General features: G+C 37.6%; 1 protein-coding gene across 1 annotated transcript; it reads left to right on the top strand.

The window, feature by feature from the left end:
* The first annotated feature begins 119,421 nt into the window (after window positions 1-119,421).
* On the top strand, window positions 119,422-257,348 carry LOC116754290 (bifunctional heparan sulfate N-deacetylase/N-sulfotransferase 3). Its single transcript, XM_032632798.1, has 13 exons — window positions 119,422-120,402; window positions 162,660-162,747; window positions 170,078-170,232; window positions 187,784-187,969; window positions 192,557-192,685; window positions 226,369-226,551; window positions 229,177-229,273; window positions 233,320-233,443; window positions 237,331-237,505; window positions 240,699-240,869; window positions 242,516-242,625; window positions 252,466-252,568; window positions 257,229-257,348. The coding sequence occupies exons 1-13, from the start codon at window positions 119,422-119,424 to the stop codon at window positions 257,346-257,348; spliced, it is 2,622 nt and encodes an 873-aa protein (XP_032488689.1).
* The last annotated feature ends 31,010 nt before the right edge of the window (window positions 257,349-288,358 follow it).

The raw sequence follows: 288,358 nt of genomic DNA, 5'->3' as shown, positions 1-288,358 counted from the left end.
AGACTTTTGCTATCCTGTTGTCCTTGTAACATGGCAACGGTCTACCCATAAGTCAGAAAATTTTAAATGGGTAAACAATAGCTGTAAATCAAACAGTGAGGGCTATGGGAAATCCAAGACAGCCGCTTGGGCTTTCCAGGCTCCCTGACAAACCTCATTCTCCTTTTTTGATGGGATAAAGCCTTCCCTGGCTGCAGGGTTAATGCCATCACAATGGGGGGAAAAAATTATGTTTCACTGAATATTAAATTCTAGTTTTGTTAATTGAGGTCTGTGTTTACCAAGATTCACTTCCCAGAATGTTCCTTGCTGTTATGTTTTATTGCTAAAAAGTTTAATTGAATTATTCTAAAGCTTATCTCAGTAGTCTATCTTTGGATGGAGATCAGATGCCCCCTGACCTACAACCAGAGGACATAGGATTACATGTGTTTATCAGTGAGGCCTATATGCCAAATGGAGCTTATGGCAGAAGCAACAGAGCAAAAGAGTGCCTTTCGGCTTCTGGAGTAGAAAGTTTCCAGAGACCAGGAAAAATTATACTACCTTTGAAAAACAGTTTTTAGCTTGTTATTGGGCTTTAATTGATACTGAACAAATAACCGTGGGTCATACTGTCATATTAAGGCCTCAAGTGCTGATTATGCAATGGATTTTAAGCTCACCAAAGACCCACAGAATTGGGCACGCCTAGGAGTCTGATATCATCAAATGGAAATGGTATATTCAGGACCGGGCTAAACCCAGGCCATATGGGGTTGTTGCCTTACAAAAGAAAAAAAAAAAAATTCTGAAATTCCCATTGAAAGCCTTGAGCAAGAATTCATGATTAAACCTGAGATAACCGAGTTGCCTGTAAAATGGGGAAAGCCCTTTTATTCTTTAACTGAGACAGAAAATGCCTGGTTTACAGATGGTTTAGCAAAATACATAGGATCTGTTCGTTCCTGGAAAGCAGTCGCCTACAATCCAGTCACAACTAAACTGTTAACTACTACTGGAGAGGGAAAAAACAACCAATTCGCTGAACTATATGCAGTATATCAAGTCTTAAAACAAGAAAACTTAACAGAATGTCATATTTATACTGATTCATGGTCTGTAGCCAATGGATTAGCAGCTTGGCTTCCAATGTGGGTCAGAAATAATTGGCAAATTCATCCAAAAGAGTTGTGGGGAAAAGAACTATGGGCAGATATTTGGGAAATTGTGCAGAAAACTAACGTTTCAGTTTTTCATGTGGACACTCATAGCACTCCCAATTCCACGGAACGATGGTATAACTCAATTACAGACGAACAAACTCAGATCCAGACAGTGGAAGTCGATCCAGACTCCAGTGAGCTCAAAGGTTTGGCACTTTGGGCACACCAAAAATGTGGCCGTCTGGGAGAAAAAGCTATATACCGGTGGGCCCAGCATCGAGGTATTTCTTTAACTATGGATCTCATTAAGTCTGTTATTTTACAATGTCCAGTCTGCCAACGTGTTAAACATTGGAGCTTGCCACAACTAGTAAAAGGACAATTGGCTCATGGCAAATTGCCTGGGCAGATGTGGCAAATTGATTATATTGACCCACTGATCCGTGATAAAGGCTGCCAATATGTGTGTACTGCGGTGGACGCCTGTTTTGGATACCTGGTGGTCATTCCATTTGGAAAAGCCAATCAAACTAACACTATTAAAACATTAGAAATAATTAATTTGTACTATGGTGTTCACTCCAAATTCAAAGTCACATTTCAAAGGTAAGCTAATACAAGAATTTGCCCAGGAACATAATACACAATGGATTTTTCATATTCCATATTATCCTCAAGCTGCTGGTTTAATTGAAAGAATGAATGGATTGCTAAAGGAACAACTGCTTAAATTGGGATGGGGTTCTTATAAAAATTGGAGGACTAACTTATATATTGCCTTAAGTATTTTGAACAGTCGTCTAATTGGAGAATCTGAGAGTCCTTTAATGAGAATGACTGTACCAAACCTACAAATTCACAGGATGGATGTTCATCCAGAGAAAATTGAATACTGGGAAATTTTACCTGGAGCATTAGCTCCTTTTCTAGCCTCTCCCGAGGCTGCAGGCCTCTATTTGCATTCTATGACTGTGCAGAGGCTTACTAAAAGGATGATTTGTGCTGTGTCAACTGGCATTGGCATGAAAATGCCTCCTGGACATTTCGGGCTGCTTAAGGAACATCCAGCTTAGCCCTTAAAGGTATTTGTGTCCACGGGGGAGTTATTGACCCTGATTATCAAGGAGAAATTAAAATGATTTTACAAAATGATGGCAACAATGATCTGCTTATTAATAAACATGATCGGATTGCCCAACCACTGATTCTTCCATGTGTAATTTGTAAAGTCCAGAAAGGAGAACCTCCCACCCTATTAATCGTTAGGGGTGACGGAGGGTTTAGATCCACGAATGAAGCACATTCAATTGGAGCTAAAGTCTGGGTAAAACAACCCAACGGTCCCCCTATAAGTGCTGATATAATTGCACAGGGAAAAGATAACACTGTGTTGGTGATGTTCCCCAGAAAAGAGAAAAAAGGAGATATGTGCCATTAACTCATCGTTATCCTCGTGAATAAACTGTTTTTGGAAGCTTGACTGTAATATGGATTGTCACCCATGCCTTAACCCCAGGATCCGTGCTGCAGTCAAACAACGAAACAACCCCCCATGCCAAACTCCAGAATATCTGCTACAGTTGGAAAAAAGAACATGAACAAAAACGTTGGGGAATCTTCCGCTGGAGAAATGTGAGCCAGACCCAAACTCAAGATAACTTCACCTCCCCTGCAAACGAGGCCCGCCCTTTTCTAATTATAACTTTCTATGGACAAAACCTGTCTATCTGGTCTGGAGTAAACTCTGATAACCCGTGGGCTAGAAGGTTTCTTCGATCTCCTAATTCCTCCTCTCTTGCAGTTGAATTAAGCCCGGGATATATTAATGTCTACTAATGAATACACATAGAGACAATTATTTAACAAATGGTTACCTAAAAACCATTGGATACTTATTCCAGAGGGCATTACTAAATGCACAGACACCTGGTGCTCAGGGACTTTATATCATTATAAGGCTGCTAATATAAGCTCTATGTGTCAATTTCATGTACTGCCTATTGTTTTGGGGAATGAATACTGGTTGCCTCATTTTGCTGGAAATTACTTCGATTTTAGTGACTGCACACACTTATTGATAGACTGGGAAAAGACTATTCAAGGATTGCTTCGTGGCCAGACTTCCCACATCTGGGAACCCTGTTTACTAGAGAATTCCATTAACTACTGTGAATGGACTATATTTCCTTAATCCTGTAGTATGTTTTTTGAAGTCTCCCCAGTTTATATGTATAGTAACTGATGATATTAACACACTTTCTACTTATCACCAGGAAACACTTTTTCAGGCTGTCTGGCACATGTAGATCACGTATATTGGAAAGGAACAACTTATTTCTTTTCCCCTATACACACACAACTGTTGTGAACTCAAGTGCTAATTCCTACTTTTTCTGTTCCTAACATTAGCCTGTCACTTGAACCTTTGAAATGGATTATTACAAAAATCAAAGTTATTACAAAAATTTATAGATATACGTAACCGTACTCTGTTAGAACACTCTGTTGTCGCTACTATCGTGGCTAACAAATTAGTGGATGTGGGAGTGAACGTACAGAAGCATACTGCTCATTCTTGGTGGGACTTTTTCTTTACTCAGTCCCCCCAAGCTAAACAATTGTTCTCTGCCTTGATTAATCCATTGCCTGTACTATGATTGTACTCTTTTTACTGACTGTTTGGAATTGTCCCCGGCGCTTATGATAAGAAAGGGAGGGGGGTCTTGGGATTTCTTGAGCCCTGGGGACCTGGCCAGTCCCCTGGGATCTAGAAAATCTTGTGACTCACATGGTGAAACCAACAGCATTGTTAAAGTGAATCCAGAGCTGCATTTTTGCATGCAAACTGATGATATCAGTTTGAGGCCAGGAATTACAAAACAGAAGCCCCCAGAACTCCAATCTGAAGTCTCACCCGTGGGGTGGACGCACCACCCGGGACTCTTCCCATATGGGGCTCCAGACTGCTGTCACTCGGCACCTCCCAGCTGCTGTCTGGATCTGGAAGTAGGTGAGGCCCAATTCGGTGATGTATACCCTATTACGTTTCTCTAACATTCTTATCCCTTTCCTACTAATGATCGTATATTAAAATTAAGCAAAATCACCTTTTATTAAAGAATTGATTAAAGCTGTTTATTTGTGTGAAACGAGCGGTTATTTTGCCAGTGAATCCAACGAATCTTAAAATCGAAAGCAGCCTTTCGGCAAAACACTGGAAGATAAAATTGAAGACCAAATGTATAAATAATCAAGTAATAGAAATTTCAAAACAAAAATGAGAGTGAGGATAGAGGGAGTCGTAATCAAAGTGATGATGGATGAAAACTTCCTGCATGTAAAGACCTCACCTGATCTTGGGCAAAACTAACTTCTTAATGCATCCTGAGACATTTCTTGATAAGCGTTCTCAAATATAAATTAAAAATCTTAAAATTATACTGGACTCGTATGTGGGATGTTGAGAGTAGGAGAGGTTGTGAGAGGTGATGGGATATATGAGAACCCTATGTACCTTCTGCTCGATTTTGCTCTGAACCTAAAACTGCTTTAAAAAATAAGTTTATGGGGCTTCCCTGGTGGCACAGTGGTTGAGAGTCCGCCTGCCGATGCAGCGGACACGGGTTCGTGCCCCGTTCCGGGAAGATCCCACATGCCGCGGAGCGGCTGGGCCCGTGAGCCATGGCCGCTGAGCCTGCGCGTCTGGAGCCTGTGCTCCGCAACAGGAGAGGCCCCAACAGTGAGAGGCCCGCGTACCAGAAAAAAATAAAAAAAAATAAGTTTATGGAAAAAAATATATATGCAAAAGATTACTTGCAAAGGAATAACAACTGTGCAAAAACCCGACTTCTTATCTATAACTGTGGAACACAGAAAATACTGAAATAACTTTAAGGCAACGAGAGAAAAGATATGTGATTGAAGAATCCCACACCCAGCAGTCAAGATATCATTCTTATAAGAGAGAAAAAAGACAATGTGACGTTCAAAGCTTACTGAGTACACAACCCATGTACTTAATCTAGGAAGCGTACTTGAGGAGGTACTCCAGTGAAATAAAAATGAATTCGAATACAGGATCCCAAGCTGGGGGAATAAGAAATACAAGAGAAAATAGTGGTGAGCAATGACACTTGCATTTTTAATAAATTTAAAGAGATGATAATATGAGTAGAAACTAATATTTAAGTGACAAGTGAGGATTTTAGGAACCAAAGATATTGTAAGCTAAAATTTTATAATAGTTTAGAACTAAAAGTCTAGATGATCTGAACAAAACCCAGGAGTATGCAGAAGGAAAGTGTGCAACCTGAGGAAGTAGGTAAGCAAAAACGTTTAAAAAGTCAAGTCTTACTGGTTGGATGGGGAGGAAGTAGCAAGTAAATTGTCCTGGAAAATACAGATACATATATGAGAGTTAAAAATAGGAAAGTAACCAGTAAGAAAGAAAAAAATAACTTCTTAATGCAAGGGAGGGTACAAAACAGAATTTCAAAATGGATGAAGTAGGGTAAAAGTTGTTGAAGATGAAATATAACCTAGTCAATATAAAAAAATATAAAGAAAGAAAAAACAGTAACATAAAGTAAAATTAAGAATAAATATAGGGCTTCCCTGGTGGCGCAGTAGTTGAGAATCCGCCTGCCGATGCAAGGAATGCGGGTTCGTGCCCCGGTCCGGGAAGATCCCACGTGCCGCGGAGCGGCTGGGCCCGTGAGCCATGGCCGCTGAGCCTGCGCGTCCGGAGCCTGTGCTCCGCAACGGGAGAGGCCACAACAGTGAGAGGCCCGCGTACCGCAAAAAAAAAAAAAAAAAAAAAGAATAAATTTAAACTGGCATACACACAAAAAGCATAATTAAGGGTAACTTCAAACCAGGAACCCCGGACCAAATAACCATAAATAGGCTGAACACTCCTATCAAAATGCATGACCCTCAGATTGAGTTAGAACCAAAGTTCAAATTGGAATACTGGAAGAAAAACAGAGGAAGGATCCCACAACACACAGCACATGTTTAATCAAAATCTTGACTGGAAAAAAGTAAACAAAAGACTTACTTAAATAAAAGCTGTTTATAGAAAATATGTCTAAAACAGTGGGTTTTTTTCTAAAGGTTAAAAATAAAGAGATGGATAAAGATATATCAAATAAATGCCAGCAAAAGGAAAACAAGTAAAACAGAATTCAAGTTCAAAGAACTAATGACATAAAGAAGGATTTTTAATAACAATAAAACATAAATTCCCAACATTGATATAGATACAGAGATTTACGCACCAAATAATAGTGTAACAAAATTCAGAAGCCAAACATTTGATAAAATTGACAGATTTGTGAAATACTGTTGGAGTAATGAGCACAGAAGCAATGATTGTGGTTTTCTAACAGCCAAAACTAAGAAACAGGATTTTGATTTCCTTTGCTTATGAGACCATGTTATTTCATCCAATTTAACTGTTAATAAGTATACACAGGATATGGGCAAGACATTGGTGTAGAAATGAATGAAGTTCAGGGGGTAAAATATTAACAGAAGTTTCAAAAACATTTCTTCTGTTTAACTTCCACCAGAAAAAAACCCTGCAAATTGAATTTGATGTGCCATAATTTTCATAGTAAGGAGTCCAAAAAGCATATAAAGGTCTTACTGAAAACTGGTGAAGTATTTGAAAGCTGAGAGAATACCCAATTATTGTTTAATAGTTTTTATTAACTATACAAATTACCTCAAAGATTTTGTATCATACTGGAGTCTCCACAAACTAATAGGCAATTCCTGCATTTACTGGATTATCTTAAGCATTTATCACTGAAAAATAAGTGAATAGATCTAGAACCACATACTGACATATAATATGCTGAAATAATGCAAAAAGAGCCATGCTCATGAATCAAAAGAATGAGACATTACTTGAGTGTGGGGTTCACAGTTATGTAGGAGGGTTTACGGGAGGGTAACTTACTGTTAATTAGCTTGCTTAGTAGAGCACAATCAAAAATCTACTTTCTATTCTTTCTCGCTTTGCCCTGTCAATAGCTCTCTAGGGTCTAGTTCTTTCTTTAAGCCCTTTAGCCTTTACAGCTCATCTTAGTCACAAGAGTAATGTCATCCCACTTCAATAATTAAAATTTCCCATCCAATTTTATGTAGCATTATAGCTCTAAGTTTAATTCAACATAAACACCTCTTCACCCAGCCCAGGTCTGACTAAAGAGTGGGAAGAAAATGTGGTGAAAAAATAATAATAATAGTAGCAAACAAACAAACCTCCTAACAGAGTAGTTGTGAACAGGTGTCCAAGTTTTATTAGAATCTTGCTGCAAGAAAGAAGGCCCCTAGTAGGCTAATTCAAAGATTTTCTCTTAATAGGGATACTTTATAGGAAAAGAGCATGTCTTGATAATGATTTTTAGACCACACTCAAATAGAACAGAACAGATAAGGATCACTAGATAATGACAGTTGAGTAGATGGATAAATTATTCCCCAGAACACATCTTAATCCCATTAAGTACCAGAAAATTGTTTAAGCATTTCGTCAAGAATACTAATTATATACTAGAAGGAGATTATTAATTGTATCATACAAAAATATGGTGTTCTAGAACAGTTTGGGGATAATTTCACATTCACAGACAGTAGCCTCTTCTCACCCAACTTTTTGATCCTCCTCTATTAATGACAGACACAAAATAGATTAAATGAAAAAGGTACAGAGATAGCAGAAGCAAGAAGAACTACAATCCTGCAGCCTGTGAAATGAAAACTACATTCACAGAAAGATAGACAAAATGAAAAGGCAGAAGACTATGTACCAGATAAAGGAACAAGATAAAACCCCAGAAAAACAACTAAGTGAAGTGGAGATAGGCAACGTTCCAGAAAAAGAATTCAGAATAATGATAGTGAAGATGATTCAGGACCTCAGAAAAAGAATGGAAGCAATGATCGAGAAGATGCAAGAAATGTTTAACAAAGAGCTAGAAGAACTAAAGAACAAACACACAGAGATGAACAATACAATAACTGAAATGAAACATACACTAGAAGGAATCAATAGCAGAATAACTGAGGCAGAAGAACGGATAACTGACCTGGAAAACAGAATGGAGGAATTCACTGCCACAGAACAGAATAAAGAAAAAAGAATGAAAAGAAATGAAGACAGCCTAAGAGACCTCTGGGACAACATTAAATGCAACAACATTCACATTATAGGGGTCCCAGAAGGAGAAGAGAGAGAGAAAGGACCCGAGAAAATATTTGGAGAGATTATAGTCGAAAACTTCCCTAACATGGGAAAGGAAATAGCTCCCCAAGTCCAGGAAACACAGAGTCCCAGGTAGGATAAACCCAAGGAGAAACAAGCTGAGACACATAGTAATCAAATTGACAAAAATTAAAGACAAAGAAGAATTATTAAAAGCAACAAGGAAAAAACAACAAATACTATACAAGGGAACTCCCATAAGGTTAACAGCTGATTTCTCAGCAGAAACTCTACAAGCCAGAAGGAAGTGGCATGATATATTTAAAGTGATAAAGGGAAGAACCTACAACCAAGATTACTCTACCCAGCAAGGATCTCATTCAGATTCTATGGAGAAATCAAAAGCTTTACAGAGAAGCAAAAGCTAAGAGAATTCAGCACCACCAAACCAGCTCTAAAAAAAATGTTAAAGGAACTTCTTTAAGTGGGAAACACAAGAGAAGAAAAGGACCTACAAAAACAAACCCAAAACAATTAAGAAAATGGTAATAGGAACATACATATCGATAATTACCTTAAATGTGAATGGATTAAATGCTCCAACCAAAAGACAAAGCCTCAGTGAATGGATACAAAAACAAGACCCATATACATGTTGTCTACAAGAGACCCATTTCAGACCTAGGGACACATACAGACTGAAAGTGAGGGGATGGATCGACAGATGAATGGATAAAGAAGATGTGGCACATATATACAATGCAATATTACTCAGCCATAAAAAGAAACAAAATTGAGTTATTTGTAGTGAGGTGGATGGACCTAGCATCTGTCATACAGAGTGAAGTAAGTTGGAAAGAGAAAAACAAATACCATATGCTAACACATATATACGGAATCTAAAAAAAAAAAAAAATTGGTTCTAAAGAACCTAGGGGCAGGACAGGAATAAAGATGTAGAGAATGGACTTGAGGACACAGGGAGGGGGAAGGGTAAGCTGGGATGAAGTGAGAGAGTGCCATGGACAAATATACACTACCAAATATAAAATTGATAGCTAGTGGGAAACAGCCACATAGCACAGGGAGATCAGCTCAGTGCTTTGTGACCACTTAGAGGGGTGGGATAGGGAGGGTGGGAGGTAGACGCAAGAGGGAGGAGATATGGGGATATATGTATAGCTGATTCACTTTGTTATACAGCAGAAATTAACACATTGTAAAGCAATTATACTCCAATAAAGATGTGGGAACAAAAACAACAAAGAAAGTGAGGGGATGGAAAAAGATATTCCATACAAATAGAAATCAAAAGAAAGCTGGAGTAGCAATATTAATATGAGATAAAATAGACTTTAAAATAAGGGACAAGGAAGGACACTACATAATGATCAAGGGATCAATCCAAGAAAATATAATAATTATAAATATATATACACCCAACATAGGAGCACCTCAATAAATAAGGCAAATACTAAGAGCTATAAAAGAGGAAATTGACAGTAACACAATAATAGTGGGGGACTTTAACACCTCACTTACACCAATGGACAGATCATCCAGACTGAAAACTAATAAGGAAACACAAGCTTTAAATGACACAATAGACCAGATAGATTTAATTGATATTTATAGGACATTCCATCCAAAAACAGCAGGTTACACTTTCTTCCCAAGTGCACACAGAACATTCTCCAAGATAAATCACATCTTGGGTTACAAATCGAGCCTTGGTAAATTTAAGAAAGTTGAAATCATATCAGGCATCTTTTCTGACCAAAACGGTATGAGATGAGGAATAAATTACAGGGAAAAAAAACGTAAAAAACACAAACACATGGAGGCTAAACAATACGCTACTCAATAACCAAGAGATCACTGAAGAAATCAAAGAGGAAATCAAAAAATACCTAGAGAAAATGACAACAAAAACACAACGATCCAAAACCTATGGGATAGGGACTTCCCTGGTGGCGTAGTGGTTGGGAATCCACCTGCCAATGCAGGGGATACAGGTAAGAGCCATGCTCCAGGAAGGTACCACATGCTGTGGCGCAACTAAGCCCATGTGCCACAACTACTGAGCCTGTGCTCAAGAGACCGCGAGCCAAACTACTGAGCCTGTGTGCCACAACTACTGAAGCCCACGTGCCTAGAGCCCATGCACCACAACAAGAGAAGCCACCCAGTGAGAAGCCTGCACATTACAATAAAGAGTAGCCCCCGCTCGCCACAACTAGGGAAAGCCCGCGTGCAAAACAAAGACCCAACGCAGCCAAAAATAAATTAGTTAATGAATTAAAAAAAAAAAAAAACCTATGGGATACAGCAAAAGCAGTTCTAAGAGGGAAGTTTCTAGCAATACAATCCTACCTCAAGAAACAAGAAAAATTACAAATAAACAGCTTAACCTTATACCTAAAGGAACTAGAGAAAGAAGAACAAACAAAACCCAAAGTTAACAGAAGGAAAGAAATCATAAAGATCAGAGTAGAAACAAAGAAAACAATAGCAAAGATCAATAAAACTAAAAGTTGGTTCTTTGAGAAGATAAACGAAATTGATAAACCTTTAGCCAGACTGACCAAGAAAAAGAGGGAGACTCAAATCAATAAAATTAGAAATGAAAAAGGAGAAGTTACAGTGGACACCGCAGAAATACAAAGAATCATAAGAGACTACTACAAGCAACTCTATGCCAATAAATGGACAACCTGAAAGAAATGGACAAATTTTTAGAAAGGTATAACCTTCCAAGACTGAACCAGGAAGAAATAGAAAATATGAACAGATCAGTCACAAGGAATGAAATTGAAACTGTGATTAAAAATCTTCCAACAAACAAAAGTTCAGGACAGATGGCTTCACAGGTGAATTCTATCAAATATTTAGAGAAGAGCTAACACCCATCCTTCTCAAACTCTTCCAAAAAACTGCAGAGGAAGGAACACTCCCAGACTCATTCTACGAGGCCACCATCACCCTGATACCAAAACCAGGCAAAGATACTACAAAAAAAGGAAAATTACAGACCAATATCACTGATAAATATAGATGCAAAAATCCTCAACAAACTACTAGCAAACAGAATCCAACAACACATTGAGTGGATCATACACCATGATCAAGTGGGATTTATTCCAGGGATGCAAGGCCTCTTTAATATACGCAAATCAATCAATGTGATACACCATATTAACAAATGGAAAAATAAAAACAATATGAACATCTCAATAGTTGCAGAAAAATCTTTTGACAAAATTCAACACCGATTTATGATAAAAACTCTCCAGAAAGTGGGCATAGAGGGAACCTACCTCAACATAATAAAGGCCACATATGACAAACCCACAGCAAACATCATTCTCAGTGGTGAAAAACTGAAACACTTCATCTAAGATCAGGAACAAGACAAGGATGTCCACTCTCGCCACTATTATTCAACATAGTTTTGGAAGTCCTAGCCCTAGCAATCAGAGAAGAAAAAGAAATAAAATACAAACTGGAAAAGAAGAAGTAAAACTGTCACTGTTTGCAGATGACATGATACTATACATAGAGAATCCTAAAGATGCCACCAGAAAACTACCAGAGCTAATCAATGGATTTGGAAAAGTTGCAGGATACAAAATTAATGCACAGAAATCTTGCATTCTTATACACTAACAATGAAAGATCAGAAAGAGAAATTAAGGAAACAATCCCATTCATCATTGCAAGAAAAAGAATAAAACACCTATGAATAAACCTACCTAAGGAGGTAAAAGACCTGTACTCAGAAAACTATAAGACACTGATGAAAGAAATCAAAGGTGACACAAACAGATGGAGAGATCTACCATGTTCTTGGATTCAAAGAATCAATATTGTGAAAATGACTATACTACCCAAAGTAATCTACTGATTCAATGCAATCCCTATCAAATTACCAATGGCCTTTTTTTTTACAGAACTAGAACAAAAAAATCTTAAAATTTGTATGGAGACACAAAAGACCCCAAATAGCCAAAGCAATCTTGAGGGAAAAAGCAGAACTGGAGAAATCAGACTCCCTGACTTCAGACTATACTACAAGGCTACAGTAATCAAGACAGTATGGTACTGGCACAAAAACAGAAATATAGATCAATGGAACAGGATAGAAATCCCAAAGATAAACCCACGCACCTATGGTCAACTAATCTATGACAAAGGAGGCAAGGATATACAATGGAGAAAAGACAGTCTCTTCAATAAGTGGTGCTGGGAAACCTGGACAGCTACATGTAAAAGAATGAAGTTAGAACACTCCCTAACCCCATATACAAAAATAAACTCAAAATGGATTAAAGACCTAAACGTAAGACCAGACACTATAAAACTCTTAGAGGGGTGAGTGAGCCGGAGGCCCCGAATCAGCGGCTCCTTTAACCCCGTCCTGTCTGAGCGAAAAAACAGACGCCCTCCAGCGACCTACACACAGAGGCAGGGCCAAATCCAAAGCTGAGCTCCTGTGAGCTGTGAGAACAAAGAAGAGAAAGGGAAATCTCTCCCAGCAGCCACAGAAGCAGCGGATTAAAGCTCCACAATCAACTTGATATACCCTGCATCTGTGGAATACCTGAATAGACAAGGAATGATCCCAAATTGAAGAGGTGGAATTTAGGAGCGAGATCTATGATTTTTTTCCCTTTTCCTCTTTTTGTGAATGTGTACGTGTATGCTTCTGTGTGAGATCCTGTCTGTATACTCTTGCTTCCACCATTTGTCCTAGGGCTCTATCCGTCCATGACTTTTTTTTAAAAATTCTTTTTCTTAATAATTAAGTTTAATTGTAATAACTTTATTATACTTTACCTTCGTTCTTTCTTTCTTTCCTTCCTTCCTTCCCTCCATTAGACAACGAATCACCCCAAATTGAGGAGGTGGTCTCAGGGAGCAGGATTTATGATTTTTCCCCCTTTACCTCTTTTTGTGAAGGTGTATGTGTATGCTTCTGTGTAAGATTTTCTCTGTATAGCTTTGCTTCCAACATTTGTCCTAAGGTTCTATCCGTCCCTTTTTTTTTTTTTTTCTAAATATTTTTTAATTCAATAACTATATTATACTTTATTTTATTTTTACTGTATCATCTTTCTTTCTGTCTTTTTTCCTTCTTTCCCTCCTTCCTTCCTTCCTCCCTCCCTCCCTCCCTCCCTCCTTTCTTTCCTTCTTTGCTTCTTTCTTCCTTCCTTCCTTTCCTCCTTTCCTTCTTTCTTTACTCATACTTCTACTAATTCTCCCTACTTTTTCTCCCTTTTATTCTGAGCTGTGTGGATGAAAGGCTCTTGGTGCTCCAGCCAGGAGTCAGGGCTCTGCCTCTGAGGTAGGAGAGCCAACTTCAGGACACTGGTCAACAAGAGACCTCCCAGCTCCACATAATATTAAACGGTGGAAATATCCCAGAGACCTCCATCTTAACACCAGCACCCAGCTTCACTCAACGACCAGCAAGCCACAGTGCTGGACAACCTATGCCAAACAACTAGCAAAACAGGAACACAACCCCACCCATTAGCAGAGAGGCTGCCTAAAATCATGATAAGGCCACAGACACCCCAAAACACACCACCAGACGTGAACCTGCCCACTAGAGAGACAAGATCCAGCCTCATCCAGCACAACACAGGCACTAGTCCCCTCCACCAGGAAGCCTACACAACCCACTGAAACAACCTTAGCCACTGGAGACAGACATCAAAAACAACGGGAACTACGAAAGTGCAGCCTGCAAAAAGGAGACCCCAAACACAGTAAGATAAGCAAAATGAGAAGACAGAAAAACACACAGCAGATGAAGGAGCAAGATAAAAACCCACCAGACCTAACAAATGAAGAGGAAATAGGCAATCTACCTGAAAAAGAATTCAGAATAATGATAGTAAGGATGATCAGAAATCTTGGAAGTAGAATGGACAAAATGCAAGAAACAGTTAACAAGGACCTACAAGAACTAAAGATGAAACAAGCAACGATGAACAATGCAATAAATGAAATTAAAATCACTCTAGATAGGATCAATAGCAGAATAACTGAGGCAGAAGAACGGATAAGTGACCTGGAAGATAAAGTAGTGGAAATAACTACTGCAGAGCAGAATAAAGAAAAAAGAATGAAAAGAACTGAGGACAGTCTCAGAGACCTCTGGGACAACATGAAACGCACCAACATTCGAATTATAGGGGTTCCAGAAGAAGAAGAAAGAAAGAAAGGGACTGAGAAAATATTTGAAGAGATTATAGTTGAAAACTTCCTTAATATGGGAAAGGAAATAGTTAATCAAGTCCAGGAAGCACAGAGGGTCCCATACAGGATAAATACAAGGAGAAACACGCCAAGACACATATTAATCAAACTGTCAAAAATTAAATACAAAGAAAGCATATTAAAAGCAGCAAGGGAAAAACAACAAATAACACACAAGGGAATCCCCATAAGGTTAACAGCTGATCTCTCAGCAGAAACCCTACAAGCCAGAAGGGAGTGGCAGGACATACTGAAAGTGCTGAAGGAGAATAGCCTGCAACCAAGACTACTCTACCCAGCAAGGATCTCATTCACATTTGATGGAGAAATTAAAACCTTTACAGACAAGCAAAAGCTGAGAGAGTTCAGCACCACCAAACCAGCTTTACAACAAATGCTAAAGGAACTTCTCTAGACACGAAACACAAGAGAAGGAAATGACCTATAGTAGCGAACCCAAAACAATATATAAAATGGAAATAGGAACATACATATCGATAATTACCTTAAATGTAAATGGACTAAATGCTCCCACCAAAAGACACAGATTGGCTGAATGGATACAAAAACAAGACCCTTATATATGCTGTCTACAAGAGACCCACTTCAGAACTAGAGACACATACAGACTGAAAGTAAGGGGATGGAAAAAGATATTCCATGCAAATGGAAACCAAAAGAAAGCTGGAGTAGCAATTCTCATATCAGACAAAATAGACTTTAAAATAAGGACTATTAAAAGGGACAAAGAAGGACACTACATAATGATCAAGGGATCGATCCAAGAAGAAGATATAACAATTGTAAATATTTATGCACCCAACATAGGAGCACCTCAATACATAAGGCAAATACTAACAACCATAAAAGGGGAGATCAACAGTAACACATTCATAGTAGGGGACTTTAACACCCCACTTTCACCCATGGACAGATCATCCAAAATGAAAATAAATAAGGAAACACAAGCTTTAAATGATACATTAAACAAGATGGACTTAATTGATATTTATAGGACACTCCATCCAAAAACAACAGAATACACATTTTTCTCAAGTGCTCATGGAACATTCTCCAGGATAGATCATATCTTGGGTCACAAATCAAGCCTTGGTAAATTTAAGAAAACTGAAATTGTATCAAGTATCTTTTCCGACCACAACGCCATGAGACTAGATATCAATTACAGGAAAAGATCTTTAAAAAATACAAACACATGGAGGCTAAACAATACACTACTTAATAATGAAGTGATCACTGAAGAAATCAAAGAGGAAATAAAAAAATACCTAGAAACAAATGACAATGGAGACACAACGACCCAAAACCTATGGGATGCAGCAAAAGCAGTTCTAAGGGGGAAGTTTATAGCAATACAAGCCCACCTTAAGAAGCAGGAAACATCTCGAATAAACAACCTAACCTTGCACCTCAAGCAATTAGAGAAAGAAGAACAAAAAAACCCCAAAGCTAGCAGAAGGAAAGAAATCATAAAAATCAGATCAGAAATAAATGAAAAAGAAATGAAGGAAACAATAGCAAAGATCAATAAAACTAAAAGCTGGTTCTTTGAGAAGATAAACAAAATAGATAAACCACTAGCCAGACTCATCAAGAAAAAAAGGGAGAAGACTCAAATCAATAGAATTAGAAATGAAAAAGGAGAAGTAACAACTGACACTGCAGAAATAAAAAAAATCATGAGAGATTACTACAAGCAACTCTATGCCAATAAAATGGACAATCTGGAAGAAATGGACAAATTCTTAGAAATGCACAACCTGCCAAGACTGAATCAGGAAGAAATAGAAAATATGAACAGACCAATCACAAGCACTGAAATTGAAACTGTGATTAAAAACCTTCCAACAAACAAAAGCCCAGGACCAGATGGCTTCACAGGTGAATTCTATCAAACGTTTAGAGAAGAGCTAACACCTATCCTTCTCAAACTCTTCCAAAATATAGCAGAGGGAGGAACACTCCCAAATTCCTTCTACGAAGCCACCATCACCTTGATACCAAAACCAGACAAGGATGTCACAAAGAAAGAAAACTACAGGCCAATATCACTGATGAACATAGATGCAAAAATCCTCAACAAAATACTAGCAAACAGAATCCAACAGCACATTAAAAGGATCATACACCATGATCAAGTGGGGTTTATTCCAGGAATGCAAGGATTCTTCAATATACGCAAATCTATCAATGTGATAAACCATATTAACAAATTGAAGGAGAAAAACCATATGATCATCTCAATAGATGCAGAGAAAGCTTTCGACAAAATTCAACACCCATTTATGATAAAAACCCTCCAGAAAGTAGGCATAGAGGGAACTTTCCTAAACATAATAAAAGCCATATATGACAAGCCCACAGCAAACATCATCCTCAAAGGTGAAAAACTGAAAGCATTTCCACTAAGATCAGGAACAAGACAAGGTTGCCCACTCTCACCACTCTTATTCAACATAGTTTTGGAAGTTTTAGCCACAGCAATCAGAGAAGAAAAGGAAATAAAAGGAATCCAAATCGGAAAAGAAGAAGTAAAGCTGTCACTGTTTGCAGATGACATGATACTATACATAGAGAATCCTAAAGATGCTACCAGAAAACTACTAGAGCTAATCAATGAATTTGGTAAAGTAGCAGGATACAAAATTAATGCACAGAAATCTCTGGCATTCCTATATACTAATGATGAAAAATCTGAAAGTGAAATCAAGAAAACACTCCCATTTACCATTGCAACAAAAAGAATAAAATATCTAGGAATAAACCTACCTAAGGATACGAAAGACCTGTATGCAGAAAATTATAAGACACTGATGAAAGAAATTAAAGATGATACAAATAGATGGAGAGATATACCATGTTCTTGGATGGGAAGAATCAACATTGTGAAAATGACTCTACTACCCAAAGCAATCTACAGATTCAATGCAATCCCTATCAAACTACCACTGGCATTTTTCACAGAACTAGAACAAAAAATTTCGCAATTTGTATGGAAACACAAAAGACCCCGAATAGCCAAAGCAATCTTGAGAACGAAAAAAGGAGCTGGAGGAATCAGGCTCCCTGACTTTAGACTATATTACAAAGCAACAGTAATCAAGACAGTATGGTACTGGCACAAAAACAGAAAGATAGATCAGTGGAACAGGATAGAAAGCCCAGAGATAAACCCACGCACATATGGACACCTTATCTTTGATAAAGGAGGCAGGAATGTACAGTGGAGAAAGGACAGCCTCTTCAATAAATGGTGCTGGGAAAACTGGACAGGTACATGTAAAAGTATGAGATTAGATCACTCCCTAACACCATACACAAAAATAAGCTCAAAATGGATTAAAGACCTAAATGTAAGGCCAGAAACTATCAAACTCTTAGAAGAAAACATAGGAAGAACACTCTATGACATAAATCACAGCAAGATCCTTTCTGACCCACCTCCTAGAGTAATGGAAATAAAAACAAAAATAAACAAATGGGACCTAATGAAACTTCAAAGCTTTTGCACAGCAAAGGAAACCATAACCAAGACCAAAAGACAACCCTCAGAATGGGAGAAAACATTTGCAAATGAAGCAACTGACAAAGGATTAATCTCCAAAATTTACAAGCAGCTCATGCAGCTCAATAACAAAAAAACAAACAACCCCATCCAAAAATGGGCAGAAGACCTAAATAGACATTTCTCCAAAGAAGATATACAGAATGCCAACAAACACATGAAAGAATGCTCAACATCATTAATCATTAGAGAAATGCAAATCAAAACTATAATGAGATATCATCTCACACCAGTCAGAATGGCCATCATCAAAAAATCTAGAAACAATAAATGCTGGAGAGGGTGTGGAGAAAAGGGGACACTCTTGCACTGCTGGTGGGAATGTGAATTGGTTCAGCCACTGTGGAGAACAGTATGGAGGTTCCTTAAAAAACTACAAATAGAATTACCATATGACCCAGCAATCCCACTACTTGGCATATACCCTGAGAAAACCAAAATTCAAAAAGAGTCAGGTACCAAAATGTTCATTGCAGCTCTATTTACAATAGCGAGGACATGGAAACAACCTAAGCGCCCATCATCGGATGAATGGATAAAGAAGATGTGGCACATATACACAATGGAATATTACTCAGCCTTAAAAAGAAATGAAATTGAGCTATTTGTAATGAGATGGATAGACCTAGAGTCTGTCATACAGAGTGAAGTAAGTCAGAAAGAAAAAGACAAATACCGTATGCTAACACATATATATGGAATTTAAGGGAAAAAAATGTCATGAAGAACCTAGGGGTAAGATAGGAATAAAGACGCAGACCTACTGGAGAACGGACTTGAGGGTATGGGGAGGGGGAGGGGTGAGTTTTGACAGGGCGAGAGAGAGTCATGGACATATACACACTAACAAACGTAGTAAGGTAGATAGCTAGGGGGAAGCAGCCGCAAGGCACAGGGATATTAGCTCGGTGCTTTGTGACAGCCTGGAAGGGTGGGATGGGGAGAGTGGGAGGGAGGGAGACGCAAGAGGGAAGACATATGGGAACATATGTATATGTATAGCTGATTCACTTTGTTATAAAGCAGAAACTAACACACCATTGTAAAGCAATTATACCCCAATAAAGATGTTTAAAAAAAAAAAAAAAACTCTTAGAGGAAAACATAGGAAGAACACTCTGACATAAATCACAGCAAGATCTTTTTTGACCCACTTCCTAGAGAAATGGAAATAAAAACAAAAATAAACAAATGGGACCTAATGAAATTTCAAAGCTTTTGCACAGCAAAGGAAACTATAAGCAGGACGAAAAGACAACTCTCAGGGGCTTCCCTGGTGGCGCAGAGGTTGAGAGTCCGCCTGCCGATGCAGGGGACACGGGTTCGTGCCCCGGTCCGGGAAGATCCCACATGCCGCGGAGCGGCTGGGCCCGTGAGCCATGGCCGCTGAGCCTGCGTGTCCAGAGCCTGTGCTCCGCAACGGGAGAGGCCACAACAGTGAGAGGCCCACATACCGCAAAAAAAAAAAAAAAAAAAACAACCCTCAGAATGGGAGAAAATATTTGCAAACAAATCAATGGACAAAATATATAAACAGCTCATGCAGCTCAATATTAAAAAAACAAACAACCCAATCAAAAATGGGCAGAAGACCTAAATAGACATTTCTCCAAAGAAGACATACAGATGGCCAAGAGGCACAGGAAAATATGCTCAACATCACGAATTATTAGGGAAATGCAAATCAAAACTATAATGAGATATCATCTCATACCAGTCAGAATGGCTATCATCAAAAAATCTAGAAACAATAAATGCTGGAGAGGGTGTGGAGAAAAGGGCACCCTCTTGCACTGTTGGTGGGAATGTAAATTGATACAGCCACTATGGAGAACAGTACAGAGGTTCCTTAAAAAACTAAAAATAGAACTACCATATGACCCAGCAATTCCACTACTGGGCATATACCCAGAGAAAACCATAATTCAAAAAGTCACATGCACCCCAGTGTTCACTGCAGCACTATTTACAATAGCCACGTCATGGAAGCAACCTAAATGCCCATTGACAGGCAAATGAATAAAGATGTGGTACATATATACAATGGAATATTACTCAGCCAGAAAAAGGAACGAAAATGGGTCATTTGTAGTGAGGTGGATAGACCTAGAGTCTGTCATCCAGAGTGAAGTAAGTCAGAAAGAGAAAAACAAATATTGTATATTAACGCATATATGTGGAATCTAGAAAAATGGTACAGATGAATCGGTTCGCAAGGCAGAAATAGAGACACAGATGTAGGGAAAGAATGTATGGACACCAAGGCAGGAAAGCAGGGGCAGGGTGGGGGATGAATTGGGAGATTGGGATTGACATATATACACTAATATGTATAAAATAGATAACTAATAAGAACCTGCTGTATAAAAAAATCAATAAATAAAAGTAAATTTAAAAAACAGACTTTCCCATTAAAAAAAAAAAGAAGCAATGAAAAAGCTACAGTTATGTGTCTCGTAAGGTTATGATCTAGCCTTGGTGTGCTCTGAGTTTGGTAGATGCTCACAGCTCACTCTTTGTCCCATAGATCCCACTGATGGGTCCATATGACTGTCCTCATTGGGGATATCCATCTGCAAGCATCTTCATCAGAGTGACATTCCACCAGATAGATGCTTTTGACTTCCCTGCATCACCTGGACCTTAATCCTGAAGGTCTGTCCTTCTTTAACTGGGTCACTTTACCCATCCACATTGCTCTTTCAGAGAAATCCCTTTCACTTTACCCATCTAAATAGCCCTCTGGGTGAAAGCCTCAGAAAAGATCCTGCTCAAGTTGCCCGTATCAGATCCATAGCCAATAAGGACTTTTGCCCCACCACTGATGTGGAAGTGCTGTTGACTTCCACCTCAGCCCTGTCTTTCTTTCTGCTTTGCTGTCTCAGGCCAATCTAGACACAGTATTTCATATTAACCCTTATGTATCCTTAAATTCTGGGGGTACCTGTCCATCTTCCTGAGTAGTTTTCCTGATGCCTTTCTTACTTAGAGATGAAGTTAAAGAACCCCACACATACACACCTCTCCTATAGCTAGGAGTGGGAGATAGGTGCAGGATATGTCATGAACGCCAAAAATTCTCCCCAGTGGAATCCTCTCCTGATACTTCCCAATGCCTACTCTTTCATAGGACCAAGGTAGAGGACTTCTAATATTGGCAGAATCTGACTTATAGATTCCTAACTTATCCTAGATAACTCATTTTAGATTATGTGAGTATTTGCATGACTACTTTATATCTACTGTATGTTTCTTGGTCGTTGATATCTCAACCGAAACTGAGGGATAAAAGGGTCCTGTTTTAACACTATAAAGTAAAAGTGAAGGAGAAATAAAATAGCTCAGCTGGGTGGGTAATGGAAGGCTTTTTTGCAAAAGTGAGACTTCTGAAGGCCAGTGAGAAAGTGAGTAGAGGATATTTAGCAGAGCTGCTTCCAATCTAGTCTCTAGAACTTCTATTCAATACTAGAAAACCAGATGAAAGGAATATAAGATGTTTAGTGAACCATAAACAAGGTATAAGAGAATTGTCTACATCAGTCTTATGTAGTCAGGTAATTATTCACTCAGTAGACATTTACTGAATACCTATTATATTTGGCAGAGGAAATACAGAAATAAAAATAACCTTACTTCCCATGGAGAGTTGGTGATTTTATGACAGAGAAAGACATGCAATGAAGTATATCTACAAGTAAAGTAGTACGAGAGAAGATGAAGTCTCAGTGACTGACTTGTAAAGGAGATTATCAGTGATCAAATGAAATAAACCAAGAAGAAATAGCACCTTAAATAGACAATTGAAAAACTAAAGTGATATTTTAGTGAGTTCCTAGAAAGGAATAGGCAAATTGAAGACTTCATTTATCTCTCAATTCTCTGTTAGCCTACTAAGTTTGATTGGATATTCTTTTCATAAATGAGAAACTGCAGAAATAATAGTTTTATTTTTTCTTTAAATGTTTACACCTTTAATTTATTTGGATGTGCCACAAATGGAAAAAGAAAAATTCTTTTCTATTATGACTAACAGCTAGAATAGTCATCATCCCTCTTTGGTAAGAGTACCCCTGAATACTAGATAGTTTTAAATAAATTAAGAAGGGAAAGTGATAAACTTCAGAACTTTATTTGGATAAAGTTTACGGATAATCCAATCTGGAAAAAATACCAAGAGCTTCCATATAGGAAGCAGTATGCTCCATTTAAAACATTTAAGTGGAGCTCCGCCTCCTCCCCTTCCCCCATGTGCTCCTCAAATGAGACTAATAAAAGAATGTCTGAATCAAAAAGGATTATATGGGGCTTCCCTGGTGGCGCAGTGGTTGAAAGCCCGCCTGCCGATGCAGGGGACGCAGGTTCATGCCCCGGTCCGGGAGGATCCCACATGCCACGGAGCAGCTAGGCCCGTGAGCCATGGCCGCTGAGCCTGCGCGTCCAGAGCCTGTGCTCTGCAACAGGAGAGGCCACAACAGTGAGAGGCCCGTGTACCACAAAAAAAAAAAAAAAAAAAAGGATTATATGTATCAATTAAATTCAATGGAATTTATTGATTCCAAGGGTCAATAGAGGTAATCATTTTTCAAAAAAGAAGCCATTTGGCAACTTAAAACCAACTGGAGGCAAAGTCAACATAATTACCACAAGTATAAAGACAGAATGGTATCAATGAGCCCTGACCCTCAGGGACCCATAGATTGGTTATAGTCCAGAGTGTTCCTATGGGCAAACTTGATGGGCAGGCAGCAAGGGTATTGCTCATACTATGTAACCAAAATAGACGAAGAGTAGGTTAAGAGAAGGCATAAGCAGACCTGGTGGCAGATATGGAGGCTATGGGTGGGCTCAACGGTAAGGGATCTACTTCACCAAAGCTACTGCAAGTGCTTAGCAATCAAAAGCAGAGATCAAGGTTGAGCCACCTCAATGAAACTACCCTTCAAGGAAACGAACCAGTCACTTGGTAACAAAGAACAGCCATTCATTTTTACAAGAATCAACTTTCATCCCAGTTTTGGGTTTAGCTTTCCTGCCTGCAGTAACTTGATTTCGCTCAAGCATTTAAAAGGCTTGCCTAGTGTCTGATCTGTCATCATGGGATCCTGCATATATCATCTCTGGCTGGGGGGGGGGTCCATTTTTTTCTGCTAAATAGGTGCCACTGTGAATCCATGATCACAGATTCACTGGTCCTACAATTTACCACGTTACCCAGAAACAGCTGCCTTCCAGAACTTTAGAATGGCCTGTGAAAGGCTCAACTAAGGCATTAGGTTGGAGATGATATCATGCAATGTTGGGACGTTGTCATTCAATATGCTATACATTCTTTAACCTAATAGCCATTATATGATCCTGAAAAATAGAGTATTCTAAGTTATAGAATTAGAAGTGACACCTTTCATCATTACTCACAGTCACCCACTTGAAAAGTGGTACTAGCAGAGGGCATGCTAAGGCATCCACTAAAACTAAACTTAGGGCTAGGCAACTGTCTGGTCATTTGGGGCTTTTTATGCCAGTAGACTAGCAGGTAAAATCCCACCAACAAACACAGCAACAGATTTACTATAATGGCAGGGGAAATTGACCCTGATTAGCACGAGGAGATAGTGTTATTGTTACACAATAAGAGAAGGAATAAGTATTTCTGGGACTCAGGGGCTTGACTAGTTTTATTAGTGTCTCTAAACCCTAAGCATGCAATTGCCTGACAAAGGCATGGTAACCAGGGGTTCCAACCACTCACTTCAAGGTCTGGGTTTCTCCAGAAGCAGAGCCTGAGAAGAGGATTCTTCTGAAAAATTATTTATTAGAGAGATGTTCCTAGGAAAAACTAATAGGAGAGTAGATGAAATGAGACTGGGAAGGAAGAAGGCCAAGCAACAGTATGACATCAAGCAGAGACCACTACAGAGAAACAATGTTTCCATCCCACAGGAAAGCTCTGGGGACAGTGTATGTGACATCTCACAGTGATACTGAACAAGGGTCAGAGAACTGGAGTAGTTATATCCTTGAACTTATCAGTCATTGTTTAAGACATGTTAAGACATGTTTAAGACATTGTTAAGACATTGTTTAATTTACATGTGGATGTAAATTTCCATGTACTTCTGAGTCTCCTTGTCTGTAGGAAAAGTGGGTTCCAGCAGCCCAATGATAGCCCAGTGCCAAAGTGATTCAGGTACTGACTGTTGGACGTGAAAGAACACTGAATCTCAGGGTACACAAAATAGTGGTGAAAGGATCCGAGGGGATGTGGACAACGCATCTGCTATAGTCTGTCTGGGTTACCCCACTGGGCAAGCAGCCGAGATCAGCAGAAATGCTAGGTAAGAGCGTGGGACAATCTAGAATGGGTGGTAGAAAAGAGAAATGATGAATAAGGGAAAAAAGCGAAATGATAAACTGGACGCAGAATCAAAGGCCTAGCAGGGACTAAACTTGTAGCTTGGCCTTTCAATCTTTGTATTGTAAGGCTTTTTTCTTTTTTTTAAGAAATTGTGACCAGCCACTGCCTTGACACACATGGAATCTGAGGATGCAAGGCGTAGACTGTAGCAGACAGTGCCAGCGCCCCACCCATATCCCTTGAGCCTTCTATCTCAGTGTTATCTGGAAAGCTTCCAACTCTGGGATCTGCATCTGTGAGTCTGAAGGCTTATTCTCAATCTCTACAGTGTACTTCTGCTCACAGGTGCAGCAGGCTGGAAGTGCCAGGAAAGTAACACCTTTTTTCTTTCTTTCTCTCTGGTGCATAAATATCACTCTCTCTCACCCCTCTGGTTGGGATCATTCTGAAGCATGCATTTTACGCAATCACCCAGAGTTTTCCTGCAAGGTTAAGCTTCAATTATCCATCATGAAAACTGTTTTAATAGCGTATCTTTTTTCTAGAAGATAAGCTTTTCTTCCTTTTCTCACTCCCCTATCCCCTGCTGATGTTTTCTGGCCTTTCCACGTAAACTACTTGCGCTCAAATCCCTGTCTCAAGGGCTGCTTCTGGAGAAATCCAAACTGTAGTAACCAGTTCTATGATTATTGGGCCCTTTAAGCCTAAGTTTCTCACCTAGAGCCAGTATATAAAAGCATGGAGACTCAAGAAAATTAGGTGGGGGAGAACATTTGAAGAAAGACATCAGAGTGCTATGAGCCTCACCTCCTGAAAAGAGGGAGAGGAAAAGGTTGCACCCCTCTAGCAAAGATAAACAAAGATGGACACTAGGAAAAGTGGTAAGGACAGATTTTAATCCATCATAGCTATTGCAAGAGGGAAGAGTTCAGTGTGAATTGAACCCAACTTTGATTTCTACAGAAGTGACTGGGTGTTTTACAGGATGAATGAAGGAGTAGGGAGTACTTTAGTATTGCCCAAGAACCAGATGTGCACCACGCAGTACAGAAAGGTGATATGAGGCAAGCTTCGGAATCTCCAAAGAATCCATGAAAAGTCGATTTTAAATATTATCTAGGCCTAGAGAGAATGATGGCAGCTTACAAACCATCCAGGTAAAATAAAAACTCTCTGCCTTCCTTTTCCTTTTCTCCCTCCATTCTGAATCCAGAAGGTCAGAAATAGCAGCTTGTAAGTGGGAAAGTAGCCCAGGGAGAAAGAGAAAAGAAATCCACTTGTCTCTAGAGGGCAGAAGCCCACTTTATGCTTGTCTTCTACACACCTTATCTTTGACATGGGCTGGATAGTCTATTTTTAAATAAAAGCTGGGTTTTGTAATTTAAAGGAACCAGTGGACTTTCCACTGCCTAAGAGATCCTAGAAACCTCCTGGAACATGTTATAGGTTGAACTGTGTCCCCCAAAAGATACATTGAAGCCCCAAACCCTGGCACCTCTGAATGTGACCTTATTTGGAAATAGGATCTTTGCAGATGTAATTAAGGTATGAGAGGTCATTAGGGTCAGCCCTAATCCAATAAGACTAGTGTCCTTTCCTTAAAAGAAGAGGAAACTGCCACATGAAGACAGAGACACAGGATCAACAACCACAAGGTGACAGAAGCAGAGATTGGAGTGATGCATCTACAAGGCAACAAATGTTAAGAATTTCCAGCAAACCACCAGAGCTAGGAAGAGTTAAGAAAGGATTCCCCTACAGTTTCCAGAGGGAGCGTGGTCTTGCCAACACCTTGATTTTGACCTCTGGAACCGTAAGACAATAAATTTCTATTGTTCTAAGCCACCTGGTTTGTGATACTATGTCATGGCAGCTCTAGGAACTAATACAGGGCCTGCCTTAGTTTTCAAACCATAGTAGGAGAAGAACTTTCTTCACTAAATAAATGTTAAAAGGACAATGGGGGCTTCCCTGGTGGCACAGTGGTTGAGAGCCCACCTGCCGATGCAGGGGACACGGGTTCGTGCCCCGGTCTGGGAGGATCCCACATGCCGCGGAGTGGCTGGGCCCGTGAGCCATGGCCGCTGAGCCTGCGCGTCTGGAGCCTGTGCTCCGCAGCGGGAGAGGCCACAGCAGTGAGAGGCCCGCGTACCGCAAAAAAAAAAAAAAAAAAAAAAAGGACAACGGGAACACTTTGAAAATAAAATTAAGAAAATTTCATTTATAACAGCATCAAAAAAATTTAGGAATAATTTTACAAAAGACGTACAAGACTTGTACACTGAAAACTACAAAACATTGTTGAAAGAATTTAAAGAAGATCTAAATAAATAGAGATAAACCCCACATTCAGTAATTAGAAGACTTAACATTGTTAAGATTGTACTATTCCCCAAATTTTCTATACATTTCTATACTTCTAAAAATTCCTGCACATTTAATGCAAACCCCCGGCTGATTTTTTTTTTTTTTTTTGTATAACTTGAAAAATTTATCCTAAAATTCATATGGAAATGCAAGGGACACAGAAGAGTGAAAACGTTCTTGAAAAAGAAGAACAAAATTAGAGCATTTACACTTCCGGATTTCAAAACTGACTACAAAGTTACAGAAGTGAAGACAGTGTGGTACTGGCATAAGAATAGACATATAGATCAATGGAATAAAATTGAGCGCAGAAATAAGCCCTTACATTTATGGTCAATTGATTATTGACAAGGGCACCAGGACAATTCAATGGAATAAAATTCACTACTGCATTATGTAGGACACTCCAGCCTTGTGCAAGCATCTTGAGGTTAGGCGGAAAGGGGATTTTCTTTTATAGAGAGGAAGAAACAAGGCTAGAATGCATCAGGTGTGGGGAAGTGGGATGACCAAGGCTGGTGGGATCAGACAATAGATCAGAAAATGTTTTACGTTGCGGTCAGACTACTCTCAGGAGAGAGAGCCATAGGAGGATGGCTCAGGCTGAGTGTGGGTCAAAGTTCAAGGGTCTAAGGGAAGAAGAGAAACTTCTCAAAGTTTGGTTAATATTAGCATCTTGTTCTGATTAATCAATAGGGACAAAACAATTCAGCTAATCATTTACGAAGCTGTAAAAAAAATTAATAAAAAGAAACCTCAGTTAAATAGAGTCAGGAGACCAGAAGAGCTCTGCTATGCCCTGGGACAATGGCAGAGCCCAACAGCAAGAAGATAGACTTCTCTTCTTCCCTAGTAGGACTCAGCTAATGAAAAGCCATGGACTCTTTGTTTACTACAGCCCACCCAACTTCCTCTTCCTGCCTTTGAAAGCTGCACTCTCCTTCCCTTGCCTTGTGGGACTTGCACGGGGTTTGCTATGGTTGTAGATCCCGAAGTGCAATTCTCTGCTGAGCCCAAATAAACCCATCTTTGCTGGAGAAATATCTGACAGTCTCCTTCTTTCAGATCAACAAAGCAAAGAATGGAAATTTGGAGGGTCTGTATCTGGCCTTGTCATAGGTAATTGTCATAGGGGCATCTGTGAGACATGGGACATAAGTCACATGGGAAGGGTGGTTCTTTACAGTAAGTCATTTCCCAGAACACAAAGGGGTAGGGGGATTTCTTATGTTGTTACTGTTTTCTAGGAGCATAGGTAATTCTAGGAGTTCTAGGATTTTCTAGGAGTTTAGGTAATTTCAACAGTGTCATCGCTTATATACAAAGATTACTGCTTTCAGGTGTCCAGAAAAATGGAAAGAGAGAAGGACAAAATTTTATAGAATTTTGAGACTTAGAGACCCCAAGGGAAGATGTAAACAGGGGTAAAGAATGAACAAGCACTGAGAGCAGAGCAGGCTGAAGAATGGAGATGTGTGAGATCCCTAACCCTCTAAGGAAGTCAGAGAACCCCAAAATTGTTAAGAGGGGACAATCCAGTTTCAATACACTAAGTAGAGAAATGCCTACCAAGTATTGCATATTAAAGATGAGGTTATCAACCTGGTTTTCAGAATTAGATCAGGAAGTTATTACTTGGAGGGCTAAAGACACATCATCTACCTTGCCAGGGCTGTTCATCAATGCTGCCGGGATAGCTCTCGCTCTGCAGATGAGTAATAAGGGAGAAAAATAAGGGATGTAAAAAATGCTCAGCCTAACAACAAGGAACACTGCCCTAAAGACACAGATGAAAATGAAAATCAAGTTTGTGAAAATGACTTTATTCAGGAAATGTATGAAAAAAAAATTTTTTTAAAGAAAGATTTTCCTGGCATTCTTGACATTTTTTAAAAGCAAGATACAGTTTTAATAAAATTCAAGAAGCTTAGCCCTGAGGATAAAAGAAAAAAAATCATAGATAAAAGTAGAATTGCATGAAAAAGAAAAAAAAAAGAATTTATAATTCAGTGAAATTTAATTGTCCATTGAAGGCTGAAAAAACAAAAACACAGCCTAAAATTGAATTGCAAATGAGAAAGACAAAAACATAAAACTCAGAATGTAAAGAGAAAAGACAAGAACAAACATAAGTAAAAAATGATTTTAAGCTAGAAATTATAGATGTTAAAATGGAAGAATAATATTCAGAGACATAATAAAATGAAAATTTTCTCACCTAAAAGAAAGTCAGATTCTTCAAACCAAAAAAGCTCACTGGGGCTTCCCTGGTGGTGCAGTGATTGAGAGCCCGCCTGCCGATACAGGGGACATGGGTTCATGCCCCGGTCCTGGAAGATCCCACATGCTGCGGAGCGGCTGGGGCCGTGAGCCATGGCCACTGAGCCTGTGCTCCGCAGCGGGAGAGGCCATAACGGTGAGAGGCCCGCGTACCCCACCCCCAAAAAAAAAAAAAAAAAAAAGAAAAGCGTCAAGCTTGCACCTAACCTGGTAATTTTTAATTTAAACATTAATTTTGTTTTAATCCTGAAATCATTGAGGCAGAAGGAACCGAATAAAAAATCATGAAAGAGAGAAAGAGAAAGAATAAACAAAATTGAGAAAGAGAAACAAAATGGATGCTATGAATGAGAGTTTTTGTTTAAAGATTTGTAGTTGTCTATTTTTTTACAAGAATGTAATACAGAGTGGCATGATAAACTTGAAAGTTCTAATATAATAGACATTTGATAGAAAGATTCTAAAACTGATCTAAATAGGAACCTAAGTAGATGAAAAATAAATTATGGAATAAACTGAAATATAATAATGTACCTTAAAAATTCCAAACAAATCTCTGAATATAGAAGTAATTTAAACAAGCTCTTTTAAATTTTTGAGTAGCAGAAAATTCTAAAAAATATAATCACTTCTGGAGCCTAGAAAATTATGGAAAACTGCTCAATTCATGTTATTCCTAAATGTAATACCACATACATATTCACACGTACCAAGAATAGATGAATTTCACTATAAAGAAATACAGTTAAGGGACTTCCCTGATGGTCCAGTGGCAAAGAATCCACCTTCCAATGCAGGGGACAGGAGTTTGATCCCTGGTCAGGGAACTAAGATCCCACATGCCGCGGGGCAACTAAGCCTGCACACCACAACTACTAAGCTCACGTGCCTCAATGAGAGAGTCCGCATGTCACAAACTGCAGAGCCCACGCACCCTGGAGCCTGGGCACCAAAACTAGAGAGAGAAAACCCGCACACCACAACTACAGAGAAGCCCTCATGCCGCAATGAAAAGCCCAAGCCTCAACGAATGATCCCATGTGCAGGAACTAAGACCCAACGCAGCCAAAAAAAAAGACAATAAATAAATAAAATTTTAAAAAAAAGAAATACAGTTAATATCTAGCTATGTTCTTTTCATTGCAATCTTTCCTAGAAGCTCTGAACCTATAAAAAGAAAATAAAAATAATTGATATACCATTTGTCAAAGAGGATACAATTATCAGAAATAAAAGAGAAAGGTTGGTGTGTAAGCACATTCATTGTATTATTATTAACAATAACAAAAATTGGAATGAATCTAAATATATTACTCTTTATTTTTAAAGTTTTTATTATGGAATATTTCACATGTTCGCTTGTATCTACAAAAAAATTTTTAATTTTTGAAAGTTTATTAAAGGAAGTGAAACACTCCCCAAAATACATACATACACAGTTGTAGACACTTTATCTACAGCCCACACTGACACTATGTAGTCTAACTCATCTAAATGTTGACCTAAATTAGACTGAAGCATTAGAGATACACTGTTAGGGATGGGGGCAAACCTATCCCTGTCCAAGTCTTGAACTTCTGATTCATAAGATACAGGTACTCCATCATAAGCTTTCCCTTTTCTACTTCCTCCAACCTCGGTTTGCTAAACAGCTTTGCAAAATGTAATATCAATTAAAAGTACAATAATACAGTCTGAATTAATTGCAGGTAATACCAGCTCTGTGGAATTGAAAAAAAAAATGTAACTAATAATAAGCTACAAATTGACCTATGACTTTATGATGACTGTGCAGATATTTTTATATAGCCATACACAGGACAGCCTGACCCGAAGCAATGAGGCTGCTGCTATTACCCTGCTAGTTTTCATCCCTCTGAATGCTCAGGGCTCCCACTGTATTATCTTTTTGTGTGTGTGTGTGTGTGTGTATCAATATGAATTTATCATAAAAATATATTGTTAAGTAAATAAAAGCAAACTGCAGAACAATAGGTATAGTATGATCTAATTTACACAATAAAGCAAAAACTACAAGCAATAGCCTATGTTTTCTATGAAAAGCACACACAAACATGGGTGTGTACATATTAAAAAAGAGCATGGATACACAACTCATAAGAGGGATTTTTTCTGAGGACAAGGGCAAAGAACTAAAATTAATAGTGCATTAACTTTATTTATAATGTAACATTTTAAAAAAATAATAAACACATGTTCACTGTATTATCTTTTATGCCAGCATCTTGAGTTCAAATTGAAGTTATTTCTTATGTGCTATTCAAATCCATTTCCTTCAACTAAATGTATCCAGCTCTTAAAAGAACAGTAATCTATTAATTAATACAAAAGTGAGATGAAGTGTTTGCAATTATCTACCCCAAGGTGTCAGCATTTTAAACAACGATGAGTTCATTTGCTCAAAGAATGAATTCCAAAAAGCAAAGTTTTAGCCAATATATATGAAGATATGGGGTCCTTTCCGGCCAAATTACCACACACACACACACACACACACACACAATTTTTAAATAATAGACCCCAGTAAGTTATATGTAGGTGATGGTGAGGTCCCAGTCCAAACCCCCTTTTCTGGGCCAGCACAGTCATCTCTATCCACCCTGAGTAACTAATGGCTCCTAAAGGCTCACAGCTGCACCTTCCTTCAGCGAACTGCCCTTAGCTGTTGGGAGCTAAGCGAAGTTATGCCTCCACCTTGCCATCCAGCCTCACACACAAACCCACCCCAATGAATAATGATACAGGAGCCCTGCGGCCTCAAGGGAAGGGCTGGGGGATGAGGTTCATTGCTGAACTTGCCCCCTGTAGGCCAGGCTCACACTGGGCTTTGCCTGACATGGTATCCTTACTCAGTCCTCTTCCCTCTGTCCTGCTTCACTCACTCCCTTAAAGGGTTTTCCTGAAAACGACCATTCCCTCAGCAAAATGCATGTACCTGAATCTCAGCCTTAGGCTCTGCTTCTAGGGAACAAAACCAAAAGCAGGATACTTGGTTTTTTCTAAGGTAACTTGACATTTAGCTCCATTCATTGCTGAATTTACCCATTTAATAAAAACATCACCTCTGCTTGTCAATGAAAATAAGAAAGAAATGAAGGTAAAATAGAAGAAAGGATGGGAGACACATGTTTCAATTTCTGTGACTGTTTTCAGCTTTTTTTCTTTAAATAAATAAACCAATTCCTGAGTCATATAGATGATGCTTCAGGCCAGCGTTATTCATAACCTTCATGGTGTATTTGCTTTTTTGTTTTTTTCACAAGTCACCTACATCCAAAGGCCTGTTCTTACTATCAAACTGACTGTACATGTATTTTTTTTTACAATGTTTATCTGTGAATATAAATCTATGCTTTTGCTGGATCACATCTAAATTTGTTGGTAAAATTCCTGTGTTTTTTATATATTTATATAGACAGCACAAACCCACTACATAACAAGCATTAAGATACTTATTGAGGGCTTCCCTGGTGGCGCAGTGGTTGAGAGTCTGCCTGCTGATGCAGGGGACACGGGTTCGTGCCCCGGTCCGCGAAGATCCCACATGCCATGGAGCGGCTGGGCCAGTGAGCCGTGGCCGCTGAGCCTGCGTGTCCGGAGCCTGTGCTCCGCAACGGGAGAGGCCACAACAGTGAGAGGCCCGCGTACCACAAAAAAAATAATAATAATAATTAAAAATAAACTAAATTTTAAAAAGATACTTATTGAAATACCATAACATTTGCTTAGAAAATATCAGTGAAAACAGAGCACGGACGTGTATTTATTATCTACTGGGGAGGAAAAAACCTCGAGCATTTATATTTAGACTAGAAAGGCACGTGCAAGCTTCAATATTTTCAGAAATACTTTCCTCTGTTTTCAACTTCTTTGTTAATGAGCAAATAAAGCATCCTGTCACCTAAAATATAAAGGTAAGGGATCTGAAAGCAAGACTGCAGTGTGAGCACTTTTTCTTCGCGATGCCAGAGCCGAGTCGGCAGGGAAGAAAGGAGGCTTGTAATGAGACGTAAGTAGTTGTGAGAAAAGACATCACAGGCAGTTTCCTGACAGAAGCCTGAGATTTAATCACCCGAAGCTGCTTTTGCAGCCGCTGCCTAGGCGCGTTGGCTTCGCCGTCAGGGAGCAGAATGCCTGTCAAGCCCGCAGTGAAGCAAACGAATCGCTGCCAACGCGCTGCCTGCGGACAACGGAAGATGCTCACACGCCGTTTCTTTCCCTTCCGCACATTTTGATCATGTGTTGTGTTATCTACAGAAAATACCGAGCCTGTGTATCACTACAAAGGGACATCGAGAGGGAAAAGATGGTTATCAAACCTATGAAAAGGGAGAGGGAGGGAAAAAAAGCTTCTCTGGAGTTTATTTAAGCTCCTGGGTAGAATCCTACTGCTGAGCACAGCAGAGATTCATTCGAGTCATAACTTCAAACGCTATTATATGTTAGAGGCACATAATTAAATTTTTTGATTTGGAAAGAGGGGGTGGGAAAATGGGCTTATATATTCTGTTTATTATGGTAATCGTTCCATATGTAGGGCTGTCCCTTAAGCCACTCAAGTCACTCATACAACTTATGTGACCTTGAGTGAGTCTGTGTATCAATTGGTAAAACAAGAGAACCTCATAGCTTCATAGAGGAGCAAACAAAATAATGTAGACAGAATGGCAAATTAAAACAAAGATAATGTAGATAGAGACCCTAAACAGATTAGCTCCCTTCCATTCCATGGAGCTAGAGTAATTTCCCAGATTATCCAAGCTGACACTGTGTACTGTCTTCCAATTCACTGTTTCATCAAAACTGTTCAATACATATTTATTAAAATAATAAATAAACTAAAAATGACTATATCCTAACGTTCACCCCTACTGGGAGAACGTGAGTCTGCACAGAAGATTGGAAGAAGACAGAAACATTGTCACGGTGTTGGAGAATGGGCTAATTAATAATAGAATTTTCATTAATTTCAGAAATGATTCACCTTGATACATCATTGGGCTTACAGGAGTAAAATTACATGAACTTTGAGGCATTCAAACAATTATTACAAATGCTATAGTTTTAGCCCTGATGAAATTACAAAAATAAAATCATGAACATAGTAATAGCTACCAAGTACTGAGCTGACCCTGTGTGCTCTCCAGAAGGACTTGCAGCAGGGTGAATTGTGCCCCCATCCACCCCACGCAAAAGAGGTGTCTACTCAGAACCTGTGAATCTGATCTTATTTGAAAAATGGGTCTCTGTCAATATAATTAAGGACTTTGAGAGATGAGACCATTTTGCATTAAGCAAGGCCCTAGATACAATGACACATGTCCTTATTTTAAAAAAGACAGAGGGAGATTAGAGATACACAGGAGAAGGCCATGCGAAAACAGAGACAGAAACTGGAATGATGCAGCCACAGGAATCCGGACAGCCACCAAAAACTGGAAGAAGGAGGGACTGTCCCCTAGAATCTCTAGAGGGAGTGTGGCGCTGACAACACCTTGATTTTGGAAGTCTCTTCTCCAGAGCTGTGAGGGAATACATTTTTTGTTTTTTTAAGCCACCAAGTTTATAGTCATTTGTTACAATAGCCATAGGAAACAGATACAGTACTTTTAGCATCCTCATAGTAACTGTAACTAAATACACTGGCTCATTTTCTACACCAAGAAACTCTGGCTCTAAAAGGAAAGTAATTGACTCAGGGCCTCTGAGCTAGAGAGTGACTGAGCCAGGATGGACACACAGATCTGTCCCGTTTTAAGGCCTTTTTTTAAGTCAGTTTTAAACCTTTTCTTGAAACCACCCTTCCTTCTTCTAACTCCGTGGCAGAAGCTGTCTCTTTGGCTTTTTTCTGACACTTTGCTTACCATTTCCTAGAAAAAGTAAGTTTACGTTAAACGTGCATTAAGTTCTCATACTGTTAGTTCACATTATTTTACGTCAAAAGCTTCCGAAGTGGGTTGAGGAGGGAAGAAACATTGAAGATCTGCTTAGTTAATGAACAAGCACCGAAAGATCATTCCTAACGCTTGCTAGGCACCTCAGAGTCTAAGGAGACACTACTGGCAGACTCTGTATTGTAGGTGCTGAACTTTAGTAGCAGCATTAAACCTCCTACCTCATTTATTCATAGTTTCTGAAAGGAGCCTCTGGGTTCCTAGATGATAGGTCCCAAGGATCTGGGGGCTGCCAGATAATCTCTGAGACAACTCTGACTGGCCCCGCTCCAAACAAGCTGCTGTGTAAAAATAGAGGTTGCCCGGGGATTTTCCCAAAGCAAAGTAAGACCTGCCACAGTCAGCTCCAGCCTTTGGCATCCACATCCACTTCCACGAGGTCAGCTGTCACAGACTATTTACAAAGATGAGCCTGAAAATGGCTTCCCCATCCTGTCCTCTATAGTATATTCTCTTCCTCCGTCTTCACATCTGTTTTTTAAACAGCTTTCCTGAGGTATAATTTACATACAATAAAATGCACCTATGTTAATGATACATTTCACGCACGTTGGCAATGTACACAGTCATGTAACCACCACTACATTCAAAACATAGAACATTTTCGCCACCACAAGTTTTCTCATGCCCTTCTGAGGTCAGTCCCTCTCGCCGTGCCCAGTTTTCAGGCATTCATCATCTGATTCCTGCCACTATAGTTCTATCTTTCCTAGAACTTCATATAAATGGAATCATAGAGTATGTAGTCTTTTGTATCTGATCTCTTTCAGTAAGCATGGGGTTTCTGAAATTCATTCAAAATCCAAAATCATTTTGCATGGCTCGGTAGTTCATTCCTATTTATTGCTAAATTCTCATTGTATGGATGTACCGCAATTTGTTTATCCATTTACCAGTTGATGAACATTTGGACTGTTTTCATTTTGGGTATGTTAGGAATAATCCTGCTATCTCTCATCTAATTTTATTTATTTATCTCACTTTTTTTTTCTTATTTTCCCCTCTATATCTTCAAGACTGCCTTTCTCTTTCCTACCCCAAACTGATCGGAAATAAAGTTTAACGGGCCTATGGCAGTGGTTCTCAATGTAGTTGTCCCTCAGGGGATTTGTGCCAATACCTGAAACATTTTTGATTGTCACAGCTTGAAGGGGGAGATGCTACTGGCATCTAGTATAGAACCCAAGGATGCTGTTTCACATCCTACAATGCAGAGGACAGTCCCCACAACAAAGAATTCAACACAGAATGTCAACAGTGCCCAGATTAAGAAACAAGGCCAAGGAGAGGATCTTATAAAGGACTTTCCATGAAACTTATTATTAGGTGGGAATTTTAAATAAAAATGTCTTCATTTCTTTGACAAAAAGCCTAGAATTAAAGAAGTAGTTTTTCATTTTTAGATATCTACTGCTAGTAAAAATATACAAGGCAATAGTACCTGAATCACTGAATTGATTAATAATTCTTTTCTGGGAGCCATGGAGCAAAGTCATTTAGCTCACAGCTGAAAACTTTAGTTAGAATGTAAATGTGGGGCTTCCCTGGTGATGCAGTGATTAAGAATTCACCTGCCAAAGCAGGGTACACGGGTTCGAGCCCTGGTCTGGGAAGATCCCACATGCTGCGGAACAACTAAGCCCGTGCACTTCAACTACTGAGCCTGCGCTCTAGAGCCTGTGAGCCACAATTACTGAGCACGCGTGTCACAGCTACTGAAGCCCACGCACCTAGAGCCCGTGCTCCACAACAAGAGAAGCCGGCACACCGCAACGAAGAGTAGCCCCCGCTCGCCACAACTAGAGAAAGCCCACGCACAGCAACAAAGACCCAGTGCAGCCAAAAATAAATAAATAAATTTATTTTTTTTTAAAATGTAAATGTGTCTGATCAGATAGCAGTTGATAAGTCAAACAGCAAGTGTCTCAGGAGTTGGAAGAGGGGGAAATAGTTATTTTGTCACCATTTCCACAGGCCATAAAGGTTAACGGTGTTGCACTGTTCTCTTTCCTTCTCCAGGGTCTACTCAGATATCCTGAAATCCTTCTACTTCAGGGCCTTCTAGGCTTCTCACCAGTTTTCAGCCTCAGCAAGGTGCAGCTGAGCAAATGAAACAGTCCCCAGTTTGAAGAAATGACTGCTTAAGACAATGACTGAATCATACTGTAGGATAAGCCTACATTGGAAACAAGTTCTGAGAGTATGAAAAGTTATCTGAATTTGGCACAAAACATTTAATTTACTCAATAGAGTCATTAGTCTTCAACCTTTTATATAATATTCTACAAAGAGCATGGATTTGAAGCCAGGAAGGTTTGAATCTTATTTAAAGCGTGAATAATTGGATTTTTTTTTTTTTTTTTTTTTTTTTTTTTTTTTTTTTTTTGGCGATACGCGGGCCTCTCACTGTTGTGGCCTCTCCCGTTGCAGAGCACAGGCTCCGGACGCACAGGCTCAGCGGCCATGGCTCACGGGCCCAGCTGCTCTGCGGCACGTGGGATCTTCCCGGACCGGGTCACAAACCCGTGTCTCCTGCATCGGCAGGCGGACTCTCAACCACTGCGCCACCAGGGAAGCCCGAATAATTGGATTTTATATTAACAGTGCCAAGTCCCTGAACCTCTCTCAGCCTGGGCATCTTTATCTGTGAAATGGAGGAAACAACAGCTAATTTAGAATATGTGTAAGGATTAGGTAATATATTGTATATCTAGGGCTTAGTTCATTGTCTGCCTTTATTTTCTTGTTGCTTTAAACTGTCAGCTTCAAGCTAAATTTTTTTTTTAAAAAACCCAACATTCTCTTCAAAACACAACAAATATTAATGTTTGTTTATATAAATATTTTAAATATTATCTACGCAACATGCATAAAAGGGTATATTTTTATTACCTGATATTCATGAAATTTAAGAGTTAGACTGATATATAGAACAAATGGAACTTTCACAAGGTCTGCTGATAGAACTAAATAATTTGCAGAAGAAAAAAGTCATAAGATCAAACCACTTTTACCTAGCTGAAGTTATGCATATTTTTGAAAATAACTCGTTTGTGATAGTAAACTAATTTATCAGTCTCTTATTACTGAATATGTTCATAATTCATAAAGTGTATTCACCCAACATGAATCACAAAAAAACTGACTTAACCATGTTGCTTGAGACACAAATACACCACCTTTTTTTCTCATACATTATTCTCTTTTCTCTCCCTATATAATTTTTTTTTTAATTTTAGATTTATAACTTTCTTCTGAGCTGTAAAACCATTTCAGACACATTTTACTTGCCCGATGTTATAGAAAACAAAATTATAATTTTCTAATTTAGAATGTACTGTTGCCCCTCAGTATCCACGGGGAACTGGCTCCAGGACACCCCTCAATTACCAAAAACCAAGGATGCTCAAGTGCCTTATATAAAAGGTGTAGGGCTTCCCTGGTGGAGCAGTGGCTGAGAGCCCGCCTGCCGATGCAGGGGACATGGGTTCGTGCCCCGGTCCAGGAAGATCCCACATGCCGCGCAGCGGCTGGGTTCGTGAGCCATGGCCGCTGAGCCTGCGCGTCCGGAGCCTGTGCTCCGCAACGGGAGAGGCCACAACAGTGAGAGGCCCGCATACCGCAAAAAAAAAAAAAAAAAGGTGTAATATTTGCACATAATCTACCCACACCCTCCCATATATTTAAATCATCTCTAGATTACTTATAATATCTAACACAATGTAAATGCTATGTAAATAGCCTCCTGCAAGCAGCAAATTCAAGTTTCACTTTTTGGAACTTTCTACAATTTTTTAAAAATATTTTTGATCCCTGATTGTTGAATCCATGGGTACAGAACCAGCAGATGCAAACAGCCAACTATACATGTAAATTCACACTTTGCAGGGAAGTAGAATACCTCTATGTCTCTTTACTAACTCTGCACCTTAAAAATAATAATAATAAAAATTTTTTTAAAAAACAGAAAGAAAGGGAGAGAGGCAGGGAGAGATGGAAGGTGGGAGGGACGGAGGGAAAAGAAAAAGAAAAAAATGCATTTTTTCACATTAAGCGGCAGCAGCAATAAAACATCCTATGACATGGGAAGAATATTTTGCATCTTGTCTTCCGGGTCCCCAATTCTCCTTGGCCTTTGGGCTTATGTCTCACAGAAAGCGCTAACACTCATGGTACTAATCTATGCAGTGATGTATAGAGATCCTGTTCCTCTCTTTAGGAAGAAGAAAATGGAAACAGGTGTCTTTCTTTATACAAGGATTCCCAAGGGAATTATATCACTAATGAGTACAGGAGAAGCTGGATCATTTCATTACATATGTCCTTAACATCTATCCAACATCATTTTTCACCACTCCACTTCTACCCTAAATACTCAGGTAATTTAAAATCACCTGTTGTGCCCTGACAAATCTCATAGGCATTTGCAGGTGCCTCTGCCTGGGATGCGCTCCCTCCCCAGCACCATCTAAAAACCAACGAATCTTCTTTTATGACTCAGTTTTCACTTTCGTGGGAGGCCTTCCCAGACCCCGCCCAGCTGATTGGAGCTCCTATTTCTCTGCACATTTTTACTCTGCATATAACTCCATTATATACATCAAGATATTACAATTGTCAGTGTGACCGCTGATGCCCAACTGGATCACAAACACTACTACATCATGAGGGTAGAAACTGTCCTTTCATCATTGCAAGCACCGATTAAATGTCTGAAACCTAAATGAATAAATGACTAGGTAAATGAATGAATGAATAAATTGGCTACGAATAGAAACAGAGATAAGCTCTTATGAGTCTTGAAGCAACAAAAAGTCAAAATCAGAACAGGATCAACATTATTTTTTAATCAGAATTAAATAAATGTAAACTCAGTGTCCCTAGGACTCAATCCCATCAATGCAGATGGGAGTCAATAATAATTACACAAATACAATGACACAAATGACAATCATACCAGTAATCTGCTCTTGTCCCCATTTACCCACAGTCTCCAGCCTTCTTGAAAGTGTTCCCCCTGGTGCTTCTTAGGCCTCTACAGGTGAGAGGCCACCTGTGCTCTCAAACTCCTTTAAGCTAAAATACCTTGTAACAACCTTGTAACACCTTCTCTGCCTTTCTCTCTTGCCCTGGTATCTCCTTGGCAATAACATTTAGTCTCTCACCTGGTTGAAGAGGCCTCATTGCTGCAATTCCTGATGGTGTCTCCTGTGATAAATCATCAAGGATGCTGTCTCCTGCGTCCCAAAGCCACCAATCTAGAAGAATCAGAAAGGCACTGGTGAACTGCCCTGCTCCTATATTTATCAATTTCTGCTGCCTGGATGATCTAAGTCAATCTATTGTGCTACTTCTCAGCATATCTGAAAAAGGTTTCTATGAAAATAGTGCTTCATCCAATGCTTCTTCCACAGGTGCTCAAGAAAATGTGTAGAAAGCATGAACTTGACTCTTTAATGACCCCTTCATCGGTGTTTTCTGTCCTTTCTCAGGGATCCTGTGCACCAACCTCGCCTTTCCTCCCACAGCCAAAATCATCAGGCTGCCATGTAGATAGATGACTAATTGCCTGTAAACAAATTCCTCAGATAGAGGCAAGGAAATCTGAATTCTCTCCAGGTTGAGCAAGGATTCTGGCTACACAAAGATTAGGCTGATGTCATAATTTTAGAATATTACACCCCAAAATGTCATTGCTTCTTTCATACATTCTTTATGTGAGAGAAAAAAATGAACAAAGGTGAACTAGAGCAACAAACCATGAGTATCTACATAGTAAGTGACCCAGGAGACACACTCGTATGGCACTGGCGGAGCAGACATGGTTTGGAAAGGAGAAGATAAGCTAGGTAGGCCACCCGGAATAAGAAATACCTATAATATGGAGAAAAAAAGTTTAAGTTCCCATACACCTAGGAAAAATCTGATTATGTTGTAGCCAGGACACAACAAATAATCACCAGAACTGGTTTTAATAAATCACTGTGAACTTGCTTTGGTGAACTCACTTCCATAATGCAACTAATCAGTGACAGTTCTTCTCTTTTGACAGTCAGCCAATTAGATATATACCCACCCCAATGAACACGCTTCTAAAAGCCAATCTATCAACTACACTCCTACCCAAATAACCATGTTTCTACAGCTGACATCAACCCATCTCTGAAATTCCACCCACTCCCTGATTCGATATTCCCCCAAATCCCTGTATAGAATCAGTTCAACATTATGCTCAGAGAGGATGTATTTAAACAGCATAGCTCTCCCTTACTTAACAATACATTCAGCAGTGTGTGCGTGTGTGCGTGCATGTGTGTGTGTGTTTCCAGAGATTAAGTGGTGGTATCATCCTTTGATATCACTAAAGTTAAACATGTGCCATTGGTTGGGAAAACCATGCTAAGGAATTTTAAGAGGTGTGGCAATAACTAAAAGACAAAACTTAGACTGACACTGGGCCCAGCCATGAAGGACAGCTGTACCTATTCCTAGTCTGTGCTTTTAGGAGTCGCTTCCTGATTCTGATTCCAACAAGCCTCTTTATTTTTTTTTTTATTGAAGTATAGCTGATTTACAATGTTGTATTAGTTTCAGGTGTACAGCAAAGTGATTCATATATAGATATATATATATGCACATGCTATGTATATAAGATATTGAATATCTTGTAATATTGTTATTTATCTATTTTATATATAGCAGTGTGTATATGTCAATCCCAAACTCCTGATTTATCCCTCCCCCTCAACTTTTGCCGTTTGGAAACAATAAGTGTGTTTTCTAAGTCTGTGAGTCTATTTGTTTTGTAAACAAGTTCATTTGTACCATTTTTTTAGGTTCCACATATAAGTTATGTCATATAGTATTTGTCTTTCTCTGTATGACTTACTTCACTTAGTATGATAATCTCTAGGTCCATCCATGTAGCTGCAAATGGCATTATTTCATTCTTTTTTATGGCTGAGTAATATTCTATTGTATATATGTACCACTTCTTTATCCATTCATCTGTCCATGGACATTTAGGTTGCTTCCATGTCTTGACGATTGTAAATAGTGCTGCAATGAACACTGGGGTGCCTGTATCTTTTTGAAGTATGGTATTCTCTGGATATATGCCCAGGAGTGGGATTGCTGGATCATATCATATGGTAGTTCTATTTTTAGCTTTTTAAGGAACCTCCATACTGTTCTCTAAAGTGGCTGTACCAGTTTACATTCCCACAGTGTACAAGGGTTCCCTCCAACAAGCTTTTTGACCTTGTGCAACTTATTTAAATTTTCTTAGCCTTTCATTCCTCATCTGTAAAATAGACATGATACTATCTGTGTTAATATGATTTCTAAATTACATAATAATGGTGTCATAAATGATAGCCTATTCAAAGGTCGGTAAATACTATTCACTCTGGGAGCATAAAAAAATATAGAAAGAAAAAATAAATCTTCCTCCCTGTCCTCTTTTCTTCCTTTCCATGTTCCCAAGTGCAATAAATATTATCAGTTTTGGTGTTTTCTTCTAGCTGTATTCCTATACTAACATATACATATGTGTATTATTTTTTAAACAGCACACATATTATGCATCCTGTTCTATGTCTTTTATTCATTTTACCATAGATTTTAAGGCTTATTCCATATAGTATAGATAGAACTGTTTTGTTACCATTTAATGGCGACTTAGCACTCCACATTACAGTGTTTCATAATTTATTTAACTTATGATCTACATGGGCATTTAGGTGGTTTCCAATCTTTTGCTGTATCAAAAATCCTTCAGTTAATGAAGTTAAGATTTGCACACGCATTGGATATGTAAACCATAAGAATAAATCTCAAAGTAGAATTGCTGTATAAAAGAATATATACATTTAAAATTTTTAATAGCTATTGTCAAGTTTTTCTCCATAGAGCTTTAACCAACTCACACTCCCATCAATAAAACAGTATATCTCCTGCCAACATTTTTACCAATTTTGTTATTAAAAACGTTGTCAATCTAATAGGTGAAAAAAAGTGGGTTTTGATTTAATATTAATTCACATATTTATTAGGTATAAAGTTGACTGTCTTGTCTTTTGCTTAAAAAATCATTTTTATTTTCTTCTACAAAATCTGGCCATGTTATTTATTCATGTTTTAATTGCCTTTAATAGATTTGTAGTAGTTTTCTGTATATTTTGTAATTAGGTCTTCCTCATATATAGGTCTTTTGAGGTGTTTATAGTATTATTTTAAGAAGTTTTTATGTATTTTATCAACATCTTATGGCTTTAAAATTTTTACATTGTTCTCATCTGAAATAATATTTAGCTTTTCAGATGAAGCTCTTGGTTTTTCCAGAAATGCAGCCATATCTTCCCCAATTGTTGATAACTGTACATCACCTTTACATTTAGAGACCCCCTTGTTAAAGAAATGTACCTTACTCTGGAATATGTGACGATTTAGAGTTATTACTCACTCGTCCTGAGGGTGGTGGTAGCAGAGTGAGTCTCTGTGCTGGCAAGTACCCTGTCTTTGTTAATACATCCTAATCTTGTATTAAGAGGTCATTTATCTGCAGAGAATCAGAGAAAGCACTTGTCATATAAGATTCATACAATTATTCTTTGGGTAAAATTCCTTACACTATGTCAACAAAAACATTTATTTGGGGCCACTCCTCTAGATATGGAAAAAGTTTATCACTCTGAGACTAGAGAATGTCATAAAGATATCTTTCCTTCTGTGAGGAAACGTGAAACACAAAACCAGCAAAATTTTTCAGTTACAAAAAAATACAACAACATCAGAGAGAGCTCCAGAACTGCTGGTGGACTTCACTATGTGGAACCTGGGAAGGCCGGCAGGGGGAGTGAGGGGTAAAGTTTTGTCTGACCCTGGTTTTCTTTGAGTGATGTTTGTCTGAGGAGGGTTGGGTGGCACTGATGAAGATTGTCAGATCACTTATTAAAAGTCACCAGTCAAAACACTCAATATCTTTTCCCTTTGAATTTCTACCAGAAAGTAGAACTGTACATGCCACTTCTTTTATTCCCTTCATATTCCACTTCTAGACACATAACAGATGCTCAATGAATAATTATAGATTAGCCAGGGATGATGATGACTTGTTTATCTCTCTGTCCCTCTCTCTCTCTCATATATATACATATATATAATATAAAATATATACGTGTATATAATATACATATACGTATATATTATGTATATATATATACATAATGTTGGAATTGAAAATCATGCAAAATATTATCTTGCTCCACACATAGCTTTTTGGACCATACAGATAAAGCCTAATCTATGTGGCTAACAAGGTTAGTGGCAGCATGAAAATTAGAATCCCAGCACTAATCATCCAATTTCTATAGTCAAATCATTATAATTTGGTTTTTAAAAAGGAATTTTTAAAAATCCTTAATTCATTTTAAAGAAAAATATCTAATATTTCTAGGGTCCAACTCGAGTCTTAACTAAATTTTTACATAAGTGGGGATAATTTCATGACCAAAACCTGTGTTTTGAATGTCAATATATTAAGCTGTTCTCTGGCATCTCCCATCCCTCCTCATAATTTTATCAGGCTTACAAGTATTTGCAGAACTTGGTTTGATAATTTTTAAAAACAGAATGGACTTGTAAATCACGCTATCTTGGAACTGAATACCTGGAGCCAAATGTAAAGCTGGCAAACAATGTTATACAATTGAAATTGTGCAGAAAATTAAAACAGCATAAATATATTAGGATGCTTTTGCAACAAGTGAAGGAATTGGTCCCCTCTCCTAATGCGGTTTGCAAAACGGTTACTTATACACCTGTCTCTTCCTCTGTCCTCCCCATAACCACAAGGCAAAACTCAGCAGGATATGGTTTTTCTGATTGATCTCTGCCCTGTAAAGGCTCACTGCTTCCGTTCAAACACAGGCAGTGAGGCCCTGAAAAACAGTAGCATCGAGAATAGGTAGATATTCTGTGGAAATATTCTGTAACTTTCCCAAGAAAGTGCAAGAATACCTATAATGCAGGGAGAAAACTTTTTGTACCCATAGCTGACTGATCTAGTTTGGCCTTTAGGTGGCCTTGGGTTAAAAGAAAATAGATTGAGAAAAAAGAATATGTTGTCAATTTGAATTATTCCTTTGCTAACCACACCATGAACAGGAACTATAAAAGTTTATCATCTGATAAATTTTCCCCTTTCATTGACTTGTACACCCAGCCTTAACAGCCATTGTGTTCTAAGCTATTGGCTCCAAACTGTTAGAAAGCAAAGAAAGTGCAGGCAGAGGCACAATCCTTCGCATATGGTGCAACCCTTGTGTTTCAGCAACTTCACATTTGCCAAGAGCCTTCCTCAGGTGGCTGTCAATGCTTAATAAACACAGACTGAAAACATCTGTAACTCTCCTCTTAGTGCTTCCTATAGCAGTGCCCAAGTCCCCTCTATGAGCGCAGGGTCTACAAAAGATAAAAGTTGGCATTAAAACAAAATAGGACAAAAGGAAATCCAAAATTTAGTTAAAGTGACACTAGTTACAGTAAGCTGTTCTGTTTTCTTTTTCTATTCATGGTGATAGATGTACATGGCTTCATGACATGCCAGAATATGGGAAACAATATGCCAAGGTTAGGAACTCGTTCAGCCATTTCACAAAATTGTTTAAAAACCTATTATGATACTAGGCATAATGATATGTACTAGGGAAACGATGCTGGTAATGTACCTGTAGAATGAAAGACAAAATTAACTAGTCCTCACAATGATCTAATGTCATATTGTCAATCTGACACAGGTTGATGCTAAACTAATTTTTAATTAAAAACTAATAATGATAATAATAATAACCACAGTTCACTGAGTGATCAGTGACCTAAATATTGCGTTTAGTGAGATATATATGTATATATTCTATATCAATCCTTATGTAACTTCATCCTGCTTCCACAGCAAACTATGTCAGTGCACAATATCATCCCAAGATCCTCTTCTATCAAGAGTAGCATAACCTTATTCCCTGACATGTCCCCTAATACCTCCCAGACCTTAAGTGGTCCCACAAGTGATTTCTGTTTATTCTCCCAAGTTTCGCATGAAGGGAGAGCTTACACACTGCCATTCATAGTCAGAGGATTCCCCACAGGTAACTTGTGTTGCTATGCTATCACCTTCCACAAAGACAGAGCAAAAGATGACCAGGACATGAAAGTTGCGATGGGAACTCACAGTTGCATCCTGGTACAGAGCTCTACATGCCACTCAAATTGTGAAAGAGATATGTATCTTATGCTTCAATAACGAAAAAGGAAGAAGAAAGGATATGTGAGCAGAAAAGGAAAGGAGGGCATCATACCAAGATAGGCTCCAAAGTATTGCAGCCCTGTGATGATGAAGCTCTTGCCCAGCCAAACACTATGGCAATCCCTCAGAGACAGGGGCTCTGTCAGGGCATCTCCCACCTGCATATACTGATCCTGGTGCAAGTCAGAGATTCAGTGATGGTTCATTGAGATCCAGGCAGTCTGCAGAGCTGGGACACCAACTAAGTCACCTCCTCTTGGTGCCCCTCCTCTTTAGTGCCTCTTAGTCATCTTGGCGCCCTCCCATTGCATCTGACATCACAGAAACCTGAGGCTCAGATAGGATACATATCCCAGCTCTGAAGGGATGCAGATATGGAGGAGATTGGCTAAGTAGTGTCCAGTGTGCTCGAGGGGAAAACCACAGATATGCTTTAGAACAAGTTACTATACTCCCTTGAGAAGCAAATGAAGGGTCCGTTGGAACCGTCCAAAAGCTGTGAGGATGGTCCAATCAGACATAGAAAACGACGGTGCAAGTAGGGAGTGGACAAGAGGGAAATACCTTTCTTGGGAAATATGAGAGTCTGACTCGGCTTCCCAGGGCTGGAGAGAAGTTTGCCCCTGGATAACGGTGAACTATTCCATTCACCCCCAGCAGGTAACACCACTTTGTTTATAGGTCTCAAAATTCAGGGAAATGGTTTTCAAACTGCATTCCAGAGAGCTGTACGGCTCAGAGAAGGTGCCTCAAGGAGCGGCCAGCAGGGATTTGGCAGGGTCAGCTATTAAGACAGGGAGTCTTGGGGTTTTCACTCCTGTTCCCAACAGAGCAGCTCCATTCTGTATGTTTTACACATTGGGATTTCATATTTGGAAAAACTGGCTCAACTGTTTCAAGAATTTTTGACAACCATTGGCTTAAGGACAATGTCATAAAAGTTTTTAGAAACGAAAACATAAATCCCTTGACACATTTTGTTAATGTGTTCTGCATATAATTTAGCACAGTGAGTCATTCCAGCATCCCAAGATCTTATTTATAAACCACTTGACAACTGTAGGTTCGTAGAAGTTAAACTTATCTGTTTCTACAAAGAGATACAGAGAGAGAGAGAGAGAGAGAGCGAGAGAACTGGTCCTGTTCCTGCAGAAGATTGTGAAGTATGACGGGATTCTCTCTATTTTGAGCAGTGTGTCTTACAACAGAAATATGAGGTAACGGAGAAGTGAGGGAAGGTGGGTGGTTGATTTAAATGTTTAATTGCAGCCAGTGAGGGTTTTGCTGTAACATATAAATTGTGAGTCCTTGTAGAGATATACTAAAGAGTGTCTGACCACGCTGAGAGTAAAAGGGAACTCTCTCAGGAATAGAATTGTGAAGAATGGTAGTGTGAGAACTAAACTGTGACGAACTGAAGGGGGAAAGGATCTGAGTTCAGAGCCAGGAATAGCCATCTGAGGATAAAGGAGAGAGAATAATCTAAAATGTTAAAACTGATATGAGTTGGGTTCATACAGGATTACCTCAAGTCATGATAAATTTATTGTAAAGATAAAAACATACACAGGAGGACCACAGGAATCTCATGGCAATCCTGGAGCAGAAAACGTCACAGAGACTGAAACTCAGAAGTGGAGACTCGGACAGAGTTCTAGAGAGTGAATGGATTTTCTTTTTACCTGGGGGGCAGAAGTTTATTGCTTCTCTGCTGCCTGATATTCAGCTCCTGTCTGTCTCTGTTTTCTCTCCTTTTCTCTCCTTAGCGTATTTCCTTGTGGCCTTCCTGTCCCACCAATTTCTCTGAATGCTTTTTTCAACTTCCGCTTCAACTACCTAATCTCCTGGTCCATATTTCCAGTTTAAATTCACAAGAGTTTAATTTGCTCAGCTGATCCTTGTTTGGGCAGAGTTTTCACATGTCAGATCGCCTCACGGGTAAGGCTGTGGATTGGCCAGGTGCCCACTCCAGATCAGATGCTCTCAGTGAAGCCTGGGGGTTGATGTGGTACAGACTGTGGTCACCCCGTCTCTGGGATGATTGAGACCTCCTTCCTTCGCAGGGGCTGTAGATGAGGCACTTTCCCTCATGAGGATTAACAGCATGGCCAACTGGTCTAATACAGCAGTGGTGGGAAACAGAGAGAAATAGGGAAATAGATTCAAAAAGGGGAGGGGAGGAGAAAAGGGAGCATATCCAGAGTGTTCCACGGGAGAGTACAGAGATGTGGCCTCCTAGGACCTACATAAAAGCCCAAGAAAGAATGCATTAGCTCTAAGGAAAACTTTAAAATACAGTCCTGAATTGCTAAGAATGTGGCATATAAAAGAGGCTCCAGGAGATCCCTAGCCCCTTCCATCATGCGAGGCCACAGCCAGAGGGTGCTGGCTGAGAACCAGGAAGGGGGCCCTGCCCAGAAGGCAACCATGCTAGTGCCTTGATCTTAGACTTTCCAACCTCCAGAACTGTGACCAAAAAATTTTTAGGAGCCACCCACTGTGTGGTAGCTTATAACAATAGCCCAAACAGACTAAGGCAGTGACCACATAACACATGATCCATTTCACTCCTTTATGTACTGTCTCCAGCCTCCACCAGCTCCTTGAGGGGTGGAGAATTTTGCCTATTTGTTCATGGTTGTATTTCCAGTGTTCAGAACAACGCTCTGCATATAGTATTCATTCAAAAACATTTGCTGAGTGAATGAATATTTGATATATATTATTTTCTAGTTAATATATAATATCGAAAGTTAAAAAGAGGAAACAAATCTGCAAATAAAAAAGAAACTTTAAGATTCTGCTTCAGTAAGAGATCATCGTAATAAATGTGTGCTAGAGTTATGATCAATGGGTAGCAAATTCATAGAATGGTATCATTCTTCCTACTTATCTTTAGAGACAGAAAAATGTTGAACTTCTCCAAACTGAAACACATTGTTCACTTTGGGGCATAACACAACTTGGCAACAAACATCCTGCAAATTCTTCGGTTAAAAATAGTGCCAAGTAATTGAGCTAAAAAAAGTTTTTTAATTACAAAAAAAAAATGAGTTGCAGAGGGTTGGAAACAGTATCACGGTTTTTAAAATACATTTGGAAAGCTGACTCTTTCATATAAATTACATGGTAAGTGGAATGACTGTGCAAATTCTTACATAATTCTAAGACGCTTTCCATATTATTCTTTAAGAAAAAAAAATACCAATACCATTCAAGTACCAGAATATTATGCAAAATGAATAGCTTTAATAAAAAGGCAAAAATATACTGTCTTGCAAGAATGCTTGTCTGGCTGGTCTAAAAACACTTCATGAGATAATGGCACAAAATGACATAATCAACTCCCTCTAAAGCTAACATTTATGTCCAAAACAGTATAATATGGTTTTGTTTATTTAGAAAAGTAAAAAGTAGTGATACTTTCCAAATTTCTTTTCTAGCATCTTTAAAAAAAAAAGAATAGAATATGAAAATAAGCAAGTGCACACGAGTAGGATAAATAGTAAAACTGATACAACTGCAGAAAGATGAAATGAGTTATGTAAATGGAGCAATAAACTCTCCAATAAACTACTTCATACTACAAATATACAAATACACTACAAAAAGTACATTTGATAAATGAAAGGGTGTTACAAATACAGATGAAAGAGGTATAAAATTAGAATTTTCACTTTTTTATAAAGACAAACATTTATTTCATGTTATTTGCAGTTTAAAAAATTTCCTTCAGATATATTTTGTAGCATTAATAAATTGACATGTTTATGATAAATTCATTCTGGCAATCTTTATATTATATGCTTCAAATGCATTCTTCTTTTGCTTAAAGATTATAAAATTTCAACACAACAAGTAATTATTGTTTTTCCTCTTTCTTTTTTTTTTTTTTTGCGGCACGCGGGCCTCTCACTGTTGTGGCCTCTCCCGTTGAGGAGCACAGGCTCCGGACGCGCAGGCTCAGCGGCCATGGCTCACGGGCCCAACCTCTCCGCGGCATGTGGGATCTTCCTGGTCCTGGGCACGAACCCGTGTCCTCTGCATCGGCAGGCAGACTCTCAACCTCTGTGCCACCAGGGAAGCCCTGTTTTTCCTCTTTCTTAATCTGACTTGATTATGTGTAAACTTCCATTTCAGGAAAGAGTAACATCTTTTCTCTAGGCTCCTTTAGGTACCAGGAATTGGAAGTATAATCCAATAAAATTCCAATGTGTGTGGAATACCTAATACCACACTAACCACTCCCATGAGATTATACATTTTACTTCAACACTTTTTGCCACTTGTGGTGGCTTTTTGTTCCCTTCCTTATAAGCATAAAAAATTTACAATTCCTCTAACATGAACTTATGCTGTTTTTTCTTTATAGCATAAGCATATCACTAAAAAACTCACTGTAAATAAAATTAGATTAATATTAATAAATGTATAATTTTATTATAAAAATACAGGTTAAATACATACTATTTGAAAACTCAAAATAATTTTTTTTAATCTTCTAAGTTTAGAAAACTAAGTTTCTCAGTTTGGTATGCAGGCTTTAAACATTCTTAATTAAAATTAATTTTTAATTACACAATTTAAAAGTGCTTTTCCTTACTTAAAAATTTCGATGAAAATTTTCTTTTGCCATCAAATATTCTTCTAAAGTATGAGACAACAATAATCAGATCCTTATAGGATTTCTGAGAACTCACCCATTTTGTCTGGATTTGTGCTAATCCTTTAGCAGTCTGTTACTTTTTAAAATCATAACCCATACTATATTGTCTTGAAATATCACTTATTATTACTTTCCCTCTTACTAGTGTATAATTACATGGCAAAAAATGCGTCTCTTAGCCATCCTTCTACTGCCACTGTCTAGAACATATAGGCAGACAAGCCTATCACAATTCCTTAAACTAAACCGTAATATTGTTATATTATAGCGATGTCCCTTGATGTAACTATTTCTTCTTCTTTTTTTGTTTATTATTATGGAAAATTTCAAACAGAATAGAATAATGACCTCCATGCTCCCCTCACCCTGTTTCAAAATTATCAGTTCATGGCAATCATTTTTACCTATATCCTCATCCACTACCTCCACCAATTTTATTTTGAAGCAAATCCCTGAATGATATTACTTCCTCTTAAAATGTTTTAGTATGAATTCTTAAAGCTAAGAACTCTTTTAAACATAACTACAGCACCATTATTACACCCAAAATAATTTAATATTTATTCTTTAATGTCATCCAATATCCAGTCAGTGAGAATAATTATTTCTTCTATTTGTCCCAAACTGTATTTAGTAATACACATTAAATTACTAGTAGTATTCCTAGAAGAGACTCGAAGGTCTAAGAAGTTTTGAAGTAAAATGTAAAGCATAATATATTACTAAGGTAGAAAACCAGAGTATAGGGAAAATACATTTTATTTACTTTTTATATGAGACAGCACTGAGAAAATAGTATTTAAGTTTGAATTCCCATGGTGTCTCTGCTTTCGTTTGTTTAGAAAAACTAAAGCCTGCACGAGCTCATACCTCTCCATTCTCTGATCAAAGAATAAATCTTTCCTTTGCTTCTGAACCAAAAAAATAAATAAGTAAATAAAACCTTCACAAAATTATTAACCAAGAAAAGGCTTCGCTGTTGTGCTTAAATACTCCAGAGTCAGACGGCTCAGTGATTACAGGATATTGGCCAGGTCACAACAATTTCCTCACCTGTAAAGGGATCAAATATCACCTCCCACCTAAGACTGTTGAGTTAATGCAAACAACACATCCAGAGGAGTTCCTGACACTTAATAAGTCCTCAATAAATGATCACAGTTATAGCTGTTGTTTTAAAGAGAAATGAGAAAAATACAGACAACAGAGATGGTTGACCTTTCTTTACTTCATGAATGAAATTCTAAAAGACATTCTAAGCACACTAAGGAGCAGAGTTGGAAAATTCTTGTTTGCAGAGGCTTTTAACAATACATAGAAATTTAAAAACTGATACTGATCGGTAATCCTTAGATAATTATGGAAGACCAAAACTACCTATAATTTCACATAATTCCCAAGATTACAAAAATCCACTACTGTGTTTGGAACAATACAGAAGAGTCTTAAACTGTCATCTGACTCATTTTATCGTTAAACACATCTGTTTATATTTTTAATATCCTATTACAGAAAGGCTTTGGGTTTTATCTTGTGGTTAAGAGTGTCTCCTTAAAATCTACTTTTGTCCAATATAGAAACTACCTCAACGCAAAATGGCTTTCTGAAGTCAAGCGGGGAAAAATCTAGTTTCCTTGTACTTCCAAGGAGAGAGAAGTGACACTGGCACAGTATGCTTGGAGAGGCGACTAGCATAAAAGTGGATATTAAGAAATAGTTTAAATTTTCACACAAACAAGGAGAGTTCAGTCTCACACATGAGTTCTTTGCCCGGGCCTCCACCAGGTGCTATGAAAAAGACAGGCAGGGAGGAGACTGCAAGAAACTCCTCAGTGACACATAGGTACAAAACCCAATCCAATCCCTAGACCCTTCTCCCACACAAAGCAAAAGCCTTAACCTACTGGGAGACAAGTTGTAAACCATCCCACTCCCAGGGTCTAGGCAAATACAAAATGCCTCAGGGGGTGGGGCAGAAAGAACAGCTGTTTGCCCCTGGAGGCAGGCAGGACATTTGCTCAGGCCTAGGATCGTGCACTGATAGAAAGCTGAAATGAGCTCACGTTAGGGCAGCAGAAGGAAACCATGTCCCATCCAAGACCATCCACCCCCAGGCATGCGTGCACGTCTCACACACACACACACACACACACACACACACACACACACACAAATACACACATAGATAGATAGAAGGATGAATTTGGCTCTCATGTGAGGGAAGGAAAGAAATGCTGAGAAATTATAAAAGTGAGTCCCAAGTACACAGGGCCTGCTGAAGACGGAAGCTGGACCAGGATAGGCGAGAACTCTCCATCCTAACCATGAACCTAACACTGAGTAACAAGCACCAGGAGTCTATCATTGGAGGATGGAGAGAAAACCCCTCACTGTGCACACGTGTGCAGGGACTGCTCATAGTATGGAATGGACCAGAAACATGGAGAAACCTAGCCAGTACCCCAAATCCAACACTAAGCACAATGTAGCAGTGGTTCGTGCCTGGAAAAATCTAAAGTCTGCTGAGCACTAAATTTGATTATAGCAACAATAAAACCAAAACCCAGTTCAACTACTGACTAGATAGGGTCAGTCCCCAAAACTAATGACCAGAAAGGAGAGGAAGGATTGACCATTTCAGGAAGAAATGTTATTTATTATGATACACAACAAAAAAAGCAGAAAGAAAACAATCAGGAGAGAAAATGTTTAACAGAAAAGATTCAGAGATGACCAAGATGTTAGAACGAATAAAGTCTTTAAAATAACTATTCTTAATATATTAAAACCTGTAATGGTAAAGATGACAGAATTCCCATAAAATAAATGGGAAAATTTAGCACGAAAAATGGAAACAATAAGTCAAATGGAAATGTTAGAAATAAAAACATTGATATTACATATGAATTCTTTGGATGAGCTCCTCATCAGATTGGATAAAGCTAAGGAAAGAATCAGTAAAGTTAAAAGCAGGTCAATGGAATTTATCCAAATATAAAGAAAAAAAAGAATACAAAAACAGAACAGAACGTCCAAGAGTTGTGGGACAACAATTGGTCTAATAAATTAACCATTAGGTTCTGGGAGGAGAAAATAGGGAGAATGGGACAGGAGGAATATCTGAAGATATAATAGCTAAGAATTTTTAAAGATTAATGAAAGACAACAAACAAACCACGGATCTAAAAAGCTCAGAGAAACCCAAGCAGGAGATATAGATAGATAGATAGATAGATATTTTAAAAATTAGACACATCCTAGTCAAACTGCTTTTAAAAAAAAGATAAAAAGAAAATCATGAAGGCAATCAAATAATAAGAAACATTACCTACAAATAAACAAAGATGAAGTATTCAGCAGACTTCTTATCAGAAATAATGCAAAACCAGTCAACAAGGAAGTACTGAAAGAAAAAACTGTCAAAACAGAAATCTTAACAAAAATATCTTACAAAAATAAAAGCACAATAAAGACTTTTCAGACAGACAAAAGTCAATAAAATGAGTAGGAGTACTGTAGGAGACCTGTACTACCAGAAATGTTAAAGGAAATCCTTTGGGCAACAGATTTGATACCACATTAAAATTTTTATTTACATTAAGAAATAAAGAGCTACAGAAATGGTAAAAATGATGGTAAATATTTAAAGCCATTTTTATCTGACGTTTAAGTCTCTTTTTAAAATAATTTACAGTTGCCAAGATATAGGAGCAACCTAAGTGTCCATCAACAGATGAATGGACAAAGAAGATGTGGTATATATATACAATAGAATATTACTCAGCCATAAAAAAGAATGAAATTTTGCCATTTGCGGCAACATGGATGGACTTGGCATTATGCGAAGTGGAATAAGTCAGACAGAGAAAGACAAATACCCTATATTATCACTTATATATGGAACCTAAAAAGTACAACAAACTAGTGACTAAAACAAAAAAGAAGCAGACTCACAGATATAGAGAACAAACTAGTGGTCACCAGTGGGGTGGAGAGAGAAAAAAAGGTAGAGAAAATATAAGGGTAGAAGAAAAAAAGAGTTATTATGGGATTATATGAAATCACCTGTGTGAAACTTTTGAAAATTGTAAAGCATACAGAATTTAAAGAATCTTTCATTCAATAAAAAAATTTAAAATAATTGTCTAAAATTAAAATAGTAACAATATATTGTGAGATTTACATATATGTAGAAGTGAAATCATGACAAAATGACTACAAATGAGGAACACAGTAAGGGTAGCTGTACAAATGAATATACAATCATAAACTATAAGAAGCACCGTGAAGGAAACATTCAGGGTTTTTTCAGAAGCTGTCATTTGTGCTTTTACAGAACATGCTAAGAATTTTGAACTGTATTTTAAGAGCATGGGCAATTAAGAAATGATAAGGAAGGGGTATCATAATAAAATTTTTATTTTAAAGATGTCATTCTAGTTACTTCCCAAAGAGTTGCTTGTTAGGGCAAAATGGATTCAAGAACAGTTGGGAGACTATTTCACCAGTGTAAGAGCCACACAATGGAGTTTTTGGCCTACAGTGGATACAAGGGAGGGGGGGCAATGTAGAATGACTTGAGAAACTTTTACGAGCTAAAATCAATGGTCCTCAGTAATGGAGAGAGATGTATAAGTTGTCTTTTTCACTGTAGGTCATGACTCTTCTGGTGACACACAGGTAATTTCCTAGCAAAAGAAAGTTGAGAGTATTTGGGAAAAATAAAATAAAATATAATAAATCCATATAAAAGATTCTGAGGCCCTATAACTGAATCACTTTGCTATACACTGGAAACATTGTAATCCAACTATACTTCAATTTAAAAATGTCAAAAAACACAATTCAATATCTGCATAGTATATTTGTATGTCTATAGTACATTTAACCAGATGTTTTGAATGCTTCCAATTATAAATAAATTTTAATGAAATTTTTTGTTTTGTTTTTTTGTTTTGTTTTTTTGCGGTACGCAGGCCTTTCACTGTTGTGGCCTCTCCCGTTGCGGAGCACAGGCTCCGGACGCGCAGGCTCAGCGGCCATGGCTCACGGGCCCAGCCACTCCACGGCATGTGGGATATTCCCGGACCGGGGCACGAACCTGTGTCCCCTGCATCGGCAGGCGGACTCTCAACCACTGCACCACCAGGGAAGCCCTAATGAAATTTTTTTTTAAGTTTCTGAGGCCTAAATATAGTATTTTAAGATACAGAATGCGTTTTAACATAGTTTCTTCCAATGCAAATAGCAAATTAGTAGCATAGTGTGGATATTTTAAATATTGTGATTCCTCACCTTTTAGGCTGAGCCCTGATTTTGTGTGCTGAGCCAGACCACCATTTATGAAAACAGGCAAAAGCTATAGGATTTTAAGTATAGCTGTGTCAGGACCATTCAATAAAATCATTTTTTCACAGTATGCTTCTGTTAGCCTTTTAAAGACAAGTTAGCACGCCATAACATTGGTTTGCATAACCGCAAAATTTGTAACTTCTAAAATATGTAACTTGCTGTATGGTTATTGTTGATTTTTATTCCAAAATGCCTTGTAGTTGCATGAAGAAGAATTTAATTATTCATCCTGCTTTACTTGGAGCTCATTTCTGCCAGATCTTTTAAAACAGAGAAACCAAAAGTTCTGAGACACAGAAACTTCTTTGGCATTCACAACTTTATGGAATGTTTTTTTCTTAAATTCTTTAACTTATACTCCTAATTCCACAAATTACAATTCTAAATTATACAGAAATAATATATGAGCACCAATAGGCAATGGTGATCGATGTTCCTTATGTCTAAATAAACTTCATCATAAATAAGAATACTAAGACAAAGATAAGTGTAAGAAAAATATTTTTCTTTGAATGTTTAATTCAAAGATTATCATACTAATTTAATTTTCAAAAATTATGAAAATAATGAACTTTAGCTATAGAGATATATTTAGAAAAATATCCACTCCTTCTGGTTCAATATGAAAGGAGAAAAAAACATACGTTATTTTCCCTTTCCCTACAGTCCTGCTGAAAATGTCAGAAAAGTACATGAGAAATACAGCACATCTCCAAAAGCTCTGGATTAGGAGAGGATTCTGCAGAGATCACAGTTCCTCTGTCCAGTAACTCCCCAGAAGAATGCTAAGTTTATTATTCACTAGGGTGGGGAGCAAAAGTGGACCATGGAGTGATTATCAAGTTTATTTTAAAGGGCCACAAGAGCTGATTAGAGCATTTCCAGATGCCATGATTAGAACATGTCCAGTTGTACCCAGGTCCTCACAGGAGTCACCACTGAGCCTGGTTCTTTTATTTCTAGCTTGGAGATCCAGGATGTCATAAATCATGAAAAGAGAAATGGTAATTTTTATTCTCCTAGAAAACTGACCTCTTATCTAGATTTTCAAACTTACTGTATTGAATTACACCTAGCACTCACTGGTAATTTTTTAGAACACTTTTGTTATATATACATATATTTGCTTTGACAGTTCCAATGTCCTTAATTTATATTTCCCTCTGGTTTTTTGGTCAGACTAGCCAAGTTGTTCTTCTTAGAATATTCAAAGAATCAACCCTTGATATAACTTATCACAAAGTCCTGCTGATTTAACCCACTAAGTACTTCTCAAGAACTTGTTCTTCTCTTCATCCTCATTATCACACTTGTCCAAGCCACCATCATCCTTTGCCTGGCAACTGTGAAAGCTGCCTAACATCACTACAGCATCACTCCCTGACCTTCCTCCGATCCATTCTCCACATTGCAGGCAGTGACCTTTACAATAACACAAATTTTACCCCATCTCCACTCCTCCTTACAACGTTTCAAGGAGTGCCAATTGTGTACCCATAGGAAAAAGGCAAACTCTAACATAGCCTACAAAGTTCTGCCCGGTCAGCACCCCACTGGCCTCTGATCTCTGGCCTCGTCTCACCCCACGTGCCCCACTTGCTCTCCCCATTTCATCCACACTGGATTTCTTTCAGTCACATGTATTCAACATGCTCCCTTATCTCAGCGGACTTTTGCAGTGTAGGTGGGATGATTCAGTCCTGTCTCTTTGCCTCACCAGAGGGTAAACTTTATGAGGGGAGGCTCCCACTAACGTGGCTTCCACTTTATCCCTGGACTTAGTAGAGGACCTGGCACACAGTGGACATGCAATACATCTTTGTTAAATTAATGAACGATATTAACAAGTCTGTGACATCGTGTGGTGAGACGGCATGGTTTGGGTGGTGAAAGCTTTGAATGTGAAAGTGAACGTTTTTCAGTTCTTCAGTATTTCTCTAAATAGATTCCTCTCCCTCTTTTTCCTCTGCTTTCTTTTTTCTGGTACTCCTAATAATTTTTTTTTAATGTCTTGGGATTCATTCTCTAAATTTCTTATCTTTTCCCTACAATTTTAGATCTCTTTGTATTTTGGTTACCTTTGGGGAGATTTATTTGACCTTATCTTCCTACTAATAGATTTTTTTAATTAGCCATATATTTCTAATGTGTATATATGCTCTGATTATCCCTGTGAGTTTTTTAAATTTTTATGAATAAGTATTATCTCCTTTGAAGTTTTCTTCTACTGCCTGTATTTTCTCTTTTTTCTCTGAGTTTCATTTTCTATTGATTTGGTTTTGGTTTCAGTATTCTATGTTGGAGACTTCTCTCACGTGTTTAATTATTATTTTTGATTTATTCATGTTTAAGAGATAACAGCCGGCAGATTGGAAGTTTTACAGGCGTGGGTGCATTTTGTTTAGTGGAACCCAGCCAATTTATTGAGCCGTCCACAGATGTCAGTAATCATGTGTCTTTTCTGAGGAGCGCTACAATTTCTCCAGGGAAGAATCTGTTGATTCTTTAATCTACTTTAATCTACCAGCAATGCTGTGCCAACAGGCGCAAGTCCAAAAGGTACAAGAGAGCTGGGTGGCCTCACTATTCATTACATGGGTTTTCACATCATCTTCTTTTTTGGTATGGCACCTCTTGCTGCTATTCCTGCTGTCCCTGGCCTGGAGTTTCTTGGTTCATTTTCCCCAAACAAGAAACCTCCAGACTCATGCCAAAATCAGTGAGGGCTGGGTTTCTAACTGCACAGAACACAGGAGGGAACCGTAATGTCTAATTGATCTTTTTGGACTTCTAAACAATCCCTAGGTTTCCGCATTCAGTCCCTACCTTTGGAAATCACCACTGACTTTTGGAGCGAAGAAAATGTTAAAAGGAGTAGTACCATAATTTTTGCTAATTGGTTTATTATGAGACTGAAAGTGCCTTTATGATCAGTAGTCCTCTAATGGGACTTTTCTCCCTAGGCCTATGATCACTAGCTTTTTTATACATAGTATATACTGGTATACATAGAAGATGTGAAGCAGTGACAGTGTAACAGTACTTCTTACTGAGTTATAACTCAGCTACTTCTCTCATAGTAGAAACTAAGTATGCATTTAGGTTTGAGATACTCAAGAATTCAAAGCACTGTAGCTAGGATTTTGTTTTCTGCTTGAGAACCAACATGGATCATTGAGAAAAATATCAGACTGGGAACAAAAAGACCTACATATCAGTTCCAGCTCTCTCAAAAAATTACTTCTGTATCTTTAAACAACTCACTTAACTGCCCTAACAGTTTTTTGATCTGCAGAATGCTGAGATTGGATTAGTAATCTCTAAAATCCTTTCTATTTCTAATATCATAGGATTGACTAAGGTGATGTGATGGTACTTTGACGAGAACAGAATAATAGACAAAAACACCTACCAACCCTTTAAGAAGCTTTGACTCTCTAACACTTTCAGTAATTAGTTGCCAAGATTAATGACAGTGTCATCTAAAAACAAAAATATCATAACATACTCATTATCAGATAGAATCAAGGATATTGAACTTGCAAAAACTGAGACCCTTTCATTTCTGGTCCTCTTTAATTAAGAATTTGTTTAATTTCTTTTTTAATACTGACAGGGCATTTGCGAAAAGCAGGGCTAGGTTTCTTCCTATAAATGTAGATAAATAATTTCTTATATTTATACAGTTCTTTACAGTTTTAAAGCACTTTTAACTGCATTTTCCATCTAACAGCCATAATGACCTCAATGAAATCAGTAGAACAGGTACTGGCGTTATCCTCATTTCCAAATAACAATATAAAGAGCCCCTGATCGTTACAAAGACAGTAAGCAAAACACGGACTCCTAACTTCAAGCATGATTTCCATATCTTGTGCTGCTTTCCCAGAAAGGTCCTAGAAAATAAGCACACTATCCTTACAAATAGATCTCTCTGAGTGGTTTATTAAAGACCAAAGTTTATAAACTAGTGAGTATTGGATCCAGTGTCTCACGATCTTCATTCCCAACATGACTTTCAGATTTCAAAAGTAATTTTCACTTCACAACCTAAAGCAACAAGTTCAATTATACTGTTCTGTGTTGGTAGAAGTCAAAAATATATATGTTATGGCTAAACTTTGTTCCACCAAACTTGGAACACAAAGTAACATTTAGGTTTAGTTACATCATCCATCCATGACACAAAGCAACACACCCTTCTCTTTTATAACTTCCTAGTGTCCCAAGCCTTAAAGGGTCACTGAGCGCTCATTAGGTAGGATGCCTCCTGAAGATCTGTAATCCATTCAAAAGTGTTATCAAGGCATTGGGTATGTGTCCCTCTACACCATCAACCACTCCCCCTTCCAGAGCTGAAGGATCGTACCCTTTGTCCCCTCACATTACTTCCATTAGTCTTTAGAAGAACACACTCAATCTTCTTGAACTGTCCACAATGCATGTCCAGTGTAGCATCACCTTCATTCCTAATGGATGTGACCCCTGTACTCAGAACAGAGGTCTCACTTCTTCCAAGAATGAGTCATTGGAGAATATGTTCCTCCTCAGGAGCTTCAGCTGTCAATGTCACTGAGATGTATTTTGATCCAGAATTCACTGAGGCAAGCAATGAATTGAAATGGATCATTTAATCCCACCTCCTGTGAATAATTCCCAACCATGACTTAGATCCTTTAAAAATCATGCTCTTTTGTAATCAACTGTAAAGCAGTAGATAAAATTAGAAATTGCAAATTTAAATTCTCACCCTGTGAGATTGCCTAACAATATAGGGAATTTATTGGCTTATGTAACTGAACTGTGTAGAAATGTGATTAAGTGACTGGATACAGTGACTCCAACTTTATCCCCCAGGACCAATTTCCTACCAAGTCTCCACTCTGTTTCTGCAGTGGAGGCACCAGCCTCAGGCTCTACACAGTGACTGGCGACGGGACACTCTACCTCGATGGTAGTAACGCCCTTTTGGGTTTATAAAATTCACATCCTCATGTCCCAACAAAATTTTCTTTCCATCTCATTGGCTCTGTCTGGGTTATTTACCCATCCCTCAGAGGATCTCTATTGCTAATAATTTGGCCACTCCTGAGTTCGATTCAACCACACTCAAATAATATCGAGTTAGATGAGTGTTTTTCAAACTGTACCTAATCTCATTTGTGGGCCATACACTCACAATACAATGGACTGCAAGCAGTTTTCTAAAAGAATAGACTAATAGAATAGAACAGAAATAAAAATATCAGCGTGCATTACCATTAGTAATATTTTTTGTTGAAACTTGCTTAGTTTTATATAAATGATGTATGTGTTTGGTGGGTAGTGACGTAATTTATTTTCTGTGAACTGCTGTGGAAAAGTTTGAAAGGTACTATTTAGAACAAGAGAAATTTGTACCTTTCCCAGGAAAATCAAGGTGTTGATTGGAAATGGGAACAGATGCTGGATAGCAGCTGAAAACCAAATATATACCACATGGTATTTGTTGATTTATCATCTTTATAGTACACAAACTATTTGCTCTTTTATATTTTACTAACTGTAGTTACTTTTAAAGTAAGAGCACTAGCTATTTGACAAATGTTTTCTGTGAGTCTGGGAAAGCAGTATTTTTTAAAGGCCGTTTAAATCTTTCATCTCTGCCATTCTGAATAAGAGGTATATTTCCCCACCTAACAAGCTCATTCCACTTGTGCCGTGAAGTAAGCATGACCTTTAGCTCTAAAGCTCTGTGTGCTCAAATTCCAAGTTATTTCTTGATAGTTCCTGTCTTTTTTATTCATGATGTGGTTATTTTAATTTTAATCTACAGACTTCCCTACAATCAGTCTCTGGATGGTGTCTGTGTGCGTAAAGAAGAAATAACGTAACAGCAATCAGGAGGCCCAGACACCAGTCCAGTCCCCGACCAGTCCTATTCTCAGTGGCTCAGTTTCTTGAAATGTTTAACATTTTTAAATGGTGAAGTTCACTCCTAAGAGAACTTCCGTCTTTACAAGACTCATTTGAGTAACAGCAAGTTGAGCAGGGTTTTTCAATTGCTAAGGAAAAAGATATATAGCAACTTTTATTTCTGTATTACCAGATCATAACACAGTAGGAGGAAAGAAGTCTCCCAGTGAATGGACATACAGGAATACAGGAACATCAGATAAAGTGTTATGTTTATTAAATGAGTTAAGAGGTGTTAGATATCAAGCACATTGTCTGGGCCTTGGTAGCTTCTCAATAAGAGGAAAGGAATATCAATAAACACCTGGTAAACAATGTTTAATTTCATCAGTAACAAAAGAAATACAATATAATATGATGATATACTATTTTTCACCAGATTAGTGACAGTGATTGAGGGTGACTGTGCCCAAAACTGTCTTAGGTGTATGATGTAAATATGTAAAGCCATGAATATAAAAATCTCCAGAAGAATATAACAATAGTTACTTGTATTTTGGTAATATAGGTGGCGTGCGTGTGTGTTTAAAAAATCTTTGATATTGCACAGGAAGTTATAAAATAAAAATAAACTATTTTTTAAAGAAAAGAGGCAAAGGTGAGGGGAAAGCAAGTAACAGAGACTTGGAAATAAATTTTTGAAATAACTCAGGGCTATTTCCTTGACAAACTGCCTCAATGGCCCAATTCTGTTCCCAACATGAATTAGCTTTCTGATTCATATACCCATGGCTCAAACCATTACTGAGAACTTAATCTCAGCTTAATCAGAAAATATTTATTAAAGTCTCCTCTGTGCCCATTTTGAGCTATTTGTTGTGACAGATGTAAAGCAAAACAATAAATATCCTTAGAAAATGCATAAATTTATTAGGAAGGCAAGACTTCACAGTAGAGCAGCAAAGGGTAGAAGCCTAGAGATGAGTAGCAAATTTTGAAATACAGATTAAGAAGTGCAGAATTAGAAACAAGAAAAATCAATACGGACTGAATAATCAGAAAGTTTCATACATCAGATAGAATCTACTGTAATCTTCTACAGAGATATTCTTGTGTCTCCTCCACTGACCTCTACATAAACCAAGATATAAACTTACTGTGTATTTCCAAAATCCTCAGAAGCTTATGTAGGGAAAATAAACGAGGACATGGTGTTTGCAAGAACATTACAAAGCCCCTGCCAGTGTAATCATTCCAGGCAGAATTGTCCTCCAACTCTGCAGCCAATGGACTATTCCTTGCCAAAACAACCCTCATGGATCCCTGGACCATCTGCAGTGGTGAATGGAGAAGCCCCCTCTGCTCCACACCCTGTTTGTGTCTGTCACGTGTCAGGTTCCCCAGGAAGAAAATGCTGAGGCAGAGTTTTGTGTGTAAGACAGTTATTAGGAAGTTCTCTTAAGCTCAATATCTATGGAAAGGAAGAGGAAAAAATTAGGAATGGGCAAAAGGAGAAGTTGAATGCAATCTCAGTGGAGGCCTCAGCCAACTCTCTGGGAAGCTGTAAAGCTAGAATGATCCTTCAGAGTTGTCCTGAGTTAAGGAGACAACACTTTTATTTCCCATGTAGATTAGTCACTGGACACAGGCCATCCCAGAAATGGAGTGTGACCTTGGGTGAGTTGCTTCTCAGCGGAAGCATATTCTGTAGAGGGATAACAACTGAGGTCTTTCTGCTTATAGCACTTCTAGAAACTGGGGGAGTAAATCCTTCAATCCTAAAGTGGAAATCTGGGTGGCTTATCACAGTGTCCACCACATGGCCTATGTCGGTAATGCTGTATCACCCCAATACCCCTGTAGGCCCCCAGAACAGGGTTGTGCTGTTCCTCTCTATTCATATTCCCCATCTTCTAATTGATTCTGCTACCCAAAGACCTCAGAATATACACTCCACTGAAAAGAGAGGCAGGGATGCGAGAAGCCTTAATATGAAGTCACATTCAGGTCAGAATTCTGTTGTCTCATAGCTCCAGGGGTGCGATCTGTTAGCACGCAGTACTTAGAAGAATTCTGTTATCTAGGCATCTCCAGCAACAATGTGGTCTGTGTGTTGTTGGCATTGCTTTTCCTCCATACTTTTCCACTGGATGATGAAGCAATGGTTCCATGTTCCCTTGAGACCGCAGCATAACTGTTCTTTTTAACTATTTTTCTTAGTCCATTTGGCCTACTATAACAAAGTACCATAGATTGGGTGGCTTATAGACACCAGAAATTTATTTCTCCCAGTTCTAGAGGCTGAGAAGTCCAAGATCAGGGTGCCTGCATGGTTGGGTGAGGGCCCTTTTCTTGGTTCATAGCCAATGCCTTTTCATGGTGTTCTCACATGGTGGAAGGGCAAGGGATCTCTGTGGGGTCTCTTTTATAAGAACACTAATTCTATTCATGAGGACTCCACCCTCATCATCAAGCACCTCTCAAAAGCACCACCTCCTAATACCATCACAGCTGGCATTAGGATTTTAACATGAATTTGGGGGGAACACAAACATTCAGACCATAGCACCATCACACCTGAATGCAAGAGAAACCCAGAAAACACAGAATTAAAATACACCTTCCCACCACTCTGAGGCACTACTTCTGCTGCTTTGTTATATTCTTCCAAGATCTGAAAACTAGGAAGGCCCGGGACCCTCTCCAGAGGGCATGTGTTTTTCCTGTGTCCCCCTAGCTCCACCTATCCCTACAGAGAACATTCAGCAACTAAGGCCTGACCTTTCTCTAACAGGGGTCATATTCCCTACCAGCCCCCACCCCAGGTTTCAACATGGGATGGACAGACTTCCCCTCTCTCAATCTGGACCCTATGAGGAAACACTTTCCACACATTTCAGCATAAATGCCTTTACCACAAGGTGAAGGCCAACATGGCAGTTGTTAGCTATTAAGGCCATATAAGGCCAATTTCCTGTCGGTGGGGCTGGAAGATTCAAAAAGAATGCATCTTATTATAAAAAACACAATTGGAAAGACAAGCCTTTTACAGAAGTGTGCAGCATTATTCATTCTGTATTTCAAAATACCAAGTCTGGCATCCTGGGGAACGGATGTTAAAGAGGTTGCCAGTCTGGTTGCCTATGTAAGCCTGTAACAAAGAAGGGAAAGGCTTAAGCTAATATTTTTCTCAGTATAGTGAACTAAGAAAGTGTCTGCTTTAGAATCAGATCAGGGGTAAAAGCCCAGCTTTTCAGTTAATAAGCTGTGTGATGTATTGAGAGTACTTTGCCTCTCAACCTTGGTTTCAGGTTGGAAAATGGGAGAAAATATCATTACCCAATAGGACTTTTGTAAAGATTTAATGAATAACTAGATAAATCTCACCCCAATATAGTATCTGGCAGATGGTAGGCACTCAGAAAACAGGAGCTGTGATTATCACTTCATATGGAATTTGATGGGGCCTGTTCTCTCCAAGGAGCAAGCTATACCTTTGTAAACAAGAACGTTTTGATTTTTTTTTTGGTTATTTCTCACTATTGAGTAAGGCATCTATTTTTCTTGGTTATTTCTCACTATTGAGTAAGGCATTTGAAAAGCTCAGGATTTCTCAGTTGCATTAAGAAAAAAATTTAAGTCAAAACCCGAGTCCATGCAAGTGGTCAGGGAGGCAAGTGCCCACTAAGGGTGGCAATGTGCCCTGGGGTTGGTCACCACGGTGCTTGCACTAGCTGGGAGAGCATGGAAGTTTCAAAGAAAAAGTTGGGGCCTTGGACTCTTAATTCCTCTTCCCAGAAGATTACCACAGTTTGGAGGTTCTGGGTATTATTATATTAAGGATGCTGCTGCTTCCTGCAATACCTGTATTGTACAAGCAAAATGCACACGAGGCTTTTCTGAGAGAACACAGAGCTAACATGATTAAAAGAGGGTGGTGCTCAAAGGTCTACAGGGGCTTGGTGAGTAACATGCATAAGTGAAGCAAGCCCAGTGGAAGAATGATCAAGAGGCAGTAAGAAGTATCCAGGGCAGCGATGCCCAGGGCATGAAAGCACACGCCCTGTCCTAAAGGCGCCACACTGACAGCCTGGGAATGTGGACCAGCCATTGCCACAGCTTCCAGTTTTTTTCAAGAGAAAACAGATATCAGAACTTTTATGTAAAATTTTCAGTTTTGGCCATTAAACTCAGTTTCATTCAATTTGTGCAAGCCCTAAACCTACGTAGAGAGAGAAGTAAGGATGAGATCATAAAAGTCAGAATATCAACACTCTCATAACTTCAGTTATTACTTCTCTTTATTAACACTTCTCAGTGTTTTATGCGAGGAGAGTATTTCCTCACCAAAGAAAACTGGTTTTGTAAACAACGGAGCAGGAGTGGGCCCTGGTCCAAGACATGCCAGTGTGGAACATTTGAGACTCAGTGAATGAACGTAAGAAATTCTATCAGGCTTCACAGTTAATCGTCCGTATTTACACTAAACTATATATTTAGTTACCAAAATGATCATGTGAAACAAAGTTTTATATACTGATGCTTTTCCCTACATGTCCACAAAAGACAGTCCTCTTTTATTTCCCCACTGCCAAATCTTCACTGTAACTCATCCGTTCTTGTAATCATTGTCACTTTTCCACAGTCAATGCCATGGCTGCATGCACTCCATCTCTTTTAATTCTAAACCAGAACACAAGATCTAGGAATATGAAGTTTGTTAAATCCCTTGACCCAGCTAAGTACACAATGCAGTAGTTTACAGCAGATGAGGGACGTCTGAACCTGAGGACCAATCTCTCCCACTGAGGAGGTAGAAGTGCTGAGACTCATGAATCAGCCTCAGGTGGTAAGATTCCAGCCGGGAGGGAGTCCAATATCCAGAAGAGGATAACAGACTTAGGTGAAGGTCCAAAGAAGGTGTCAAGGCACTTTGCACATGCTACCTCTTAGAGCTGCCGCCATGTAAATGCCAGGCTGATTCCACTCAGGACCAGCTCAGAGTTGCACGATTCAATATTACTATTGACAATGAGCTCCTGTCTTTTATGAAGATCTTTTCAGACAAAGTTCTAAAAATAGCAGAAAATGTTTGGTCTCTGAAAACCGGAGAGAAAGGGCTGTGTGACAGGGATTTCTATATTTACAGAATGGTTACTCTGCTTTCGTACCTGAGTGGTAATTTCACACACAATAATGACACTGGTGAAAAGCCATCTTCCAGGAGAAATATGCTGCTAAGAACGTTTTCTGGAAGCACACCAGTCCTGGCACCTTGTCTAAGGCAAACATTGGATCCAATACAAGTGGTTCTAGAGTCTTCATCTGTCTTGCTGGTTAGCTGGATGGAAATAACGTAGTCTCTAGGCTAGTGAAAGGTAGCCCCATGGAAGTGGTCAAAGCCATGGACAGTCAGCCATGCTAACCCCAGCCCTTCTGAACTTGGGGTATCTGCCTTCATATACTACTACTTTGTGCTCTTACTTGTTACCTCTCTTACGTTTTCTTCATCCCCTCTGTAAGTTTAACTGAATATTGGAATAAAGTTATGGCCACAAAATAGAAACTAATCTCAAAAATAAATCATTATGAGGCAGAGTGCAGGCACAGGGACAGGGCGGCGGGGGCATAGGGGTGAGTCTAAAAAAGGCCATATACAGAGATCAGGAATGCAGGGCATCGCAGAGCTCCAAGTGGACACAGTAGAGCTCAGTAGTTAATACAGGGTATTATGGAAGTACAAGCAAGGAAACTAGAGGACAAGATAAATTATTAAGATATCATTAAGATTATTAAGACAGTAATCACTTACTAAAGCCAGCGTCCTCAAGGAACCTGAATCTTAGAATCAAGACAAAAGTCATCCTACCCCCTCTAGGCCAGTGCAAGCCTGGCAGAAAGGACCCCAGAGTCCTGGACTATGTATATGATTTATTTCAGGATTTCTCTAAAGGGGTAAACTCTGTCAGATTAATGCTTTGGGGGAATGTGAAACATGTAATTTTGGCTTTTCTAACTTTTAAAGAGAAGACAAATTTCATGTAAAATTACCAAATATTCAGTGTTGGCCACCAATTCAAAACTTAGGGACTGCTCATCCTAGAGCTAGAGGTAAAGGATTCCACTGTATAAACTGCACCTGTCGGAGCAGAAATTAAGGGAGGTTGTTACATGCAAAAAATCAGTAAAATGTACAGAAGTAAATCCACCTTCCTAATTTCATGGAGAAATGGCTCTTTACATTAGAATTAGGAGAAAAAAATACTTATTTCTTTTTGTGGCCAACCCAATATAATTTGGCATGAAAATCTAAGATATTTCCTTTCCTTATGTTGATTAAAGATATTTTTAAGAATAGTCATTTTGGATAAGTATGGTTAATAAACACAATTAGGTATTTAATAAGGATACTACTGCCTTTTAATTTTCTCAGATTTAAACAAGAAATATCTTTGTCAAGTCAAAGATAATGCCAGATCTGAAATCTGACAGTCTACCCATAGAACATGACTTACAGATTTTCTGGAAGATATTCAAATCCACTCTGGGCAAAGAATGTTCTGGAACTGAAGAAAAGTTTCATTGATATCAGGAGTTATCACTTTGTGTTTTAAGTCTGCCACTTTTTTTAGTAAAACAGGAGCAACTGAACATGCTTCTTTGTCCTAGACATGGAAGACCAATTGAGTTTTCTTTGAAAATGACTTAAGTATTTTGAGGTTAAATTTTTTCCTAAGTTTTGTATTATTCTCAATTCCAATATGATATAAAAGTTACACACCAAGGAAAAAAAATCCAGTAGAGCAGAGCAACCCCATAAGAACACCTATGGAGCCCCAGAGGATCTGTTCATATATCAGATTGTAATTCATTTCCCACTTACCCAGAACTTACTGCTATACACTCCTAATAAAACAAACTAGATTGTGAAATTCAGAAACTGCTAAGGTTGGCTAGCAACGCTTTTCTACACAAAAGGAAGCAATTCTGGTGCACCTGAGATGCCGAGGGACTTAGAAAACAAAACCCACTTTTTTCACTTGTCGCTTATCTTGGGATGTGTTGGTCAAAATCATAAAGAATGTTTACCAGCTGAAAGCTCTGCTAAAACACTCAAATAATTTGTTTGCATTGGAAAAAATACCAGACGCTATCACATTTTTAAAAATATATTTAAACTATATCAAAGGAGAAATAGGAAGGGATGTGAATACTAGGAACAAAAGGTAAAAGCAATAAATCAAATTAAATCCATATCTAATTAAATCCATGTCTAATCCATATCTAATGGTGGTGAGAATTCTGGTGCCTACCAGGATATATAAAACATAGTCCCTTCCTATGGGGATAGGGAGCTAAAGGAGCTAAAATCTAATATACTAGGGAAACAATAAAAGACATGAAATGATAAATAGTTTCACGTGCATATAGTGCAAATACTCCGAGAGGAAAAAATGAGATGAAGCAACACAGTATTAATTACCAAAATAAAGTCACAATCACTACAAAGAAGAAAGGATTGACTTCAGCCTGAGTATTCCCTGAGAAAGAGAACTTGAGCTCAGTCTTGGAGGATGGGTGGAATAAGTGTGGTTGTAGTGACATATTATGTTTTACACACTTGAACGTGCAAAACCTGTGAAATTACTTTATTCAAATCAAATATGACCCAAGCCTGTGTGGTTCCTTGAAGGCAGGTGATTGCTGTTTCTGTGCCAAGTTTGGACAGGAGAATCTTGGTTTATGCCAGAGCCCTGGTAGCCAAGTTTCCTCCTACTTGGTAAAGTAGGAGCTCCTTCATTCCTTTGCACACTGTGCCACCCAGGCTAGCATTGCCAGGCAGGAAGTAAGCATAGGTCTCCCCTATGCTTTACCTGCCGATCTCCTAACATTCCCAGTGTATTACTCTCTCTAGTAGGATGAATAGTGTTCCCCCCCAATCCATATCTACCTGGAACCTCGGAATAAGACCTTATTTGGAAATAGGGTCTCTGCAGATGTAATTTAAGGATCTTGAGATGAAATCATCCTGGGTTTAGGGTGGGCCCAAAATCCAATGTAAGTGTCCTTAGAAGAAGAAGAAAGGACACAGAGACACACAGAATACCTCATGAAGATGGAAGCAAATAATGGAGTTCTGTGTCTCCAAGCCAAAGAACACCAAGGATTGCCAGCAAACTAGGAGAGAGGCCTGGAATGGCTTCTTCTTCGGAGCCTCCAGAAGGAACCAACCCTGCTAACATGTTGATTTTGGACTTTTGGTATCCAGAACTGCAAGAGAATAAATTTCTGTTGTTTCAAGCTACCAAGTTTGTGTTAATTTGTTGCAGTAGCCCTAGGGAACTAATACACTCTCCTTTTCTCCTTTTCCCCACCAACACAGTCCTCTTCCTGCTTTCCCTCAATCCCAAACACAAATCTCTCAAGGACTTTGACCTTCTGAATAAAATCCGTAAAACAGTTTTTCTATCAACAGCTTCTATTTTCTGACTGGAAGAACCCTCTTTTTCCCCCTAATTCAAGGATCTACAAGTGCCTGAGAACCTGTTTGGACAAAGGAGGGAAAAAGATATAACAAAATGCAAATAATATTTCCACAAATTATACATGTGGAAAGTATATGGACAAAAGTGAAGGTTGGGAAGTAAATATGCAAAGTACTGACTGGATAAACCATTATCAAGAGACAATGAATGTACCATTCTAGAGATAAAAGTGCATTAAAGTAAGGAAATGGTCTAACATGAATTAAAAAGAATTTGGGGCAATATTTAAAGAACACTGAATGCAAGGCTAAAAGGCTTAGCTGGAGATTTCCACATATCCGTTCATGGCATCCTTTTTATCTCAGTAATTTTTTCGTGACACCTCTAGACCAAAAGAAATACCTAGTATCTCCATTTATTAAGTAATTAAGTTCAAACAACTTAATAAATATTTATGTCCTAACAAGTTAGTAACCATTTGAAAAATAAATATAACACATTTAAAGAAAAAAATACATTTTCTTTCATTCTTAACCGTAATTATTTACTAATGGGATGTATATGCTTGTTGGGCACTGCACAACTTCTCAAGAGTCAAAATCAGACTGGATGTTACTACCATCCTCATTTCATGTCCCACGTTGTTTTCCAAGAGGTATTTGATTTTTTCATAGCAATTGTTGAAAAGTCACCTTTGAAAAGATAAGATGCCACCAAAAGGAACTGTAGCACAATCAAATATTAAAACTGCAAACTACCCTGAGATAGTAGTTTCCATAGTGTCTGGCAAATGTCCACTATCCTTCCTTCAATTTTTACAAAAATTCTGTGGCATCCCTATGAAATCACTGCAGTACCCTGGGTGTTCATAGTCTGGAAACCATTGGCCTACACATTAATCTCTAATGACAAATACTCAAAGTTTTTGAGCAGAGGAATAACCTAATCAGAGCAATGTTTTAGGAAGACTTATAGAAAATTGAAAGGCAGACTAGGCTGAAGACAAAGAAGACTAAAGAAGGGAGACTCAGGTATTTGGTTCTGCTAAAATATTTTTTACCATAACCATTATTTAATATGTATGAAAATTTCTTATATGTGGAGGGCCTTTGAGTTGATTGGCAAAAGTAGGGGTGCTATGTTAATGAGAGGAAAAATTATAAAGCAAGCACTGTTTTGGGCTAGAGAATGTGACATTAGATATGAGATGTTAAAACGTAAATACTATGGCAAATCATTCATTATTCTGAAACTGCAAGAAGATCCAGAGCTCAACATTCTGAAGCCCTCCTTCTTGGAGCAGACATTTGACAGATGATATAGGCAACACAAAAACTCCACTTAAAATGGGGTCTCAAAAACCAATGTCATTTGGGAGTGTGGAAAGACAACCAGGTTTCCACTTTTCCTTGTGATTCCCTCTTTTCAAAGGAATCATTTGCTCTATTATTGGCAGAATGCTTCACATTCAGGGTTTGTACATGTATATTTGTGAGGGAAGTAGGGATGGTTGCTGTTTGACTTTCAGGGAAAATTTGAGCTTTAGAAGATTTGTGCAAAAGTAGTTTTAGAAGTATAGCACTAAAATTAAGTGATCTATACAAATAAAATATGCTCTATATTCTGTAGTTATAAATACTTTTTAATAAAGAATTCTTCCTTCGCAGACCAAAAAAGAAAAATCAGTTTCACTAGAAAAACCAAACCAAGGTTCAGGAGACCTCGTTCTAGAGGCAGTTCTGCAACTAATTTGTTGTGATCTTAGACAAGTCATTTCTCTTCTTTGAGTGTCATGCTCTAGTTCTAAAATAGAATAAAATAATAAAATAAAATGAAATGATTTGTAATAGAACTAGAGATCACAAACGGCTGCTCTGGTCTGGGTATGACATGCAAATAAATGTGTTTTGCTTGGCCCACTGTGTTTTCATACGAACTAATTTCACTGCTAAAAAGAGTTTTCACATAAAACTCTAGGTAATCTGTCTGGCTTCTTTTGAACACTTTTCTCCCAAGGCAATGAGCAAGACCTCGCTCACTGCTGCCCTCTTTCGATGGGTCACACACTGTAAATGAAACCCAAACAGCTTTGTTTATTAGTGCCAGGAGTCTGGCCCTTGTAGGATTTGAGTTTACAACCCCTGATCTACATGATTGCTGAGCTTCCAAAATGTCTAAGTACCTCAGATATACACTGAGAAAAGAATAGAATGTGATTAGATATGCATTGCATGTATGTATTCATTTAATTCTATAAATAATTTATTTTTTTATTTTCATTGTATATCTTTTTCTTTATCAAATACATAACATTGCTCTACAAATTTATTTATCACGCTAAGATTTAACTACCTTTGTGATTATATATATTTGATTTTGTTGTAAACAAATACAAATGTGTTTGAGAAAATAATGAATTATATATATATAAGGAGATGAAATATATAGAGCATATTTTATCAGCTAAGCAAACTTCAGTGATATGCCAGATCACACATATCTTCACAGCCGATTCACTGAACCATCCAACACTGCATATGTTTTAGGTAGTGTTATGAATCCATAGTGTTTAAATATAAAGCACATGGGACTTAAGCTATGAACTATGGGAAGGAATTATTTTTCATGAATATTTCAATAAGTTATCAATAAGCCATTAGCTAATTATCCACTAAAATGCAACACACACATTTAAAATATCAACATACATTTTAAAAGACAAAAATCTATAATTTACATATCTAAAACCAGTTTTTTAGCTTTTCTTTCCAGAATATGTACATATGGACTTACATGTTTATAGTTGTGAGTAAACAAAATTTTGCTTCTCACTTTTTGCCATTTAGTCTAACATCCCAAACACTTTGCCATGTTGAACAATTTTCATAATTTTTACTTAGTGACACTAGAATATGACATCCACTGCCTATACCTTGCTTTACTTAATTATTCCCATGCTTTTAGTATTAAATTTATTCTCAATTTTTTCATTATAATCATTATTGTAATGAGCTTCTTAATACTCATAGCTTTTTTCTTCTTCTTCTGAGTTTCCTCAGGGTAAATTCTCAATAGTAGAATTACAGAGTTGAAGAGTATAAACTTTTCTATGGCTTATGATATATACGGCCAAAGTGGTTTCTGAGAGGTATATGAATTCACATTTAATGTGCCAGCTTTGTGAGGAACTTGCCAGCATTAACCTGTTATCATTTTTAATGTCTATGCCAATTTAAAAGATGTTAAAATTGCCTCATTACTGTTTAAATTTGCATTCTCTTGAATATTAGTAATGCCGAAACTTTTAACATGGGACTCGGTATACTGGATCAAAAAGTTAGATAATCAATTTTTCTTTTCCTGAATAAAAAGTAGAGTGAGATACCCTCAAAATGAGTATTAACACCCCAGGAAAGCTATAAAACAAAAAAGAGGTAAGAAAGAACTTTCCTCACTTTATCCCAACATGCACTGCCATGAACACGATAATGTGTCAGAAACCACCCTTCCATGTGGAATTATGTTCCTAAAGGTGATACCTATAAAATATTCAACTGTCTAATATTCTAATATACTCTAATACTCTAAATATACCCACCTTTCAAATTATTCTTTGTTCATTACATTTTCATTTAGTTCTGAAATAGTTCTATATACTTGAATCTTCAAAATAAGATGTATTTAAAGTTCCTTCTTATGGCTGCCTTGAATAAATAGTGTTTTCCATTTGTTTGGTTCACAATAACTGGGAAACAACTGAGGAATTTTATGTAGCTTCAACCTTACAATTGCAACCAAACACAAAATATTCTTAAGGGGGTTACCAAAGACAAGATGTTCTCATTTGCCACCAGCAGGACACATACTTTCTGCTTTTTCTTCAGGTGTTATTGCAGTTGGATGGTTCTTTATTTACCATTGCAACCATGTAGAATTGATTCCAACCAAACCTATTTGTCTAATTTTGACTTAGCAGTAATTTATGAGAAGAATGTGTTTCCCATCAAAAGGATCATCACAAGAAAGGCTATTTATAGATGTCCCCAATTATTTTTCTGTGTAGTTTGCTTTAACCAACATAATAGATAATAATAATAATTAATGAATGATAAATACAACATGCTTAAAGACAACTGTCATGAAATTGAGTTCCAGATTTGAAAAAAACTATCCAAACATTAATATTAGTTATCTAAATTTATTTCCTATTATTTTTCTTTAAAATAGTCCTTTAAAGTGGACTGACACTAAATGCGTCTTTATAATGCTGAAAATGAGGTTAGCTTCTCCACTAAGTGTATAATTTGCAAAAACTGTTCTTTATTTTTGTTTGCTAGACTTCCATGTGTCTTATCAAAGAAAGCTTAACTGCATTTTGGGAGAATTGTCAGAACAAATCTAGTTCATATGATTTTTACCACAGAATATAGTTTCTGAAAAAGAACTCAATAAGTGTTTCACATACTTTTTGAAGAATATTCCAAAGAAAAAATTATCTAATCAAGGATCCATTTCATCGACTAACATTATTTAAAGATTAAAATGTTTACATAAAAAGAATTATCCATGACAGGCACATAATGTATTTTTTACTGAAGAAGGAAAGAGGGAGGGAAGGGATGAGTACTCCAATAAATAATTACAATATATAATTAAATTAATAGGTCAAGTTTGAAAATACAGTACAATCTCAGATGCTGAAAAGGCTTTTGATTAAAAGAAAAGTAAATTAAGCTTGGAATAAAATGAGCCATTCTTAATGGGATAAATACAACCTATAAAAAAGATTACCCAATGCCAAATATCAAAGGTATCCCATTCATACTGGAAACAAGTCAAGACTGTCACCTATCAACGCTAAAATCTTATCCTGAAGTTTCTGTTTACTGCTAAAAATAAATCGAAAAAAGAAACAAATATATTCCAATTGGAAAAGAAAGATCAAAATTATAATTTTTTATATTATGTGATTGCCTAGGAAACCTAAGAGAACCAACCATAAAACTCTTAGGTTTAATAAGAGAATGCAACAAAGTAGCCAAATAAAACTACACGGAAAAATAATTTTGGGACATCTACAAATAGTCTTTAACGTGACTAATCCTTTGGTGGGAAATACACTCTTCTGATAAATTACCACTAGTCAAAAGTAGACAAATAGGTTTGGTTGGAATCAAGGGACTATTCTACATAGCTGCAATGAACCAAATAAATAGATTAAAAACAATCTAAATGCAATAGCACATGATGAAAAAGCAGAAGTAATCTAAATATTTAGACTATAATAATCAGTAATAACATTTTAAAAGACCACCCCCATTCACAATAGCAAAAAAATATGTGAAATGTGAAAATATAAGCTTAATCTGAAGGACCTACAAATAAAATTTTAAAAGCATTCTGAGACAGATTTTTTTTAAAGACTGAAATAAAAGAAGGCATATTCCTGAATGAAAGACAAACCTCTAGATATGTTAATTGTAGCCAAATATACAGGTTCAAGAAAATATAATCAATAATAATTAGTAAACATTAATATAAATTAAAATAAATATTTTAAAATATTTTAGCGCCAAAAAAACAATTCTTCAGTAAAAAACGTATTTGAAATGGAAATTTTTAACTTAATGTTATTTATTCAGTGTAGAACATACTCCTAATTACATCAGGAAGGAAATCTCTTACATGTCCTGAACAGTTAAGGACTGATAATTTTCCAGAATACATGAATGTAGTAGAAGGATTTTTCTAAGCAACTGGAGACAAAGCTTTTATTGTTATTTTGTGTTTGGGGATTAACTAATCTATAATTTCCTCTGATTTCTGTGCCATTTAGATTTTCCTTCCAAATCAAAATACTTGAATTGTTCTATCACTTATTTATGTAAAATTCAACAAGTTGGTTAATTCCTCCCATCTTTGGTGGCTTCATTATTAAAATGGGATAAGATTTGGATAACAAGTTTACCAGTTGGATCTCCACCTTTCTGCTGTACACGAAACAAGAACTGCTGTAAAAAGAAAATCCAGTTCACTGATCTGCAAACGTTTTAGAGGTCTTCTGTTGTTCACATCAGACCATGTTTTGACCTTTCAATTATAGAAGAAGATTAAAAGATTTTTTAAGTACTTTTAAATTAAATCTTTGTATCCTAAATAGATTGACAATTATACTGCCACATATCTGTAATACATTTTTAGCTGAAGGTTTCCCTTTAACACAAATATGAACAATCATGAACTTCTCTAGAAATAGAATGTATACTACTTAAGTTTTGGAACAATAAGCCTTTCAGTATCCAAATTACTTAATTGTCTTTCCCATTTGACCTTTCAGCACATTGGCAGAATCAAAGAAGAATCAAAGAACCTTCACAATCCTAAACTTAAAAGCATCAGGAACAGATTTTATGCAAAACATTTCCCTGAGGCTTAAGGGTGAGATCACATAGTCCTTCTTTGGCTTCTCAAAAACTCTTAATTCTTTGCTTTAACACTTTTCTGATAAAACAGCAGTCAGACTATGAACAGTAATACTCTATAGAGTGATAGATTGAAGTGAGCTTGTCCATTAAACTACAAGATAATGTGCATTTATAAAATTAATGATAAATACTCCTTCTCTACATTAATGCATTACTTTATTCACCATAATTATTGATCCCTAAAAGCCATTCTTTGCACTAAAGTGCTTTAACCAAAGTGCCTTAATAGAAAGTTCATTAGTGACCTCGTAAAATGACACACATAAAAGGAAAACGTGAGCCATGGCCGCTGAGCCTGCGCGTCCGGAGCCTGTGCTCCGCAACGGGAGAGGCCACAACAGTGAGAGGCACGCATACCGCAAAAAAAAAAAAAAAAAAAGAGTCATGTACCAAAATGTTCATTGCAGCTCTATTTACAATAGCCAGGACATGGAAGCAACCTAAATGTCCATCATCAGATGAATGGATAAACAAGTGGCACATATATACAATGGACTATTACTCAGCCATAAAAAGAAATGAAATTGACTTATTTGTAGTGAGGTGGATGGACCTAGAGTCTGTCATACAGAGTGAAGTAAGTCAGAAAGAGAAAGACAAATACTGTATGCTAACACATATATATGGAATCTAAGAAAAAAAAAATGTCATGAAGAACCTAGGGGTAAGAAGGGAATAAAGACACAGAGCTACTAGAGAATGGACTTGAGGATATGGGGAGGGGGAAGGGTAAGCTGTGACAAAGTGAGAGAGTGGCATGGACATATATACACTACCAAAAGTAAAATAGATAGCTAGTGGGAAGCAGCCGCATAGCACAGGGAGATCAGCTCGGTACTTTGTGACCGCCTGGAGGGGTGCGATAGGGAGGGTGGGAGGGAGGGAGACACAAGAGGAAAGAGATATGGGAACATATGTATATGTATAACTGATTCACTTTGTTATAAAGCAGAAACTAACACAACATTGTAAAGCAATTATACTCCAATAAAGATGTTAAAAAAAATTCTAGCTGTTCTATATTTACCATAAGTAATATCTTTTATTAGGTAATATAACAGTAGAGACAAATTCAATCATATTGGTGGGTAAAAACCTTAGAGTCTTAATCCTGTAGATAACATATACAATCAACAGATTATAAATTAATTATTTTCTAATAATTAATAATTTATTAGAAACTGTGACTTAACTGTTTATCCCCATGTTCCTTCTTGCTGTTCTTTTACTATACTTATGTCTTTTGACTAGGGCATTCCTTGGAGATCTGCTTTAAATCTATTATCAGAAGGATTAGAAGGAAATACATTGCAGAAGACACATGTTGAATAATGTCACGTGTCTAACAGACAGAGGTCAAATAGATGAGCTCTTTAAAAAGGGCATTTGGAAAAAGTACCTCAACTCTGCTGATTTTTGCTATGTTTACATTCTTACAAATATTTCATAATTGTTTATCCACTTTCAAAAAAGAATGCTTCTGACATCTGATAGTATAAAAGCTCTAGAGCTCTAATTTGTTTTTTAACTGATTGTTATAAGCCATTAGTTAAGCCGTGATAAACATACCCTGAAATGTTCTTAAGTATATCTAGTATTCCAATTTAAGTCCTTTATTATTTTATCTATGCATTTTAGGAGATGAGAAAAACCATTCTGTCCTAAATCGAAAGCCAATAACTAAAGCTAAAAATCTCAAATCTAACCCAAGCATTCCAGGTTGTGAAAGTACCATAATGAGAGAGGAAAAAGAAGATTCATGTTCAGCCAGTGCTTTTTACAAATGACTAATATGCATATATCACATTATTCCCAAGACAAAAGTAATTATATTCTTTCTTCCTACTGCTGCATGAAGGCCTCAGGCTGAATGTTCTCTTTTTATTTTTCTCCCATTAATATTATCTTTGATGAAAAACTGTAATCTGATCTCTCCAGTGTAAAACTTTTGGCAAATGAGGTATGAAGATATTTGGGGCATGGGGAGCAATCACAGTGTGATTGGTCATAGGACTCAAATATTATCTCAAACAACCACATAAAGCATACTCGATTTCACATCTATATCTTCCTTTCTTCATCTGCATTAAAAAAAAAAAAAGTTCCTTCATACTATAGTTTCCTTATTTTTACAAAGGAATTATGTGTTTTTCCCCTGCAATTCAGTCAGGATACCACGGGAGGAGGAAAAAGAAAACACGTTAATAAGAAGTAGTAATATATATATTTTTAAATCAAGCTACAATGCTACTCAGAGGAATTTTACAAGAATCTGCTGCCCTTATGAAGCTTGTGGTACTTATAGAGGAGTGAAGATTCATCATCATCTCTGATTTTACTACCTCCCTCAATAATTTCATTTTATTATTCTCTTCATCCCTCTTCAAAGCTCTTCAATAATTCCAGTTTTATTTTCAGTGCTTTTCTTCAGTACCAAAATCTTGTTGAAATAAAATCTGACCGTGGAATCATTATAGGATTTGGTGGCAGTGCGATCGTTAGGATTGTGTGAATATCTCCTTCATCTCTGTTATATTTCTTCTCCTAAGGGCATAACATAACACCAATACTATACTTTTTTATGGGAAGAAATTTCTTCTTTTATGTTCTAAAGATCAGGAGCAAGGGAAATGACACAGCACTAACTTCTTCTGAAACTTTAGTTCGAAAATAGCAGATAAGTAAATAAAAGACGACTACAGTGTTGTTAAGGTTAATCATTAACTATACTTAAAGACTGTAACTTTTTTCATTTATAGAAGAGATAATAATTTAAACAAAATAACTACTGTGCCCCACAATAAAGTACTTAAAGACTAATGGAATCAACAGAGCTAGGAAATAAAAGAAACTTAGGGAAAATTTAGGAAACAGAAATAGGAATAGAGGATCTTGAACTTTCGAGTGCATAAGAATCACTTAAGGCAATTGATAAAAATACAGCTTCCCATATGTCTCCATCAAAGATTCGAATTTAATGCGTTTGGTCAGAATTTGGGGTATCTGCATTTTAGCAAATATTTCCAATGATTCTGATTCAGAGAGTCTGTTTGAGAAATCCTTAATGGGCAGAACTCAGGGCCCTTAATTCCAAGTTCAATATTATTTCTGCCATACCACAAGGTCCTTGATTTTTAGGGAATTTTTAAGGTCCATTTTTAAACAAGGTGTCATAATTTGGAAATATAATTACAAAGTGTCCATTGAGTTTCGACCATGATTTACAGAAATTAATCATTAGAAACGTCATCCTTTCCTCCTGGGAGTACTCATCTCTACCTATTTAGCTCCACAATGCTCACTTTGACTATTTCCATATTACTGTGGTCTGGCTACAGAGAAAGACAACTAAGATCTGATATGTAGTTTCTAGTCACAGATATAGCTGGGGACTAAAAACATGACCCTTGGGTTGGAACACAATCCCTGTGCAGTGGCGAGATTTACAAGGACACCACCACCTTGAACAAGAACTACCCTGGGATCACATGAGTCACAGCACTTGATTTATCATCATTAAATTTGCTCTGGTAATAAATAAATAAATATATATATATATGTGTGTATGTATATAATTTTTAAAAGTGCTGCATCTGAAATTGGAAATTATTCTTAAAATGGCAAATCATTGGAATATTTTACCTTACATAGAAACTTAGAAAATAAAACTGCAACAAAATGGATTCTGGAGTTGTACATCAAATGTATAAAAGCAACTTGTCAATGAATGAAGAGGAAAGAGCAAATTATACCCCCTTTCACCAGCTTTCTATTTTACCTCCTAGAGGCAGAGTCCCCTGCCCATTCTATTTACCTTGATCAAGCAGAAAACTGACTTTATCTAAAATTGTGCCTAGTGTAAGAAACATTGTAGAAAGTTTGCTTTTTTTTTTTCCTCAGAAAGTGAGAGAGTAAACAGAGTTGTTCAATTTAGGATAATTACCAGCTTTTTGCAATTAAATAACAGAGTTTTCTATTCTTTAACTTAATAACCTGGCATGGATTTAAAATGCCACACCACCACAAATAAAAGTTCTTTTTCACAAGAATGAAAGAAGTTTATTCAAAGGAGTTAAAGGATCAGAGTTGAAGGCTTCTTTCTACCACTAACTTGAACCTGTGAAAGCCTGTACCTTGAATCTCTGCTTCACCTATAGGTAATACATGGAATCACCTAAGAGTTTAATAAAATTGGATTATAAAAGTATTTTGCAAACCAGCAAGTCACTTTTTCAATCCCACCTATATTTTGATTTTCTAATTAGGAAATCCATTTCCGTTTTTTTTAAGTTTCTAATATAATTATGAGGATTTATTAAACTTTTTAAAATTACAGCTTACTCCATTAAGTACAGGCATACCTTAGAGATATTGCAGGTTCAGTTGCAGACCACCACAATAAAGCGAATATCGCAATAAAGCAAGTCGCGCAAGTTTTTTAGTTTCCCAGTACATATAAAACTTATATTTACACTATATTGCAGTCTATTAAGTGTGCAATAGCATTATGTCTGAACCAATATGCATACCTTGATTAAAAAATACTTTCACACTAAAAACTGCTAACCATCATCTGACCCTTCAGCAAGCCATAATCTTTTTGCTGGTGGAGGGCTTGAAAGATTGCGAGAAATACCAAAATGTGACACAGAGAAAGAAGTGAGCAAATGCTGTTGGAAAAATGGCGGCAATAGACCTGCTCCACACAGCGTTGCCACAAACCTTCAGTTTGTAAAAAACACAACTCCTTGAAGCATAATAAAAGGAAGCACAATAAAACAAGGTATGCTTGAACACTGAAACATGCACCATGGGATCCTGCCATCGGCGCTCTTGTGGCCTTATAGTACAAAAACACAGAGAAACACCCTGGGAGGATTTCAAAAGAGAAGCACCTCAATTTGGGTATCTATTTTTTGAGAAGTACTCTTGAACACGAAAGCTGCTGAGTGTTAATTGACACCTTCAACTTGAATTAGAGAGTCTCTACAAATTTCATTTTTTGGAAAATGTCATGTTGTACTCCTCACATCATTTTATTCGGTTTTCCTCATTTCCAAAGGAAATACAGTAAGATCACATAGACAGATTTGTTCCCATCAAGGACAATACATATGAAACACAACGACCCGAACCATATCGCCTTAACGCAACTTTAGTTCCGAAGATAAGATTATAGATTTCCAAAATTCAGGCTTATATTTCCTTGTTTTCTACTTTCTTCTTAAATCTTTCCCGATGCATGAAGTAAATTCATAGAATTTTCATTGAAAATGATCCTATTCATTTTAATAAGTGGCAAATACAGCTATTAATAGCTATATTTATCAATTAACTTTCCAACAAAAATGCTAATAAATCTCCATTCCATGCCTACCAGCAGAAGAGAGGCAGGAGTAAGAAAGTCTCATTATAAGAAAATAGCAGGTTCTTAATGCCATCTGGGTAGTGTGCAGAGGAAATAATCTGAGTTGCGGGATGGAGAAATCATGGAGTTCTGACTTGATCTAAGAGAGATTCTGTGAAGAAGCTGAGAGTTCCACTGACTTTAAAGGACGGATCCATTTAAAGTGCAGAGGAGGTAAGATAATAAAAAGCTGGAGAGTTGAGCAAAGGCGTGGAGGAGGGAGCTTTAGAAAGCTTATTTGGGGTAGATCAGCATGCCTGGAGCTAAGGGTTGACTGGGAGATATTTTTGTAAAGACAGATTGGACCCATTACGTAGAGGACCATAACTACTAAGAACCTTGGACTTGAGAATTTTTAAAATAAAACTCAAAATAAGATTAGCAAACCTTCAACTTTTGAAAAGCTGTAATGAGGGACTTCCCTAGTAGCACAGTGGTTAAGAATACGCCTGCCAATGCAGGGGATGTGGGTTCGATTCCTGGTCCAGGAAGATCCCACATGCCACAGAGCAACTAAGCCCATGTGCCACAACTACCGAGCCCGCATGCCACAACTACTGAAGCCCGTGCACCTAGAGCCCGTGCTCTGCAACGAGAAGCCTCCTCAATGAGAAGCCCACACACCGTAACAAAGAGTATGCCCCGCTCACCACAACTAGAGAAAGCCTGTGTGCAGCAGCGAAGACCCAACACAGCCAAAAATAAATAAATTAAATTAATTAATTTATTTTTTAAAAAGCTGTAATAAATAATATGGCAAGCTTGAGTTCACACAAATTTTAACTAGCATGTGAAAATATTAGCAAAATCACAGCTCATAATATATATGTACAAAGTTAAGCAATAATCTGAGATTCATCAGTGAATGCAAAAAATCTACATCTGCGTTATCTGTTTAGTTATTGAGGTCAAATACTGAACACAAAAACAAATGGCTTAAATTGACTTTTTACAAAAACTTAAATTTAATGAAAAAAAAAAGATGGGACATTTTGTCTCTTTCTTGCCAAATGCTTGTTTGATTAGATTTTTCACATTCCAAACAGATGTTTTAAAGTAATTTCAATAAACTTTATCTTAATGACAGAGAAGTCATGACATTTAAATGTCACAAATATTTGCTATAGAAGTCTTTTTTCCCAGCACTTAGATCAAAATACTAAAGAGAAATAAACCAAATGTTAATGGTGGGTGTTTCTGAGTGTATAGTAATGAGTGATATTTCTTCTTTGTTCTTTCCAAATCTCCTATAATAAACATATATTCTTATTGTAGTAAACAGTAAAATGAAACAAATTCCAGTTGATAATACTATATTATTTGGAATAATGATAGAAAAGGCAAAATAACGGCTCAAACAAGATAAACAGTTATGCTCACATGAAATCCCCTCCCCCTCAAGAACCTAGATGTCTTCCACCTCAAGGCTCCAGCATCTCAAAAGTATGGTCCTCAACCTCTTGGTCCAGTAAAGTTGTAGCTGAGTTTTAGGCAAAAGGATGGAAGCAGACATGAAAAATAAAAAGAGGGCAAAGGGCTTGTGCCAGCTGTCTCTGAAGAAGTATGTTAGTTATCTATTCCACACAACAAACTACCACATACTTAGCAACTTAAACAACAGATATTTATTACCTTACAGTTTCCATGGTCAGGAATACAGACACAGCTTAGCTAGTTCCCTGGCTTAGGGTTTCACAGTGTTGCTATGAAGATATTGGCCAGGCTGCATTCTCATCTGGGGGCTCAGCTAGGGAAGAAACCACTTGTAAGATGACCCAGGTTGTTAGCAGAATTTGTTTCCTATGCTTCTAGGACTGAGGGTCCAGCTTATTGCCAGCTGTTGCCTGGAGGCTGCCCTCAGCTCCTAGAGGCCATAGTTCCTAGAGGCTTCCCACAGTTCCTAGAGGCCTCCCATGGTTTCTTGAGGACTCGTGAAGTTCTCTGACACATGGACTTCCCCAGTGTGGCCACTTACTTCACCAAGCTGGGACAGAGAGCCCCTAGAGTTAGTCTGCTGGCAAGATGGAGTCCTATGTAATATAACTTAACTGTGGGAGTAACATCCCATCATCCTCACCATACTTTATTGCTTAGAAACAAGTCACTGATCCTACCCACACTCTCCCAGGGAGAAGGATTCTAGAAGGGCATGAACACCAGAAGACAGAGATAATGAGGGCTTCCCTAGTGTCTGTCCACCACAGAAAGTTTCCCAGAAACAATCACATAATCTTTCCTCTTGTATCCCATTGGCTACAGCTGACCCACATCTAGTTGGAAAATGCAGCCTCTTTTTCTGGCTAGCCATATGTCCTGTTACAAGTGCTATTACTGTGGAAGAAGGAGAGATGGAATATTGGGAGACAACTAGCAGATTGCCTTCCAATCAGAGACCTTCCCATCAGAACTTTTATAGCAATTCGGCGAGCTGAGGAACATGACAGCATCTGGCATAGATTAAGAGGAGGCCAAATGATGCTCCCTTATTACATCTACTAAATTGACTACTAGCTGTAGTTTGGTTATTAGAAGAATAGAAATTAAATTCCTTTAGAAGAATAGAAATTAAATTCCTTTAAAAGAAGAAAAGTGGGGCTTCCCTGGTGGCGCAGTTTACTGCCGATGCAGGGGACACGGGTTCGTGCCCCGGTCCGGGAAGATCCCACATGCCACAGAGCGGCTGGGCCCGTGAGCCATGGCCGCTGAGCCTGCGCGTCTGGAGCCTGTGCTCCTCAAGGGGAGAGGCCACAACAGTGAGAGGCCCGCGAACCGCAAAAAAAAAAAAAGAAGAAAAGTGTTTGAAAAGAATATCATGTTCAATTCACTTGTACACTGAGAGCTAGTCTCCAGTAAATCAATTCGATCTAGTGTTATAACTTTTTTTTTTATTCTTCTAAACATGGTCAACCTGGTTACCATTTTAAAAATTTTTGTGTATCTATATAACCCTTTTAAAATTGCATAGCACTTTCTCACATATCTCATTTTATTTTCATTTCTCTCAATGAGTGCCTATTACTCTGTTTACCAAGTGAAGTTAAGTGACCAGCCCAAAGTTAAGTAACTGGAAAACAGCGCAGCCCAAGCTGAGGCCCAGGTTGTATACCTCTATATAGATTCTACTACACTATAATGTCAAGAAATCAATTTTATTGAAGAACAAAAATTTGAGTATATTACATATTTGAACAAACGCTAGATGTTGTTCAAGCTCCAAAAGTGTGGATATATCCAGATAATTGATGGATTTTTGTTTGGTCTCTCTCTGCTGTGTCTGACATAGCCCCAGCCAAAAGGACTGATGAAGAGAAGGAAAGAAGGAGAAGAAGGCAGGTCAAAGGAAGGGACAGTAGGTTAGGTTGCTAGTGGATGCTGCACCATTAAAAGAGCTTTAACATTTGAATGTGACTACAAAGAGAATTCTTAAGTATTAAAAAGTATTAGTTACATAGTCAATCCAATCCTCCAGAAAACAATTAAGTGGGTTCAGGTGGTTGCAAACACTGAGACTTTTCTAAAACAGGTTCCTGCTAGACTACTGAAATTAAACTCTCACATACACACCCTACCCTTCACCCGCTATTACCCTGGACACTCTGTGCCTGTGGGTTTTTTTGGTTTTTTTTCTGCAAAATGAAACAATGAAATCAGGCTAGGTACCATGATTCACTGAAAATCAGTCCCATAGGTAAGCTTCTCTGACCCCTTAAACACCCTCACTCCTCCCCAGACTAGGTCAGGTTGCCTGATACCCATTCTCATCACCCTGTATGTTTTCACTGCAGCAGTAAAAATAGTACATGATAATTGTAAGTAATGTTGTACTTAAATTAACTGTCAATTTAGCTGTGTAATGACAATGTGAAAGTCAGGAGGTCAGGGTCTGCTGCAATCTTTCTAACTCACCATTACATTTCTACAGCACATTATATACGTATATCAATACATATCTACCCCATACATATTTGATGATGGTGTAAACATAACTCATTCAATAATGAAATGAGCCTGAGTTTTGAAAGTAACTTTTTGCCAATCATCTTTTTTTCTTTCCATTTTCTTTCCCCTCTCTCTTACCCACCCCATACCCAATCTATCTCAAAGGTCACCATCAGTGTGCTTATTTTGGAACATTACTTCCTAAGACTATTTTCTTCTTCTACACAATTATAATACATTTTGCTGAGCTTTTATCTACTGATACATTATATAACAGCATACAAAGAGCTCCAACATGTGACAAGCTCTTGTTTTCTGTCTCACTGCCATCCCAGTTGCTGTTAATGTGCAGAGGTTCTACCATTACTCTTTGTCAAAATGGTTAAGTTCTTAGGTAAAGGAGTTATATAAAACTCACAGAGACAAACATGTATATAAAATAACCAAGACTGACTTCAAGGAATGCTAACACACAGCCTATTATTTATAAAGTAATATAAATTAAGTTGACATGGTTCTCCTGGCTTCATTTTGTTTAAATTCTATCCTGTAATGAAAAGTAATACTTTTCTATATTGAGTTAAAGTTAAGATTTTTCACAAGAGCCAGAAAGCTGTTGCCCCCAGAATATTCAGGCTTGGATAAAAAATACCTCTGTTACCATCCCAAGCCCTCTAACCCAGTTTAAGATTTCTTCTTTTGCTGTAAATACAAGGCTATGACAAGTTTTAGAACTCTAGAGGGTCTGCACTAACCCTATTCCCTGCCCTGATCAACAAGAGAATTGAGTTCTAAATGTATAATTTACATATAAAACCATAGGCACAAACTGTGAATGGAATCTTTCAAAGATTAATTCTTAAATATAGGTTACATACAGAGCTTAAGGAAAACAACATTTTAAGATCTGGATTCATTTGTCCAATCAACACTTATTTATCTTTTCCAGAGGGCTGAGCTCTATCTTGTGGAGGGAAAATAAAATGATCATGGATTCCCGAGTAAAATGAGACTTTAGAGAAAAGTGTTTGGGTTTAACCAGTAGGTTCCAGTAATTTCATTTCGTTTCTGTGTACGTGTTTGATTTCAAGTGTGAGTTTTAAGAAAAATGAATGAGGGCATCTACTCTTTTTTTCTCAGAAGGCAGAAGAGGCTGAACAGCACGAATATGATGCTAAGTGAGCTGAGTTCCCATTTTCTATTTCTTCTATTACTACTGAGAGCTCTTGCTCATATCTGAGGGAGAAAAACTAAACACATAAATTTTCCCTATCCCAATTAAATTTTCTTTTATTTATACTCACAGTTCTCTAATTCAAATGTTTGGCAGAGAAGTCAGTCCAAACGCCTCAAGCCTAAGAATACTGGATATGTCGATCCACAATGTACAAGGCATCTCAATTTTCTCTGCTATTTCTCTTTTTTCTAACAACTTTTTATATCACTATTTCAAAGATACTTTCAGAGGAGCAAAACAAAATTAATTCATACAACTCCTACTTCTTGAATATTTATTATTTTCTTCAACCTCTTGAAATCAAAGGATCAGATACAATGGAGAAACATCATTATAAGTAGGGAAAGTATTCTGGAGTCTTTCTATGAAGGCTGTTTTCACACAGATTGAAAGAGAAATCATCCATTTTATTCTCACAATGAATCTCTCTTGTACTACATGGCACGAGGCCAAGCTATAAAATGATGTTTTAATGTTGCAAGCTAGATCAAAGAAACACGTTAATGATGTTTGGTCCTGCCTGAATATTGAGATAGCTTTGAAGACTCACACAGTATGTTCTACAATCTGATGATTGCTTGTATTTCCCCATCAAAATGAAACAAAACAACAGTTATTTCAAAACTTTATGCTAAACCTATAGATATGAATATGTTTATACTGCCAAATAGTCATCACCCAAGGCTGGTAATTAACTACATACATTATGATCAGAACAGAAGAACTTAAACTAGTTGCACATTAGGGAAATAGCTATTTTTGAGGACAAAGCATTTGAAAATTAAACAGAAATGATAGAAAATAATGTGTAGAGGTATTTTTTGGCTAAGGAATCAAAACAACTTTTAATGACAGAATATAATACAGTGATTTCCTTTATCAGGGACAATGTAAAACATTACCTATTATCTAAGAAAATAACTTCTTTCTCTTCTTTAGTTCATTTTAAATGACCACTGTTGTGCAAGGCCCTGTACCTGGGGCAGTGGAAGACACAAAATGAACCAGGGAGGGGTACAGCCCTCAAGGAGGTAAAAGTGTAGCAACTGTTACCCTGTTTCCAACTCTTGCTACTTTTTACTATTCCAAAGGCCCTATATTTTTTAACAAACCATTCCAGTTTCACTGATAGTTTACCTAATCGACTGTATCAGAAGCAAATTAAAATCGTGACTTTAGGTGGGACCTTCAAGATGGCGGAGGAGTAACATGTGGAAATCACCTTCCTCCCCACAAATATATCAAAATTACACCTACATGTGGAAAAACTCCTACAGAATACCTACTGAAGTCTGGCAGAAGACCTCAGATTTCTCGAACTTCAGAGAGTGAAGAGAGAGATACTAACTGGTGTAAACCAAGAAAAATCTATAGGATAGACAGCAAAGGATTGGGCTGTGGGCAGACTAGACTGAACAACAACTGCATGGATTTCTAAGCTCCAGAGGCAAAAAGCCATGTGGCTGACAGGATTTTCGTGCTCCTGCCAGGTGTCAGACCTGTGCCTCTGAGGTGGGAGAGCTGAGCTCAGGACATTGGTCCACCAGAGACCTCCAGGCTCCATGCAATATCAAACGGCAAAAGTTCTCCCTGAGATCTCCAACTCAACACTAAGACTTAGCTCCACTAAACGACCAGCAAGCTACAGTGCAGGACACCCTATGCCAAACAACTAGCAAGACAGGAACACAGCCCCACCCATTACCAGAGAGGCTGCCTAAAATCATAATAAGTACACAGAAACCTCAAAACACACCACCAGACGCAGTCCTGCCCACCAGAAAGCCGAGATCCAGCCTCATCCACCAGAAGACAGGCACTAGTCCCCTCCACCAGGAAGCCTACACAACCCACTGAATCTACCTTAGCCACTGGGGGCAGACACCAAAAACAATGGGAACTACAAATATGCAGCCTGCGAAAAGGAGACCCCAGACACAGTAAGTTAAGCAAAATGAGAAGACAGAGAAACACACAGCAGATGAAGGAGCAAGATAAAAACCCACCAGATCTAACAAATGAATAGGAAATAGGCAATCTACCTGAAAAAGAATTCAGAGTAATGACAGTAAAGATGATCCAAAATCTGAGGAAGAGAATGGAGAAGATAAAAGAAATGCTTAACAAGAACCTAGAAGAACTAAAGAGCAAACAAACAATAATGAACAACACAATAAATGAAATTAAAAATTTTCTAGAAGGAATTGGTAGCAGAATAACAGGCAGAAGAACGGATAAGTGACCTGGAAGATAAAGTAGTGGAAATAACTATCACAGAGCAGAATAAAGAAAAAATAATGAAAAGAATTGAGGACAGGAGAGGTCAGGAAGATGGCGGAAGAGTAAGATGCAGAGATCACCTTCCTCCCCACAGATACACCAGAAATATATCTACACGTGGAACAACTCCTAGAGAACACCTACTGAATGCTGGCAGAGGACCTCAGACCTCCCAAAAGGCAAGAAACTCCCCACGTACCTGGGTAGGGCAAAAGAAAAAACAGAGACAAAAGAATAGGGATGGGACCTGCACCAGTGGGAGGGAGCTGTGAAGAAGGAAAGGTTTCCACACACTAGGAAGTCCCTTCACGGGCGGAGACTGCAGGCGGCGGAGGGGGAAGCTTCGGCCCGCGTAGATGAGAACAGCAACAGGGGTGCGGAGGGCAAAGCGGGGAGATTCCCGCACAGAGGTTCGGTGCCGACCGGCACTCACCAGCCTGAGAGGCTTGTCTGCTACCCGCCGGGGCGGATGGGGCTGCAACCTGAGCCTCCGGCTTCGGTAGGAGCACAGGGAGAGGACTGGGGTTGGCGGCATGAACACTGCCTGCAGGGGGTTAGTGCACCACGGCTAGCCGGGAGGGAGTCCGGAGAAAAGTCTGGACCTGCCGAAGAGGCAAGAGATTTTTTTCTTCCCTCTTTGTTTCCTGGTGCACCAGGAGAGGGGAATAAGATTGCTGCTTAAAAGAACTCCAGAGACGGGAGTGAGCTGCGGCTACAAGCGCGGACCCCAGAGATGGGCATGAGACGCTAAGGCTGCTGCTGCCGCCACCAAGAAGCCTGTGTGCGAGCACAGGTCACTATCCACAGCCCCCTTCCGGGAACCTGTGCAGCCAGCCACTGCCAGGGTCCCGGGATCCAGGGACAACTTCCCAGGTAGAACGCACAGCGCGCCTCAGGTGCAACGTCATGCAGGCCTCTGCTGCCACAGGTTCGCCCCGCACTCCGTACCCCTCCCTCCCCCCGGCATGAGTCCCCGAATCAGCTGCTCCTTTAACCCCGTCCTGTCTGAGCTAAGAACAGACGCCCTGCGGCGACCTACAATCAGAGGCGGGGCCAAATCCAAAGCTGAGCCCTGGGAGCTGTGAGAACAAAGAAGAGAAAGGGAAATCTCTCCCAGCAGCCTCAGAAGCAGCGGTTTAAAGCTCCACGATCAACTTGATGTACCCTGCATCTGTGGACAACATGAATACACAACGAATCATCCCAAATTGAGGATGTGGACTTTGAGAGGAAGATTTACTATTTTTTCCCCTTTACCTCTTTTTGTGAGTGTGCATGTGTATGCTTCTGTGTGAGATTCTGTCTGTGTAGCTTTGCTTCCACCATTTGTCATAGGGTTCTATCCATCCGTTTTGTTTTTTTATCTTTAAAAGAAATTTTTTTCTTAATAATTATTTATTTTAATAACTTTATTTTTTCGTATTTTATTTTATTTTACTTTCTTTCTCTCTTTCTTTCTTTCCTTCCTTCCCTCCGTCCTCTCTCCCTCCCTCCTGACTTTCTTTCTTTCTTTCTTTCGGTCCTTCTACTTTTTCTCCCTTTTATTCTGAGCCTTGTGGATGAAAGGCTCTTGGTGCTGCAGCAAGGAGTCAGTGCTGTGCCTCTGAGGTGGGAGAGCCAACTTCAGGACACTGGTCCACAAGAGACCTCCCAGCTCCACATAATATCAAATGGCAAAAATCTCCCAGAGACCTCGATCTCAACACCAGCATCCAGCTTCACTCAACGACTAGCAAGCTACAGTGCAAGACACCCTATGCCAAACAACTAGCAAGACAGGAACACAACCCCACCCATTAGCAGAGAGGCTGCCTAAAATCATAAGTCCACAGACACTCCAAAACACACCACCAGACGTGGACCTGCCCACCAGAAAGACAACATCCAGCCTCATCCACCAGAACACAGGCACTACTCTCCTCTACCAGGAAGCCTACACAACCCACTGAACCAATCTTAGCCACTGGGGACAGACACCAAAAACAACGGGAAGTACGAACCTGCACCCTGCAAAAAGGAGACCCCAAACACAGTAAGATAAGCAAAATGAGAAGACAGAAAAACACACAGCAGATGAAGAAGCAAGATAAAAACCCACTAGACCTAACAAATGAGGAGGAAATAGGCAGTCTACCTGAAAAAGAATTCAGAATAATGATAGTAAAGATGATCCAGAATCTTGGATAGAATCACAAAATGCAAGAAACATTTAACAAGGACCTAGAAGAACTAAAGATGAAACAAGCAATGATGAACAACACAATAAATGAAATTAAAAATAGTCTAGATGGGATCAATAGCAGAATAACTGAGGCAGAAGAACGAATAAGTGACCTGGAAGATAAAATACTGGAAATAACTACTGCAGAGCAGAATAAAGAAAAAAGAATGATAAGAACTGAGGACAGTCACAGAGACCTCTGGGACAACATTAAACGCACCAATATTCGAACTACAGGGGTCCCAGAAGAAGAAGAGAAAATGAAAGGGACTGAGAAAATATTTGAAGAGACTATAGTTGAAAACTTCCCTAATATGGGAAAGGAAATAGTTAATCAAATCCAGGAAGCACAGAGAGACCCATACAGGATAAATCCAAGGAGAAACATGCCAAGATACATATTAATCAAAGTGTCAAAAATTAAATACAAACAAAACATATTAAAAGCAGCAAGGGAAAAACAAAAAATAACACACAAGGGAATCCCCATAAGGTTAACAGCTGATCTTTCAGCAGAAACTCTGCAAGCCAGAAGGGACTGGCAGGACATATTTAAAGTGATGAAGGAGAAAAACCTGCAACCAAGGTTACTCTACTCAGCAAGGATCTCATTCAGATTTGATGGAGAAATTAAAAACTTTACAGACAAGCAAAAGCTGAGAGAGTTCAGCACCATCAAACCAGCTTTACAACAAATGCTAAAGGATCTTCTCTAGGCAAGAAACACAAGAGAAGTAAAAGACCTACAATAACGAACCCAAAACAATTAAGAAAATGGGAATAGGAACATACATATCGATAATTACCTTAAATGTAAATGGACTAAATGCTCCTACCAAAAGACACAGATTGGCTGAATGGATACAAGATCAAGACCCACATATGCTGTCTACAAGAGACCCACTTCAGACCTAGAGACACATACAGACTGAAAGTAAGGGGATGGAAAAAGATAGTCCATGCAAATGGAAACCAAAAGAAAGCTGGAGAATCAATTCTCATATCAGACAAAATAGACTTTAAAATAAAGACTATTAGAAGAGACAAAGAAGGACACCACATAATGATCAAGGGATCGATCCAAGAAGAAGATATAACAATTGTAAATATTTATGTACCCACATAGAAGCACCTCAATACATAAGGCAAATACTAACAGCCATAAAAGGGGAAATCGACAGTAACACATTCATAGTAGGGGACTTTAACACCCCACTTTCACCAATGGACAGATGAAACTAAATAAGGACACACAAGCTTTAAAGCTTATTTTCATCCAAAATGAATATAAATAAGGACACACAAGCTTTAAATGATACATTAAACAAGATGGACTTAATTGATATTTATAGGACATTCTATCCCAAAACAACAGAATACACATTCTTCTCAAGTGCTCATGGAACATTCTCCAGGATAGATCATATCTTGGGTCAAATATCAAGCCTTGGTAAATTTAAGAAAATTGAAATTGTATCAAGTATCTTTTCTGACCACAACCCTATGAGACTAGATATCAATTACAGGAAAAGATCTGTAAAAAATACAAACACATGGAGGCTAAACATACACTACTTAATAACGAAGTGATCACTGAAGAAATCAAAGAGGATATAAAAAAATACCTAGAAACAAATGACAATGGAGACACGACGACCCAAAACCTATGGGATGCAGCAAAAGCAGTTTTAAGTGGAAAGTTTATAGCAATACAATCCTACCTTAAGAAACAGGAAACATCTCGAATAAAGAACCTAACCTTGCACCTAAAGCCATTAGAGAAAGAGAACAAAAAAACCCCAAAGTTAGCAGAAGGAAAGAAATAATAAAAATCAGATCAGAAATAAATGAAAAAGAAATGAAGGAAACGATACAAAGAACAACAAAACTAAAAGCTGGTTCTTTGAGAAGATAAACAAAATTAATAAACCACTAGCCAGACTCATCAAGAAAAAAAGGGAGAAGACTCAAATCAATAGAATTAGAAATGAAAAAGGACAAGTAACAACTGACACTGCAGAAATACAAAAGATCACGAGAGATCACTACAAGCAACTCCATGCCAATAAAATGAACAACCTGGAAGAAATGGACAAATTCTTAGAAATGCACAACTGCCAAGACTGAATCAGGAAGAAATAGAAAATATGAACAGACCAATCACAAGCACTGAAATTGAAACTGTGATTAAAAATTTTCCAACAAACAAAAGCCCGGGACCAGACAGCTTCACAGGCGAATACTATCAAACATTTAGAGAAGAGCTAACACCGATCCTTCTCAAACTCTTCCAAAATATACCAGAGGGAGGAACATGCCCAAACTCATTCTACAAGGCCACCATCAAACTGATATCAAAACCAGACAAGGATGTCACAAAGAAAGAGAACTACAGGCCAATATCACTGATGAACATAGATGTAAAAATCCTCAACAAACTACTAGCAAACAGAATCCAACAGCACATGAAAAGGATCATACACCAAGATCAAGTGGGGTTTATTCCAGGAATGCAAGGATACTTCAATATACGGAAATCAATCAAAGTGATACACCAGGTTAGCAAACTGAAGGAGAAAAACCGTATGATCATCTCAACAGATGCAGAGAAAGCTTTCGACAAAATTCAACACACACTTACGATAAATACCCTGCAGAAAGTAGGCATAGAGAGAACTTTAAGAAAAAACGGAGCTGGAGGAATCAGGCTCCCTGACTTCAGACTATGTTACAAAGCTACAGTAATCAAGACAGTATGGTACTGGCACAAAAACAGAAATATAGATCAATGGAACAGGATAGAAAGCTCAGAGATAAACCCACGCACATATGGTCACCTTATCTTTGATAAAGGAGGCAGGAATGTACAGTGGAGAAAGGACAGCATCTTCAATAAGTGGTGCTGGGAAAACTGGACAGGTACATATAAAATATGAAATTGGAACACTCCCTAACACCATACACAAAAATAAACTCAAAATGGATTAAAGACCTAGATCCAAGGCCACAAACTATCAAACTCTTAGACAAAAACATAGGCAGAACACTCTATGACATACATCACAGGATCCTTTTTGACTCACCTCCTAGAGAAATGGAAATAAAAACAAACAAATGGGACCTAATGAAACTTAAAAGCTTTTGCACAGCAAAGGAAACCACAAACAGGATGAAAAGATAACCCTCAGAATTGGAAAAAATATTTGCAAATGAAGCAACTGACAAAGGATTAATCTCCAAAATTTATAAGTAGCTCATGCAGCTCAATAACAAAAAAACAAACAACCCAATCCAAAAATGGGCAGAAGACCTAAATAGACATTTCTCCAAAGAAGATATACAGACTTCCAACGAACACATGAAAGAATGCTCAACATCATTAATCATTAGAGAAATGCAAATCAAAACTACAATGAGATATCATCTCACACCAGTCAGAATGGCCATGGTCAAAAAATCTAGAAACAATAAATGCTGGAGAGGGTGTGGAGAAAAGGGAACACTCTTGCACTGCTGGTGGGACTGTGAATTGGTTCAGCCACTATGGAGAACAGTATGGAGGTTCCTTAAAAACCTACAAATAGAACTACCATATGACCCAGCAATCCCACTACTAGGCATATACCCTGAGAAAACCAAAATTCAAAAAGAGTCATGTACCAGAATGTTCATTGCAGTTCTATTTACAATAGCCAGGAGATTGAAACAACCTAAGAGCCTTTCATCAGATGAATGGATAAAGAAGATGTGGCACATATATACAATGGAATATTACTCAGCCATAAAAAGAAACGAAACTGAGCTATTTGTAATGAGGTGGATAGACCTAGAGTCTGTCATACAGAGAGTGAAGTCAGAAAGAGAAAGACAAATACTGTATGTTAACACATATGTATGGAATTTAAGAAAAAAAATGTCACGAAGAACCTAGGTGTAAGACAGTAATAAAGACACAGACCTACTGGAGAATGGACTTGAGGATATGGGGAGGGGGAAGGTGATCTGTGACAAAGTGAGAGAGAAGCATGGACATATATACACTAACAAGCGTAAGGCAGATAGCTAGTGGGAAACAGCCACATAGCACAGGGATATCAGCTCGGTGCCTTGTGACTGCCTAGAGGGGTGGGATAGGGAGGGTAGGAGGGAGGGAGATGCAAGAGGGAAGAGATATGGGAACATATGTATATGTATAACTGATTCACTTTGTTATAAAGCAGAAACTAACACACCATTGTAAAACAACTATACCCCAATAAAGATGTTAAAAAAGAAAAATTAAAAATAGAACTACCATACGACCCAGCAATCCCACTACAGGGCATATACCCTGAGAAAACCAAAAATCAAACAGAGTCATGTACCAAAATGTTCATTGCAGCTCTATTTACAATAGCCAGGAGATGGAAGTAACCTAAGTGTCCATCATCGGATGAATGGATAAAGAAGATGTGGCACATATATACAATGGAATATTACTCAGCCATAAAAAGAAATGAAATTGAGTTATGTGTAGTGAGGTGGATGGACCTAGAGTCTGTCATACAGAGTGAAGTAAGTCAGAAAGAGAAAGACAAATACAGTATGCTAACACATATATATGGAATCTAAGAAAAAAAAAATGTCTTGAAGAACCTAGGGGTAAGACGGGAATAAAGGTGCAGACCTACTAGAGAATGGACTTGAGGAATTGACTTGAGGATATGGGGATGGGGTAGGGTAAGCTGTGACAAAGTAATAGAGTGGCATGGACATATATACACTACCAAACGTAAAATAGATAACTACTGGGAAGCAGCCGCATAGCACAGGCAGATCAGCTCGGTGCTTTGTGACCACATAGAGGGGTGGGATAGGGAGGGTGGAAAGGAGGGAGACACAAGAGGGAAGAGATATGGTGATATATGTATATGTATAACTGATTCACTTTGTTATAAAGCAGAAACTAACCCACCATTGTAAAGCAATTATACTCCAATAAAGATGTTTAAAAAAAAAAAAAAAATACTGAGGGTTTCCCTAGTGGCACAGTGGTTGAGGGTCCGCCTGCCAATGCAGGGGACACAGGTTCGTGCCCCACTCCAGGAGGATCCCACGTGCCACAGGGCAGCTGGGCCTGTGGGCCATGGCCGCTGGGCCTGTGCATCCGGAGCCTGTGCTCTGTGACAGAAGAGGCCACAGCGGTGAGAGGCCCGCGTACCGCAGAAAAAAAAAAAAAAGAAAGAAAGAAAAAAAACTGGGCTTCCCTGGTGGCGCAGTGGTTGAAGGTCCACCTGCCGATGCTGGGGATGAGGGTTCGTGCCCTGGTCCGGGAGGATCCCGCATGCCGTGGAGTGGCTGGGCCTGTGAGCCATGGCCGCTGAGCCTGCGCATCTAGAGCCAGTGCTCTGCGGCGGGAGAGGCCCACGTATCACAAAAAAATTAAAAAAACTTCCAACAAACAAAAGCCCAGGACTAGATGGCCTCACAGGCTAATTCTATCAAGCATTTAGAGAGAAGTTAACACCTATCCTTCTCAAACTCTTCCAAAACACAGCAGAGTGAGGAACAGTCCCAATCTCATTCTACAAGGCCACCATCACGCTGATACCAAAACCAGACAAAGACGCCACAAAGAAAAAAAACTACAGGTCAATATAACTGATGAACATAGATGCAGAAATCCTCAACAAAATACTGGCAAACAGAATCCAACAGCACATTAAAAGGATCATACACCATGATCAAGAGGGGTTTATCCCAGGAATGCAAGGATTCTTTAATATATAAAAACCAATCAATGTGATAAACCATATTAACAAACTGAAGGACAAAAACCATATGATCACCTCAGTAGATGCAGATAAAACTTTCAGTAAAGTTCAACACCCATTTATGACAAAAACCCTCCAGAAAGTAGGCATAGAGGGAACTTGCCTCAACATAATAAAGGCCATATATGAAAAACCCAGAGCCAACATCATTCTCAATGGTGGAAAACTGAAACCATTTCCACTAAGATCAGGAACAAGCCAAGGTTGTCCACTCTCACCACCATTATTCAACATAGCTTTGGAAGATTTAGCCACAGCAATCAGGGAAGAAAACGATATAAAATGAATCCAAATTGGAAAAGAAGAAATAAAGATGTCACTGTTTGCAGATTACCTGATACCAAACAGAGAGAATCCTAAAGACGCTACCGGAAAACTACTAGAGCTAATGAATGAATTTGGTAAAGTAGCAGGATACAAAATTAATGCACAGAAATCTGTTGCATTCCTACATACTAATGATGAAAAATCTGAAAGCTAAATTAAGGAAACACTCCCATTTATCACTGCAACAAAAAGAATAAAATACCTAGGAATAAACCTACCTAAGGTGACATAAGACCTGTATGCAGAAAACCATAAGACACTAATGAAAGAAATTAAAGATGATACAAACAGATGGAGAGATACACCATGCTCTTGGATTGGAAGAATCAACATTGTAAAAATGACTCTACTACCCAAAGCAATCTACACATTCAATGCAATCCCTATCAAACTATCACTGGCATTTTTCACAGAACTAGTAAAAAAATTTCACAATTTGTATGGAAACACAAAAGACCCTGAATAGCCAAAGAAATCTTGAGAACAAAAAATGGAGCTGGAGGAATCAGGCTCCCTGACTTCAGACTATAATACAAAGCTACAGTAATCAAGACAGTATGGTTCTGGCACAAAAACAGAAAGATAGATCAATGGAACAGGATAGAAAGCTCAGAGATAAACCCACACACATATGGTCACCTTATTTTTGATAAAGGAGGCAAGAATATACAATGGAGAAAAGACAGCCTCTTCAATAAGTGGTGCTGGGAAAACTGGACAGGTATATGTAAGGGTATGAAATTGGAACACTCCCTAACACCATACACAAAAGTAAGCTCAAAATGGATTAAAGACCTAAATGTAAGGCCAGACACTATCAAACTCTCAGAGGAAAACATAGGCAGAACACTCTATGACATACATCACAGCAAGATCCTTTTTGACCCACCTCCTAGAGAAATGGAAATAAAAACAAAAATAAACAAATGGGACCTAATGAAACTTCAAAGCTTTTGCACAGCAAAGGAAACCCTAAACAAGACCAAAAGACAACCCTCAGAATTGGAGAAAATATTTGCAAATGAAGCAACTGACAAAGGATTAATCTCTAAAATTTACAAGCAGCTCATGCAGCTCAATAACAAAAACACAAACAACCCAATCCAAAAATGGGCAGAAGACCTAAATAGACATTTAACCAAAGAAGATATACAGATTGCCAACAAGCACATGAAAGAATGCTCAATATCATTAATCATTAGAGAAATGCAAATCAAAACTACAATGAGATATCATCTCACACTGGTTAGAATGGCCATGATCAAAAAATCTTTAAACAATAAATGCTGGAGAGGGTGTGGAAAAAAGGGAACCCTCTTGCACTGTTGGTGGGAATGTAAATTGATACAGCCACTATGGAGAACAGTATGGAGGTTCCTTAAAAATCTACAAATAGAACTACCATACGACCCAGCAATCCCACTACAGGGCATATACCCTGAGAAAACCATAATTCAAAAAGAGTCATGTACCAAAATGTTCATTGCAGCTCTATTTACAATAGCTAGGACATGGAAGCAACCTAAGTGTCCATCAACAGTTGAATGGATAAAGAAGATGTGGCACATATATACAATGGAATATTACTCAGCCATAAAAAGAAACAAAATTGAGTTATTTGTAGTGAGGTGGATGGACCTAGAGTCTGTCATACAGAGTGAAGTAAGTCAGAAAGAGAAAGACAAATATCGTATGCTAACACATATATATGGAATCTAAAAAAACAACATCAACAAAAAAAAGGTTCCTAAGAACCTAGGGGCAGGACAGGAATAAAAAGGTAGAGAATGGACTTGAGGACATGGGGAGGGGGAAGGGTAAGCTGGGACCAAGTGAGAGAGTGGCATGGACATATATACACTACCAAATGTAAAACAGATAGCTAGTGGGAAGCAGCCGCATAGCACAGGGAGATCAACTTGGTGCTCTGTGACCACCTAGAGGGGTGGGATAGGGAGGGTGGGAGGGAAACGCAATAAGGAGGAGATATTGGGATGTATGTATATGTATAGCCAATTTACTTTGTTATAAAGCAGAAACTAACACACCATTTTAAAGCAAGTATACTTCAATAAAGATGTTTTTAAAAATCCTGACTTTACTGTATATTTATTATGAGTAACATAAAAAAAGAGAACTAGTTTTGAAAACCAAATAATTATACAATAATAAATGTTCATTCTTATAGACCCACATAAAGACACAACCTGTGTTCTCAATAATGCTCTAATGCAAGGGATTTTAAAGTGTAGTCTCAGATAAGCAGTATCTGCTTCACCTGGCAGCTTGTTAAAAATGCAAATTATCCGGCCCTACCGGACTCCTAGTGAAACAGAAACTCTGGGGTGGGGCCCACCAACCTGTGATTTAATAAGCGTTCCGGATTATACTGATGCACCCTAAAATTTGAGAACCACTGCTCTAATCTAATCTACTAAGTTTAAATTGGTGTTTTATAAAATAAGACAAGACTTTCATACTACTAATTCAACCTTGTACACTTTTCACAGGCATGTTTGCAAGGAGACCTAGAGGCAGGTAAAATTCATCTTTTCTGTGGCTTTTGAGAAGCCGGATACCACTTCCAGTTCTCTTCCTCCCAATTATTTTGGGGAGATTTTTGGTTTTGATCTATTTTCACTTAACATCTCTTGAGACAATGAAGAAAGTTGGGGTACATTTCCTTGAGCTGAGTTAGCAGTTTCTAGCTAGAATATGCTTTCTTTCAAATCTTCATCCATTACCTTTCAGCAGCTTAACAGTGTCATTGATTACTATAACTATAGATCCAAGCTGGATATTTTCAAGAAAAGTAATACTACACTTACTAGATATTTCAGGTCAGAAATACTGATGTATTCTTTATTAACACTTGCATTTTTAAAAACTTGTTAGAATAGTATGTTGCTTTAATTTAGACACTGAAAATAGAAGAAGACTGCAAATTGAAACGAGTTTCCCAATCCTTCATAATCATCACCTCCACATAGAAGTATTTAGAGGCAGGGGGAAAAAAAACATCAAAAGATACAAGTAATTTTTAAACTATACAAAGCATAAATTCTTAAATCTCCATCATTCAGTGTCTTATTTCAGAGTGACTAAATACAAGGGTTGAATATTTCAATATACAAAAGTGCATAGTTTTGTTCTTTTTCTTTCTTATTAATGGTTTCCACAGGTATTTGATTTACAGAGCTGGGTCTCTGATAAATATATTTCATATTACCTCAGGGCTTCTCAGAGGTTGACAGAAGCCTGAACTTCCATTTTTGAGGTCTCCAGTATTTACGTAAATAGTAATAGTAGATATGCTAAAGGTAGATACAAAAACTGTGGTTTATTCCATAAGTCTAAACCAAAGCTAACACATTTATCACATTAAAAAATATTGTATAAGTTCATTTAGAGATTATACTAAATTTGAGGTTCTTTACAAATGTGAGACACTGGGCTAGAACATCTTCTCCACCTCTACTTCCGCCACTGCCACAGGTTCTTTGCTGTCTAAAATGAGTGTTGCATAAACTGGAATCTCTTGGGAGGAAAAATTATTCCCCAGCCTTCATACTCCTGGGTTAGGGAAGAAGACAGGAAGGAAAGGCTAGAGGGGACAATGGTTGACACTGCTATGTATTGCCTCTTTACCTTCTGCTGGGCAAGTAAAGAGGAAGGAAATATGGGCAAGTAAAGAGGAAGGAAATATAGGCAACATATCTATCTGCTATTACACTGGCTTAAATTTCATATGTGCACTGATGGGAACTTGTGGAATAGAGCTATAAGACTTGACTATCTCATAGGAAAACAACACAGAATCCTAAGGTGTCTGTACTTCCAGTTAGATGGTTAGAGTAGCAATCACTGGTGAAGGTAGCAATTCTCCCCAAAGATTCAGGAAATTTGCGCCTCCAATCAAAGATTCATGAATCTTTTCTATTTCCTGAAATCTTGTAGAAGAGCCTGACCTCCTATCCCTATATCAATACGTAAGTAACAGAAGAGCAGGGAAGGTTCCTGCTTTTATTTTCTTATTAAAATATTATTTAATATTTAGTAGGTGGACCATTTAGATGTTCAATAATTTTTCTTTTTTTTTATTTTTATAACTGAAATGAAGACTGTAAAGGTGCTTGGATGACAGAGCAAGTTCTCTGGAAAAGATGCATCTAAAAAAAAAATGTAAGTTCTTAAAATTCCCGAAAGGCACAAGACTCCCAGGGGGTGGGGGTGGGGGGGAACCACAACAAAATTAATTAACTAATTTAAAAAAACAATCTAATACATGTCATCTGGCAAAACAATTCTACCATCTTGACATTTTCATAGGCTTCCAGAAGGAGTAATTCGTTCAGTTACTTCTGTAACGTCTTTATCAAAAGAGCAAAAAGAATACACAACTTTCAGGCTTTTTAAATTTTCAAGCTAACTCAAAACATGAGAATCTAATCGAAGATCTCGCTATACAGTATCCAAATGCTCCCTAAAAGTTAATAAACGACCAAAATGTTTAATTTCTGTATCATTTGGGTCTCTTTCAATCACAACAAGGCAGAAATTTCAACTCAAGCTGCCTTAAGACAAAGCTGAATTTGGTGATTTGTATTTGAAAATATCCAAAGTTAGGACTTTTTTTCAGCAGCAGCTGGGTTCAGAGCTCAAATATCCCCATCTAGGTTTAGCTTTCCTCCAACTCACAGGTATGCCTGAGTATTTGCTTCATTCCCAGACTTCACATGGTGACACAAAGAAGCTCTAAGCTCACAACTCACTCTGCAAAGTCCAATGGAAGGGAGTCCCTTTCTTAAGGGGGCCAAAAAAAGTCCCAAAACGGTTCTTTCTTGTCTCTGACTGGCCAGACTTGGTCATATACTTTTCTGTAAACCAGTCCTAGCTACCAGGAAGACATAATGCTTCTAATGGCCATACCTGAGTCGTGGGTCACCCAGTGAGTCATAGTAGTGGCTGACATCACCTGAAGCTTATGGGCCGAGGGGTGCTGGTACGATCCTCAAAATAAACGAGGGTACTGTTTCCATGAAGAGGAGCGAGTAGCTGCAAAGCAAAACCACAAATATCCACTACAAGTTATCATTAGTAGATCCACTTCCCCCACTTAGTAAAACTGTCACATATGCTATGTTAGTGGGTCAAAATGGAATCTAAAAGAAAAAACAAAAAAAATCATTCGATTGAGGCTCCTGATCAACCTATAGTTTAGAAGAGTGTAACCTCACACCTTGTATCCAAAATGTTGCTCCAGTTGTCATTCCATTTGTCTTCAGGAGCTGGAACACGTGGCCTTTAGAAAGCCCGCAAATAGTGGCAATTCCCTGCTTATAACCTCGAAGCCGCCCGCCTTGCTCTGCCAGGTCCAGTGTCACTGGCGAGAGCGTGACCAGAGGGGACTACGAGGGTGAGCCCGCCCCCCTTCCCAGCGCCGCCTCAAGGACTCGCACCCACTTCCCACGCGGCGCAACCCTTCTCATCCTTGGCGGCCGCTACCAATACTGCCCGCAGTGGCCGTCGGAACCGGACGACCGGGGCGGGACGCCTGGGGTCCCCCAGCCGAGGGCTGGGCAGGCAGACCCGGGTGCGAGACGGGCGGATGAAGGCGCCTCCAGCCCCCTTGCTCCCGCCTTCTCCCCTTAAGCCGGCGGGCGGGCGCGGGCGCGGGCGGGTCGGGAGCCGTGAGACAGCGTGAGGGCGGCGCCGGCGCTGCCGGGCGGGTCCCGGGGCCGCGGAGCGCGTCGGAGCGAGCGCACGAGTACCCCGCGCGTCCGCCGCGCTCGCCCCGCGGCCGCTCCCGCCCGGCGCCGCCCGCACTCCCGGATCCGCGAGGCGCCCACCGGACGCGGCCGCGGGGACCCGGGCGCACGAGGGGAGGGGCCGCCCCCGCCGGGCTCCCGGCACCACGTCGCCCCTGAAGGAAGCCCGAACGGCGGGGCCGCCGCGAGGAGCCGCGGAGGCTGAGGACCCGGGAAGGCGGCTCCCGCGGACGCCCGCAGCCCGAGGAAACCACCAGGGACCGGGCGGTCCTCGGCGACTTGGAATGCGGACTCCAGAGGCGGCGCGCACGGTCAGGGCATGAAACCGCCACACGTTTTATTTAATTGTCCTTTCCCCTACTGTTTTAAATAAGTTTATTTAGACAGTGAAGAAAAAATAATAGCTTCCTGGATGACTGTTGGTTTGTAAATATAATCCCGAAAGTTTTGCATGGTGTGGTTATTTGCTTATGCAGATTTATTAACCTGTTAACTCTTCAGCTAGACAGAAAATTGACATTTTAAATATTGTTTGAGGAACATTACAAGTTCGCTGCCGCGTTCAGGCATTGTGTTATTTATCAGCTTAGTTAGCATCTGTCTTCCCGAAGTGGTACCCAAACCTGTCCCTTGGCGACCGGTCTTGCATGTGACACTCTTGCCCTCTAGTGCCTCAGCAGCTTGGTAGCAGTTTGATGGCTAATATTAATGAGTTGTTACATAACACAAGGGTACTGGGCCTGAACTGGTTATTGCTGCCACTTTTTACAAAAGCCAAAAGGCTGAGCCGGTGGTAGTGGATACGGTTGTTTCAGTTTCTTTTCTATCTATTGAAACTTTCTCAAGCGTTTTCAGCTCTTTCTGTTTTCATTCCAGGTAAGTGTGTCTATTTATTTATACTATACATTAATGGCTTACTCATAAATGTAGGAGTAGCAACTTTGTTTTTAATTAATCTAAGAATTTCAGGATTGAATAAGTGCCTAATTTTATCTTTATAGAAGAAATAGAGCATTTAATTAAATTGAGTGAAATAAAGAACTGTCTTCTCCCGGTCTAATTTTAAAGCTTCTCTTTTATAAAATTAAAGTGTTAAGGGGATGATCCCTTATAATTGTTTAAGATCTCCACCAAGAACTTGTGATTATTCTGCAGTAGATTTGTTAGACAGAACAAATGTCTGTTGCTTGATGGACTAGAAATTTGTAAGCAGCATCAGAGACTTAAGCTATAACCTGTTTACCTATACAGTAATGATCCTCAACAAATCTTTCTATTTGATGCAATTCATTTTATAAACATTATTTTAAATTGTACAGTTAATAAAATTAAATTTAACTGGCAAGAAATAGCCTAAGTATTGAATACAGAAGCTTTAAGTTAAAAGAAAATACATATTCTTCCATTTAATATATCCACTTTTTTTGAAGAAGAACTAAGTTTCATTTTTTTAAGGGGTTTACCTAGATCATCTTCCAACTAGTTCTTCTAGTTCTTCTAATATCTGGAAACTATTTAAGCCTCAAACTCATTTTAAGTTGAAATTTATCCATATTCTTTATAAACATATTGGAGTATGGCAACATATGTAATCTGGAAGAGTTTAAAGAAATTTATTCCTAAGTAATGTAAAACAACTAAATCTTAATATTAAAATACAAATCAGATATTGAGACACATGAGAAACTGACCTCAAATCCACTTTTTCTTTTTCTTAGAAAATACATTATCAACTATTGAACAGTGCTGTTCACCACTAGAGAGCAGAGTGATGTGGAAGAGAAACTCTCAAACGTCTGATATTCACCTGAAGGGCATTTTTTCCCTTTTTCTTTAGCCATAGCTCCCTATTAACATTGTATTTGAGAAGTAGATTTCAAAAATAAATTTGAAAGAGATTCTTTTGGAAAATAGTACTGAACATATCAAGAGGCTTGCCTTAACAGAAACTCTTTTCCTTTTCTTTCTCCAGTTAACACAGACAGTATCTGCCACCTCTCTGATATTTTTATTGTTTTTGTTTATGGTCTTGATGGGAAAGCAGAAGCCTTCTTTCTCTGTCTAAGTAAATATTGATATTAAACTGGTAACATGAGTTAATTTTCTTCATAGTCTTTAGAATAAATATTCTAACATTACTAAAATATTTTAGATAAAATAAAACTTTTATCTCTTTCTAGAGAAATTTGTTATAGTTCAGTTGAGTTGAGTTATAGTATACCGTTCCTTTTAATACATTTTCTTGAGAAAACTATTTGTTTCTGAAGATTACGGCAAATATTAGAGTAATTTGTGGTATAACTGAAAGGTTTGTTGAAAAAAATATAGTGGAAGTGATACCCAGGCATTTGAGGTTCTTTTTTCCTGAACAATATATCCTGCTGAAGAAGTTATTATGAGCTAGAATCTATAAATTCAAAGGTTGACTTGTCATTAAGAATTTTAAAATGATAAAGAAATTACAAATTTTTCTTTTAATTCAGGGAATCTTATATGACTTCCTTGAATCCAGGTTGAATCTCAACTGCTCTTTGGTGATTAGTGGCAACTTTTAAATTTAAATAAAATTTGAGGTTAAAATACTTCGGTGATTTGTATGCGCTAGAAAAACAGGGACATAGAATTGGTGATAAAAACACTATTCTCAACTAAGTAAATGCCTCGGACTTCTAATTGCTTAACAGTTTAGACAATAGGGGAAAGACAGTGGAAGTTTACTTATCCTGTGCTGTGGCTCTTGGCGATGAGCACTCACACTGAAATGCACGAACTCTGAACACCTGTCCATATTCGAGGATGCTGCCGGGGCACAAAAGTAAGAGCTTGCATTATAATGGTAACTAGTGTGAACAATGCTCACAGTTGTTTTATAACTGAAGTTTCTCTTAGAATACCCAAGAATTGGTTTTAGAAAACCAACTGATATATTTGTCTGCTTGTTTGTTTTTAATAAAAACTATATTCTTAGGCTCTGGGACATCACAATGAGTGATTTATCGCTTCAAGTTGAGCTAAACATTTTTCATCAATTTCACGTAAGTTACATAACTAGAAAAAAATGTCAGGCCCTGTTGCAAGTATCCTGTATAATAAATTATATTACAAAAACTCCTACAAATTAATGAGGGCTGTAACACTTCACTACCTGTTGCCAAAAAATCAAGTATTAAAGTTCTATACTAAAACCTTTTAGCATCTCCGTGATGGGTATCCATTTTATGTACATTTCACTTTTAAATCTTTTTCTTTGATTACAATGTTTAGGAATAACATGAAGTTAGATCTGGATTCCAGGTCTGGTTCTGCCGTGAGAGCTGTAGTCTTGGACAACTCCCTTGCTGACTCTGGGCCTTGGTCCCTCACCTGGAAAATAAGGATCTCAGAGATCCTTTCGTATCCTCTTTATTGCCCACCACTGTGGAAATTGTTCTGGAGTACAGGACTAAAAGACATGAAAAAAAGTAAAGAATAATGCAAAACTAAACTTATTGAGAATAAACTTACTGAGTACTACAGTCTAGAATTTTAGTAGTAGATATGTTAAGTCATTAAAATGACAGCTAACGCTCAGAATGGTTACGTGTACCAGGCACTGTTCTAAGCACTTTACTTACTAATTTTCAGCTCATGCAATCTTCACAAAGATTATTTGAGGTAGATACTGTAATTACTTCCACTTCACAGATGAAGAAATTGAGGCACTGAGAGGTTACCTCCATGTCTAAGATGGCATCCCTGCCAAGTGGTAATGCTGGGATTCAGTTTGAGTCTGGCTCCAATGCACATGCCCTTAACAACTAAATTACACTGTAACTCTATATGTTTCAAATATTTGTGCTTGATATGCCTCTTGATATAATATAGGAAATTCATGTACCACTCTACTCATTTCCACTACTTCTACCCTTACATATGAAATGATCATTCATTTATTCAAGAAAAATTTACTCAGCACCTACTATTGTTCCAGACTTAAAGCGGTTCCCAGAACCCTGATCTGTGGTGCCTTCCCTAATGGGGTATATATAATCTAGTTTAGGTGATTTCTTTCTCCTCGCTTCCCCAATTGAGTTGTGTCACTTGTTCTAAAAGATGCCCAAGGCAACAGAGGAAGAATTTGTCTGACTTCTTCATTGATGCACCCATAGGGTAGAGAGTAAGAGAACCAGGACCTCAGACCTCCTCAGGACTCCCTATCATATTTTTTCATTGCTCCTCTCTGCTCTGTTTACATTATCGACTCTGCAGATTGGCCGCCTCTGCTTCTCTCGTTCATGTAACCTGCCCTAAAACAGCCAAAAACTGATTTGTAACTTTACATCTTTTTTTAAATTTTTTAACATCTTTATTGGAGTATAATTGCTTTACAATGGTGTGTTAGTTTCTGCTTTATAACAAAGTGAACCAGTATACATATACATATGTTCCTATATCTCTTCCCTCTTGCGTCTCCCTCTCTCCAACCCTCCCTATCCCACCGCTCTAAGTGGTCACAAACAACCTAGCTGAACTCCCTGTGCTATGTGGCTGCTTCCCACTAGCTATCTATTTTATGTTCGGTAGTGTACATATGTCCATGCCACTCTCTCACTTCGTCCCAGCTTACCCTTCCCCCTCCCCGTGTCCTCAAGTCCATTCTCTACGTCTGCGTCTTTATTACTGTCCTGCCCCTAGGATCTTCAGAACCTTTTTTCTTTTTTCTTTTTTTTAGATTCCATATATATGTGTTAGCACACGGTATTTGTTTTTCTCTTTCTGACTTACTTCACTCTGTATGACAGACTCTAGGTCCATCCACCTCACTACAAATAACTCAATTTCATTTCTTTTTATGGCTGAGTAATATTCCATTGTATATATGTGCCACATCTTCTTTATCCATTCATCTGTTGATGGACACTTAGGTTGCTTCCATGTCCTGGCTATTGTAAATAGAGCTGCAATTAACATTTTGGTACATGACTGTTTCTGAATTATGGTTTTCTCAGGGTAAATGCCCAGTAGTGGGATTGCTGGGTCATATGGTAGTTCTATCTGTAGTTTTTTAAGGAACCTCCATACTGTTCTCCATAGTGGCTGTATCAATTCACATTCCCACCAACAGTGCAAGAGGGTTCCCTTTTCTCCACACCCTCTCCAGCATTTATTGTTTGTAGATTTTTTTGATGATGGCCATTCTGAATGGTGTGAGATGATATCCCATTGCAGTTTTGATTTGCATTTCTCTAATGATTAATGATGTTGAGCATTCTTTCATGTGTTTGTTGGCAATCTGTAGATCTTCTTTGGAGAAATGTCTATTTAGGTCTTCTACCCATTTTTGGATTGGGTTGTTTGTTTTTTTGTTATTGAGCTGTATGAGCTGCTTGTAAATTTTGGAGATTAATCCTTTGTCAGTTGCTTCATTTGCAAATATTTTCTCCCATTCTGAGGATTGTCTTTTGGTCTTGTTTAGGGTTTCCTTTGCTGTGCAAAAGCTTTTAAGTTTCATTAAGTCCCATTTGTTTATTTTTATTTCCATTTCTCTAGGAGGTGGGTCAGAAAGGATCTTGCTGTGATTTATGTCATAGAGTGTTCTGCCTATGTTTTCCTCTAAGAGTTTGATAGTGTCTGGCCTTACATTTAGGTCTTTAATCCATTTTGAGTTTATTTTTGTGTATGGTGTTAGGGAGTGTTCCAATTTCATACTTTTACATGTAGGTGTCCAGTTTTCCCAGCACCACTTATTGAAGAGGCTGTCTTTTCTCCATTGTATATTCTTGCCTCCTTTATCAAAAATAAGGTGACCATATGTGTGTGGGCTTATCTCTGAGCTTTCTATCCTGTTCCATTGATCTATCTTTCTGATTTTGTGCCAGTACCATACTGTCTTGATTACTGTAGCTTTGTATTATAGTCTGAAGTCAGGGAGCCTGATTCCTCCAGCTCCATTTTTTGTTCTCAAGATTGCTTTGGCTATTCGGGGTCTTTTGTGTTTTCATACAAATTGTGAATTTTTTTGTTCTAGTTCTGTGAAAAATGCCAGTGGTAGTTTGATAGGGATTGCATTGAATCTGTAGATTGCTTTGGGCAGTAGAGTCATTTTCACAATGTTGATTCTTCCAATCCAAGAACATGGTATATCTCTCCATCTATTTGTATCATCTTTAATTTCTTTCTTCAGTGTCTTATAATTTTCTGCATAGAGGTCTTTTCTCTCCTTAGGTAGGTTTATTCCTAGATATTTTATTCTTTTTCTTGTAATGGTAAATGGGAGTGTTTTCTTAATTTCACTTTCAGATTTTTCATCATTAGTGTATAGGAATGCCAGAGATTTCTGTGCATTAATTTTGTATCCTGCTACTTTACCAAATTCATTGATTAGCTCTAGTAGTTTTCTGGCAGCATCTTTAGGATTCTCTATGTATAGTATCATGTCATCTGCAAACAGTGACATCTTTATATCTTTTTCTCCAATTTGGATTCCTTTTATTTCGTTTTCTTCCCTGATTGCTGTGGCTAATACTTCCAAAACTGTGTTGAATAATTGTGGTGAGAGTGGGCAACCTTGTCTTGTTCCTGATCTTAGTGGAAATGGTTTCAGTTTTTCACCATTGAGGATGATGTTGGCTGTGGGTTTGTCATATATGGCCTTTATTATGTTGAGGAAAGTTCCCTGTATGCCTACTTGCTGGAGAGTTTCTATGTAACTTTACATCTTATGGTCTAGGCAAACCATAAGAGACTGGGTTAATAATCTCTTGTTCCCATGTCTTTGAAGAGGATAAAAATGACAAGGGTTAGATTATATCCTGAAAGCTGCACTGGCAGTATCATAATGCCCTGCTGTTAGGCATGCCCTGATGCATACATTCTAGTTGAATTTAAGAAGATATAGGCAGACCATTTCCCCTATAAGTCATACAGGCAGAGCAAACAGCAAGCAGCAGTGTGATAGTTTTCTTCTCTTGCCTCACCTCATGGCATAACACTGAGGGAATTGAACAAAATGTATTCTTTCCTTCATAATTTCTAAATACACAGAAGGATGGCAAATTGCAATAGAAAGTCATTTTGCATCAATATATCAAACAAAGTTAATATCCCCAAGTGCAGCTTTTCTCCCATCCATCTTACAAAAAAAAAAAACAAAACCAGTTCTAGAGACAGAGTATTATTCTTGGTTGTACTCCATGCAAATCAGCATCTTACTTGTCTACCACAGCAGGGTTCAATAAATATGACAGAATTTCACACATTCTTTCTCAGAGAAAAGCAGGTTCTTTGTCAATTTTTTAATACCACTGAATTACTTTTAGCAAATTCACGTAATGTATTTGAGGCCTCCCAATGAATTTTTCAACACTATGAAATACGGTTAATTTTGTGAAAGAGGAATATTGTCAAGATCTTTTAAATATCTTTCATTTATGTTAGAACCTGAAGTTCTTTAGTTATTAATACTCATTTTCCAGATGGCAATCTTTTTTTCACATTTCTTGTGCTGCCAACATGATTCTATTCCATTTGGAAACTGATTTTTACTTTGGGATGATGCTGGGTGTTAGTGGAAGAAAAAAGATAGGTTACAGTGACAAGTAGGTGCTTCTCCTTGCAGATTTTGCAATGTTTTGCCAACTGTATGTTTGTATATAGTCAGTTCTTCACTATGTATATGAAATGGGCTGTGATTCCAAATATTGCTCCCTGCGCCTTTCATTAATGTAGATAATTAAGTAATGGCTAATGTTTCCTCGGTAGAAAACAGATGTTTTCCTTTTTAAAAACAGATGCATTGCAAAACAACCCTAACCACTCTGAATTCTGAAAAATATCAGGAAGGGGGAAGTCGGTATTTGAGTAAAAGTCAGTAAAAGGTACATTGTGGATGTGCCTGGTTTGTGGCTGTGGTCAAGGTGGTCACTGTCGTTCACAGTGTTTATGTTATCACCCTGACTGAGGCCGACGTGACTGATGGAGGGTGTTCATTCATGGAATATGGTTTGACTTCGTGACTGCTCTGGTTTGTGACTGCAGCTGCTATTTGTAAAATTTAGTAGAGGCTCTTTTTCACTCATTTTTCAAGTATTCAGTGGGATGTGTTGATATCAAGAATACAGAAGTGAACAGGGCAAGTACTTACAGATTCTTCCCAACTATGAAGAAATATTACGCAGAAAATCACATGACTAACTATGGAACGTGACTAATCACATTATAACTATGGAATGTGCTGCAGAGTTCAAGTAGATGGTGATATGAGAGTGTGTTACAGGGAGCCCTGACAGATCTAGGGAATCACGGAGGCTTTTGTGAGGCAGAGACATTTATGCTTAGAGCCACAGGATTTGGACAATGAAGCCAAATGAGAAGAGCAGAGAAAACTTCCAGACAAAGAGAACAGCATGTAAGAAGACCCTGAGTCAGTAAAGAGCTCCAGGCAGAGCTCCTGCCTGGAGCTTAGCCGGGAGCACACCATCGAATCAGGCCTGAGATGTCAGAGTGGGAAGCATACCTCAGTGTCTTGTGGGATGTGTATAGGAATTTGGGTTTTAATCCGTAAGTGAGATAGGCAGCCATTGTGGGATTTTCAGCTGGGAAGAAACAGTCAGATTTGTACTTTGATGCTGGATTGAAAAAAGTATAGAGGGAGCCAAGAGTGTTTATGGCAGGGCTAGTGGTTGTAGTAGTTCAGGTGAGAGGGACATTGCCTGGAAAAGGGGAGAAAAGCACTGGGTCAGATGAATTTTAAAAAATGGAAATAAGAGCTCTTGGGTCTATTTAGATAAGCAGGAGTGAGGGAGAAGAAGGTGTCAAGGGTGAGCCACCAGATGGTTGTGGGAAGATGAAGATGGTGTTAGAGGGTGGATCACAAATTCAGTTATGGACAGGTTGAGCTTGCTTGTGACATGATTCCAGTGGAGTCAAGGAGTGGTGGGTCTGTAATAAGAAAAGGCACAGTTACTGTGAGTTGTTGTTATACCAAATCGATAGTTCAATCTGGAATCCTGGAGCTCAGAGGAAGGAGGTTTGAGTTACAAATAAACATTTGGAATTTGGGGGAGCATAGAGGGTAATGAAAGCCAGGGAGTATATGAGCTTATCTAGGAAAAGGGGGGGCGGGATTAAAAGAAGGCCAAGGATGGACACGGTGCCAATTATGCCGCTCATTGGGCCTCTTCCTCTGCACTGAGATCCATCTGACTTTAGATTTCTGCATCAGAAGTGGACTTCCTGTACTTCCCACCACTCTGCTTATACTAGAATGTTTGTACCTATCCCTTTATGAACCCTTAATACATTTTTATTGTCCATCTTCAGGATATTTCTCTCATTTATTATGTTATTTATACCATCATCATCGTCATCATCATTATAACAGGCAACATTTAATATATTCATTCTCTGTGCCAGACAGTTTTCTAAGAGCTTTTTATACTTTCAACTCATAATCCTCAGCAAAACCCTATTAAGTAGGTGCCACAAGTATCCCCCATTTCATGAGGAAACTGCAGCATCTAAAGGGAAGAGGTGCCTGATATCCAGTTCCTGCATGTCCCTAGCATGAAAGGGATGTGTGGCACTTCCCTTCCCAGGTGGACGGTATCTTTGCTGTAGGCTGTCGGGTTCGAAATCAGTTCAGCTACTACAAGCTGAGGCATCTTGGGCAGGTTACTTAGCCTTTAAAGGGCCCAAGGCCGTGTTGGCATATAGTAAGTATTCTTTAATGTTAGCTGGGCTGCTGTTGTTATTCTGCCTTCCCACAGGACGTAATTTCCTCCAGTGTGCCTTATAGGAAATCCTGATGAGGTGGTGAGGCTTATCACCAGCCCAACCTTGCAACGTTCCCGTATCTACTGTGACTCTTCCAAAATGCCTGCCTAAATGGTTTGTTGATTTTCTAAATTTCATCATCAGTTTCTTGGTCATTCAGCATATTCCTCATCGTAGGTCGAAGAGGTGGCCAAGTCCAACCCCAGCTGTCAGCTCTATTCTTCTAAGACAGACAGTGGTGTCCAGGAAACTCTCTGACACGCAGGCTCGTGTGCCTGTTCTTCAGTCATTCACACAACCCTTCAGACCATGGAAAAGTCTGTAGTTTTCAATATATTTTTGTGAGAGCCCTTCAAGAACACTATTGTCATTATACGAAAGGGTTTACCTGTTGATCTTTTTGGCCTTTAAATATGTTTTTATCCTTTGTCTTGTTTGAAAGATCACTGGGAATAACACAAATCCTATACCCTTGGAAATTTCAGTCTAACAAAACAGAGGGACATTAAACAAATCATGTTGCTAATAATAATAAGAGTTTTGATCAAGGCCCCAAAGGAAAAGTAATTATAATTAGAGTATATAATCTGGAGACCTGGCCTAAAGGGGGGAGGCGTGGAGTTGGTCAGAAAGACTTTCCTGAGGAGCCGAGTTTGTGTAGCATATTGAGATTTACCTGTGACCCATCAATTTCAAACCTTTCCTTGACTTTGTCAACATCCAACTATTTTTTAGAACACTGTGATTTTGCTCTCTCTCCACACATCATTTAGTCACCTGCCTGAACCCTAAGTGTCCATCACTAGCTCAAGTCAATTTCCGCTCCAAGGTGTTTTTATTACTGGCAGTTTTTTTTTTTTTTTTTTTTTTCGGTACGCGGGCCTCTCACTGTTGTGGCCTCTCCCGCCGCGGAGCACAGGCTCCGGACACGCAGGCTGAGCAGCCATGGCTCACGGGCCCAGCCGCTCCGTGGCTTGTGGGATCCTCCCGGACCGGGGCACGAACCCGTGTCCCCTGCGTCGGCAGGCGGACTCTCAACCACTGTGCCACCAGGGAAGCCCTACTGGCACTTTTATTCTTCTAGTCCCAAAGCCTGCCCTCTCCCCAACCAGTAATCATTTCCTTTTCTCGTTGCCTCCCAAGTCTCTTTGTTTTCATTCTTCCCGATAACCACCTGGGTCTGGACTCAGACCACCCCCCACCTGGATTATGCAGCAGCATCTTAGCTGGGACTACCCGGACTCCACCTACTTCTTCACTGCGTGCAGTGCAGCGTGTGCTCTCTCTGTTCGTACTACTGCTCTTTGTCCATTCTGGATGTCACTGCTACACTAATCATCTGTAAACACTATTTTTATTGTCTCTCTTCCGTTCAGATACACCCAATGCTGTTTCACACTCGCGTTCACAGTCACTTCCAAGGACGTTCATCAATCTGCAGTACTCTTTCAATCACATGTTATTCCCATTTTCAACCCAACACACAGTGCCTTCCAATTAGTTTAGGCTGACTCTCAGATAAACACACTGTAACCATTTCATTTCTTCAACTTTGCCAGGTTTTTGTGCCTGATGTGTTCACCTCATCCTGGTACCCAAATCCTGCCCATCATGCCATGTCCCCCTCAAGCACCATGTCTCTTAGAAGGTGCCACTGACTTTCCTAAGTTTCATTACTCTCTCTTGCCCTTTCTTCTGAAACTTATAATAGATATAGTCTGTACAGCACAAATCACTACTTATTATGGGCAACATAGTGTTGGCTGCTGTTTCACAAGTCTCATTTCCCCCATAGAGGCCGTGCTTCTACAGACAAGAATCATTCCTAAAATTATTTCTGTGGTGTCCGCAGCACCTAGTACAGCACTAAGCCCAAAGCAGGTGTTCAATAAATACCTAAAGACTGCTTGCAGAATGATTAATTCAAAGGTATCTTTGGGTGGGTGAAGATTTAATATCTGCCATAGCTGCTCTTTTGTCCCGTGTTGGGACGGTATGAATATATTTCTTAGTAATGAATAAAACAGAGACATTAAATCCAGCAAATGTATGGATAATTGTAATCATTAATAGTGATGTGTAGCCTTAAAAATAATTTATGGCATTAGAATAAAGTAGAAGGGTCAAATTAACCTTTAAGGTTAATATGCCATTGTATTCAACTAATTCCACAAATAGCCATTTGGTGCTTACTCTGTGCCTGACCCTAGGGGCTCAGTGATACACAAAAGAAGCATTATCTCTACTCTCCTAGAGTTTACAGTTAAACAGGGGAGACTGACTTTAAACAGAATTTTCATTATAATAGTGTCAAGAGGTACAAAGGAAAGATACTTTCCACAATGGCTGTGTGTGACTGCTGAGTCTTACCATGTTTAGGTCAGCTCCACGCTGAGAAGTTTTCACAGGGGAATTGTGTGGAGGAGTTTAATTTTCCTTATGTAACTGTCTTCTTAGTGATGCCCCACTGGTGAAAGGCTCAGGAGAAGCTGCTACAGGGCCATCTAATGCAGAGGAAGGAGTAACAGCAACAATTCAGTCCATCCCGAGATTTTCAGAGCTAAAGGAGACAGAGAGAGCTTGGGAAGTTGGTGGTGGTGGACGAGGTTGCAGTAGGAACAGGAAGTTTTGAGAGTCCACCCCAAAGACGAAATTTGACCACAGCGAAGTGAGATGTGCAGCCAAAAAAGGTTTGCAGAAAACTTAGAGAATCTTAATGTATCCATTTAAATATGTTAGACCAAATCCTACGCTCAGGGACGTACACATTGGAATTCCCTTTGGCTTCAGGAGGACACTGGAAGCATTTAATGGAAAAGACATGTCTTTCAGTATTTTATACTTGCTAGTGGAGAAGATAATTTGATAGGTTCCTAATAACCGTCCTGCATAGTGAGACCAAATATTCCTCACCACTCTGCCTCATCATAGGTAATAATTTTATGAATTACATGCCTTTCACTTCTGAAAATAGGAACAAACTATGAGACACTGCTATCTGAAATGCAAAATGTGGTAATACATTTTGTATCCAGTCAAAAACACTTCACAGCTAAAATTGAAACGGAGGCCTAGAGAGATGTGAGATTTTGTATCCTGCTATTATACCTCAGACTATTACAGTATTCATAAACATGTACCTAACTTTAAAAGTACAGTCACTTTTCAAAGTGAAATAACTACAGTTACAATGAAAACTCTCTGTTGTCCTGGTAATTTTGATTTGCTTAAATTACACCGAAACCTATGTGAGAATGTTTAAAAGAGTAGGATTTCTTTGAGACCATGTCAGAGCCCTTAATGGCATTTTACTTGGCAAAGGGTGGTGTACCAGAGACCTCCCATGAAATATGAAGTTCAGCACCTCGTTTCTTTGCAGTGTCCCACGGACTTGTCCCTGCCCACATTCTGTCTGCTGTGTGAGCATTAACAGTCCGTGATTGGACTGTGAGAAAGGAGCCTATACTGGCTTTTGCCAGAGTTGACTCTAACACTGCTCTGGGATATACTCCACATTCTTGATTAATTCACTCCCTCCCACCCCGCAAAATCTCACCCTTATCGTGTTATTTCCCAAATCAGGAAAGTTTAATGGCTCCCTACAGGCTTTCTCAACAATGAACTTCTATGCTATCTAATCTCTCTATAATCTGAGTTACCCATATTTTATTCAGTTTATTTTTTAGCTGTTCCTCACTCTTTCCTTCAACTCTTCATCAGAGTGTCCCTTGCCCAGTATTGTACTCACACCTGCCTCTGTAAAATTACCTCCGTCTCAGATGCCTATTCATTTTACCCTCATCCTTCAAGGCTCTGCCCAAATCCAACCCCTGACACATTGCAGACTCCCCCACTTGCCATGGTATCTGTCTTCTCTCATCCTGTGCCAGTCATTTGTCTCTAATCAACAACCCATACGTTATTGTTTGCATTCTAGTCACTGTCTCTACCTTATAATTTTGTTTCCTTTAAAGAAATTCACTCTGCTGAACATTTATATTTTAAATAGAAAGATAATTATCCCATAAATATTTGAATGAATGATATAGATTCCCTAAATATTTGAATGAATAAAGCACAATATATAATTTAAATAAGATATTTATCCTATAAATATCCTGCAGTTACATTCCAGAATATTATATTCTTCATAAAGATAAATATATATTATTCAAAATATTGCTCATTGCTTATTTCAGAGGTGAATATCACAGAATTTTAGAGCCAGAATGTTCTTGGTGATCATTTATTCTAACCTTATCATTCTACTTAGAAGTTACCAGGACCAAAGTGACAACATGAGACAGAAGTGTAATAAACCCTAATCTTGTGAAGAACGTCAACTACGATGTTCTCCACTAGCGCTTTCAGCTGTCTTCAGCTAGCTTTCAGCCTGCCTTATGGACAATAATAATACCTTTCTTAAATTTTTTTATATTCCATGATATTTCCATGAAAAGTGCCAGGACCGTAAGACTCTAATAACTTCTAATCTAAAAAGCACCCATGTTTCTTTCTTATTATTTTTCAAAAGTTACTAAATTTTTCCAAGGTTTCTGAAACTTGAAAAGGATTTGAAATTATAGCATAACAGAGTGTTTTATGAAGTTGCAGTTGTTTTCATTATGTTTTTTAAAAACACTTTTATGGTAGTTTTTTTATATAATTACTGAACTTTTTCTAAAAAGCAGAAACTGTTGTCGTAATAGTAGCATTTAATGAAATATATCCAAACTTTTATGAATTTTCAGTGTATGCAGTTACAAACAAATAGTTTGAGCCTATATTACATGATATGGCAATGTATGGCTGAGGTGACCTCTCTGTGATCTTAGGTCTGTATGATCTACAGAATTTGATGCAAAGCTCAAGGAGTAAGAGGCAATTCCTTGTTAGTCCAACGTCTTTTCTATACTAGGGATAGAGACCTCTGTTCAGTGGAAGCCTTTCCCTCTTTGTGCCCCTCCCATGTCCTCATTCAGATCTGGGAGAAGGAAAGAGGTTTTCTTACTTACCAAACACCAGTTCATGTGCCTCACAGGTTGCCACTTGTGCCAGTCACAAGGATAAAAACTTGCTCATTTTAATGCTGCAGACTGAATGTTTGATATTCTATTGCATTTTATTCTACTTTTCAGATTATATTTTCTGTGAGTCCTGATCAAGTGACACAAATGTGCTGCAATGGTGACATAAACTATTGATTGAGGCTGGAAAAGTGTCTGAAACATCATCTTTTCTTTTCTTCTTTTATTTTTTTATGGTGCCTCTATTGGAACAGTCTGAGGGAAGTATATACAACATGAGTTTTATCATGAAGCTGCACAGACACTTTCAAAGGACGGTGATTCTGCTCGCCACGTTCTGTATGGTGAGCATTATTATTTCTGCTTACTACCTGTACAGTGGCTACAAACAGGAAAATGAACTGTCTGAGATGGCTTCAGAAGTAGACTGTGGGGACTTCCAGCACCTACCATACAGGCTGATGGAAGTGAAGACAAGGAAGCTTTCTGATGCCTCAAGGACAGAACCCACAGTCCTGGTGTTTGTGGAGAGCCAGTACTCATCACTCGGTCAAGACATCGTTATGATTCTAGAATCTAGCAGATTCCAGTATCACATTGAAATTGCTCCTGGAAAAGGGGATCTCCCAGCACTTATAGAAAAAACTAAAGGCAAATACATTCTCATTATTTATGAGAATATTTTAAAGTATATAAATATGGACTCTTGGAATCGAAGCCTTTTAGATAAATACTGTGTTGAATATGGTGTGGGTGTCATTGGATTCCACAAAACTAGTGAGAAGAGCCTACAGAGTTTTCAGTTGAAAGGTTTCCCTTTTTCTGTATATGGAAACCTTGCAGTAAAAGATTGTTGTATTAATCCTCATTCTCCATTGCTTCATGTGACCAAATCTTCTAAGCTTGAAAAAGTTTCTTTACCTGGAACTGACTGGACCATTTTCCAGATTAATCACTCAGCCTACCAACCAGTAATATTTGCCAAAGTAAAGACCCCAGAAAACCTTTCTCCTCCCATCCCTAAAGGTGCTTTTTATGCCACTGTCATACACGACCTGGGGCTCCATGATGGAATTCACAGAGTTCTTTTTGGCAGCAACTTGAACTTTTGGTTGCATAAGCTCATCTTCATAGATGCTGTTTCCTTCTTGTCAGGGAAGAGGCTCACATTGTCCTTGGACAGGTACATTCTCGTGGATATTGATGATATTTTTGTGGGAAAGGAAGGAACAAGAATGAACACCAATGATGTTAAGGTAAGGCTCTTTATCTCAAAGTTTGGTTCGTCTCTCAGTAGGTTTGTCTAGGGCTAAGGGATTTCCTGGGACATAGGATTTTTATTTTATTTGGAAATTCTTAGGCAAACTGGGATGAGTTGGCTACCCTCAGGTATTTTTGAGATATGGGGCTATATCTCAGCCCTAGAACAACTAAGTAGATAATACATTTTCCTCTGAATCAAGAAGAAAATGAAGATTGTACTAAAGGATTGAGTGTGGCAGAATCCTGAAATGCATTTCCGTGTGTATTTAAAACTACAGAGTAGAAACCACTTTGTTTAATTACTTTCCAGAAACTATTTACCTCAGTAAACTATTACTAATCTAAGACTTTAGTCCATTTAGCTATGAAATCCAGGTGAATTTATTTTAACGAAAATAAATACTCCCACAAATTTTCAAGAATTAAAGATCTCATAAGTAGCAAGTTCAGATGTTTCTGGAAGTCAAATGTGTGACTCATTTTCTTTTGTTACTTTTTTGAAACTCTGAAAATTAGCACTACTAAATATGGAAAGCTATGAATACACAAGCATACCTATTCACATACACACATAAGAATTTACATTAATTTTCAAAATCCATTGAACACTTCTGGTTCATATATGAAACCTATCATGCTACATTTATATTGGATTAGATTTCTTATTGTGTAAAACTGCTGCCCTTAGATAGAAAACAATTATGTGAAGATAGTTGGTTATCATTGTGAAGGGATTATATTACATAACAACTGGCTGTTTAATATTAATGGAATTTAAAATTAAAATGATCTACATTGATCTTAGTTTCCCATTCGAAATGCCACTGGATTCTATCTCTGTTATACTACATATTGATTTCACGTAAAAGCGAAAGGAGAGATTTTGTTACATAATTTTTATTCTATATAGCTTTGACCTTTTGGTAAAATATAAAGTACTGAATCCGATGGAAAAGAAGTCTTGAAACTGCATTCTTTTCTCCAGACACTAAGCATCTGGCAAGTAATAGTAATGTTCATCACACTACTTAAATGAGCTAAGAATACCAGAAGGACTATTAAATGTTACCATAAGAGAGTGTGAAGACTGAAAAGAAAAAAAAACCTTTCATATTCTTGGCAATATTTTAGACTCTTCCTTTTAAGTCAGTATAAATTAATTAATGAAGTTGTGCTTAAGTTTTCATTAGTCTTTTGAAATAGTCTTTGAAAATGTAGCTAAATTAAACCAAGCTGGTAGTTTAAACATTTATTATGAAAAAAAAACATTTATTATATCCTTGAAAATTACAAACAATTTATAATTCTCTTTCTAATTTTTCCATTTCAAAATATTATGATAAAAAAATTGTAAGGCTTTATTTCTAAAATATGTCTTTAAAACTGTCAAAATATGTTGTTATATCATTAAAAATATGCTAGATAAATCTCCGAGTTTTTTATGCAAACTCTACTATATCCTCTAAAATTATACAAAATGCCTTTAGTGCTCTTAAGGTTAAGCCATTTTTAAGTGGTATAAAAAATTAAAACCTTACTGAATAAATTCAATAAGAATTTAACATGTGTAAAATATTTTATGAATTGCTCACATTTAGATGGGAATATATTTTCTAACCAAGCTAAAGGCTTAAAAGAAAGTATGTTTTGAATTATTGGGGTTTCTGAACTACTTCTAAATTGTATCTGTGATTGTGTCTCTAAACATAGTCATTCATTCATTCCTTCATTGATTCATTCTGTAACTAGTTATTAAGCATGTCCTACATGTGAAGTAGTTTTGGTGATATGTAAATAGAAACATACACCATGGTCTTATCCCTTTAGAAGAGAGGGTGGGGAGAATAAAGTTAGAGAAGCTCAGAAAGCACGTAGGTGAAGATTGTGCTGAGCATCTTCCTGCTTAATACTTGGAACGGCCATATCACACGCCAGCCGTGGAGGTAGGCACTAGGGATACAAAGATAAATAAAGCATGGCTCCCCCTTAATGAGTGTACCACTGCTTGGTAGGGGTGGAGTGGGAGTGATAAATAGGTAGATAGCTTGCAATATGGTGAGTACAATAGGAAAAGTGCCTGTGTGGTTTTATGTAAGTAATGCTGTGTGAAACACTATACTGTGTGCTGTGTACCAGAACTGTTAAGTCCTATGAAGCAGAACAGATTTGGAAGGCAAAGCTATAGTGATATAATGATTTAGGAGGCTGTAGAGATGATATTCAGACAAAAGAAGATTTCTTGAAACTAGGAAATGAGAATAAGAATGGAGAAGGAATGACCAATATAAGAACAATATCGAAGGTAAAGTTGAAAACTTAGTAATTGGATCAATGGAGATGAAAGAGAATATAATCGAGGGTGACATTAAGATTTTTAGCATAGTTGAATAGAGTTGCCATGTGATTCAGCAGTCCCACTCCCGGGCATATACCCAGACAAAACGATAATTCAAAAAGATACATGCACCCCTATGTTCATAGCAGCATTATTTACAACAGCCAAGACATGGAAACAACTTAAATGTCCATCAACAGATGAATGGATAAAGATGTGGTACGTATATCCAGTGGAATATTAGTCATTAAAAAGAATGAAATAATGCCATTTGCAGCAACACGGATGGATCTAGAGATTATCATACTAAGTGAAGTAAGTCAGAAAGAGAAAGACAAATACCATACGATACAACTTATGTGTGGAATCTAAAATATGACACAAATGAACATATCTATGAAACAGAAACAGACTCACAGACATAGAGAACATACTTGTGGTTGCCAAGGGGGAGGGAAGGATTGGGAGTTTGGGATTAGCAGGTGCAAACTATTATATATAGAATGGATGAACAACAAGGTCCTACTGTATAGCAAGGGGAACTATATTCAGTATCCTGGGATAAACCATAATGAAAAAGAATATATATATATGTATAACTGAATCACTTTGCTGTACAGCAGAAATTAACACATTGTCAATCAACTGTACTTCAATAAAATTTTTTTAAGTTAAAAAATGATATTTAGTGTAGTTGAATAATAGTTGATTATTCCAACAACAAAGAAAGAGGAGAGAGCAAGAAGATCATAATGAAGGTCATTAGAGGTCATATTAAAATTTTCAGTTTTATTGAAGTGCATCTGGCACATACAGGCAGGTATAGATGTTTAACAGGTAGTTGGCTCCCGAGAAGTCTGGGTAGCAAGTGTAGTTTTTGAAGTTATCATTCTAATTAGGGGATTGTTCACTTTCAGCATGAAAGTATGTGAGATCAGCCAGGGAAAGGGTTTACAGAGTGACAAGAGAAGAAGATCAAGTGTAGAATCTTGAGGAAAATCATCTTTCAGAAAACAAGTGGAGAGAGAAAATCCTGTGAATAGGAGTCAGAATAGTCGGAGACCAGAAAGCTGTGATGCTATACAAGCCTTGGGAGTAAAGAGCTTCAATGAGGGTGTGATCAGCAGTATAAAATCTAATAGCAGGGTCCACTGAGGTAAGAAATGGCAAGTCTCCTTTGGCAAAAGATAAAAGTCACAGGGGACTCTTACAAGATCCAGGGTAATGGAATGATCGAGGCAGAGGCACAGCTGAAGTAAGTTCAGGAGTAAATTAGAGGGTTAAGATACGAAGAAGGAGAGCTTGGAGTACTCAGTGGAGAAATTTTGATGTAAAAGAGAGAAGAGAAATTAGCTGGAGGGTGGGCTACAGTTAGAGGGACCAACTATCCTGGTTTGCGTACACTGAGGGCATTCAATGCTAAAATTCAGAGTCCCAGGCAAACTGGAATGATAGGTCTCTGTAACTAACTAGGGTAAGGGAAGGATTTTTTCCTAGGAAGAAAGATCCAAGAGCAGGTGGTCTAAGAAAAGGTCATGGATATGGTGATTAATAGTACATAATTAATAGAAATATTTTCATAAAGCTCTTTTATTTAATTATTACCACTAAAAAAAAAAACAAGTATTATACTTACCCTATTTGATGTATTAGGAAAATTGAAAAGAACGTGAGGAAATTGAAGGTGACGTAGAATGTTTCTTGCAAAATTAGAAGGATGGTTGCATACCACGTAAATTTTAACTGTGATGCTGATCACTGCAAACGTGCTTTTTTTCCTTATGTGGGACAAAAACACTGTGTTTCCTTATTTAATCGGAAGATTAGAATTAGCAACCCAATATCAGTTTTTACCTGCCTTGCTACTGAATAATATGAGCACGTTTCAAAGAGCCTCAAAGCTACAGAAGAAACTGTGACATGGCACAAAATATATGACTCTTCAAGAGGAAGAAGATAAATAAGGGACCTAAGGTGTTATCTTCATTAGTTGGAGAACTTACAAGCCACAAGCCATAGCCCTTAAAGAACCAAAGAACATAGTGTAGACAAATATTATACTACGTTCAGTAAAATTGAAGTCAGGAAGGGTGTGTGTGTGTGTGTGTGTGTGTGTATTGAACTAAATGGACAAGACTTGTCTCAAATTTACCATGGACTAGTTTTGTGATGTTAGAAAATTCAAGTTCCTAGTGTTCTAACACCTGTCCTCAAACTTCCTGAGACTAGTGGGTTTTGGAGAAAGGCTTCTTGGAGAGGGAAAGTGGGTATATAAAGAGATACTTCTCCCATTAAAGCATTTTAAAGTTATACATGAAAGCACAGCATGACCAAATGAATACTGACAATTCAAATTCTCTCTTAGAAGAATGAATTCACTCGGCCTCAGATGCATTATACCTTTAGACTTAGACTGTTTCGTATAATATTTCAGCCCTAAGATAGGAAGTGGAATAGGGAGTGGTCTTAAGGGTTTTACTGAACTCTCTGCAGGTATACTCTCAACAAATAAAAGAGCTGCATATCACTCTCATGCCTATGTTTCTCCCTCCTTCTCCTTCTATAATAGGCACACGCGCTCTTTCTAATGTTGACAAACTTTCTAACATCCGTGAGAAAATGAAGAACCAGCCCAGCTGTATCTGAGCACACTAAACAGGGGCCTGAGTACAACCGGAGGGACTCAGCAACCATTCCCCGTTCTCACCACCCTAACCTTTCCCACTGCTCCCTTATATGTCACTATTCCTTAGTTTGGCTGTTTGTTGATTACCCCTAAGTGGCCTCATAAGAGAGGACAGTTCTTTATGAGTGACTTTATCATTATTTTCCCTGCTAACTGAAGGTCCCAGAGTGCCTAGGGAAAAGAAAGTGCTGAAAATAGAAGTAGGAAGCCGTAAAGCTCTGAGAAGTAAGTGGTATCAGGCTCAGAAGACAGACTTGGCTGACTTCTCTGTCATACAGGGGGAGCTGACCCCCCTGAGGCTAAAATGGAAGCTTCAGTGAAGGGGAGCTTCATGCTGCCTGACCTCACCCTCTCACAAGAACCTTCCTTGCCCCAGCTAAGGTCAAGCCAGAGGTTTCGTAAAGTCATTGAAAAAGAAACTGACACACCAAACGTTTGCAGGGAAAAGGCAACTGCAACCAGTTATTCTGTCATAAGTGAAAATAGAAAGGAAACATTTCTCCAGATAGCTCACTATTGATGGGTGTTAAGGCCTGTACATAGCACCAATCTTTTTTCCCCCAAACTCATATTTCTCTAATTCCTTTCCATTCTCTGTGATGTTTCTTATTTTTTATTTGCTAATATCCACTTTAATTGCATTGTGCTCTGGAAGCATGTATCTATTTGATACCAATACTTTCCATTTGCTAGAATCACTTTATGACTGGATACAGTATTCTTATAAGAACATATATTGTACAGTCAAGGTATATCTATTAGCTCAACTTTGTTAACTGTGTGGCTCAGAGCTTCTGTATTCTTCCTGTTTTGATCTTTTTTTTGATGGAGGGGAAGGAATAGAGTGTACTACTTGATGTTACCAAAGGTGGTATGTTTAATTCTCCAACTCTAATAGTGGATTGTAAATATTTCGTTGTTTTTCTGTCAGTTGTTCCCTTACATATTTGAAGCTATGTTACTTAAGTGTGTGTGTGAATATATTTATATATTAATTTAATACTTTATTATTCTATGGCTATCTTAATACTAGTAGAGCTACACCAGCTTTTTGGGGGTTACTATTTAAAAATTATACTTTATCTCATTTTTATATTTGCTCTATCATCTGTCTTTACATTATAAATTAGTTTTGAGAACAACTTTCTATGACTTTTGCTTTTTATCTACTGTGTCAATATTTGTCTTTTAATTAACAAGATCGGTCTACGTACATTTAATATGATTATCAATGTGTATGGATTAATTTCAGCTACCTTATTTTGTGCTTTATATTTGTCCCACTTGTTCTGTATCTTCTTTTCTTTCTCTCTGTCCTTTATTGCTTTAATTGTCAGTTTCCTTCTTTTTTCTACCCATTCTTGGTTTGTAATATATATATAATATATTTATATATTTTTTTATATATATCAAACTAGTGGTTTCTCCAGAAATTTAAACATATGTGCTAATAAGCAAGTGGTAATATTAATATTCTCACACATCAGTCAAAAAGTGCAAAGTACTTTGTCTCCAATCATGTCCACCCTCCTTTGGCTGATGAGCCATTCTTTTTTTTTAAATTTTTTTTATTGAAGTATAGTTGATTTGCCATATTGTGTTAATTTTTGAAGTACAGGAAAGTGATTCAGTTTATATATATATATATATATATATATATATATATATATATATATTCTTTTCCATTATGGTTTATTATGGGATATTGAACATAGTTCCCTGTGCTATACAGTAGGACCTCGTTGTTTATCCATCCTATATATAATAGTTTGCATCTACTAATCCCAAACTCCCAATCCCTCCCACCCCCACCCCCCTGATGAGCCTTTCTTGTTTTGGATATTAACTATGTTATGGCTGTTTATTGGACATTATTGTTTTTACTACCATCATGGTTTAATTAGATTGGCCTACTCCTTTTCAACAGGTAAGCCAGAGTGATGTCATTGACATATAATTCAGATCATGTCCTTCTTCTTCTCAGAACCCTCCAGTGACTTCCAGTCTCACCCACGTTAAAAGCCAAAATTCTTAGTCTTTTATACCCTCTCCTTGACTCCCTGATCACATGCCCTGCTCCCCTCTTCTTCACTCTAACCTCCCTAGCCTCCTTGCTGTTCCAGCTCCTGCTTCAGGGTTTTGTACTTGCTGTTCTTTCTGCCTAAAATGTTGTTCCCCCAAATTGGTGCACGGCTCTCTTCCTCACTTCCTTCAGGTCTTTACTCAAATGTCACCTTATCAGTGACGACTTCTCTGACCGTTCTCTTTAAAATTGCAGCACCCCAAGTCTTCCCATCTTTCCCTGCTAATTTCTTCCCCTAGCACTTATGATCATCAATAGTGTGCTGAAATTGGCACACGTTCACCAGATCAACTGTGTACATCTCTTCCCAGCTTCAATAACATTGCCAGTAGTTTGGAATTTTGGCATGGGGGTAGTATTACCACAGAAACTGGCAAATTCTACAAATTCAGGCTTTTTTCTTTTCAAAGAGCCAGTTGTTAAAGGTCTAATAGCACACTACTGGACAGACTCTATGTAATTACCTATTTTTGTTGGTTTGTGACTTTGGCTCCTAAAATGTAAACACCATGACGACAAGATTTTCTCATCTGTTTGTTCACTGAGGTATCCCCAGCAGCTAAAAGTGTGTCTGGCTCCTTCTATATTTGTTGAGTGGATGAATCCCATTCTTCCTGGAGCATATCCTTTAGATGTTCCTTTAGTGAGAGTCTATTTGTGGTAAACTCTCAGATTTTATGGAATGTAAATATTTTTATTCACCCTTGTCTTTGAAAGATAGTTCTGTTGAATTTACAATGCTTAGTTGATAGTTCCTTCATGTATAACCATTGTTGCTCATACTAGGAAAAATAGGGCTCCCTAGAAGTCACCTGAATGTTTGTGGTAGTAAAATGTGTCCGAATCCCTCTGGGCCCTATATTGTTTTATAATTGTCAAAAAGTTAGGCAGTTTGGGACTGTTCTTATGAACATATATGAAATGTTTCTCTTTCTTTCAGTTTGGTAGAATACTTATTTCTAAATGTTAGATAATGTGATTTACAATATACAGGAAAATACATCATTCTCAATATTATTATCAAAATTAAATAGCCATAGTGTGCTAGCAGCTATAAAGACAATTACATTAAGGAAATAATTTTCTGGAAATAGTTTTCGGCAATAATTTAACATGGGGAAATAAGAAAATAGTTTAGCAAAGGGAAAAACTATTTTGTATCCATAATCTACTTACATTTAGTAAATTTTATTAAATTTGTTACATTGTGAGATGCAATGTATCTCTATTACTATTAATATCAAGGAGTCATCTGTTACACAATGACATTCTAAAAGAATGAGTTTTAAATTATTTAAAGGAGACAAAATAATGTTTCTGAACACCACATGAATATACAAACAATATTTGGTGACTAATTACATTTTTAAAGGTGCGATGTAATGAATCCTTCCCAAACAAGATAAAGAGCAGGACAATCATAGATGGTACTAAGGCTCAACAGGCAATGACAAGTTTTACACACTAGATGAGCAGAAGATTACAAGAGGAAAACTCTCAGTACGGATTTAGATGCTAGAGATAGTCAATTCAGCTCAGAAAATTATGAACATCTACTCTAAGTGCCATGATAAGGATTTCAAGGGGTACATTGATGAATAATGAAACATGTTTTTTATAAAGGAAGTGAAGGACAAAGGAGAAAATTTTACTGGGTTATTTCCTTCTCTGGACTGATTTTTTTCAAACATTCCATAATTCTTAGAAATAAGTCAAAATATAAATGGGTCTTCTTTGATATTTCTGTGCTGATGGCTTATAATAATTACATAAAAGATGTAATTATTTTATAATGATATATTTGGGGGTACTTAGCTACTCCCAAGAGGGGTAACACTTACTGAGTACATACATTGTTTTGTGTTTTATATTTATTATCATTTAATTTTCATTAAAAAATCCTATAAAACAATGATTATAAGTACCATCACTTCATATGAAGAAAATGAAGTTCACGGTCTAAGATTAAGTTACCTAAGATCTTTCAACCAGCAAGGGCCAGTCCCAGGATACAAGATGCAGCTCCACCTGCTCCAAAAGCTGAGCTTTCCCACACACACTACTCCCCAGTTGCCTCCTAACACAGTACTGTGGTGTCCATATCAAATCCTTCCTATTCTGCTTTATAGCAAATTAGATCCAAGACAGAGTCTATTATAGTTTGATGGGTCATATCTGAAGCTCTGCCTTGGATTTAATCATAAGTTTGGAACAAAAGTATCAATCACTTCTTGAAATGCCTTGGACTTAAGTAACTGCAATGATTTGGCCAAGGCAGATTTTACTTGAAGATTTGAGTTAACAAGTTCACCTTCCTATGCACTAATGTCTTCTTTCTAGGTACTTTGCCTCAGTTCTGGTAACTGTCATCAGTTTAGCAGTTTTGATTGAATTAGGGTGACAAAATGACAGATAATTTTGGTGCTAGCTCAATTAAAGTACAGAAATTTTCCATAATTCAGATAATTTAACTTTTTCTCTCTGTATACATTCAGATTTTACAGTCCCTATGATGTTATACTATGCGTTATACAGGTATTCCTAATATTTTTTTAAGCACACAAATTTTTTTAAAATGAAGTAAATTCTGGTATATTGTCTTAATCTCTGGGAGACATTAATTAATAGCTAAAACACTTTTTATTCTTAACTTTTATAGGCCATTTATGTATATGGAACTGTAGCCTCAGATACTAAATAGCTCTTAAAATCACAATGTAAATATAAAATAAATTACGAGATCTACTTGACATAATTTATGGACTATTTATAGACAACAGAAACATAGTCAACTGGTTTTATTAAACTTCAAAGTAGACTAAAATTTTTAAAGTATTAAAATTACTCATTTGGTACATATTGGAATTTTACCTTAAAAATTAGGTGTTTTCATTTTCATATTAATGATTGGAATGATTATACATAATAATAGTTATAATTATTAATTATACCAATTACTGGGACTTCCCTCCCTGGTGGCACAGTGGTTAAGAATCCGCCTGCCAATGCAGGGGACACGGGTTCGATCCCTGGTCCGGGAAGATCCCACGTGCCGCAGAGCAACTAAGCCCATGTGCCACAACTACTGAGCCTGTGCTTTAGAGCCCGCGAGCCACAACTACTGAGCCCGCGAGCCACAGCTACTGAGCCCATGCGCCACAACTACTGAAGCCCGCGTGCCTAGAGCCCATGCTCCATGACAAGAGAAGCCACCGCAATGAGAAGCCCGTGCACTGCAACGAAGAGTAGCCCCTGCTCACTGCAACTAGAGAAAGCCCGTGCACTGCAACAAAGAGTAGCCCCTGCTCACTGCAACTAGAGAAAGCCCATGCGCAGCAATGAAGACCCAATGCAGCCAAAAAATATATATATAGAGAGAGAGAGAGCAATATACCAGTATACCAGTAATATACCAATTACTAAAATAGCTATGTGTTTGTTTCCTTTTGTTCCTGTAACAAAGTACCACCAACTTAGTGGCTTAAAACAACCCAGATTTATCACTTAACAATTCTGGAGGCCAGGGGTCCCACATGGGTGTCACTGGGTTAAGTTCCAGGTATTGGCAGGGCTGTGTTCCTTTCCGGAGGCTCTAGGGGAGAATCTATTGCCTCACCTTTTCCATCTTCCAAAGTCTGCCCACATTGCTTGGCTCACGTTCCCTTCCTTCATCTCCAAAGCTGGCAACGTTACATCTTTCTATGCCTTTCTTTCATAGCCACATCTACCTCTAATTAAAATTGGGAAGGTTTTCCACTTTTTAAGGACACACATGATTTGATTGGCCCACCCACATAATCCCTATATGAAGGTCCTTAATTTAATCACATCTGCCAAATCCTTCTTGCCATATCACATAACATATTCACAGGTTTCAGGGCTTAGTACTTGTTTATCTTGGGGAGGGAAGGGGAGGAAGGAAGCATTATTCTGCCACAAACTATGCTCTTCATGTAGTCATGTCAGCAATTCTTACAGCTGCTCAATCTGCCAAAACACTTTACTACTGTTCTCCTTGGGAAATGAAACTTTGATGTCATACCTATGATCGAACAATTAATTTAGTTGAGTCAATGGTAATTAATTAGGGAAAATTAAATTATTGTGCTCATAAACTCTTCCTACCCCTTACACTCTACAAGTTGACACCGGCAAGCAAGTAACCCTTTATTCACTTGGGAAGTTTAAGACATTTAGCTCTCCAAAGACTGTTCAGTAGGAGCAGATTGTGACTATCACCAATTCACTACTTCAGTAGTTTCCAAGGCCATTTTTCTAAAAGTGCATCCATTATGAAACTAACTAAAAAACAATTTTAAAAGCCAGTTTATTAGGACTACCACACAGTTACTTAAGCACTGATCACCAGTTTTATCATACATTTTTTCTCTCTCCATTTTATCGTCTTTGACATATCTTGTGTTCCTGCACCTACCTCAGCCCTTATTTTATCGCTTTTCCCTCTTTGGAATCCTTCCTCTAATTACCCCAATCCAAAAACAACAGTGGAATTCTATTCCATCTGCTTATCCCTTCTCTCCTCCACTCCCCTGCTTTAATTCCCAGTGTTTGGATTTGTACAGCAGTGCTTCATTTTCTCCCCCTTTAGATTTACATATTTATTTTTACGTAACTTACTGTCTCTGTTTTTTTCTCTGAACTATATATACTGAGTAGAATCAGCTTTCCAAAAAAAGAAAAAACTGCATGTAGAAATTAAGCCAGCTGGTTGGGGCATTGAACAATGATCTATTTGGGAAAAAAAAGAAAAAAATAGTTCTTCACTATTCTATTCTTTATCTTGGATTAAATAATCTATCAACATATACATCAGAACAACATATAATAGAGTCATTCCTTGTTCAGAAATCCTAAGAAACAAGGTATTTGAGTTCACCTAGAAAGACAACTTACCTGATACCCTTGAGTAACTGAATTGAGTGGTTTTGACAATAAACCATTCAAAGGTTAGAGTTGCTGTCATCAAAAATAGTTAACACTAGGGCTTCCCTGGTGGCGCAGTGGTTGGGAGTCTGCCTGCCGATGCAGGGGACGCGGGTTCGTGCCCCGGTCCGGGAAGAGGCACAACAGTGAGAGGCCCGCGTACCACAAAAAAAAAAAAAAAAAATAGTTAACACTTGTATCCTGTCAGACTTGGATTTCTGATCTATTGACACTACTGAAAAATACCTGTGAGAGATTTTGTATGTTACAAAATTTTTAACAAAAATTATCTGACAATATTTTCAAGAGAAAGAAGGCATTATAATGAAGACTGATTTTAATTCTAGTGTATTTGCTGCTTTGCCAAAAAATAGTTTAGGTGGATATTCAAAATATTTTTGCCTGATTTGCTAATCTGCTTTAGAAATGTAATAAGCATTTAAAGAGAGTAAAAAGAGAAAAGAAAACACTTTCCCAATCTTTGATATTTCTTATCTGATACAGGAGCACTGTCATTGGTCTGACTCAGGGGCAAATGAATAATGGAAAAGGAAAGCTGTATTTTTCATTCTTGTTAGAAGTTTATTGCTAGAATTAGATGTCCAAAATCACTATCACTTGCAACTTCACAAGAACTAATGAATACTCAAACGCCATTCTCAGTGAAGACCCAGTAGCTTATTGCACTCAGAAAATTTCCATTTCCCTAAATGGGATCAATCTTTGAAGGATGCCAGTGACAGGAGGCTCTTCATCAACCCTTCAGGATAATTCAGAGCCTTAGTAGAGGCCAGGGTTCAGCGCTGTGTACTTGGAAATTGATACAATGTCAATGTTAACATCTTCGAGAGCAAGGGCAGCCTAGGAAGGTGATTCACTGAACATCTTCCTTTTTAAGACATTACATTTGCACACTGGTTCTCTGTTATAACTGAATGCGTCTAAGGAGCAAAATCATTACTTAAGCTACCCCTTTAAGCCACTCATGTGTAACAGAAGTCAACAGTTTATAACTCTATTTTTATTGCTGATGCGCCTAAAACAGAGAGACTTTTAAAGTCACCATGTACAACATATAACTTGTAAATGAACAAAAAGCGGGGTGCTATTAGTATTTTTTTTTAAGGAACAGTCCAAGAATTTGCCACTAGTTTCATCTTGACAATCTTTCACTCAGAGATATTTAGATGTATTTAATCACTTTTCAAGATGAGACCATTTTCATGAGTTTCCAAATCGGAAAAGGCAAAATAATCATTTAAAATGCTTGTTGAAACTGCACACTTCCCAATCACACACACAGATTTTGACTTGGTAGATTTCGGGAGAGCAGAGGAATCTATGTTTAATATGCTCACCTAGATGATTCTAATATAGATGGCAGACATGCAAGTTTGGGGAAATACTGGTTTCAAAAAACTGCATTCAATATTACTGCAAAAGACAAAGACATGGGTCCTATTATCTTTCTGTGAAGAAAGCATGTTAAAATAATTTTGTATAAAAATATTTATAATAACTCTATATAAGCATATATATAATGGAAAGAGGTCATAATAGAATTAATAGCTTTGTGACTGATTTCAACCTAATGCTGGAAGAGTTCTTATTTTCACTTATTTTTGAGCCATACATCAAGACTATTCAACAATACTTTAGCCAATGTGTATACATGTGAAACTTCTTGTGGAGTTGAATAAAGTAGATTTTACATGAAGGCACAAGAAGCAGAGGATTTGAGGAAGTGATTCCAATAAATGGATGGCTTAGTATGGCCTAGTAAGAAGACAATGGATAATTTTAACAAAGTAAAATAATGAGAGGTACATTGCTTCTGTGATCTTTCAGGAAGAAGGACTCCAGAGGCAAAGAGCGCCATAAGCAAGAGTTTTATAAGAAGTAGGATAAGTGGTATTTTTGGGGGGAAGGGAAGAGGAGAGAGGAAAAAAGGACTAAAGAAAGACAGGAAGTGGGGTGGGGGAGAAAGAGAGAGAGAGAGAAGTGTGAGATATATTCTTTGTGTTTCAACTCTAAGTGAATGTGCGTATAATACGATATCAGAGAAATCACAAAGGTTTGGGCTGAATTATAGGTAGAACAGAGGTACCCCACCAGATGATTTTTAAAAATCATTAAGAAGTGGAGTATTTTTGAATGAAGAAAAGCTTTAAAGCTTCTTAGGAAGCTTTAAACATTTGTCTCTAATAAACTACAGCTCGAGTGGGCTAGGCTTGTTTGTTCATTTTGTCCAAAACAAAAATAAATTTTCTTCGTTTTCAAGTATGTAAATAATACATGCACTTTGTAATAAAAACAATCAAACAATGTAGAAAACTATAAAGAAGAAAGCAAAAAAATAGTCTCCCCTAAGTCCCACTACACACTGAATTTAGTCATTCTTTAATGTTTGAAAATCTGGTAGGTAAAAAATTTTATTTCATTAATTTAAAAATTTTTATCTTCATTTGTGAAAGCAGATTAACTTGGTCACATATTTTTATTGCCCATTTGCATTTCTCTTTTGGGAATTACCTTTTATCTAGTTTTCCGTTAAGGTGTTTATTTTTGTTATTGATCTGTAGCATACTATCTCTTCACAAAGAAAAATACAGATACCAGGTGATAGTCTCTCCCTTTTTTCCTCCCAATTTAACATGTCATAAGTTACTTTCATTCATTCATGTAATTAAAGGGAGGATTTACTTTCCTTATATTTATAGGTCTTTCTAGTCAGTTATCATTTTTCCTTTTATTTCACATTCCATACACTTCTGCCTCTTCAGGTGAGAGATATAATTCCAAGACACTCTGGTTTCCCTGAATAACTTACTATACATTTATAACATAACATTTAAAATATTTGTATAATTACTCTTACCATCTGTTATTGTAGTACATTCTGTAAGCTTACTTTTTTTTTTTTTTTTTTTTTTTTTTTTGCGGTACACGGGCCTCTCACTGTTGTGGCCTCTCCCGTTGCATCCGGACGTGCAGGCTCAGTGGCCATGGCTCACGGGCCCAGCCACTCCACGGCATGTGGGATCTTCCCGGACCAGGGCACGAACCCATGTCCCCTGCATCAGCAGGCAGACTCTCAACCACTGTGCCACCAGGGAAGCCCACTTTTTTTTTTTTTAATAAATTTTTTTTTGGCTATGTTGGGTCTTCGTTGTTGCGTGCGGGCTTTCTCTAACTGCAGCGAGGGGCTACTCTTTGTTGCCGTGCACAGGCTTCTCATTGCAGTGGCTTCTCTTGTTGCGGAGCACGGGCTCTAGGTGCACGGGCTTAAGTAGTTGTGGTGCGTGGGCTCAGTAGTTGCAGCTCACGGGCTCTAGAGCACAGGCTCAGTAGTTGTGGCGCACAGGCTTAGTTGCTCTATGGCATGTGGGATCTTCCCGGACCAGGGCTCAAACCTGTGTCCCCTGCATTGGCAGGCGGATTCTTAACCACTGTGCCACCAGGGAAGTCCCTATAAGCTTACTCTTAATGTGAAATAAATTTCCCAGCCCCGAGCTCTTATGAAATCTTTGATCATTCTGTTCAGTCTCAACCATTTGTAGACTTCAACCATTCTCCTCTTGGCTTTCACATTTTCATAGACTGAAAAACTTGTTATCATTTCATCTTTCTGATTATTTACTTTTTCTTGTAAGTTGCATAGCTGAACATAATATTCCTGTTGAAAATAGCTTGGGACCTAAAGTCAGACAAATCAGCCTGGGTCCATATCTCAACTCTGTCCCTTTCTAGCTGAGTAACCCAGGGCAAGTTTCTTAATCTCTCTCATCATCAGTTTCCATATCTTTAAAATGAGAACAATACCTACTTCACAGCATGTTTGCCACGTGTGAGGATGACAGTGTATGTCAAATGCCTAATTTCAGTAGACCCTCAATAAATTTAAGCTATTTTTTACTATGAACACACCATGCACTAGGAGAGAATATTTGAGCAGCATTTGGGATAAAATTCTAAAATGAGTAAAATTAGTTCTTCTAAATACCTGAGAGATACAAAATCAGCTAGAGGAAAATGAGATCATTTTTGGTTATCCACTCAAAAAATATTGATTGGTGTCTACTATGTGCCAGGCATTCTTTTAGGAGCTGGTGATGTAGTGGTGGCCAAGACAGACAAGTTCGCTGCCCATGTACATCTTACCTCTCTGATGAGGAGAAACAGACAATAAACACCTATACAAATGAACAAATAATCTCAGGTAGAGATAAGAGAGCTATGAAAAAACTAAAACAGGTTCTGTGAGATCAAGAGTGGTGAAGGTGCAGGGGCTGGAGCGGGAGGGAGGGTACAAGGAGAGTTCTGATTTGGGAGAAGCTGGATAGGAAAATCATCTCTGATGTAATATTTGAACTGAGACCTGAAAGAGGAATGAACCAAAGACCTAGCGTAAGAGAATTCCATGCAGAGGATGGTGTGGAACAAGCCGCGTGTGGTCAAGAGGGAGAAAAGGGAGGCCAGTGTGACTGGAGCACAGTGGCCATGAAGGAGCCTGCCATGAGATTAGTTCAGAAAGGTAGGCCCCTGCCTTCCTCCTCGAGAGGAGCTTGGGTTTTATTCTAATTTCATGGAGCAGCCATTGGAGATCTTTGGCATAGTAATAAGGTGAGATTTAGGTTTTTAAAAAAAAAAAAAATCATACTGGCTGTATGGAGAATGGACTGTAGAAAAATAAAGAAAGGTGAGAACACAGGTAGGTGGCCACTGCCAGACAGGCGAGTACTAATGGTGGTAAGAAAGATGGTAAGCGGTTTCCCTGGTGGCGCAGTGGTTGAGAGTCTGCCTGCCGATGCAGGGGACACGGGTTCGTGCCCTGGTCCAGGAAGATCCCACATGCCGCGGAGCAGCTGGGCCTGTGAGCCATGGCCGCTGAGCCTGCACATCCGGAGCCTGTGCTCCGCAAAGGGAGAGGCCACAACAGTGAGAGGCCCATGTACCGCAAAAAAAAAGAAAGAAAGATGGTAAGAAAACAGCAGGTTTGAGATCTATTTTGGAGATATCACTGAAAGAACTTGCCAGTGGATGGTATGTGGGGAGCTTCAAGAAAGGGTTGAATCAAGGATAACTCCTAAGATTTTGGCCTGACAGTGGTGTGTACCCTGAGTTGGGGACCACAGAGAGAAGAGGAGTATCCTGCAGTGGCTGTGAGGGCAGGCACTATGGACACAGGCTGAGCTGGAATCGCATCTTCATCACTACTAGCTTTGGACAATTAATTAGCCTCTGTGCCTCAGTTTCCTTTTGGGTAAAATTAGACCCATCATAGCACCCATCTCATAGATGTGCCCTAAGGATTAAAAAACTAAATAATTTAATTAAATAATTATAAGCACTTAGGACAGTGCCTGTCTCCTGTTGTTAGTTACTATTAAGGGAGAAAAATTAAGAGTTCTCTTTCGGACTTATTTACGATGTTTTTTAGGTGTCCAAGCAGAGATGTGCAGGAGGTTGGGCATGCAGGCTTAGAGTTCAGGGAGAGGTCAGGCGGAAAGATATAAATCAAGAGCTCATTAGCATATCGATGGCGTTTAAAGTCCTGGCACTGGATGAAATCACCTAGGAAAAGACAGTAGAGAAGAGAATAAAACAGGACCCGCCCTGGGCCGCTTCACCATTAAGGTCACAGCTCTGATAAATTTAGATGTCAGAGAAATGGCTGAGAGTCTGAATGAATTCTATCTCACTTGTTATTTTTAGATACATCTTTTTCCTAAATTAACTCATAAAAGTCTCATTCTGGATCACAAACTGTCCTCCATTTCCCATTTCACATATATGCTTTTCCATCAGATTATAGGCTCCTCATGGTAAGACTATCTGGCATACATTTTTTCATGTCCTTCTCTGTCCCTACTACAGAGTAATACACGTAGGTGCTCTCAATAAATGTCTCTTGGATAGCAGATATTTAAAGAATTATTATGAATAATTTGTCTTTTCCATCTTACCATATGAAGGACTGGTTGCTGAGGACATGAATTTTTTGCTCTAAGGAAGAACATTAACTGAAAGAGTTTAATTGAAAAAAAAAGAAATATGACCCCTTTGGAAAACCAAACAGGAATCCAGGCTCATGAATAAATTTATCTTCCTAGAACCTATCTTTCTCTATTGCACAAGGAAGAGATTTGAAATGAAAAGATAATGAGGTTTTGGACTAAAGCAAACTTGTGCTCAAATCTCAGATCCATGCAAGTCTTGAGACCTGAACAAGTTACTCAACCTGTCTGAACCCCAGTCTCCTCATCGTTAAAGTAGGGATGATGATAATACCTACCTAATAAAGTTTGAAGAAGTTTAAAGGAGACTGTGCTTTGCATACTCACATGTTGATTTCTTTTTCTCTCCTACAAATTATACTGCCTTATCTTCTAAAAACTAATTCAACTTGACAGCCCTTAAACACAGTATCGCTTAACTGAGAATGGCCTCTGATAAAGGTTTGGAACTTGTTTCAGTCAGTTAGATTTAAATCTCACTATGGTGAGATTGCATGTGAGTTTTATTTCATTCTTAATTCTACAGTGAATAAGCATTTCTTTAACTTTTTAAACTATAAAGAAAATAATTTGGCATATTCAAGTACTCAACATCTTAAACAGATATTACCTTTTTGCTGTATCTGATTTAAATCTTTTTGTTGTTACTGTGGAAGAAATAAAATATTTCAGATACAGGGAAAAGCACCCCCTCCCAATTTCCTTCCCCTTCTTCCTCATTTCCCCCAGAGGTAACCACTATCCTGAAGTTGGTGTGTATCATTCCCAAACAAGCTTTTATATTTTCTACTATGTATGTATATATATATATAAACAACATAATATTTTCTCTTTTTAGATTTTATATGAATGGTATCATCGTCTATTAATCATTCTGCAGTTTCTTCACTCAATACTATATTTTTGAGATTTATTCATTAATATGAAAAAAATTATACTACCTTAAATATATTTTTTAAAAACCTTACGGAAGGTTTTTTGCGCTTATGCATTCATTATTCTCCATATTCATCACAATTACGTACATATAAAATGCAGTTTTTTTTAAATGATGCATGCAAGTAGTATATTATGTGTTATCTGTAGATATAAAAGTACATTGAATTATAAAAATATGCTGTTTAGTTTTACATAAATAAATTTACTTATTTCTAAATCAAATATATATATATATATATATATATATATGACAAGATCTTTCATATATAACAGGTGAGACTTGTTACGTGTGTAGTAATTTGTGCTTTTTTTTCCCTTTTGTTTTATTCTTTTCCATTATAGGCTACCACAAGACACTGAGTGTAGCTCCCTGTGCTACACAGCAGACCCCTGCTGCTTACCCACCCCATATATAGCACTGTGTATATGCCAATCCCAAACTCCCAATCCATCTATCCCCCTATTCCCTTTGGTAACCACAAGCCTGCCCTCCACATCTGTGAGTCCATTTCTGCTTTGTAAATAAGTGCATATAAGTTATTTACAAATATATGTATTTACAAAATATATAAGTTTATATATTTTGTAAATGTATATATTTATAAAATATATAAGTTTATATATTTTGTAAATATATATGTCACATCTTCTTTATCCATTCATCTGTTGATGGATATTAGGTTGCTTCCATGTATTGGCTATTGTAAACAGTGCTGCTATATTTGGGTGCATGTACTATCTTTTCGAATCATAGTTTTGTCTGAATATATGCCCAGTAGTGGGATTGCAGGATCATATGGTAGCTCTATTTTTAGTTTTTTAAGGAACCTCCATACTGTTTACCATAGCAGCTGCAGCAACTTACATTCCCACCAAGAGTGTAGGCGGGTTCCATTCTCTCCACACCCTCTCCAGCATTTATTATCTGTAGACTTTTTGATGATGGCCATTCTGACCGGTATGAGATGACACCTCATTGTAGTTTTGATTTGTATTTCTCTAATAATTAGCGATATTGAGCATATTTTCATGTGCCTATTGGCCATCTGTATGTCTTCTTTGGAAAAATGTCTATTCAGATCCTCTGGGTTTTTCTTGTTGTTGTTTGTTTTGCGGTACATGGGCCTCTCACTGTTGTGGCATCTCCTGTTGTGGATCACAGGCTCCGGATGCGCAGGCTCAGCGGCCATGGCTCATGGGCCCAGCTGCTCCGTGGGATCTTCCCGGACTGGGGCATGAACCCATGTCCCCTGCATCGGCAGGTGGACTCTCAACCACTGCGCCACCAGGGAAGCCCAGATCCTCTGTTTTTTAATTGGATTGTTTTGAGTGGTTTTTTTGTTTGTTATAGTGTTGTATGTGTTCTTTATATATTTTGGGTATGCATCCCTTATCAGGTATATAATTTGCAAATATTTTCTTCCATTCAGTAGGTTACCTTTTCATTTTGTTGATGGTTTCCTTTGCTGTGCAGAAGGCTTTTAGTTTGATGTAGTCCCACTTGCTTACTTTTGCTTTTGTTGCCTTTGCATTTGGAACCAAATCCAAAAACATCATCAGCAAGACCAATGTCAAGGAGCTTACCGCCTGTTTTCTTCTAGGAACTTTATGGTTTCAGGTCTTACATGCACTTTCCTTAACCACTTTGAGTTAATTTTTGTGAATGATGTAAAATATTAGTCTAATTTCATTCCTTTGCATGTCAATGTTCATTTTCCAAAACCACTTATTGAAGACACTTTCCTTTCCCCATTGTATATTTTTAGCTCCTTTGTTGTAAATTAATTCACCATATATGGGTGGGTTTATTTCTGGGCTTTCCATTCTGTTCCATTTATCTATATGTCTGTGCTTATGGAATACCATACTGTTTTGATTACTATAGCTTTGTAATATAGTTTGAAATAAGGGAGCATGACACCACCAACTTTGTTCTTTATCAAGATTGCTTTGGCTATTTAGAGTCTTTTGTGGTTCCATACAAATTTTAGAGTTGTTTACTCTCTTTGAAAAATTCCATTGGAATTTTGATAGGAATTGCACTGAATCTTTAGTTTGCTTTGGGTGGTGTGGACATGTAAACAATTTTAATTTTTCCAATCCATGAGCACAGACTAATTTTCCATTTATTTGTGTCTTCTTCAATTTCTTTCATTAATATCTTGTAGTTTTCAATGTACAGGTCTTTTATCTCCCTGGTTAAATTTATTACTAGGATTTTATTCTTTTGATGCAATTGCAAAGGGAATTGTTTCCTTTATTTCTCTTTCTGATAGTTCATTATTAGTGTATAGAAATACAATAGATTTTTGTGTGTCAATTTTATGTCCTGCAACTTTACTGAATTCATTTATTCTAACAGTTTTTTGATGGAGTCATTAGGGTTGTCTATATATAATATGTCACTGGCAAAGAGTAACAGTTTTACTTCTTCCTTTCCAATTTAGATGACTTTTTTTATTTTTTCCTCACCTAATTGTTCTGGCTGGGACTTTCAATCCTATGTTGAATAAAAGTGGTGGGACTGGACATCCTTGTCTTGCTCCTGATATTAGAGGAAAGGCTTCCAGCTTCTCACCATTGAGTATATCCACTTTGTTGAGAGTTTTTATCATAAATGGATGTTGAATTTTGTCAACATTTTTCTGCATCTATTGAGATAATCACATGACTTTTATCCTTTATTTTCTTAATGTGGTGTATCACATTGACTGATTTGTGAATGTTGAACCATCCTTGCATCCCTGGTAAAAATCCCACTTGATCATGGTATATGATTCTTTTAATGTACTGTTGTACATTCTTTGGTTTGCTAATATTTTTGTTGGGGATTTTTGCATGTATGTTCATCAGAGATATTGGCCTGTAATTTTATTTTTTGGTGGTGTCCTTGTCTGGTTTTTGTATCAGGGTAATGCTGGCCTCATAAAATAAGTTTTGAAAGCATTCCCTCTTCTGCAGCTTTTTGAAGAGTTCGAGAAGGAAACGTATTAAATCTTCTTTGAATGTTTGGTATAATTCACCAGTGAAACCATCTGATCCTGGACTTTTGTTTGTTGGGATGTTTTGATTACTGATTCAGTCTTCTTACTAGCAATCAGTCATTTCAAATTTTCTATTTCTTCATGATTCAGTCTTGGAAGATTGTATGTTTCTAGAAATTTTTTCATTTCTTCTAGGTTGTCCAATTTGTTGGCCTATAATTGTTCATAGTAGTCTCTTATGATCCTTTGTATTTATTGGTATCAGTTGTAACTTCTCCTCTTTCATTTCTGATTTTATTTATTTGAGCCTTCTCTCTTTTTTTCTTAGTGAGTCTCACTAAATGTTTGTCAATTTTGTTTCTTTTCAAAGAACCAGCTCTTAGCTTCATTGATCTTTTCTACTGTCTTTTTAGTCTCTACTTGTTTACAATCTGACTTTAGTTATTTCCTTCTACTAACTTTGTACTTCAGTTGTTCTTCTTTTTCTAGTTTTTTTAGGTGTAAAGTTAGTTTGTTTATTTGAGATTTTTCTAGTTTCTTGAGGTAGGCCTGTATTGCCATGACATTCCTTCTTAGAACTGTTCTTGCTGCATTCCAGAGATTTTGGTGTGTTGTATTTGTCTCAAGGCATTTTTTCATTTCTTCTTTGATTTCTTCAGTAACACATTGGTTGTTCAGTAACATGTTGTTTAATCTCCATATATTTGTGATTTTTTCCAGTTTTCTTTCTGTAATTGATTTTTAGTTTCATAGTATTGTGGTTGGAAAAGATGCTTTATATGATTTCAGTCTTCTTAAATTTATTTAGACTTGTTTAGTGGCTGAGCATATGATCTATACTGCAGAATGTTCCATGTGTACTTGAGAAGATAAAATGTGTATTCTGTTGCTTTTGGATAGAATGTTTCATATATATCTATTAGGTCAATCTGATGTTCAAGGGGTGTCCCCTGTGTGGCCTGCACTTGCCTATTGGCTTTAGCAAGGCAGCAGGAGAGTACAGGGCTGGGGCATGCCTGCCAGTTTTATCAAGGCAATGGGAAAACACAGGGCTGGGACATAACCAGCCAGTTTTAGCAAGAGCAGGAGAGCTCAGGGGTGGGACATGCTTGCTGGCTTTAGTGGGGCAGCCTAGAGAGCTGTGACTACATGCCCGCCAGAGCTAGCAAGGAAGAAAGCGACTGAACAAATGACACCTGCCAGTGCCCAGGGAGAGTCCCTCCAGGCCCCTGCCCCTCCAACAGATGCTTTAAGATTAGCAAATGAATCTCTTTCACATGTGATCTAGCTGCTTTTGTGCTGGGTCCTGGGGCCAGTAAGTCTGTGCATGAGCACTTTAAGAGCAGAATCTCAGTTCCCTACAGCTCTGTGGGGTTCTAGGACATAAACCTTGTTGGCTTTAAAAGCCAGATGTTTGGGGAGCTTGTCTTTCCAGTGCAGATCCCAGGGGTTGGGGTGCCTGACATGTGGCACAAACCTCTGGCTCCTCAAGGAGAAGTGCCATTTTTGTGAGCTCCCTCCCAACTGTAGGTTGCTGCACTGGATGGGAGGGGGGCACGTTTGGTGAGACTGCATCTCTCTTTCTCCTACCCATCTCAGTGTGGCTCTTTTATCCTTTGTTGCGGAGGAACAGTTCAGCTAGTTTTCAGGTCTTTTTCAGAGGGAATTATTCCGTATGTAGCTGTAGACTTGGTGTGTCTGTGGGAGGAGGTGAGTTCAGGATCTTACTATGCTGCCATCTTGAACCACCTCCTCAGCACCTTGCACTTGTCTGGCTTGCAGAAAATTGCAGCTGGGGTTAAGAGCTACATCTGTGCTGGCCAGTAATTTGTTGCATTTTTTGTTTTGTTTTGGTTTGGTTTGGTTGGTTTTTTTCACTTGAAGTATAGTTGATGTACAATATCATGTAAGTTACAGGTGTACAACAGAGTGATTCACAATTTTTTAAGGTTATACTCCATTTATAGTTATCATAAAATATTGGCTATATTCCCCATGTTATACAGTATGTCCTTGTAGCTTATTTTGTACATTATAGTTTGTACCTCTTAATCCCCTACTGCTATATTGCCCCTCCCCCTTCCCTCTCCCCACTGGTAACAACTAGTTTGTTCTCTATATCTGTGAGTCTGCTTCTCTTTTGTTTTAGTCACTAGTTTGTTGTACTTTTTAGGTTCCACTTATAAGTGATAATGTATGGTATTTGTCTTTCCCTGTCTGACTTATTTCACTTAGTATAATATCCTCCAAGTCCATCCATGTTGCTGCAAATGGCAAATTTTCATTCTTTATATGGTTGAGTAGTATTCCATTGTATATATGTACCATGCCTTCTTTATCCATTCATCTGTTGATGTACACTTAGGTTGTTGCCATATCTTGGCAATTGTAAATAATGCTGCTATGAACATTGGGGTGCATGTATCTTTTCAAATTGGTGGGGTTTTTTTCTTCAGATATATACCTAGGAGTGGAATTGCTGGGTCATATGGTAGCTCTATTTTTAGTTTTTTGAGAAACCTCCATAATGTTTTCCACAGTGGCTGCACCAATTTACATTCCCATCAACAGTGTACCAGGGTTCCACATGCTTGCAACATTCATTATTTATGTTCCTTTTGATGAACTAGCCATTCTGACAGGTGTGAGGTGGTATCTCATTGTGCTTTTGATTTGCATTTACCTGATGATTAGCGATGTTGAGCATCTTTTCATGTGCCTGTTGACCATCTGCATTTCCTCTTTGGAAAAATGTCTATTCAGGTCTTCTGCCCATTTTTAAATTAGGTTGTTTGTTTCTTTAAAACAGACTTAGCAAGATCCACAGTCAAGGACTGTTATGGTCTCATTATTGCCTGCCCCCCAGAGGATGAACTCTGTTAATGAAGTACAATTAAAGTGAAAAAAATGCCTCTTTGCTATATCCCCATTAAGCTTTACTTACTGTTGCCTGTTAACAATTTATTAACTATGAATTATAATTCATAGTAAATTAACCCTTCTTTCTCCGCTCAATTTGCCAGAAAAAATAGTTGCGTAAAGTTATAAACCAGCCTACTGGCTTCATGAGAATATAGATATGAGACTATTTCCTGCAGCTTTGAACATCAGAAGAATTTAACAGCTTTTGTGAATCTAGTACTGGCACTCATTTTCAAGCCAGGAGCAAACATATAAATCGTGTGCAGCACAGTGTACCTGTCTTTAGAAAGCTGTTTACAGTCACGTATATTTATTAGTTTTCCATAGTTTCAGGCAATATGTTTTCTTTGCCCTTTCCTGTTTTTCTGTATGCACACACACACACATTTCTATCCCAAAGCCCCTCTGGTTTATCGTGAAACATGGCCTTCAGGAATGATTATTTTTCCCACGTACATCCTTGTTTAGTTGCTTTAGATAGCACCTTAAATAAACTGGATCTTTTCCTGTCCTTGCATGTTTACAATTTTCCCTTCTCCACTTGTTAAGAACTAGGAAGGTCAGAGATTTCATCCTGTTTGCAAGCCAGCAAGTCAGCCTGCCACAGTCTCAGGGATGCTATTAGAAGGTACAAGATTTCTGAGTCAGAGAGAAAGTATATTATTACTCACAGCAATAGTAACAGCCAGAGTATCACATTTGAGCTGGTTCTCCAAGTCCCACTTCCTACAGGGTGATGTGAAAAGGTCTAGTTGATTCACACCTGCACATGCAGTGGGTTGCATTACAGGAGAGGAACCCTAATGTTGAGGGACCCGAATCTTTTATAATGGGTGGTATCCTGCGTGACCTTTGCATGGCAGGGGCAGGGGAGGTAGATAAGATCTTGTTTATACTGGAAAGTAAGCAACTTGCCCTTTGCTCTGAAGGAAGATACTATCTCTGTTTTACAAAGCTGTCTGTTCTATAAACATCCTTGAAAAGACAGCTCCAAGCAAGGGCAGTCAATGCCTCTGCTCACAAGACATGCAGGCATGCAAGAATACCATGGAGAATTGTCTTCCAACACCATGAAGCTTTTCTTCATGGACTTGTGTTACATTTTATTAATGTTTTCAATACATGCTTTTAAAGTTAAGGTGGATTTAGTGCTATGAACATATAATCCCCAAATCACATAAGTCCTCTTGCGAAGGAATACCCCATATTCTTTTTTTTAAACTAAATTAAAATTCAGTTTTTTTTGTTTTTTCTGTGGTATGCGGGCCTCTCACTATTGTGGCCTCTCCCGTTGAGGAGCACAGGCTCCGGACGCACAGACTCAGCGACCATGGCTCACAGGCCCAGCTGCTCCGTGGCATGTGGGATCTTCCCGGACCGGGGCACGAACCCGTGTCCCCTGCATCGGCAGGCAGACTCAACCACTGCGCCACCAGAGAAGCCCTAAAATTCAGTTTTTAATTTCTGCTTAATTTACTTAACCTCTGTGTGCCTCAGTTTCCTTATGTGTGTAATGAATTAATAGTATCTACTTGTTGAATAGATTGAGATAATCCAATAACAATGAGTTGCTGAATAGGTTACATGAGATTGTCCATCCTTAGCACAGAGCCTAGTAAACATTAAGTGCCCATTGCTCAATAAATGTTAGCTTTAATTAGAACTGGCTATAAATGCAGTTTGATGAGAGGTACTTAAAACACCTCCTTCACTACACCAACACCATTGGACCCACTTCCAAATGTATCTTGGGGGTGCTGCTTTGCCTTTTGTTGTTGTTGAAGCATTTATCAGGAATAGGGAGAGAAAAAAGGAACTAGCATTTTTGAAGACCTGTTATGTGGTTTAGGTTATTTGTTTTTATTTGTTTTGCGGGGATTTTTTGGGGTTTTTTTTTAATTGAAGTATAATTGATTTACAGTGTTGTGTTTCAGGTGTGCAGCAAAGTGATTCAGTTTTATATATATATATATATATTCTTTTATATGTATATTATTTTTCAGATTCTTTTCACTTATAGGTTATTACAGAATATTGAGTATAGCTCCCTGTGCTATACAGTAGGTCTTTGTTGGTTAACTATTTTATAAGTATATAGTAGTGTGTATGTGTTATTCCCAAACTCCTAATTTATCCCTCCCCAAGGTTGATTATTTGATCTAGTGCTTCCATGAATTGTTTCATTCTTCATTGCATTCTCATAAAGGAGGTATGATTTTACAAAAAAGTAGACTGCGACTCAGACTTATCAAGGTCATACCGCTTGTAAATGGAAGAGCAGGGGTAAAACCCTGTATGACTAGTCTGACTCTGCCTTTTTAAGTTTTAACTATTCGATCTTACTTACCCCAACTATCTCCCTATCTTTAGGAACAATAATATATGCAACCTGCTAGGTTTGAGCTGGACTTGTGGCCTAAATGCCACTTTTTGTACCATGGCCTACTGCCAGATTCATAGGCTCAATCAACATGTTTTTCTCAGTCGTTTTGAATATATGATTCCTGGTTTTGGTCATTTTCAAATCTCTCTCAGAAATCTTAATGACAGTGTGACATCTTTGAGAAATGCAAGCATGACAATTTCTGTAGTATGTTGGCTTTTTTAAGAGCCATTACATTAAACAGAAATTATAAAAGTAAATTATGATAAGCCTCCAATAATAACAAAACCCTCATTCAGGTAAATCATACAAACTCACTTTTAACTTTAGAAGATAGACTCCTAAGGCTACACTAAAACAAACAAAGGTCAACTGCCTTTTTAACAGTTCCATAGGAATTTTTTTCTTAGCAACGCTGCACGGAAAATCGATTATACATTCTTTAAAGCAACTCATATAAAAATCAGGCTGTGGAAAATAATGATTGCTTCTTAACACTGGAATAAAGTTTGCTATAGATTTGCTGCAGAATTAAGATTCTGTATTTTCTGAAATCTTTATTGACAGTAGTGGACCATATCCAAAGTCTTCTGCAATAATACTTTGAGCTCTCTCAGAAATTCACCACTTCAAGAAAACTCCAAAATAAAATTTTTAAAAAGTCTGTTAGAAAAGTTTAGACAACAGTCCAGAACTACCGAAGAAATTTAGAATTCATATATAATCTTAAACATATATGAAGGTGGGAAAGGTACTAATAGAAACTGTTCTGGTGCTATAATTGAAAGTAGTTATATAGTCCCTGAAAATAATAAATGGATGTTATAATATAGGGAAAGCCAGTGAACCAGTATAACACACAGAGTGATAAGTAAGTGAAAAAAGCATTGCAGCCTTTTGTTGGTAACGTTGTTTAATCCAGGATCCTACTCCCACTCACATTGATCGCTCTTGGTTCCTGTCAACAACTTCGTACATGCGCCACCCTTGTTGTTTTCTGCTCTGCCCCCCTATAAATTTTTTAGAGGAAAAAACAACAGATATATAACATGGCCTTGTGAGAAAACCAGAACATAAAGCCATGAAATGAAGAATTTCACTCTGTCAACCTGTTCAGCTTTCCCTAGGAGTTCAGTTACTGTATTGGCTTTTATCTGTTCCACTGAGCATTTACTGAGAACATCGGCTATTATGGACTACTACCTAGATACTTGGCCATACTGTTACTTCGCATTTATCTGAAATCCTTTCAGGGATTTCAACAGAGACTTTTATTCTGTTCCATAGCGCTACCATCTGTAGGAAAGTTTGATTTTACTTGAATGAGATAGTGAGTAGTCACTTATTTTCTCAGGAACGTACTCTTCCTCTACTGTGGCTATTTCTAAAAATTTCTGTGACTTTCTCGTGACTTTTTCATACCCATAACTCCTCTGTCCCTTTCATACAATGTACTTAATATTTCAATTTGAGCCTCTTGGAATCAAGTCTCATTCCAAGAGCTTGTTTAAAATCTGAGCTATTTTTAATTTATGAGTAGTTGAGGGAATTTCTCTTTTCACTGAGTTATGAAGTAAAGACTGAGATTCAAACAATGTAGTAAAATCTTTTCAAAGTTCTCCTTTGATTCATTGACGTGATCCAGATCCTCATGTGTGCATCTCCCTAGAAACTCTCATTTTAGGAGATTTTTTTCAGTACCCCTAACATCTTAAAACTTAGTCATTCAGACACCACCCACCCGCCCTCTGACACCTTCTTCCTGATTGAAAGAGGCATTTATGTATATGAGTCACCTCCTGCCAGCTTCACAGGAATTACATAAAAGCAATCTGCCTACCAGCTTGGCCTGAGGACAGAAAATCACATTTCATGTCAATGTGAAAGACAATCTTGCTTGTGGAAAATCACAATAGAGGACTTTTAAGACCTTGACTCTCAGGATATCAAGCCTTAATCTATACTCTATACTATAAATGAGTGAACTTATAAATGCTGTACTTTCATCAGTTTGGTCTAAGCTTCTTCCATTTTAAATGCTTTTTTTGTGATAGATAAGTGAAAGGCTAATTCATACGCAAGAAAGATTACATAAATATATACACATACACACACAGAAAGGGAGGGAGAGAATATAGATCAATAAATAAACATACAAACAAAACACACTATGTTTCCTCAGCAATACAAAAATATTAGTGTGGGAAGATTTAAAAGACGTGGTTTGTGACAAGAAAGTCTGTTTCATAGTCTTAAAAAAATTGAAAGACTTTTCTGCATAAGATATTATACTTGGAAAGCATATTAGTCAAGATATTTTTCATTTTCTTGTTTCTAGACAAGACAGCTTATACCATATGGAAATGTGGGTTTAAATCCCCTATTCTGCCTCTTATTTGCTGTGTGGGTTTAGCAAGTCACTTCACATATCTGAGCCTTACTTTCCTTAAATTTAAAGTGGCAATAATAGTGCTTACCCTGACTCTCTTAAGTTGTTTTAAAGGTCGGGTGAGATGATAAGTGAAAGCTTTTTGAGAATTATAAGCAATAATACAAATGTAAAGTTATATTATCTTTATCTCAGACTCAGAATTGCAGCATTCTAGTATCTTCAGTCATTATTCTCTTGGTGGCACAAAATACACAGTGCCAGTTCAGTCTTTCTCTCTTTTGTATCCTTTGTAGTTTTTGGCATTTCTCAGGGGTGGCAATGGGACCCTGAGTTGGCTGCAGTTGTGAGGATCAGTAGAAAGGCTGGGAAAGTCATAATAACCCTTTCTAGCTGATACAGGATCCTGGGAGGTCCCGTGTATTCCATATTCTCTTCCTTTCTTTCTTACCAGCCCACCCCTACCCCGCATTCACAAATTCATGGAACCTCAAAGAAAGTGCCATTGAGGCTATCCAGACACCCTACCGTAATATCTCAGAGTATGCATTTCTCTCAGCCATGAGTAGCCCTAATCAATTCCATACTATCCTAGGAATTCGGTGTGTGACACCAATCAGAAACTGTTTTGTTTGCTGAAGAGTAAGCAGAATTATTTTCTCCTGCAGAAATGGTTACTCCTTTGCTATAAAAATATGTATTGATACACAGAGCAGTATTTATATTAGACAAAAAAATTAAACAATCTAAATGTACAACAGTAGTATAAAACAGTTGAATAAATTATAGTATATCCATTTGATGTAATATTCAGCATCCATTAAAAATTTTCGTTTTGGATGGTTAATGTGACAGGAGAAAGCTCATGATATACTGTTAAATGGAAAAGGCAAAATTCAAAACTCTGTATTTTTAATCATAATTGATACAGTTCTAATTTTTACTTTATGGCTCTAATTTCACTTATACATCTATATATCTACATATACATAGGTATACGTAGTTATTGGTAAAAATGGGATGGGATTACATCATAATATTAATTTATCCTGAGAGGTAGGTTTATTAGTGATTTTAATTTTTTTTTAATTAGAAAAAGATGTGATATTTTAAAGATAATCACTGACACGTAGAATTGTGAATTATCCTGCTAAATATATTCAAAGTTTTGGAACACTTAAGTACCATTTTTCAATAATCAGACCATTTCTGACAGTACACATCTATGTTCTTAGGGTTCTTAGATTGGAGGAGACCAGTAAATAATACCTCTGCACGTGGCAGTGATCAATTACCTCCTCCATGGCCAAAGTAGTTTGCATATCAGCGAGTGTTTGCTTGCCCAGAATACATGTGGTTTTCTGAATTTGGTACTGGAATATTGATTTAGATTATTATGATTAGATTTTAGATATTATTACAGCATTTTAGACGTGTTGCACATAAAGGATAAAGCATTTTAGACATGTTGCACATAAAGTATTATTTTATATCATTTTATATAAATGTTCATAGGAATAATAGACTATATCAGTTATAAATAGAATAATGATGAATAAAAACATTCTAGCAATGAAGAGTTTAACAAAAAGGATATGATTTAAGAATATTACTGAGAAGAAAAAAAAAGAATATTACTGAGTATTCAAGCTTCCTGCACAAAAGCATATTTTGAAAAGACAGAAATAATGAGTGAATATATAACATTGTTCTCATAGACACTCTCAAAATCTGGTTCATAAAAGCAATGTAAAAAATAAGAAATATTACTACTTAACTTTAAAAATTATTATCTAGAAATAAACTTCCCTCTTCACTATACATAGTCATAATATTAGTAGCTGCCATCTGTTTCAATATATCTTTTATGTGTTTTAATGTTTATTTCCAGAACATTGAATAAATATGTAAAATGCCAAGTCAAGCCTGCAAAATCAGAGTTAATTCAATAATTTGAGTCAATGTATTGTAGTTGATTTAGAGGTTAGTTAACAGGTACTGAATTTGCTTCCGAGGTCTAATCATAGGATAGATTTGTTTGGGTTTTTTCCCTATTAAATATAGTAAATGTAAATTTTAAAAAAACAATCTAGAATCACAAAGTAAAGTTCAAGTGTAGTTTGGGGATTTTATTTTCAGGGAGATAAAAAGAAAAAATTTCTAACTTTAAGAATAAAGCAGTGAACACACAAGAAATGATTTTAAGATGGATTTTTGAATACATATTTCCACCATTGAAAGGAGGAAAATAAGAGAATGAAATGAAGTAAGATGGATGAAGAAGAAAGATAAGATCTAAGGGGAAGGAAAGATAGGAAGAGCCAACTAGAATATTCAGCTGAGTAGAAGAAATAAGCAAGAAGAAGGGGAGAAAGAAGGGTAGGAGGATACTGAAGGTAAATAAAATGAGGGGAAAAAACCTTCAAAAAATAAATGAGATCTCAAGATGATGGAGTACGAAGACCCTGAACTCACCTCCTTTCATGGGCACACCAAAATTACAACTACTTACAGAGCAACTATCAATAGAACAACCTGAAGAGTAGCAGAAAAGATCTTCCACAACTGAAGATATAAAGAAGGAGCTACAACAAGATGGGTAGGAAGGGCAGAGATGCTATCTAGTCAAGACCCACACCCCCTGGTTGATGACCCACAAACAGGAGTTCCTCCCCTCCCCAAGGAGTGAGAGGTCTGAGCCCCATATCAAGCTCCCCAGCCCAGGGGTTCTGCACTATGAAGACAAGCCCTTAGAAAGTCAGACTTTGAAAACCAGCAGAGCTTACATTCAGGAGAGCCAAAGTTCTATAGGATAATGAGACTCTGTGTTTAAAGGACATGCACAAAGGGCACCCACAAAATCTCACACAGTCCAAGTCCCAGTGTTGAGGCAGTAATTTGAGAAGTGCGTGGGTCAGAACCACTGGCTGATATTGGAGAGCCTCCCAGAGAGGCAAAAGGCAGCTGAGACTCCCCATGAGACTCTGGCAACAGCCGTCTTTGAGATGTCATTGTACAGTGCTGACACGGGCACTGGCAAGCGCCGTTTTGGAATCCACCTTCTAGCCCATTATCATGGGAGACTTGCCCTGCCCACCCGCAGGCCCTTGGCAACCAACTGGGCCAGGAACCAGCTCCACCTACCAGCATAGCCACGATAGTCAACCCTGATACAACAGAAGGGCACACATACAGCCCACATAGGAAACACCTCTGTAACATCTATCTTAGGTGGCCAGCAGGGAGCTTTCTGCTGGTCCCCATAAGATGTCTCCTACATAAGGCTACTTCTCCGAGATTGGAAGACATAACACCACTATCTAATACATAGGAAAAAAACAACAGAGAATTATACAAAATGAGGAGATGAAGGAATATGTTCCATATGATGGAACAAGACAAAATCCCAGGTAAAAACATTGACCAAAATGGAGATAAGCAATATACCCAATAAAGAGCTCAAGGTAATGATCATAAAGATGCTCACTGATCTCAGGAGAAGAATGGATGCACACAGTGAAAACTACAACAAAGAATTAGAAAATATAAGAAAGAACCCATCAGAGCTGAAGAATACAATAAATGAGATGAAAAATATACTAGAAGAAATCAACAGTAGATTAGACAATACAGAAGAACAGATCAGCAATCTGAAAGACAGAGTAGTGGAAATCACCCAAGCTGAACAGAAAATAGAAAAAAATTGTTTTGATAAGAATGGCTTAAGAGACTTCTGGGACAACATCAAGCATATTAACATTCACATTATAGGGTCCCAGAAGAAGAAGAGATGAGAAGACAGCAGAAAACATTTTTTAAGAAAAAATAGCTGGGGACTTCCCTGGTGGTCCAGTGGTTAAGAATCCACCTTCCAATGCAGGGGACACGGGTTCGATCCCTGGTTGGGGAACTAAGATCCCACATGCCATGCGGCAACTAAGCCTGTGCACTCTAGAGTCCGCACACCACAACTGGAGAGCCTGCATGCCGCAACTACTGAGCCCATGCGCTCTGGAGCCCACGCGCCACAACTAGAGAGGAGCCTGCACACCACAACCAGAGAGAAGCCCGCGTGCTGCAACAAAGAGCCCGTGCACTGCAATGAAAGATCCCACATGCCTCAGTGAAGATCCCACAACTAAGACCCGATGCAGCCAAATAAATAAATATTAAAGAAAAAAAGAAGAAAGGAAAAATAGCTGAAAACTTCCCTAACCCTGGGAAGGAAATAGACATCCAGTTTCAAGAAGCACAGAGAGTTCCCAAGAAGATGAAGTCAAAGATATCCACACCAATACACATTTTAACTAAAATTAAAGAGAGAATCTTAAAATCAGCATGAGAAAAAACAACTAGTTATGTACAAGGAAACTGCCCTAAGACCATGAGCTGACTTTTCAGCAGATGCTTTGCAGGCTAGAAGAGAGTGGCATGATAATCCAAAGTGCCAAAAGGAAAAAACCTACAACCAAGAATATTCTACCCATTAAGGTTAAAGTTCACAGTTGAAGTAGACAAAGTGTTTTACAGATGAGCAAATGCTGAAAGAGTTCATCACTGCTAAACTGGCCTTACAAGAAATGTTAAAGGCACTTTACTGTGCAGAAAAGAAAAAGCCACAACTAGAAATAAGAAAAGTATGAAAGGAAAAATCTGATTGATACAAGCAAACATATAGCAAAGGTAGTGAATTAATCACATGTAAACTAGTAGGAAGGTTAAAAGACAAAAGTAGTAAAATGATCTATATCTACAATAAGTAATTAAAGGATACATAAAATAAAAAGATGTAAAATATGACATCAAAAACATAAAATCTGGGGGGGGGGGTAAAAATATAAGGCTGTTAGAAGGTATTTGAGCTTAAGAGATCATCAGCTTAAAATAAGCATATATGAATGTTGTTATATATAAACCTCATAGTAACCACAAACCAAAAACCTATAAGAGATACATAAAAAATAAGGAGAAAGGAATCCAAACATAATACTAACAATAGTCATCAAATCATAAGGGAAGAGGGCAAGAGAAGAAGAAAAGAACAAAGAACTACAAAAAAATAGAAAACAATAAAAAATGGCAATAAATACATACCTATCAATAATTGCTTTAAATGTAAAGGGACTAAATGCTCCAATCAAAAGATATAGAGGGCTTCCCTGGTGGTGCAGTGGTTGAGAGTCCGCCTGCTGATGCAGGGGACACGGGTTCGTGCCCCGGTCTGGGAAGATCCCACATGCCGTGGAGCGGCTGGGCCCGTGAGCCATGGCCGCTGAGCCTGCGCGTCTGCAGCCTGTGCTCCGCAACGGAAGAGGCCACAACAGTGAGAGACCCGCATACAGCAAAAAAATAAATAAATAAATAAATAAATTTTAAAAAAAGATATAGAGTTAAATGGATTAAAAAACAAGACACAAATATATATGCCTACAAGAGACTCATTTCAGATTTAAAACACAGACTGTCAGTGAGGGAATGAAAAAAGATATTCCATGCAAATGGAAACAAAAAGAAAGCTCGGATTGCAATACTTATATTAGACAAAATAGAGTTTAGAACAAAAACTGTAACAAGAGACAAAGAAGGGCTTACATAATGATAAAGGGATCAATCCAACAAAAAGCTATAACACTTTTAAGTATATATGCAAACACCTGTAAGTATATAGAAGCACCTAAATACATAAAGCAAATATTAACAGACATAAAGGAAGAAATTGACAGTAGCACAATAATAGTAGGGGACAATGGACAGATCATCCAGACAGAAAATCACTAAGGAAACACTGGCCTTAAATGATACATTAGATAAAATGGACTTAATAGATGTATATATAGAACATTCCATCCAAAAGCAGAATACACATTCTTTTCAAGAGCACATGGAACTTTCTGTAGAATAGAAATAGATCTACATGCTAGGCCACAAAAAAAGTCTCAGTAAATTTAAGAAAATTGAAATCGTAGCAAGCATTCTGACCACAATACTGAGACTAGAAGTCAACTAAAAGAAAAAAACCACAAAAAATAAAAATGTGAATGCTAAACAATATGCTACTAAACAACAAATGGGTCATTGAAGAAATCAAAGAGGAAATTTAAAAATACTTGAAATAAATGAAAATGGAATCGCAGCGTTCCAAAATCTATGGGAAGCAGCAGAACAGTTCTAACAGGGAAGTTTATAGAGATATAGGCTTACCCCAGGAACAAGAAAATCTCAAATAAACAATCTAACCTTACACCTAAAGGAACTAGGAAGAGAAGAACAAACAAAACCCAACATCGGTAAAAGGAAGGAAATAATAAAGATCTGAGTAGAAATAAATGAAATAGAGACTAAAAAAACAACAGAAAAAAATCAATGAAACTAATAGCTGGTTTTTGGAAAAGATAAACAAAATTGATGAACCTTAGCTACACTCATCAAGAATAAAAGAGAGAGGGCCCAAATAAATAAAATCAGAAATACAAGAGGATAAGGTACAACTGGCATCACAGAAATACAAAGGATCCTAAGAGATTACTAGGAACAGCTATATGCCAACAAATTGGGCAAACTATTAGAAATGGATATATTCCTAGAAATGTATAATCTCACAGATTGAATCAGGAAGAAATAGAAAATCTGAACAGAATAGTAATGAAATTGAATCAGTAATCCAAAAAATTCCAACAAAAAAATTTCCAGGACCAGACGGCTTCACAGGTGAATTCTACCAAACATTTAAAGAAGAGTTAACATCTCTTTCGAACTATTCCAAAAAACTGAAGAGAACACTTCTAAATTCATTCTATGAGGCCAGCATCAACCTGATACCAAAACCTGACAAAGACACCACAAAAAAAGGAATATTACAGGCCAGTATCACTGATGAACATAGATGCAAAAATCTTCAAAAAGTATTAGCAAACAAAATTCAGCAATACGTTAAAAAGATCATACACCATGATCAAGCAGGATTTTTTTTTTTTTTTGGTGGTACGCGGGCCTCTCACTGTTGTGGCCTCTCCCATTGTGGAGCACAGGCTCCGGACGCGCAGGCTCAGCGGTCATGGCTCACGGGCCTAGACGCTCCGCGGCATGTGGGATCTTCCCAGACCGTGGCACGAACCCGTGTCCACTGCATCAGCAGGCAGACTCTCAACCACTGCGCCACCAGGGAAGCCCAATCAAGCGGGATTTTTACCAGGGATGGAAGGATGGTTCAAAATCCACAAATCAATGTTATACACCACATTAACAAAATAAAGGATAAAAATCACATAATCATCTCACTAGATGCAGAAAAAACTTCTGACAAAATTCAACATCCATTTATGATAAAAACTCTCAACAAAGTGGTTTTAGAGGGAATGTACCTCAACATAATCAAGGCCGTATATGACAAACCCACGGCCAACATCAGAACCAGCCGTGAAGAGTTAAAAGCTTTTCCTCTAAGATCAGGAACAAGACAAAGATATGACCCTCTCACAACATAGTATCAGAAGTCTGAGCCACAGCAATTAGACAAAAAAAAAGGAATAAAAGGAATCCAAATTGGAAAGGAAGAAGCAAAACTGTCACTGTTTGATACTTTATATAGAAAACCCTAAAGGCTCCACCAAAAAAACTATTATAACTAATAAATGAATTCAAAAAAGTTTCAGGATACAAAATCAGTGCAAAAATCAGTTGCATTTCTAGACACTAATAATGAACTATCAGAGAAATTAAGAAAAGGATTCCCTTTACAATTGCATCAAAAAGAATAAAATACCTAGGAATAAATCTAACCAAGAAAGCAAAAGTCTTGTACTCCAAAGACTAAGATATTGATGAAAGAAATTAAAGATTACACAAACAAATGGAAAGATATACTGTGCTCATGGATTGGAAGAATTAATATTGTTAAAATCTCCAGAGTACCCAAGGCAATCTACAGATTCAGTGCAAATCCTATCAAAAAACCAATGACATTTTTCACAGAACTAGAACAAATAACTCTAAAATTTGCGTGGAATTACAAAAGACCCCAAATAACCAAAACAATTTTGAGAAAGAACAGAGCTGAAGGTATCATGCTCCCTGATTTCATGCAGTCCTACAAAGCTACAGTAATCAAAATATTATGGTACTGGCACAAAAACAGACACATAGAACAATGGAACAGAATAGAGAACACAGAAATAAACCACACTTAGATGGTCAATTAATCTATGACAAAGGAGACAAGAATATAAAATGGGGAATAGACAGCCTCTTTAATAAATGGTGCTTGGAAAACTATATGCAAAAGGATCAAACTGGAGCACTTTCTCATACCATATACAGAAATAAACTCAATATGGATTAAAGACTTAAATGTAAGACCTGAAACCATAAAACTTCTAGAAAAAAACATAGGCAGTACTTTCTTTGACACCAGTCTTAACAATATTTTTTGGATGTATCTCCTCAGGCAAGGAAAACAAACATAAAAAGAAACAAGTTGTACTATATCAAACCAAAAGCTTTTTGAAGAAAACCATCAACAAAATGAAAAGGCAGACTACTGAATGGTAGAAGATATTTGTAAATAACATATCCAATAAGGGTTTGATATCCAAAATATATAAAAAAATTCAAGAAACTCAATACCATACCCAAAAAAACCCCAATCCATTTAAAAATGGGAAGAGGATCTGAATAGACATTATTCCAAAGAAGACATACAGATGGCCAACAGACACATGAAAAGATGTCTGTCAGAATAGCTACCATCAAAATGACAAGAAATAACAAGTGCTAGAGAGGATATGGAGAAAAGGGAACCCTCATATACTATTGGTGGGATTGTAAATTGGTGCAGCCATTATGGAAAACAGTATGAAGCTTCCTCAAAAACTTAAAAATAGAACTACCATATCATCCAGCAATTTCACTTCTGAGTATTTACCCAAAGAAAACAAAAACACTAATTCAAAAACATATGTGCAAAAAACCACCCTCAGAATGGGAGAACATATTTGCAAATGAAGCAACTGACAAAGGATTAATCTCCAAAATATACAAGCAGCTCATGCAGCTCAATATCAAAAAAACAACCCAATCCAAAAACGGGCAGAAGACCTAAATAGACATTTCTCCAAAGAAGATATACAGATTGCCAACAAACACATGAAAGGATGGTCAACATCACTAACCATTAGAGAAATGCAAATCAAAACTACAATGAGGTATCACCTCACACTGGTCAGAATGGCCATCATCAAAAAATTTACAAACAATAAATGCTGGAGAGGGTGTGGAGAAAAGGGAACCCTCTTGCACTGTTGGTGGGAATGTTCTCCACTATGGAGAACAGTTAAAAAAAAACTATAAAACTAAAAATAGAACTACCATACAACCCAGCAGTTCCACTACTGGGCATATACCCTGAGAAAACCATAATTCAAAAAGTGTCATGTACCACAATATTCATTGAAGCTCTATTTACAATAGCCAGGACGTGGAAGCAACCTAAGTGTCCATTGACAGATGAATGGATAAAGAAGATGTGGCACGTATATACAATGGAATGTTACTCAGCCATAAAAAGAAACAAAATTGAGTTATTTGTAGTGAGGTGGATGGACCTAGAGTCTGTCATACAGAGTGAAGTAAGTCAGAAAGAGAAAAACAAGTACCATATGCTAACACATATATATGGAATCTAAGAAAACAAAATGGTTCTGAAGAACCTAGGGGCAGGACAAGAATAAAGACGCAGATGTAGAGAATGGACTTGAGGACACGGGGAGAGGGAAGGGTAAGCTGGGACGAAGTGAGAGAGTGGCATTGATATTTATACACTACCAAGTGTAAAATAGAGGAGATCAGCTCAGTGCTTTGTGACCACCTAGAGAGGTGGGATAGGGAGGGTGGGAGGGATACGCAAGAGGGAGGGGATATGGGGATATATGTATATGTATAGCTGATTCACTTTGTTATACAGCAGAAACTAACACAACACTGTAAAGTAATTATACTCCAATAAAGATGTTAAAATAAATAAATAAAATAATTTTAAAAAATATGTGCACCCCTATGTTCATTGTAGTATTATTTATAATAGCCAAGATATGGAAGCAACCTAAGGTCCATTGATGGATGAATGGATAAAGAAGAGTGGTATGTATATACAGTAGAATATTAGCCGTAAAAAAGAGTGAAATCTTGCCATGGAAGAGCATGGATGGATCTAGAGAGTATTATGCTAAGTGAAGTAAATAGACAGAGAAAGATAAATTCCATATGATCTCACTTATACATAGAGTCTAAAAAACAAAACAAACAAACAAAACAAAATGTAAACAGACTCGTAGATACTAAGAACAAATGGGTGGTTGCCAAAGGGTAGGGGTGTGGGGGAAATGAGTGAAATACGTGAGGGAGATTAAGAAGTACAAACTTCTGATTATAAAATAAATAAGTCATGGGGATGTAATTTTCGCATAAGGAATATGGTCAGTAATACTGTAACAACTTTGTGTGGGGACAGATGGTTGCTAGACTTCAGGTGTTGATCATTTCATAGTATAAACGTCAAATCACTATTTTATACTCCTGAAGCTAACATAATATTGTATGCCAACTATATTTCAATTAAAAAAATAAGTAGATGAGATATATATAATATACAGATATAGATATACAGATATAGATAATTATATAGTTATCAGTAATATATAATTATATACATATATTAATATATATTGCTGATAATATTTTTTTAATCTTTATTGGAGTATAGTTGCTTTACAATGTTGTGTTAGCTTCTACTGCACAGCAAAATGAATCAGCCATACATATACATATATCCCCTCCCTTTTGGATTTCCCTCCCAGTTAGGACACCACAGTGCATTAAGTAGAGTTCCATGTGCTATACAGTAGGTTCTCATCAGCTGTCTATTTTATACATAGTATCAATAGTGTATATGTGTCAATCCCAATCTCCCAGTTCCTCCCACCCTACCCCTTTCCCCCATGGTATCCATATATGTGTTCTCTACGTCTGTGTCTCTATTTCTGCTTGGCAAATAAGGTCATCTATACCATTTTTCTAGATTCCACGTATATGCGTTAATATACAATATTTGTTTTTCTCTTTCTGACTTACTTCACTCTGTATGACACTCTAGGTCCATCCATGTCTCTACAAATTACCCAGTTTTGTTCCTTTTTATGGCTGCGTAGTATTCCATTGTATATATGTACCACATCTTCTTCATCCATTTTATGCCACTTTTAAAAAAATTTATCAAGAACTCCCACATATATTATCTCTTTAATATTCCTCATCATAATTCTATGAGTTAGATAATTGTCTCGACTTTAATAAATGAAGGGAAAAGTTCAGAGAGATGATATGTATTATCTATCACTAACAATAACAACCATATTAAGAGTAGTAATAGTAGCAGCATCAATAATAGAGGGGTGGCAACTAATAATTATTGAACACATACAATCATGAGAGGGTCTCTGAATAATATGTATATCTGTTTATACCCAAAAAAACATTGAGACTGTGAACATGATGGGGCAGAGCTTCCAGATATCAGCTACACTATTAAGAAAAGATTTTGCTGTGGATCCAGCAGTACTACGGAAGGGTGGGGAAAGATTTGGTGTGGTAGAGTAGAAAGAGTACCTAATATGGAATCAGGTGATCTATATCCTTAACCTTGGATCTACCACTAATTTTATCTTTGAAAATGGGAAAGTCATTTCTCCTTAGTTTCTTCATGTATAAAAGAAATGTTGACTAAGATCCTTTACAGATCTACCATTTAGTGTTACTTTTTGCCTCACTGAGGTGGGCACTCAACTACCAGAGTCTGGGGGAGGGGGAGAGAGGAATACAAGAATGTGAACTTAAATAAGAATGAGAAAGAAAAGGAGGACAAGGAGAAGAAAAGAAGTCCATTAAATACTCATAGCATGAAAAATACTTTATAGGATATAACAATTAAAACTCTGATTCAAAATAGCTTTACCTGTCATTAGTAGGGGGTTTTATCTGTTTTTCAATAGAAGGGTAAATTACAGATTTACTTTACCATGATATCCATTTTTGAAGAATAACCACTATCTTTGGTGAATCTAAGACTTAAAGATTGAAAAGTCTTGTATTTTGAAGACCAAAGATATATCTGAAAAACAACAATCTGTTTCTTTCAATATATGTTCTTGCATAGTTTCACTTAAACAGAATGTCCTTCTTTTGACAACTGGTGAACTACGTCCCTGAGGGGTAAAGGGAGATGTATTTTATGTACTAGATACTACTTCCTTTGATACATGAAGAATAAACTTTTCATTTAACTTCCTTTTTCTAGCTGACATTTTTTGCTGATTTATTGCAGCTAAAGGATAAATATAAGTATGTATTTATGTAATCTCAGAAGCTTCCTGCTAGTTGTAAGGTGGTAAAGAAACTACTTTCCATCATTTAATTCTCTCATGTCTAAAGGAGTAGTTTTACCTTTTGAATGCTAAAGGAAGATATCTTCTCAAGGCCATGCTCTACCTGATATATTTTTAAAAATTATGTATTTCAGGCCCTGCTTGATACTCAGAATCTTTTGCGTGCACAAATCACAAATTTTACGTTCAACCTGGGATTTTCAGGGAAATTTTACCATACAGGTAAGAAAAAGGAGATTAACTATTCTCATTAAAGCCTCTCTGACCACTCTTTTTAAAATTATGACCCTTCTTCTTCACACCTCCCCGTATTCCCTGTGTCTCTCCCCTACTTTATTTTCTTCATATTATTCAATTTCATTTAACCTATTATTTTTTCACCTTTACAAAATGTTAATAGTTGGAAAGTTTATTCACCATATTATTATTTAATGGGCTTTTTTTCTATTGAACTATAATTTACATATATAAAACTGCATAAGTAATAGGTATAGTGCTCAATGAATTTTCACAAAGTGTACAGAGCTCCATAACCAGCATGCAGATCAAGAATGAGAAACTTCCAGAAACTCACACACCCCCTCCCTTGTGCTGCCTTAGTCACTAGCTTCCCTCAAAGAAAACCACTATCCTAACTTCTAATATCATAAATTAGTTTGCCTGGGTTTGAGATGTGTATAAAAGGAATCATATAGTATGGACTCTTCTATATACAGCTTGTTTTGTCCAACATTATTTTGGTTTTGCAGACATCATTGTGTATAGTTGTAATTTTTTCATTGTCATTGTTCTGTAGTATTCCATTTTTTTAATTTACCAGAATTTCTTTATTCCATTCCTCCAATGTGGATGGTTGGGTTGTTTCCAGTCTTTGGCTTTTTCTTGCATAGTTGTGTTAAGAACATTTTTGTACCTGTCCTTCAGAGGACATATGTATTCTTTTCTGTTGGTTATCAACCAGGAGTAGAATTGCTAGTTATGTGGTACATTTATGATCAGCTTTAGTAGAAAATGCCAAACAGATTTTCAGAGTGGTTGTACCAGTTTTTATTTCCAACAGTATGTAAGTTTTCCTGTTGCTCTACATTCTCACCAGTATTTAATATTATTTGTCTTTTTAACCTTAGCCTTTCTGGTGGGCAGTAGAGATGTCATATTATGTATGACTTAAATGTACATTTCACTAAGTAGTGAAACTGAGCTTCTTTCATATATTTATTGACCATTTGGATATCTTCTGTTTTGAAATACCTCAGTGGGTTTTTTTTATTGAGTTTTCTGCTTTTACTTATTGATTTGTAGAAATTCGTTATATACTCTTAATGAGCCCTTTGTCCCTTATCTGTGTTGCAAATACTTTCTCCTAATGTGTGGTTTATCTTTTTTACATTCCTACTGGTATTTTTTGATGAACAAACATCTTAATGTAGTCCAATTTATCTTTTTTTTTCCTTTTTTGTGTCTTTTTAAAGACATCTCTGCATGCGACAAGATCATGAAAATATGTTCCTACATGCTTAAAATGTATCTATCTGAGATCCATCTGGAATTGATTTTTGTGTATGTGTGAGATAAGGGCCAAGATACCTTCTTTTTTCCATAAACATGTCAAGTGCTTACCAAGTATTGAAAAGACCATCCTTTTCTCACTGTTTCATGGTATCATCATTGTCACAAATTAGATGACCATATATATGTGGACTCTGTTTCTGTACTCTCCTGTCCATTGGTTCCATTTGTGTCATCATACTGTCTTATTTACTGTAACTTTATAATTAATTTTAATATCTGCTATTGTAAGTCCTCTAAGTTTGTTCATCTTCTTCAAGATTGCCTTGGCAATTCTTGGTCCTTTGCATTTTTATGTAAATTTTAAAATCAGCTTACCAATATCTACAAAGAACCTCAAATTTTTATTTAAATTTTTTAAAATTTTATTTAAATTTAAAACCTTAAATTTTTATTTAAATTACATTAAATCTATTAATTAGTTTGGGGAGAATTGCTATCCTAAATATTGAGTCTTCCTATTCTTGAACACATTTAGGTCCTCGTTAACTACACTTGATACAACTTTATTGTTTTTCTATTAATTCCTTGATGGGGTTTTTGATGCAGTAGTAAAATGGTGTCTTTTTTTAAAGTTTTCCATTTCTCTTTTGATAGTATAATAATAATAATATAATTGATTTTGTGTACTGATCTTGTATTTAGCAACCTTGCTACATTCACTTATTAATTTTATAGTTTATAGATTCTTTTGGATTTTCTACCTATTCAGTCATATAATTTTTGAATAGTAAAAATTTTATTTCTTCCTTTCTAAGCTTTATGAATTCTTTTTCTTTTCCTTGCCTATTGCACTAGCTTGGATCTCCCATAAACATTAAAGATGGTGATAGTAACACTCATATCTTGTTCCTGACCTCAGGGGAAATCCTTCAGTAGTTTTCTTCCTGTTCTTGAGGGGAATTCTTTCAATGGACAGTTTTATAGAAAGTCTTTATTAGCTTAAGAAAGCTCCCTTCTATTCCTAGATTTCTAATGTTTTATTATGAATGGATGTTGAATGTACTTTATTTTTAAATTAGCTGTTGCCTTTCTTCCCTCACTAAAATGAACACTCTACAAAGACTTTACTGCTGTAACACCAGCAAGTAGGACAGTGCCTATTGAAAAAAAAATGAATTAATGAATAAATGATTGAATGAAAATAAAGTTACCTTTATTTTAACTATTAGTATTTATATGGAACAAGGTCAGAGAATAAAATTTGACCATGTTGTGTTATGAAAGAAAATCACTCTAAATATTAAGAATAATTAAAACTTTTTCCCAAACATAATAGAAATATAATAAAGCACTCCTGGCAACTCAGTTTTTTGCCCAGTGATGAATGCTAAAGAATGACTGTAGCCACTGGCTCTCCTTCATTCTTGTTTCTGAAAGATTTGACCTCTTTCCTTACTTGGGTACTTCCCACAGCTCACAGTAGGTATATCCTCTCTCTAAGCCAGGAACAGTAGAACACAGGAGGAATCTAAGGAAAAGGCTTGAACGAGTTTTGTTGTCTGTATAAGACCTGCAAGCTTCCACAAAAACTTAGCTAGACTTGTCTAAAACCAGTAAAATCAGTTTTCAATGGGAACAGATATAAAATTTAATACTCTGAATCCTTCAAAAATTAAATATTGTAAAGTTTAATTGAATTACACAGCCTTCCTTTCTAAATGAGTAACTCCTTTTTCTATTAAAAATTCTATTTTATTCAGTCTTTAAGGGAAGGAGAAAAACAGCACTGTCATACTAGTAAGACTTCATTTCAGGAGAGCGTTTCATCTTGTTTGATGTACTTTACTTTTTTAAAAATTTTGTGAGAAATAGAGAGATGAAAGAATAAAAATTATAGTTCCCTTTTAGTGAGCAGCGCCATATTCTAGGTACTTAGCTAAGCACTTTTCATGTACCTTTTCATTGAATCCTAGGAGTTAAAGAATGTGTTACCTTGTTTTCTAGGTAATAACATAGAAACTTAGAGGGGCCCAAGGTCATATAGCTACTTAAGTGTCAAAAAATACTCTTAACTTAAGGTCAGTCAGAGCCCAAGTCTTATGTATTAGAAAAAAAAAATGGGTTTTTATCATTTAATTGGCAATCCTTGATTAAGGAAGCTGAATGGCAAAAGGTTCCTTCCCCTTATCTATAGGTTCTTTAGGTTTGTATATTTTCCCAAATCACTGAGAACCAATAGTATTTGTAAATTCTATCACAGAATTAATTAACAATGTGAAGAGCAATGTTACATGAATTAGTAAATGCTAATCTTATTTCTAAATTCCACATTTGGTCAGTGAATGATGGTTAAGGGTCCTGAATTTAGAGTTGTGTAATCTGGGTTGGATTTCAGGTTCTGAATTCAGGTTCTATCCCAGTATTCCCAGTGACTTGTGACAAATTACTTTGCCTCTCCAAATATCAATTTCCTTATCTATAAAATGGCGTTAGCAGTAGCCCCTAGCGCATAGGGTTGTAGTGAGAATTAAATGAGACTATACTTGAAAAACACTTAAGACAGTCTCAATCAAAAATGGTTTTTAATATAATATCAGAGTAGGAAATACTACAGATAAAATACTGAAGAGACATGTTATTTAAATAGATATATAATAAAATAATAATTTGCATTAACTGTAAAATTTCAGTGTAGTTTTGTAACAACTTAAGAAATGACACTTAAAATTGAGGAATTTGACTTCTAGTTCTTCTCTCTCCAGTTCTGGCAAAAGTGTGTAAAGTGGAGGAATAAAGGAGTAGCGAGAGGCCAGCACAATCCAACCACGAATAACTATGTTTCAACTTTTTTATCATGATGTTTAAAGTGTTAGGCAACAGACACTTGTTCTCAATATAATTAATTCTGACGTAAAACATCCCCAAAGTAGGATTAAAGGAAATCAGATAAGAGAGAGTTATAAAGAAAAAAGGAAAGGCATACAATTATGCCTACTATGATTTTATATGTCTGTCAGAGGGCAGACATTGTTTGTCTGACTCTTGCATGATTAAAATGTATGACTATTTTAATAGCAGATTTCACCATGATATTCAGGAAAGGACACCAAATACCTGAGCAATCTTTCCAAAGAATTCTGAAATCTGTTGTGCTGTCCTCATAAATAAACTTTGGGTAAAGGCCAACTAGAAAAATGAATAAAGAGATAAGAAGAAGGATGCAGGGAAAGATAGGAGTTATAGGAGACGGGAAATAGAGATTAAAGGTAGTAGGAAGGATGACTTTTCATAAACTAGGAAATCTCAGCTCACTTTTCCCAGGGGAGGTGGAAATCAGAAATGAACTGATTACTGGGAAACCCCAAGAGACATCTGCCTATTTTCAGTATGGGAAAGTAAAACTGCAACAAGTAACTGACTGTAATGTTAACTAATATGGTGTCCTGAGGACATACAAAATGTTAAACAAGAGAAGAGTATGTAAGAAGAGATGTTTAATTGCAGGGAAACCAAATGACATAATCCTTATGTAAAAACAAAACAACAACAACAAAAAAACCCCAACATGTATTTAAGTATCACCAGTAGCACATAGCTAATATTTCTTTACCAGGGCCGCCTTATTTATCAACTGAAAGGTAGCAGGACACAAGACTTCGCCATGATTGGGGTCATCAGATATTCTAAGCCCCTACCTCCATTTTCCTATTCCTTTGCATTCCTCTCTAGATGGCTTCCCAGAGCTGTAAGATAATCACTCAGAAGCCCCAAGAATGCTCGATGTGGGTGACTCGTTTATCAGGCCAGTCAGTTAATATAATGGCTTGATCAGTTCTTACATTGTTTTTTTTGTTTGTTTTTTTTTTTTTTTTGCGGTACGCGGGCCTCTCACTGTCACTGTTGTGGCCTCTCCCATTGCGAAGCACAGGCTCCGGACGCTCAGGATCAGCGGCCATGGCTCACGGGCCCAGCCGCTCTGCGGCATGTGGGATCTTCCCGGACCGGGGCACGAACCCGTGTCCCCTGCATTGGCAGGCGGACTCTCAACCGCTGCGCCACCAGGGAAGCCCAGTTCTTACATTCTTAAATACAGTGTCCCCTCTGCCACATAACACTCATGTCAGTGCCCCCCGCTCCATACAGTATTATAGTGAAAAAAAAAAAAAAAAAAAAAAAAACCTCACAGAGACATGTAGAAGAACAGGAGCAAGAAATACAGGAGGGAAAGACATGGGCATTTTAGGTTACCCAGTATGTGCCAGGACTGTATAGACACTTCCTCCCAAATAGAATAAAATAGGTATTGCTATCCGTATGTTTTGCCTACATGAATACCAATATTAAAGGGGTTACGTGACTTGCCCACAATCACACAACTCAAATGTGTTGGAAACTACAAATAAACTAAAAATTTCTGACTCAAAAGGCTATACTTGTTCAACTATACTGTGGTAACATGAGTGTATGATGAAGAGGAAAAAATAAGAGAAATAAAACAGATTCAAGTTAAAGATGCCCTTTACAGAGAGAGAAGAAGTTCCTTCATATCAGCAGAGTATTGCTACTTAAGTATATGAAAGTGAAATTGAAGACGTTCCTTGTTGAAAGATTGTTTCATTCCACTCAGTCTATGTCACTGATTCTGTTCTTCCTGCGTACAGTGGAGCAACCTTACAGCCTCAGGCTACACCTTTATCTTTGGTCTCCTTCACTGCACAGTAAATCATAGGATCTGATTCTTTTCCTATCAATAGGCTCTGCCTTCCTTCTCTTGGAAAATTAAAGGAAAGAAGAGTGGTAACAAGCACCGGCTCAGTTGGCTGAGCCGGGGCAGCAGTCGATCCTCCATCTTTAGCCCCTAGCGCCCTATCAGAACAGGTCACATCAGAACTGTTATTGAAAATATGAGAGGAGGTTTTTTTCTCCACAAAGAAGGGACATCATTTGAAGAAACCCCTGTTCTAGGACCTTACTGGATCCAGTGTTGTGGCTGAAATTAAAGTGTGGCTGCGTAATTTTGTGATGATTAATATCATTTTATGATATGCCAGGACAGGCACCTTACACTGCTGTCATTTCATGCTTTATTAAAGAAACTCTGCCTGGGGAAATACAAAAAGAGGCTCCTACCCCCTCACATAAGTTAGAGAACTGTGTAATTTCTCACACTCAGCTAAACAGCAGGTGGTGGAAAATGGAGGAATTAAAACAAGCCCAAATACGAAAAATCAGAGGAACAACAACAAAGCTGACTCTCAAGGAAACAGAGGTCTCTTGATGGAAAGTTTGCTTCCAAGAACTTGAGAGAAAGAGCAGACATGAGGAATATAAGTAGCACCAAGGAGCGGGGTGGTACTTGGATTGTTTTACAGTGACTTCACCACTTTTCACCTTCTTTCTGTCACTGTCTTCGCTTTCTCTTTCCTTCAGTTTTCTCTTATTTTCTCAATAATAATTCCTACATTTCCCTTTTTTCTCCTTTTATGCCTTAGTTTTCACTAAATATGTACTGAGTACCTTCTTCTCAGACTTAAGGAGTAACCCAAATAAATTATGGAATTATTTTGGTGCAATTGTTGTGTCACAACTCATGTCTAATGATCAACCATTAGAGCTCTGCTGCACATTTCCTCACTCGTATTCCCTTGACTACATTCCCGACTTATCCCCCATTCTCTCCAAACTGCAAATTATATAAATATCCTAAACGTTAGAAGTTCTAAAGTTCTTTGGAATGGTTGTGTACTTCCATCTCGCAGTGATTTTATATCCATGTCTCATGTTTTAAAACTTTAAAAAGAGTTGTATCACAGTCTCTGGTTTTTCCCCAAGTAACAGATTTTCCTTTGTTACATTTCATGTTCCAAGTCTTATATGTATCTGAGATACTATAAATGGTACCTTCTAAATATATATATACGATTACATAATTAGATGCACGGACGGATGGGTGGATGGACAGATAGATATACAGATAAACAGGCAATCAGTATAACTAAAATTAATTGAATAATCTTTCTCCTCTCCCCCCCCACCCAAGGAACTGAAGAGGAAGATGAAGGGGATGACCGTCTTTTGAGGTCTGTGGATGAGTTCTGGTGGTTTCCACATATGTGGAGCCACATGCAGCCCCACCTCTTCCATAATGAGTCATCTTTGGTGGAGCAGATGATTCTTAACAAAAAATTTGCCTTAGTAAGTAACTCACTTTGAACACTACATTGAACTAATGTGCACTGACTACAGAAATGACCAGCTTTTTATACTGAGAATGTCTTAGAGGTTTTTGGCATATTGGCACTTTTTAAGCAGGCTTTTCTATGTGATCATTAGAACAATTTGGTAGTGCATCCTTTCAGTATGTGACTTTTGACTTTGTATTGGGTGCTCATCACTATGCTTAATGCTTTGAGGGGTCTACTTTAAAAGGAACTTCGCAAGACACTCACAGGACTCAGTTGCATGACATTATGGTCAGAGCTCATAAAAGATGGTTCCCATCCAGAAGGAGCTTCCTGCTGCACTGCAAAAGAAAAATATACACATAAAACAAGTCTCCACATAGAAAGCAAACTTATGGTTACCAAAGGGGATGGGGGAGGGATAAAGTAGGAGTTTGGGATTAGCAGATACAAACTACTATATATAAAATAAACAACAAGGTTTTACTCTATAACACAGGGAACTATATTCAATATCCTGTAATTAACCATAACAGAAAAGAATATGAAAAAGAATATGAGTATATATATGTATAATTGAATCACTTTGCTGTACACCAGAAACTAACACAACATTGTAAATCAACTATAGTTCAATCTTTTAAAAAAGTCTCCATAAAATGAGATATTCCAGGACCTAGTACCAAACCGTGTAGACATAAAACCTACAGTTCAGAGAAGTAAGTGTCACTGGGAGTGCCCAGGGAAATGTTGTGCAAATAGGAGTTTAGGTACACTCTGAAATAAGAATAAGATTTAAGCATCAGGGAGAATTTGTAGTTAAATGAAGCTGAGGGAAAACACCAGCTAGGAGACCATATTGTGGGTATGAGGTAATGAAGAGTCGATCCAGAAAGGCAACAGAATTGGGAAGAAAACTATTTCAGAGACATCACATACCTGTAATATAGGATGGAACATTCACTTGACTGAGCAGGATACACTGTTTTATACTATAGGGATTCTGATTCTGGACAGGGGAATTTACAGTAAAAGCTCTAATACATACAGTACATTGTAAAATGTGCTTGTGATGAACGGAGACAGTATACAGTGATTAACAAGCCAATAAGGCTTATGTTTGGGGTGGGGAGGATGTTTTATCTTTGTTTCTATGAATTATTCTAATGGGCACACAAACATGTGGAGGGAGTCCAGACAAGTACTTGTTTATTTACCCAGCATTCTCCCTCCCTGGGCAGGGAGTACTTTGGGGGCAGGAACTATATTCTGTCTATCACAGTTCCTAGCTCATAAACGTACTCCGTGAGTATGCGTAGTATAAATGATCAAGGCAGCAGAAATTACCACTCAAAAAGCAAGTGAAGTGTAATATATCTTTATTTATTACAGCATTTCTCTTATTTGCAAACCCCAAAACTTAACATTACAATGTTCACAGATTATGTTGTTAATAAATCTAAAACCATCAAATCATGTTTCTAGGTAAATTCTACTAAATGTAGACTAAACCTAGGGTGCAAAATAATTAAAATACACTACACTGGTTAATTTCGATATGAGTTGGAAAATTCTAAAATATAACCACTCCACTGACAGACAGAAAATGTTTTTCTAGAGATTCGAAGTCCTTACCCCAAAACTAGAAATGACTGATTTGAAGTATAATCTGCTCAATTTTGAGATTTCCTACACATATACGCCTTTCCTAACGTTATAGTTCCTAAACCCTGAAGATATACTAATTCCATACATACCTGCCCTTAACATATTTATACTCTAAAATGGCATAGAGAGATTGTGGCTGTACTCTGTGGAAACAAGAGCACGTGTTACATCTCCCTTGGCTGGCCACCCAGCCATGTTAGCTATTAGTTTTTTTGGCTAATCAGAATTTAAGAAAGTACTGATGCCCACTTGCCCACTTATCATGGAATGTATTCTACATAAACTTCTAAAGCCCCAAGATGTTTTAGTTGAAACACATGATACCTTACTCAAATTTGTACAAGAAAAGGTTAGAATTTATAAAATATATTGCTTTTCCCATGAGGATATAGAAGACCAAATACTTACGGGTAGTATCAGGAGCTCATACTTACCTTTTAACTTCAGTCTATTCCCCAAAATAGACAGCTTCAAGTATACCTTTGCCAGGCATTGATATTTTGTCAAGAAAGCAAGAATAGTGTCCTACATGCTAATATTATGTATATATTTTGACAGTGTTTGCAAACTCCTGTGAGATGGAGAGCCAGTATTTTTTCACCAAAAGTATAAACAGGAATAGTAAACAGCATGTAAAAGTGGGTAAACATTGCCACAGTTTGTAATACAGAGCACTAAAAATCCCCTCAATGCAGCAAACATTAATTCTATGATCTTCAGAAGTCTAAAAGACTGCCAATATTAGCAACATTAATCAGCAAGAGAGGATGTGGAGAAGAAAATTACTTTGTAGTTTATTTTTAAATCTGTGGAGAAAGGGAGGAATTTGTAAAAGAAGAAAATACATAAAGTAAAAGAACGTACCAATAAAAGATAAACTAAGAAGTGAGGAGGAATATTTTTAGGTTTGTTGTTATTGTTGTTTAGGTAGCCTTCAAAGAAACAGTTTATCAAGGCAGATTTGATGAAAGACATGACATTCACTGTTATATTCTCCTGAAAATAGAACGTTATCTAAAATAATGGTATTCTATTATGACTTGGATGAATGAATCAATGCATGCCAATATTATGGTTATACCTAACAAACGTAAATACTTGAAAGTACATACAGTAAGAACCGATGCACAAGAGTTATACATTTTTTGGAATTCTCAACTACAGCGCATCATGAATTGAAAGAATAATTCAAAATTGAAATTTAGTCATTCTTAACCTCAAGTGCCAAGCAGAGGATATTTCCTTTTTTTTTTTTTTTTTTTTTTTTTGAGGTATGCAGGCCTCCCACTGTTGTGGCCTCTCCCGTTGCGGAGCACAGGCTCCGGACGCGCAGGCTCAGCTGCCATGGCCCACGGGCCCAGCCGCTCCGCGGCATGTGGGTTTTTCCCGGACCGGGGCACGAACCCGCGTCCCCTGCACTGGCAGGCAGACTCTCAACCACTGCGCCACCAGGGGAGCCCCAGAGGATATTTCTTAAAAATGTCATTCCTAGCTTCAGGTTGACAACCCAAATTATGGTCCTTGAGGCAGTAGAGAACATTCATAAAAATTTAATCAAATACAGAACTGGTCTGCTTTTTTGTCAGGAGAGGACACACATGAAAAGAGGTTGAATCCAGGGTCAGTCCCTCCCCAGCCATAACAACGTGAAAGAGAACAGAAGCATTTGGGAACAGTGATTAGTACATAACACACATTCAGTAGATAACAGCTGTTGTTTTTATTATCATTCTATTCAGTATCATAAAACTGCCATCTTCAGTTTTTACCTAGGTTCCTGAGGTGTTTAGAGTGACAGGTAAAAGGGACAAAAATCCTCAAGTTTAAAAGCTTATTTTGTATTGGAAAGACATTTGGTTCATGTGAATTCTACACATTTTCTAATGCGTGTTAACTCTTACTTCCCACTAAGGCATTAGGGTTACAAAGCTGCTTTGCTGCTAAATTTAAAGATGTAATAAGAAAAGTTCAAGTGTTTTATTTTCTTTTTTTATATATTCTGTATTATTTCCTTTAATTCTTACAGCAACCCTGAATTGTAAGTATATTTATTCTCACACTATAGAGAAGAAAACTGAAAAGTCAGAGAAATACAGTGACACACTCATGATGATAAAGCTCACTAGTCGTAGAATTTAAAACCAGACATCCTGGGGACTTCCCTGGAGGTCCAGTGGTTAAGACTCCATGCTTCCACTGCAGGGGGTGCGGGTTCCATCCCTACTCGGGGGAATTAAGATCCTACAGGGCACGTGGTGCAGCCGAAACAAACAGAAAACCCGAGAAATCCTGGTTTTCTAACATTGCATAAATTGTGATCTCCAAGTTTCCTCACTAGACTCCCAAACCAGTTCACACATGTAAGTCTAGATTTCTCTTTTGCCTGGTAATCCAAGGGAGTATCTGGTAATTCTGCTAACATAAGAGGAATTGAGCGCTAGAGGTGGAACTAATAGGGCAACTTTTCCCTTAGGTTCCCTACAGTAGGCAGAGGTTCTACAATGTTGGGAAGGGAGACAAACAACTGAATCTGAGGAACTTCCCACATGACTATCATTTATCATGTATGGATATAGAGTCTACTCTTATTCAAAGAAACTATTTTGGAGGAATTCTGCCTCAACTCTCGTCTCACTAGATCTAAGAACCAGCAGTATTGTGCTGATATTGCATTTCTAAATTGGGTCACGTTCTGCTTTTTTCCACCAGCTCGGAAGCTCTAAATTTAAAGATGAGCATGCGTGTTTCCCAATGAAGGAACTGAAAGACATACAAAGAAGCAACTGGGTGTTCACACAAGACTAGAGGCCACGGATAAAATGTAATATTCACATGAGTGATTGAGTTAGAGGACACTTAAATACTTTTCCAGCTCAGAGAATCTGAGACTCTGATGTAAGACTCTTTGGTTGAGCCTTCTCTATCACCATCTACAGCCAAACACCTGCTATTTTCATTGAGTTTTAGCAAACACATCTGACCTATTAATCCTTTTGCACAATGTGGACACTTCTGTCTCACAAGGGAATTTAATGTCTGTTTTAATTTACTTTGAAAGCTCTGTCTAATTGCTTACTGTGGAAGGTCAAACAAATCCTTTAAGCAAACTTGCATTTGATGATTACAGCCATCAGGAAATACAGCTTTAGAGGTTGATTAGAAAAATATTTTTAGTTATCAAATATGGGCTAATTCACTAATTAAAATGAAATTTCAACGGGATTTTTTTTGAAAGGTACCATTTTTGAGGCAAAGATTGTAATGTTAATTATTGACCTACAACACAGTAGAAATATCTATTATACAGTTTTTAAAATTCCATTGGAAAAATAAAGTAACTTATTGCATTTAAACCTCAAAAAATATCATCAGTATATATACTCTCAGTTGGAGAACTGGATTTACATTTTAGTGAATTATGGTAGTTTAATTTTTAGAGATAAAATAATTAGTAGAAATTTTATCATAGAACTCATTGCCAATATCAGTGATGCTTAGCACTGTTTACAGACAATACCATTAAAATTGGTAGTAGTGAAGCAATGTTCCCGATCCTGAAAACATAAAATCTTGCCCAGGATTGTACTTTTTGATTGTATTATCATTATTCTTTCAAACAGTGTCCTTTTCCCCCCTCTTTTCCAAGTTCAGCAGAACCCACTAATTTACATTAGCTGAAATGTCTAGTATCAGTTATGCAACTCTTTAGGTGAATGAGCACATTAACTTTTCTAAAATGGAAATAAAGATTATAGTATCAAATATAATTTAAAATATACTGAAAGACTTGCTGGCTTAAGGAACATATAATAATCCTTTGATTAGTTTGCTTGCCAGCTAGAGAATGAATGAATGTTATGATTTTTACTTCAGAGAAGCACTTTATAAAAAAGGGACATTAGATTTTCATTTTATTGATACTGAAAACAAAGTATAATTCTAATGGTCCTAATAGAAATAGAGCTCAACTCAGGATGCACAAAGTCTAGTCTGAGCTGCTAGACCACTTCTGGACTAATGCAAACTGCACAGTTAAGAAAGACACTAGCCATTGTTCAGAGCAGGATGGCCAATACGGTGAAGTATATAATTTACTTCACAAAAAGAATATCTGAAGGAACTTGGAGAGGGCAAGAAATAGAAGAGAACACTAAGGGATATATTATCAGGGTTAATATTAAACTGAAAAGTACTGGTGTGTCAATGCCAGTTATTACAATATTGAAAAGCGTCAATACCCCCAGTACCACCTCAGAACCTCCCGGCGCATGTCGCAAACCTCCCAACTGAAGGGACCTGGCTCGTGGTCTCCAACATCCAGCTCCAGCTCTACAGCTGGCAACAGGTCTTGACTGATCAGTGGATGGCATGCTGGCTGGTAAATATTTTGAATGTTACCCCTGAAGATGATTAATCAATCAATGAAAGTAAAATCCTCACAACTGCTAACTTTGTGTCTGCTTTGGCTTTTTCGTATCTTCCACTCCAAGTTCCCGATCATTCAGTAGTTTCTGTGAATTCTTCCTTTTGTACCATATCCTACTCCATTTCAAAACTTTCCATCCCCACTCCACTTCCAAATTTTTTATCCCACATCTGGATCATTGCAGCAGCATGCAAACTAGTCTCCCCAATTCCGCATTCTTTTCCTTTAGTTTATGCTCAGATCAGGGAAAACTGTGAAACTTGAAATCCTGTTATCCTGTTTTCCCTACATGAAACAGAACCTTGCATTTCAGTGAGAAAGAGTCTTGACTCTCCAGAGGAAATGTAGGAAGAGAACTCCAGATATCTACCAGACATTGTGCTTAGTGCTTTCCACGCATCTATCCTCAATTAATCCTCACAACCACCTGTGAGCCTAGTTATTCCCATATTTAAAATGCAAAAAGTGAGGCTCAGAGAGCTTATGTAATTTTCTTAAAATCACCTTGCCAGTGAAAGCTGGAGAAAGGATTTGATCCCAGGTCTGTCAAGTTCCAAAGCCCCCATAACCAACGTGGTTTGGGTGATTGAAAGTTGCCATGCCACTGATACTGCTATTGATTGCTGTTACAAAAACCTCACAACCAGAATATTACTTCCTGAAGAGTTATATTTTTTAAACAAATTCAGAACATTAAAATCTGGCTTTTACAATGTTTTTCTTTTCAGTCGCTGTTTATATGATTCATGTCATTTCTTGTGTTTGTGCAACCATCACACAAATATGGTGCAACGTCACTGTCCTGACGGCTATTATAAATACCAGAGGGTATGTAATAGTTATAACAAGCAAAGATCAATATCAACTTCTCTATTCTGTCAGTAATATTACTTCAGTTAAAATTAATACCATGCAGACTTAAAGACTCCTAGTCTAATCAACCTTTTATATATTTTCAGAAAGATTAAATGTGTTTGCAAATACTTTGGGAATTTGAGCCTGTGTCCGAATTGTTTATAGGTTTATTACCTCTCAAGGACCCCAAAGGTCCATGTTAAACTCATGGCTTCAAAATCTGAGAAAGCTGGATTAGACTAAACCCTTCAATTCCTCCACTATGTCTCTAGATAATTTCATTTTCAGTTATTTTGCTACAGCATAAAAAAATAAAGCTTCATAGATTCATTTTTTTACATTTCTACAAACTCCTTCATGTGTTTACTTGAAGAAATTTTAGCAATTCAAAAAAATCAACCTGGCCTGTGCAAAGTACAAGTGTTTACATAATTCTTTTGAGTATTCTTAAAAAAGCACACCCTTTAGAGATGTGTTTAGTTATGAGACACTCAACAAAGATATGAGGATAATTCAAAAATTTGAAGGGAACTCTAAGAGAGGAAAACAGCATGCTCTGTTAAATGAAACTAACTTGAAATAAACTACATAATTATTAGCGAGGACTAGAAGAAAATCTGTCACTCTCCCTGAAATAATTCTTTCTGCGAGGTTACAAGTTAAAATGAAGGTTAAAGCTGAGTATACATACCTTTTGTAAACCTTTTTCTGTATTGGTACTGAATTATTAGCTTAACTTTCGTTTCTGGAACTTCTTTTTTTTTCTTCCAGTTTTACTGAGATATAATTGATACACAGCACTGTATAAGTTTAAGGTGTGCAGCATAATGATGACTTACATACATCATGAAATGATTACCACAGCGAGCTAACATCCATCATCTCATATAGATGCAAAATTAAAGAAATAGAAAAAATATGTTTTTCCTTGGGATGAGAACTCCTAGGATTTATTGTCTCAACAACTTTCATTATATATTTATCATGTTGTGTATTATATACCTAGTACTTCCTTTAGCTTGTAACTGGAAGTTTGTACCTTTTAACTACTTTCCTGCCCATCCCCTACATCTGGTAACTACAAATCTGATCTCTTTTTCTATGAGTTTGTTTGTTTTTGAAATATAACTGACCTACAACACCATTTTAGTTCCTGTTACACAACATAGTAATTTGATGTTTTTACACGTGTTTCTGGAATTTCTTAATGCATTTGGCTTACTAAATTTCATTAAAGTTCTTCAAATAATTCAGCTATTAACTTGGGGTAGTACTTGAAGGGGAAGATGTAGTGTCAAGAAAGGGCTTTTGCTGATGTCATTGTTATGGCCTTATCAAATTTATGGTTCACCAAGGATTTTTTTTTTTTTTTTTTTTGCGGTACGCGGGCCTCTCACTGCTTTGGCCTCTCCCGTTGCGGAGCACAGGCTCCGGACGCACAGGCTCAGCGGCCATGGCTCACGGGCCCAGCTGCTCCGCGGCATGTGGGATCTTCCCGGACCGGGGCACGAACCTGTGTCCCCTGCATCGGCAGGCGGACTCTCAACCACTGCGCCACCAGGGGAGCCCTCACCAAGGATTTTTAAATTCTTTTTCAAATTTTTTCCCATTCAGGTTGTTCCATAATATTGAGCAGAGTTCCCTGTGCTATACAGTAGGTCCCTGTTAGTCATCCAGTTTAAATACAGCAGTGTGTACATGTCAATCCCAAACTCCCTAACCATCCCTTCTCCCCCTCCACCCCCACCCCATAACCATAAGTTTGGGGACCTAGAGATTGTCATACTGAGTGAAGTAAGTCAGACAAAGTGAAATATTGTATGATATCGCTTATATGAGGAGTCTATTAAAAAATGATATTTTGGAGATTAATCCTTTGTTGTTTCATTTGCAAAAAAAAAAATGATACAAATGAACTTGTCTACGAAGGGGAAAGGACTCACCAAGGATATTTATAGCTCCTACTTTATACATAATATCAATTACTTTTTCCTGAAGAAATGTATACTGTTTGGTAAAACTTTTTTTAGATAAGGCTGATAATGAGAGTGTATCTTCTTTTTATTTAGTTAGTTAGTTAGTTAGTTTTGGCTGTGTTGGGTCTTCATTGCTGCGCACGGGCTTTCTCTAGCTGCAGCAAGAGAGGGCTACTCTTCATTGTGGTGCGAGGGGCTTATCATTGTGGTGGCTTCTCTTACTGCAGAGCACAGGCTGTAGGCACACGGGCTTCAGTAGCTGTGGCACGTGGGCTCAGTAGTTGTGGCTTGCGGGCTCTAGAGCGCAGGCTCAGTAGTTGTGGCGCACGGGCTTAGTTGCTCCCCGGCATGTGGGATCTTCCTGGAGCAGGGCTCGAACCCGTGTCCCCTGCATTGGCAGGCAGATTCTTAACCACTGTGCCACCAGGGAAGTCCCATGGGTCTTCTTTTAAGGGATGTCTTCTCTTAAATAAGAATCCTGAGTTTTGGCAGGGGCTGGAAGTGATGGTAGAAGTATTCTTAGTTTACCTCTGTTCCCATGTTTTACTTGTTGTTTCAATAACAGAATAATATTAATAAGATGAAAGGAAATTAAATTGCACTTGACCTATAATGTTGCTTATATCTTTCATTCTCTACATCTCAGTAAGATAATTTGTTTTATTACTGCTACTTGGAACATAAAGAAATTGAGGTTTGGTGAAGTTGTATAACCTGCCCAAGGTTCTACGACTAATGAAGGGCATCACTGAGACTGAGCCCAGGACTTCTAAATTTGTGCTTCCTCCACGATACTAAACTGTTCCCTATCCCCAAGATTCCCTGATAGACATTGATCATTTATTGTCATGGGTCTGACATTGTTTTACATTTTTTAAAACTTTCATTGAAGTATAGTTGATTTAAAATGTGTTAATTTCTGCTGTACAGCAAAGTGATTCAGTTATACACATATATATTCTTTTTCATATTCTTTTCCATTATGGTTTATCACAGGATATTGAATATAGTTCCCTGTGCTATACAATGGGACCTTGTTGTTTATCCATCCTATGTATAATAGTCCGCATCTGCTAATCCCAAACTCCCAATCCATCCCTCCCTCCCGGAATCTCTTTGAATATGGGAAAAATAAGATTCTTTTCTCACTATATAGTTAATCAAACACTACAGACTCTTCTCCAGATCTGATTGACTTCAGAGTGACAAGATCATACTCCTGTTTTATGAGTTACTGTAATGACATTCTGTTTCACAAGATCTCATTATTAACACCTATATCCAAAGACTTCTGTACCTTTTGTTACTGTAGCCATTTTTTTTAAAAGCCAAACTGTGAGACAAAGAATATCACCTTCCTGGGGCTTCTGGACTCATAGGAATATCACTAACTAGGGAAGCTTGCCTCAGCCTTGACGTTCAGTGTTTTTATTGGAGTTTCATTTCATAGACATGATGACTGACTGACTGCATGATTGAACTCAATCTCCAACTCTCCTCCCCTGCCTAGAGGTCAGGCTGATATAAACTAGCTCAAAGCCCCAACTCTCTAATTGAATGGTTGGTCTTTCTGGCATGGCCAAACTCTGAACTGAGTCACTTTGTTAACATAAACTCAGATCTTTGGTCTCAGGGACCCACCATGAATAACAAGACATTCTTATAACTTAGAAAATTCAAAGGATTTAGGGCTTACCTCCCAGCAACCAGAGATGACGAAGACCAGCCAGCTTTTTAATTATACAACAGCTGCCAACAGAGGATGATTTTAAACTCTTAAACCAAATCTATTAAAAACAACATGATCATCACTGCAGATTTTTCACATACCAGCTGGCAAACAGAATTTATATTATGAATTAAAGAGCACCCTGTTTAAAAAAAAAAAAAACTAGAAAGAAATCTAGGGGCCAGTTCTATAAATATTAACCAAATTTATGTAAATATGCCTATCACATTTTACAGCATTATCACTTACTTAAATATGTAGGAAGAAAAGTACACATGTTACTTTAAGATTGGATCATGGATTAAAAATAGTGCATTTATATTTAGCATCCAAATATGACTGCTTCTAAAAGCACAAAGATTATGTCAAAGAAACACAGGATTTTAAATCTGAATCTTAGTGACTACTTGTACAGCCCCTTTATTTCACAGTTGAAAAAAAATGAAAAATCAGATTCTTATACTAAGGTAATTATTTCTTTCAGGATCTTTCATTTCATACCACGCCAGAAGTACTTCCATTTATCACAGGAACATATTCTAATATTTACACTCTTAGCATTCAGTACCAAACCTAATTCCCTAACCTAAAGATAAATCCTGACTTGCCTGGTTTTGTCCTAGATGAAGAAGGAAGTAAGACTCCTTCAAATAGTAACTTTAGGTACATTGGGTCACCATCACTGCCATTTCTTACTTCTCCCGAGTCACAGCAATTGCTATAGGACTCCTTTAAGTGCCAGAGGCCCCACAGTTTCTCATAAAATTCATGTGTGGCTCATTAGTATTACCTTAGAAAAACAGTCTTTAGAAGATTTAAAATGCTTCTCAAATTCAAGGGAATAGTTTCATAAATTTGTTTTCTTGGGCTTCCCTGGTGGCGCAGTGGTTGAGAGTCCACTTGCCGATGCAGGGGACACGGGTTCGTGCCCCGGTCCGCGAAGATCCCACATGCCGCGGAGCGGCTGGGCCCGAGAGCCATGGCCGCTGAGCTTGCACGTCCAGAGCCTGTGCTCCGCAACGGGAGAGGCCATAACAGTGAGAGGCCCGCGTACCACAAAAAAAAAAAAAAAAAAAAAAAAATTGTTTTCTTCACATACTGTGTGTGTATGTGTTATGTACATGCATATGTGTATGTGTATGCGTGTGTCTTTTAGTGAAAAGGTTCTAATTCCACTCTCCAAACAAACTCCTATTATCTGGAAAAATGTATTATTTTCTACGTGAAATAATACCTCAAACAGCCACAGCTTTTAAGAAAGGCACTTTAAAAATCTATTTTTAAAAAGCAATTTTTTCTAGAAACAACTCCAAAATATACCACCAATATAAACATTGGGAAACTTTATTGCAAGCCCATTTTTAATTGTAAATGTTAATTCTCAATACTATGAGATAGTTAACCAAAGCATGAACTTCTACATACTGAGGAAATGGGACATTCTAACCCAAATGTACTATAGGAAAGCATTTAGAAGTATTTTGAAATTATGTGGTAATGAAGTTTTAGATTTTTTCTACTGTAGAGTATAGAATGTCTGTTTGACTTCCTATCACTGTGCATTTTTTAAATTACATTAGTTTGTATTCTTGCTAATCTGAGAAATATGGAAATAGGCAACAAATCTTCAGGTCATTAGTGTAAATTTAAAATGTTCTCTTTAGAAAGACTGAAGTAGAGAAAAATATTAAAGTAAAGTATCATTTTGATAATTAGCAAGAATTTAAATAAAGAAATATTATCAAGGAGAGTAAAAAACAATGATTTCTTCAGGAATGAAGTTACTGTGTTTCTCAAATACCTAAATGCCAATTTTTTTTTTTAAGTTTTGGGGAAGTTTTTCTAAGAAATTTTGAATATCATTATTGAATATCAAATATCACTCTTTGCTTGATAAAATTGTGTTATCTTCACATTCTCCATGTGGAAACATCTGAATACACAATTTAGGAAAATCTTGCAATTTTTACTTCTATACAGTATAATTTAAATATAAATTCATAATAATAAGTGTCTGTTTTTCACTTGAATCATTTTTAACTACAGTCTCAAAAAGTGTTTTCAAGTATTACTTATCTAGATGTTAAATTTCTCTGTGAGTTACCATATGTCCATTCTGCAGATGAACTGACAGTTTGAGATAATTGAGAAAGTGAACATCAGAATGAAAGGAAGGCAGTCAGAATCAGTTCACACAATTGTTCACTAATATTTGTTGACTGCTTATTGTTGGCAAGGCACTGGCCATATAGCAGTGAATAAGACAGAACCCAGAACTCACAGAGTTTATTGTTTAATGAGGAAGAGAGACATTAAAAAACAATTATATGAAGCAATATTCACTTACAAACTGTGCTGTGTACCATGAAAAACAAATGAATGCTGCTAAGAGAAGTCTTAATGTGGACTTCATTTACACTGAGACTTGTCAGTGGAGGCTTCTCTGAAGGTATCACAGAATAAAGTACCTAAAAGAGGTGCCAAATTTATCTAAGTGAAGAATTGGAGTAGGGAAATTCCAGTCTGGGTAAACCACATATGGGAAGATGCTGAGGTAGGAAATCGCTTGGTGAGTTTTGGGAAAAGATTAATGTAACTAAAATACAATGAAAGGTGGAGGGTAGTGCAAAATGAGGCAAGAGAGAGAAGCACGGTCATACCATGCAAGGCTCATGACCACCCTAAGAATTTTGTATTTTATCTTAAGTGCAAGGGGAAACCATGGAAGGATTTTGAGTAGAAAGTCACATGGTCATATTCGGGTCTTTTAAGTATTACTCTGGCTGCTATGTAGAGAATGGATTGGAAGCAGGCAAGAGAGGAAATGGGTAGAATGGTTAGGAGCCTATGCTTGAAGGCCATGGGATAAAATGGTAGATTGGATTAGGGTGATGGTGATGATGATGATAGAATTGGAGAAAAGTGGATGGATTTAAGATTTATACTAGAGGTATACTGATAGGACATGATAATGAACTAGATTGAGGAGAGAATGAGGAAACAGGTGTCAAGAATAGCCTCTATCTTTTTGATATGGCAACTAGTTGGTTGATAATACGTCATTTAATGGCATGGAGGAACCCTGGGGAGAGAGCATTTCTGGTAGAGCTGAGAGGTGGAGATGAAGAGTTCAATTGTGAAAATAATTAATCCCACTTGTGTTCTAAGTATTTAACATACATTTTATAGTAAAGAGCCATATTCCCTAGTCTTTTTGGTCCACTTGCTTTTTTAGGGAAGTTTTTACATAGGTTACAGAGTTCCTAGATCTAAGATGCTAGTTTCAATCAAGGATTCATAAAAAGAGTAAGGAGAATTAACTTTTTAAGCTAAAATGTCTACTCTTTTAAACTTTTTGCCCCCAATTCCAAAATAATAATGTACTTAATTTCAAATTTAAAAATCTGGAAGAGAATAATCCGTCAAAAATTTAGCATTACAGGGCTTCCCTGGTGGCGCAGTGGTTAAGAATCCGCCTGCCAATGCAGGGGACACAGGTTCAATACCTGGTCCAGGAAGATCCCACATGCCGCGGAGCAACTAAGCCTGTGTGCCACAACTACTGAGCCTGCGCTCTAGAGCCCGCGAGCCACAGCTACTGAGCCCACATGCCACAACTACTGAAGCCCACGCACCTAGAGCCTGTGCTCCACAACAAGAGAAGCTGCCGCAATGAGAAGCCCGCACGCCACAACGAAGAGTAGCCCCCACTCACCGCAGCTAGAGAAAGCCCACGCGCAGCAACAAAGACCCAATGCAGCCAAAACTAAATGAATAAATTTTAAAATAATTTTAAAATTTTAAAAAAAGAAGTTAGCATTGGGACTAAATCTTCTGAAACATAATAGTCTGCATCCCAGAACATACAGACCTGCAATCTTAGTCCCAACTTTTCTACCCAGTAAGATTTCAGGTGTTCTCCCTGGTATTGAATGAAAATTTGGGGGCCGATTTATGTTGCCTTCACCTCATTTAAAAGAGACCACCTACTAGCTAATGTTCAGTGATTCACAAGCTGGAGGCACATGGTTGCGGGTATTTAGATCAGGAGGAAAGCAGGCCCAAGAAGGGATAGTGGGATAGAAGTCACAGAAGCCTCACAAGGGAGAATCCCCAAATCTACCCTTTTCTTTTACTGAAAAAAAGGGTGGCCCAGTATTTTCATAATTTCCACATTAGAGTTGAGCTAAGTAGGACGATAGCTTATTTTAAAATGGAGGCAGGGGGCTTCCCTGGTGGCGCAGTGGTTGAGAGTCCGCCTGCCGATGCAGGGGACACGGGTTTGTGCCCCGGTCCGGGAAGATCCCACATGCCGCGTAGCGGCTGGGCCCGTGAGCCATGGCCGCTGAGCCTGCGCGTCCAGAGCCTGTGCTCCGCAACGGGAGAGGCCACAACAGTGAGAGGCCCGCGTACGGCAAAAAAAAAAAAAAAAAAAAAAAAAATGGAGGCAGGCCAGTAATGACGACAATAATAAACAACGTTCATTGAATGTGTATCATGTTTCAGGAACTGCACTAAATGCTTTCCGTGTATTACATTATTTAATTTCCTCTTAACCTCTTATGAGGCTTAGGGGTCATAAATCATTCTCCAAAGTCCACACAGGTTGTAAATGCAAGAGTGAAACGGCCAGTCGTGTTTGACTCCAGGAGGGGAGTTTTCCGCCACTGTACCACAATGCACCAGCACGCAAATAAAAGATGAGACTGAAAAACCTCAGTATTTCTTTAGTGTCAAAAGCTAAAAAGAAAAACACAAATTGTGTATATGATGGTTTGCAAATATTTGGGAATATTCCAAAATAAGGGAAATGTCTCTGCTGTGCTGGACCGTCCTTTTCTTACATAGTGTTCTGAAGAGATAGCTGACCACTTACAGGTATTTAAAACTACCTTGAGCTTTCTGTCAACATAATTTCTCACAAATTTGGAGGTATTTGAATTTTATAATGTAGTTCCTGTCATTGTGAATTTCATTCTTGCTTCTTCCTATACCCTTTTAAAAACTGATAACCCATAATTCTTCACAATTTTTCTTCAAATTTCTGTGATTGAAATTCATTTTCTTTCAACTGTTCCATTATCACTGCACCCCTATTCTTAAACCACTTTAGATGAATACTTCACTGACCTTTTCTAACACAAAGTATGTGCTGGTAAGTAATTTTTAGCTGAAAAAAATTGCCTTAGTTTTTAAAAACAGGGGGGAAAGAAAGCAATGAGATATTTCAATTCACTTTGTAGTGAAATTCTAAATGATAACAATAATTGCCTAGTTATGGTAATTTCTAACAAAGATGAAAATAAAATGAAGAACATGAAACTTCCCTCTCACCCTTGAGGAACACAAGCATAATCTACTCCACCTATTCTCTTCCTCATAGCAACAGTGTGGCATCTCCCCTTTCCAGCATCCTCAACTACAACTGTCTGAGATGAGTTTTGAATGATGAACAGTTTACAAGATAAGAGGAAAGGGGCATTCCAGTTGGGTGGACAATATGTACAGTGTACAGCAAAGACATGAAAGAAATCATCAGAAACTGGGGTGGGGAGGATGAATGCTGACAGGAGATCGGCTATGTTAGGTTGGTTGTGAGCCTTTTATGCCGTATTGAAAGAGTCTGACAGATACTTAGGTAATGACAAATGATTGGCAACCCTTGTTCCTTCTGCGTTCAAGTGCTCATACACTTCCTTCACCTCCTGTTATTCAGGTTGAAAAACAAAGCTAGCCATGCCTTTTCCACTTCTCCCATATGCATATTTCTACAATTCAGTGCGTTTAGCAGCTTCATACTATGGTTCTTTGTATGTGAAATTGCACTTTGGCATGAAGACAAGCGATGACCAAGTCAGAGGAAGTCTATTTGGGTAGAACTTTTGAAGAATACACAGCAGTTGAAAAATACAGATAGAAAAGTAAAATATTATTCAGGAGAAAAAATACATGTCTACTACTGACACCATGAGTGTTCTTTTAATAAAAGACATCTCATCTTTTATGCTAAAGAGACTTTATCAGGGATAATGGACCATCTCCAATGAAGAAGAATAATCACAATTACACAAAGCTTTCCCAAGTCCCCTCCAAAACAGTCTAGTTGTCACGTAGATTTATTTTCAGAATTTCCAGACTTGGTCAGGACCAAGTGAACAGAGGAAGCAGTGAGAGAGAGACAGAGAGAGTAATTTTGAAATGACTTTTTAAAACTGGACTCATTTTATATACTAAAGCTGGATTTCAAATCAACTAAATTTCCAGATTGTTTGGCTCATTCAGTACCTTCTCCTTTCACTATAACCAGGGCTTTGGCTTCAAAGAAAATTGTTCTATAAAATTTTACCACATTTTCTAATCAAAAGTGTGTGCTTCTAAACGAGGCAGGGAACGTTGTCTATTACCGGGCCCTCTTGCTGAGGGAACAACAGAAACGTGGCAAACTTGGTAGAAACTGGGCTATAGACAAAATAAAATCCTGTTAGCAAGTCTAGTGAACGCAGAATGTGTTCTGCCCCTTAAGAAATGCTGGTTTTATTTTGTGGGGAGTGCTGAGTGTTGTCTGTCGCGAGTGTTTGTCGTTTAACTTACTGAGATCGTGAAGATAGGTGAGTCACAGGTGACTGTGACAGGAGGCACTGAATGCAGGCTCTTTCACATTATTCATTAAAAGCGCTAGTCCTGTCCCATCACCTCTTAAACACACATGTATCATCATCAAAACTGGTGGAGTGGCTATCAGGCCTCATGAAGTCTGGAAGTCTTAATGTTTATCACTTTAAATTTTGCCATACAATTAAGTAATGATGGAGTGGAACAAACGTATTTATAGTACATTTGAAAATCCTGGGATAAAAATAGGATCCAGATAAATCTTCCCACATGCTAACTAACATTTGCTTGGCCTTAGGAGCATGGCATTCCTACTGACATGGGCTACGCGGTGGCCCCTCACCATTCGGGCGTCTACCCTGTACACGTTCAGCTGTACGAGGCCTGGAAGAAGGTTTGGAATATTAGAATCACCAGCACTGAAGAATACCCACACCTGAAACCAGCTAGACACCGGAAGGGCTTCATCCACAAAAACATCATGGTGAGCTTCCTCTGGTATGCGTAGGGTGGACCTCATTCTGCCAGACTTAATTCCTCATTTGAAGAAAGAACAAAAGAGAAGAACTAAATATTAAAAGCGTAACAGAAGGAAAAGGTCCACGCAGCAGGAAACATATTTTTCATACCCAAGCAAAGGACGTTTTCATCAAAGTCACTTCTTTTCAATTCTTCAAATAAAACTTTAAAATGTTTCTTACTGACACTGTTGCTATTAAGCAGGCACTGACATTAAAATACTAAGGAAACATTACATCTAACTTGCAGATAATTTACAGAAGCCATCATTGCTTCAAAAAGTTATTTAGCATGTAAAACTGACACCATCTCTCTATATATAAAAACCATGTCACTCTTGCCAGGCTGTGTCCGCTTTATCATATCAGACTAAAAAAAAACTATTTACAACAAAAAGCCACATGTCCTGCATAATCATTAACAGATCGTAATATAGAGTACAAATGAGAGATGATGTTAATGAAGTCATTTCTATCCATTGTCGAATTCTCTCCAAAGCTTCTCTATTTTGTTTTGTGTTTTTACACTGGTGACAAATGTATACGGTCAAGATATATTATTACCTAATACTTTGTGAGACCTCTCAAAGTAAGTAATTAAATCCTAATTTTTTCCGAAATCAGAAAATCTAAAGAGCACTGGTGAAGTTAGGAGTAGGCCTCCTGATTTAGACACACACTGGGAAGGAACACCACGCAGAACACTATGTGGTCAGGTACCATAACACTGTCAAACTGTGTTTGAGCAGATGTCTACCTTCTAGAATTAGGTGTAACTGACTTCTTTTCAGACAGTTTTCCTATGTCGGCAAAAATTACAGATTGGATAATGACATTTGTATTACTACAGATAGGATAATGAACTTGGATCAACTTCCACCTTAACTTTTCCCTCAATAAAAACTGTTGTAAATGCTATATGGGGACATAATGGCCACATTTTATCCCACCTGCCATTCCTCCTTACTGAAAATGAACTCACTGTGCCTCCAGCTGCCAGTCTTTTGACTTGGCTTCTATTATAATTTAAAAGTATGCCAGTACTCTCCTGTCATGTTTAAATCATATGCAGTCTTAGAATAATAAACTTAAGTCTCCAAGGACTTTATTCAATGGTGTTCTCTTTTGTTTCTGTTCCTCTCTGTAGTACCAGAAAACTTGCTTGGATATGTCCCATGACATATGTTCATCTTTGTTTCTCCTGAAAACATATTTTACCTGTATTATAAATGCATGAATCTGGCAGGTATTAGAGGCTCTAACAGATTTCCTGTTTTGAGGGAACTGTCCCTGAGGTTCCACTTATGCAGCAATCCGTGGAAACTCTGTTTGCTTTGTGGACCCTTGTATGAGAATTTCCTAGTGGGAAATGTTCCAAGTTGATGTGTAGTTAGAGAGGACAGGGCTTGAAGTCATACTAATAGAGTTGTAAGTGGAGACCAGAATAGCCAATATGCCCTCCTAGGGAGAGACTGCAAAGAAAAAAGAGCAGGGAACTGAGGAACAAACGTTCCTTAGATCACACCCATACCCTGTTGTATGAATGAGGGAAACTGGGTTTTGATGATCTACTCACAAATCAGACTTACAAGGCCTTAAATGAAACTTATTATCTTCCCTTCAAACTAGCTATTGGTCCTGCTGTCTCTAATTCAGTTCTGCAATTTGAACATCACACTGACCCCCCATTTCCAATCAATCTTTACATTCTGTCAATAATTCCTTCATAATATTTTTAAATTTCACTTCCTTTCCCACAGCCTAATTCACTACCTTGACTTTCATTTGTAAACCGTGGTGCTGGTTTCTACTTCGTTTATTTACAGCTTCTATCCACCACTCACTTCAGTCCATACCATGGAAAGTGCCAACCTTTTAACCCTAAAATGCTGCCTCATCTTGCCTTCCTAACCTGATTCTTTCCAGTTGTTTCCATACGCCTTAACTTGCTCTTCAGGGACCTGAAAACAATTTAAACTGTCTACCTTTCCATCTCTTGTCCGGTAGCTAACACAGACTCACTCCAGACAAAAAGGTCTGCAGCAATATCACTGTGTCTATGCCTTTGTCATTCTTTCCACCTTGAAAGACCACTTTCTGATCACTCTCTACCTATTCCTATTCCCTTTATTCCTCAGTATCAAGTTCCATATCTTATATAATTTAATGTAAAGCACCTTGGTATATATATAGCAGCTCAATACCTAGGTCAGGCCTACACTGATCTTATTCTCCTCTGAATTCCTATAACACATCCTCTTGCATAACTCCATTAGGAACATAAAAGCTAGATTCAAGCCTTATGTACAGGATATTGGCTTTAGGTCCACTGGCCGAGATTCCTATGACTATGGCTTTCATAACCATCTCCTAGTTATTGTCAGGAGCTATAAGGTTTCCAGGGGCTCATCAACATCTCAAAGTTTGAATTTGATAGCATTACACTCCCAGAAACAGTTCTAGAGAGCAGTTCACAGCAGAATGCCTAAAACCTCTCTTATTCCTTCTCTAACACAAGAGAGCCATTTCAAGGAACATGTTCAGTGTCCTGTGGCATTGGATTTAGGGAGCAAGGCAATGCGATATGACCCTCTTACACTCTGATGATCTTCTCAGCCTCCTTTGGTGGTCCACTGACCATCCTAGGGCTCATGGTGACTCTCATCCTCTCAGCAAGTGTGATCCTCCCCAGAGTTGCAGGGTAAAGCCTGACACTTCCTCTTCCCTCTGTTCAAACTCAAATAATTTGAGAAATAAATGAAATTCAAATTTCTTTTCACTTCTCTCTCCCTTTTGCATAGAATCAGCTAGGCAATCAAATCCCAAAGTTGGCTCTGTATGTTGCCATAGTTTTTCAAGCAAGATATTCAAACTGAATCCTAAAAGCGATTCAGAATCATGCATGTTAAAATGTAAAACTAACCTGGCGTTTAATTACATGTAGGCATTTCATTATTTAGCTTTGGGGTACTTCTCTTTATCCCAATATACCTTAAATCCTTCAAGAATATAAAGGCTATATATCTTTGTGTTCTCCCACCTGGACTTGCAAAGAATCTTGAATAAATATTTGTTAAATAAATAACTGCTATGTAAAATTTAATTTCCAGGAAATTACATGTTCGTGAATTGTTAGGGGATATATTTGCTTCAGTTAGAATACCTCTGCACTTAGTTCTTTTTTGTTGTTGATTTTGTGCATAACATTATGAGAATGCATAATGCTTTGAAACATAAACATCATCAGAGCTAATACTCTGCAATTAAACTGAAGTTCTTGGAATGATTTCATCAAGATAAAATAGCTTCTAAGGATATAACTTTCACCAGTTTGCCAAAATAAATAGGATAGATACAGTTTTGATTTACACTGAATATGTAGTTTATTGATTGAGCTGGGAATTATGTTTTCTAAGAAAACTTTCCAAGGACTAGATTGAAATGTATTAAATACATACTCAGTATATTTCTAGGATGTTGCAAAGCATGGGGATTCCTGTACAGGTAATATTTTGAAAGCACTTACTGAATCAATTGTGCTTTAAGAATCAAGACAAAAAAAAAATGACGATCCGTTTGCTTAGGACAATAAACAGAAGACCTGCCTGTGTAAGATTCTATAAAACTTGGATCCCTCCAAAGTATACTAATTCATTTTCTGCTACTTCAAGGGTGTAATGACAAATGCAGGTCATAAAGAAGTCATTATATAAAATGTAGCTAAAGTTTGTGCCATCTTGCACAGCTTTTTTTCACCCCTTCTTTTATAATTGTACTGATATTTCAAAAAGAATTTGAAAAAAAATCCTTATCACAAATATGTATAACTGAAGTAAATAATGGCTTTTATATACAAAGGATGAAAAGAAGACTTTTTACTGAGTGACCTTTTTATCATTTTGTTTCTGAAACTTTATAAAAATTACTAACCAAATGCATCATCTCTTTCTTACTTTTGGAACTGGCAGGCTTCAGACTTAGAATTCAGGGCAATTACTACAACCTACAGTAGTCCTTTCAGAGTAGAACGGGAACTATGATTCGTGTCTCAAATATTTGTTCTAATTTAACATGTCATTTCCCAAGAATCACATTAAGTTAATAATTGACTTCATTTTCTAATGCATGTGTAGAATTTGATAGAAGTATTATCCTTAAAACTTTTGCCTACTAGAATTACAATGTAGCACAGGCAAGTCCAGTATTTTTAAAGTCTAATTTTTACTTTTTGTTTGTTTGTTTTATTTCTTAAGATGCTGGAACATACTAGGCTTCATAACAGAAGTAATGACTTGGAGATTTAAAATAGATAAGTGGCTAAAATAATTCAAAGTCTATCTTAGTTTTAACATATTTCTTCCACTCTCTTCAGTATTCCTGCTGTAGTGATGTCATCCCCACTTTCCCACATTGTGAAGAACTTTGGGGGTGTTAGTTAAGAGTTGAATAATGACACCAGCTTGCACATTATTTTCCATGAGGGAAAAAGCTAAGTTTCAACATATTAATTGGTTGAAAGGAAATTTTTCCTTACCTGTTCATTCTTCCTTCAGGTTCTTCCAAGACAAACCTGTGGGCTTTTCACTCACACAATTTTCTATAAAGAATATCCAGGAGGTCCTAAAGAGCTGGACAAGAGTATCCAAGGAGGTGAACTTTTCTTCACTGTGGTCCTCAACCCAGTAAGTACTTTGAGTTATTCTCCAAATAAATAATGAAAAATGACAGGGCAAATGACAAAGAGGCCAGGGTTTTGGTAGTTATCAGCCAATCAAGATGAAGTTTCAGTTCTAAAATGGTAGTTAAAAACTAAATGGGAAAAAAAAAAAAAACTAAATGGAAGCACATCTAGTAATGGGGGCAAACTAATTCTACAAGTAGTAATGGCATGAGGAACTTACGGAAGAGTCAAGGAAGTGCTCTAGCAAACCCTCCTCTGCGTTGGAAAGTGATCAAAATTTAGAGATTCTTGCTTTTATGCAGAGTAAGATTTTTCACCTATAAAACTCTCCAATTCCCAATGGGACCAGTTTTCCATTTAGATGACTATTCTATTTTTTTCTTATTTAAAGTAAAAGTAGAAGCAAAATGGGAGAGGAATTAGATAAGCAAATAGGGTCACTGTTGGAACATTCACATTAGATCTTATCTTGCTGCATCTCAGGCCAGGGCAGAGCAGCCTGTTTTATTGGGCTACTGTTCTTCCTCCTTTACTTCTTAACACTAGGGTGCCAGCTCCCAAATGAACCATTTGTACGTATTTCTGCTTGAGGCCAGTGTTACAAAGTTGCATAGAAAACGAACTAACTGAAGTAAGGTGTATAAGGAAAAGAAGGGATTTTTATTTCCCTTCTGAAGGTCACTGACATAAAAAGTAAAGCTGTATTTATTTATAGTAAATTTGTCCCTGATGTTAGCAATATTCAAGATGGAAAAAAATGTAATTTTCCAAATGTGAAAAAAATTCTATCAGCATAAAAGTTAGATAAGAGAGGGATAAAGAGAATAAAATTTGAAAGACCCCTCTCTTGACATTAATTTTACAGGTCTTGCAAGTAAAGTTTCAGATATTTTTCATTATCTACTGGTATTCAATAGCTATCTATTTCTCAGCTCCTAGAAAATGAGATAGAAGTAAGAGTAACTCATCTTTGGGCAAAATCAAGATGTCTCTCCAAAACTCACCATAGTTTGAAGTTAATAAACTTCTTCATACCCCCCAAAAATATAAATAATTCTGAGTTATATATCAGAAATAATCTGGTTCTTCTAACTTTTCTATTCTTAACAAATGGAAGTATCTTTGGAATCATCTCATATGGTTTTGTTCTCTTTTTTTATCAATTCAGCCACTAATACACAGGCAAAAGAATTAAACTAATGCCTAATGATGAACTGAAAATTCAGTTAAAATATTCTTAATATGGTAACATTTTCATCAATAATTTTAAGATTCTTTAATCTATAATCTATAAAATTCTGATGTTTTATATTTCCTTTCATCATAGAGCAACTGTGAACAAGTAATCATCTATTTGATTTTTTTAACCAATAGTTGCTTTGGCACTTAAGAAATTCCTGGTGGTATTGTAATTTCAAAACTTTCTAAACCAAATTAGTTTTATTTACCATGGAAGAAATTCAAAATAAGGTCATTCATGTTCAGTAGATTTACAATAAATATTATATTTTTTACTAATTAAACACCAAAGTATTTTCTTAATTGAAAAAAGATCTGGTGGTAAAGCTTATGCTATTCTTGGATACTGATTTGGACTAAACTAACTGAACAAACTCTTTAAACATTTAGTAAACCTTGCTACTTTTCAGGCCTTTATCAATAACATTTGGCAATTTTGTTTGTCTTGCTGAGGAGATCCACAGGGAATAAAGGGGAGAAAAAACTTCACGAACTTGTTCTTTTCTGATTCAGAAAACTTTCAGTAGACAGTTACTTTCAGATAAATGCTGGTATTCAAAATAAATGACAGGTCTTGTTAGACGCCATAAGACATGCAAGGAATCCAAATTAACTTCATCTGGCATGTGAACTATGATTTTTGGAAACAACTGTCGTTCCCTAGAGATTTGTGGTTAAGAAGCCCACTTCTAGACTCAGCCCAAGTCTTACCCAAGGAAAGATTTCTATCATTAGCTAGTGATGTTTGCTTTGCAGAACAGAGTGAGGCGTAGTGGTCTGTTTCCTATGAATTCTCCATCCCAAAATTAAATGTTTAGATAAAGTTTGTATTAAAATTAAGAAAGGTCCAGGTGCAGTTAGGCATACTAGTAATTTGGCAGATGACACTCTTTTTAGGCCAGAATGAGAATGAGAAACGCTTGATGGAATCAAAGTAGATATTAGCTGTAAGAAAGAAGAATTTTAATTATAGTGGATTTGAAAGATAGCCATTGTGAGCTTTAGTAATACTCCAGGCCTCGATCAGAAGTATCATTTTCTGAGAATGCTGAATGAGTTTGCTGTTTACTTCAAAAAGGTAGATGTGCATTAGAAATATACATATGGCTTTTAAATATATTCAAATATATTTGAATGAGTTGAAAATGAAAATATAAGCAGGATTTTATTTAATGCGCTTCTAAATTTTCTTCCTATATGTCAACATAATATCAAGGTATTCCAATAACTTTTACCAGTATTGTGGTGAGAGGTGGTTACAGTGAAGTACCTCTCAGAGTTAAACTAGAATAAATCACAGCAAAGATAAGTATGTTCCTTAAACAGAGTAACTCTCTGGCCTAAAATGTTCTACTGTTACCAAAGTATTTTTCACTGCTAAAGAAAAAAGTGTCAACCTTGGAAATTTAATACGAAGAGCTTCAAAGACAATGTTAGCACTGCATAAGGGAGAGAAAACCTTGGCCTTTTCCAAATGAGTATTTCCAGTGTCACAGGCCACACACCTCGGATGTGGGTTGGATGCAGAGACTTTATTAGACGCTGAGGTTCAGGTGCACTTGAGAGGTGGGCCCATCAGGCTGTCTGAGCCTGGGACCACTAAGAATTCAATTCTTCTAATTCCCTTTCTGATTCTAAACTCAACCAGCAACTTCCTGAATATAGTTTGCTTTTCTATATAAATCCTACTATAGGAAAAGAATATGTCCATCATAAGAACTTGTACTCACTAGAACAGTAATTTGTAGCACAATTTTATAAATCTTTCAGTTGGTGAATACTTCCCACTTAACCTGATAACCAGGAGAGGACCCTCCAATTGTATATATTTTAATATTTCAGTTCCTCTATAATGTATAATTCTCCATTTTAAACTAATGGATGAAATTCTGTTTCTATTTATCAGTTTCAATTGTCTTTGCTAATTTGATTCTGCCCCCCAGAAATGGACACTGTCTGTCAGTGTACTGAATCAGGTGTTGGAGCCCATCGGGCTAAGTAACAGGCCCTGAAGTGTTTGTTGATTAATTCAGGAAGGTAATGAATTACCTTATGGACCTACCAGGGGAGAGAGCCACTAGAACTGCCCCAGAGTCACTGTTAGCTATAGACACACAAGCACAAAATTTCTACACAAACATGTAATACACCCACACACAATATTCTTGATCAATTCATAATGCTCCAAGTACCCTTGTATATACTTTAAAAAATAGTGAGAAAGAGTCTACTTACTTTACATACCTACATAAAATAATACATAGGTGGGTACTAAGAACTAAAACTTATGAAGATGACAAAAAAATATTAATTCACAGTGACTGCACCTGCCCTCAATAAACAGAACCCTATAAATTTATGACATATATACTTATACAAAAAAAAAACCAAACCACTACTAAAGAGTATATTGTCCATTTTAAAGTGAGTTTCCAGTTCTACCTGTCTTAGGTAAATGTGATAATACTTAAGTAGTGTGACAAATGGAATAGTTCTGAATTAGACATGATTGTTCCTCTTTTGGGAGCCATATTATATTCTGTTGCTCTGAAAAAGGATGTCCCCTTCCTTCTCCAGTGTTCTTATTTCTAATTACAAAATGTCTGAGTCTTTGCTTACGCTCTTGTTCAATAAACAGACTCTAGGTATTGAGTCCCTAACAGCCGATATCTGTGTCTCCCTCCAACATGCTTGATAATAAAGTCAGTGCTTACTTTACTTATTAATCCAGAACAGTTGTGGATTGCCACAAGATTCATGCTCTTACCACACTTGTTTGGAATTCAAGTGGAGCAAATCCCTGACAGCATAGCAATATTATACTTCCTTCATCAAACTGTTAAACATCCCATACAAACAGTAGCTAATCCCGTTATGCCCATGTTTCATTAAACGCTTTTTGTCTCTATTGTTTCTCAATTTGATATAGCATCTATCCACCATACCCTCCATACCCTCCTACCCAAATCCCTGAAAGCTAAATCTAAATTGTATTTCTCTAATTACAATTACACATGGTGAGTAGAATGACTATTTCAAACTGGGTAACACATGAGTGAATTACAATGAAAGTAAAACAACAGAATTCATACAAGATACCGTGTATAAATAGAAATTAACCCACACTGAAATTTTTTTTAAAACTATAATTTACATGTATATGGCTTATGTGTGCTTATCCATAGAATTCATCTAAAAGAAAACAGCTTTTTTTCCTAATGGGAAATTTTATGTTTCTTTCTTTTCTTAGTTACTAATCCTGGAAAACATTGTGATAACAGAAAACTCTTTATTGAAAAATAAATGCTAATAATAACAACAACTTTGGATAGTAGAAAAATAATTCCTGAACATGTCTAATAATGAGTATTACCTGGGACAATTGATTTTAAAAAGTCCAGACTTAATGCATCAGAACCTGCAGGGGACAGTTTGGGGACCTGAATACTTATCATGAGCTTTAGGTGATTCTTATGATCAGGCAAATTTGGGAAATGCTGCAGAGAAAGAAAATGGAGAAATAATTTTGGTAATCGAAGATTACCAAAAACTGCTATAGGAATTGTGGACCTATGGTCAAGGTATCAGAATTGAAAATGAGTCCAAGTCAGCAGTAAGATTTTTTTAAAAACAAATGAGAATGAATGTTTTTTCTTAATGACCAGAGAACTCTAGCTTGAACTGGAGTTTAAAATAGAGGTAACTCCTGTTTATCCTTTAAGGATAGCTTAAGGGTCACTTTCCTCAGGAAACATTCTCTGCTCTGGTTTAGAAGTACCTTCTTGTGTTCCCATAGCATCCTCTGCCGACTCTTCCTAAGTACCTACTATCTTGCATCGTGACTGTGGGTTTGCGGTTAGGCTCTTTGCTTCTTGTGGCAGAAAATGTGTCTTTCATCTCCAAAATCATCCCAGTGCCTAAACATGATGCCTTATACCTAGTTTTTATTTAACACATATTAAGGAAGAGAAACTGACTTTTCTAATGGCCTGATACCAAAAACAAACACAATAAATCTGAAAGGAAAGGACATCTGGGTCCTGGTAAGATAATTCTTGAATCAAAAGCATAAGTAAAACCTGTATCATGAGTTAGATGGGGCTGAATTATGTACCGTTGTGTACTGCTCTTCACATATGTAGTTGTCTCTTCTGTATAAAGATTTGTTTTCATTGAGTTCCTCTGGCTGTAAGAACTAGAGACCCACTCAAGTTACCTCAAATAATGGAAGTGTGGGACTCCAGAATGCTGAGTCCAAGGCAGTTTCAGGGTCCATAAAAATGAGAATTACTGATCTTGATCTTGCCTTAGTGCTTTAATACAACACAACAGGTGCTTTTCATGTGTCTGAGTGTCTCGTTTTTCTACTTCTGACTATATATTACATGTCTGCCTCAAAAGTGCTGCTTGCTTTATGGCTTCTGTGCCCTCATTAATTAATTTTACACATGACCCAATGTGACTGCATCAAATGTTTTCCATATAACATTCAGCTTCAATTCTAACTTGCTAATTATCTCATCCTCTTGTGGTGTCGCAGATCAAATTCCCAAGCAAGGGAATCTATTTGTCCCAGCTTACTTTTTTGAGTCAGCCAATATCAGTCCTGGCCTGCTGTGAACTGAGTGCTCCTGGCTATGGGCACCCCACAACTACCTCCAATCTCCATTCTACACTATGACTGGGCAATGGGCTGCCTAAGAGCTATCCTTTCAGCAAAAGCTTGGAAGAGGCAGGTACTATGACTGCTGTCTAGCCTGAATCTGAATCCTGTGGGACTAGTCAGTATGTCTCAGCCAATTCCAGAGATTTGGGAGTAAGCTAAACCTTTTTGGAGAAGGCCTAAAGATTAATTTTGAAGCTTATAAAGTCTAAGTGAGTAGTTCTGTTAGATATAGGACCAATTAATTTCATTCATCATTTTACTGTCTATCTTGCTTCTAGAATGCAAGTTCCAAGACAGCATGTACGTCTTGTGTTTTATTTACTCTATATCTTCAAACTAAGAAGAGTTCCTGGCATGTCGCAGGTGCTAACAAAATATTTCATAAGTAGATGAATGAAGTTAAATGTCCAACAACAGGGGTGGGAATATTAAAAGAGCAAATTATGTTCCCCCCATAGTGGAATACATTCAGCCATTAAAAAACACATTGTATAATAATTTTTGATGACATGGGAAACAGTCATGATATATTCAGTGAAAAAGTATGTTATTAGAAAATTAGATGCAAGCATGGAAATAAACTAGAAGGAATTCAGCTGAATGTTAGCAATGGTTGCCCTAGATAACAGGATTAAAGATGATTTTCTTTGTCACGTTTGTCTGATTTTTATAATATGTCTACATTGAATGTCTATTACTCTTAAAACCAGCGCACACACACACACACACACACACACACACACACACACACACACTGCTACATTAAAAACAACAATAATAAAGAATTATCTAACACTAACAGTGAAGGACGTAAAAGCAAGTATTTATTTAGTGATATATCAGGGGTAGAATTAGTATTTACTCAGTTCCAGTTCCCTATCTGTCTCGTATATCACCTAACACCTACCTCACTGCATGGTTATTTGTGTACATATACATCATTTCTCCTATATGAGGGGGCATTCTTGCAGAATTATCTCTGTGTGTTTCATTTTTGTGCTTCCCATGGTGTCTAGATCAATGTTCTAAATCTAATAAATGGTCACTAAATGTTTTTTAAATGACTGACTAAATGTAAGAAGTTATGTTTTAGGGGCATCACTTGACTTATGGCCTATCCAAATGTGAATAATAACAAGCCTGGTTTTAACAAAACTACATTCTGGCAGATTCTCTGCTTTCAAGAGAGTGAAATTCAGGATCCAGGAAATTTTTAAGTGGCCCTAAACGTTTGGCAGGTTTTTACAAGTGATGATGAATTAGCCTGACATGGGACAATGGACAATTAAAGCTGGAAAGAACCACAAAATTCATCTACTCAGTCACCTAATTTTAGGCTCAAGGTCACTCCTGTATTTTTCTGTTGAGAACCCAGCCTTCCTGAATCTGAGTTTGGTGCTTCTACCACTACAACATGCTGCTTCTGCACTCCTGGGTAAATTGGCCTTAACGTGATGCACATGACCTGTTAATGTGACTCAGTTACCTGGTACCAGGAAAATGTGCAAATGGTTTAAAATTTCTGGCTATTATTTAGAAAAACTAACCCATCTCCATATTGAATAAAAAACAAAAAATAAGTGCTTTTGAGAAAAAGCTATAATAAGCAGTTATAGCTAAGGGAAAATGTCAAATGTACTTTTAAAGAACTATGAATAATAAGCTATGTATTTTTTATCTTAAAACAATAAATCTTATTGATGTTACTTATATATTGATAAGGCTTTTAAATTTTTTTTTGTTTTTTTAATTTATTTTTTATTAGACTTTTAAACTTGTAAAGCCAAAACACGTTATTTCATTTATTTCCTACTTTCCGTATCAGCCCTATTTTTCTATCAATGTTCTTCATGATTAACTATGGTTTTATATAATTACTTGCCACTGTGAGATTAAGAATATTATAAGAAAGCATGATTGTCTTGATTCTACGGTTAAGAAAAATAGGAGTATGGTAAACTCTCAAGCCATTGAGATAGATATATTTAAGAAATTTAAGAAAATAGATATTAAGTTAAAGAAATGAATATTATTTTTGTTTAATCCTTTCATATTTCACATAACTTATAGGATAAACAAACAAACAAAAAATCCTTCACTTGGAAAAAAAAAATTAAGTCTGGCTCCTACCCACCTTTATGGTCTCTTTTTTCAATAATCTCATATATGCACCTTTCAATCCACCCACACCAAAGAATTTGTAGTTCCCTAAACAGGACCTGTTATCTTGTTCTGTGCCTTAGAGTGCTACTGCCTCAGGCTGGAATGCCTTCCAGCAAATCTGAGCTCAAACGTCATCTTTTTACAGAAGACCTCCCCCAACTCTTCAGTTTCTCCTGTGTTCTCATAGCACCCAGGCATAACCATAACATAACTTGCCCCCAGTACTATAATCGGTTATCTTTCTCATCCAGTAGTTTGTGCATTCCTTGATAGAAAGCATCATGTCTTATTTATTTTGTAATCAAGATATATGCAAAATTTTAGCGCATAGTAGGCTCTCAATAAATGACAGTGCATTAACTTGCCATGCATGTTTGAAGGAAACACTTCCTTTGACGGAAAATCTATTTGCCTTGGAAATACTTATTCACAGAATCACTTGACTCAAGAGTTTGCATTATTGTGCTTTCATTTCTCCCAACATGGCATCCAGGGAGATCCTTTTGAAAGTCATTAAATTTATGAAAAGATGGTCAGTTTCACTCATAGGAAGAAAAATCAAGGTTAAACATATTGAGATACCATTTCTTATCCATCATATTGCCAAAAATTCAAAAGATTGGTAAAATATTCTGTTAACAAGGCTGTGGGAAAACAGATATTCTCATACATCCTAGTGGATATGCAACCCCTACTGAGGGAATGCAAAATGGTACAGCCGCTATGGAAAACAGTATGGAGTTTCCTCAAAAATTAAAAATAAGACTACCATATGATCCACCAACCGTACTTCTGGATATCTGTCCGAAAGAATTGAAAACAGGATCTCAGAGAGATATTTGCCCTCCTATGTTTGTTGCAGCATTATTCTCAATGGCCAAGAGGTAGAAACAACTTAGCTGTCCATTGACAGATGAATGACTAAAGAAAATATGGTACATATGTACAGTAGAATATTATTCAGCCTTAAAAAGGAAGGAAATCCTGTCATATGCTACAACATGAATGAAACTTGAAGACATTATATGCTAAGTGAAATAGGCCAGTCACAAAAGAACAATACTATATGATTCCACTTGTTTGAGGTGTCTAAAGTGGTCACACTCATAGAAACAAAGTAAAATGATGGTTGCCAGGGCCTAGAGGGAGGGGAAAATGGGGAGTTGCTATTCAGTGGGTACAGAGTTCCAGCCATGCAAGATGAAAAAGCTCTAGACATGTACAGCATACTGTACTACTGTACATTTAAAAATTTTGCTGAGGGGCTTCCCTGGTGGCGCAGTGGTTGAGAGTCCGCCTGCTGATGCAGGGGACACAGGTTCGTGCCCTGATCTAGGAAGATCCCACATGCCGTGGAGCGGCTGGGCCCGTGAGCCATGGCCGCTGAGCCTGCGTATCTGGAGCCTGTACTCCGCAACGGGAGAGGCCACAGCAGTGAGAGGCCTGTGTACCGCAAAAAAAAAAAAAAATTTGCTGAGGGTAGATTTCATGTTAATTTTTGCCACAAATGTTTTTTAAATTTTTATTGGAATATAGTTACTTTACAATGTTGTGTTAGTTTCTGCTGTACAGCAAAGTTAATCAGCTATGTGTATACATATATCCCCTCTTTTTCAGATTTCCTTCCCATTTAGGTCACCACAGAGCACTGAATAGAGTTCCCTGTGCTATACAGCAGGTTCTCATTAGCTATCTATTTTATATATAGTATCAATAGTGTATATATGTCAATCCCAATCTCCCACCCAATTCATCCCACCCCCCATTCCACCGCTTGGTGTCCGTACGTTTGTTCTCTACGTCTGTGTCTCTATTTCTGCTTTGCGAATAGGTTCATCTGTACCATTTTTCTAGATTCCACATATATGCATTAATATACCATATTTGTTTTTCTCTTTCTGACTTACTTCACTCTGTATGACAGTCTCTAAGTCCATCCATGTCTCTGCAAATGACACAATTTCATTCCTTTTTATGGCTGAGTAACATTCCATTGTATACATGTACCACATCTTCTTTATCCATTCCTCTGTCGATGGACATTTAGGTCGCTTCCATCTCCTGGCTGCTGTAAATAATGCTGCCATTATTGGGGTGCATGTGTCTTTTGGAATTATGGTTTTCTCCAGGTGTATGCCCAAGAGTGGGATTGCTGGGTCATATGGTAGTTCTATTTTTAGGTTTTTAAGGAACCTCCATACTGTTCTCCATAGTAGCTGTATCAATTTACATTCCCACCAACAGTGTAACAGGGTTCCCTTTTCTCCATACCCTCATCAGCATTTATTGTTTGTAGATTTTTTGATGATGGCCATTCTGACCAGTGTGAGGTGATACCTCATTGTAGTTTTGATTTGCATTTCTCTAGTAATTAGTGATGTTGAGCATCTTTTCATGTGCCTATTGGCCATCTGTATGTGTCCACATATAGACCTTTCTCTTTGGAGAAATGTCTATTTAGGTCTCCCACCCATTTTTTGATTGGGTTGTTTGTTTTTTTTGATACTGAGCTGCATGAGCTGTTTGTATATTTTGGAGATGAATCCTTTGTCAGCTGCTTTGTTTGCAAATATTTTCTCCCACTCTGAGAGTTCTCTTTTCATCTTTTTTATGGTTTCCTTTGCTGTGCAAAAACTTTGAAGTTTCATTAGGTCCCACTTGTTTATTTTTGTTTTTATTTTCATTACTCTAGGAGGTGGGTCAAAAAAGATCTTGCTGTGATTTATGTCAAAGAGTGTTCTGCCTATGTTTTCCTCTAAGAATTTTATAGTGTCTGCCTTACATTTAGGTCTTTAATCCATTTTGAGTTTATTTTTGTGTGTGGTGTTAGGGAGTGTTCTAATTTCATTCTTTTACAGTGTAGCTGTCCAGTTTTCCCAACACCACTGATTGAAGAGGCTGTCTTTTCTCCACTGTATATTCTTGCCTCCTTTGTCATAGATTAGCTGACCATATGTGCATGGGTTTATCTCTGGGCTTTGTATCCTGCTCCATTGATCTATATTTCTATTTTTGTGCCAGTACTATACTGTCTTGATAACTGTCTTGAGAGCTTTGTAGTGTATCTGAAGTCAGGGAGCCTGATTTCTCCAGATCTGTTTTTCTTTCTCAAGATTGCTTTGGCTATTCAGAGTCTTTTGTATTTCCATACAAGTTGTAAAATTTTTTGTTCTTTTTCTATGAAAAATGCCATTGGTAATTTGATAGGGATTGCATTGAATCTGTAGATTGATTTGGATAGTGTAGTCATTTTCACAATATTGATTCTTCGAATCCAAGAGCATGGTATATCTCTCCATCTATTTGTGTCGCCTTTGATTTCTTTCATCAGTATCTTATAGTTTTTTGAGTACAGGTATTTTTTTTAAAAAAGTGAAAGAACTTTAAAAAATACCTTTTTGTATTTTTGACAGTACATTTTAAACATGAATCTAATCATGAAGAAAGAATCTCACAAGTCCCAAAATTGGTATATTCTATAAAACAAATGTTCTAGACTTTTCCAAAAATATATCATGTTTAAAAAAATAAAGAAGGGATTCCCTGTGGGTGCAGTGGTTAAGAATCTGCCTGCCAATGCAGGGGACATGGGTTCGAGCTCTGGTCCGGGAAGATCCCACATGCTGCAGAGCAACTAAGCCCATGTGCCACAACTACTGAGCCTGCACTCTAGAGCCCGCGAGCCACAACTACTGAAGCCTGTGCACCTAGAGCCCGTGCTCCACAACAAGAGAAGTCATTGCAATGAGAAGCCTTCACACCGCAACGAAGAGTAGCCCCTGCTTGCCTCACTTAGAGAAAGCCCGTGTGCAACAACGAAGACCCAACGCACCCAAAAATAAAATAAATAAATTTACAAAAAAATAAAAAAATAAAGAAGGAGGATTATTCTAGTTTAAAAGAAACTAAAAGCCATAATAACCTAATACAATTTATAATTCTTAAGCCTTCGTTGGATCCTCAATTTTTTTTTTAATATATCTGTAAGTATCATTTTTCTAGTTATTACTGCTGGGTAACAAAATACCCCAAAACACAATGGCTTAAAAAGAAAACAGCAATTATTTTCTTATCACTCATGATTTCTGTAGGTCAGAATTCAGCGAGGGCTGGACTGGGTGGTGATTCTGACCTTCAGTGTCTCATGAGGTTGCGGTCAGATGGTGACTAGACCTGGAAAACCAGGCAAGGAGCTGGCAGGACATCTCTTCACAGTGTCTCGGGGCTTTTTCATGTGATCTCTCCCCAAGGGCTTCTAAGGGGCTTCCTCACAGCAGGAGGGCCTCAGGCAGTCATGCGGCTTTAGGGCTCATGAAGCATCAGAGCAACCAAAGCAGAAGCAGAACTGCCTGGGATTCAGAAGTCACAGCAACATTTCTGCTTCACGAAAGCCTGACCACATTCAAAGGGAGAATTAGATTCCATCTCTTTACGGGGAGTGACAAAGTTCTAGAAGAGAGAGAAATTGTGGGAGGCCATCTTTGGAAAATATAATTTACCACAGACAATTATGGAACAATTAGGGGAGTTTAAATATGGACTGCACAATAGATGAGACTGAAATATGTCTTCCTAGGCGTGATGATGTTTGATTTTACAGTAAAATGTATGTGCTCTTAGATGATGCATGCTAAGGGATTTAGTGGCAGTGTCCTGCTGTCTGCGACTTATTTTCAAGTGATTTAGCAAAATAACAGGTATATTTAAGAGTGAAAGAAATAGAAAATGCAAAGCAAATGTAGTGAAATGAAAGGAACTGGAGAATAGGTGAAGGATATACAGATGTTCACTGTCCTAATTTTTTGCTTTTCTATAGTTTTATGACATGTTTTTCAAATATTTGAGTGAGAAATAATGTAAGTCCGATTACATTATTTCTCTGCTCACATCCTCCAAACCTCTCTCTTCAGAGTAGATGCCAGACTCCTTACCATGACCTACAGGACCTGTGTGATCTGAACCCTTACCTCCCTGATATTATCTCCAGGCGGAGGGAACAGCAAGTACAAAAGCCCCGGGAGTGTGCTTGGCATGTTTTAGAAACAGCAGGTAGTTTACAATGTCCTATTTTAATTGATGCCTCTTAAACATCTTCTTCATAAATCTTTGTGTACGCATTGTTTCTGGTTTGATGTGAAACCTCAGTTCCCTGCCTACTCATTTCTTTCTTGGTTGTAGGAACTTCAGCCCTTGAAGAACTCAGTCAAAGCCAGATCATATCTCACTACCCCCCAAAATGCCTGAGAATTCTGTTTAGGAAAGGGAAAAGATCCAGCCAGGAAAATTTACGAAGGTTCCCAGTTACATTCAAATTGGAATTTCACCTATTTGATATTCCCCTCAGGATGCCTGGTATCCTTTCAATCTTACCTCCAAGGCATATTGTATTGTATTGTTTTTGAGGTTTAGATTGTCTAAGCATGCCCTGTAGTAAGGAGTAGGTTCTTAACAAGATTTTACTTTGCAGGATTTAATCCACTGGCTTTCTTGCTTGGCTGCCTTTGGCTAAAGCTCACTGTTTGGTTGGACCTCCCTTGCCTGTGGCCCTACACCATGGTGCTGCCTATCACAGGCATTAGTAATTTCCTGTCTTGGCTGGAGGCCCTCACAGAAGCCATATTTTCATTGCATATATTTGTTCCTGATGTTTTGGTCTTAGGTCTCAGCAGAACTGTGGTTCTTTCTGAAGGTCATACGATACTGTTTTCAGGGGAGGTATTAGTCCCACAGATAACTGGGCCTTTTGATCTCCAAGATGAGTAGGTTGGCCACATCTTGCCTTCCAAACCAGTGAACACTGTATTAAGTAGGGCTTGTTGGTAAATTCAGTGTGTCAGGAACTCACAGCCACATAAGAGACCAATGAGCTAATAATAACAACAACACAGGTACCTCTTATTAGAAGCCAGATAGTTAATAGACATTAGAAATCAAAGCTCAAAAGATATTACCAGGCTATCTGAATGCTTACTGTACTGGCATCAGTAAAGTGAGCAAACCCCAGGTGAGATTGCTATCCGTAGTGAAACAGGCTAAGACATTCATTTGGAGGAAACGGGACAGTTAAATGCCAGGGAGGCTTGGCTAGGTGTCCTCTGTACTAAAATTAGAATTCTGAGATTGCCATTTTCCAACTTGGCAAGCCTTAAAAAAAAAAACCTTCATATCCTTTAACACTGTAATTCCACTTCTAGGAATCTATCCTAGATTTAGAAAAAAGTGTTAATTGTAATGAGGGAAGAAAATGGAAATAAATGATGTCCAACTGAATGGAAATGTATAAATAAATTATGTCCACTTAGGTTATTATGCAGATTTTTAAATTTATGTGTATGAATAATTAGGCAATAACATAAGAAGTAAAAGATATATTATGTATAAATAGGGTACAAAAGTATCAAAATTTTGTTTTAAAAAACTATACATAAACTATACATACTGAAAAGAAATGTATCTTTGGATGTTGAAATTTTGGTATTTTTCTTTCTGCTCTTCTGTATTTTATATTTTTCTTTTTTAAAATATCTTTATTGGAGTATAATTGCTTTACAATGTTGTGTTAGTTTCTGCTGTACCACAAAGTGAATCAGCTATATGTATACATATATACCCATATCCCCTTCCTCTTAAGCCTCCTTCCCACCCTCTCTATCCCATCCCGATAGGTCGTCACAAAGCACGGAGCTGATCTCCCCGTGCTATGCAGCAGCTTCCCATTAGCCATCCAATTTACATTTGGTAGTGTATATATGTCATTGCTACTCTCTCACTTCGTCCTATAATTTTTCTTTAATGAGTTTCCAACATCTTTTTTAACAAGAAGGGGTAAAGCACTGATTTTTAAAGTACTAACACAAGAGTTCCTATTAGCAGAGAATGATCAAACCAGTTTAATTATGAATTACCATTTAAACAAATTATTTTAAGACAAGGGTATCATATTAGGGGATTCGGTTCAACAGTACTTTCTGAGTATCTTTTTCTTCAAATTTCAAAATATTAACACCTTGTAAAATTCCATAGGATAAGAGGTGAAACACGAATAATTATATTTCTGTAATTCTGCTTTTTCCCTTTAACAAGTATATGGACTGAAGCAAGAACAAGGCAATAAGCAAGAAGGGCCCTGGAGCAGAAGGGAAAGAGACAAAAGGAACCTGTTCTGTACTAGGCCATGCTTTTTAGAAGGGACCTTATTTCACTCTAGCAACAATTCCGTGAGGCTTCGTGTATATCATCTTATTGGAACTTAACAGCAATCCTATGAGGCATGTCATAGATGAGGAAACTGGGGTTCAAAGAGATTCCCTAATCTGACCAAAGATAAACATATAGTAAGAGAAAGGTCTTCCATTCTACTGTCATTGTGCTTTGTTGATAGAATACCCCTGACCCACACTCAGAGCCTTGAATAGCCTCATTTTTAAACAGAATTAAGCCACACTTCTTAGTCTGGTTTCTCATCCTAAGGGACATATTACACACAAACATTAGAACATGAGAGAAAGAACACTAAAGCAATGGCAGTGGGAAATGAAAGCTGACAAAGGAGTAGGACACCCCCCCAAAAAAAAACCCACCTATTACAAAGCACCCAAAAACTCAAAAAGCAGTTATGTGGTAGTATAGAACAATTTTATGACAAGACATACAATTCTATGCAATGCTGAGGTAATTGTTATACTCAATACTTTATTTTCCATATACTCTGTAATACAGGAGGAATGTAATACCTACAAGTTATTTTGCACAAAGGTCATCCTAATTCTCTTCTCCAAGGGTTCTGAATGGATGAGGTGTTTGCTTTTGTTGTTTTTGTTATACATAAGAATCTAGTAGAAGACTCACAAACACAAGGTGATTACTAAACTGAGGCCCCTCAGAATAGACAGTATCCAAATATAGAACTTGTTTTTTGTTTAAGTAAAAGCCAAGAATAGACTTAACGGCTACTAAGTTATTGATATACCTTGAAATATTTTGCTAGAACAATGTAGAAATGGAATTGAAACATCAAGTGAAGCTTTCTGGGCTACTGTGGTTTCAATTGAATGCTGCGCTTTGTATAAACACAACTTTTGTGGTTTAACTTTAGGCTGTTCTCTGCGGTCTTCCCATATAATGGGAACGCGTCAGAAGCACAGCTTCGCTTCCTGTGTAGGCTGGAAACTGTTAACTGCGAAGTTTGGAGATAGTCTCACAGAGCTCTTTGCCATATGTTAAACTAAACTTGATATGAAAAATATCATATCAGTTTCCAGTTTCCCAGAGCATTAAGAAGAAAAAAAAAGGAGCTCAAGCTTTATAAATATAAAAAGCATCTGTCTGCACAGGAAATTCTACTGTGTTATTTTGCAAATGATCCCTACTTATATTTACAAGAGAAATCAGATCTGATGAAGTAGTGATATATAGGAAGTAGCGCACCATTCTGTTCAGAATTTTTTAATATATGTTCATAACTCTGAATGGCTGCCTGGACTGTGAGCTAACCATCATTGAACAGAGCTCTCAACAGCGCTGCCCAGTATGCTCCTAAGCATTTATGCTTCCAAGTGAAAGGAGATGGAATATTTTGATAGCATGCTGTTAACTTAAACATTTCTGTCGGATGTCATTTTTGTGTTTCAGTGCTCCCACCACTCTTTCCAATTCAGGAAGACTCATGAGCATTCACAAAATGTTTGGCACAGTTTTCATTCTAATTTTTTACTTCTCCTTGACTCTCTAAGCCTCTGCATAGACACTCGTCCAGATGCAAATATCCTTGAGTTCATCTTCAGTAGCCTTTTTAAGAATCCCTTTCTGTGACTTCCCTTCTACCTGCCTCCCCATTGTCACCTCTAATTTTGACATTTCTTTTGCTCTGAACCACCATTCCATGGCCCTCATAAGATTAATAGCTGAAACTCATACCCAGAACCCTGGTCATTCATCACAGTCTATGGAGGACTTCACGCTGCCTTTATAATATACCATCTATTTACCCGCCGCCCTCTCTCAGACTTGGCTGTACACCCTTCGGCTCACTTCATCAATTCGGTGCTCCAGCATGTAGCCTTGATCTCACTGATTGTTTTCTTGCCTCACAGAGAGTACTTAAAAGACTTCCACCTGAATCTGTCTGCCTTTTTTATCTAATAGCCTATCCATGCCAGTACTACCAACTAAACTCCCTTTAACCATGAAATGATAGTTTTTCTTCTGATTTCTTCTTTTTCACACCTTTATCTTGCCTAGTTTTCACTCAGTGTTCATTCTTTTACTAACTTACGGCTTCTCTTGCTCTCAGTTCCATGTAATTCCCTTCTTTCTTCCAATAACATATATTAATAACTATTACTCATCCATCACCAAGTATTGCCCACTTTTACTATTTTCACTGGTTTAAAAGTTGCTGTCTCTTCTATTAAGCTTTCACTTGCAGTTCCCTAAATAATTTTGAAAATATATATTAATCTCTCCGTGTGGTCTTCATGCTCTAGTCTTAAGACGAAGAAATAGCACCACTTCCTCCACAGGAGTCAGAAGGAGGGCACTCATGGTACACTGATAATCTTCATTAAAGAAAATTTCTAATTTTCAAACTCCCTCAATTACTTCAGTATTTGTCTCTTTTATATCCTATTCTTCGTCCACCTGAACAGAGTGTACCGTAATTCAGTTCAGTTATGATGCTGACCACCTGGCATTAGCATCAGACTCCACAGGTTTAAGGGCCTGGTTCTCAAGAAAACTGCCTTTACTTCAGATGCCAGCCCCAAGTGGCCAGGGGATACGCCCCCATCCCCCGGCCACCCATACTTCTGACCAGCTGGCTACAAATTCAGGTGTCCCCACTATCTCTTCAAGTTCAATAATTAGCTGGAATGACCCACAGAGACTCAGGAAAGTGCTACAATTATGATTACAGTTTTACTATCAAGGATACACAGAGGGCAAGGTTTGGGAAAGAACATAGAGCTGCTTTGCCCGCTCATGGGGAAATCAGGGCATATCACCCTCCGCGCACATCAATGTGTTCACCAACCAAGAAGCTCCACTGACTTTCAGTATCCAGGGTTTCCATTGGGATTTCATTACATTGGCATGTTTCATTAAATCATTGGCCACATGATCGAACTCAATTTCCAGCCCTCTCCTTCTTCCTCTCCTTCAGAGGAGCTCAGTTTGATATCACATGGTTAAAGCTTCAAACCCTCTAATTACATGACTGGTCTTTCTGGCTTAGCCTATCCCTATTTGGAGTCATCTCATTAGCATAAGCTATGTAGGGTCCAAAGCATAAACTATTAGGACCCACAATGAATAACAAAGAACTTCTATCACTAGGGAAATTCTAAGGGATTAGAGTTTTCCTCCCAAGAGACAGAGACAAAGATCTGTCAAATTCTTTAGTAACAACAATCCTCAAGATGGTAAATAGCCAAAGATGTTTTTACCACATCCCTTGCAAGATAAATGGTCCAGGCTCTCACTCTGAAATTTAGGATTTAACAGCTTTTATCTTTGGACCTCAGATGAAACTGAAACTAAAATAATTGCATTTTCACATCCTCTTAATTGTTCATTGGCTAAGCTGCGTGATTATGCAAAAGCCAGCAGATCTGTGGCTTCTATGTCTGTCGTCAGGCAGGGATAAGGGAATCTGGACTGAGTTTGGAAACTCAGAAGCCTCGGCCCCAGTCTGCATAGATGTACCACAGAGGCTTTCGCTCAAATGGGAGGTCCTGCCAGTTACCCAGGGTAGTGAAAGGGTGGCTAAGAGCCTCTGTCCTAGTTTGAGTTTTGCAGAGTTTTGCACATCTCTCTCCCTCTTCTTTCCTAGCAAAACTCTCATAAAACTAGTTCTAAGGAGAAAGCACATGACACAACAGTTTAATGAATTGTTTTGTTATACTTGGTATTGAAAAAGAAGATGAACCCTTTTTTAAAAAAGTATTCATCTTCTCTGTGATGGATAATTTTACAAATTCCATGGTAGGCCAGGATAACAGTTAACGCTGGATAAACATTATTGTAGATGTTTCTGGGAAGATACTTTTTGATGGGATGACATTTAAGTTAGTAGATTGACTAAATCAGATTACCCTTCTTAATGAGTATTAGCCTCATCTGATCATTAAAGGCCTGAATGGAAGAGGAAAGGCCAGAAAAAGAGGAAATTCTGCCAGCAGACTGTCTTTGAACTCAAACTGCAACTCTTCCTTTGTATACTGGTATGTCTCCAGCATATCCATCTACCACACACACACACACACACACACACACACACACACACACACGCGCATGAACACGTCCTTTGGTTCTATTTCTCTGGAGAAAGCTAACTAATTCACTCAATATTGTGTAATAACACAATATCAAGTGCCCATAATTGATTAGTATAAATGTGCTTTTATTCTACATACCAAAGAAATAAATTATGCTTACCTGATCTAATAATGAGCATGTCGGTATTTATGGTCTGCCTTCTCACCTGAGCCCTCTGACCATGAAAGCGGAATGGTTACAAACCATCTCTAGGCCTTTACATTTCCCATGAAGTGCTTTGTTCTCTATCAATTTTTTTTTCCTGCATTCTTACTCAACTGGCAAATGAAATGAGGCACAAAGGAGTAAGGCTTTTATACTTCACTTCAAGGACAGTATGTATGAATCGCCAAATTTCTGTACAAAATATCCTATTGGTTTCTTATGTTTCTTAAGAAGTAACAATGCTAAAGAAACACGTAATGGGAAATAGCCACTCATTTACATCTCCAAAGCTCATTAAAGTGTAATTGAAACATAATGGATACATATGCTAAAGTGTATTTTTAAATGCCTATTGAATTTCAAGGAATACTTGAAGTGTTTTATCATAGTCATTGAATATTCTAGAAAGCATTTTACTTCATGTATATATGCAAACTAAAACATTTTTAATAGTCTATTCATTTTAATTATTTTATAAATAAGAAAAGCTTACCAAATTTAGTTCACTTTAAAAGGAAAAGAAATCAACTACCAAAAATTAGCATAATATGTAACATTTGAAATGATAAATCTCTGTCAATTAAAGTCAATAAGTACAAGATTAAATCAAAATGGTAAATAATTTTATTATATATTTATTATAAAATATATAATTTTATAACATATAAATGTGCATATATGTGTATATACATGTGCATATATGTGCATGTGTATTTAGATATATAGATCTATATAAATACAAAAAAACGCTCTAAGATATTGTTACTTCTTATTAACTGGTTTTTTAATACCATTTAGAACTTAAAAGCAATGGATTTGATAAGTTTGGAAGGCAAGGAGCGTTAGCTGAACTAACTCTTACATGAGTGCAGTTGTTTATAACAAGTTTAATCTGAAATTAGAGTCAACAAACCTAACGGTTTTGAGCATTCACTCACTCTATACCAGTATTCAATTGCTTGGCCTCATATTAAAGTGGCTTTTAACTCCACTTTCTGTTAACGCCAAAAAAACTGTCAATTCTAGAAATATTTATTTAATTTTGTTCAGTTTCTCTTTAATTTAATAATAATAACGTTAATTTTTTTTTTTTTTTTGAGGTACGCGGGCCTCTCACTGTTGTGGCCTCTCCCGTTGCGGAGCACAGGCTCCGCACGCGCAGGCTCAGCAGCCATGGCCCACGGGCCCAGCCGCTCCGCGGCATGTGGGATCCTCCCAGACCGGGGCACGAACCCGTGTCCCCTGCATCGGCAGGCGGACTCTCAACCACTGCGCCACCAGGGAAGCCCAATAACGTTAATATTATCGTTGCTTCTATTTTCTATGTATCTAACATTTCTCTAAAGTTGAGCAGCCTTACCTCCCAATTTATAGTGATAACAGTTTATGGGTAAATAGGGAAGATTTTCACTTATGCAGATGGGCCTCAAGACATACAAACAGACACTCAAAGAGAAAGAGAAAAACTCAAGAGCATACACACACACACACACACACACACACACACCCCTACCCATTTGATCCTCTGTTTACAGAATGACAGACAAGTGAGTTCATTTTCCAGATAGAGTTAACTCATTCACATATCATTTAAAAAAATAGAATGGAAGTCTTGCTAGATACAGTAAACCTTTCCCTGCCTTCTAACTCGGACTGCTCTGCACATGATTTGCTTCTCTCCTTGTGCTCTCATGAACTGCCATCCACAGAGTATAGGGCACTTTACATTAGATGGTTCCAGTCAGTGATGCTAATGTTCATATATCAGCTTTTTGTAGGTTTTTCTTTCTTCATCTTCAGAGATAAAGCTCAAGATATTAGCCATTTCTGGCTGCTATTCTCTGCCAGATATGTCAATGTAGTGCAGTGTGAGAGAGCCTAGGCTTTGCATCCAGATAGGCCTGGGTTTAGATACTAGCTCAGCTGTCTTCTAGGTATCTGGCTTGTCTGACTATAAAATAGGGATCGTAATATCCACCTCCTTATGCGTGATGAGATTAAAAATATATAATAGCCACCACATATTGAGCATTCAATATATATGTGTTCCTTGTCACCACCCTCTACACTAGAGGGTGTAGAAACACACTAGAAACATTGCACCATCCTGCTTCTGACCTCTTCCTTCCTGTCATCTGTGATCTAGGCATCTACATAACCAGGAAGGTTTGAATTATGTCTGAACCAAAAGTCAATGATTATAATAGAAATGTTTATTAGAATAAATAATTCTAAGTGTACACTATTAGCAGAATAAAGAACATAAGTCTAAGGGCTGAGCAATTTTGACCTTTAAGTAGGTAATATTTGAGATGGTCCTTGAAAGGTGGATAGAATTTAGCCTGAAAGACACATAGGTAGAGAAACATTCTTTTTTTATAAGTTTGTTTTTGTTTTTGTTTTGGCTGCGTTGGGTCTTCATTGCTGCGCATGGGCTTTCTCTAGTTGCGGCGAGTGGGAGGCTACTCTTCATTTTGGTGCGTGGGCTTCTCATTGCAGTGGCTTCTCTTGTTGCGGAGCACGGGCTCTAGGCGCGTGGGCTCTAGAGCGCAGGCTCAGCAGTTGTGGCACATGGGCTTAGTTGCTGTGCAGCACATGGGATCTTCCCAGACCAGGGATCAAACCCATGTCCCCTGCATTGGCAGGTGGATTCTTAACCACTGCTCCACCAGGGAAGTCCCAAGAAGCATCCTTTACAGAGGAAATGGATGCCTGGCCTAAAGGATGAGCATTTGGAGAATAAGGAGTAGTTCCATTTGTTCCTTAGAGAGTGTATGTGGGGGAAGATAAAACTCAGGAAGGAATATGGGCCTGTTTCATCAAGGATTCTGAGTGCCAGGTAAAGGAGTTTAACTTAGTGGAAAATAAGGAGTTGTTACTATTTCCTAAGCAAAGGAGTTTTGCTTTAGGAGGATTTTTCTGGTGTTAGCATAAGGGATATAACAGAGTTGGGAGAAATAAAAGTGAACAGATCATTCAGGAAGTTATTAGAGTGGTTCAGGCAAAAAGTAACAGGGCCTAACCCTTACACATTGCTAGTAGGAGTGTAAATTTGTACAATCTCTATGAAAGGCAACTTGGCAATATCTATCAGTATTACAGATGCACAAATTTTCCTCAGCAATTCTACCTGCAAGAATTTATGCTCAGATATACTTGCAAAAGAGTGAACTGATGCACCCACAAGGTTATTCATAGTAGCATAAAAATCACAAGGACTCATTGGATAATTAGAGCGATCCATACAATAGAATTATAGTACATCTATACATTAAGAATGAGGAAGTCCCTTATGCACTCATTGAACAATTTCCAAGACTTAAGTTTAAAAAAATCAAGGCATAAAACTGTGTGTCAGTTTGCTTCCATTTGTGTTTTAAAAATAAAAAAAGAAGAGGAAGAATACATATGCATACTTGGTTTTGTATACATAGTATATTTCTGGAAGAACACACACACCAATGATGTTGGTGGCGTCTTGGTAAAAGAACTGAGTGACTGAAAGACAGGAAGGAGGAAGAAGAAGATTTTTTACTGTATACCTTGTTGTGCCTTTAGAATTTTATATGATGCAATATTACCTAGCCAAAATAAGTTTTAAAAGCAGTGAGGCCTAAAGTCAGAATGGTAGCTATACGGTTAGAGAGAGAACGTATCAGAAGTTGGTAGTGAGGGATAAACTTTTATAAAGGAAGAATGTAGACGTCCAAGAACAGAAATATGTGGAAAGTCTAGTACTAGTTTGTGCGCTTTAAGCAGAGAGAGAAGTTAAGAAGTCATGCATTGCAGCCTGAGCCTTTGGGAAATATAATTATCATCCCGTCTTTACAGATGAAGCATCTGAACATGTGGAAGTTTACTGCTTCACCCAAAGTAACAAGTGAGTGTCACAGTGGAGGTCTATGTAAAGCTTTAAATGGGAGCGATATTTAGAAAAGTATAGAAAATTCCCTTCATAGTTGGAAGGGACGGGAGAAACCTGCCCTCCTCCCCTCTGCCTAGTAATCCACCAAATAAGGCAAATTTCCTTATTTAGCAGGTACCATTCCCTAGACACTGGTGTTTAATGAAACCATTTCTAAAAACCCTTGTAGTTCTTTCAAAGCTCTGTCTGAGGCTTGCCTGATTGGAATGGTGATGGTGATGGTGATGGTGATGATGACGATGATATCCAGGCAAATATTTTTAGAATTTTCCTTTAAGTCACTATGAAAATGTTGACCTTAGTAGAAGATGGAATCTACACTTCAAATTTCATAACCTCATTAAATCTCCTTGTACCTGTTTATGTGTAGTTCTGGGTAGTTGCTGCTGTGTGAAAGGGTTGACAGTTTCAGAAAGGAAACATTTTAAAACTCCAGTTCTTCTTAAGCTGATTTACCTAATTCCTCAGATAATTCACTTTTAGAAAATGTAACTCATTACATTACAGTCTTACTTATAGATTTGTATCTATAAATAAGTTATTTTAAAGGACTTACAGCTTAAAGCGATAATAAGAAACTAGACCAAATGTGGGGTTCCTACTACAATTATTTTTAAATAGATACTTGGTTTAGTTACAATCTTTTATGACCGCATCACCTTTCAGAAACCTCTGTCATGGTATTGTTCTCACTACAGTTGAAAGAGGCCCTCCACCTGCTAGCAGCTTTGGCAGTAGGTGGCCTCTAGCTGTGCTGACTCATAAGGGTTTGGAATCCTTTCTATTTCTTCTCTTTACTCATCTCTTCAGAAATGCCCTTCTAGTTATCTTGCTTTTAATTAAGTTTCGTTAGGCACCTTAGCTGACTCTTCTATCTGGGTTGGTCTCCTTCAAAGCCCTGAAAGAACTACTTCACTTCTGCTGTCTTGTGCCAAACACTTTATTCTTAAAATGTCTTTTTTTAGTCAAAATAGTAAGCTGTGGCCTGTGTAGGCCCAGTCGTCAAGCAAGCCCTGGTATTTTTCCTCTCATTGAAGGTATAGAGACCTCAGTGACTCGGTTAATACCTGGTGAGTGTTTATTCTTTAGTATAGTTCTTTCTTGTCCTCTGAGTTCTCACTGTCTTCATAAATTTCTGTACAAAAGAGATGCTCGCAAAATCTGTCCGCATTTTACAAATCACTTTATTAGAGGGCCTGCCTTAAAATAAATAATTAAAAAGAAAATTTTTAATGTTGTTGAATATTCAGAAACTTGACAACAATTAGTTCCTAGCTTTTAAAAACCTAGCTTTTCTCTACAAAATAAACATATGTCTTTGGCATGGTTATTTTTTGCCCCCAGGGTGAATTCAGCTTTATGCCCAAACACAGCTAATCGAAACCTCCTGACGGTGAAGCTGTTCTTTGTGATTACCTAAATGTAATTCATTCACATAGCCAAAATCAGATGTTCATGTGGGTCCATTTACTTGAAGGATTCTTTTTTTTAAATTCTGTCAGGTTTTTTTCCGTTAAATTAAACACCTTAAGGGAGGTTTAATTTCATCTCCTCTCTACATCTTCATTATGCTGTGGAGGCAGTGCTTTAAAACTAAGAAACAAAGTGTTTTCCACTAGGAAAAAAAAAAATGGTTTTCATTGCAAAATTGAAAGATAACCTTTGTACTACATTGCTGCTTAAATAAGGATTTCTCTTAATTAATCATTTTTAAATCTATCATAAGCTGTAACTATTCATTATCCTGTCACTTTGTAAGTCTAATAGAACAAGAACAGCTGTTGTCTAGTCTCTAAATAACCGCAACAGTCTTTCAGAGTAATGCAGAGACAATATCAGAACAACACACCCAAGGTACACAGCGCAAAATTCACTGAAAATTGGTGGTCTGAGAGCCGTAAGCACTCTTGTGCGTGTAAACATTTGTTCAGCAGCTGAAGTAATGGCAGTGCATTAAACCAATAGAATTACTTCCTCTGGTACCCAAAAGAAATGTTAAATCATTAGCTTGTAATAAAAGGGCTGAACTTGCAGTTCTGAATGTATAGCCAGAAAAATTAAGTGAGAGACATAAATGCTATAAGAAAGACAAATGTTCCAAGCTAAATTGCTTTAAATTACATTGACCTGATCACTGTACCTTTGAAACCTGTCCCTAATTGAGAGCAATTGATTTACCCCTCCAGCTCTCCTGTAAAGCCCATTAGATCCCAGATTCAAAATGTTAAGGGTCCCTTGCCAAATTATTCTGCAATTGAGCTTTCCTTTGAGATTCTTAAACGATGGCTAAGGCACAAGCCAGGTAGAAAAACGGCACTCAATGAATTTAAGTCTTAAAAATGAAAGTGACATTTTTTTTTTTTACTTCCATTGGGCAAGGTGATAAAATTGATGAAAATGATTTTTAGCGTAAAACAGTTGCAACAGCACAAAAATATGGAAGATATAAGCAACAAAGTGAGCTGTGAGTGAGACCAACCACCGTGAAGAAAATTTCAAATGTCTCACCCACGTCCCAGATCAAATGATCAAGTTTCTGGAAATAAGGAGAATTTGTGAGGAAGACTTTTGGAGAGAGTTGTACTGTGCAGTGAGCATGATCCCCACCGCTTTCTACCCACAGGAGAGCAGAGGGTGAAGGATTGCCCTGCTGCTCCTCTCAGCTCTGGCGTGAGGGTCACCAAAACAGTCAGAGAGCTCCTGGTATGTGTTCCCAGAAGAGGGACATATTGGGCTGCTGTCTACCTCATGACTCATAAAACTAAAGCGTGAGAGAGAGACTGGCTAAAGTGGTCTTTGTCAAAAGAGGAGGGAGCCACATCGAAGAGTGTGCCCTCTTTTCCAAAGTCAGATCAAAGGCCCCTAAATCTCAGGGCCCAGCTGTAGAATTCTTAGTAGGAATGTTACCTGGGAGTCTTTCTAAAAGGGCTCCTGACAGGGAACTGAGGGAGGCACTAGCCTTGTAAAGGAAATTGCATTGCTGAAGGCCAGGAGGAATAGCTCCAAAGATCTCAAATGGCTTTACACATATGCCATCTTTTGGCACATTATCAATCACGTAAAACTCCCTGTCTCCCTCTCCCTCCTTCATCTCCATGTCCCAAACACTAAGGGATCAGAAGCGTCAGCTAGCAAGATGGAGAATAAAATCACCCACCGGAGAAGAATCAATCAGGCTCTCTTCCCAGCCTCGCTTGCAGATTCTCTCCTATACCAGGTCGCAGCTTAGAGACAGGAGAAGATTTAATATTGCAACAAGTTTGGAGTTTTATTTTCTGGACCAGGAGATTTAAACTACTAAATCAAGACTGTGTTAGCAACGTAAAGCTGCATGAGAGCTCTCTGTTCACTGAAGAAACTAGGGAGGCCATGCTGCCTTCCCTAGCCTTCATCCAGGGATAAGGGGAAAACCCGCCCACACTGAATAAACGTTAAAGGGACAGTGCAAAAAAGCGATGGGTTACTTTAATGATTATATCCCATGAATCTGAAGTGTTTAATGTATGAGTTACACAATGATTTTTAAGATTGCAGGTGTTATATTTGGAGTTGCTCCCCTTTGACAAGGCATTTTCAGTGGAATGGTGGGAACAAAAGCCAGATGACAAAGGACTAAAAAGTGAATGGAAATGAGGAGTAAAGACAGCACGTATACGCTGCTCCTTTGAAGACCTTGGCTGGGAAGGACAGTGTCTAGAAAAGAAAAAAAAACTCGAGAGCCTAAGATGAAAGGGACTCAAGCATGTTTTCAGGCATTAGGGAAGGACTAGTAGAGAGGATTAAAAATAGAGGAAAATACAGGAATAAGTGATAGAATGAGATCTCTTGGGAGTTGAAAGTAGATGGGATAAAAAGCACTTGGAGATATATTAGTCTTGAAAACAAAATGGAACACTTCTGCCTGACACTGAAGGTGTCAGGAGGAATTTTTAGAAGACAAATATCTATGGAGAGGGGTAGGAAGTTGAAAGAGTTCCTGCCTCATGACCGTTACTCCTCATTAATCATGGGGACAAACTAGGGAGATTAGGGAGAGTGAAGACTGAGCAAAAGGCCTCAGAGAAGAATGAGAGTTTGAAATAGCTGCTGAAGGAAACTGAAGAGCAAGGAGATAAAGAATGAATAAAAAGAGTAGCCAGTAGTATGGAGGATTCCATTGAAATTGGGGACCGTGTGCTTACGTGACCTGAATAGCTCCTGTTGTATATTTTTTTCTCTAGCTGTGCTGAAAAGTTCATATGTGGGTGTGAAGAAATTGAATGGAAAATTAATCCAAAGTCTCAGACCTGCAGAGCATTGAAAGCAAAAGGAAGGTTGGGAATCTGAGGGTGATAGTGGGAGAGAAGTTCAAATTATTGACCCTAGAATCTTGCCTGGTGGAGGCAGTGATTGTCTGATCACTATCAGATGAACATTGACAGATGCAGAAAAAAATGAAGGGATTAAGAGACTAGAGGTATAGATAAGGTTGATGAGCTGCTGGAAGGAAGCTATAAATGAGAAATGATGTTCCTGCAAAACCATAGTAATATAACAACAAAAGCAATATTTATTAAGCAATTACTGTGTGTCAAGCAGTGCTTTAAATGTTTTATTACATTTAATCATCAGAACAACCGTGTGAGATAGTTACTATTATTCTGCCCCTTTTTTTTCCTTTTAATTCAGTAAATTAAAGTACTGAGAGTTTAAATAACTTCTTAAGTCAGTATGTGGCAGAGCCCACTTTCTTAACCACCATGCAGGTCAAAGTTAAAGTCCTAAAGATATCGTTTATTTACAAAGGAAGGAAGTTTCACAGGAAACAGAAGGAAATGGGTGGTAAAAAAAAAATAAACGGAGACTGGGAGGCCAGAGTTCCGCGGAGTACAGAGCGACAGGGACAAAGTTGGAAGAGACAAGAATAAATCCTTGAGGAGGCTCACAATTTGAATGGTGCTAAAGGATTGCCAGAATGAATGGCACTGTAAGAACAATTGACCCTAGATTTCCCAACTTTTTAAGCAAGATTAGTGGTGCCAACTCAAGGCACATACTATATATCATAGGCAGCTCAGAGAATAAAGTTGAAAAAGGCCCCATGCCAGCCCCCAAGGAACTTACAATCTAGACACAAATAAAACAAGCACTTTTTAAAAGCATAATACAAGTCAGAGTAAGAAAATGTCAGAAAGACTAAACTGTAATGCTCTGGGGCTCAAATTTTTTAAAGATTTCATTTGCCTAGAAAGATCTGAAAAGGTAGATGTGACCCTGTGGATACCTAGGACAGACAGAAGTAGAAAAGTGAGGCAGTGTATTCTAGAGAGAAGAAACTGCATAAACAAAGCATTGAGGTAGCTGAGTCTAGGGAACACGGGGGAGCAGTAAGCAAAGCAACTGACTGGTACCCGGAGCACAGATAAGATTGGAAAGGTAACCTGAGATCATGGTGTAATTTAGGATGACATCCTGAATTTTACTTAGTTCAGAAAGCAGTGAGGAACTATTAGATGGTTTGAAACTGGGAAATTATAGAATTGGTGGTTCAGGCCCAATGCCTCATTAGAAGAGTCTTCTCCTCAGAATTTTTAGCTTATTTTCCAGAAAGAAACAAACTCATGTAATGAAGTACCATTCTTGACAGTGATGAAACTCATATATTTTTCATGGTAATAAAACTTCCACAGTTTGATCACTACCCCATAAAAATAAACTGTTTTCCTTATTTTTCCCCTAAAGAAGTTAATTACACTATGCTTGTCCTCTTCCAGACAATATTTTAAATGCTATGAAATAAAGTAAAAATGAACATGAAAAGCAGCCTATTAAATAGAGAAGTTATAAGAGAATATGTATCTGAGAGAGGTACGTGAGGAAACAGAGAAGAATTTTGCTTTGGTAAAAAAACAACAAATGGGCTTCCCTGGTGGTGTAGTGGTTGAGAGTCCTCCTGCCGATGCAGGGGACACGGGTTCGTGCCCCGGTCCGGGAAGATCCCACATGCCGCAGAGCAGCTGGGCCCATGAGCCATGGCCGCTGAGCCTGCGCGTCCGGAGCCTGTGCTCCACAACGGGAGGGGCCACAACAGTGAGAGGCCCACGTACCGCAAAAAAACAAACAAACAAAAAAAAAAAAAACACAGGATTGAAGGGGATTTAGGAACCAATTGCGCATGTCTATACGGACCAGTTCTCTTTTTGGCAATCTTCTACGTGTCTCCACACATACGTCAGCAGTGCAGAAGCCCTCCAAAGGCATAGCCAAGGGCACTTACCAAATTGTTCTTTGTGCAATGGTTAGCTCTAAGCCTAGACCATCAAAATATTCATAAACTTTACATGTTCTTTTTTTTAAAATGTATTCAAAAGGATCACTACAGAAAAGCTGATGGCTTTTGGTGACCAAAATCTTTTCTATGGGAATAAACAATGGGTTTGGCCAGTTTTCCTCAAATCATATTCCAGTGGCACCTGCATCTGGACAACTAAGGATGATCCTCTAAAATGCAGGTACCAGGCCACCCTCCAGATCTAGAAAATCAGAATCTCTGAGTGTAAGACCTGGTGATCTGAACTTTTATAAACTTCCTAGGTGATCTGTATATATGCTAAGGCTTTTGAACCTTTGGTCACCAGGAAGGATACCAAACAAAACAAAACTGGTTGGCTAAAGGATGGAGGTAGGAGGAAAAAGTTTTTTCACTGTAAACTCTTTTGTGTCTTTTGAATTCTAAATTTTTTCACAAAAAAGACTTAAAAAGAATGAGCATCATATTTATATTTGCACCCCTCCAGAACCAATCGGAGCATCTGGCAAATAGGATAAGAAAAATGTTTGTGGATTTTAACTAAGCAGCATGGTCATAAATGGCATAGTTTATAGTAAATATTATAAGTAACATACTTTTTTATACCCTAACTTCCTCTCCCCTCCCCCCTGACCTTCTCAAAACAAACAGAATAATTACTGCATTGTCAACTGCTTTTGCAACAGGACCCATGTTTCGCTCCTTATTCTTCTTGGTAGTGATTCATCCATCTCCAATACCTGGAACTTATCAGAGGCTGGAAAGTATAGATAAAGCTTCCCACATCTTTCTCTTAGCCATACTTTTACAACTGGTATCTGTTTCCTTTCTCATAAATGCCAGTATATAAGATATTTGGCATTTACCATTTGCCTTTTATAGAAAAAAATCATAGAGAAGTATCTTGTTATACAAATCTATGTTTATCAGGCTAGAATTTTTTTCAGCTGTTAATCGGATAAACTTTATGTCTTTGGCAGTTCCCAATGATTTGAGTTTTAAGGGGCTGATTAGTCTTTTGGGTAACAAGGAGAATTGCTTGCAGTTTGCTTACAGCAAAAAAAACAGTTATAGAAGTGCAATTGTAACTTCTTTTGACATTTTCCTTCTCATTGGATTCTGCATGTACAGTAAAGATAACTTATTTTGACACATTCAATCCTTTTTTAAAAAACAAAACAAAACCCCTTAGTTCTGAAACACTCTTAAAATTATAAAGGCATCTTCTTTAGCAAACGACTAATATCTACTTTCCCTGAAATGGCAACCTTTTCAAGCTGCTTCTTTGTTTCTTTCTATTCCATGCAGACATTGTTGTCAGGTGAGGAAGTGCCAAGCAGTAAGGTGACACCATAGTTGTCACACATCAGAACAGAAGAAGAAATACTATTTGGAAAGCAAGCTAATTTTTTACCAAAACCTTCTCTTTATATATCTGTTCCCACCTGTGCTGTTGCTTGTCGTGCATACCTTCCTAACAAAAATAATAAGAAAACTTGGAGAGGTGACATGTTCAGCAAAAGATAGGTACAATGTTCCCTGTGTACAGAGAATATTGTGATTCACCCCCCAATAAAAGTTTAAAAAGAAATTGAAGTGTTTTATGTCCTGAACAATTATATATTCCTTTTATGGCCTTGTATTTCTTTAGGAGCACAAAACAAATCCCAGGGCTTGAGTCCAAAGCCTAAGAGTGTCATGAGGTGACATGCATTATAAAACCATCACTTTGAAGCAGTCCTTTTGCTTATGGTACACTTTGTATTATGTTAAAGTTGATATACAAAAATAGAATTGAAAACCTAGGAAAGTTTCCCTGGTTGGAGGTTAAGTAACTTTTCTTTTACAGGATTAAGTTCAACACCTTATAAGTATTACCTTAATTCTTGCCAGTCAGGTTCAGTTTCAGCAAAAGCAATGTCATCAACCAGCTCATACGCACTTTGGGCCACTTCTGTTTTTACCAGAGAGAGAAGCATTTTTTACTTTCTACACTCATACAAGTAAAAAAGTGGCACTCTGCTTTAAATGTCACAGCATAAAATGCTTTCCAAGGTTGAAAAGTAAATTCAAAGGGATGTCAAATGTATTAGTATCAGAAAGTCAAACAATATCTCTAAGTTTTTCATTTTCTGTCCAATGCAGATATTAAAGTGAAATATAGACACAGATGTTTTTATAAATCTTTCAGAAAAATAAAGCGATAAATTTGAATTAGTGGCTAACTAGGTTAACATACATTTTTTTACATTGTATGAAAAAAATTTAATAGAAAGGCACTTGAAGTATCATTTTGCCATTGTTATTGGGCCATACTGAAAAATGTAGCATATAAAACAACTGATGAAAGACTGCTTCAAACGGTTATCAGGAAAGAACTCCAAATTTAAGTATGATTTTCTTAAATCGCTCAATAGACTACTGTTTTGATAAATTTTGGAGGAAACAAAGGAGGGGGTGAGAAAGGTCAAACAATTGAAGCTACTATAAAAAATAACCAGAAGGTTAGGTTTTAAAAGTCTCATTTTTCACAAATACCCCAAATGGTAAAAGTCTTACTTATCAATTCCATGACTGCATCAGTCTGCTGGTAGCTATTTAAAATCACCCTTAAAGTATTTTGTCTGTGAAAGTTCTAAGATTTAAAATATATTCAGGCAGAGTGAATAGAAACACAATTAGATATTCTTGATCACACTTGAAGCTTTTCATGTTAAAGTCTGTGATTTGTTCTATATAATATAGGATTTTACTGCTTCCTTTTATTCATAGTTGTAAGTAATTACATTTTTTCTGATTTTTTATATCAAAACTTTCTCTCATCTCCACCACTTAACCTCAATAAATTGTCTTAAATACTTCTCTCAGCCAGTCTCTTAATGAATGAACCTATTATATTGATTATTAAGATGATTATAATAACCATTATTACTATTCATTCATATGACATTATATATTTTAGGAGCATACTATTATCCCATGAATTACGTTTATGATCTCTTTATAGTAGCATAAACGCCACAGTGGTTTTCATTACCATTGTAAATCTCATGCAGAATGATTTCCATTTGTCAACACTAACCAACAAAAGCTATTTGCATTCACTTTAAGCAGTAGCTTTAAAAATGCCCATTCTACATTCCTGACCTATTTAATTAAACCTAAAGAATTCAAATCTATTTTATTATAAAAAGATCCCCATGTTTGCTATAATTTTTTTTCAATGTGTGGATTCAATCCAGGACACCTGCTTCCACAGGAATAGTTTATCTAGCCGAGCACTGAAAACTTTTCTTAAAGGAGGTATTTGATATTGGAAATAGTAGACTCAATAAATATGGAAAAGGGTTTCAGAGTCTCATTAATGGAAAATAGTTGATAGTTCTTTTAGTAAAAATTCATTCACTAGTCCTTTGTCATTATGACCTCTAATAAATACAAATCAGAGGATATTCAGTTAATGCTAATAATCACAATTCATTGATTATTTATATCCATTAATGCTACATACTATGTTACAAATCAGATTAAGTTGATTGAAATTACAAAATCCCAACCTCCTGCTGCCTCAAATTATGAATAGTTCACGTATCATGAAGCCACTATGTGTGAACATCTAGGATGTGTTATTCAGCATCAGTCGAATTGCACCAACGTGGGTCTGTGGCAGTTGGACTAATTTTTTGTTACGAAATACATTAAAACCTTAGGAAAAAAATGCTCACCAAGTCTTGCTAATAACACATCCTCCAGAGTGCATTAATATAATGAGAGTATTTGAGATATGTCCAAAATTCAAAAACATTTCATGAACTGAAACCCTGTGCAAAGACTTCTTAAGAAAAACTAGCATTGCTGTGATTGCACTGCCCCCTAGGGTTAAAATAACTTGTGTTTACACTGAAGTTCATTTGCCTTTTTCAGATCAGCATTTTCATGACCCATTTGTCTAACTATGGGAATGACCGACTGGGATTATATACATTTGTCAATCTAGCCAACTTCGTGCAGAGCTGGACCAACTTACGACTTCAGACTCTGCCTCCAGTGCAGCTGGCTCATAAATATTTTGAGCTCTTTCCTGATCAAAAAGACCCTCTCTGGCAGGTAAGATTGGGTCAATGACTGGTATTATTAATGAATCCCACAAACATATCTTGGAGTTTCATGAGGTAATCCAAATCTGAAAAGTGAAGACATCCTGGGGAAAAAATAACATACGTTTTGTACGTTAGTAGATTTGAGAAACTTCATAGTGGGCCATATTCTCTGTTCCTGTGCCCATTAGAAACTATGGAATTCTGAAAGCTCAGTGAGAGGTTCAGTGGATACAATGTTTTGAATCAGGATTGAGGGATCAATTTGCAGATTGCAATAGGCTGAAAGAGCAGAAGATGGTTTGGGCGTGTGTTAGACAGGTAGCCAGCTGGTCAGCCTTGAGCACATCACCTCTCATGACTAAATGACATTACAGGGGTAGGTGAGAAGAGTTCAGAACTGACACCTGCTTCTGAACCACGAGGTACACCAGCAGCTGCAGAACATAGTCAGCTTTCAAAAGTATTATTGGGAATTACTTTGGACATGAGGAAAGTGTTTAGTGACAAAATCACTGAGCTTCTTAAGAGAAAATGTCACATAAACATGGCATATTCAAACTGTTCCAGGCATGACCCAGATTTCAAAGCTTACACTCTCATGTGTCTAGAATTGCAAAAACATACTTTGAGCTTAGATTCCCCACACCATGATCTGGGGAAAGTAATAATCTTTAGCAAAGAACTACATAGTGCTTATTACATGTCTGACTGGGTTCTTTACATATGTTCATTCATTTAATCCTCACAACTACCCTTTGAGGTAGGTATAGTTATTATCGCCATTTTACAGATGAAGAAATTGGGGCACAGAAAGGCTGAGACACTTAAGCAAGGTCATACAACTGCTATGTGACAGAGTGGGAAAGAATTCCAGGCCACTGCGCTCTGAATCAATGTTCTAAATGAGAGTTACTGACAGAGCTGATGGTATAATAATGATCTTCAGAAGCAGAATTCAGTAAATTTCACAGATTGAAGTTACAGTAAGCTCTGCACTTATATTCTATTCATTTAGCTCTGAACTTGAGCTAATTGCCTCCTGGGCACAAACAGATAACCCCAAGAAGAAACGAAACTACCCATTTTAGTAGGTTAAAGTTGGTGGTTATAAAATTATCACTGCATATTATTTTGCAGTTAAGATTTTAAAACACCCATCTTTTTATGTTAACCACTACAGAACATCACCAGGTGTTAGCCACTGGAAAGACATGAAACTTTCCTGCTAATTTAACACCTTATTTTTATTTTTATTTTTTCTTTGCGGTATGCGGGCCTCTCACTGTTGTGGCCTCTCCCGTTGCGGAGCACAGGCTCCGGACGCGCAGGCTCAGCGGCCATGGCTCACGGGCCCAGCCGCTCCGCAGTATGTGGGATCTTCCCGCAGCATGTGGGATCTTCCCGGACCGGGGCACGAACCCGTGTCCCCTGCATCGGCAGGCGGACTCTCAACCACTGCGCCACCAGGGAAGCCCAACACCTTATTTTTAAACTGAAATCATTATTATTTCAGGTGAAACCACTTTTTTTCTAGACCAACAGCCAAAATGAATACCCTTACTTTAATCTTAAAATCTGTTGCTTATGCTAAATGAGCAGGTTTATTTAACTGCACGTATCTATAGTGTTAATTGAACAGAAATAGAATGTTGTCCTGTTTGCCTATTCCTGAATAATATTAAAAGGTGCTGTTAATTCTTTACATAATATGCACTTAGAGGTTAAAATTAAGGATGTTCTAAATACATCTTGCACAGTGGGTTTGGTTTAACTACTATAGACCAAAAGCAGATTCCCTAAGGTAGTAATTCACCCTCATTTTACCCTTTCACTGAAATTTAGTGCTTTTTAGTATCACAGTCTGTAAAGTTATAGTTTTAGACATACATACTGACCCTTGAAGGCAGCTGAAAGGAATCTACTGTCTCTTTAAATATTATTACAGCCAGATCCATCTCCCTTTAAAGCATAGCAGGAAAGCTCAAAGTTACTTAGAATAAAAGTCTGACACCTTAAATTTCAGTTACTTATTGAATGCTGAGAGTGTATCTTCTTTTAGGTTAGCGCAAGCACAGTCTCTGCCCAACAAGCTCATTATTTTAAAACTTAAACCACACACCCACAATTAAGACACAGAACTACCAATAGCAGAAAAAATATTAAACCTGCAGTGCTATGAAGCTGTTTTCCCATAATGGAAATGTCTCCCCTCCCTCACCTCCTCAGTAGACACTCAACTTCAGTATGGAAAGGAGTTCTTTGAAATCTTCCATGATGCCACTTCAAGACCTTCAATAAAATAAGAAGACAGGGCTTCCCTGGTGGCACAGTGGTTGAGAGTCCGCCTACCGATGCAGGGGACACGGGTTCGTGCCCCGGTCCGGAAAGATCCCACATGCCGCGGAGCGGCTGGGCCCATGAGCCATGGCCGCTGAGCCTGCGCATCCGGAGCCTGTGCTCCGCAACGGGAGAGGCCACAACAGCGAGAGACCAGCGTACCACAAAAAAAAAAAAAAAAAAAGAGACACATAGCCGTGTTTCCTGGGATATCTTTTCAAGGACAGAAGTTGAAAAACTCTAGCACACAAGGGGCACCCACAAAAATACATCTCTATTTTCTTCTCCTGTTTAGAATCCTTGTGATGACAAACGCCACAGAGACATTTGGTCTAAAGAAAAAACCTGTGATCGCTTACCAAAATTCTTGGTAATAGGACCCCAGAAAACTGGTGAGAAATTTTTATGTTATAATTAACCAAACTGTAAAAATCCTGATGAGAAGACAGTGAATTCATGTCACAGTGACTTCTCAAACTGCCTAGAAATATTGATGAATGAATAACATTTTATTCTCCGACATAATCTTTGTTTAGCTCAATAATGTGTTTTTTAAAGTAAAAAGGATGAAAATAGATGTCACACAGTTTGAATATCCAGCAGTCAATTTGGTGGCAAAAGTTATGTTTTTTCCAAAGACCTTAATTGAAAAGTGGTGTTATTAACATTTCTAAAATCAAAACTAATCACGTGTTTGGAGAGTGACTGACAGGATTTCATCAAAAGTCAAGATGGACACATGTAAGTACCTATAACTCTTCCGGAAATTTAGCCTCTTCCTGCCATCTTCCTGATATAGTTTATTTCTAGGCTATTTCTTGCAGAAATGACTATTTTCTAAAAGTCTATAAAAGATGTTTGACAAGCAGAATTCCTAGACATAAACAAAACTTTGTGCTAAGAAAGATATTTATTCATACCCAGGAGAAATCTTTGGCACCTTTTCTTAAATTGGTGTGCAATTGTTTCCCTTAAACTTCTTGTCTCTGTAAGAATCAGTATTAAAATGAAGCCCAGTGGAAGCTTTAAAATGCCAGACATTCAAGCTGTATCCTGCATGATAAATTATTTGGGGCTTTTCATTTCTAGCTTCACTGAAAACAGCCATTTCAACCCTTCCTAAGGGGAATACATTCCCTTTCCTCATTTCTCTGGAAATAACTGGGTAGAATTCTACGTAATGCACACAGTAAGTTTAGCCTATTCGTTTTCTCAGTCCCATTTACAAATATCAATCTGAAAACAATAATAAATATGACAAATAGTTCTCTTATCCTTATTTATTTCACTTGTCCTTATCTATTTAAAGTCAAGAAGCAACTAGAAACACATTTAAAGTCTCTTTAGCAAACTCCCACTGTCATCACATAGCTTTGTCATTAACAATCGCATCTCTCTGAAGCTTGGCAGATCAAGTTTGCCTCAGAAAGCCCTGCAGGATATGCTTCTTGTGTTGTGCTAGATATGCAGACATTTTAATATCATAGATGACATAATTACTTGTCATCTTCAACTCATCTGGGTTTCCAAATGTTTATGTTACAATTTGTAGATGACATTTACCTTTGGAAGGGGATTTTTATCTTCTTTTTATAGAAATTGAATTTTTTTCCCAGTTTTATAGAGGTATAATTTACACAGTAAAATTCACCCATTTAAAATGCACAGTTTGATGAATTTTAGAAATTGTACACAGTGGTATAACCACTACAACATTAAAGATTTAGAACACTTCTGTCTCCCTAAAAAGTTTCTCCATGTCTTTTTCTTCTGAGTCCTTGTGGGATTTTTTTTTTTTTTTATTCAAACAGAGAGTCACAAAAATTATAATCATCCTCATCAGTTCACTCAGTCCCATGTAATTAATTTTTTTCATCTTGACCTTTTGTTAGCACTTTTATGAATTCATCAGTTTTCCATTAGAGTTTTGAAAGTGCTTATTCATTCAGGTCAGCAGTATAGTCAGTTACCAGAAACCTGTACTTGTCAGAGTCTTTTCCATGATCTCCATGTCTTTTTCTCCCCCATCCTCAGCCACAGCCGCTTTCCGCCACTATAGTTTTGCCTTTTCTAGAATTTCACATAAATGGAATCATAAAATATGTAATCTTTTGTGTTGGACTTCTTTCACTTAGCATATTGCTTTTGAAATTCATCCATATTGTTGTATATATTGATATTTTATGAGATTATTTTTTAAATGGACAAACATATCTTCTTATATCAGTTCCATAAAAATTAATTGGCTTCATTTTTATCTTTAGTTTTGCCAAAAGTATTTTTCTGAATAATTTTGCACGAATGTATAGTCATCTGGATATTCAAATATTTTTAGTGTTGAAACTAACAAAAATATAAAAACTGAAGCTTTTTTTGAACATGTGTGTCTATGATTATGCAGTTGAGATACACACACACATACACACACACACACACAGGATAGTTTATTCAGACCCAAGAATATGAGTAGATAAAGACAGAATTCAAACACCACAACTTAACAATTTTTTGACCACTGATAAAATTACAGTATGCCTTTTACTGACTATGCAAATGATTAGATCTTATTCATTTTTTGTTTGTCTTATTAATGCTCATCATGCTATTAAAAGCAAATAACATGGTTTAATACAATTCTTAAAAATAAAATTCAGAAAAGAATGTTATCAGTTGATCTGCGAATGGAATTAATCTATTTTCTTTTTTTCACGTAATAGCTATTCTTTCTGTCTTTACAAATACTATATTCTTTTCAATTTTTAAAAAATGCATTACTGAACTCTATCTCAATAAAATTATTTTTTAAAATACCTTACTAACATTTAGATATGGAGCTATTTAGGTACTTTCATGTAGATTATCTCACTTGACCCTCATAGAGTCCTGACAGCTAAGTATTTTCTTCCCCACTACACAGATAAGAAAACTAAGACTCAGGTTAGATATTTTTGTTCAAGTTCACACAGCTGGTAAGTGCTGGAAATAAAACTCTTGATCCTAGAAGTTATCGGACTCTAAAGATCATGCTCTAGGACTTCCCTGGTGGCCCAGTGGTTAAGAATCCGCCTGCCAATGCAGGGGACACGGGTTCAATCCCTGGTCTGGGAAGATCCCACATGCCACAAAGCAACTAAGCCTGTGCTCCACAACTACTGAGCCTGCGCTCTAGAGCCCACGTGCCACAACTACTGAAGTCCACGTGCCACAACTACTGAAGCCCACGCGCCTAGAGCCCATGCTCTGCAACGAGAGAAGCCACCGTGATGAGAAGCCCATGCACCGCAACGAAGAGTAGCCCCCGCTCACAGCAACTAAAGAAAGCCTGAGCACAGCAACGAAGACCCAACGCATACAAAAATTTTTAAATAAATAAATTTATTAAATAAATAAATAAAGATCATGCTCTAGAAAGCTTTACTATGGATTTCAAGTAATGGAACATTTTTTTTCCCAATAAGTTTTAGATTTTGTCCCATATTTCTTCTAAGTCAGTGATTCTCAAAGTGTGCTAAATCAGAAACTGGGATAGAGCCCAGCTCTCTGTTTTTTAATAGCCTCCAGGTGAATATGATGCATGCTAAAGTTTGAGAAGCACTGTTTTAAGTCAAGTTTGTGAAGAACATTTTTACCTTGTATATCGTAGGTTATCTGTGATTGTAGATAAAATATTCATTGTTTGGCTCAGATATAATCTAGGAACACTGCCTCTTCCAATTTATTGTCTTAGAGAATATTGCTGTTGACAGTTATTTTAACAAATCTATATGAGTACCTGTGATGTGCCATTCTCTTCCCAAAACTGCAAATTTTGTCGTGTCACTAACAAAGGGCACCAATTTTTTTTCAAATTTAGCCATTTAAACAATTTTGGCAGTAATTTTTATAGGTATGTAAGTGCATTCAAACTTAAACTGGTTAAAAGTTTAAATTCTGTCTGAAATTAATAAACTTTCATAGGCCTCGGGAAGAACTTTATAGGGAAACCCAAGTATTAATTTGATAATGTAACATCTCATATTAAATAATGATAGCTTTCATTTATATGGTACTTTATTAATATCAAAATATCTTCAGATACAATATGTCTTTTTGTCCTCAGAGAAAGCCTAGGAAATAATCAAGGCAGGAGATTTTCCACTAATAAGTCAAAACAAAGAAGCTAAAAGCCAAAGACACAGACCAAGTCAGTGACTGAACTGAGGTCAAAAGCCAGGTCTCCCAGTTCCTGCAACAGGCCTTTTCTCACATCACACTGTCCTCATTTTTTAGAATTTGCTTCTTTTAAGATGCTGGTTATCTATTCAGTTTAATTCAAGGAGTATCTATATGTATCTGTTTGGATCATTGAAACACTTAGTTTATTAATGACTTTGAAATGCTAATAGTAGGAAACTGTGTTTTTGTTTAATTAATCTCTGAACCTCTGTTATCTTTTCAGGAACCACTGCTTTGTATTTGTTCCTGGTTATGCATCCTTCCATCCTTAGTAACTCCCCCAGCCCAAAAACCTTTGAGGAGGTACAGTTCTTTAATAGAAATAACTACCACAGGGGGATTGATTGGTAAGATGGGTTATTAGTATAAATCTAAAAGTATATGTACTGTGCACAGTATAAGATTAGTGCTTATAATTATAAACATTTAAGCTTGTAGCCACAAATAAAAGTCATCCTCCGTGCCTTAGAAACTGATTGAATAGAAGGAGCATGTAAATTATTCGTAACAAACTTTTTCTCAGGTTATGAAGGGACTTGTCGCCTCAGGAGACTTACATGTAATTTTAATTAGCATTAATTATCTTTGACGGTAATTACAGATAAAAAGTCAGAGAAATACCTAATACACAGGAATTTCATTTCTCTCTACTCTTAGGAAAACACTTTCATAACTTTCTGTTCTTATGCACTTTGCATTTAAGTGATGCTACAGTTCACATATATAATTTTCAATTTTTACTTTGGTACAAAAGGTAAATAAGTAAATAGAACTAGAAATGTGTATGCATTTTATGAGTAATGAAAGCTATAAAAAAGCTATCAACGATATACAAAATTTAATTTTTGGCCTTTGAAATTAGAACCGTATAAATCATCTAAGTAAAAGAGTTAAATTAAAATTAAAAGTTAAAATGTCAATATACACAGAATATGTGATGTAGCAGGAATAAATATTGCAAACAGACATGTTAATCATAAAATATATCTAGAAGTCTTTCTTTTAAGACATAAATTCTGGGCAGAAAGTACTATAAAAGAGTAAATTCTGATAATAACTCTAGATCATGAACATAAACATTTTGCATGTAGTTTAGCAGAAAGGTGTATATTAACTTCTGTTGTCAAATCACATAATCTCTGTTTTATATGTATCAACCCCCTCAAGTTTTGCTTGTGAGCCATCCAAACGGAAAGCTGAAGAAATGGACTGAGTATAAGTTGAGCACCTACTAGGATTTAGATATATTCTAATTGTTATATATTTCCCTGTGAATTCTTCAGTATAGTGCTTGATATTAATTGCAGTAGTGTTAAATAACAGCTGTGAGAATCAAGAAACCCATCAACTACTTCAGCCACTATTTTTCCACTGACTCAAATATCGATATACATGCTTGTATACAGTAGAATAAAATGATGTTCACATCAGGACTAAAGGGGGTGATTAAAAACTGCTTTGGAAGTGGAGAGGAATTCAATAATACTTGGATTCCCTGGGACTTAAGAATATCTGTGACAATATTCAATTTAAAAAAAAAAGCTGTTCATAGACAGTAATGTGTACAGGCACTATAACAGAAATGAAAAGTCCCTTAAGTAGTCTACAAAGAGATGGCATAAATAAGTAGAAAACTAAAGACAATTAAAGATTTTAATTATAACTCACTAAAATACCCCAACTGTAAACACTTTTGATTGACAATTGTGTGTTTATAAAAGGCAGTTAACACAAAGAGCAAATAATGGTAACTGCAAATGTCAATCTATTAGCAGTAACTAGAGCTTTGCTCTCAAAGACATCAATGTATTCAGTCTTCAGACTGGCCTTACCTCTCCCTGAAGCATCAGCACCTCAGCAGTCCCTTTAGGACCACAGAGCCACAAGGTTGAAGATTATGTGTCTGAGCATGCCAAGGTCACTTACAGAAGCTCAGGCACAGTTAGTTAATCTGGATACATGGATCTGCTCTTCTTGGAGAACTGGGCAAAACCAGGGCTGCCCTAACTAACAGGCAGCCTAAACACAGGCTTAGGGCACAAGCAAAGCAGGGCAAATGAAAATGAGAAAACTCCATCTTTGATTAAATAGCCAAGATTTGTGATCAGAATCTCTAAGAAAAAATGTTTGATTTATGCATACAGTTAAGTTTTATGTTTCATAGTTTGGTGTTATTTTTTATAATTACCTGGGGACGCCGTGGATGGTTGGAGTGGCACATGGAGAGCCATAAAATCCTGTTAACACTTGGAGCCTCTAAACGTCTTAATTTGGCTTTGAGTAAAATCACTCAAAAATACAGGGTCAACCCAAGAAACAAATAAATGTGGAGTGCTGCAAAAAATCATGTCTTTCAGTTAAAAACAATTGCTGAGCTGTTATGGGAGTAGCAAAGCTTAAATGAGGCCAGCATTCGCTTTTAACCCACATATTGCTAAACCACTCTAGTTTGCTCACCAATTCTTTGAATAACCTGAATTCATATTTACAAACGTGGATGTATTTCCACCCTGGAAATAGGAAGCTGAATTCTTTATTTTCTTATGAATTCATCAAACATTTTTCAAGTGCTTATTACTACCAGGCACTATATTAGAAAAAACATGGGCATAGAGGCAAACAAGAACTGGCCCCTGCTTTCTCTGTGAGCCTCTGGAGCCTTGTGGGTCCAAGATCCAGAACTGCTGGAGGAAGTTTTCAAGGCCCAAAGTGTTGTAGGTATGGAGGACTACTGGGAAGGTGGGACAGTTTTTAGAAACTAAAAGTTATCCTGCCCTTCTTTTGTGATTCTTGGACCCTTGCTGAGAATAAGCAAGCTTGAGACAAGCTTGGACCAAATAAGATACCACTAGACACGTGATATAGCCTTAGCACCCCTGAAACAAGTGTGGACATCTAAATTAAAAAGTATCCTGAAATATGGCACTTTCTATAAATAGAGTGTACACCAGAACAGTTAACAGATCAAACTTTCCAGAAATGTTTATATATGTCTTTACCCCTAAAAGAAAGGGATGCCAGAATGATATATCAACAACAAGGCAATTTCCAGAAAACATAAAAGGATTTCTTTACTGCCCTGAGTTTCAAAACATCACTTTGTTGCACCAGCCAAACTTTGTAATATGGTAACAACTGGAATCCTACTAGAAGCTTTATTGTGTGACTGAAAACAACACACTGCAAAAAGAAGTCATCACATAAATGTTAATGATTCTCTTGTTCAGTAATTACTGAACTACCTTGTCTTGGTAACCCAAAGTCATAGTGGCTTATGAATTGAAGAGGGTGTGGGTGGAGTGTGAGGCTATTATTATAAAATGTAAGAAACCCTAGAAGTTAAATTTGCATGTTCTTTCTAAAAAGGCCCCTTTTCCTTTAAAGATGTTCCTTAGTGCTTCAGAAATACCTGCTATCATACGCTGAATTCAGTTATATTTGACATTTTGTACAAATGGAATATTATACAAAACCCATTATGTCCTACCTTTCTGTGCTTGAGGCTACAGGTATTCCTGTGCACATTCTGCTGGTGATTTGAATTCTCACCACACTTAAGGATACAGGACCTGACCTTGGAAAATTTGATAGTATTTTATATCTGAAAATATATACATACTTTTTAAACTTCTATAATTTTTCTAAAGAATATAAATGGCTCTATATGGGAAAAAAATTAAGGAAATGGGCAGTGTTTATATCGGATCTGTTCTGCCCTTTGATACTTTATACTTGAATATAATAGTAGCACAATACATTAGTGGGAATGAAATTATTTTTTCTTGTGACGAAGTAAAAACTGTTTTGTCTAAGATTTTTCAAAATGCCTTTGAACTGAACACATCATTTGTTTCGATCAAATTTTCTTCTTGGTTGAGCACTCACATTTTTCTCTGTAAAATATTTCTGCATTTAGATACAATTTATACAGTTAGGTTGATTATTATTGCCATTTGATCACTCTGTGTGTACATTTTTGTTATCTCCCATACCTTTTTTCTTGATATTAAGTAGAACAAAAAGAAAATGTATTTAGAAAAGCATTTTCAAAATACATTATTAGTGTTCTATATATTTTTTTCCTTGCCAACAAGCTTGTGGGACAAATGCCTTAAAGAAAAAGGCTTTTTGTTTAGGAAGCAAATGAATTTTGTTTGTAGGACATTTTTAACATCTTCAGTCACCAGGGTATGAGTATAAACCAGTCTTATTTTGAGAAATATTTCTTTTCTAGGTATATGGATTTCTTCCCAGTCCCATCTAATGTTACCACTGACTTTCTGTTTGAGAAGAGTGCCAATTACTTCCACTCAGAGGAAGCGCCTAAAAGGGCAGCTTCTCTGGTCCCCAAAGCCAAAATCATCACCATTCTCATTGACCCATCAGACCGGGCATATTCCTGGTACCAGGTAAGGAAAATACAGACAGAATCCAGCAAGTAGAAGAGGAGTATGGAGAAGGGAGGGTGGTTTTCAGCAATAGCCACCACCTCGGGTTTTAACAGAAGAGACTTGCTAGCTTTATATTTCAGGAAGGTAAATAAATTTTTCTTTGTTTCCATGGAGAAACGTTCCCCTTAAGTTTTTCTTAATTTTGCATCCATTTAATTCATGTATTTAATAAAATGTATTAATACAATGAAGAAATTAAAATAGAGCAAATAAAATAGTATATACTTGTATGTATTCAGCTTCTATAAATCTGCATTTTAAAAGTAAAGTGTTACAACTTAAAATCATTATTTTTCATCTAATATGTGTATAATGCTGCTATTATTATCTCAATTTTACAGATAAGGAATATAACTGATTCCCCAAAGCAAAAAATCACAGGTCTTTTTTTTTTTTTTTTCTGTAAAGGGCCAGAGAGTAGATATTTCAGGCTTTGCAGGCCGTATGGTTACAACTCTGCCATTGTATTGCAAAAGCAGCCATAGACAATATGGAATTTAATGAGCCTAGCTGTGTTCCAATAAAACTTTATTTACAAAATCAAGCAAACTTTAGCCATAGATTGATGACCCTGACTCTAAAAGAGCTTAAATAACTGCTGTACTGAAGAAATAACTAAGTAGCAAAACTAAATATAAGAATGAATTCTTGGGCTTCCCTGGTGGTGCAGTGGTTGAGAGTCCGCCTGCCGATGCAGGGGACATGGGTTCGAGCCCGGGTCCGGGAAGATCCCACATGCCGCGGAGCGTCTGGGCTCGTGAGCCATGGCTGCTGAGCCTGCGCGTCGGGAGCCTGTGCTCCGCAACGGGAGTGGCCACAACAGTGAGAGGCCCGCGTCTACCGCAAAAAAAAAAAAAAAAAAAAAGAATTAATTCTTCATTCTTGAAAGCCCAGCCAGTGTTCCCTGTTCTAAGCCTCTTTCTCATACACTCCAGGGTTGCCATTATGCTTCTGCTGTTGGTTAGAACCTAGCACAGAAACAATCACTTTGAAATAATTTAACAGACTCTAATAATAAAACTTACACAGCAAATACATGTTTACTTTAATAAATATTAAAAATAATAGGAAAAAAAACTGCCCCAGTGATATTTTATTAATCATCAAGTGGAAAAAGTTCAATAAAAAGCAGTCAAAATTAAATATAAGAGCATAACAAAATTAATAGAGTCAGTGTGTTTAGTCTCTAGTATCCTTAGTTATCATTCCTCGGTTTTGTAATTTAAAAAAACACTTTCCTAATGTTCATGTGTTCATCCATTCATTAAATTATTTTAATGACTACCATGTACAAAGTACTGTTCTAAGTATGTTCTACAGGTAAATTAACAAATCTGGACGCTACACTTGAGATCGCTTTCACTCTAATTGGAGAAATATGTGTAAATAACCAGTGTATAAATCAGAAAGTGTTAAGTGACAGGTAGACTCCTACAGAGTGATAAAGCCCATCTGATAAAGACGACCAGGAACAACAAGTTAGGTATATTAATTGGCTGCAGCAGAGGAGCCTGAACACTGGAAGAACTATCTGGGCACTTCCCTAAAGAAGGGAAGGACTTGTAAGGGGAGAAATTTAGGTAAAATTAACATGAAGTGTTTGATAGATGCAGGCAGGGCTGTGTGTAAGCTGGTTATCAGTAGGTCAGGGCTGAAAAGCAGACTAACGGTCCAATTTCCTTGGAAACTATAAAGTTAAGATAAATGTGGAATGTTACATCCAAAAATCACTTACCTGAAACTCTGCACCTGGGTTGGAAATAAGGCTTCTTTGTGTTAAAGTGACCCACATAGCTCTGATCCTCCAAGCAAGACTGGGATGTTCCATTCTCACTGACCTCAAACATCTAAATTCCTGACAATCTATGATATTAGAGAATAAAGTTTCTCAGCATGGGGTCTTTTTGAACAAAAGCAGTTTTTCCATGTTCACAAAAGGAAGCACAGATTGTCAGGAAAGGTTTCATGGCTAGGACAGACTGGGGGAAGGTCATGGGATCTTAGGCATATAGGGAATGAGACTTCCTGGAGAGCTGGAATCCACAACTCCACACCAACGTCATGCCCAACTCCTACAGCAATCTTTTAAATCAAAAATACAGCAAATTGCAAACTGACTTGATATTGCGCCTTTTGCCTTTTCCACTAGGTATCTAGAGAAAAAAGAAATAAGCCTTAATTGACTCAACAAGAAAGAAGAAAATTGGAGCTTGGCAACCACTTAGCCCCTGAAAAATTGAGAATTTGCTGAAAAAGGAGGTTTCAAGGCTGCAAGCTAACAAAACGTCCTAAATATTACAAATAAATCGCTCCACAGTGGCAAAATGCAGGCCTTAACGAAGTCTAGTGGAGTTTGTAGTATAGTAATTTGAATCTCAATTGCAGCAAATTTGCTATTCAACTAGATGTGGTAAACATCCACAAACCCACCACTAAGCCTGAATATTTTTTGGTCAATTTAGGGGAAAGGTGGTTTCCTCAAACCCCTGGGCGTGAGCCTGAGCCATTATGAAATGCTTTCCTATCTGGATTGCTGCTTTCTGCATTTTCTGTACAATAAGCGATTCTGATTCATCGCGAAGGTTACCATTAGGTAAAATAATCTTGGCTTTGAGATGCTAGGTAGTATATTATAAAAGCTGTGGGTTTCAGGTAATGCACGTCAGAGTTTTCAGTAGTTTCTCCATTTAAATAGCCGATAGGGCTTTTCTAATCTAAAACTGCATTTCTAGATGGAGCAAAACTACGTGGCAGAACTAGTAGAGTGCTTTGTGCATTATGGATATTCACTGGACATGATAAACGGTTTCTTATGGGCTGAAAAGGGGGCATTAAGGCAACTTTCAAAAGTTTACTTTCAGAATAATATGTATACACTAAGGAAACGACTCAGAAAAATTGGTTAAGGAATCCTATCAAGAAGAATGCCACCTCTACCAATTAATTCTCAAATATATACTCTCATCAATGTCATAACTTTTAATCCTGACGCTCCAGGCAAACATTTTCATCCTTTATTAATTGCAAAACAAATAACTCTCCAGCAGTGAGGCACTCCTTCCTTTAGCTTTGAGACTTGTCACAGAGATTGGTTTTTAATTATTTATGCCTATGATTCAAGTCGGTTTAATTATCCACCTTTTCATCATAGCATCAGCGATCACATGAAGACCCCGCAGCTCTGAAGTTTAGCTTCTACGAAGTGATCTCAGCCGGGCCCCGTGCATCCTCTGAGCTTAGAGCCTTGCAGAAGAGATGTTTGGTCCCAGGGTGGTATGCCAGCCACATCGAGAGATGGCTTATTTATTTCCCTCCCTTTCAGGTATTGAGCAATAAGAATCTACATCATGTTACAATCTCATTAAGTTTACAGCTCTGGTTTGGTTTTCTTTTGCTGGTTCCTCTAGGCTAGTGACTTTGCCTCTAGGCTAGAGGAAATTTTTACTCATTAAAACATTACTAGCCTTTACTCTTTAGTTGTAAATCAGACTCTGGCAAACAGTAATAGGCAGAGGTAGAAAAACTATCTACTCTTCTTTCTAGAAGTATTTCAGGATAATTCTCCCTGCCCTGTTTTCTAGCGCATACCCTTCCTGATTATAAAGAGCATCAGAAGTTTGATACTCCTGATTCTTATTCTGAGAATAAAGCTTGAGAACCTCTTAACCAAACAAGGCAAATACTGTCTTGCTTAATTAAGTGCCGTTATTTCCCTTTGAACCACCTTGCTGCATTTTTCACAAGTCCTGTGTTTTCCTTGGCTTCCTTGCTTCTCTCTTTGGCCCACCATTAGCCTAGATTACAAAATCAGCCCCTACCGGATTGCATAAAGCAGTCCCGTCACATCAGATACAGTATATGCCTGTGGGTCTAGAAACATGCTAGCCATAATGATACCATATATGCAACCATATATGGCTATTTAAATTTTTATTAAAATTATATAAAATTAAGTTTCTCAATCACATTAGCCACATTTCAAATGTTCAATAGCCACCAGTTAGATACTGCAGCCGTTGAACGTGTCTATCCACAGAGAAAGTTCTAATGAACGATTCTGGTAGAGACTAAATAGAAATATTGGAGAAGAGGTGTGAGCAAGAGCTGCTTTCCAGGCTTTATGGCCCTTCTTCATGGTCTCCTGTCATTTTATCTTGCTGGGACCACCCGCTTCCCTCACCAGAGTAACAAGCAAATTCTTGCCTGTAGTCTGTAGAGGAACTTCTGTTTCCTTTCAGGCTTTCTGGGGGTCTTACCTGTTTCTCCAAATGGATTATCAATATATTTCTTAAGGGGCTTCCCTGGTGGCGCAGTGGTTGAGAGTCTGCCTGCCGATGCGGGGGACACGGGTTCGTGCCCCGGTCCGGGAAGATCCCACATGCCGCGGAGCGGCTGGGCCCGTGAGCCATGGCCGCCGAGCCTGCGCGTCCGGAGCCTGTGCTCCGCAACGGGAGAGGTCACAACAGTGAGAGGCCCGTGTACCGCAAAAAAAAAAAAAAAAAAAAAAAATATTTCTTAAAACCTTACAGTGCTACTCCTTTGACTGGAATCATGGAGAATGGCCATGTCCTCTGTCTCACTGTACCTGGTCTGGTCACTTTTCTTCCTTCCTGCAATGCTCCTTCCCACCTTGAATCACGGAATCATTGTTTTATCTGTTTTTAAACTTGGTTTCCATTTGTGATTGTGTAGTCACATTTCTTAAGCTCTCTTTTTACCCTCAAATGGCTTTTTTGTTTTCATAGTGTTTGCAGGACTTCTCGGACTACAAAACGTGAGCACATTTAATTAGTGTGATTTATTTTTTGTTCCAGGTCATTAATGAGGATGGCCTGGTTAAGTCTTAACAGCAACGCACACAAGTCCCCTCAGTCTCTCACTGAATAAATTCAGAGTGCAGAATTTTTTAATTATGCAGTTACATGTCTTTTTTCAATGTGCATTTTTTTTATTTCCTTGTTAATTTAGTTGCTAATTATTGATGGGCAACAGCTAAGAACTGATCCTGCTACAGTGATGGATGAAGTACAGAAGTTTCTAGGAGTCTCTCCTCATTATAATTACTCAGAAGCTTTAACGTAAGTTTATATTCTAATTAATTTATTGAAGTTTCAGCAGAGAACTGATTTTAAAGAAATTGTACCTTGGTGATACAGCTGTCAAGTTAGCTGCTCCTTACACACTGATTATTTTCCAGTTGATATTAACCACTTGAGAAAGAACATTTCAACAGTTTGGCAAAGAAATGTCCAAAATCCTCTACTGATTTCTAACTAGGAAGGATTTCCCCTGGAAGGAAAAGAGAGGAACAAAACAGTTGCAAATCTTAAAAGCAACAACTAACCTTAAAAGAGGCTACTTTAAGTTGGTAAGCACTGAGCCTATTTAACAAACAATACTGAGACCTCTTGGAAGTATTAAAAAGACTTCTTGAACTAGGTGATTTATGAACTCCTCTCTCTTCTGTGTAATTTTCAAAACCCAATGTCATACAGCAAGAAATAGCCCAATAGGCGACTGAATAGGCAGAGAGAAAGGTGCTATTATTACTTCTACACTTAATTCCATTTTTTGCTGGTCTTTACCCACTGTATGACTGACCCTGCCCCCTCTTCTTCAGAGGCCTCAGCAGTTACAGCTCTGGTTTGGTTTTCTTTTGCTGGTTCCCACTGATTTTCTTAGTCAACTCCTTCAGGGTGGGGGCCAGGGTGAGGCAAGAGAAACACTAGAATTTAAGGAGGCACTCACTCTCAGGACCCCGGAAATACCTGAGAGTGAGTGGCTCCTAAAATTTTTCAGCCAAGGTGCCTCTCTTGCCTCACCTTAATCCTGACTCTGGGGTTCATTTAGCATTTTAAATAAGACCTCCATCTGACTTTGTCCATTTATAATTGTTGGCAGTCAGATATCTGAAGGTTGTGTTTGTTCCTATTTCACATGCAACTGGAACAAGCAACTGGGAGATCCTGAGCTGGATGAACTGTGGAGCTGGCTCTCACTGTAATATACATATTTAATTTTAGGGTCATAGACTGAGCCTTAAAAAAACCGATTAAGATTGCAGTGTGGAATTCTTCCATTGTATCTCTCAGTATAAAACTCAGTTCTGTAGATCAATTGATTTTCTCTTTTCATTGTTGTCCTTATGCTATAGCAGTTTAGAGTGAGGGACAAGATTCCTTTACCTTTCACTGTCCCTTACAGAAAAAGGTTTGCAGAAAACCATCAAATACTGCGTACATCTTGCATAAATCATATGTAGAGACACATGTAAGAGAGACATTTTGATCTAGAGGACAAAGGAGTAGGTGGAACTCAAGAGTTTTGTGCTTCCTTCCTAAGAGTCATTTACTTTGTTGTTACTATTAACCTTCTACCCTCTGTGTTTTCTATAGTGTGGATCCTATCAGAGATTTGGAGACACAGACACTAGCCTTAGGTATTTAACTTTCAGCTTGACCTTAAAGAAAGTTGAGTGACTTTAGCTTTAGTTAGAAATTCGAGTCCACTTTCTGCTTTATATCCTTTTAAGTATCTCTTAGAAAAGAAAGTTTTTATTTTCTAAACAGTTTTCTATTTCAAGTTGGCTTATCTTTGGGTCTTTTTTATAGAGTATATAGCAAAGTACTGTATTTCAGAAAGAAGTGGAGTATTCTATAAAAACATAATCTCTTTTTCTTATGGAATGGTCCTTGACCTGCATGCTATGTATCTGTCCCCTTTGCATCCGGCTCAGCAGCAAGCTTTTTATTCACCTCCAAGGGTAAAGTAAAGGGAGTGTAAACTTAAGAGAAGTAATATCAAAGCAACGTACTGTATACAAAGGACTATGGGTCACTTTGCACCTGGGATGTATCTGGCTAAAATTACCCCTTATATGATTCTGTAACCTTATTGGGGGCTCAGTGGGTGAAGTAGCAAGATAAGATGTGTCTAGTCTCTGAAACCAGTTTCAGGTCCAGCAGGGCTGCCTACTCACCCTGCTGATAGACAATGTACTGCCATTCCATTTCTTTTTATATTTTCTTGTCAATCAGTTAGCCCGACACACCTTGTAAAAACCAGCAGTGTACCTGTTGTAGAATATTTGGAACTTCATGTCATTGGCTTAGGTCTAAACCCTCCTTCATCCATGCCCTTTGCAATCGTTCTGAATCCTGCCCTCAAAATTTAGTTATTCTTATTAAACTAATTGTACTGGTAAGTTGTTTCTGTGGTGCTTTGGATATGTTGGAGATGACTGGGTGTAGAAAATGTATGTTCACAGGAATGTCATTTATTGCTTCATAATTTTCCTGCTAATGATAGTGAAGACTACCTCTTCGGTAGTTTTAAAAGAAAAATTATTTAAAGCCTTCAAAGAATGTTCTGAACTGCAAACAGATATGAATTCTCAACTAACCACATAAATCCAGTTCTTTGCACACAGTAGAATAAATGAATGAAACTAGGTCTATGCAAAGGTTTTACCATACAGTCTTGGCATGAAAGAGTACTCCAGTTTAAGAGATCTATAAATTGATTATCTTCAATATTTAAAAAGCTCCAATTTCAAAACTATTTTCAAGAAAAATGGCAATAAATTTCCATTGTTAAGAGTGTTATTTATTCTTTTCCACAATCACTACAGAAGTGTTCAAGACTTCCAAATTTCATACAGTCATGGATGGTCTATGTTATCTTAAAATGACTTAGTACTGTCATCATGGATTTTAAATGATATATTGAATCGGTAAAAATCTGATTTTCTTAGTGAGTGTGGCTGTGATCTGAAATAAGCAGTTTAAGCTTTAAAAAATATAAATGGGAACTTTCTCATTCAATTAAGTAAATTCACATTTTACAATTCTTGTTCAATATAACCTTAATCCCTAAATTATAAATAACATTGATAATACTAACATTATTTTAGCTTGCATATTATGTTTTTAGTGTTTAAAAGCTGTCTAATCATTTACGAAAAAGCAGGAAAAATAATGCTCAGCATGGAATTGTGCTAATTTGTATAAATTTTCCCATGAATATATCCATTCAGAATTATACCAGCCATCAATGACTGTGACAGGAGTCTTCCCACTTATAAATACTAGTTAAATACTAGTGAATACTGAACCTGACATCTTTATTTCTCAGTCAATTAACCTGTTTATTAACATGAATGAAACCAGACTGAGTTATATGAATTTTTAATAATAATTTACAATGAAAATTTCAATAAATGGACAATAAGGATTTGAAGGCCAGGAGCTGAATGAAGATTGTGCGTTTGTTTTGTTTTGTTTTGTTCTGTGGATGGGGCTTAACTAAGTCATAAAGAACGGAAGCTGCTTCAGCTGTTTCTAATATTACTCCCCCGGCAACCAAATTTACATTGTCTAGGAATTCTTTCCCTTTTTAGATGAGTTTGAGTAAAACTGTGCCAAATTAAAACTTTTTTTAGTAGCAAAAAACAGTAGCCATAGTAGCTAAAATCTGCTGGTTCTCTAGATTACCTATGAAACAGCTAGAAATGCTAAGAAGTGAAAAAGAAGAAAATAATCTACTCCAATTTCATATAAATTTGTTTTTAAAAGTGCTTATAACATTTCAAAATCAGTATATGTTTATATATTCTAAGTATTTTATATATATTGCATCATAACAATACTATGTGATAGACACTATTAGCTCCACTTTTCAGCTACAAAAACTGGGCCACAGAAAAGCTTAGCCAAAAGTCACTCAGCAAGTAAGTTGAGGAGGCAGGATTAAAACACAATCATTCCTCTGGAGCCTACACTGCCAATTTATTAAGCTCTTCAAATTGGCACAAGAGGGACTTCCCTGGCAGTCCAGTGGTAAAGAATCCACCTTCCAATGCAGGGGACATGGGTTCAATCCCTGGTCGGGGAACTAAGATCCCACATGCCGCGCACAGGGCAACTAATCCCACGCGCCACAACTACTGAGCTCGCGCTCCTCAGCTAGAGAGGCTGCATGCCGCCAACTACAGAGCCCACGTGCTCTGGAGACTGCACGCCACAACTAGAGAGAAGCCTGCGCACTGCAACGAAGAGTCCGCGCACCGCAATGAAAGATCCGTCATGCCTCAACAAATATCCCACATGCCCGCCATAAAAAATAAATAAATAAAATATTTTTTAAAAATTGGCACAAGAGGGCTTCCCTGTTGGCGCAGTGGTTGAGAGTCCACCTGCTGATGCAGGGGACACGGGTTCGTGCCCGGGTCCGGGAAGATCCCACATGCCTCGAAGCGGCTAGGCCCGTGAGCCATGGCCGCTGAGGCTGTGCTCTAGAGCCCACGAGCCACAACTACTGAGGCCCGTGTGCCTAGAGCCTGTGCTCCGCAACGGGAGAGGCAACCGCAGTGCGAGGCCTGCGCACCGCAACGAAGAGTAGCCCCCACTCACCACAGCTAGAGAAAGCCCACGTGCAGCAACAAAGACCCAATGCAGCCAAAAATAAATAAATTTGTTAAAAAAAAAAGTCTACAAATAACAAATGCTGGAGAGGGTGTGGAGAAAAGGGAACCCTCCTACACTGTTGGTGGGAATGTAAGTTGGTACAGCTGCTATGGAAAACATTATGGAGGTTCCTCAGAAAACTAAAAATAGAATTACCGTATGATCCAGCAATCCCATTCCTGGGCATATATCCAGAGAAAACTATCATTCAAAAAGATACATGCAGCCGTTCATAGCAGCACTATTCACGATAGCCAAGACATGGAAACAACCTAAATGTCCGTTGACAGATGAATGGATAAAGAAGATATGGTATATACATATATTGGAATATTGCTCAGCCATAAAAAATGAAATAATGCCATTTGCAGAAACATGGATGTAACCAGAGATTATCATACTAAGTGAAGTAAGTCAGAAAGAAAAAGACAAATACCATATTATACTACTTATATGTGGAATGAACCTATCAATGAAACAGAAACAGAATCACGGACATAGAGAATAGACTGGTGGTTGCCAAGGGGAAGTGGGGAGGGCAGAGGATGGACTAGGGGTTTGGGGTTAGTAGATGCAAACTATCACATAGAATGGATGGACAAGAAGGTCCTACTGTATAGCACAGAGAACTATAGTCAATGTCCTGGGATAAACCATAATGGAAAAGAATATAAAAAAGAATGTATGGGCTTCCCTAGTGGCGCAGTGGTTGAGAGTCTGCCTGCCGATGCAGGGGACACGGGTTCATGCCCCAGTCCGGGAAGATCCCACATGCTGCAGAGCGGCTGGGCCCGTGAGCCGTGGCCGCTGAGCCTGCGCGTCCAGAGCCTGTGCTCCACAACGGAAGAGGCCACAACAGTTAGAGGCCCGCGTACCACAAAAAAAAAAAAAAGAATGTATATGTAGGTATAAGTGAGTCACTTTGCTGTACAGCAGACATTAACACAACATTGTAAATTAACTATACCTCAATTAAAAAATAAATTAAAATGTGATATATATCAGTACATCCAATGGAATACTATTCAGCAATAAAAAGGAATAAATTTTGAAACATGCTAAAAAATAAATAAAAATAATCCATCTCCAGACACATTGTCACGTTGCATAATAAATGTGTAATCATAGTGATATGCAAATTAAAGCTACATTGAGATACCATTAGAATGGCTATAATCCAAAAGACAATACCAAATGTTGGTAAGAATGTGGAGAAACTGGAAACCTCATATATTGCTGATGGTAATGTATAATATATGGCCACTTTAGAAAAGCAACTTTGCAGTTTCTTAAAAAATTAAACAGAAGTTTACAAATAATCCAATTCCACTCCTAGGAATCTACCCCAAAAGAAATGAAAACCTATGTCCACAAAGAATTGTTCACCACAGCATTATTCATAATAGCCAAAAGCTGCAATCAATCTGATAAATGGATTTAAGAAAATTTGGCATATCCACACAAGATGGAGAAGATCTTTCTCCATCTCATGTCAAGCTTCTTCACTTGGGCTCTGAATTGCTCACAAGGTCCTTCATCAACATCAATCCCTCACCTTCTCAGGCAACCTGAAAAATAATATGATCTCCCTTGTACCTTCCTCTCCTTTTTGTTTCCACTATGATACAGTTACACCACTGCTTGTGAACTTATACTTACAGAACTTACAGATGTCTGGGCTAGGTGTCAGCTCCACAGACACACATTTTTCTCAATAAAGCCCAGCATGACAGCCCACTGCATGAGATGTAATCAATTAGCAGAGGTGAAAGAAAAACCTATTTTTCTTTTGACTTTTAATTTTAATATGTGTGAAGTTAGTGTTTCTTAAAGAAACATTCTGTCAGAAAGCTGCTCATTTTAACATAAGGCATGTGTATGTTGCCGACATGTATCTATAGTTAGGTATATTAGCAAAAAAAATAATAATAGCTAGTCTGGATTTTGATCAAACACTTAAAATGAGTCATAATGCAGTTATGGAAATTACCAATAACAAAATGTTAATGAAAAATGTTTTATCAATAGCAGACTTCCAGAAATGTTGTTGTGTTAGAGCTTCCCATCTTTCGTGTATAGATTATTTCAATCATCTCTATTTTTTAAATTTATTTATTTTATTGACGTTAGTTGATTTATTAATGCTCTCCTTTCTTATACCTCTGACTATGAAACATTTATTCAGTTGCCTTACAGATGCAATCAAGAATATAAACAACATGGAGATATATCATATTATGTCTTGATCCCACACACTTGCTTTAATAATGATCAGAAATGGGCTTTGCACAAGTAGGTTGTGAGTAATCCTTTAGTGTCTCTAATATCCAAAGCAGGGCAGAGACAGAGATATAGGTTTGCCTTCTTTTCATAGGGCTATAGTTATAAAATCTACAACATTAGCTACAGAAAGACTACTCTCCAATCACACATTCAATCACAATATAATTTTAAATCAGCTTTATTGATGTGTAATTTACATATAATAAAATCTACCCATTTTAATTGTACAGTTTGATGAATTTTGACAAACATGTACTGTTGTATACACCATCGCAATCAAGATATAGAACATTTCCATTAATCCAAAGTTTCCACATGCTCTATTGCAGTCAGTCCTTTCCCCTCGCCCCTGAGCCCTAGCAACCACTCTTCTACTTTCTTTCACTTAGCATAAGCTTTTGACATTCCTCCTTGTTGTTACATCTATCAGTAATTGGGGTTTTTTTTTATTGTTCAGTAGTACTCCATTTTATGGATATACCACAATTTGTTTATCCTTTCACCAGTTGATGGACATAGGGTTGCTTCCACTTGGGGGCTACTATGAATGAAGCTACCATGAACCTTTGTGTACAGATCTTTGTGTGGACATATATTTTCATTTCTCTTGGATAAAGACCTAGAAATGGGATTAGTGGGCCATATAGTAATTACGTATTTAACTTTATAAGAAACTTTCCAAAGTGTCTGTAATATCCTAAATTTCTACCAAAAGGTGTAACAGTTCTAGCTGTTCCACATCTTTGCCAACACTTGGTACTGGTCTTTTTAAGTTAAGTCATTCTAGTATCTAGTGGTATTTCATTTGTGATTTTCATTTGCATTTTCTTAATGACTAATGATACTGAGCAAATTTGCATTTGTTTATTGGTCATTCATCTATGTTTTTGATAAAGTATCTGTTCCAGTCTTTTTTTTTTTTTTTTTTTTTTTTTTTTTTTTTTTGCGTTACGCGGGCCTCTCACTGCTGTGGCCCCTCCCGTTGCGGAGGACAGGCTCCGGACGCGCAGGCCCAGCGGCCATGGCTCACGGGCCCAGCCGCTCCGCGGCATGTGGGATCCTCCCAGACCGGGGCACGAACCCGTGTCCCCTGCATCGGCAGGCAGACTCTCAACCACTGCGCCACCAGGGAAGCCCCTGTTCCAGTCTTTTACTCAGTTTTTATTGGTAATGTCATCTTTTTTTATTGAGTTCAGTTGTATATTCTGAATATAAGTCCTTTATTAGATTAACATTTTACAAATATTTTTGCCCAACATGTGGTTTCTCTTTTCATTTTCTTCAGTGTTTTAGAAAAGCAAAAGTTTAAATTTTGATGTATTCAAAATTATCATTATTCTTTTATCATTCAGCCTAAGAAGGCTTTGCCTGACCCAAAAATTTTCTATGTGTTTTTTCCTACGTTTACTTCCAGAATTCTTACAGTTTAGCTCTTAGCTCATTCATGAAATGAGATTTCATTTCAAGTTAATTTTCATATACAGTGTGAGGTCAGTGTTCATATTTTCCATATAGACATCCAATTTTTCCAGTCCAATTTATTTAAAAGATTGTCCTTTCCCATTGAACTACTGTGGCACCTACATTTGAAAATCAGTTGACAGTAGATGTGTTGGTCTGTTTCTAGATTCTATTTTGTTCATTGACCCATTGGTGCCAATACTACACAGGCTTGATTACTGTGGCATTATAGTAAATCTTGAAACTAAATAGTATAAGATCTCCAACTTCGATCTTCTCTTTCAAATTGTTTTAGCTTGTCTAAAACAAATTATTAGCTTGTATCTCCATATACATTTTATAATCATTTTTTCAATTTCTACCAAAAAAAAAGTCCATTGGAGTTTTGGACTCACATTGAATTATCTAGACAAATCTGGAGATGAGGTTGATATTTTAAAAATATTTAGTCTTCTGATCTGTGAACATGGTATAGCTCTTTTTTGTTTATGTCTTCTGTAATTTCACTTAACAATTGTAGTTTTCGTTGTACAGATCTTGCATACATTTTGTGCTAAATTTATCCCTAGGTATTTCATGTTTTTATGCTAATTTAAATGTTTAAATTTCAATTTCCAGTTGTTCATTGTTTACACTATAGTTTTAAGAAAAAGTTAGAAGCAGCATTCTGGGAAGTAGTATGAATTAAAGACAAAAGGAAAAGGTGGCCCTAAATGATAATTCTTTCTAATGAAGAAAAAATTATAGCAATAGAATCGCTGAATAACAAAAGCCATGTGAAAGAATCATCATTGCTGACTGTTACTTTCACTTTTATATTCAAGCATGGGAAATTACTATTTATTCATAATGAATTATAAAACAGAACATACCCAGAGACCAGTGAAGAGAAAAGGCCCTCTACCTAGGGTCAGGAGGCTTAGACTTGAGTTGTCACCTGCATACTGAAAAAGTATATAGTCCAAGATAAATAAACCTTGACAAGCACTTCCTTCTTTTTCATTTTTGTATTCCACTAACAGTTGGTGAGTGTTCACAAAGAGCCAAACACTGTGCTAAGTGCCATTAAATGGGACAAATGCTATACTCCATATCATTAAGGGGTTATAAGAAAAGCTCAAATGAGAAAGGGTTATATGAAATATTTTGGTAAACTAAAATATAAGTTTAATGTGCTACTATTACTTTTATTACAATTATGCCATGAAAATCTTTTTTATAGGTGTTATTACTTTAATACAGAGCTCATACCAAAATAAGGAAGTGTCTCTGGAAAAACATTAAATGGATTAGAGCTAGAGACTCCTGAAATTCATTACTCCATGACACACCAAAACCTCTTCTATTAACCTGTAACTGAATGGTACAAGTACTGTGTAAATCCGTAGATGTGAAGACTGACTTGTCGTTTTTAAAACCTGCAAAGGGAAAGAATGGGCTTGAAATTTATATAACTTTTTCCTTCCAGATGAAGGAGGTAGGCTTATTAATTTCTATTAATAGGAGACCTCCTGCTGACAGTTTTTCTATTAGAATTCTGGCAAACTCACAAATATGACAGATGGACTGAGAATTCAGAAGTATGCCAAAAGACTTTATGTAAAGAGATGCAGTCAAAAAATATGCCAGTTTCCTTGGTTATAGATTAATATCCGAATAATTAAAAATACTTGCTTGAAAAATACTTTTTTGTTCTTTGTATTTTTTTAGGTTTGATTCTCATAAAGGTTTCTGGTGTCAATTACTGGAAGAAGGTAAAACAAAATGCCTTGGAAAGAGCAAAGGAAGAAAATACCCTCCAATGGATCCTGAGGTAAGTATAGAGCTTAAAAGTACAAACTAAATAAGCAAAATGATACATAAAAATATATCTATTTTCTTAGAAAAGTGATTAAAATAAAAATTCACCCTTTATAAAAATTAAAAGTGACATTTGGATTAGAATGCATTCAGGTTGCTTGTTTTGATTTTTCCAGTGATTATCTTACCTGTCGTGCAAGAATAAAAGAAAACAATAGAATTTGCCATTTTGAATCAGAACGAAGAAGGCAACAACTCATTCCAAAAGGAATGATACATTCACAGAAATTTTAGCACTAAAAATGTTAACTGAAACCAAGGCAGGAAATATATCAGCTGGAAATTGAAAATAGGCCCAAAAGATTTTATTTTCACTGTCTAAGTCACTCTCTAGTAGTCAGTGTGGCCTGCATAATAATATTAATTATTGGTATACTAAGTTTTGAACTGTTAATATGTTAATAAGATGAAAGAATGAATATATTTCCCAAATGTATAACATACTAGCAGATAATTTAGGCTCTGGAGAATGGAGACACCCAAACTTAGCAGTAGGTATGTAGCGCTTCGGGTTTATTCTGTTCCAAATGGTGACATAGTGATCACTTAAAGCTACAGTTTTCCCACTTTGTAGATGCTATATATTTACTTTAAAGCTTATTTCACATATATTAAAATTTATTAATATTATTTTGATTTCATAATCAGTCCAGTTAACATATAGTTTGGACATAAGAATGTAAGTAGATTGATTTTGTAAAAAAAAATTTTTTTTACTCAAAAATGAAGACATTATTTGGCATTGTTTTCCCACAATGTTTAATATATTATGGTAACTAAGAATCCTGCAGTGGTTTGAGAATCCTAACATGGTATGAACTTGTCTGGATACTTTTTAATACTTGAAGACTTTAAGGACCTTTTTTCCAACCTGATAGAGACAGAGCCTCTATCAAGCTAAGCTCACTAAGCTCACAATTAAATTCTATCTAAAAGGCATTGTGGAGGTTCTTGTTCTTTTGATAAACAAGTTGCATTCTCAGAACTCCAATTTTCTTTGGTGGGTAATTAAAATATACCTTCAGAGCACTATGAAAACAATCTTTACATATTAATAAATATTCAAGGGCAATTCCCATTGTATTTCAAGACAGTAATATAAAGTATCTCATTTTCATGTAAGTCAAAGCTATCTCTCTACATATTTATTAAAACTAAAACATTCAAGACACTGTAGAACATCTTTCTTAGTATTTTATTTCACTCCTATCAAACACATACTGAGACCTAATATTAAATTTGTGGTAGAGAAAGATAAGAAAAACATAACTTTTCAGGATATCATTATTTCCGTATCTCCCAACAAGATTACTGCGTAATCCATCCCCAAGATATTTTTTCTCAAACACCTCTGACACCAAATGTGTGAGTTTTCTATAATACCAAGCAATTCTCCAATTTTCTGCAGATACCAGCTAGGTATCCTGCAGTTTAATCCAATTCTGACACTAACTATTCAGGGTTAGTGTAGCCCCACAGATTAAGGGCTCAGCCCCACAGAACTGCCCCCTTCAGACTCCAGTAACAAGTAGTGGGTCCCCAGGTTACTCACACTTCTGTCCAACTTGGCTGCAAATCAGGGGTTCCCTCATCAGGTTTTATAATTTGCTATAATGACTCACACAACCCAGGGAAACACTTTACTTCCTATTATTATAAACAAAGAGGTACTTAGGACAAGGTCCAGAAGGGTCCTGAGCACAGGAGCTTCTCTGTCCCTGTGGAGTCTGGGGTGTACCACCCTCCCAGCACATGGATGCATTTACCAACCCTGAGTTATGGAGGTTTCGTTGCACAAGCATGGTTGATTAAATAATTGTCTGTTGGTGAATAACTCAATCCCCTGTCCCTCTTCCCTTCCCTGGAGGTCGGAGGTTGGAAAGTTCCAACCCTCTTAATTATATGTTTGCTTCCTCTTAGCAACCAGCCCCCATCTGAAGCTATCTAGGGGCCCATAAGAGTCAAGTCATAAGCAGAAACTCAGAAACTCAGATAAGGTTTAAAGGAACTTATTGTAAATAAGAAAAGCCACTCTTTACACCCCTGTCACTCAGGAAATTACAAGGGATTTAGGAGCTCTGTGCCAGGAACCAGAGTCAAAAACCAAATATATATTTCTTATTATATCACAATATCATATACATACTGGATTTATTTGAGGGAGTAGAATAGCTGATTTTGTGCAAATAGTGCCCAGAGAGGAGGCAAGAGTAAAGGGTCCTTCCTGGAGGTAATGGAAACACAAATATGTACACAGATTAGAATAGGCAGTACTGTCACCACACTGCTTGCTTCTCCTTCTGCTACCGAAAAACACCAGAACCCTTCCTCACAAGTATCACCAAAACATCATAGGATGGAAATTAAGAATGCTGTTAGCCTACTTCCACTTTGACTTTGTTTATCAAAATATATTGTAGAAAAAAAAAAAAATATATATATATATATATATTGTAGAAAGGGAATAAAAACTGACATTTTAAATGAACCACTAAGTCTATGACCTCTCCAAATCAAAAGCATTTAATAGATTCTTTAATAATAGGCCAATAAACAACCTGATATTGAATTTATTATACGATTCCTTCTTTTACCATATATTATGATTCCCTCTTATTACACTAATTTCATGAGTTTGCATGAAGTAGACTACGTTGGCATACTTAACATATATCCTATCTGTGATTTATCATCTAAAATAGTCCCTTTCTGAATGATGGTCAGATAACAATGTATGTACAATAAATCCTGCATATCACTGAGTTCTGTCCTAGTAACTTTTGGCCTGAATATATTAGACTCTCAAATAGGACATGTTGTACTTTACAAGTCTCATATCAGTTATCTTGCCATATGAGAGAGCAGAGCAACAAGAAGAAAGGGTACTTGATTATAGGGACCAACATACACAAATAATAGGGCACAGGACAAGGGTTTGGCTACAGAGGCAGCACTGATACAGGCAGCCAGGTTTGAAAATAATGCCAAAAAGACCAAAAAGTTGAGGTATAGTTGAGATAATCCTCAGTATCAGGAGGTACGATCCAAACTCCAAAGGGATGTGTGGTAGATAGTGATCCCAGGAGGTTCAATTCTAAAATTAGTTAAGATGTTGGAGAATCCTTTGCCATATGGAAAATATCAGGGAGCAAAGTGGCAGGAGCTGGGCAGCCCCGGGCTGCTGTTGTTCCAGGGCTTCTCTCATAAAGGGGAACAATGTAAAGTAAGACCTTAAGAGAAAACACAGTGGGGAAGTTTGGAAACTTAGCCTCTGCACAAAGGCCTAGGGCTCAGCCCTGGATTCCAGGTCTGGCTGGCAGCAAAGGAGGCACAAAATGATCAGGTCCCCAGATGGAGTATCTGGGAATATGATTTGTCTCCACCTCTCTCTGGCCTGGGTGTACCAGCTGGGCCTGTCAGTGGTTTTACAGCTAATGACCGTGGAAGACCAAAACCAGAAGTGAGACAAAGGTTTGGGCTCTCCCTTGATCGCAGTGATGGTTAGAATATAGCACAAATGTCAGTCTGGTTCCAGTGATCATAACGACTACAAAAACCACTATGTTACATAGAAATTATCAGTATAAAACAAGATGATTTTCTATGGCCTTTAAAATGGGGTACCAGATATGACATTTTAAAAGACTAACACAAGGAATTAAATGAAAACTTTTTGAAGATTCAGCGCAACTAAAAACCTCAGAATAGGGACTTCCCTGGTGGTCCAGTGGTTAAGACCCCATGGTGGGAAAACTAAGATCCCACATGCCACACCGTGCAGTCCAAAAAAAATAACAAAAATAAAAAATAAAATAAAATAAAAACCTCGGAATAGTGTAAAGCAGGGAGGTACAGATACAGATTCAGAAATCCATCCTTCACAACATTCCCAACAATGGTCATTTACACTACATATAAACCCCACTAAACAACATCTTACAATACAGCACTTTCCATTTCTGACAATTTCAATTATTAAACTATTTTTCTTTATTGAAGGGAAATCTACTTCCCTATAAGTCAGGATAGTTTACAAGGCATTCCTTTCCTTCCTTGGGTCAAATAGTGCAAATATACCAGGTTATAGGCTTACCTAGTTTACCTACTGTATTTTTAAGGTTTACCATAGTACTGTTTTAGCAGTGAATATTTTGTGTATGCCTTAAAAGAGCTCTTAAGAAAATATTACCTTCAAAATCTAAATGTAAATTAATGATGACAAAGGAGTATTTTATGTTATAGATTTACCAACCCAACTCTTATTCCAAAGCCAGGATGGTTTTAATAGAGCATAATATTAGACCCAATCAGTTATTACAGCTATAGTTCTAGCAATTCAATCTAGTTATTTGAACATTTAATTCTGCACAAATAAATCCCATGTTTAATATGAAAACCCTTTCCCTAGTGAAAACAGCATATGTGTTTGGAGTGTGTATTTTGAAGAACAGAGTCACTGTGTTTATATTGTGCTAAAGAAATAGCCCACATGCTTAATATCAGTTTTAAACCAGTATGGTTTACTTGACACAGATGTAAACATCGTCAAAGTATATGAAGTATACTTTAAAAAACAAAATTAAATGTCCTTTCATCTCCTCCTCCCATCTCAGAGCAGAGTGTTTTTATCCAGCTACTATCGGGACCACAACGTGGAACTCTCCAAGCTGCTGCACAGACTGGGGCAGCCCCTGCCGTCCTGGCTGAGACAGGAGCTGCAGAAAGTGAGATAGCACTGAGAGACATCTCAAGAATGCATCTCCGTGGAAGACTCACCTCTCCCAGAGCTTCCAGGGGCTACCAAAAGGCGGTTTATAAACATACCTCTTCAAATGAGAAAAAAAGAACAAAGGTCCTTCCATGTGCTGGCACGTGGATGAGTAGAAACAAAACAAACAAAAAATGTATCTGTTACAAGCCTTGAGGCCTATGGCCTTTCTCTTAACATTGGAGCCTGTGGGGTCATTGGAGACTACAGTGCACTCATGTGGAAATCAATAGCAACCAATATAAATATCAAACACAAATGCAGAACTGTCCCATTTTGTAGTAATATTTACACTTTTATATATCAACCAAGATTGGGTCTCTGTAGATTTTTAGGCTGCTGTTTGCCTGTGCAATGTTTTCTTATTCTTCGATTCTATAAAGTGTCCTACAAAACAAGAAGCAAACATCACAATGTAGCATAAGATGCTAAAGGCCTAACATCCATGAAAAATGCTTGCCAAAATGTAAATCCACTGAAATATTTAGAATTATAAATTACAGCTTGTGCTAGGGCAAAGAGCGGAAAAGTTATATATGAGTTTATCTGCATCCAAAAAACAAAAAAAGTGCTATAGCAGAAAAAAAAAGTGAGTTTTCATCCACATAGTCTAGTACATTTATGTAAAAGTTACTAACTTCTCTATCATAATTGTTATTCTGAAAGATACACTGTAAAGCCATTGGATTGGAAATAGAAACACACTAAGTATACCAAAACAGTAAGAAGTAATGGAAAGTGTACTGACTAAATCCTCTAAAAGGGAGAAATTGTAGGGTTCGGAAGATATCTGATTGACAACCTTTGTCCCTTTTCTGTGAGCTGCAGATCAATTCCAGTAGTCCTCACTGGTTCTACAAAAACGCTTGCATAGTATCTGATGTATATGTCATCTCCAGAAACAGACTGACTTTTCAATGTAAATAACTTTTTTTTAATGTTCCCAATAACAAAACCTATTAAATGAAAACTAAGGACAGTTTCTTTAGATGATATGTTAGGTTATTTACATTTAAATTATAGAAAAACTACATCGTTTCAGATAATTCAAAATGAAATTGTGTAATGTAGAGATTTATGACAAAAAACAAACATATGATTTTTGCAATGATACAAGGCAGAAAAAGATAAGCAAAGCCCAGTCCCATTTTTTAAGAACATTTCATACATCACTCTCATGGAAGACAATAGAACACAGTTAAATTTTTGAGTTATCTACTAAATTAAATGGAGGAAGTACAAAGATGAGGCAGGCATGGTTTTAAAATATATTTACGCTTAAATTTTTAATGATTATATGATTAATGAAGTATTCAAAAAAAGAAAAGAATGTCATACTTATTTTCCTGTGCTTATATTTACTTAGTTTTTAAATGTACTGTGCACATAAAAAATTTAAGTAGTAAATAAATTCCCTGCTATGATTACATAAGCCTTTATGAAATGTTATCAAAAGTATGATTAGCAAAAAAGATATGCCCAAATATTTTCATTGCCATTATAATGTGTGAAACTAAACTCTATCAATTATGCACTAATTAGAAAACAAATTTTGAGATACTTCCACTAACTATAAATTTTTTTAATTGCATTATAATTATTTAATTTTGTTTTATATACCCAAATGATATATTAATTTTAAAACAAAAGCTATTAGCAGAAAGAATTAGACAAAGAACCAGGTTTTAAGATCCCTGACAGTAAAAGCAAAATCAAAGTCATTTGGACAAACATGGTAAAGTCAGTCTTCATGCTTACTGCTACCATTTTTGAAGCAGCACATGCCCAGCATCCTAGGAAAATAAATTCAGCCTTTAATCTCCACTAATTTCAGAAAACTAGCTTAAGAGGGTCATACACAGTGAGAATACGCCCCAGTAGTTACATATGGTATTATGTTTTCATTTCAACAGCAACAGTTCTACTGATTTAAAAAAAAAAAAAAGAAAAAGAATGCATTTATGTTTCAAGGATGAGGTGCGCATTTAAACTTCTAAACAAAGCTGCTATTGGCATAATTTTGTCTGGGTAAACTGAATCAACTGAATAGCTCACCCTTTAAGAAATGTTAAAAACACAATGGATGCTTGTGTACCGGAAGGAGAAAAAAGAAGAGATCATACCAAAATTTACTCATTCATAGTACAGATATTATGCTACCTAGAGCAGCAAACCTTTGCAAGGAATTGTGACCACTCAGTGTATCTGGGAGGCAACTCAAATTCTAGAGGACACATAATTTCTGCATTGTATACTCCAGCTGGTTGTTATGCTCTTCTGGAAGGAACATAAATACATATGGGAAAAGATTGAGAGATAATGTGATTTTAAACTAGCTTTGTATAGAATTCCTTTTTCATTGCTTAAAATATGAAACTTCCTCAGGAAGAGATGAAATGGTTATTTCAATGTTTATAGCTATAATATTCTTGTCATTCACATTGAATGAAAATTAATGGAAATGTTTTTTTCTCTGAGTTTTTTAAAATAAAAAACCTGGATATAATTCTGATAGCATGGTACCTCATATGTTCAACAATAAACTGTGATAAGAAAATGAAGAGTTTGGGCCTAGTAATTTTAGGTAATAAGTAGGCATTTCTTCGATTGTTTGTGTTTGCCTGTGACAGAGTGGGAGGTGGTCACAGAACATAGGTACCACTAATACAGTTCAAAATGGAGAGATACATGGAAAACTTCCCAGGAGGAAATAAGTTTATTTTTAACAATATAACCTTTAACAGATCTTCTAATCAATGTTAGTCTTTTTTTTTTTTTTAGTTCTAATAGATATAAAACAGTTCCTAGCGTCGCTCATGAAACCAGAGAATAGGAGAAGCACACAGCTGTTACTTAACAGACTTGAGAACCTGAATAATTATAGCATTTCTTACTCCCAGTGCTCAGCTCTGCTCCCGACAAACCGGCGCCTTTCTTTAGAGCTTTAAAAGGCGTTAGCTAGGCTCTCTTTTATTAAAAATCTAGCAAAAACAAACTATCTGCAAAAAAGGGGGTCGGGAGAGTTAGACATTTATCTACATTTTCCACAAAACTTTCTTTTTCTCTAACCCAGTCCCTTTCTTTTCTAAACATCAGGTTTTCTCATATTGCAACCCAACCATCCTGTCAACATGCACCAGTTGATTCCTCATAGGATTATCTCCCAGACACACAGTTCCCCAGTCCAGAGTACATCTGACTCCCAATTTTCTAGGTATGCCATCCTATGTTCTATCTACTCCAGGACCAACTGGTGAGTGGCTAATAAACCAACCCCATTGATGTTAGTGGCTTATAATGACTTGACAATATTTTACTTTCCAGAGATATCAGCACTGCATTTCCAGGAGATATGTTTTAGGCTAAAGGCTCACTAACGGGGAGGCACTGAACAGTTCAAATATTTTAAAATGAAGGGATTTCTCTCTTTTGGAATCATACTCTATGGCTGAGTTCTGTTCTGCCAAAGCGGACTCTGCTTGGTTACCACCTACAGCATAGCTGCTGCCTTCTTCCTGCCCACCCTACCCCATACACACACACCCGTCCCCAAAGAGATGGCAGTCATGGAAACAGCAATGATTACTTGTGGTGGATAATACTTAAGAAAGTATTTGTGTTGGCTTGAAATGTTTACCTTCTCTTCACTTACTTTACCCAAAAGCAAACTAAATTTTATAAAGTCACGCTGTGAATTTTAGCTTTGAGTATAAAAGCTAAAGACACAGTGTGACATTGATTCCATTCCCAAGAAAATCTAGAATCTACTTTGAGGAAGCCTCTCACCTGTGGCCAAGGGTACCTAAGAGAATTTGAGGACTACTTTTCCCCATCCATTGCTACTACTAGTTCTTGCTGGTTTTGTCCTCAATTTGTTGTCTATATGGTTCTTGATATATCCAGTGCTCTTAACAAAAGTCACAAACATTTATTCACTTATTTATTAGTATGTGAAATTTATTTCTTACTCTGCCCTTCCACCTTCTTCCATTAATCCTGTAACTATCTTAATCTTTGAGTTTCTATCATTTTTCAGTCTATTCCCAAAAGTTATATACACAAAGATTAATAAATCACTGAAATTGGAACCTGCTAGATTTTCGCCATCTCTCTTTTTAGAGAAAGAAGAATCATGAATAGTGTCAATATGTGTTTAAGAAAGACATTCACTTGCCAGATTCAGGTCAGATATTTTACTTGCCTCGCATTCCCTTTCACGGAAGTCAAAGCAAATTTCACAAATTAAATACAGCATAAAGTCTCCAAGATATTGTTAGGAAGAATGTATTTACCCACATTTTACCATACAAAAAACTGAAACTGAATGAAATGTGAAACATTTCCAAAGCACACAGGATCTATGACAAATCTTACATAAAACTATCTATATCAAGCTGTTTCTTGGTTATGAGGGAATAAATTAAGTGCAGGAAATGCCTGCTGTCTGCATTTCTGATGCCAAAATGCTCTATTTCAAATCAATAACTGAAATGGGAAGCAGATCTTCCTCTTAAATGTTATGCATAATTTATACAGTTGGACCAGAGAAGATTGGTCTTCTTTTCTCTATTTGGTAAATACTATTCTGAATCTGAATTTTTTCAGTTTCAACCACTTTAAACAGAAATGCAAGCTCAAAATGCTATATACTCTTAGGGCTGTGCTGTATCTTTTCAGAACTTAATTTACATCTTTCAAAGCAAACAAAGCTTTTAAAAGCCCACAAAACATATGCCATCAAAAAATAGGGTTTGCTTCACATACAGATGAATAAATTGACAAACTTATAAGAAGTTAAAGACTCTAATTTTAAAAACAATAAAAAGCTATGAAAATGTAATACTGGGACTTCCCTGGTGGCACCGTGGTTAAGAATCCACCTGCCAATGCAGGGGATACGGGTTCAATCCCTGGTCTGGGAAGATCCCACATGCCACAGAGCAACTAAGCTCTAGTGCACCACAACTACTGAGCCTGCACTCTGGAGCCCGCGAGCCACAACTACTGAAGCCCGTGCACCTAGAGCCCGTGCTCCGCAACAAGAGAAGCCACCGCAATGAGAAGCCCACGCACTGCAACGAAGAGTAGCCTCTGCTCGCCACAACTAGAGAAAGCCCGCACACAGCAACAAAGACCCAACACAGCCAAAACTACATAAATAAATAAAATTTTTTTTAATGTAATACTGACAAATTCTCATTCCCACCTATGATCAACTTGATAAAACCATATTGTTTCTATGTCCAGCTAATTACAAAGATGTCCTAAGTACAACTGGAATAGTAAACAGGATAGATTAGACCAATATAGATATTGGTCCAATCTCTGTTCTTAACCAAAATGACACTGGGTAAGTCACTTTTCCTTTGGGGGCCTCAATTTCCTCATCCATCAATGGAAGAAGTCAAATGTGATCATCCCAGCTCTTCCCCTTGCTTTATTTTATCATCAGTTATTGTAACATGTGACTCTCCCTGTCTCTCACACATTCTGCCACAGGGCAGGACCTGTGAATTATCTTGGTGGTAAAGCTGGAAGCAGAAAGGTGGCCTGAGCAGTTCAACCCCTTCTCCCTCACTTCTTTGGAGAACACCCTGGTCTGCTTTTGACCTGTGGTAAGTTCAGCAGAAATCTATGTTTAAATACATTATTTAAAGCTACAAACATAACCAAAAGAACTAGAAACAGACATAAAAATATGCACTAAAAAATTAGGAAGATGAGCAAGAGTGTAAATGAGGAACAAGGGTCTAAATGAGCCAAACGTCTCATCCTTCATGTGGGAACCAACAGACGCTGCTTAAAGTTCACAAACCAAGAAATTAAGGTAAACGATAGTTGGAAATATGGAGTTAATCAATGCAACTTGGAGAGAAATGGTAAAAGGGAGCTAATTACCTTTGACAAATGGGGCTAGGGTGCAGGACCAGGAAGAAATATTTGAAGTTTTATTTCCAAGTGCATGCACTACTTTTATGACAACAACAGCAACAACTATCATTTAAAAAAAAAAAGTCTAAATATTTAGGCCCAACAGTATCCAGTCTGGTGGGAAGATCACAGAGGCAAGAGAGCTAAGCAGCAGCTGACTTTGGCATCAGATGTTGGATGTTACCCTGGAGATTAACTAGTAAGTAAGACCTCGGTGGTGATGCAGAGCCTTACTTAGTGCTGTAGAGCAATGGCTCTAAAAGTATAGCATGTGGACCCCTGGCAGACCCAAGTCGTCTTCAGGGAATCTGCAAGGTCAAAACTATTTTCATAATATACCAATTTATCATATTCCTTTGTCACTGTGTTGATATTTTCGCTGATTTTGCAACAGTAATAATGGGTAAAAGTGCTGGTGCTTTAAAATAAATCAAGGCAGTAACATCAACCTGTACTCATAGTCATATTCTCCACCATCACACGATCATTTACAAAGTCAGCTTCACTTAAGAATAACCTTGACAAAGCAGTAACAATTATTAATACCATTCAATTTCATCCCTTCACTACCTGTCTTTTTTTTTTTTAACGTCTTTATTGGAGTATAATTGCTTTACAATGGTGGGTTAGTTTCTGCTTTATAACAAAGTGAATCAGTTATACATATACATATGTTCCCATATCTCTTCCCTCTTGCGTCTCCCTCTCTCCCACCCTCCCTATTCCACCCCTCTAGGTGGTCACAAACCACCGAGCTGATCTCCCTGTGCTATGCAGCTGCTTCCCACTAGCTATCTATTTTACATTTGGTAGTGTATATATGTCCATGCCACTCTCTCACTTTGTCACAGGTTACCCTTCCCCCTCCCCATATCCTCAAGTCCATTCTCTAGTAGGTCTGTGTCTTTATTCCTGTCTTACCCCTCAGTTCTTCATGACCTTTTTTTTTTTTCCTTAGATTCCATATATATGTGTTAGCCACTATGGAGAACAGTATGGAGGTTCCTTAAAAAACTAAAAATAGAATTACCATACGACCCAGCAATCCCACTACTGGGCATATACCCTGAGAAAACCATAATTCAAAAAGAGTCATATACCACAATGTGCATTGCAGCACTACTTACAATAGCCAGGACATGGAAGCAACCTAAGTGTCCATCATCGGATGAATGGATAAAGAAGATGTGGCACATATATACAATGGTATATTACTCAGCCATAAAAAAAAATGAAATTGAGTTATTTGTAGTGAGGTGGAAGGACCTAGAGTCTGTCATACAGAGTGAAGTAAGTCAGAAAGAGAAAAATACCGTATGCTAACACATACATATGGAACCTAAGTACCTGTCTTTTTAATGTTCTCTGTTTCAAAATGTGAAGCATGCCTACAGCACCTCCGCTTCTTACTGAAGTACATAGCTATCTCAAGGAAAAGCACCTGAGCAATCGTTTGAGTTGCAAATTGAACTAGCTACTTTATTTTTTTCTTCAATTTATTTAATCTGAAAAGAACTAGATACTTTATTCACAGAACATCATTTTGACTTAAAAGAATGACTGACAGGGAACTATGGTTATTCAGACTTGAGTAATTGGCAGACATTTGTTTGAAAAAGAACAAAGTGAGCCTGTCACTTCAAAAAAAACAACTGACAGTATTTACTGCCAATAAGATTTGAGCTTTCAAGTGAAAATTAGAATTGTGTAGAACTTGTGTCTACTACTAGGAGCTTAACAACAGGCTATTATTTAAATGCTTTCTTTGATGAGACTGATGGTGATATTAACGAATATAATTTTTTAATATTATATATTGAAATGTACAAATGTTTGGAATATCTGCACAACTCAGTAAAACAGTATTTTTCCAAATGATCCATGCATGAGGTTACAAAATCATTATACATAGTGCAACCATTATAATGGTAAAAGACCCATTCTTAGGGCAAGATAAACTAATAGTTTTTAATGTAGCAGAGTATGAAAAGCTCATTGATTTGGTTTCAGATTCCACATTACAAATGACCTTTAAAAAATACCACTTGTCAAGTTTTCTCATAGTATCGAAGAAAAATATCCACAATTACCTGAAAGGCTATAAATACACACTTCCCTTTCCCAGAAACATATTTAGGTAAGCTTCGATTTTCTTCACACACGTCAACAGAAACAATATATGAAAATAGATTAAATGCAAAAATAGATATCAGAATCCAGGTGTCTTCCATTAAGCCAAGCATTAAAGAGATTTGCAAAAATGTAACACAATGCCACTCTTTCACTAATTTTTTTTTTGTTTTGGAAAATAGGTTTTTTTAAAATTAAAACTATGATCTTATTATGGATTTGCTCTTGTTGCTTTTAAATTAATTAGTATTTTTTAGTTCCTCGAATTGAATTTCTAGTACAGTAAATTTTTTATTAATTTATTTTTATTGGAGTATAGTTACTCTACAATGTTGTATTAGCTTCTACTGCACAGCAAAATGAATCTAGTACAGTAAATATTGATAGATATAACACTTACAAACAAAAGCCATGGGGTCCTCAATAATTTTTTAAAAGATAGAAGGGATCCAGAGACCAAAAAGTGTGAAAACCACTGGCATAGGAGTTGAAAGTAATTTAAGTACCAAAAGCCAAAACTTACACCAAAAACGATAGACAAGAAAGAAAATAGGTGGAAAACCAGACTACACCTCCTATCGCCTTCCCACTCCACTCCCAGACTGGAAGTTGCCTATCTGGAGATGAAGGAATACTGGAAAGGGAGAAGAGAGGTAAACATGGGTATGAGTTTCTTCTCTCCCTGCTCTATCTCCTTGCTGCCCAAGTGAGTCATAAAAATGACAGGATGAGAGATCTTCCTTAAGACTGAGGATCCAAGAGTGGAGAAAGCTGTGTCCTACTTTGCATCTAAAAGTTGGCCAAGCAGCAACCTCCTCTGTGTGCTCTGCCCACCAATGGTATGGGAGCAAAATAGTAACAACAGGACCAGGTGTTCCAGGCATATGATCTAAGATTGTACACGTTCCACAGGGGCACAGGAGAACAAACAAAAATTCCATTCTCCATGGAAGCTGCAAAAACCACTAAGAATAGGCCTATTTAGATCCAAAGGGACTGGGCAGCTAGGACCAGGAGGATACCTGATAACTGCAGGGCATGGGAAGAGCCCAGACCATGGAAGCCAGAGGCCACTTACCAAAGACTGAACTTGATGAGATTCAACCGGTGCCAGCAGAAGACAGATGACGGCTGAGGCCAAGGTGTCACCCTCTTACCTCATGTCCAAGACAACCTTGGAAAGAAAGGAGAGAAGAATTCTGAAATTGACTGTGTTTTGTAAAAATAGAATTAAAAATTCCTAAAGTGATGAACCATATCTTAAATTGAGACAGTTACTGAAAACTAAAAAAAGCTACATTTCTGCACAGGTTCTGGATTATAGAATTTATACCCACTATATAAGCATTGTATCCCAGGTTCAATTAGCAACAATGGAGATACATGGAAAAAGAGCAAACAGTCAGGGTCAAGAGTACTGATAAACCACCCCAGTTAAGAAGAGCCAAGAGTGGGGAATTAGTTTTTCTGAGTCTCTCCCATGTAGACATGTGGTTAAACTTTTCTTTGATTCTCTCCTGTTAATCTGTCTCTTGTCAATTTAATTCTTAGACCAGCCAGAAGAACCTAGAAGGGTAGAGGGCAATTTCTTCCTACCTAACAGCTGGGATGAGAATGGGATGCAACATTACTGGCTGTACACTACTTGCCCCAAAGCTGTTGCAGTAAGAGATGCTGGGACACCTGACAGAAGCCAGCAGAAGCCGTGTGGCTGGCAGGGTCTTGGTGCTCTGGCCGGGTGTCAGGCCTGAGCCTCCAAGGTGGAAGAGCCAAGTTCAGGACATTGGACCACCAGAAACCTCCTGACCCCACATAATATCAATCAGCAAGCGCTCTCCTAGAGATCTCTGTCTTAACACTAAGACCCAGCTCCACCAAACAGCCAGCAAGCTACAGTGCTGGATGCCCCATGCCAAACAACTAGCAAGACAGGAGCACAGCCCCACCCATTAGCAGAGAGGTTGCCTAAAATCATAAGTTCACAGAAACCCCAAAACACACCACCGGACATGGCCCTGCCCACCAGAAAGACAAAATCAAGTCCCACCCACAAGAACACAGGCACCAGTCCCCTCCAACAGGAAGCCTACACAAGCCAATCAACCACGCTTTACCCACTGGGAGCAGAAATCAAAACCAATGGGAACTATGAACCTGCAGCCTGTGAAAAGGAGACCCCAAACACAGTAAGTTAAGCAAAATGAGAAGATAGAGAAATACACAGCAGATAAAGGAGCAAGGTAAAAACCCACCAGACAAACAAATGAAGAGGAAATAGGCAGTCTACCTGAAAAAGAATTCACAATAATAACAGTAAAGATGATCCAAAATCTCAGGAATAGAATGGAGAAGATACAACAAACGTTTAACAAGAATCTAGAAGAACTAAAGAGTAAACAAACAATGATGAACAACACAATAAATGAAATTAAAAATTCTCTAGAAGGAATCAATAGCAGAATAACTGAGGCAGAAGAACAGATAAGTGACCTGGAAGATATGACAGTGGAAATAACTGCTGCAGAGCCGAATAAAGAAAAAAGAATGAAAAGAATTAAGGACAGTCTCAGAGACCTCTGGGAAACATTAAATGCATCAACACTCGAATTATAGGGGTCCCAGAAGAAGAAGAGGAAAACAAAGGGTCTGAGAAAATATTTGAAGAGATTATAGTTGAAAAATTCCCTAACATGGGAAAGGAAATAGTCAATCAAGTCCAGGAAATGCAGAGAATCCCATACAGGATAAATTCAAGGAGAAACAGGCAGACACTTCAAACTATCAAAAGTTAAACACAAAGAAAAAATACTAAAGAAGCAAGGGAAAAAGCAACAAATAACATACAAGGGAATCCCCGTAAGGTTAACATCTGATCTTTCAGCAGAAACTCTGCAAGCCAGAGGGGAGTGGCAGGACATATATAAAGTGATCAAAGGGAAAAACCTACAACAAATATTACTCTACCCAGCAAGGATGTCATTTAGATTCGACAGAGAAATTAAAACCTTTACAGACAAGCAAAAGCTAAGAGAATTCGGCACCACCAAACCAGCTTTACAACAAATGCTAAAGGAACTTCTCTAGGCAGGAAACACAACAGAAGGAAAAGGCCTACAAAAACAAACCCAAAACAATTAAGAAAATGATAATAGGCACATACATATCGATAATCACCTTAAATGTAAATGGATTAAATGCTCCAACCAAAAGACATAGATTTGCTGAATGGATACAAAAACAAGACCCGTATATATGCTGTCTACAAGAGACCCACTTCAGACCTAGGGACACACAGAGACTGAAAGTGAGGGGATGGAAAAAGATATTCTATGCAAATGGAAATCAAAAGAAAGCTGAAGTAGCAATTCTCACATCAGACAAAATAGACTTTAAAATTAAGATGATTAGAAGAGATGGTTCCAGGAAGATGGCGGAAGAGTAAGACACAGAGATCACCTTCCTCCCCACAGATACACCAGAAATACATCTACACGTGGAACAACTCCTACAGAACACCTACTGAATGCTGGCAGAAGACCTCAGACCTCCCAAAACACAAGAAACCCCCAACGTACCTGGGTAGGGAAAAAGAAAAAAGAATAAACAGAGACAAAAGGATAGGGATGGGACCTGCACCAGTGGGAGGGAGCTGTGAAGGAGGAAAGGTTTCCACACACTAGGAAGCCCCTTCGCGGGCGGAGACTGTGGGTGGCGGAGGGGGGAAGCTTCAGAGCCGCGGAGGAGACCACAGCAACAGGGGTGCGGAGGGCAAAGCGGAGAGATTCCCGCACAGAGGATTGATGCCGACCAGCACTCACCAGCCCGAGAGGCTTGTCTGCTCCCCCGCCGGGGCGGGCAGGGCTGGGGGTTCCAGCTTCGGTCTGAGCACAGGGAGAGGACTGGGGTTGGCAGCGTGAGCACAGCCTGCAGGGGGTTAGTGCGCCACGGCTGGCCGGGAGGGAGTCCGGGGAGAAGTCTGGACCTGCCGAAGAGGCAAGAGACTTCTTCTTCCCTCTTTGGTTCCTGGTGCGCGAGGAGAGAGAATTAAGAGCGCTGCTTAAAGGCGCTCCAGAGACGGGCGCAAGCCGCGGCTATCAGCGTGGACCCCAGGGACGGGCATGAGACACTAAGGCTGCTACTGCCACCACCAAGAAGCCTGTGTGCGAGCACAGGTCACTAACCACGCCCCCCTTCCGGGGAGCCTGTGCGGCCCGCCACTGCCAGGGTCCCGGGATCCAGGGACAATTCCCACGGGAGAACACATGGCGCGCCTCAGGCTGGTGCAACGTCACGCCGGCCTCTGCCGCCACAGGCTCGCCCGGCACTCCATGCCCCTCCCTCCCCATGGCCTGAGTGAGCCAGATCCCCCGAATCAGTGCTCCTTTAACCCCGTCCTGTCCGAGCGAAGAACAGATGCCCTCCGGCGACCTACACGCAGAGGCGAGGCCAAATCCAAAGCTGAGCCCCGGGAGCTGTGAGAACAAAGAAGAGAAAGGGAAACCCCTCCCAGCAGCCTCAGAAGCAGCGGATTAAATCTCCAAAATCAAGTTTATGTACCCTGCATCTGTGGAATACATGAATAGACAAGGAATCATCCCAAATTAAGGAGGTGGACTTTGAGAGCAAGATTTATGATTTTTTTCCCCTTTTCCTCTTTTTGTGAGTGTGTATGTGTATGCTTCTGTGTGAGATTTTGTCTGTATAGCTTTGCTTCCACCATTTGTCTGAGGGTTCTATCCAACCGTTTTTCTTGTTTCTTTTTTTTAAATTTTTTTTCTTAATAATTACTTTTCATTTTAATAACTTTATTTTATTTTACTTTATCTTCATTCTTTCTTTCCTTCCTTCCCTCATTTAGACAACGAATCATCCCAAATTGAGGAGGTGGACTTTGAGAGCAAGATTTATGATTTTTTCTCCCTTTTCCTCTTTTTGTGAGTGTATATGTGTATGCTTCTGTGTGAGATTTTGTCTGTATAACTTTGCTTCCACCATTTGTCATAGGGTTTTATCCATCCTTTTTTTTCCTCTTAATAATTATTTTTTTATTTTAATAACTTTATTATACTTTATCTTACTTTATTTTATTTTACTTTATCTTCTTTCTTTCTTTTTTTCCTTCCTTCCCTCCTTCCTTCCTCCCTCCCTCCCTCCTTTCCTTCCTTCCTTCCTTCCTTTCTCTCTCTCTTTCTTTCTTTCCTTCTTTCTTTCTACTTTTTCTCCCTTTTATTCTGAGCCATGTGGATGAAAGGCTCTTGGTGCTGCAGCCAGGTGTCAGTGCTGTGCCTCTGAGGTGGGAGAGCCAACTTCAGGACACTGGTCCACAAGAGATCTCCCAGCTCCACATAATATCAAACGGCGAAAATCTCCCAGAGATCTCCATCTCAACACCGGCACCCAGCTTCACTCAATGGCCAGCAAGCTACAGTGCTGGTCATCCTATGTCAAACAACTAGCAAGACAGGAACACAACCCCATCCATTATCAGAGAGGCCGCCTAAAATCATAATAAGTCCACAGACACCCCAAAACACACCACCAGACATGGACCTGCCCACCAGAAAGACAAGATCCAGCCTCATCCACCAGAACACAGGCACTAGTCACATCCACCAGGAAACCTACACAACCCACTGAACCAACCTTAGCCACTGGAGACAGACACCAAAAACAACGGAAACTACAAACCTGCAGCCTGCAAAAAGGAGACCCCAAACACAGTAAGATAAGCAAAATGAGAAGACAGAAAAACACACAGCAGATGAAGGAGCAAGATAAAAACCCACCAGACCTAACAAATGAAGAGGAAATAGGCAGTCTACCTGAAAAAGAATTCAGAATAATGATAGTAAAGATGATCCAAAATCTTGGAAATAGAATAGACAAAATGCAAGAAACATTTAACAAGGACCTAGAAGAGCAGAAGATGAAACAAACAACGATGAACAACACAATAAATGAAATGAAAAATACTCTAGATGGGATCAATACCAGAATAACTGAGGCAGAAGAACGGATAAGTGACCTGGAAGATAAAATAGTGGAAATAACTATTACAGAGCAGAATAAAGAAAAAAGAATGAAAAGAACTGAGGACAGTCTCAGAGACCTCTGGGACAACATTAAACACACCAACATTTGAATTATAGGGGTTCCAGAAGAAGAGAAAAAGAAAGGGACTGAGAAAATATTTGAAGAGATTATAGTTGAAAACTTCCCTAATATGGGAAAGGAAATAGTTAATCAAGTCCAGGAAGCACAGAGAGTCCCATACAGGATAAATCCAAGGAGAAATACGCCAAGAAACATATTAATCAAACTGTCAAAAATTAAATACAAAGAACAAATATTAAAAGCAGCAAGGGAAAAACAACAAATGACACAAAAGGGAATCACCATAAGGTTAACAGCTGATCTTTCAGCAGAAACTCTGCAAGCCAGAAGGGACTGGCAGGACATATTTAAAGTGATGAAGGAGAAAAACCTGCAACCAAGATAACTCTACCCAGCAAGGATCTCATTCAGATTTGATGGAGAAATTAAAACCTTAACAGACAAGCAAAAGCTGAGAGAGTTCAGCACCACCAAACCAGCTCTACAACAATTGCTAAAGGAACTTCTCTATGCAAGAAACATAAGAGAAGGAAAAGACCTACAATAACAAACCTAAAACAATTAAGAAAATGGGAATAGGAACATACATATCGATAATTACCTTAAATGTAAATGGACTAAATGCTCCCACCAATAGACACAGATTGGCTGAGTGGATACAAAAACAAGACGCATATATTTGCTGTCTACAAGAGATCCATTTCAGACGTAGAGACACATACAGACTGAAAGTAAGGGGATAGAAAAAGATATTTCATGCAAATGGAAACCGAAACAAAGGTGGAGTAGCAATTCTCATATCACACAAAATAGACTTTAAAATAAAGACTATTAGAAGAGACAGAGCAGGACACTACATAATGATCAAGGGATCAATCCAAGAAGAAGATATAACAATTGTAAATATTTATGCACCCAACGTAGGAGCACCTCAATACATAAGGCAAATACTAACAGCCATAAAAGGGGAAATCAACAGTAACACATTCATAGTAGGGGACTTTAACACCCCACTTTCACCCATGGACAGATCATCCAAAATGAAAATAAATAAGGAAACACAAGCTTTAAATGATACATTAAACAAAATGGACTTAATTGATATTTCTAGGACATTCCATCCAAAAACAACAGAATACACATTTTTCTCTAGTGCTCATGGAACATTCTCCAGGATAGATCATATCTTGGGTCAAATATCAAGCCTTGGTAAATTTAAGAAAATTGAAATTGTATCAAGTATCTTTTCCGACCACAACGCTATGAGACTAGATATCAATTACAGGAAAAGATCTGTAAAAAATAAAAACATATGGAGGCTAAACAATACACTACTTAATAACAAAGTGATCACTGAAGAAATCAAAGGGGAAATAAAAAAATACCTAGAAACAAATGAAAATGGAGACACATGACCCAAAATCTATGGGATGCAGCAAAAGCAGTTCTAAGAGAGAAGTTTATAGCAATACAATCCTACCTTAAGAAACAGGAAACATCTCGAATAAACAACCTAACCTTGCACCTAAAGCAATTAGAGAAAGAAGAACCAAAAAACCCCAAAGTTAGCAGAAGGAAAGAAATCATAAAGATCAGATCAGAAATAAATGAAAAAGAAATGAAGGAAACGATAGCAAAGATCAATAAAACTAAAAGCTGGTTCTTTGAGAAGATAAAGAAAATTGATAAACCATTAGCCAGACTCATCAAGAAGAAAAGGGAGAAGACTCAAATCAACAGAATTAGAAATGAAAAAGGACAAGTAACAACTGACACTGCAGAAATACAAAAGATCATGAGAGATTACTACAAGCAACTTTATGCCAATAAAATGGACAACCTGGAAGAAATGGACAAATTCTTAGAAATGCACAACCTGCCAAGACTGAATCAGGAAGAAATAGAAAATATGAACAGACCAATCACAAGCACTGAAGTTGAAACTGTGATTAAAAATCTTCCAACAAACAAAAGCCCAGGACCAGATGGCTTCACAGGCAAATTCTATCAAACATTTAGAGAAGAGCTAACACCAATCCTTCTCAAACTCTTCCAAAATATAGCAGAGGGAGGAACACTCCCAAACTCATTCTACAAGGCCACCATCAAACTGATACCAAAACCAGACAAGGATGTCACAAAGAAAGAGAACTACAGGCCAATATCACTGATGAACATAGATGTAAAAATCCTCAACAAACTACTAGCAAACAGAATCCAACAGCACATTAAACGGATCACACACCATGATCAAGTGGGATTTATTCCAGGAATGCAAGGATTCTTCAGTATACACAAATCAATCAACGTGATACACCATATTAACAAATTGAAGGAGAAAAACCATATGATCATCTCAGTAGATGCAGAGAAAGCTTTTGACAAAATTCAACACCCATTTATGATAAAAACCCTCCAGAAAGTAGGCATAGAGGGAAATTTCCTCAACATAATAAAGGCCATATATGACAAACTCACAGTCAAAATCGTCCTCAATGGTGAAAAACTGAAAGCACTTCCACTAAGATCAGGAACAAGATAAGGTTTCCCACTCTCACCACTCTTATTCAATATAGTTTTGGAAGTTTTAGCCATGGCAATCAGAGAAGAAAAGGAAATAAAAGGAATCCAAATCGGTAAAGAAGAAGTAAGGCTGCCACTGTTTGCAGATGACATGATACTATACATAGAGAATCCTAAAGATGCTACCAGAAAACTACTAGAGCTAATCAATGAATTTGGTAAAGTTGCAGGATACAAAATTAATGCACAGAAATCTCTTGAATTCCTATACACTAATGATGAAAAATCTGAAAGTGAAATCAAGACAACACTCGCATTTACCATTACAACAAAAAGAATAAAATATCTAGGAATAAACCTACCTAAGGAGACAAAAGACCTGTATGCAGAAAACTATAAGACACTGATGGAAGAAATTAAAGATGATTCAAATAGATGGTGAGATATACCATGTCCTTGGATTGGAAGAATCAACATTGTGAAAATGACTCTACTACCCAAACCAATCTACAGATTCAGTGCAATCCCTTTCAAATTACCACTGGCATTTTTCACAGAACTAGAACAAAAAATTTCACAGTTTGTGTGGAAACACAAAAGACCCCGAATAGCCAAAGCAATCTTTAGAACGAAAAACAAAGCTGGAGGAATCAGGCTCCCTGACTTCAGACTATACTACAAAGCCACAGTAATCAAGATAGTATGGTACTGGCACAAAAACAGAAAGGTAGATCAATGGAACAGGATAGAAAGCCCAGAGATAAACCCACGAACATATGGTCACCTTATCTTTGATAAAGGAGGCAGGAATGTACAGTGGAGAAAGGACAGCCTCTTCAATAAGTGGTGCTGGGAAAACTGGACAGGTACATGTAAAAGTATGAGATTAGATCACTCCCTAACACCATACACAAAAAAAATCTCAAAATGGATTAAAGACCTAAATGTAAGGCCAGAAACTATCAAACTCTTAGAGGAAAACATAGGCAGGACACTCTATGACATAAATCACAGCAAGATCCTTTTTGACCCACCTCCTAGAGAAATGGAAATAAAAACAAAAATAAACAAATGTGACCTATTGAAACTTCAAAGCTTTTGCACAGCAAAGGAAACCATAAACAAGACCAAAAGACAACCCCCAGAATGGGAGAAAATATTTGCAAATGAAGCAACTGACAAAGGATTAATCTCCAAAATTTATAAGCAGCTCATGCAGCTTAATAACAAAAAAACAAAAACCCAATCCAAAAATGGGCAGAAGACCTAAATAGACATTTCTCCAAAGAAGATATAGAGATTGCCAACAAACACATGAAAGAACGCTCAACATCACTAATCATTAGAGAAATGCAAATCAAAGCTACAATGAGATATCATCTCACACCAGTCAGAATGGCCATCATCCAAAAATCTAGCAACAATAAATTATGGAGAGGGTGTGGAGAAAAAGGAACGCTCTTGCACTCTTGGTGGGAATGTAAATTGATACAGCCACTGTGGAGAACAGTATGGAGGTTCCTTAGAAAACTACAAATAGAACTACCATATGACCCAGCAATCCCACTACTGGGCATATACCCTGAGAAAACCGTAATTCAAAAAGAGTCATGTACCAAAATGTTCACTGCAGCTCTATTTACAATAGCCCGGAGATGGAAACAACCTAAGTGCCCATCATCGGATGAATGGATAAAGAAGATGTGGCACATATATACAATGGAATATTACTCAGCCATAAAAAGAAACGAAATTGAGTTATTTGTAATGAGGTGGATAGACCTAGAGTCTGTCATACAGAGTATAGTAAGTCAGAAAGAGAGAGACAAATGCCGTATGCTAACACATATATATGGAACTTAAGAGAAAAAAATGTCATGAAGAACCTAGAGGTAAGGCATGAATAAAGACGCAGACCTACTAGACAATGGACTTGAGGATATGGGGAGGGGGAAGGGTGATCTGTGACAAAGCGAGACAGAGGCATGGACATATATACACTACCAAACGTAAGGTAGATAGCTAGTGGGAAGCAGTCGCATAGCAGAGGCAGGTCAGCTCGGTGCGTTGTGACCACCTAGAGGGGTGGGATAGGGAGGGTGGGAGGGACACACAAGAGGGAAGAGATACGGGGATATAGGTATACGTATAGCTGATTCACTTTGTTATACAGAAGAAACTAACACAACATTGTAAAGCAATTATACTCCAATAAAGATGTTAAAAAAAAAGAAGAGCCGTGGGTAGGCATGAGTCTGCAGACAGAGCACATCTGCAGATTTTCATCCTCCCACAAAATAATCTGTTCCATCCTATGGTGGACACACCCTAAGAGGTATGCCCTTTTATGATACTGCCTTGAGTGTGGGCTGAACCTGTAGATACGTTAGGATATTTGTTCTCTTGATTAGCACACCCCACATTCAATCTGTCAAGAATCCCGTTGGCTCTATCTTCAATTCTACCTAAAACCAACCACTTCTCACCAATTCCACGGCTGCCACCCTGCTCTGAGATAGCATCATCTTTATCTGCCATATCTTCCCTGCTTCCCCCCATCCCCCCACCCCCGTCCTCTATAATCTGCTGTCAGCTCAACACCCAAAATAACCTTTTTACACATTAAGTCAGAACACTATTCTGTTAAAAGTCTTGCAGTAGCTCTCCTTTTCAGTCAGAGTTCGCAGTCCTATGTGACCTGATGTTCATTGCCTTTGAGACCTGTTTCCCTGTCCTCCAGTGTGACAGCTGCACTGACTTCCTTGCTATCTTAGAGCCTCTGTGCTAATGTTCCCTCAGATGTCCACATGGCTGACTCCTGCAATTTATCTGGGTCCCTGCTCAAATATCATCTTTTTTAAAAGGTCAACACCAACAACCTTATAGAAAGTTCACCCTTCCCAGCTCTCCTGATTCCCATCACCCTGGTCTAATTTTTGCTTTGCCATAGCACCTATTATCTTAAAACTAACTATATAATTTACTGATTTTACTATATCTGTTGTCTTCTACTGCTCAAATAAGCTTCATGAAGCCAAGTGTATTTGTTTTCTTTCATCAATGGATCCCCACATTTACATGTCTAATCTCTGACACATAAAAGGTGCTCAATAAATACTTGTTGAACTAATTAATTATTAGGAATAAATAACTGGGGAAGAAAAAAGGCAAAGGATGATAGTTTTAACATGGCATATTTTTGTTTACATTTAAGTGTTAGAAAAAAGTATAACTTTTTACAAATCAATAAATTTGATAGGGACTTCCCTGGTGGTGCAGTGGATAAGTCTCTGCACTCTCAATGCAGGGGGCCTGGGTTCAATCCCTGGTCAAGGAACTAGATCCCACATGCATGCTGCAACTAAGAGTTCACATGCCACAACTAAGGAGCCCACCTGCCACAACTAAGACCCAGTGCAACCAAATAAATAAATAATGAAAGTATTTTTAAAATAAACAAATAAATTTGATAAACAAAGATACATATTTCCCCCATCATGCAGACTTACAATGCTATGTCTCTCTTCTAAATAACAAGAAACAAGTTCAGACTTTAAATAATAATGAATTCCTAATAAAGAACTAAAATTAGCAAAATAAATTTTAAATGTAAGACCAAAAAAACCTCTAGCCTTTAAGTAGTGCTTTCTATTTACCAGACTATTCATATAAATTACCCAAACAACAATACTAATCTTCTAGCTTCCTTTACAGATGAAGAAATGGGTATGGAAAGGTCAGATAACTTTCCCAAAGTCACACAAGAAGCAGTCAAAAATGTGAGATTTGAACCCAGATTTAAATTCACCTTATACCTAACATCATTCTTCATTCCTTACAACACATGCCAGTTAAGAATGGGGACCTGAGGGACTTCCCTGGTGGCACAGTGGATAAGACTCCACGCTCCCAGCGCAGATGTCCTGGGTTCGATCCCTGGTCAGGGAACTAGGTCCCATATGCTGCAACTAAGAGTTTGCATACCACAACTAAGGAGCCTGCCTGCTGCAACTAAGACCCCGTGCAGCTAAATAAATATTAAAAAAAAAAAAAAAAAAAAAAAAGAATGGAGACCTGAGCCAGATTCCACTCAAATCCCAGAGCTAAGCTTAGGCTAATCATATTATTTCTCTGTGCCTCAGTTTATTCATCTGTTAAATGGAGATAATAGTACATTCTCATACAATTGTTGAGACAAAGAAATGACTTAATGAACACATATAGACTCAACAAACATTAGCTGTTACCATTATTATCATTATTATTATAATTACCTCAAGGAAGTAATAATAGCAAATAATTGTTCTTTTCAGAACCCCTTTAGTGTCTGTTCATTTTATATTTCCTTCCTTACACCTTCTCAGTCATTACTGTTCGGTGCCCTAAAGAACGATGAGAATTCCAAAATTCTTACTGCTTTTAACAAATGTACTGAATTCCAGGGATTTCTTTCAGGACTCTTCTGATTTCTAAGACATAATAACCATTTGTATAAATTATCATACAAGTAAAAAGGGTTTTATATTAAAGAAATATAAAAGTCATTTCTCTGGTTCTAATTTTACTTCATTTTCTATAAATTTACTTGGATAGAATTATTAAATAACTACTAAAACATCTTATATAGTAAATTGGAGTATTCCCACATGCCACCTGAAGTCTCTGCTTTTCATTTTTTAAAAAAAAAGAGTGTTAAGATTTTTCTAGATTCAGCTCAAACTAAAATTTTTCAGGGAGCATTGTATGAGTCCAATCAGTGCTTTGAGGATCAAATAGAAATTAATCAATATAGTCCTTACAGTCTCATGAAGAATGTGGACCTCTAATACTGAGAATTAAGACAGTGAAGATCTATTTCAGTTATAAGCATTGACTAATAGGGATCAGTTCCAAAGTTTGTCATAAAATGTTCTCTGTAAAATGATTTCTATTATAACATTTGAAATATATTTCCACAAAAGGGAAAAAAAAAACCCTCAATTTAAAACTTTTGGCAAAGACAGAGGTAAGATATGTCCCAAATCAAAAAACATTTTTGCTTTAAATATACTAACTAGCAATTTATTTTTCCTTTTGAAGATTGCATATAATTTCCCACAAATTTTTTTTTCACCTTTACCATCCAAGCTTCCTCATTCAACAAACATTCACATTCATGGACCAAGTACTGCTATAGGTAAGATGAATACGATTACATCCTTACCCTCTGGTAGATTGGGCAAAAATATTTCTCTTCTCCAACAGAATCACTGTCTACTTTGATACAGTCCAAATTAAAAATGTATCAACTTAAATACTTCAGACAATAAGAAATGAATCAATTCCCTACTTGATTAATTTAGTATCTTAAAAACCTATATATCAAATTTGCATATAAAAAGGTGTGTGGTATTTTAATTATATTCTTATGCATCTGGGGAAAGTTGTTCCTTTTCAGAATATAAGGTTTTCAATATTCAGTATAGATATTTATTATATAAAACCAGAGCCAGAGGGTAGGTTGGTAGAGCCATTATATATCCTGACTTTTTCATGTTATTATTCACACATTCATTTATACACTCACGTACAATAATAAATGGATGTATTTCATTTTAAACCTAGGGTTTCAAATTCTTTTCCCATCTAGGTTACTAAAGAATACTGAGTAGAGTTCCCAATGCTATACAGTGGGTCCTTGTTGGTTATCTATTTTAAATATATAGCGTGTATATGTCAATAGATGTATGTACATGTATAACTGAATCACTTTGCTGTACACCTGAAAATAACACAACATTGTAAATCAACTATACTCCAATATAAAATAAATAAAAATTTTGAAATGTAAAATAAAATCTAGGGTTAAACACAGGCTTAAATAATAGGGTAAGAGCGCCACCTCGTGGACTCATAAAAATTGGATGCTTGTCATTTCCATTCCATTAAGTTTTGCATACACATAAGCTTGTCTTTTCAGTGATACAGGTATTAATAATATTTAGTGCACTAGAGTAAATGTCTGACATCATGGAAGATCTATAAAGTATATTATAGGGGGAAGTAAAGGAAAACAAGTAAAGAGAATTTTAGCAAGTGATCATTTTCAATTTGTTAATATGTCCAGTATAAAAGCATTAGAGATTTTACAAATATTAGTTTATAAATACTATAAAACAGTAATAAGATCGTTCATTTTAATGTACTATATTTCTATATTATATATTAAACAATCTCTTGCATAAAGGCATGCAAGCCAAAAAAAAATTTTTTAAGGCCTTATTAGAAAACAGATTAAACCAAAGACCAAGGATCGCAAGTCGTCTGAGAAGGGAAAAAAGAAAGTCAAGTTTGGAGATGTTAAATATTTAGTGAAACATGAATGCAACATCTCACCAACAAGCACATTTCTACAACAAAGGCAAGCAATCACTCGAGGTAATGGAGGCCGATTTAAGATCACTGAACACCTGGCGACTCCAGTTTGTCATGCTAAACCATAAAAGGCTCAGCAGGTTTCTCGCTAAATCTCCCAATATGTGTTATAGACATTTCATGAAGTCATTTACTTAATAGTACCCCAGCTCCAAAGTGTGACTCACCATCACCTCAAAGCTCATTAGTCCTACTTACACTTTCAGTGTCCCTCACTCTGCTCATGCGTTATCATCCCTCTTCATCTGGCTTAAATTCCATGGCAAATCAGCATAATCTCTCCCATTCGTATGTTCCCTCTCCTTTTTGTCACTTTGTTTAACTTTCTTGGCAAACCCCAACCTTAGTTATTTCCAACTCTCTGTCAGCTTTACATCTACACCTATGCAGCTGAGCTTAGTGTGGAGAAAATATACAGTCGTGACTTTTTTTTATTTAAACCAATTTAAATTCATTACAAGAACTGAAGTGGACCCCTAAAGTGGCCCGGGAATCCTACTACATTTCCTAGTCTATTCACACTCTCTCCTAATTATATCTCCTCCTCTCTCCTCAACTATCCAACACTCCCTCCCTCATCCTCACTCTCAGTTGATGACTTTGCTTTCTATTACTCTGAAAAAAGGGAACAAATTAATAGAAGAGACTATTCAAAAGTTCACACCAGCACATCATTCACTTACCAGTATCTGTACCCTGCTACTCCTGCTTCAGTGGATGAAAAATTGCTTGAACTACCATTTAGACTAACTCCTATTTATGCACAAGATCCTACCTCATCAACCAAGAAATTTACTAACTCTCTCCTATATAATCAATTTTTTCATTTCTACTGGATATTTCCCATCAATACAAAAACACTTTACATTCTCCCATGCTTAAAAAATAACCCACCCTTGATCCTACATCACTCTGAGGTACTGCCCCATTTCTCATCCCCTTTATAGTAAAACTCCTCAGATGAGTCATCTAAATCCATTGTCACCAACTCTGCCCCTCCCATTCTCTCTGAAACTATTCTTTTTTTTAAAATTTATTTTATTGAAGTATAGTTGATCTACAATGCTGTGTTAGTTTCTGGTGTACAGCAAAGTGGTCAGTTACATATATATATTTTTTTCTTTTTCACATTCTTTTCCATTATGGTTTATCACAGGGTATTGAATATAGCTTCCTGTGCTATACAGTAGGACCTTGTTGTTTATCCATTCCATTTATAATAGTTTGTAGTTTGCATCTTCTAATCCCAATTCCCAATCCATCCCTCCACTGCCCCGCTCCCCCTTGGCAACCATAAGTCTGTTCTCTGTGTCTGTGAGTCTGTTTCTGTCTGAAATTATTCTTAACAAGGTCCCAAATGACCTCCACACAGCAAATCCAATAGTCATTTCTCAACTCCCATCTTACTTGTACCATGAACAGTTGATCATTCCCTCTTATTTGAAAAGCTTTCTTCTTGCCTTTCAGGACACCACACTTCTCGTTACCTCACTTCTCAGTCCCCTTGGCTGGTTCCCGGTATTTTTCCTGTGGACCTGCCCAAGGGTTCAGTCTTTGATCCTATTTTCTATCTATACTTTGTCCCTTGGTATTAGCATCCAATCTCATGGCTTTAAGCGCCACCATGACAGCTCCCACATTTGTTTCTCCAGCCCAGACCTTTCCCCAGAACATGCGCATATAGTGATCTCCCGACTCAACAATTCTACTTGGATGTCTAAAAGGCGTCTCAAACTTAACACAGACAAAACTATCTTCCTCAGTGCTCCTCCCACCAAAGCTGCTACTCCTTAGTCATCTCCATCTCAGCAAATAATCAAAAAAGCTTGAAGCCATTTTTCTCATACCCCTTCACCCTTCCTCTTATATCCTATGTCCAATCTGTCCTCAAATACTATCAGTTCTACTGTAAAAATCTGTTCGGAGTTGAATCGTTTATTTACTCCACTGGTACCACTAAGCCAACACTGTTCTCTCATTGTATTATTGCACTAGCTTAACTGGTGTACCTGCTCCAACCCTATTCCCCACCACTGTTCTGTCTCTCTTCTCAGTAGAGCTTCAAGAAAGAACATGTAAGTCCAAAGTCATATCATGTCATTCCTCTACTCAAAACTCTCCAGCAGTTACCGAGGTTACTCAAACAAACAAAATAAAACCTAAAAACCATACGATGACTTATAAGGCCCTAGGTAGCCTATTACCTTTCTAACTTCACTTCCTATTTGCTTACCCCACTCCAGCCAAACTGGTCTCATTTCTGTTCCTTGACTACAACAAGTATATGAGTTATTGATTGCTGAATAACAAATTATCCCAAAATTTACTGACTTAAAACAACCATATCTCACACACTTTCTGTAGGTCAGGAATCCAGGTAGAGCTTAGCTGGATTCTCTGCTTCAGCGTCTCTGACAGAACTGCAATCAACAGCTGGGGCTCTAATCATCTTAAGGCTCGGCTTGTTAAAGATTCACTTCCAAGCTCACTTACCTGGCCGTTGACAGGATTCAGTGGCCTTTTGGTCTGACAGCCCCAGTTCCTTAATGGACGTTGGCCAGAGGCCACTGTCTGTTCTTTGCCACACAGGCCTCTCCAGCATAGGAGCTTGCTTCATCAAAGCAAGCGATCCAAAAAGGCAAGAGAAAGAATGGGAGCAAGACACAGATCAGAGTCTTTTATAACCTAACCCCAGAAGTGACATCTCATCCCTTTGCCACTCCAGGGAAGGGGATTGCATAACGGAGGGAGTGACACAAGGTGGGGATCACTAAGAACCTTGTAAAATGCTGTCTACCACACAGGTTTGGTGCCACTCAGGAAGCACTGGCTGCATAGAACATTCTTCCACATATCAGCATGTTTCACTCCCTCACCTTCAAGTCTTTGACCTCATGTCACCTTCTCAGTGATATCTTTTTAATATTACAATTCCTACCCCCCAAACACTCCTCATCCCCTTCTTTATTTTTCTCCACAGCACTTAACTGACTTTAAGGTACCACGTAATTTACTTATTGTGGTTGATTTCTATTTTGTCAACTTAGCTAAGCTCGTACTGCATTTCCACTTCCTTCCCCGAAGAGTTCCCAGATAGCATGGACCACAGAGACATTCTGCCTGAGATTCGGTAGGTGGAAGTGAAGCAGAAGTCCTAGACTTTCACACGAGGAAGGCCAGTGCAGGGCACGAGGCAGTGTTGCAGGTCGTGCACTCTGTGACCTCTTCTACCAACACATCCTGTAGGTGTTGGGTAGCAGTCAGGTCCAAACCTTCAACGCCTGCCAGATCTTCTCTTCCAATCTCGGCAACTCGTGAGTCTGTGACAAAGGACTCGCCCCTCCTGCAGATCACTTCCATCATCAAAGTTGAACCCTGGGAACCAGGGAGAAATCAGTGACGATTCCAATCCATTCTCACGGGTTCCAGTTCATCCTTGCCAGTTTTCCTTGCTTCCTCCACTTGACAATTGTGATTTGACCTTTTGCTAGTAGTTCTGCTCCTCTGATAGATCTCTAATATCCATTTATGTGGGTTTTCTTCCATTAAAACAGAAGCTCTGTGAGTAAAAAATATTGTCTGTTTTGTTTACTGCTCTTACCCCAGCACCTAGAACAGGGCCTGGTACATAGTACAACTTTTTAAGACATAAGGCACTAAGAATAAATATTAAGGGTGGCAAGAAAAGGAAAAGACTAATAGATGTTCTAGAAGAAAGGTTCCTGTAAAAATTAAAAACTGGAATGTGTCTTAATGGATGGATAGGAAGGAAATACAGTCTACACTATGAAATAGCATGAAAAAAATCGAGATGAGTGTAACATACACTGTATGTTGTCCAGGGATTAGGAATCTGACCTGGGGAAGCCATTATCATTTCTGTAGCAAGTGACTAACCTGGAGAAAATGCTATTTCAGGACATTTATCTTCCAGGAATACACTCAGTTGATTGGAAAGGGAGAATCAGAAAAGTAGGGATACAAATCACACGTGTTGTCTTAGATTACTAGTATGACAATAAAGAAAAGGTAAATATAAAAATAATTGTTAAAAGGTTATAACATGGCAACTGTAGAAATCATTAGTGCTATTTATTGATTTCTGATTCTCCTCGTAAACACATAGTAGGGTTCCATTTCCCCACCTTTTTGAAGTTATGCATGGCCATGAAACTTGCTTTAGTCCCAGAAATATGAAGCAACATGACAAATGCCAATTCAAAATGGAAGACTTTAATAACAAGTGTGATTCTCTACCTTCCCTTCTCCCTTCATGTTGCCTAGAAATATTACAAATGGTGAAGGTTTCATTAGTCTGAGTCTCTAAATGGCCAAGAGCATTACAAGAAACAAACCTTTGTGGTTTTAAGCCACAAAGACTTTGGATTGTTCGTAACTGCAACACAACCTCACCCATTCTGATTGTGGCAGTTTTAACTGGTGTCGACAAATATTTACATTCCCTTCTTTAAGAGATGGAGCTTAATTTCCCTCCCTTTTTGTGTGAGCTGAAATTAATAACTCATTTCTAACAAGTGATGGCATGTAACTTCTCAGACTAGGTCTGAGAAAAACATTAGGACTGTCTCTTGGATCACTCACTTTGGGGAAAACCAAACTGCTGTAACTTGAGGACACTAGAGCAGACCTATGGAGATCCACATGCTGAGGAGTTGAGGCCTCTTGCCAACTATTAGCATTAGCTTGCCAAGCTCAGGAGTGAGCCACCTTGGAAGAGGATCCTACAGCCCCAGGCAACATCCTGAATGCAACCTCAAGAGATACACTAAGACAGCTTAGCTGCTCTTGGATTCCTGATCTGCAGAAATTGTACAAGATGATAAATGCTTACTGTCTTAATCCACCATGCTTTAGGCTAATTTGATACACAGCAATAGATAACAAATACATTGAATGATATAGAAACACACTAAAATTGAACATTGAGGATAGAATGAAATCAAAGATAGCTCCTAGGCTTTGAGCTTTGAAAAATTTGGAAAAATTGTGGTATCACTGACTGTAAGTTATTTAATTCCATTGTATTTTTGAGGCAAGGGCCATGTCTGCTCAACAAACATTTGCTGGAGTCTTGTAAATGTTTAACAAATGAAAAAAGTGTTCAGAACTGAAAAAAAATATTCTACTACAGATAGGGGAGAACTCTCAACTCCTCTTGTCTAGACACTATACTTCTATTACAATTTTGTTCCCAGTAGTACCACATTGCTAGTACACACCAACTGCAAGTTTAAATTCCCAAAGTATTTTAAGATGAAAGTAAGCCCACAGGCGATTTCCTGACTATATTTCCTCCCACTTATCTCAACAGTCATATGAGAGATGTGCAGTTATGCTACTTTTGTTTCCCTGATGATTACCATAGTTTCTAAACTAAAACCCTAAAAGGAAAAAGGGAGAAGTAGTATAGTTGAAGAATGAGTACTCTATAATGAATGGTTTCAGTTCATGTATCAAATGCAGAATTGAAATATTTTCCAGCCGTTTTATCAGTCTAACAGGTTCACCTCACAGTCTATCTTTAAAATCCTTAAACTAACCTTTATTTACAATCAATTTTTAATCCTTCTATCTATTACCACATTATCTCTCCTGAGAACGCACTCTAAGCCTCAAAGATTTGGCTTGAACAGTGGCTAAATCCATTAGGTATGATCTCGGAATCCCACCAAATTTAGAAATATTGCCATCTTAGCCACAAATTTCACACTAACAGTAGACAAAAACCATCACTAAAGCACCACTTGTTAAAATGAAAACAGACTAGAAAGTTATGACTTTTATTAAACTTTATTTTTAAATAGCTTCAGATTTACAGAAAAGTTACAAAAATGGTACAGGGAGTTCCCAGACACCCGTCGTCCAACTTCCCCTATTGTTAACATCTTATAATACCGTGTACATCTGTCACAACTAAGAAACCAACACTGGCACATTACTATTAACTAAATTCCACACTTCATTCAAATTTCATCAGTTTTGCATTAATGTCCTTTTTCTGCTTGAGGATCCCAGCCAGGATACAACATTACACTTAGTCATTATGTCTCATCTCCTCTGGTGTGACAGTTTCACAAACTTTGTTTTTCATGACCACAACAGTTTGAGTACAGTTTAGGGAATTAGTAGAAGGTCCACCGATTTGATTTTGTCCGATGTTTTTCTCCTGAGTAGACTGGGGTTAGAGCTTTGCGTAAGAATAACACAGAAGGAGGTGAAGTGTTCTTCTCATCACATCTTATCAGGGTACACACAATCAATATGACTTACCACTGATGTTGATATTGATTACCTGGCTTAGGTAGTATTTGCTAGATTTCTCTACTGTAAAGTTATGCTTTCCCCCTCTTGCCTTACCCTACCCATTGAAAGCAAGTCACTAAGCACAGCCCATACTCAAGATGGTGTTGGGGTAGGAAAGGGGGATTAAACTTTATCTCCTGGAGAGAAGTGACTTTTTAAAATAAATATAAAATTTACTCAATTCCTGAAATACATACTGAGTACCTCAAAGCATTTGCTAATGCAATTTAGTGCCCATTTAATGTGAATCACTCTGCTAGGCACTTCAAATAATGGTTAGAAACTGACCTACATCATGAGGAGTTTATAATATAGTGGAGAAAACATACGACAAGAAAAATGCTAGTTAAGTACTATAATGCTAGTTAAGTCACAAAAAGGGAAAAATCAAATTCAGTTGGAGTTATGAAAAGTTTCATAGAACAAGAGATATTTAAGCAAGGTATTTAAAGCTGAGTATAATTTTGACAGATGGAAATTCAACAACCATTTATGATTTTAAAAATCTCAAAAAAGTGGGTATAGAGGGAATGTACCTCAATATAATAAAAGCCATATATATCAATCCCATACCTAATATCATACAGTGAAAAGCTAAAAACTTTTCATCTAATATCAGGAACAAGACAAGGATGCCCACTCTCACCACTTTTGTTCAACATAGTATTTGAAGTCCTAGTCAGAGCAATTAGGCAAGAAAAAGAAATAAAAGGTATCCAAATTGGAGAGAAGTAAAACTGTCACTATTTTAGATGACATGATTTAATATATAGAAAACCCAAAGATTCCTCCAAAAAATTGTTAGAACTAATAAACGAATTCAGTAAAGTTGCAGAATACAAAATCAATATACAAAAATCTGTTACATTTCTACACGTTAATAACAAACTATTGGAAAAAGAAATTAAGAAAACAATCCCATTTACAATTGCATTAAAAAGAATTAAATACCTAGGAATAAATTCAACAAGGAGGTGAAAGACCTGTACACTGAAAACTATAATACACTGATGAAAGAAACTGAAGACACAAACAAATGGAAAGATTATCCATGCTCATGGATTGGAAGAATACTGTTATAACATCCATACTATGCAAAGCAATCTACAGATTCAATGCAATCCTTACCAAAATTCCAATGGCATTTTTCACAGAAATAGAACAACAAACCTAAAATTTGTATGAAATCACAAAAGACCCCAAAAAGCCAGAGCAATCTTGAGAAAGATGAACAAAGCTGAAGGCATCATGCTCCCTGATTTCAAACTATACTACAAAGCTCTAGTGATCAAAAGAGCATAGTGTTGGCACAGAAAGAGACACATAGATCAATAGAACAGAATAGAGATCCCAGAAATAAACCCACACATATACAATGAGTTAATTTATGACACAGGAGCCAAGAATATACAATAGGGAAAGGACAGTCTCTTCAATAAATGGTGGTGGGAAAACTGGAAAACCACATGCAAAAGATTAAAAATAGGCCACTATCTTACACCATACACAAAAATGAACTCACAGTGGATTAAAGACTTG

Source organism: Phocoena sinus, chromosome 5, assembly GCF_008692025.1.
Source record: "Phocoena sinus isolate mPhoSin1 chromosome 5, mPhoSin1.pri, whole genome shotgun sequence".
NCBI classification, from domain to species: Eukaryota; Metazoa; Chordata; class Mammalia; order Artiodactyla; family Phocoenidae; genus Phocoena; species Phocoena sinus.
Note: the sequence above shows the minus strand (reverse complement) of the source record. Positions and strands in the feature narration are given on the sequence as shown.

What these genes read in the sequence shown, in the direction of transcription:
- LOC116754290 (XM_032632798.1), top strand. Translation starts at nt 119,422, where the DNA reads ATGAGTTTTATCATGAAGCTGCACAGACACTTTCAAAGGACGGTGATT. An exon ending in AGGGAAATTTTACCATACAG is followed by an intron (nt 162,748 to 170,077) that starts GTAAGAAAAAGG and finishes CCCCCACCCAAG; the next exon opens with GAACTGAAGAGGAAGATGAA. An exon ending in GGGCATATTCCTGGTACCAG is followed by an intron (nt 237,506 to 240,698) that starts GTAAGGAAAATA and finishes TTTTCATCATAG; the next exon opens with CATCAGCGATCACATGAAGA.